This window comes from Taudactylus pleione, unplaced genomic scaffold (assembly GCF_031769625.1).
Source record: "Taudactylus pleione unplaced genomic scaffold, aTauple2 ptg000155l, whole genome shotgun sequence".
Classification (NCBI taxonomy): Eukaryota; Metazoa; Chordata; class Amphibia; order Anura; family Myobatrachidae; genus Taudactylus; species Taudactylus pleione.
In genome coordinates, this window is record NW_028284557.1 from 8,743,512 (window position 1) to 9,031,869 (window position 288,358).

The following is a 288,358-nucleotide window of genomic DNA, read 5'->3' on the forward strand; positions in this document are numbered from 1 at the left end:
TGGTACGCATTACACGTCATCTCCGGGCATGTAAGGATTAATCGAGACCATCGAGAACCATCGGAAGTGGTCGTAGAGCTTAAGGTTGACCATACCCTCTCTTAAGCTCTACGATCATGTCAGTGTAAAAACCTCCCATGTCACATGTGCCATGAGGTTACTTTGTTAATTATGCACTCCCATAAACCGTATGCACTCCCATAAAACGCCGTTCGCATAATTAGGCACGCCTGCATTCGGATCTCCACTCCCCCGTTTTCAAGCACCTTCCCCTGTTACCACCCACAAACGCCTCAATCTGTCACTCAAACTACCGACCTGGCTGTGTTCAAGGAGAGAGAAATTTCTGATCATAGCGGCTAGTTTGCGCACGCGCATTGCGACCTTTACGCATGCGCAGTATAGCGAACATCGGTGGCGTACGACCGTGCAGCCGCTTCGACCGTCTCTGAATGAGGTCCTGTGTCTGCACTTGCTGCGAGTTCAAAACATAATTATCACATGATAATTTTTTATCATGATGAATAGGCCCCTTACTCACACACACACACTCTCTCTCTCTCTCTGTATATATATATATATACACAGTCGAGTCACATTATTATGACCAAATCCTACATATGACGTCGGCAGCGCATAGCCCATGAAGTACATTATGTGCCGTGCGCTGACTTGGTGGGTATATAAGGTGTGTGATAGGCCATCTGCCCCTCAGCCCAGCGCAAATCCAGTGAGGGGGGGGCATTGGGATGATCACTCTCCCCGACAGGAAGAGGAGACTGCAGCTGCAGCAAGCAGTCTCCCCATGCAGCCCAGCACACAGCAGCGTGTGCTGGGCTGCACAGCTGACAGGGAAGAGGGAGGGGGCGCCGACGATCCCCTCTAGAAAGCCTGGGCTCGGGTAAATTAGTACCCCCGGCCTCTCAGCGCCCCTGGGTGCCATTTTCCTGAAGATCTAGAGAATTCATCAGAAAAGTGACACCCATGACATTTTTCAATAGATCTGAGTATGTGCAGTAGACTCTGGCACAGTAGATTCTACTCAGAGAACGTGCAGATTAAAGAGGTGGGCCACACAGTGACTGCATATGGCCCGCTCCTCTTTTAAACCTCCCCTGAGCACACACTCCTTGGAATGAAGCATACATGACCTGTAATGCAACACATATCTCCAGTAAATCAGCACACTTCCTTGGGCACAGTGTGCCAGAGATCGGCTACCCTTATCTCATTACACACATCCTCCTTGTTCTTCTCCTCAGTGTTTCTTCCATGGCCATACTTTCTTTGCCACCATACCTTTAGCCCCCATTTTTATAATATAAATAAAGCTGACCCCTTTTTCCTAACAATATGGGGCATATTCAATTGGGTGCGAGAATATCAAAAATTTTGCTATTCAATAAGGTGCGTGTTTTTTTTTTTGTGAGCCGGGAGAATTTTTTCCTCGCATCTCCAGAGCAAGTGTGATTTTTTCTAAAATCGTTATGTTTAGATAAAATCAATGGGACTTCCTCTGGTACCCCGGCGGCATGCCCCCTTAGCAGTAATTAAGCAATTGGAAGGTTCCAATTAGTTTAATTAGTCCATAATTACTTACCTTCTGCAGTGCTGACTTCTGCATCCAGCGTCGGGAGCCGGCTCTTCTGCAGCAGGGTATGTCAGTGTGTGTGGTGTTTGTATGTGTGTATGAGTGAGTGTGTGTGACCCCCGGGGGAATGTGTGTGTCCCCCAGTGTTAGTGTGGCCCCCAGGAATGGGCGCTGGGAGAACTACATCTCCCAGCAGCCCTTGCCCCTCCCACCAGCCCCTGGAGCCTACCAGCAGCCCCAGGACTTCCAGAAGCCCCCCTCCAGTGTGAAGATAGAGGGGAGTCCACCGGGAGCCACGGGGACCACTGGCGACCCCCAGGCAGGTAAGTGAAGAATACTTTTTTTTTTACGTGGCTTGGGGTTTTCAGCTCTGACCACTATTTTTTTTATTGGATACCGCGGGTATCGGTAGCGCGCATAACCGTGGTATTCCAAAATTGGGTTTGAGGTTTTTTCCTCGCTAAACCTCGCGCCCAATTGAATCTGCCCCTACGTGTCTTTATTTCAATGAGTTTATATCATTAACCATGTATAAATAGTAGGATGACATCAGCTGCTAAGGAGTAGAGAGAGTGATTATGCCCACAGCCAGCCAAGCCTCAGGGAACTCGCTAGACACTTCGGGAGTCACGGAGATCACCTCTATTTCCGGGAGTTTCCCTGACATTCTGGGACAATCAGCAAGTATACAGTAGATTGAAATTAGGATCTAAAGATAACTTGACATGCAATTAAGGAGTGTATACCAAAGGTTAGAAACCTGTTTTTCTCTATTTGTGTAACTACAAGTTCCAGCAGACCGGGAAGCTAGAGAATGATAGGGCATGTTGGTTCTTGTAGAACCATAGGGCCTGATTCAGAGCCGGACACTCTGACCAGAGCGCTCGCTCTGAATCAGGGCCCTCCTCCATGAAAATGGAGCGGCCTCCTGGCCGCTCGTATAGCTGTGGGTGACCACCCACAGCATATGCGAGCGGCCAAAAAGATGGTCGCGATGGTCTTGACCATCGTGACCATCGGACTTGCAACGGAGACCCTGCGGTAGGGTCTCCCTGCCACAAGCCCTGGAGTGATTTTGGCTCTGATGTCAGTGGGGCTCTAGTGATGTCAGTGGGGCCGGCTTCAGATGGTAGGCGTTCCCATGGGAACGCCTCCGTCTGGCAGGCACGCCCCCGGCATGCCCACCAAAGGGGGCGTGCTGTCAATCAACATCGACAGCACGCCCCCTTTGGTGCGAGACCTGGACGGAATGGATGGAAAGCTCGTCGCTCCCCGGGTCTCGCGCATGCGGACGACGGAGCTCCCTCCGTCATGCGCGGTGGGGAACATCGACCCGCTTGCGAGCGGGTCTGAATGACCCCCATAGTTCATAGACCTCTGATGTATAGCTTCCAACTGTACTTCTTTCCCAGTACAAAAGCCCTGACTATAGCTATAAATCTGAGTTGTATCCCACATAATATATAAAATATGTAATGAACACTACCGGTAACTTCAAAACCAGCGACAAAGTCATGTGGAAATTAAATATATACATAGATAAAACATAACTTTAAGGGGCAATTGCTCACTGGTATTAAGTTTATATTAATAAAACGCAAGTGCATGTGAAAACTCATAAATGTTATGGGGCTGATCCAGAGGTGGCAGCAAAGCAAAAAATAAAATAAAACAAATGGAGCAACTTTGCCCCTGCACAAACTGTCGCAAAGTATTACGTGCAAATACATTTATTTATGTATTGTGTGCTATATAAATGCTGGCTACTTATGCATGTAGTGCACAAATACTGAACAGCTTTGTTTTAACACTGCAATTTACAGTTCAGCTAGGACATGTCCTTCCCATCTACAAATCTCTCTCCACATTTTAAATCTGTCCCACCTGCAGCGCAGCATGGTTTTGCCAAAGTGCAAATTTGCCCCTTTGCTTTAAGGCCTGATTCAGGCTGCATTCGCATGCATCCGCTCGATTTGAAAATATGCTAATGAATGCAGTCGCATGGCAACTGCAGCACTATACCAAGACGCCCACCACTGTATAAAGCCACCCACTTCCCATGACATGCATCCGCGAGTCAGCGAAAACATTGGTAACATCAAACCCATCCGCTTGATTTGAAAATATGTTAATGAATGCATTTGCATGGCAACCGCAGCACTATACCAAGATGCCCACCACTGTATAAAGCCACCCACTTCCCATGACATGCATCCACAATTCAGCAAAAGCATCGGTAACATCGAACCCATACACATATGCCTTGAGAAAGTCTGACTGGTGAAACGGCTGTAGGCTATCTGTAACTGATTGTTAATGTCATGTAACTAAATTCAATGTTAATATGTTGCTAAATGGACATAAACCCCAGTCATTGATGTCGAACTTAAAATGATATATGCGCTATACATAGCACTCAAACTAATTGCTACTGCCTACAACTATTGAAAGCTATGCTAAATATATGATGCCTATTCTCCAGCTACTGATGTCCAAGTATAAAATGATACATGTGCTATATGCAGCACTAGGAATGATTGCAATTGCCTAAAGGTTCCGTTGCATTATTGTATACATGAATACCCAGAGCTGCAAAGGTTAACATTTTGACCTTTAAAACCTTTTTTATGGCATGTGATTCACACACACAATATAATGGGAACTACTAATATATATCACATGTAGTGGAGACCCGTTAATACTAGGTGTGTTGACCAACTATATACTACATAATAGACCTGCTGTGTGTGATTAAACCTTATAGCTAAGAGACTCAGAACTACAACATATATTTGTATATACTGCATAGCTAACAAATATTTACAATAAGCATTGCATGGCAATACATAAGGATAAGACATCTAAGCATAGGAAGAGAAGACACTGTTTGAGTTTGCAACACTGACTGCACACATTACCAGTCATTGCATTGTTTGATACAATTTGATACTTCTTTTTGAGGGAGTTGATGAAGGCATTTAGCCTCAGGAAATCAATTGCAACATAAGTAACAGAACAAAACTATAATGAGTAACGAATCACTATATTACTAAACACTGATCATATTGAAAGAATGACAAATTGACAATGGTTTAGTTTTGCATTTTATTTTATTATACACGTTAATTTTCATCTCTTTTGCACAATTCTATCTTTTTATATTTCACCATCTTAACAAATTTAATACAGTGAGATATTTTTATGCATACCTATTAAAAATATTAAATTTTAAATTACCAACATGGGTCCCAGTGCACCTGTTAAAACTACTTACTTTTCTTCTTTGTAAAAGTGATGTTTAAGTAGTGGGTAGCACCTCAGCAAGCTTTATATTAAATCTGTAGATACAGATGAACTGAGTAATAGCTAATTTAAGAGAGGACAAACAAAACTGTAAACTATAAACTACATAATAGATGGCTGGTGCGGGATCGGTGCTCTAATTGTAACTACTGTTGAACCCATACGCACAGTTGTGGTTGACCATGACCTGCCACATAAACTGTTAAACTTCCTGTCGCCAGCTAGATCTCTGGCTACGTATACAATCGCAGGTGCTTAATTATACAAGCCCCTGTAATGGCGTTCAAATGCACAGGCACGCCTGCATTCGCTCAACCACCCCCTTCTCCACAGCCAAATGGTCACTTCCTGTCAATCATTGTGTCATGGGACTGCATGCTTACTGCAATCGATTCCCGATCGCAGTGGTCGGTTCGCGCACTGCAATGCATACGCGTGCGCAGAATGCAAACATCGCTTGGCTGCGTGCGAATCAACCTGAATCAGGCCCTTAGTCCCAATTCTCAACCATCACCTGTTTTTTTTTTATAGTCCTTTCACATGTAGTACTTTAGGGTTGACATGTGCTAGATATGTTAGCATGTGGTTGTGTCCAGCACGTGTCACAGAGGTTTTACAATTATTTTCAATAGTTCTTGGGGTTTCAAATACTTGCACTACATACAGACACCATATTGAAATGTTGGGTTTATTAATGCATGGGAAATGTCCTTATTTGCAATCCATGAGAAATGTAACACTCCCTTCTCCCACAAATGACATTTGATCCTTGCCAGAGTATAACATGGCAGTTAATTAATTATACTCCTTTTGCCCGTACAGCCAGGGTCTTTGGAAACAATTTTGGTGCCCCAGACAACAATACCCTCTCTTATATGTATGCTGCCTCACCCTGTAGGGTGACAGCACCCTTCAGTCTGGGAGAGTGGCTCTCGGAAGTGACATTACAGCCGTTTTATAACTCTTCTTATTATTACTTATCACTTCTTAACAGGTGCTTCACCACAACAGTTGTCGCTCCATGTTTGGGTACCATGAGGACATTACATAAAAACGCATGCGTGACATTATGCCCCTAACTAGCCTTTGTTCATAAATAATTTTCCGGAGAATGAAATGACTTTCTTTCATTGGTCTGTGCTCTTCCCTTTTGCAGGCAGTGAAAATGGCTGACAGGCATCTGGCAGAGTGTTCATGGAAGAAGAGCTGGCATTAACGGGCACTATCTATACAAAAGCCAGGCCATGCAGGTCACTGGAGACTAGATAAGTGGACCAACCTAACTGATAACACCCATGAATTTAGTTTTTTATTCTCTTCTACAGAAACACTCCAAAAATAGCTACGTGGCCAGGGTGGAAAGTGATTTTGATGTTTGTCAGAATATACAAAGTTCTCTCTTTTTTTTTTCTCTCTGCCGATGCTATCTCTTCTATTCTATGGAAACATTTTCAGATCCATTTATAAACTCCTTGTCTTCAATACTGTTACAAACTGAGCCTTGCAGTGGGATACTATGGACAACTGATGCTAGAATTAGCAAAGTGTAAAAAGGAAATTATGGGCAAAGCTTCATATTTATGAGAGCTACAATAGCAGGTTTTTTTTTATAAAAATATCCCATATGTACAGTATGCTTGTTCTACATGGGGTCTAGCCAGGCACAGGACAAGAATAATAATTGTGTTACTTTGTTAGCCATAGGTGCTATTTATTATTGATAAATATTGCAGTGCTGGTCTGACGTCCACTCTTTTTTATGACGAGTATCAGGTAGATTAGCAGTACATCAAGCACAATAAATATAGTCATTACTCAGAATAAATTAATTAGGGAAGGGGCTTTATAAGAGTTTCCTTTGTATAGAACAGTAATCCCCTCCCTCTCAACAAACCTAACTCAAAATGAAAAACAAAAACTTAATGTAATATGAAAGTCACTTTGAAACTAAAACTATATATATATTACTGTATATATATATATATTCATACTGCAGTATATTGCAGTAATAAAAATCGTAAAATAATTTACCCAGGGGGACAAGCACTTTCCATATGATTATCACTATAATTAAGCCTCACTATTTATTAAGCCTCTAATGCAGTAGATATAGCAGATACCTCTTGTGTTCTGGTAAATAACAGAGTACCCTGCAGTCCCGATACAATGTATACAGAGTTGTGCTTGTTATTTATCAAACTCCAAAAAGTGAAAGTTTTCGGAGTTTGATTGCGGTACCTATTGCCATCTTCAGATGTCAATAGCACATACTCCTACTTAAGGCAAGAGGATCTGAAGTGCAAAGCGTAGCACATTTGGATCCCGCTGCCTAAGATTGCGCATGTGCAGTAACACTGACTGGGGCATGAATAATAGCTCTGAAACCTATTCCTTCTTATCACTAAATTGATAAATAGACCCACTAAGTCCTTCAGAAGTGTTTCAGTTTTCCCGGCATGTAAAGCAAAAAGCTTCCCCTACAGTATAAGTATATTACTTATGACAATAAATTGTTTAAATATGTTCTTGTTCATTTAAAGAAAAAAAAGCTGCTTGTATTTTAGTTATCAATCTTGAAAAAGTACAATTAGGAAATTGTTTTTTGCATGTGCTACATAATATACATTGTATACTGATTCAATATTACTTTATGTTTTAATTAATGTTCACATTGTTAATAAAATAAATGATTACATCCCTGGTGAGTACATATTCTTTTTTTTAAAGTGATGCTGTGCTAGACTTTAACATTTTGTTTTAGTGACCTCTGTAAAAGTTTTCTTAGGATCCAAGGTCACAAGTTCTTATATAGACAATGTGCAGTCACAGGAAGGAATTTCAACAAAAATTCACACCTCTGAATTATCCCTCTAACAGTTTAACAGCAGAGTCCTACACGCAGTGTGATGACAGCAACACATTTTCATCAGAGCTGAGAGTCACTTGGGGCATTGAAGGCTCTTACTGGTTACTGAGCATCCCGTCACACCTAGAGGCGAACAGTGTTATTTGATCAAACATTCCTGATCGCAGAATCTTAACTTCAAGTGTCAACTGCTGTCTCCATACATATATGTATGCAGCAACAGGAAAAGATTGGCACTCCAATATTATCAATTGCATAAACACTCAGGTTTATTTACAGAAACGATGAAAAGGATGTGTCCTGGTGCTTTCTCTGTCTAATAGAGTTGTATATACACCACCTCGACGTATGTTGTGAAGAGAAGGGAAATATATATAGGGGCCTATAAATCAATCTTTTTCTAGTAAAATAATGTGAAAGTAGGTGTTTTCACACCCTTTTCACATTATTTTAGTATCACTTAAATGTATCAAAGGGCTTTTGGAGGAGTTTTCATAAAGGACTCCTCCATGTCCTGAAATTCACAGTTGTAGAATGCTAATCGCATTTCCCAAACCTGTAATGAAAAAAAGAGAACTGTTCAGATTTAACAAACAGGGCCGGAACTATTAAGACTGCTTGCTAAATGCCTTCATCAACTCCCTCAAAGGAAGTAGCAAGACTGCTTGCAAAGCTCAGCATTTAGAGTAGCTCTAATTTTACCTTCTCTTACCCATAATGCCTTTACCCCAGAACAGTATAATAGCTTGCGGACAGGCTTAGTGCTAATGGTTATGCATAACACCACTGAGGGTGAGGTGTGATTTTGTTGGCGCATGGCCAAGTCTGTAAAGGTCTGCCCCAATAAAAGTACTTTTCTGCTTTTTTAAGGTCTGTAAATATGACAGAGAGCAGGTAAAGAGTTGGCAGACACAACCCCCTGAGTTTGTTCATAGTCTATGTTTAGAATTTACATTCCCATATTATAGGCACAATTTAAAAACCACAGGTAATGGTCAATAAACTGTTACCACACTACACTTCCCACTAACCTGTGAACGTTAGTGATAAGATAATGTAGTAAGTTAAAGGTCTTGCTTCCTACACATACTGTAATGAGACCACATTACTCTGTACCCTTAGATAAGTGACACTGGACACAACAGAATTCACATGGAATACACATATCTAAGAGAGTTGTTACCTTATTTTACCACATCCTTCTTATATATTTCATTGTTTTAATACTTAACTAAGCAAATCCTTAACACCACCCCCTTCTGTCTCAGCTCTTACAAGCAGGCCTCACTGGCCATCTGTCTTGTTGTCTGCTCATGTCCACCCTCAGGACATGTGCGTCTCTCTAGCGTGTTCTGTACTATACTTTACGTTCATTCTATACATTTTGTATTACCTGTTCTGTATTATGTTTTTATTTGGTTGTAATATTGACCAATGTTGAATTCATTGTCTTATCCCCCTTACAATGTTCCTTCCCCCTCCTATTTCTGTTGATAAAATCACCCTCTCTTCTGTCCCCAATGTTCTCTGCCTTTCTGTCATTCTTGATTCCACTCTCTCCTTCACTCTCCACTTTCAGCCATCCTCTTGGATCATGCTGCTTTCACCTCTATGACATATCCAGGAATCGGTCCTTCCTTACCCAAGGTGCTACCAAAACTCTCATCCATACATGCCCTGATTACTGCAATCCAGTGCTGTATCTATACTAGTTGCAGGGTCCATGGGAGCCCTGTGCACCCCCTGTACCCATGTTTATTTAACTTCTTTAATATTTACCCCTGTAGTCCTGCAGCGGCAGCACTGTAAAAAATCACTGTGAAAATGTGGCCATTTCCTTGGTGATCTGTGCACGCGCAGTGAGAAAATGGCTGCTGTGCCAACGCCAGAGTCTACTAGTAGCTTGTACTGATAGCTACTAGTGCTAGAGAGGAGGAGGGGGCCCAGATGGAGACTGCACACAGGCCCCCTACTTAGTTAATACGCCCCTGCTGCAATCTTCTACTTCCTGCCTACATCAATCTCGCAATTCTACACTTAATTTTATTGATACACTTCTCATTTTCCTCTCTCGCTGTATGCCTCCTTCTCTGCTGATTCTTTCACTGGCCCCCTGAGAATCCAGTTCAAATTTCTCATCCATACTTATACAGCCCTTATTCACTCTTCTCCCACCTACAACGCCAAGCTCGTGTCTGTCTACACTCACTCCAGCAACCTCTGCTCCTTTTCTGACTGCTGCCTCATCTCTACTCTGGTCAGTTACTTTCATGCCCACCTCCAAGATTTCTCCCGCAGCACCCCCCTTCCTCTAGAACACACTCTCTCGACAATGCCAACTTTCATCCCAGTCGCCCCAGCTTCAAATGTTCCCTAAAAACATACCTTTTACTAAAGCTTACTCGCCATCCTTTAACATTTCTCTCTCGCTCCCTCACACTCCCATCATTGTCTGGTGGTTATGAATAACACCAATGCACATGTATAGCGGTATGTATAATTCAGAGAGCTGTTGGATCAAGGAGTATTTAACAAACCCCTGAAGATGTTAAAAACCCTGATTAAAAAAGAAAATGAGCACACAAAATGTAAATATGGATGTCCAAATGACTGCTTGTCTATAATGAGGGAAGATGTGCTCAAATCGCAGGATTATATGGCCAACTAGACTACCTGTAAATGTATATATGTGGTTGATGGTCGCGATGGTGGACGGCGCCGGGCCGCCAGCCAGCTGAGCAAGCTTAGTCTTACTCAGGTTTGCCGGCTTGCATAATGGGCGCTGGGAGAACTACATCTCCCAGCAGCCCCTGGAGCCTCCCAGCAGCCCCCTCTCCAGTCAGAAGATGGAGGGGAGGCCATCGGGAGCCGCGGACACCACCCAAGACCCCTGGGCAGGTAAGTGTAGAATTTTTTAACTTTTTTTTTTCCAAGCGATGCAGTGTTTTCAGCTCTGAAAACCCCTCGACCACTTTTTTAATTGTATACCATGGGTATCGGGAGCGTGCATACCCGCGGTAATCTAAAATTGGGTTCAAGGTATTTTCCTCGCTAAACCTCGCGCTCATTTAAATATGCCCCTATGAGTTGCTTTACTGTATGTATAAAGTTTACAAATATTGTGTATAATTTTTAGCAAAAAAATGTGCTGCTTAGTGTACATAAGGGGATATGCACAAAGACATTCTATCTCAGATGATACTGTCCAGGCAAAAATACTCCTTTTTAAGGTGTGCGCGTAATCTATATTACATAATAAACTGAAGGTTGAAGCATTTTAAGCTTTAGAATGTTGTGTCTGGAAGCAGTGGTGTAAGTTCATCCCAGACGCAAGTTATAATTTGGTGCCCCCCCCCCCACTTCCCTGACACTGTAACGTAGCATTTCGCATTCAGATACACCCGCAGTCACACACAGAATATAGACATTCCGCATATCATTCTAATCAGCAGAAGCTGCCTGTGCGTCCTATTCGCATTGCAAATAAGACGCATTTGAAGTGAAAAAATTTGCATAAAAAGACGCTCGCCACTACCGAGTCACTCGGTGCTCACGCGCTATGTGTAGCGCACAGAGGATAAATGTTTGTGGACATATCTGTATGCATTAGTCACACATAAGATAGTGAACTGCATAGTGCAAATAGCATGAGGCTCAGAGTCCTCCTTAAGGAGGTGAAAGCCACCTGATGTGGAGGCTTTGAGGACTGAGTTTAAGTCAAGACACTGTAAGACTGCCAATGAGGTGGGACTATAAAACACAAAATGCCCAGTCTACTGCTGACTGTTTCACATGCTGGGAACTTGTTCCACCAAATATCTGCCTCCCAGACTCAGTCGCTGGTGCCTCAGGCCCGACTCCCATGCCCTCTTACCCACAGCTCCGTCTGGTGCATCCTTGTTGACATCCAGCAACTGGAAGATCTGGATGCCACTCAGGACTCTGCTTCATGGTCTGACAAAGAGCTCGCCACTAGTGTATGGTAGCTTCTCAGGTGCCGGAAAGAGATGCCATGTATTGGGCAGCCGTGATGGCGGCCAGCGGCAGGCGCCTCCATTGTCTCCCATAGTTCCGCCCCTGTCTGGAAGGGTTGTGGAGGAGCATGCAAAGGCCCTGCTCCACTGTTCAGGTATCATTTAAGAATGTCCACAGCCAAACTGTGGGGGTATTTATCAACTCTTGGGAAACAAAATCATACTATGCTGTTGCATGCTCATGTGTGTATACATTCCAATTATCAAACTTTAGAACATAAATATCTCCCTTCTCTTCTACACCGCCCCTCTTTTTGTTCTGATGTCAAGGTATTTATATATAAACTACCCATTAATTGTCTGTTTTCTTCATTTATAATATTCAAATTTTTTTTGTGACTTCTTGCTTTGTGGTATGTAGCTATGTTGTATTATAATTGCATTGAATGACCCAGCAACACCCTGATCTCCAGACTGCATATCGCTGTCACACCCGTAATATTCCTGTGTTGTTTGCCACTTGTTTTACCTGACCCAGTCAATCTAAGATCTGGTTAAGATGTACGACATGTGGAGTAACCACCACCAGCAACACACAACTGCATTATATACTTAACACCACATGCATTTTAGCCAAGCACATTATACTCTGGTTTAGCATTTGTTTGGTGGACTACTGCTTCCAGCAAAATCTGCTTGCGCATTATAGTAATAGTCTACTCTGCTCTCAGGTCATGCCCAGTCTGCTGTGTATGACCGATATCCTGCTAACAGAAGGTTGGCAAGTGACATCTGGGGGTAAATTTACTAACAGTTGATTTTGGGTTTAAAATCGACTAAAACAGAACCAACATCCCCACAAAATCAACCCCATTGTTTCTATTCAAAATAGATAATTTTTTGGTTCCCTTCCGATTTTGATGGTGCATTGATTTCTATTTGAATTTATAAACCTGTTCCAATCACACTCAAATACAAGGGCTGATTGAAAAGTAATGAGACTGCCTCTGTTTTTCTGTCCCATAGGTAGACGTGGTAACGCTATGCTGATTATTGTGAAGCTCATACATCAATGTGTCTGAACCTGCGGTTGGACTGCTGTAGTCTTCTTTGTTTGGTCAGAGTGAGTGGAAGATCTTCATACATTTCGTCATGGCGGATGAGGAAGACGTGTCTGTGAGATTACGTCAGAGATGTGTGATTGAATTTTGTGTTAAATTTGGAAAAAGTAGAAATGAAACTCATGAAATGTTATGGCAAGTATACAGTGGAGAAACACTTAGCCGTGCTGCAGTATTTCGGTGGTGGAAGCACTTCAAAGATGGTAATACGTGAGTGACTGATGAAACGCATTTTGGGAGACCATCCATCACGGTTACAGATGTCAACACTGTCAAAGCTGCGGAGATGTTGCAAAATTACAAAATCGTAACTTTACAGCTTCACTTGGCATCTCTTCGAAAGGGTTCAGCATATTGTGACAAAGGAACTGAAATGCATTGAGTGTGCCAGGTGGGTACTCAGAAATCTCGCAGATACGACGATGAGTTGTATCATGCAAGAATACCATTCGAATTTCAAAAGAGGACACCCGATTTCCTGACATCGATTGTGATGTGTGATGAACCGTGGATTCATCAGTATGATCCGGAATCCAAACAACAGTCCAGTGTATGGAAACACGCGAATTCGCCTCCGCCCCAAAAAATTCTGTGTGATTCCTTCGGCGTGTAAAGTCATGGTCTGCTGTTCGTGTGCACCATATGATCCTACAGCACTGGATTCCCCGTGGACAGACCATCAATGGTGTCTACTATGCAAACGTCCTGAAAACCCCATTTGTGTGGAACCTTGAGGAAGAAAATACCACATTTGCTGAAGAAACAGTGGTTTTCGCTCCAATGCTATGCCTGTCAACATGTTGCTGCTGTTGCATTGGCAGCACTGAATGAATTTAATGGGATAGTACTGAAACACCCTCCATATTGCCCGGACTTAGCTCCACGTGATTTCTGGGCATTCCCAAACCTGAAAAAACAACTGCGTGGAAAGAAGTTCTCAACAGATGATGAAGTGAAAAATGCCACAGCTACAACACTAAAAGTGATGTCAAAAAACAGTCTACTGTATGTCTATGAATCATTGTTGAAACGCTGCAAAATATGTATTGATGTGAAGGACGCTACTTTGAAATGAAAAATGTTCAGATCCTGTGGAGTCATCTGATTCTGAATAAAAATAAAATCACTCATTACTTTTCAATCAGCCCTCTAGAACCAATAATGGACTCAAAATGGGCTTCATTATACAAATAGTTAAACAGACCTGTTTCACAATGTGTCTATTATGAGTCGGTTTTCAAAAAAACTGTTAGTAAATAAGAGATTTGTATAGAACTCTATGTTAAAGTACTGATGTTTTGGTCGATGTTCTATTTTGGTTTAAAGTCTATTTTTTGTGATTTTGAGTCGATTTTCAGTCCATTTTGCTTTTAGTAAATACCTGATTTTCAAAATGGACAAAAAATAGACTAAAAATCAAAATCGACTGTTGGTAAATATACCCCCAGGGATCGAATTCTCCTTTTTCTAATATATCCTTTATTTTTTAGTACGAAAAGTCTCACAGCGAACACAAATATTTAAATATCAGTATCACAAGTAAAATTGAAGGGATAGCAAGCTTTGATCCAAACCAATATCAGATAAAGGGGTCTATGCACTAAGCCTTGGAGAGAGATAAAGTGAAGAGAAATAAAGTACACACCAATCAGCTCCTGTCATGTTACAGGCTGCGTTTGAATGACAGCTAGGAGCTGATTGGTTGGTACTTTATCTCTATCCACGGCTTAGTACATAGACTCCAAAAACACAATACAGACCCCTAGATATTAATTAGGGTGAACAAGGTCCTGTTTATATACTCCTACCAATAGCTGGGTTTTTTTTCACCCCCTGGCCTGGTTTTCCCACTGCTCAGCAGGTGGCTCCCCTTCCACATTTTACAGTCAGCCAGCCTCAACAGCAGATGGGCTGGCCACCTATATTCCTGCACCAGGACAGAGCCAGCATGTTTTGCCCCAGCACTCCACCTTGTTTAGCGCCATCCCGCAGGTACCCCCCACATGCCTTTCCTCCCGGCTTGGCAGCTGCCGGTGGAACACGGTTACCCTGCATACAGTACCGCAAGCCAAGCAGTTGCCAGTTTTCACCTGGACCCATAGCCACCCCCCCTCTTCCTTCTCATGCTGACAACTCTGGAATCCCCCCTCGCCTGGCCCTCAGCAGCCCCTCTGCCCACCCTCAGCGGCTCCGGTGATGACAACTATCGCTCCTTTGGTGGTTAATGTTACAGTTTCTAGTTCCCAAGTTGTTCTATCTATCACTTCAAGGACCTATCAGGTGGCTATAGAAACTGCCATTTCATCAGTTTCAGCACAGCAAGTCACAATGGGTGCATCGTGCAGCACGGGACCAGCAGACGCTTCCAAGGATGTTGCTCCTGGGTTGTCCATGACCGGATCAGGTGAGCATAACACACTTTGTCTCCCCTCTCTTCTGGTGAATGGCCGCGTAAAATTGCACCATATCAAAGGTAAGAGTAGAAGGCTTTAGATCAAGCTAAGTCTGATGGGGGTGCTGCAGCTGTGGAGTCTAGGCGTTCTTATCTGCACTGGCTAATGGGCATGTATGTTTTTGCAGCTTGTTACTTGGAGACTAGGCCGGGTGAATTTCTCAATGTTTTGAAGTACATGCAGCTGAATCACAGTTTATGTGTAATGGCTAAAGGGAATATATGGTGTCAGTATGACGAAGGTTTTCGAGGAAAACATGAAGGGGAAGTTGTTTTCAAGTTCGGGTTTAAAGATGTGGAGGTAACTCAGCATGCAAGGCCAGCAGCAGAACTTATGGGAGGGGGGAAAAAGCCCTTTCTAGCCCGCTCCAGATTCACGGGATCCGGAGAAGGCAAATGTTATGCATTCAACAACGCCCAGTGTGCTTGGGGTATGCATTGTAAATACAAACACGTCTGCATGCTCTGCAGTCATCCTAGTGGTTTGGGAGTGGGTCGAGGCGAACAGCATGGAGTTGGCAAAGTAAGGGGCTGTTGCATATTGTGGTCGCAGTTCTGCAAAGATGGTTGGAGCACTATCCCTTCAGGGGGGAAGCAACTTTTTGTTAGAAGATTTTAATGAAGGTTTTAGGCTACCTTTGTCATGCGAGGTCAGTGGTTGCCAAGCAGATTATGAAATCAGCCCGAGAGCTTCCCAACATCGTTAAGGTCAAAGTAGCAATGGAGATTAGGCTGGGATGCATGTGTGGTCCTTTTCTTTCTTTCCCGTTGCCGGGTTTGTGCATCTCTCCATTGGGGTTGGTTTCGAAGAAAGTCCCTGTGAAGTTCAGATTAATTCAACATCTGTTTTTTCCAGAGGGTGGAATGATGCGCTGGATCCTTTGGATTGCAGGGTGGTTTACCAGTCTTTCGAGTAGGCTTTTGTGGGTGGTTCAAGACTTTGGGCAGGGGGCCCTGCTGGCTATGGTAGATATCGAATCTGCTTTCCGATTGCTTCCATTTCACCCGCATTCTTTTAAATATATGGGTTTTCAAGTTATATCCCTGTTTTTTGTTGACGTTTTAGCTCCTTTCTGCACTGGTGTGTTTCGGCAGGTATGGAGCAATTTGGTATAGCCCACTACCTGAACGATTTTTTACTGGTGGATCCGGCCAATGACAATGTTTGTAGAGAATTGTTGTTTTCAGTTCAGGCCCTTTATTCTGTTAAGGGAGTACCTGTCACGAAAGATAAGACTGAAGGTCCCACGACGCAGTTGTCTTATTTGGGCATCAATATCGATACTCAATTGGGTCTTTGCCGCTTGCCTTCTGACAAAGTACGTAAGTTTAAGGAGTTGCTGAAAAGCTTCCTTGGTGTTAAGGTTAGCCTTAAGCAGATGCTGTCTTTACTGGGTTTGCTAAAATTTTCATGTCAGGTCATTCCGATGGGTAGGGTTTTCTGCAGGCATTTAGAAAGGGCTACTTGAAAGAGGATGTACGCGTTTGGTTGGAATTATTGTTGGACTTTTAACAGGATAAGGATTTGGCTTCCACCCCAGTGGCTAATTCTAAACTCCAGGTATTTACGGATGCCTCTAGTTCTTTGGGTTTCAAGGCGTTTTGGTTTTGGTGTGCAGGCCCATGGCCTGCTGAATGGCGGGCCCAAGGTTTGACCACTAAAATGCTGCTTTTGGAACTTTTTCCAATAGTGGTAGAGCTTTGGGTGCATAGGCTCACTAACCACCGGATACATTTTTAGTGTGACAATTTAGGTGTTATCCACGCCATGAATAATCAGAGGGCTGTGTCGGTTCCAGCATTGCGTTTATTGTGGAATTAGCTTTGCTTGAGGCGCAATATTGATTTCAGGGCACAACATGTTCTAGGAGTTGAAAATGAGATAGCAGATGCTCTGTCTCGTTTTCAGTGGGGTAGGTTTCGGGCCCTCATGCCATTTGCTTGTCGGGTTTGTTTACCCTGTCCTATTCATATGTGGCAGATTATCAAACCGGCATCAAAAGTCTTGCCATGAAGGCATTGGCTCCTAGCAAGCTGAAGATATATTTGGTGGCTTGGTCTGATTTGCAGGGTTTCCTTGTGTCATGCGGCAATGTTGGAATTTGTGTGGCATTGGCACGAGCTGGGGAGTTTGAAGCCGGCGATGACAGCAGCTTCATCTGGCATTTCCTTCTTTTCACGCCTCTACAGTTTGGTCGACCTGACAAAACCATTTTTATTGTTTAAGACGCTGAAGGGTTGGGCCAGAGAACAGGTTCTATTGAGTGCTTGTGATCAGTGCAGGGCCATTGATCTGTTTCTATTGAGGAATCTGATGGTTGCGTTTCTGAGATACAGTCAGGTGCATAAATATTGGGACATTGACAGAATTTTCATATTTTGGCCTCTATTCACCACCACAATGGCTTTGAAATGAAACAAACAAGATGTGGTTTAACTGCAGACTTTCAGATTTAATTTGAGGGTAATTACATCCAAATCAGGTGAATGGTGTAGGAATTACAACAGTTTCTATATGTGCCTCCCACTTTTTAAGGGGCCAAAAGTAATGGGACAAACTAACCAATCCTAAATCTAACTTTCACTTTTTAATACTTTGTTGCAAATCCTTTGCAGGCAATTACAGCCTGAAGTCTGGAATGCATAGACATCACCAGACACTGGGTTTCATCCCTGGTGATGCTCTGCCAGGCCTCTACTGCAAATGTCTTCAGTTCCTGCTTGTTCTTGGGGGATTTTCCCTTCAGTTTTGTCTTCATCAAGTGAAATGCATGCTCAATCGGATTCAGGTCAGGGGATTGACTTGGCCATTGCATTACATTCCACTTTTTAGCCTTATAAAACTCTTTGGTTGTTTTTGCAGTATGCTTCGGGTCATTGTCCATCTGCACTGTGAAGCGCCATCCAATGAGTTCTGAAGCATTTGACTGAATATAAGCATATAATATTGCCTGAAACACTTCAGAATTCATTCTGCTGCTTTTGTCAGCAGTCACATCATCAATAAATACAAGGGAACCAGTTCCATTGGCAGCCATACATGCCCATGCCATGACACTACCACCACCATGCTTCACTGATGAGGTGGTATGTTTTGGATCATGAGCAGTTCCTTTCCTTCTCCATACTCTTCTCTTCCCATCACTCTGGTACAAGGTGATCTTTGTCTCATCTGTCCATAGGATGTTGTTCCAGAACTGTAATGGCTTTTTTAGATGTTGTTTGGCAAACTCTAATCTAGTCTTCCTGTTTTTGTGGCTCACCAATGGTTTACATCTTGTGTTGAACCCTCAATGTTCACTCTTGTGAAGTCTTCTCTTGATTGTTGACTTTGACACATATACACCTACCTCCTGGAGAGTGTTCTTGATTTGGCCAACTATTGTGAAGGGGTTTTTCTTCACCAGGGAAGTAATTCTTCTGTCATCCACCACAGTTGTTTTCCGTGGTCTTCCGGGTCTTTTGGTGTTGCTGAGCTCTCCGGTGCATTCTTTCTTTTTAAGAATGTTCCAAACAGTTGATTTGGCCACACCTAATGTTTTTGCTATCTGATGGGTTTGTTTTGATTTTTCAGCCTAATGATGGCTTGCTTCACTGATAGTGACAGCTCTTTGGATCTCATATTGAGAGTCGACAGCAACTGATTCCAAATGCAAATGTCACACCTAGAATCAACTCCAGACCTTTTGCCTGTTTAATTGATAATGAAATAACGAGGGAATAGCCCACACCTGTCCATGAAATAGCTTTTGAGTTGATAGTCCCATTACTTTTGGCCCCTTAAAAAGTGGGAGGCACTTATAGAAACCATTGTAATTCCTACACCATTCACCTGATTTGGATGTAATTACCCTCAAATTAAATCTGAAAGTCTGCAGTTAAAGCACATCTTATTTGTTTCATTTCAAAGTCATTGTGGTGGTGAATAGAGGCCAAAATAGGAAAATTCTGTCAATGTCCCAATATTTATGCACCTGACTGTAGCTTTAGATGCATACAAAGTGTCCCTTTTTAGTTTGGCATTTTCCCTCGCTTTTTTCGGAGCATTTAGGAGTTGGGGAGTTAGCGGCATCAACTAAAAAATCATCTACCTCCGGTTTGCTTTTTGGCAATCTTATTGTTAAGGAGGATTTTGAATTTTTGTAAGAATCATAGGTCTAAGACAGACCAGTTGGCAAGGAGTAAATGGATTTTGGTTCCCAAGCACATCAACCCAATTATATGCCCAGTGGAGTTGGGGGGGAGGTGGTTTAACTCGCTCTGTCCCGGTGGGGGTCATCAGTGATTGGTACATGCTGACCTATCTCCGCTTTCTAAATTTCAATTTATTAGCATATTCCATAGAAGTTTAGAGGCCCTAGATTTGCCTTTAGAATTTTATGGCACGTACTCTTTCAGGATTGGCGTGGCTCAGGGTTCTTTCATTGACGCAATAAAACAGCTTGGTCGATGGAAGTGTTCAGCCTATAAGCTGTCTTTGCTTGGAGATAAGCCTCTGGCTAGTTTCTCTTTCTGCACGTTGGTTGGGCAACCCTGGGACCTTATGCCTCCCGCCACTTTGAAGGTATGAAGATCTTTACTGTTTTTTGCTTTAAGTAAATACGTGTTTTTTTGTGGTTTTCACCTCTATTCTGGGTCACCCACCACTCTTCTCTATCCTCTTTCTTGCTAGGCAGTTTCTTTAGTTTATTGCTATTAGACCTCTCTTGCAGGTTAGATTGAGATGGCTGCTAATCGGTTGTGGTTTGTAGGCTACTTTTACATTTACTGGGCTAGTGTTCATCTCTTAGCAGCTCAGGAGCAGTCCAGTTTAGGTACAAGGGAGGTCCGTTGTTTAGGAGTTCGGGGAATGAAATGGAGGAGTTTATTGGATTCCCTTTGTAAGGCCGTGGCTACTTGGGGGTTATCCACTTCGTTAGTTATTCATTTGAGGGGTAACGAGCTTGTACATGTAAAGGTGTTGAGCTGATTAACTCCATTAAAACTTCAAACTATGGTAACAAGGTGGCCATGTATTACATTAGTTTGGTCTGATATGGTCCGTCAGCATTTCTGGAAGGATACCCAAGGGGGAGCTGCACTGGATGGGATCCTTAAGAAGGTAAATGCAGCAGTGGCCCGTTTCGTAACTAGTTTGGTATGGCGTGCTATTAGACACCCTCGGCTGTGGTACGAGGAATTACACTTTTATAGGCCAGATGGGGTTGTCAGACTAGTATGTGTTTGTGAACCTGGTGTCTGACATTCATCTGTGTTGGTGTCTGGAGGCATGTACAGAAAGCTGGCATGTAGTGAAGAACACTTCCCTGATAGGGAATCGAAACTGGGTCTCAGCGGAGAGATGCCAGATCGTACCCACTAAACCACCAGGGACGTCAGTGTTGAAGACAAGTTGTTATGTGCAATCAGAGGAGTGTGGGGCAGTAGATTGACCAGGCTGATACTGGATTAGTACTGTAGAAAAATAATGAAAACACTCTTCTTACTATAACCGGAATGCTGGAGTGGTAGATCTTGGCAACGTATTGACCAGGCTGAAACTAGGTTGGCGCTGTAGTCCATGATCCAGGAGCACTCAGATGGTAGCAGGGCCAGATGCAGACAAAACTCCAGAATAGGTAGTAGGTGATGATACCAGGAACGGCACCAAATGGAGCAGGAACTAGGAACACTCACCAAGTAGTGACAATGCTTTACAGAGGCGAGTTGTAGGTTTGGATAACAGGATCAGGTAGGTATTCACTGTGCAACTAGTGGGATTGCTGCCTCAGGCATAGACAGAACCGTATTCAGACCGGACACCAGAATGGATAGTGGATGACGATACCAGGGACGGCATCAGTGGTGCAGGAGCCAGATACGCTCACCATGCAATGAGAATGGTATACACTGGCGAGTTGCAGGTTCGGATATCAGGAACAGGCTGAGATTCTCTGTGCAGCCAGTGGAATAGCTGCACCAGGTGTAGATCACTTGCAAGAGTCCGTGTAGCAGAAGGAAGCAAAACTGCACAAACAGGATACAAGTAAGCAACAGGAGTTTAGTATAGCTCACTCAGTAGGAACTGAGATTAGACATTGTAATGGTCATTGCCTTAGGGGTGGACCTGGTCTCTGTCTTAGGGAGGAAGCAATGATAGGCTAGTTAAGGGGAGCAGTCCAGTTTGCACTGGGGCAGGGATCCGCCCCATTATTTAAATTAATTTAATGCTGGGCTGTGGCCGAGGAGGCACTGCTTCTTTCTGCCACCATAGCAATTTCTGATTCAATTAATAAATTCGGCTGTGACCCCTTCAATCCAAGCTCATGTCTGTGTCTTTATTTTAGTTAAAGTTTTTAAGTTAGCAAAATGTAATAATAAAACCAATGGGTGACTTATAAATGGGTATACACCCGCCGATGTGCTTGTGATATATTGGCCAATATATCGCACAGTATGTACATAGCTTTAGAGAACAAGTAATTATATTGATGAACTGGCAGATTCAGCAATGAGAGTACTGTCAATGGCATAAATCAAGACGAACAGTGCTAACTGTTTAAAGCTCAATACCATGCTAAACATCTTACCTAGGTGTCTCTAGCAAGATGACTAGAATGAAATGGAAAATCTAGAGCAAATCGACAAAGACTATAACTTCTCAGTTCAGACTCTCTCTATGGGATGAATTAAATTCTAAGCAATGTGCTGCCAATCCTTTCATGCTCATCTTTGCACATATAAGCCATATAAGGTACTGCAACATCGCAAGTTTTCCTGCGCACCTCACTTAGATTGTGTTCCAGAATGGAACATTTTGTCCTTTGTGCTGAATTTAATTCCCCCTATACGTTTCTGAAAGATGCAGAATCAGCATATATTTTTGGAGGTATTTACAGCAACTATTATGAAGAAAATAATAAGGAAGAATAACACTGTGGCGTAAATTTACTAAGAATCAAGTTTGGGTGAGATTGCAATCTCACATGAATTTAGGCATGTTTTTCATCTCGCAAATTTACTAAAGACAAACCCGAGTGAGTTTGGAAGAGAGTTCTCTCTTTTCACTGTTTAAACTCGTGTGAGATATCAAACTCGAAAAAACTCACCATAGGCCAAACTAGGAAGTACTTTTCATGAAAAAGATGCAACTCGGGAATTTACTAAGATTCGAGTTTACAATCTCGGGTGAGATTGTAGCAAACTCACTGATAAATTGAAGTTTGTAATAGGCCACCTCCTGAGCTGCGAGTTTGCTAGAAACATATACAAATCAGTGTCCTTATATAAAGGGTTTTTATTTTTTTTTTAAATGACGTAGAGTCCCCCCCCCCCCCCCCAAAAGCCATAACAAGCCCCGGACTTGTCAGCCAGTCCTGGTTCCAAAAATTGTGGAGAACAAAATGATTCCACCGGAATTTAGGAACCAGCACCAGGCTGCAGGGCCAGTCCTGGTTTTAAATATAGGGGGAAAAATTGCGTAGGGGATCCCCTATATTTAAAACCAGCACCAGACCCAAACCAGGATGTAATGCCACAGCCAGGAGACCCTATTACCGGGTCTCAGGGCCAAAGCATTCTCACCCCAAGCCGGGGATCTCAGGGGAGGTGGGGACCCCCACAAGAAGGGCCCCCAGTCTCCTAAAACCCCGGGCTTGATCTGAAGCCCGGGGCTCTTCCTCGCACCCCTGGGCTGTGGGTAATAAAGTGTAAAGTCACAACACAAAGACACAACACACACACGGTATATAGTACAAGTTTATTACACACATACCTCAATCACACATACTTACCTGTACCAGCAGGTCTGTCCTCTTCTCCAATGTAGAAATCCGTGTGGAATGACCTGCAAAAAAGATCCTATACTCACCTCCATCCTGGCACTGCTCTCCATAGCATCCAGAGTCTTGTTAAAACAAACTGACTTACCTGAACCAGGCCGAACATGTATAAGTATATGCTGTTACATATACTTAAACACCTCGCGAAATGACAGATGAGCAAAATCATGTTATTTCTGACGGGCCGGTAGCCAATCAGCGGCCGCTTTACATATAGCGGTCGCTGATTGGCTGGTTCGACATGGGTCCCAGCCAATGAGAGGCCGCTACATGTAAAGCGGCCGCTGATTGGCTAGTCGCCCGTGAGAAATAACAGACGATTTTGCTCATCTGTCATTTCGCGAGGTGTAAGTATATGTAACCAGAAAGCAATGTGGTCACTTTACTTATATACATCGCAGGGACAGGCTGTTATCAAAGCCCCTGTCCCTGTGTGTTTTTCTTACATCTTAGCAAACCTTTATTTCTGATTCCTGTGATAATAAATCATAGTTATCGGGTCTCAGACCTGAAAATTAATAAATAGTTCCCTAAGGATTTTAAAGCCCTACTAATTCTGTTATGACATTGCCCTCTCTAACTTGATCTCTCACTGAAGCACTTCCCTCCACAGTACTCACACTCCCAGTGACTCCTTATATCTCTGGCAAGCTTAGTGGACTCAACTGTGCTGCTATCTGGTCTCTATTGGCTCCTCTTGGGACGCAGGGATCCCAGTAATGGCTGTGCCTACTAACGCTCAGTCATACTAATGCACTTATATTTCTCTTCCTTGGGGACAAATCTCTCTGCAATTTGTGCGCTCTGACATCACTGTCTCCATGTCTCAGGTATAAATGGCTTTCAGTGGTTGCGTAAGTGTTTTACAAGCCCTCTGCCAGCAAGTTCTCCTCACCAGTCTCTAAAATCCTTATACTGTAGGTGGTCTCCCTCCTCTCTTCCTGGGCAGGTTGAACCTCATCGGCTATCTCCGGGGGTTCCAGTGCAGAGGAATGCCTGTGCTACAGATCTTGGTGGGAAGAAATACTGCTAGCCGCCATTGATGTCATAAAATGCGGCCAGTCACCGGGGACCATGGGTACTTGTGACATATCAACTAACCGGCATCAGTCTTCCTGCCATTTTCCATCATCACAGACAGTGGAAAAATGACAGAGGCCACCCTTCCTCTAAAACATTTGGGTGTAGCAAACACAGTTGTTGGGAATGCCCCAAAACTGGTACAATCCCAGGAAAATTGGGATGTATAGTATCCCTACAGTGGCAGATCCAGTGTTTGGCAGACAAGAGGCAAACAAAAAAAACCTACCCGGCAACTCTGATTGTTTTAAATACATTGGAGCAGCAGGGCAGTATCCCCTGCCCTCTTGTCATCTATATTTACAGTATCTATCCTGAGAATTGGGGTGGACTCTTTCACTAGGGGGAGGTGTCCTCTGGAGGAGCACGGCTCTGCCCACTCATTGACACGATTGCGGCATTGCAGGGGGAGTGGCTATGTCACGCCAGCACTCCCAGGCCCCTAAAAAGGCCCACGTAATCTCTACCAGCCTTCCTTCCCTCTCTGCGCCCCTTTATCTATCTGTCTATCTACCATTACATTATTAATAATATCCTTAATGTAATTTCTAGTTACGGTAAAAGAAGCAATACTTAAAATAGATTATTTTTTGTCTTGTATGGAAAATGTTGCACAGACAGTATATTTGTGAATGATACAAAGTGCTTTATCCTATTGGATCAACTTTATTTATAGTTTAACTTTAAGGGGAAAAAGAGACAGCATTCTACTAATGGATATAAAATCCCCCAAAAGAATTTAACAACGTGTTACTTAAAGAATGTAATATACACTTTGAGGTGCGCGTGTGGCACAACTTATATTGGCCAGACGTCTAGGTTAATAAACATCAGGCTTAATGAGCATAAAAATGCCATTCGTTGCTATAAAGCAGAGATGGATGTCGCAAAATCTAAACTAGAACCAAAAAAAGAAGCAGCTGTTGCCGGGCGCAATGATTTACAGAAAAACAGGAGCTAGAGGCAAGGATCATATTTGACCTCACTGCCATTAGTTCTTTTCTAAACTGCTTAGCAACAATTTATGCTCATGCAAAAAAAATAATAAATGCAGGATGCAGTAATGATTCTAGGAAGAGATACATTGTCTAATTTGAAAGGATTTTTTTTACCCTAGATTCATTTTAGTTGCATCATATTTAGGATCATTGAAGCTTTTGCATGTGTCACAGTTAATGTAAAAATCTACAGGAAGTTCTGCATTTGTGTCTAATAAACTGATGACATCTACTGGCCACACTTAACAGTCTGAAGGGAAAATATTTTTTCCTTATAGCATTTTTAATGGCACTGATAAACAGGAGGCTTAAAATGAACAATGCTTTCCTACTTTTGAAAAAGCATTTCAAGGAGATTGTGAAAGAACCACCTATGAGTGCAGTGGTAAAGTGGATGTGTACTGCTACACCTAAGAGACGTGTCACAAAACTGACTTTGATCCATACATAAACTAGCTCCAAAGCAGTAAGATCTGCATGTTGATGAAAGTACACTGATACTTCTCATAAAATACATGTAGCCATAAGGATAATTGTGCCTTATAACCAATGCAGGGAGATTATACTAATGATCCGATTTGAATGTACATATCTCTGTTTTTCTTTTATATAATAGCTACATAATGGGGATAAAGTGTAATCAGGGAGATTGGTAGACTCTCCAGGGATTGAGGGAGATTGCTACTATTTCAGGAAGTCTCCCTGACAATCAGGTAGAGTTGGCAAGTATGAAATGCACATATTACAAACACACAGTGGAGGAAGACAATAAGAACTTTGAGTTAAAGTAACTTTAACCAAAAAAACACTACATACATGCAAAAATGCATCTGTACACTTACATTTCTACAGCTAAATTTTCAGTGCATGTATATTAAGGCCTATGGGATTTGCAAAGTCTCCGAGAAGGCGTATCTTAAAGATATGTGCGTCGGCCAGTGTTTACCCGCGATATGTCGGTGAACGTCGTCGTTCACCGACATATCACATTGTCTGTGCTGTACAGCTGATGGACAGATATGTCTGCAGACTGTGTACAGGCTCGAGGAGGGGGGCGGGACACGCCACCGGCCGCCGGGTCCCGCCTCCCGGGACCCGAGGGCACAAGCAGATGATGGCCGTTCAGTGTGTATGAATGACCATCATCTGCAGATATATCTGTCAGGTGTGTACCCACCTTTAGTTTCCACTTAAATAGCACAATGCATTAAAAAGTAGGAATTATGGGCCTGATTCAGACCCACTCGCAAGCGGCTGTCCGCTCGCAAGTGGGTCGATGTTGTGCTCTGCGCATGCGCACGACGGCGGGAGCTCCGTCGTGCGCATGCGCCAGACGCGACGAGTTAAGGACTTTCCTTCGCTCGTTTTGTCTGATCAAAGGGGGCATGCTGTCGATGTTGATTGACAGCACGCCCCCTTTGGTGGGCGTTCCTCCCTGACGGGGGCATTCCTAAGGGAACGCCTACCGTCAGAAGCCGGCCCACTGACATCACTAGTGATGTCAGTGGGAGTGATTTTGGCTCTGATAGAGCCAAAATCACTCCGGGCCTTGCGGTTGAAAACCTCAACCGCAGGCTCCGGCTTGCAGTTTCGATGGTCGCGATGGTCAAGACCATCGCGGCCATCAAACTGCACGCTGATATAGGCTGTGGGTGGTGACACAGCACTTCATGAATGAGACCAGATGGCAGGGCATTAAACTTGCTGAGATGGAGGTAAAATGTTCAGCATTCATTGATGATCTCCTGTTATACTTTGCGAATCCGTGTACACATATACCTCTATTGGTGTGTTTGTTTCAAACCTTTGAAAATGTGGCAGGATTTAAAATGAATTACACTGAAAGCACTGGCCTTTTTTAAGGAAGCTAAATTGGGATGGGGAGGCTCTTTTCCATTCAAATGGGTTAATGATTGCTTCACCTATTTAGGTACCTCTCATCCTTCCAAATTGGATGAGGGAATTTATACACCACTTTTGTTGAATACTTTTTTGGATTTCAATATTCATAGCAACCTGTTGACTGTCCAATTCCTCCCTACGGTTCTCCAAGGATAACATGCCCTCAACTGTGTCAAATCCACCTGCAAAGTAGCCATTTCTGAGTGGACAGTGTCAAAGAGTATCGGCTCCAAAGTCTTTATTGTTCCCAAACAAAGAACAACCCCACCTTGCTGACTATGCTGCAGTTGCTTCAGGCTATCCTCCTGCTGTTTAGCAAAATACATGATTTTACTGTCATATATTCTTCAGTAAATAATGCACAATGCTGCTAAATTCTGATCTGTAACAACATTGGAGCTGATTTAGAGTTGAGATAAATTGGGTGTAATTTGCACCTTGAAAAAAGCATTCTGTGTTGTAGGGAAAAAATGAAAAATGCACAATATAATGTATTGTTATGGAGGCGCAGACTAGTCTAACTCTAGAATGCAGTGTAAAAACAGAGCACTAATATGTACATGCAGTATGTAAAATCATGGAGGATATTCACTGCAAGCAAAAAAAATGCATTTGCACACCTTAATTTCAGTGCTACATGGTTTCTTCAAGTGCAATTGCACCAACTCTACATCAGGGTCATAATTAGTGCTCAGTCTATCCCCTCTAAGACTACCATCATGCCTGTACATGTGTTAATGCAATCGTTATATAGTTTATGTTTTTATTTTGAAGCTGGGCTCAGTACATTTCTACCGACTTCACTGTCCTGCCTCTAACAAACAACCTTGCAAAAAACCTTCCAAAAAAATAATGTATTAAAATAGTCTTAAATTTTGCACCTATCGCAGGTATGGAATAATTTTAAACATTTATAGCTGTACAAAAATATATAAAGAGTAACTATTAACATTTTTTCTTTGAAATAGATCAATGGAGGTACATTTTATAGAGAGGATTACAAAGATGGTTTTAGATTATGTTAATGATCTTGAAAGTAAAAATATACATACAAAAATACAATTTATCAAAAAAAGGAAAAAGAGGCCATTAAAAATCTCCAAGGCAGAGGAGTTCTTCTTCAAAGAGAAAATGATACATAGCAATAGCTGAGAAATGATCCAACTAACAAAATTAACTTTATAAATTGATAGAAAAACATTTCAAATAAGGAACCATCTCTAAGGGACATTTATCAAACATTCTAAATAGGACAAGTGGAGTCTGTAGTAGCAAGAATATGCTTTTCTGTTTTGGACAACACCTCCACTTGTCCTCTTAAGAAAGTTTAAAAAATCTCCCCCTAAATCTGAATTATTGGATTTAAACAATCAATCATTCCAGTGATTTATATACTCCACAAGGTGCACAAAAGCTCCACAGATCCCAATAATAGCTGGGACCAACAACATAACTAAGAAGTTGTCCTCTATTATTTATAATCATCATTTGTAACTTTTGGTCACCAAAAATAGTCCTTACCTGACGGTCACCATGAATACCTTAAATAAGTTAGACCAGTTTGTCTGGCAGGAGGGGATGTTCCTTGCATCTGCTGATGTCAGTTCCTTGTACACTATCATCAAACAAAATCATGGTATAGAAACAGATTCATGGGCCCTCATTCAGAGCCGTTCGCTATTTGCGGTCGTTTGTTTAAAAACAAGGGGTGGCTATTCAAATGATCCGTACGCACATTGCAGTCTGTTCACACCTCTAAGTCTGAACGAACGAGCAAAACATACGCTCGTTTATTTGTTAAAAACGCCCCCTGGCCGCTCGCACCATACGTCATGTCCGCTATTTATTAGATTAATCGAGTACATCGACCAGCGTATGAACTGCTCGCTATTCTTGTGGTTGGTGTTTGCTACCACAAATTTGCGAGCAGTTCTGGCTCTAAAATAACCCAGTGACGTGGTCAATGACGCTGCTGTTTTAAATATACACACCCATAAAACGCCCGTTTTGACCTTTAAGCACGCCTGCGTTCGGATCTCCACTCCCCATTTTCAAGCACCTTCCCCTGTTACCACCCACATACGCCTCATTCTGTCACTCAAAATAGCAGGCACTCGCTATATAGCGTACAAACGATTTTCGCCCGCACTGACTGGTTCGCGCATGCGTACTAAAAACCGTACGCATGCGCAGATGTGCAAACATCGCTCGGAACGAGCGTACTGCCGCTAACGAGCGGCTCTGAATGAGGGCCATGGTTCCTTTCCAATACAGATTTAAAAAAAATATATATTTTATAGATTTTTTTTTAAGACAATTGGAGTACATATTAAAAACAATTATTTTTATTAACGTGGTGATTATTCTATTCAAAATCAAAAGGTATAGTGATGGGTGCCCCCAGGTATGCCAATCGGGAAGAGATTGCTCTTTGATACAATTTGGGGCATATTTGGCATTATAATTCTGCTATATTGATGCCATTATATTTACAGTATATGACGAAGTTCTGAAATAGAATTTAACCAGTTTTGTTCATATGTCAACAAGAAAAGTTTTAACATTAACACCTTCTGTTTTACATCAAACACACCTCTATTATTGTATATTAAAACCGGCCTTGGAGAAGACATTTGTAAAAAAATGAACAAAGGGACAGTGGAGCTCATTCTGACCCGGACGCTAAGCTGCGTTCTCACGCAGTTGAAAGGGGCTGGGTATGCAAATGCCGCGATCGCACTGTGTGGTGTAAGGACGCCCTCTATGTCTTAGAGAGTGAAGGCAGAGTGAACGCACGCCGGAGTATAAAGCCTCCCACCTTTCTTTCTTAGCACACGTCATCTCCAGGAAGTGTCTGAACAATCTAAACCATCGAGAGCCATCGGAGCTGCACGTAGCGCTTGAGGTAGACCTTACCCCGCCGCAAGCACTGCGATCACTGCAGGCTGAAAAACAACCAAGTGACGTGTACAATGACACTTCTTTGCTAATTATGCACACCCCTAAAATGCAATTTAGATGCCCAGACATGCCTGCATTCACACATCCACTCCCTCGTTCACAAGCACCTTCCTGTTACCACCCACAAATGGCGCTGTCACTCAAAGTAGCGTCCTGTCTGTGTCCTACGAGCACTCAATTCCCGACTAGAATGAGTGACTCGCGCATGCGTATATTGCCGCATACACCTGCACAAACGTGCGATAATCGCACATAGCGCGCATATACAGCTTAGCGAATGGGTCTGAATCGGGCCCAGTATGCTATGCTAACCTGGACCACTTCAAAGACCAACATAATTTTTCTGCTAGTGGTATCATTAACTTTAAACTAACATCCCCAGGTCTAAATAAGGATCTTAAAAGTCGTTTTTCTAATATTCCTGCTTTATATTTTATAGGTCAGATTGGACTTGTTTTTTAATCTAACTTTTTTATGTGTTTCTTTAAAGATTTGTAATAACTGCTACATCAAAAAAGGTCCACAATCGGGAAACAGTTGGGAAGCCGATGGACGGAATCCCGACCGCTGGCTTCCCAACAGTATAATCCCGGCAAGGGTTAAATGACAGGTGTCGAAATCCCGACACCTGTCATTTTCCCTAAACTGGGAGCCCGACACCCAGCTTACCGATCGAAAGTAAGCCGGGCGACGGGCGCGGACAGCCGCAGGGGGGGAAAGGGTTGGACAGACCCCCTTCCAGGAGGTTGTTTAGGCTAAGGGAAGGGGGGGGGTTAGGCACCCCCCTGGCAGACTTAGGTTTAGGTGGCGGGGAAGGGGGGTTAGGTTTAGGCACTTAGAGGGGGGATTAGGGTTAGTCACTTAGGGGGTAGAATAGGTTAGAGAATACTTACCTGGGGACAATCAGGATTTTCAGTGATGCCGGGATGCCACTGTCGGGATTTGACCTGCCAGCCGTGCGGCCGGCGGTAAATCATACTGAATCCCCAATCATTTGAAATTTATAAAGAATCTAAAAATCAATCTGTTCATCCTTAAAATGTCTTTAAAACTCAGGGAATATTTATGTTGAGTCAAGTTTTGGGGCAGCACAGATGTGTTCAGCATTACTTCCTCATAGCACTGAGGCCATGGTCAAGGCTCATCTGTGTAGAGTTTATATACTGTGTATTCATTGGGTTCCCTCTGGTTTTCTGTCACACTTCAAAATGTTATTTGGCTCCCTACATAATTATCACTAGTGTGTCTGCTTGCATGATGTGGACTATGAATGCTAAGTTACAATGGGGCAGGGACCAAACTGAATGATGTGTGTGTGTATACACTCCCTTTCTGCAACCACACACCGCTGCATTATTATTTTCCATTGGTCAAAGCCGTGCTGTAGCTTATTATCTGTCAGCTGTCTCAATAACTCGTTTTCTTCTTTACCTCAGTAACTGATGCAAAACGGGTTCTCTTGAGAACAGATTTTACTTTAGGGAAAAGAAAGAAGTCACACGGTGCTAGCTCTGGCAAATATGGAGGGTGTTCTATCACTGCAAGATGTTTCTCAGCCAAAATCTGCTTCACAGAGAGAGCTGTGTGTGCTGATGCAATGTCTTAATGGAGGATGAAACCATTTTTCCACTCTGGCCTATTTCTGCTGATTCTTTCCCGCAAAGTTGCTAGAACATTTTTGTAATGTTGATTCACTGTTGCGCCTTAGGGTACTCCAAAATACTCCAGTCTTCCAAAGTAACACCCTTGATATCAAAGAAAGCAATGAACATGGCTTTGAATTTGGTGTGATTTCTTCATTCTTGGTGATGATGGTGTTTTCCAGTGCATGGGCAGGCGTTTTTTCTCAGGATCATACTGAAAGACCTGTTTAATCACAGGTAATAACTAAAAAATGCGGACCTGCTTGAATTGGTTCCAAAATGTCTGTACAAATTTGCTTACGATTTTCTTTCTGTTCGACAGTGAGAAGCCTTGGAACCATCTTAGCATACTTTTGTCATTTTAAGATCTTGATGCAAAATTTGCCTAAGTTTCTTTGTCGATGTTTACCATACCTGCTATAATTTTTTTCACATTTTTATTTGTTTTTGATGTGCAAGGCCTTCTGAGACGTTCATAATCTTCGATATTCTCACAACCAACACTAAATCTTTTGTGCCACTTAAACACACATGCAGAGAATTTTAAGTTAACACATTGCTCTACTTTTTGTCAAAACATTTTTAAGATGCGCGGCAAAAACACAAACTATCTGTATGAGAGGGATAAATTTGCTAAATCATTTTGGGATAGTACAAGGTCAATGTTCCCCAACTCCCTTTTAACTCACGCGGTATGGTTTCTTTTTTACAAGTATAGTCTCATCATACAGTCTCATTATTTAATAGCCACACTTTGTATTTGTATATATACATATGTAAATATACATTCTGTACAGCACTGCATAAATTAGTGTAATAGTAATATAAATGTACTTAATACATTTTATTATTTATTTTAATGCAATTCAGAAATTTCTACCTTCCTCTAAGATACCTTCAGTAACAGGTAGCCAATGGAAGACTAAAATTACAACGCCAAGCAGTGTTATTTTTTACAGAAAACATGGGGAGAATATAATGACAGAGGCATTTAGGGCCTGATTCAGAGCCGCTCGTAAGCGGCCGCTCGTTCGCTCCGAGCGATGTTCGCACATCTGCACATGGGTCGTAATGCGCATGCGCCAACCAGTCAGTGCGGTCGGAAATCGTGTGCTCGCAAAATAGCGAGTGCCTGCTAATTTGAGTGACAGGATGAGGCGTTTGTGGGTGGTAACAGGGGAAGGTGCTTGAAAACGGGGAGTGGAGATCCGAACGCAGGCGTGCCAAACGGTCAAAACGGGCATTTTAAGGGTGTGCATAATTAACAAAGCAGCGTCATCGACCACGTCACTTGGTTGTCTTTTAGCCTGAACTGCTCGCATGATTGCGGTAGGAAAATGCTACCACAAGAATAGCGAGCAGTTCATACGCCTTTCTTTCTTGATTAATCAAATAAATAGCGGAGATGACGTATGATGCGAGCGGCCAAAGGGTGTCTTTACAAAATAGCGAGCGCATGTTTCGGACGCTCGCTCAGACATAGAGCCGTCAACAGACCGCAAAGAGCGAGCGCTCAATTTAAATAGCCAGCCCCTTTTTCTGAACGAGCGAGCGCAAATAGCGTCCGGCTCTGAATCAGGCCCTTAGTTTGAAATGGGTCTCCTGGAGAAAGGCAATGTCTACCTTACCAGAATGGAGTTCTCTCAACAATGTTGAGCATTTCTTAAGGTTGTTGAGCCCTTTAACATTAAGGGAGCATATCAGGGGCAGGTAAAGCCATTAGATTCAGGGGTGTGGAAAGCAAGAACTTTCCCTATACGCAAGGTGGAAAAAACACAACATCTCCAAAGGAGATACTGTATATAGACCAAGAGGAAACATGGGAAGCAGAGACACGTAGGCAGAGGGGAGGGAGGAGGAAGGTAATGGGAAGAGGTTCTGAACAGTATAGAAAAACATGAGAACAAAACAACAATAAAATATTAATATGAAATGAACAATCTCCTGTCAGACCAAATGGGAATCAAAGATCACCCACGGGCTGAGAGTGGAGTTGCGGATAAACCCAGCTGGGGTAAGACGGCAATCACCACTGCCTGAATTTTTTAAGGGCACATATGTATCAACACAGGTAAAAATATTGTTAAGCAAACAAAAATAACACCATTTAAAAAGGTACAATAAACAAAGAAATCTAACTTTAGCCTGTATGTTTTGGGATGGTGACAATAGCCACCAAAACAAGAATGAGAAATAATAATCAATGTAAAAACAAATCAATAAACAGAAAGAGGTATTTCAAACCAATTTGAAAAGAGATGAGACTGGAAGGGGTAAATTTACTAAGATTCGAGTCTGATCGAGTTTGTTTTTTTATAAACTCGATTTGCATCGACGAAACTCGGATGATTTGAGGCTTCTGAAAATCTAAAATTTACTAAGAAGCGTGTTTAGCTGAGAGTGAGATGGTCAATGGTGAAGCAGATCAAGACTTCTCTCCCGAGTTTAGATCGAGATTTCTCACCCGAGTTGCAAGTGCCTTCTCCTGAAGAAGCAGCCTGCACATATCAGTGAGATATGTGAAGGCTGCTTGTGTTATACCTGTCAAAAAAGGATTAAATGTAGAAAAAAAATGACATAGGGTTAAAAATAAATAAATAAGCATAACCAGCCCCAAGCTGCTCAGCTAGTCCTGGTTCCTAAAATATGGGGGGAAAATGAGTAGGGTTACCCTGTATTGTAGGAGCCAGCACTGGGTGCTGCGCCTGTCCTGGTTTTAATAATAGGGTGAATTTTTTTTTTATACCACTGCCGGACTCAAATCCAACCGGAGTGTAATGCCACAGCCAGGGGACCCTTTCACCGGGTCGCCCCAGCCAAAGCATTGTCACCCCAAGCCGGGGATCTCAGGGGAGGTGGAGACCCCCAATAAAGGGGTCCCCCCTCTCCTGAGCACCCCAGGCTTAGGCTGAAGCCTGGGGCACTTCCCTGTATCCCTGGAGCTTTGGGTACGGGGGTAATAGTAATGGAAATTTTCATTTTTTTTTTACTTCCAGGCGCCAAGATGGCTGCCTCACCTTTTACATGCTCCTGAACATCTCCATAAAACAGCTTAAATTCTAAAAAAGTGACATCAGAAGCACAAGAAATATCCAAGGACTTACCTTTAACTTGTACTGCACTACATGAACATCTCTCCAAAATCAACGGATTGCATTCCTACACTGAGATTCACATTGGATTGAAACCTCTACCTTCTCCACTAGAACTCATACTGGCATTACCTCTGCAGTGGACACCCCAGAGCAAGGTACTGTGGAATACAAATTATCTTTGGCTCCAGCTCCCCCCTAAGACATCACTCACCTCTATTCTTGTCTCAGCAAATAACTGATTTCTTGCATTAATAATCTAAAATACAGTATCCCCAGTCTCTGAAATCCGGAGGCCTGGTCATTTTAAAACACAGGATGCCTTTTTTTTTTTTTCTGGAGACATGTTATCTTTACCCTTGCACAGAATATCCACTTCAAAAGGAGTCTCACACTGGGATTTTCACACCTATACAATAGGTATGGCTTCTAACACCTTTCCAGAAGCCTGCTTTGCCCTGTATTAATTTTTAAGTGTGACTAAATACCTTCTGTACAAGAGAGAAGCAACTGGACATAGAAATAGCCAAATTAAATTAGACTGCTCATGAATCCCATTATAACTTCTGGATCACACACAGAAAAATAAAAACTGCTTGATCTTCTCTCATCATCAGTGTATTTTTACACCTCCAGCTTTATGCTTTCACTCTGCCCACCACGAGCAGCAGTTCCTATTGATCCAGCACAGGCTTCCATTCTTAAATCCCTTGGCATTTTCAAAAAAACTCAACGGGGCAGTCGTGGGAAGCAAGGATGAAAGTCTCTTATCAGCTGTAACCATGCAAGTTCCTTGCCTTCAGGCTCACCAGTTTCATATAGGAGACAAATAGAAGTGGTACCTATCAAACGGCCCTGTGCTTGGAAGAACAGACCTGTAAACTCTCGCTCTCTGAATGACATCCCAAGAGCCCCCACACTCAATATAAAGAAAACTACAGGCCCTCTGGTATGCCCAATCAGGTCCGTCCTTTGTAATGCCAGATCTATAAGAAACAAGACTGCTACAATTGCTGACCTTATTGAATCTTCAGATCTTGCCTGTATTACAGAGACTTGGCATTCACAACCCAAGACTTAACCAAAGGGGAGGGGGAGTGGCAATCTGCTTTAAAAAAGTACTTAAACTTAGGGTCCACCCAATGGAAATTACTCACTCATTTGAGTACATTGCTGCTCGGAGTTCTACAGACTTAAGATTCAGTGCACTTATCATTTACCGCCCCCCTGGAGATGGAAAGATATTTCTACAAGAATTTGTAGATATTGTTGCTGGACTAGTTCTGAAGCATCAAAGATGGCTGATCCTTGGGGATTTCAATGCATGGGTTGATGATGAGCTCTCTCACCTTGGCCAAGATCTCCTGTGCGCAATGAATGCTCTGGGCCTCACACAAGTCATTCCTTCAGCTACTCATAAAAGTGGTCACACTCTTGATTTTGTCTTCCAGATTGGATTAGAAGTCTCTGACCTAAATATAAACCCAGTCACGTGGTCAGTCCACCACTCAATTTGCTTCTCAGTTGCAACACCTCAAAATAGAACTTTACCCATGGAGTTGACAAGGTATCGTCCAAGGAGGTGCATGACCCCCACAGGCTCGTGCAGCAAACCTGGATCTTTCTGCGGTAATGGGGGCCTGTGAAGATTCTTGTTCTCTAGTCCACTACTATAACAGAGATGTGACAGCTGCAATGGATATTATCGCCCCTGTGCATATACGACCCCGCATACCACACCGTCAAGCCCCTTGGTTTGACAATAGTGTTAGTGAACTCAAGAAAAGGGGGCGTAGACTTGAAAGATGATGGAAGAAGACTAACCTGGTAAAGGATAAGTGATAAGTTAACACTTATCAAACATATTAGAGAATTATCAATCAACAATCACCCGTAAGAAAGCAGAGTTCCTTTCAAATGAGATCAAGGCAGCAAACAATAGGCCAGCTCAGCTTTTCTGTACAGTAGAGATTCTTTGCAAACCAGCATGCCTGCAGCTTGACAAAACCCTCTCCCAGTCCAGATACAATGAGTTTGCAAAATTCTTTGCAGATAAAGTATCCTCCATCTGGGCTGGAATCCCCACAGTGCCATCAAAGGATTCCAAAACTACCAAGCCTGCAAAGGTAAGCCACCTGTCTCCCTGGAACAGCTTTGACATAATGGATGTAAAAGACATTGCCAAAATTATCAGAATGTTGCGACCCGCCACCTGTGATCTGGACCCTGCCTCAACTAAGTTTCTCTTAGGGTGTATGGACATGATTGGCCCTGTTATTGCAAAAATAGTTCAATGCTCTTTGCAAACAGGCATTTTTCCAGAACCACTAAAGGAAGCAATTGTTAGACCACTTCTTAAAAAACCTAATTTAGACCCCGACTGAATGACCAACTATAGAACAGTATCAAACCTTCCTTTTCTAGGAAAGGTCATTGAGAAAGTAGTGGCAATGCAACTGGAAACCCGCCTGTCTACCCATGATATTTATGATCCACTCCAGTCAGGATTCAGAGAAGACATAGCACTGAAACAGCCCTGGTATGTGTGCTTAATGATCTTCTGATGGCAAGAGACAGAGGTGATTGTTCAATCTTAATCCTTCTGGATCTTTCAGCACAATTTGATACTGTGGACCACGGAATTCTAATTGAGTGCCTGAAAAATTTCTGTGGACTGGATGGCACAGTCCTTAGCTGGTTCACTTAATTTCTGACCGGCAGGTCACAGAGAGTTTCTTCTGGAGTAAACTCTTCATCACCAGTGCCACTTCCATACGGTGTCCCACAGGGTTCTATACTATCTCCCATGCTTTTTGCAGTATACATGCTACCATTGGGTGAAATAATCAGACATCATGGCCTGGTCTACCACTGCTATGCAGATGATACACAGCTGTACCTGTCCTTTGCTCCAGGTACAAAGGACCCCATAACAACCCTAAATGGCTGCCTAAACTTCAGGAGTGGTTGAGTGCCAGTTGGCTGCGACTGAACCCTGATAAAACAGAGGTCCTTATGATAGGTCACAAGTCAGGGCTACAAGGACGTACGCTTGGGGGATCAGAATTACAAAACACTGAACATGTGCGGAATCTTGGCGTTGTCCTGGATAGTGGCTTGACACTTAAACATCAGGTATCAGCCACAATCAAATCCTCATTCTTTCATCTGAGGAACATTGCCAGAATCAAGCACTTAATTCCCTCAGAAGATCTGCTTAAAGTCATACATGCATTTATATCATCACGCCTAGACTACTGCAACGCCCTCTACCTTGGACTCCCAGAAAAAGAATTGCACCACTTGCAGATGGTACAAAACAAAGCTGCCAGGCTATTAGCCAACCAGCCCCATAACACCCACTCTCTGCTCCCTTCACTGGCTGCCTGTCAGATGGCGAATTGTTTTCAAGATTGGATTACTAACTTACAAAGCCCTACATGACCATGGCCTAAGGTACCTAAAGCTTCTGATTCCGTACCGTCCAACACGAGTACTGCGATCCATTGATGAAGGGCTGTTAACAGTACCTAGAATCTCCCGGAATTCGTCTGGGGGTCGAGCTGTCAGTTTTGGGGCTCCAACCTTATGGAACTCACTTCCCTGCACAGTTCGAGAGGCCTCCACTCTAGAATCCTTCAAAAATAGACTCAAGACTTACTTCTTCACCCAAGCATTTCACTAATGTCCATTGTTTAAGCTTATTTTGTGTTTTGTACTGTAAAGGCAAATGTAAAGCACTTTGAACCCTTTAGGAGAAAAGCGCTATATAAAATTATTATTATAAAATAGAATGAAACTATTGTTTTTTACAGTGGAACTACAGGTGCCTCAAGGAAATCCTGTATGGTAGGGTGGTCTTGTTTAGTCGGGAGAGAGCGGATGTGGGGTAGGATATCAGCTAAACGAGTTTCCTAACCCCTAGCAGAGTCCAAGCCAATAGACAAGGTCATCTGATCCATACTATCTGACAAGTGTGAAGAGGCAGCAGGGGATGGTGATGACACCTGGGAGATATCAAAGTCAGTTGTCAGGAAGCTGGAGAGTGGGAAAAATAAATCTTAATATTGGTGCACACAAGTAAAGTTTTGATGTGTGAAGGCATTACAAAGACTTTGCAGATTTCTTAGAAATTATTTCTGCTTTTCCCCATTCAAATGGTTTACAATAAGGATTTATACAGGCAGGTTGAAGAGAGGAAGAGAGCACCTTCACATCACAACATAAGGTCCGGGGCGGCAGGGACTATGCACGTCCCCCATTGTATGTAGGAACAATCAGGTCATTGTGTGGAGATGGCAGTATGATTAAGCCATTAATAGTTGTAGATGTAATAGAGGTCTGGGAGTTCCAAATTTACTTGATTTTACAACTGCAGTACACTTTAGATATATAATTGATTGGTGTTTAGGCCAAGATAATTATTCTGCACTCCCTCTCGTAACTGAGCTATTTGCTCCTTTTTTGCCCTGTGCTCTTTTACACACTCCTAAAGCGTCCTTTCCTCCCTTAGTATTAGAGAACATTCTGTTTAGAGACACACTTACAAGGCTTGGCTTCTGATTTATCGTAAATTAGGAAGAAACCCTCATAGTTCCAAATATAATACCTTTTGGGGCAACGTTGCTTTCAGCCCAGGGCTTGACAATGCACAATTATTCTCTTGGCATACCAAGGGGCTGGCAGCAATTAAGGATGTCTTCGATCCTGGGGGAACTTTACTTTGATATTCCAAACTCAAATTTCTTTATGTTCCTACAGATGAGACATTTGGTTCAAACTATGTCTGCCCCGATGTTAAACCCGGATTCTGATGATGTTCTTGTTTTCCTTTTTGATTACCAATACTTACCATACAAAATTAATGTCAGATCTCCAGGTGGTTAAGACAGATAAGTTCGGGAAACCTATTATCAGCAATGGTCTTCATTTACTTCCTGATTTGATCTCACCAGTTCCATTATTTAAATACTATGATAATACAATGAAAATATTGCAATCTGCTAAATTGCAAGTAGTACATTTCAGAGTGCCCAATAGAGCTTATATATCTCAGAGACAAAGGGCTCATATGATCTCAGAAGAATCAGGTATGTGTTTGAAATGCAAAGCCTCCAAGGCAGACTTCTTTCATAACTTTTGGGAGACTACCCGGCGTTCAGCAGTAAGCCAGCAGGTTTGATGATGCCGGCAGCCTCTGACTGAAGGAGGAGGCGTCGCGGCTAGGCTGCAGAATAGGTCCAGGATAGATTATCAGTGCCCAATGCAGAACCTCAGCAGAGTAAATTCTGCTGGTACTGTGGGATGTGGCAGGCTGGAAAGTCCCGAGTGGCTGTCTAGTAGCGGAGCACTGCATATGCCATCTTCAAAGCTCAGGCCACACCCTCGGCATACAACAGCTGTAGCAATGCACCAAAATGTATAAATCATTTATGCGCTCCTGTCCTTTGAAAAAAATCAACAGAGATGAAGAAACACGTTAGACCTGAATCTTTTTTTCCTCCTGGACATTCAATATATAGGTATACCAGAAGCTGCCTTGGATTAATATGCCAAACAGCACTCATTTTACTTAAGGATACACGTGTAATGCTAGCCATGCATTGTGAGATAAAACTTGTCATACACTGTCTGATGATAAGTACATCCACAGTCAGACCAGAGCAGCAACTATTGCATCGGTCAGGCATGCTGGAAGTTCTCTCATGTTCAACAGTGATAATTGTTGATCGGTTGCAACAATACACTGCATTATAGAATTAATCAGATGTAAATTGCACAATGCATGGCCACCTCAAGGACTGCACTTTGAAAACTTGGTGGATTCTGGTATTTATTCCCTCTGGTTTATGTAAATTGATATCTATTCCTTTTATCACAAATAAAGTGGTTAATATATGGGGAGACCATTACTAACACAAGGGCACAGTAAGTTTACTACCTACATATGGATTTACAGGGTCACGTCACTGGGGTTTTGTTGATTACGGTCGGGGCACCCAGGACTGGCTATAGGTGCTGGAGTGAACAAAGCTATATGGCCTGATTATGCTTCTCCTCATGCAGACCAGGGCTATAGACAGAGATTGTTATGTAGCAGAATATAGGTCAGATGCAGGCACCTGGATAACTTATGATGGCAATGGTGTGAGTAAAATCTGGACCAGACTGTGAAGTTACACTAGAAATGGGTACTGGTAGCACAACTAGATCAGGCTGTAGAAATGCTGGACTTTGATGCTGTAAACACAGTGGAGGCAGACTACAGGAGTCATCTATACACAATGGAAGCAAACTGCAGGAGATATTGTAACTAGGGGCCTGATTAAGAGATTTCCACTAATGCAATAGCAGCTACGACCTGGAACGCAGCTACTGTGCAAAATATGCAAATGTCGCAGACACCGGCATATGTACTGTGACAGCCACCGGATATGCATGCAGAAATTACCCCAAGTCTCAGGCATAATTGCAGCTAGTCAGCTGGTACACAGATGACAGTAAGGAAACACTGAAGGACTTGGTAACAGGGACTCAAATCCCAATGCGTGACACTCTTTTCTACCTATATAGATAATATTTTTATTTCTATTGTATATTTTTACTGAATTTGTGAAATGTAGATAACAATGTATTAAAAAAAAAAAAACATTAAGTGTTACTTAGATTTAATATACTCCTCAGTGCAGTTTCTAATTTTCTGTGTTTTTCCTATTTTTAGAATACCACATAGGTTTACTTGTGACAACTATTGGGAGTTTCATTCCCCCCCCCCCCCCCTTTTATAGTTTTATTGTGTTTAACCTTTCCAGCACCTACTAGTTTTTATTATGCACAAGTTAATTGTGCCCTACTCATGTTTCGCAAGGTACCTCCTGAGATAGTTGACTAATGTGCAATTTCAAGAGTATTTTTTCTTAAAGAGGGAGTATTTGAAAACGTATTTATTTGCTTTATATATCGATGTGTGAGGTAAGTCGTTTAAATAGTAAATTCCAGAATAAACATAAAAAGTTAAATTAAACCCAAGGTGCAAAAAACTAAGCAGCCACCTGTACAGAGGACCACTTCATCCTCAAAACCTTGAAATGTAACAATGCATATCCGGTGGCTGTCACAGTACATATGCCGGTGTTTGCGACATTTGCATATTTTGCACAGCAGCTGCGTTCCAGGTCAGTATTGTCTGAGCACAATAATAGGATGTTTCAAATCACCCGATTTATATTGTGTCAGTCTTTGTCCAAATTTGTTGGAAAGACAACAAAAACATATCACAACCTGCATATAACCACTCAAAAAGTGTACAGAACATTAGGGTGATGAGAAACCAGAGATCAGTATTTGCACAAATTGGAATACTGTCCCTTTAAGAGTGGCACTAGATAGGATTAAGTAGGAAAGAAGGACACCCTGGCCCTCATTCAGACCCGGTCGCAAGCACTGATCACTTGCAACTGGGTCAATGTTTAGGCCCTGTGCACGCGCAGCGGCCGCACTGCGCATGCGCAAGCCCCGGAGCGACAGATTAATTCTCTCGCTCCGGAGCTCACTACAAAAGGGCCGGCTGTCGATGTTGATAGACAGCTCGGCCCATTTTGTAGGCGTGGCGGGGAGGTGGTTTCACAAACGGAGGCGTTTTGTGGGCGGCCGCACTGACATCAGCAGTGATGTCAGTGGGGAGCTTCCTGCTCTGATTGAGAGCCTGGGGCTTGCGGCTGCCGAGACCCAACCTTAGGGTCTCGTCGCAAGCCCCGATCGTCGCGATGGTCTTGACCATCGCGCCCATCAACCTGGTCGGTCGCTAAAGCTGTGGCTGGTAACCCACAGCTTAGCTAGCGACCAGGAGGCCGCACTTAAAAATACAAGCGGCCGCCCTCATTCAGAATGAGCGCTTGCTTCTTGCGAGCACCTCTGAATGAGGGCCCCAGTCCCTTCAGTGTTCTGTTTACTGAAGAGTCTAGCACAGGGCCAGGACCTCTTGGTGCTAACAAAACATAGATAGACCCATACAGCAGGGTACTGGAGGTTATGGCTATTTAACGCCAAAACAAACTTAGATAAACATGATGGTACAAGGGAATCAGTATGATTCAAATCCCGACAGCGGAAGCCCGGCAGTGAAGATCCAGACAGGTACGTATTTTTTCTATTTACTAACTTAACCTCCCCCCCTTCCCCGCAGCCTAACCCTATGTCTCCTGGGGGGGGTGCCTAACCCTAAGTCCCCCCCCGGTAGCCCCTAACCTGGCTCTCTTATGATACGGAGTTAACGCATTGTGGTCATACACTATACGCATGTGCTTTTGCATTGGACAGGCGGCTCATTCCACAAATGATCTTGCTTGGTGACTATACATCACCCAAAGCCTCTCTTTTCCTTATGTATGTGTGATCAATTCCATATAAGGTATATAGAGGGGATTGAATTTTACACTGGTCTCAAATACTCCATTGAGGCATCTCACAGCCACATTGTGTTTTCGTTCTATAATAGCAATATTGTGTTAGTTGTTTTGCCACAGGTCGTAATGTTTGGAGGCACATTTATACTATGTATTAATGCTTAATGAATGTATATGTTTTTAGTTTGAACTGCAGTTCTCTTATAAATGTTTAACAAATATGTTAAATTCATTTTTATAATTATTATACAGTCGGTTATTTTGTATTGGAACTAGCGCAGACACCTTTTTTACTTTTTGCATTTGTTTGTGAGGGTTTGTGAATGCCCCTTCAGGTGTCAGCAGCTGGTTCCCATACTGGACAACATTTGAATTACAGCGCACCATCTTTCAGGAAGGATGTCTAAAGAGCTACCTCGTAAAAGCAAGACGGGTCAGATGCAGATGGAAGCATGGGCCCTGAGACAGTGGATCCGACTGCAGAGGAAGATGCAGTGGAGCATCAATGGAGAGGCCTAGGAAATCGGTGGGGAAGATGTACATGAGATGACTGGTCCATCAAACCACTAAGGCATCCACTAGAAGGGCTTCTGGATCCCTGATGTGTGAGCAGTACCTCGGCAGCTTGTGGTTGTGCTGAGACGCCATCAAGTAAATGTCCGGCAAGCCCCAGCGAAGAAATAGGAGCTGAAAGGCATCTGGATGAAGCGCCCACTTGCCTGACAGAACATCCTGATGGCTGAGGAAGTCCGCTTTCCCATTCTGGAATGAAGATTAAGACTGCCAAATAGGATGAAGTTTACGCTCTGCCCAGTTGAGAATGCGACTCATCTACTTCCATGGCGCTGTGACTGCCTCCCTGATTTATGAAGGTGACTGCCGTCGCGTTATCAGACTGTACCTGGACCAGATGATGCTGGAGGAGTGGCATTTAACTCTGAAGATCGATCGGAGTTCCAGATCCGTAGCCAGCTCTCTGGGGCCGTTCACCGAACTTGATAGGTCTGTTGACAAGTTACTGCCCCCCCAGACTTGTAGGTGGTGAGGAGGACCCAGTCCTGATTCCAAAAGGGGCAGCCCTGGAGTCACCACAAGAGGGAGAGCCGGACCACGTGAGAGGGTGATAGTTTGTCTTGACCTGCTGATTGGACTTCTGTACTGTTCCACCAGTACAGAATCTCCACCTGAAGAGGCTGGAAGTGAAACTGGGCATATTCCACCATGTTCAAGCTGGAGACAGAGAGCCCAGAATCTGCATGCAAGAGTGTATTGATACTCGGCGAAGACGTAGGAACTGGCGCGAATCCTGGTTTTATCCCAAAGTTTTTCTGCCAGGAGGAAGACACTGAACTTTGGAATCCAGCAAGGCCCTCAGATGACATCTCCTGCGACGCAGTGAAGGAGGATTTCTTCCAATTGATGATCCATCCGAGGGATTAGAAAAGATCTATTGTGAGACGGATGTGTTCCCTCCTCTGGTAACTGCTGTATAACCTGATCGCTGAGGAAGACTTATACTGGGAGACTAGGAGCCTGTGCTACTCTCCGTAGACTTGTTGAAGCAGGAACTGGGTATGAATACCCTTAAATCGCTAGAGAGAAATAATCGCTGTCCAGACAATAATTGCACAAAAGTTCTTATTGTAATAAAAGAAAGTTACACGCTTTCATCTAGCACAATTAGCGCAAAGACAATAAAATACAGAATACGATACAGCCCAATACATACGCGTGCGCACTGGTCCCAGCATACAGTCATCAGTCCAGAAGCCTGTGGTCATCCAAGAAAGAATGGCTGTATACTAGAACCAGCATGCAAGCTATATACCTCCCCAGAACAAAGAAAGTAGTTAACGGGTTTCCATTGGATCTTGCTCGTGGACATTCTGGTACGATGCAGTTCATTGGACAGTTCATATAGCATCACTAGGGGTATGTCCCAGTTCCTCAGATGTTGCTTTGTGTGGTTTTCCCGCCGAAGAACTGGTTTAAACTAGTAGAAAAAATCTTCATACATTTTCACATTCTAACCACTATTTTCATATAGTTCATATCTTGCGAACGCATGATGCGATTTCCCAGCAGGTCGAACCAGAAATCTGCAAACAAACAGTGCTTTAGAATGGTACCAAACATGATATGTTTACTGGCTTATGTACCTTAAATATCGTATACATTACATTTCACAACATAAGTATTTGCTAATATAACCTCTAATATTAAGCCTTTAATGTGGAGGAACCTTTTTATATGTTTCGGTATATCAAAGTGTGAGAATATTGCGTGGAGTCGCTAATATGCGTGGTGCGTTTATGTGTAGAGTGCTTTGATAAACAGCGCAACTGTGCGCTGTGCGTCTTGTATATTATATGTATGATTTAACGTGCGTATGGGGTATGGTAGGACTTTTAACAATATGCGGTAGCAATGCAGTCGCACGATGCTAATAATAGCATATTAGCATTGCACACAATGGTTTTATGCTGACGACGCAAAACGGCGTCGCCCGAAATTAATTAAGATCTGGTCTCAGCCAATCATCCGGCTTCGACAGTCCACCCTTTGATAGCAAACAATACACTATCACTCTGGTCTTAAATTTATTTAGTCATACACTATGTAATGTTATATTATGGGATGGCACAATGTGGTCATTAAACCATCAATAATGTGTCTCTGGGAGGGTGTCGAAGCTGAATAATTGGCTGAGACAAGTTCAGTTTAAAATTTAATCGCAGCGACGCCATCTTGCGAATGGCCGCAAGACTCCATTTTAGAAATGCGATCGCAACACGCCATTTTGCGAATGGCCGCCTAAAGCGCCATTTTAGGTGAACTCACAATATAGTACATGTGGCGATATTTTTATTAGCACTATGCGATCGCTTCTTTCACCATTTTTCATACGCACAATTATACCCACAAGGGCGCTATTAAATAATCGCATATTAGCGAATGCATGAGACTTAGTATGAAACCGCTGAAAAAGTAGCTTGATGCGCACACATCTGCCCCAAATTATCTAGCGTCCTTATATCAAACCCCGAATACTCACACACTACATATTCGCACACAAGGTTCCATTAGCATCAAATTGTAAGATTCAAGTTGGTTAAGTTAGTTTAAATGCTAAGAAATAGAGGTTTATGATAACTAAGGTATTATACATGATAAGCAAGGTGTGTTTGGTTTCGTTCTGATGCGTACGCTTTTTACAGCATCCCAGTGTTATCGGTGGAGAGATCGCATCATGCAAACTCAAGTTACGGATCGCAGAACTTACAAGCAACAAAATGTTTAGCTGATGGAATGTTACAGGAGGCGTTACTAGAAAGACCCCTGTTGTCGGAGGCAGGGAAAGTCTATTTGAAACAACCTGTTAAATGTGTCGTAACATATGCTTCTCCTCTGGGAACCAATGAGATCAGCAGGAAGTTTTCCCTTTGTCCTGTTTCAGTCTGGGGGGGAATAAATACATGTGTCCGAACACTGGTTTGCGAGTTCATGCTGAATTTTGGGTGTACTGAGGATATCTAGTCTGAGGTCTATCTCTGGGTCCAGAGGCGCAGCGTATGTATAACTGTACTTGGGTCTGTATTATTTCCTTTTACGCCTAACTTGTGTATGTATAGATTGCGTGTTACTGACTGTACTTTTACCTGAATAATACTTGTGCGTTGGAACCACAGATTCAACTCCTGTCTTTATTTGCGGTTATACTGCGTACGCAATTAGCGTTCTGTTTAGAGGTTATAGGCAGGTTTTTGTCTTAGAGGTTCTAGGCAGGTGAATCTTAGAGGTTTATAGGAAGGAATATACTAAAGGTTAATACGGACGATTCAACAGTTGGGGGCTCATAGGTTTATCACACTATCTGATACACGATAACACTCGGTCAGTCCTCTCTCAGCAAAAGGGTGGAGGCGCCTTTTGAGAGACGCATTAGTCTTTCATTACCACAGTGTTGCTGAGAGCGTACTGCCGGTTATTGTGTAGAGGAAGCGCTGATTAGAATCCAGGGACAAGAGAGGAAAAAAGTTTGTTTTTCCTCTGTTGATAGAACCTTGTGTTTAGAGGGGTGCTGCAGTATTGCATACGCAGCTAAAACGCATTTTTGCGTACACAGTTAAAAAAAGTAATTATACGCTTGTGTGGTAGTCGCATAATTGTGTATGCGGCCGATCGCACAATAGCGTATACGCACTTCCGGTTCTGCTGCCACGTGTTTGAACAAGGCCATTGAGGTTTACATTTTTTTTTCTATCTACCAATATCTGGGTTAACGTTTATTTTCTGCGCAGGAAAAAGTGTGTAATAGTGAGTGTATTGTTGGTAGGGGTAATTTATTCCCTAAAGTTAAGGGTACCGTATGATCCTTAAGGGCTAGGTGCAAGGGTTAGCCTAGTCGCTCGGTAAGCAGCTTTACCGTTCTAAACACAGTAGCAGGTGTACATGTTGTCTTTGTTGTATAGAGGTGCGTGAGAGTGACCGACATATAAACTCTCATAGGTCTGGAAGTTACCTTACTAAAGCTTATCCGGGTCTGGAAGTTGCCTGTTTCAAAACTTATCTAGGTGTGGAAGTTGCCTTATCAAATCTTATCCAGGTGTGTTGACGCCGCCGACTTAAATCGTTCACAGGTAAGTGAAAGTATCTTGATTGTCTTTCACCAGCTTACATTTTTTTTGAAAAGCGTAGGAGTTGTCTCAGAATGGGAGCCACGCAAACAGTAGAAATGTTAGGCAATGATGTGCTGCTAATGGAAGCGCCGATCGGGTCGGCCCGTCGTATCATGCATACCAAATACGGAACTTATGCAATAAGGTATTGTGATATATGGGTCAATATGACGAGAAAGAGTGTTAGACCGTTTCCCAGAATTGGTAGTTTTGACAAAAATGTGTTAGATAATGTCCAGGATCACATCAGTATGGTGCAATCCTGAGAGAAAAAAATTAAGTATTTTGAATGTTTAAAAATATGGCAGCATGAAGGGGATGCTTGGCTTAAAAATGTGCAAACGACGCAAACTAGCATTGCGAACGCATTGCCAGAAAATACATCCACGACGCTGAGTTGCAATACGGGAGAGCCGCAAATTGGCGCGCACGTGCGGCAAAGTAGCGTCGTGGAGAGTATTGCCAGCAGTTCACGCTCACCTCCCCCACCTTATGTGGATGGAGGTGCAAGTACAGTTACCAAAAATACCAATAAAAATGTAACAAGTAATTTGTACCCCCTCTTAAGTAACCATAAAGAAAATGTTTATGATGTAGAAGATGAGCCTATTGTAATGTCTGCCATTTCCCATGCTGTGCAAATGATAGATGCTGCATCACCACAATCACGGGTGGTGCCGCCATCTCCATCGGTAACAGCAAGGGAAGTGTTAATACACTCTGCACCCATTGAGGAAGTTGTTAATACCATACCTAGCAGCAGCAGATTAAACCCCCAGCCAGGTAACCAGGTCAGAGGTGGCAACGCTGCTGGTCTGCATCCCATTCGGACAATAACTGTTCCAAATGGAAATGCGGATGCAAACGGTATAGTACCCAGGAGGGAAGTAGTGATGCATTGTCCATGGACAAGGGCAGAACTAAATTCCATCATAAATGATTTCCCCGATCCAAAAAAAGAATTAGCCAAATGTCAAAAATTTTGGAGAAATTTGGGTAGTTCTCATTAGCCCACAAATAAAGATTGGCGTGTGGTGTTAAGGGCTTGCCTGCCACGCAATACCGACGTGACAAAATTTATCACGGGCTGTGTATTGGATGGCGACATTCCCTTAACAGACCAAGTAAACCAAGGTAACATTTCCCGCATTGTGACTCAATTGGGTGTATATTTTCCAGTAGTAGTTAACTGGAACAAAATCTTCACAATCAAACAAAAAGAGAGTGAAACTGCAGAAGAATATTGCGACCGGGCTCTGCAGGCTATCACCCAGTACACTGGGATAGAAGAGATTAAAGATAGCATTCACCACAGGGGAATGATAGTCACGATATTAATGGATGGGTTAAAAGAGAATTTAAAAACTCGGGTTCAGACCTCACAGCCTGGCTGGGACTTACAATAGATAACCTCATAGAGTCTGCCATAGAACATGACAAAAACATCTCAAAAAAGAGGGAGACCCAGAGCGAAAATTAATGGCTGTCAGTATACAAGCTCTGGAGAGAATGACGTTAACATCACAGCCAACAGACACGCTTGCACTTGCACACACACTCATGTCAGAACAAGTTGCTCTCACTAACCCCACTCAACAACAAACACAACTCTATCCCACTACCCAATGCAACCACAGGTCCCAGGATATCCACCCACTTCTTTTCCCCCACAATACCCTTACCCATATCCACCACCTTTGCCCTCTGCTCAAACTTCACAACAACACATGCTTTCACCTGAATCACGGACATGTTTTAATTGCAAACAAACAGGACACTTAAGTAGAAACTGCACAGTAAAAAGAGTATGGACCCCACACCAAGGGAAACCTGGATATCCCCATAAGGGATATGCACAGAGATCAGAAAATATTCAGCAAGCACCAGCTCCAATTGTAGCCGTAAATGCTTTATTGGGAGAATGGTAGCCAACACTAGGGGTCAGGTCATACCTGTAGTCTACAGATAGTCAGGTTAACGGGAAGTACTAGGGAAGAACTGGTCATGATGGTTGATGTAGCTGGTACTGAATATCCTTTTCTTGTAGACACAGGGGCGACCAAGTCAGTGATGAAATCTCCCGTTAATTTACAGGTGACCAACGAGACAATACCAACAATTGGTGTGACAGGTAAAGTGGAACGTTATCCTTTAACAAGGCCCGCAGAGGTTAGTATTGGGCCGTTGCATACCAGACATTCTTTTCTTCTGGCTGCCGCGGCTCCTACTAACCTGCTGGGCAGAGACTTGTCATTTAACATGGGATGTGTCATATATTGCACCCCTGATGGTGTATATTTAGATATCCCAGAGAGAATGGTATACAAGGTGCGGGATATGTTAGACACCCCTCAAAGGATAATGTATCACTCTACCGTTTTAAAAGAAAATCCATCACGAGTAGATGAAATGTTGTTCCAAATTCCAGATTCCCTTTGGACAAAAGATGGACAGGACACTGGATTAATGGCAAACGTAAGCCCGGTAATGGTAAACTTAAAAAGCGGTAGGCAAGCTCCAAAAATTCCCCAGTACCCACTAAAACAGGAAGTAGAACTAGGGGTGTTTCCAATAATCGAGCGATTATTGCAACAAGGAATTTTAGTTCATACAGCTAGAGTAGCCAACAGTCCCATCTTTCCAGTAAAGAGTGGTGGGAGGGGTTATAGGCTGGTGCAAGACCTTAGAGGTGTTAATAAGGTAGTAGAGAGCCAATTCCTTGTAGTGCCAAATCCAGCTGTCATCCTGATGCAGATCCCACCAAATGCAACCCATTTCACTGTCATTGACCTCTGTTCTGCTTTCTTCTCTGTGCCTCTCCACCCTGACTGTCAGTATCTATTCGCATTCACATACAGAGGTGTGCAATATACATGGACACAATTGCCCCAAGGTTTCATAGACAGCCCCAGTATTTTCTCCCAGGCATTGCATGACTGTTTGCAAGCTTTTCAACCTGCCAATGGATCAGTTCTAATTCAATATGTGGACGATTTATTGCTATGTTCTGACTCTTTAATGTCATGTGTGAATGATACTAAACTTTTGTTACTTCATCTCTCGCAAACAGGACACAAAGTGGCTAAGGACAAGTTACAGCCGTGCCAGCCCAGTGTAAAATATTTGGGACACTGCCTAACCCAGGAGTTACGACATCTCACAAATGATAGAATCCAGGCCATACAAAACATGACACTGCCGCAGAATCAACAGCAAATTCGTACCTTCTTGGGAATGTGTGGATATTGCCGAATGTGGATACCAGGTTTTTCTATGTTGGCCTTGCCTTTACAGGAACTAGTCTCTTCCTCAAAGCCCGATCGCGTCATACACACTGAGGAATCAGAACAGGCTTTTCTTAATCTTAAGGATAGTCTGACAAAAGCTCCCACATTGGGAATACCCGATTATGAAAAACCTTTTGATTTATATTGTACGGAAGCTGATGGTTGTGCTGCAGGTGTCCTTACACAAAAACATGGTGATGCCAGTAGGCCCGTAGCATACTACAGTGCCCAATTGGACACGGTAGCAAGATCACTCCCCACCTGTTTGAGAAGTGTAGCAGCTACCGCTTTACTGGTGAGTAAAAGTAAGGACGTAGTATTGGGCCATGATATGATTGTCTACACTTCCCATGCTTTATCTGCCCTGTTGAACTCAGCTCAAACCAGACACGTCTCCTCGGCTAGGTTCACCAAATGGGAACTAGCCCTAATCGCTCCTGCAAATATTAGTTAAACGTTGCAGTACGCTGAATCCAGCAACATACCTGCCATATGTACAACATGATGTACAAAGGGTGGAAGGAGAGGAGTTGCTGGCGGGAGGTGAGTTTGACAGACATGATGATACTCACGATTGTATGACATATCTGAATCTGACCTTTACTGCTAGACCTGACATACATGACACACCTTTAGAGAATGTGGATGTAACTTTCTATACGGATGGGAGTTGTCATAGACAAACAGACACAGGTGAATTATGTACAGATTATGCTGTTATAAATGACACAGACATCATGGAAGCTAAACCTCTCGGTCCTCCTCACTCAGCCCAGGTGGCAGAGTTAGTAGCACTGTCTAGAGCATGTGAACTGGCAGCAGGCAAATCTGCTAACATTTACACTGACTCGCGGTACGCGTTTGGGGTGGTGCACGATTTTGGGGCTCTATGGCGTCTGAGAAATTTTATGACAGCAGCAGGCACACCAGTTGCACACTCCCGACACATAAAACATCTCTTAGAAGCAATCCAACTGCCCAAAGCAGTGGCAGTAATTAAATGCAAAGCCCACACGTGAGGATGACCCAGTGTCACTGGGCAACAACAGAGCTGACGAAGCTGCAAAATGGGCAGCGGGGTTAAAAATGCCTTCTCCAATTGAAACAATTATGTCATTCCAAACCATTGATATGCTGAAATTAATTGAGATGAAAAATTTGTTTTCAATTCAGGAAAAATCCATTTGGAAGTCCAAGGGGTGTGGGCAAGAGTCCTCCGGGCTTTGGAGGGACGGACATGGTAAGCCAGTAGCCCCCAAGGCATATTACCCCAGCCTGGCTGAAGCAGCACACGGTCTGACTCATCTGGGTAAACAGGGCATGTGCAAGTTGGTGAGGGCATACTGGTGCGCACCAGGGTTTTCTTCACAAGCAGAGAAGATAGCAATGTCCTGTCTGACCTGCTTGAGAAAGAACATAGGGAAAGCGATCCAAAGCGAACCGTCCCACATTCCACCGACTGATGGACCTTTCCATGTGATACGAATTGATTTCATCCAATTACCACCCTGCAGGAACCTTAAGTATGTATTAGTGTGCACAGATGTATTCTCTAACTGGGTTGAGGCCTACCCAGCAGCCACTAATACTGCTGCGTTTACTGCCAAGAAAATAGTTCAGGAATTTGTATGCAGGTACGGTATCCCTAGAATCATCGAAAGTGATAAGGGTACCCATTTCACAGGTGATGTTTTCCAAAATATGTGTAAGCTGATGGGTATTAATAGCCGACTTCACACCCCCTACCAACCGCAAGCCAGTGCCAAGGTAGAGAGGATGAACGGGACTATTAAAAATAAGCTAAGTAAAATCATGGCGGAGACTGGACAAGGATGGCCAGAAGCTTTACCTTTGGTCCTACATAGTATAAGGACCACTCCTAGATTTCCTCTGAATCTGTCCCCATTTGAAATATTGTTTGGTAGATAACCTCATTTGATTATAAGTCCACAGGAAGATCTAAAGGGTAACAACGAGGTAACTGTGAAGTATCTTATATCAATGAGTAAGCAACAGCAGCAGAAACTGAAATTGTTGTCCCATGATATGCCTGAAATGAACAGCCATGATGTTGAACCAGGAGAATATGTAATGATCCGAAATTTCTTACGTTCAGGTTGTTTGACTGATCGGTGGAAAGGTCCGTACCAGGTGCTGCTGACAAGTACTACATCTTTGAAGATGGCCGAGAGAGATACCTGGGTCCATTCCACTCACTGCAAAAAGGTCAATCAACCGGTGGAGAAACAGGTCGGAGACAAAGCTGATAGTGTCGATCTGTCACTCGCGAGCTTGTGGCGGGAGGATTGAAAAGGTTGTAGTGAGATACCTGAACTGAGAGAAATTTGCAGGTCTTGTGACAATGGACGGGCCTGCTGTGTTCATTTTCATATTCTCTTTTAGAGTGTTCACCATCCTGGTCAGTTCGGGAATATCCAGTGTCTGTGATGGGGGACCTATTGAGGAAACAGGAGCTGATGGCAGTGCTGATGGAGTGGAGAAAGGAGGAGTGCAATGCCAATCAGGGGAGTGTCTGACCAATCTTAGCACTGTTATTGTTAAGAGAGCTGTCATTCCGGATACTCGGGGAAGGTGTGAAGGGTTATCGTCTGAAGATTCCTGTATTTGTGAGTTTTGTGGGTCCCTAGTTGATGAGAACTGTATTCAACGGTGCCAATCTAAATATAACCCGTACTGGGGAGGGTATCCTTTAGAGGATTATCACAGCATGGTAGGCAAAGTGTTAAATCAAACCGATTGCTGGGTGTGTTCACATGTGCCACAGGGACAGCATAATGTAGGGTTGGTGCCATTTCCGCTGAATATCACAGAAATTTTAGAATTACAAAAGGGGAAAACATTGGATGGAAAGTTCCTCTCATCCAAACCGCCTCATTTCAAACTCTATCAATTTCAAGTAGATAAATCACTTTTGTGTTTAAACATAACCAACCCCAATAAACCCGGAGGTTGGGAAGTGACGGGGAATAATCAGACGATGACCTTCTCACAAAGAGCTGATAATGAGTCCATAAACTATGATATGCTACGCTCAATTAAATCAAGTGGGAAATATTTTAGGTACCGGTATACATTGAGTTCCACCAAAGAAGTGATTGGTAAAGTACCAGATGGTTATTGTGCTAAAATAATACAACCAGAAACTTGCATATACCAGATGGAAGAGCCTGAGATAGGATTGTTTGCAAGAGAAATGTGTTTAATGATAATGATGCATACCATTCCTTATATTCTCCCTGATAATGTATATTTTATATGTGGAAGAAAAGCGTATAAATGGCTCTCCCCGAGTTCCGAAGGTTTGTGTTATCTGGGAGGATTAGTCCCAGAAGTTATGACCCTCACACATGTTGAAATGTTGGGAATACATAAAAACACACCGTTACCATATCTTCACACACAATATGAACACAGAGGCAAGAGAAATATGATACCTGGTGATATGCATAAAGCCGCTCAGTTAATCAGTGAGACAACTGGCTTCCAAGTTTTAGTCGCCCTGGATCCCACCAGAATTGCTAGGGGTACATTAAATTTTAGATATATCCAGGAACTTGCTAAATTAATAGATAATATCACCGAGATGTACGATGACACATTCAGGTACACAGGGAGAGAATTGCAAGCGTACAAGAAAGAACTAGTGCAACACAGGCTAGTGTTGAATTATTTAACTGCTGTTACTGGAGGGTATTGCGTAACGTTAGCCACCCAATTTGGAGTAAAGTGTTGCACTTATGTCACCAATGATACCAGCGACCCTAAGGAGGTGATAGACCAGAAGATGGATGAGATTCTGCAGCTAAAGTGGGAATTTCGTAAGAACCATAACGCATCAGTGGCTGAAGCAGGGGAAAAGATAGAAGGATGGGTGTCATGGCTGAACCCAGTGAAATGGTTCTCAGGTCTAGGAGAGTGGGTCCAGGAAGTGATCGCCAGCGTAGGCAAATTCTTGATCCTTATACTCATTGTCATCATAGTAATTGGCATATGCGTCCGGTGTGTTCCTATTGTGTTGAAGTGTGGAAAATGTGAAAACAGAGTGAAATGAAACTATGATGGTGGTCAGAAATGATAATATGTATACCGAGGTAGATACAGAACTGCACTACAACCCTGAGCTAGGAAGTACCATCATTTAAATGTATAATATTTAGACATGCATAGAAGATATTATTGAAATGTTATTTATAGAACACCCAATGTAAAGTCTCAAATTCCCCTTCAAAACTGCTGTTATAAGACTAGTGCATTCCCACATCTGTCACATGATCTCCCAAGATCCGCGGTGTGCGTATAATAGTAGTTTTATGCCCCCGCCTAGAGACACATTATTGATTGATTAAGAACCACCTTGTGCCATCCCATAATAACACTAAATAATATGTGAATGTAAGCCTAAAATAAATTTACAAAGCAGATTGTGATAGCATGTTGGTTGCTATCAAAGGGTGGACTGTCGAAGCTGAATAATTGGCTGAGACAAGTTCAGTTTAAAATTTAATCGCAGCGACGCCATCTTGCGAATGGCCGCAAGACTCCATTTTGGAAATGCGATCGCAAGACGCCATTTTGCGAATGGCCGCCTAAAGCGCCATTTTAGGTGAACTCACAATATAGTACATGTGGCGATATTTTTATTAGCACTATGCGGTCGCTTCTTTCACCATTTTTCATACGCACAATTATACCCACAAGGGCGCTATTAAATAATCGCATATTAGCGAATGCATGAGACTTAGTATGAAACCGCTGAAAAAGTAGCTTGATGCGCACGCATCTGCCCCAAATTATCTAGCGTCCTTATATCAAACCCCGAATACTCACACACTACATATTCGCACACAAGGTTCCATTAGCATCAAATTGTATGATTCAAGTTGGTTAAGTTAGTTTAAATGCTAAGAAATAGAGGTTTTTGATAACTAAGGTATTATACATGATAAGCAAGGTGTGTTTGGTTTCGTTCTGATGCGTACGCTTTTTACAGCATCCCAGTGTTATCGGTGGAGAGATCGCATCATGCAAACTCAAGTTACGGATTGCAGAACTTACAAGCAACAAAATGTTTAGCTGATGGAATGTTACAGGAGGCGTTACTAGAAAGACCCCTGTTGTCGGAGGCAGGGAAAGTCTATTTGAAACAACCTGTTAAATGTGTCGTAACATATGCTTCTCCTCTGGGAACCAATGAGATCAGCAGGAAGTTTTCCCTTTGTCCTGTTTCAGTCTGGGGGGGAATAAATACATGTGTCCGAACACTGGTTTGCGAGTTCATGCTGAATTTTGGGTGTACTGAGGATATCTAGTCTGAGGTCTATCTCTGGGTCCAGAGGCGCAGCGTATGTATAACTGTACTTGGGTCTGTATTATTTCCTTTTATGCCTAACTTGTGTATGTATAGATTGCGTGTAACTGACTGTACTTTTACCTGAATAATACTTGTGCGTTGGAAGCACAGATTCAACTCCTGTCTTTATTTGCGGTTATACTGCGTACGCAATTAGCGTTCTGTTTAGAGGTTATAGGCAGGTTTTTGTCTTAGAGGTTCTAGGCAGGTGAATCTTAGAGGTTTATAGGAAGGAATATACTAAAGGTTAATACGGACGATTCAACAAGGGACATAAAACTACCTTTATACGCACACCGTGGATCTTGGAAAATCATTGGAAAGATGTGGGGATGCACCTAACCTATAAAGGAAGTCTTAAAGGGGATAGGGACTTACATTATTTAGGATGTTTAAAAATATGAGATATGGTAAGATACCTTGGGGTATAGGTGTGACGTCAGTCATCGGGCACCATAGAGTTAAGCTTTCAGCCTCCCAGGATGCACTAGGGTCCCCCTCCTATACCCCGCCCCCGAGCCAAGGCACCTCAGTTAGTTACCAAGCCATAGGCCGGAGGAGGAGAAGGAAGAGAGAGAAAGAAGATCTGGATACACACAAGAATCACACTCTCACCAGAGGGAGACGGAAAAACCGGTGACCAGAACAAAGCCCATCTGCAGCACAGGTACGACAGGGCGGGAGTCCTGTGGAACCCTATGGACTTCGTAGAAATAGAGATAACAAGGGTAAGTTCTTACCATATCTCATATTTTCTACTTCAGGGTCCATAGGGTATCCACAGGATACCTTGGGGATGTCCCAAAGCAGTATCCTTTAAGGGTGGGGACGCTCCTGTGCTGAAAGGAGAATCCGCCGCCCGAAGGAAGCATCCTGAGAGGCGAAGGTGTCAAACCTGTAATACCTCACGAAGGTATGGACAGAGGACCACGTAGCAGCCTTGCAGATCTGGACTGCAGAGGCACCACGTCGAGCTGCCCACGAGGGACCCACAGACCTAGTGGAATGAGCCTTCAGAGAAGGAGGAACCGGCAGACCTTCATGAAGATAAGCTTCAGAAATAGCCATACGGATCCAGGCTGCCAAAGTTTGCTTTGAAGCAGGCCAACCCTTTTTACGGAAGCCATAGAGGACAAACAAGGCGTCCGACTTCCTAAACGAAGAGGTGCGGTCAACATAAGTCCTTAAGGCCCGCACAACATCCAAAGTGGCCTCACCCACTGAAAGACCAGTGGTTCAAACGGCGGTCCCTGGAGAGCCCTCAGGACCACAGCCAAATCCCAAGGCGCCACAGGTGGAACAAAGGGCGGCTGAATGCGGAGAACACCTTGCATAAAGGTGCGCACATCCGGGATTGTAGCAATCCTATGGTGAAACCAGACAGACAGGGCCGAAACCTGTACCTTCAAAGAAGCAAGGCGAAGCCCATGATCTAGTCCCGCTTGTAGGAAGGCAAGTATCCGAGACAGACGAAACTCCCGCGGTGCATAACCTCTCGGTCGACACCATTGGAAGAACGTATGCCACACGCGATGGTATATCCTCGCGGACGACGGTTTCCGAGCTCGCAACATGGTACGCACCACAGAGCTGGAAAACCCCCTGGACCTCAACATGGCTGTCTCAATAGCCACGCCGTCAAAGACAGCCGAGCCAGGTCCGGGTGAAGACAAGGACCCTGCGACAGAAGGTCCGGCCGTAGCGGCAACCGCAGAGGACTGTCCACGGACAGACCCTGAAGGTCTGAGAACCAGTGCCGTCTGGGCCACGCGAGAGCTATCAACAGGAGCGTCCCTCCTTCCTGTTTGAATGTCCGGATTATCCGTGGAAGAAGGGAAACCGGAGGAAACAGGTATGCAAACCGGAATGTCCACCGGACGGACAGAGCATCCACCAGAGACGCCTGTTCGTCTCTTGTGCGAGACCCGTATACCGGCAACTTGTTGTGCCGGGACGCCATGAGGTCGATTTCTGGAAGACCCCACCTGTCCACCAGCAGTTGAAAAACGTCCGGGTGCAGGGACCATTCCCCCGGATGAACGTCCTGGCGACTTAGAAAGTCCGCCTCCCAATTTAGCACTCCCGGGATGAAGACCGCTGATATGGGCGGAAGATTGCGCTCCGCCCATACCAGGATCCGAGACACCTCTACGAGAGCCGCCCGACTTCGGGTTTCTCCTTGCCTGTTTATGTAGGCCACGGTGGTAGCGTTGTCCGACTGGACCTGCACCGGGTGACCCTGGAGAACCCGATGTGCCTGCTGGAGAGCATTGAAGACCGCACGGAGTTCCAAGATATTTATTGGAAGCTCCGCTTCTGTCGGCGTCCACCTGCCCTGGAACAAGTGTGCACCCGAAACTGCTCCCCAGCCCCGAAGACTGGCGTCCGTTGTCAACAGGACCCAATTTGGAACCCAGAACGGACGTCCCTTGCTGATATGGGTCGTCTGCAACCACCAGGCAAGGGACAGGCGAACCTCCGGGGGGAGCACTATCGTCTGGGACTTTAGAGACTGAGGCAGCCCGTTCCACTTGGACAGGATCAGGTGCTGCAGAGGTCTGGAGTGAAACTGGGCATATACCACCATGTCGAACACCGACACCATGGAGCCCAGTAACCTCATCGCCGAGTGTAGAGACACCCGGCGGCTGTGCAGACAACTGCGCACCCTCGACTGTAAAGCAGAGATCTTTTCCTCCGTCACAAAGATCCTTTGCTGTCCCGAGTCCAGTAAGGCTCCGAGGTGCAGAATCCGCCGAGACGGGATTAGAGTGGACTTCTGCCAGTTGATTAACCAGCCGTGCCGTTGCAGCAGCGCAATGGTCAGGTCCAAGTGGCGTAGAAGGAGCTCTGGAGATCCTGCCACTAAAAACAGGTCGTCCAAGTACGGCAACATGCGGAGTCCCTGCAGCCGCAGAGAAGCCGCCATGACCGCCATCACCTTGGTGAACACACACGGTGCTGTCGCCAGGCCAAAAGGTAACGCCCGAAACTGAAAGTGGTCGCTGCGGATTGCAAACCTGAGGAACTGTTGATGGCGCAAAAGAATAGGAAATGCAGGTAAGCGTCCTGTATGTCCAATGACACCATGTAGTCCCCAGGTTCCAGCGCCAGAATGATGGACCGTAGGGTCTCCATCAGAAACTTCGGCACCCTCAAAAACTTGTTGAGAGCTTTGAGGTTGAGAATCGGACGATACGACCCATTGGGTTTCTGCACCAAAAAAAGATTTGAATAGAAACCCTGGCCCCTCTGGGAGAATGGAACAGGCACTATAACTCCAGCCTGGAGCATAGTGTACAAGACCTTCCACAGCTCCGTGGCCTTGTTCCGGTCTGATGGTAGACCCGTGGTGAAGAATCGAGCCGGGGGTCTGTGCCGGAAAGAGAGGGCGTACCCGTGGTAGACCACCTCGAGAACCCAAGTGTCTGTCGTAGTGACCGACCAACACCTGGCGAACTGCAGCAGGCGGCCTCCCACTTTGGGATCCCCCAACGGGAGGCCTGGACCGTCAGGCCGCAGGCTTGTCATCAGGCTTAGGGGCCGGACGTCTGGTACTCCATGCCTGCTTCCGGGGCTTGGCCGATTTTTTGGGACCAGCCTGTCGGGGAAAAGACTGTGGTTTGGGCCTGCCCTGGGCCCTATAAGACCGAAAGGACGATGGTCCTGAACCAGAAGGAGCCGCGGCCAACGGGAGACATGCCGATTTGGCTGCCGCCAGCGTGGCCACAATCTTGTCCAGATCTGGACCTAAGAGAACTTCTCCGTTAAAGGGCAACGCCTCCAAACCCTTTTTGGAGTCAGCGTCCGCCTTCCAGGATCGCAACCACAAGGTGCGACGAGCAGCCACCGCTGCTGAAGAAATTCGAGACACCAGTGTACTAATGTCTAAGGCCGCCTCGTTGATATGTGGCCGAATCACGGAGATTACCAATCAACTCCGTTTGTTCGGCCGGACAGTCGGAATCAAAGGACGCCTCCAATGAATCCGCCCAGCACTCCTTCGCTCTGGCAACCCAGCAAATGGCCATAGCCGGCCGCGCTGCCCCCCGCGAGGGAATAAGCGGACTTCAGGCAGATCTTCACCTTGCGGTCCGTAGCATCCTTAAGGGAGGACATGGATGGCATCGGCAATGTGGCACTACGGACAAGACGTGTCACATGAGAATCCACCTGTGGAGGGGATTCCCACTTAGCAAAATAATTATCCGCGAACGGATAAGCCACCGCCAGGCGCCTCTGCGGCTGGTATCGCTTGCCAGGCTGTTTCCACGCCTCCTCTAAATGGTCCATTAACTGACCCGAAAGAGGAAAGACTGTGGGCGTCACCCTTCACATCCTTGAAAAAGGCATACTTGGATTTAGCAGCTGGGGGAACTTCGTCCTCAATCACCAAGGCTGTGCGGACTGCTCGAATAAGTCCAGGAATATATACCTTGGACCTAGCGTCAGCGTCCTTAGTATGGAGAGGTTCCTGATCGTAAGGATCCAGAATCTCCCCATTATCATACGTCCCTTCGTCATCCTCATAAGGAGCCGACAGAGACGCCACCGGCCGTTTATGTGGCCGCATCACAGTCTCCCCCTGCAACACATCCGATAAGTGCTGTACAGAACTCGTCAGGGAGTTAACCCACGCCGGCTCCTGAGAAACCGGGAGAGGGGAAATAGGGAGACTGCGGGGTACCACCAATTGTCTTGGGAAACCCTGCATGGGTGACGACACCACTGACTGCTGGGACAAACCCATCTGTGTAAATGCGGGCTGCGGAGCTAACTGGCCCACTAAGGTTGCAAGCGCCTGAGCGAAACAAGCATACAATGCAAAGAAAATCAATTCCTGCACTAACCAGCGCTGATCACTCAACTACGCAGACACAGGGTCTGGTAGGACACAGCGCTGCATACACAGACCTGACCACAGCGGAGGAGAGGTATGCGGGGGGACCCAGACCAAGATGCTTCCTTCCAGGCTTCCAGCAGCGTTCAAGGAAGATGGCCGCCGAGGAGCAGAGAGGAGGCTGGCCTGGGGGAGGAGCGCTGCCACAGGGCCAGTCGGCAGAGTGCAGAGAGGGCTGTGTGCAGCGGGGGAGGCGCCGGCGGTGCGACAGGGAAGGCGCGCTCCCCTGGCATGCATTTAACCCCCGGGACGCCGCAGCGCTACCGCTCTGCTGCGGTCCGCTGTCCCAGGGGGGTAGTGGAAGCGCAGGTTCTTACCTGGCTCCACGCTGCAGCCAGTCCCCAGGGAGCCCCCTGCCTGGGGACTCTGGACCATGTAACAGCGGGGACCCACCACGGGACCCCGCTGCTTACCATGCTGTCCTCCTTGAATCCGGCCATTGTCCGGAACATCTGGGGTCACCGCTAGCTGTGACCCCAGATGCTCACCAGCGTCCCCGGATCGGTACCGGCGGGGGTGTAGGGAAGACAGCATGGACGTCACGACTGACTGTCCATGCTGTACATCCAGATGTGCAGCCACAGCTGCATACAGGAAAGCTTCAGGGGCTCTTCTTAGCCCCCACTCCAACAGGTGCAACCGACTCCGGCCGGACACCAAACTAAACTGAGGTGCCTTGGCTCGGGGGCGGGGTATAGGAGGGGGACCCTAGTGCATCCTGGGAGGCTGAAAGCTTAACTCTATGGTGCCCGATGACTGACGTCACACCTATACCCCAAGGTATCCTGTGGATACCCTATGGACCCTGAAGTAGAAATAACATTTAATAATACATTTTCATGCATGGCTAAATCTATACATCATCTGATGGTACATTCCAGTTAAGGATTGTAATGTAGTTCTTTATTTACCTTAGTATGCATATTATTACTACTAATCACCATCATAATTTAATTCTCCCAGTTTACCTTAGCATTACATTTTCCACACTTCAACACAGCAGGAACACATCTGACACATAAGCCAATTACTAAGATGACAACCAATATGAGGATCAGGAGTTTACCTACACTAGCAACCATTTCCTGGACCCACTCTCCTAGACCGGAGAACCATTTTACAGGGTTCAACCAAGAGAACCACTCTTCTACCTTTTCCTCTACCTCAGTCTATGAGGCATTATGGTTCTTTCGAAATTCCCATTTCAGCTGCAGAATTTCTTACATCTTCCTGTCTATCACCTCCTTGGGATCGCCAGTATTATTGTGATGTAAGTGCAGGGGCGTATCTACCCATTGGCCAGGATGGCAGTCGCCGGGGGCGCCGACCAAAGGGGGGGCGCCATCCGGCAGTGCCAGCAGCCAAGGGGTGGACTACCCCCGCCCCACAAGTGTAGGGCAGACCATAAATGAGAGTGGTCTGCCCTACACAGTTTACAAACACACAGCCACCAGCGGCGGCTGTTTGTTATAGCAGCCAGCCAATGAGAGTCAGACAGACTCTCATTGGCTGCTGCGTTGTCCATGGAGGGAGCCGGCTGGAGCTCATGAGTGAGCTCCGTCTTCCGGCTCCCCCCACAGCGGATGATGGGAGAGACGTCATGACGTCTCTCCCACAGTACAAGAAGAGCCGGGACTCGGAGCGGACAGGGGCGGTCGCGTCAGGAGCAGGGATCAGGTAAGTTGTATTTTTTTTTCTTCTGTGTGTGTGTAAGCCTGGCACAGCAGGGGGGGCACTGCATAGGGGATGGCCGCTACTGGGGGCACTTTATGGGTGGTGTCTGCTACTGGGGGCACTGTATAGGGGGGCCACTACTGGGGGCACTGTATAGGGGGGGACTACTACTACTGGGGGCACTGTATAGGCGGACTACTACAAGGTGCACTGTATAGGGGGGACTACCATTTGGGGCAACGCAGCATATGGGGTACTACTACTGGGGGCACTGTTTAGGGGGAGCTATTACTGGGGGCACTGTATAGGGGGGACTACTACTGGGGGCAATGCAGCATAGGGAGACTACTGGGGGCACTGTATAGGGGGACTACTACTGGAGCAATGCAGCATTGGGGGGGACTACTACTAGGGGCACTCTATAGAGGGGACTACTACTGGGGGCAATGTATAGGGGGGACTACTACTGGGGGCACTGTATAGGGGGACTAATACTGGGGGCAATGCAGCATAGGGGGATTACTACTGGGGGCACTGCATAGGGGGGGGGGGGGGGGGGGGCGCCAGTCCATTACATTGCCAGGGGTGCTTGGATCCCTAGATACACCCCTGTGTAAGTGCAACACTTGACACCAATTTGGGTGGCCAGAGTCACACAGTATCCACCAGTAACAGCTGCTAAATAATTTAATACTAGTCTATGTTGCACAAGTTCTTTCTTATAGGCCTGTAGCTCCTTACCAGTGTACCTAAACGTGTCATCATACATCTTGGTGATATCTATTAATTTAGCAAGGTCTTGGATGTATTTAAAACTTATAGTACCCCGAGCGATCCTGGTGGGATCTAATGCTACCAAAATTTGGAAGCCAGTTGTTTTGCTAATCAACTGTGTGGCTGTATGTACATCACCAGGTATCATATTTGTTTTGTCTCTGTGTTCATACTGTGTGTGAAGATATGGTGATGGTGTGTTTTTATGTATACCAAGCATTTCACCATGTGAAAGGGTCATAACCTCTGGGAGTACCCTTCCCAGATAACAAACCTTCAGAACTCGGAGTGAGCCACTTGTACACTTTCCTTCCACATCGTCTGGGAGTACATAAGGGATAGAATGCATCATTATCATCAGGCACAATTCTCTAACATATAATCCTAACCCAGATTTTCTCATCTGACTGATACACGTTTTAGGTTGTACAATAACTGCACAGTACACTTCTGGTACTCTGCCAACCATTACCTTGGTAGAACTAAGTGTATAATTATACTGGAAGTGTCTTCCACTAGTAATTTACATACAAGTCCACCATCTATTGGTTCATTATCAGCTCTGTGTGAGGTCATTGGAATTGGTGATGTTTAAACAGAATAGGGATCTATCCACTTGGTACTAACGGAGCTTAAAATGTGGAGGCTTAACGAATTTCCCGTGCAGCGTTTTACCCTTAAGTAATCCAAGAACCTCAGAGACATTTAACGGGAGTGGTACTAAACCTACATTATGTTGTCCCTGAAGCATATGAGTGCAAACCCAACACTCCGTCTAGTTTAAAACCTTACCCACTAAGGAATGGTAATCCTCTAAAGCACTGGTCGGGGAACAGGGTTAAATTACCCTAAATGGGGTAAAAATGAAATTCATGGGGGTAATGGATGGACGGACAACCGGGCATGCATATTAATCATTGCATGCCCTTCTGTCCGTCCATTACCCCCAGGAATGGTGGTAACTGGCGCTGGGTGCGGCGCCAGTGTCCTCCAGCCCGGCGCCACAGGGAGGCTCTAAGCCGGACGCCTGCTGAGATGTTATTACCAGCGGGCGCCCGGCGCATTCCATGCAGCGCCGCGTTAGCCGGAGTTCTCTTCTGAACTCCAGCTTCCGGCTCTCCCCATATGCACAATGGGAGAGACGTCATGGCGTTTCTCCCATAGTTCCGAGGAGCAGCCGGACGGACAGGATGGCGGCGTATGCAGGAGCGTGGATTAAGGTAAGTGTTTGGTTTTTTTTCTTTGTACAAGCGGCAATACAGGGGCACTACTAAAGGGGCATTATATGGGGGCACTGCTACAGGGGCATTATATGGTGGCTCTACTACAGGATCCCTATGAGGGCACTACTATAGGGGTCCTATATGGGGGCACTACTACAGGGGCCTTATATGGGTGCACTACTACAGGGGCATAACTATGGGGGCACTACTACAGGGGCATAACTATGGGGGCACTACTATATGATTTTCTTCCCTTCAAATCAAGGGGGTAACATCGGCGTATCTAAATATATTTTGGGGTAAAAGGTAAAAAAGTTCCCTGACCCCTGCTCTAAAGGATGCTCCCTTAAATACAGCTTACTCTTGGACTGGCATCGCTGAATGCACTTTTCATCAATTAGAGATCCACAGTTTGCACACATACAGTATTCCTCAGACAATAGACCTTCACACTGACTCAGAGTTTCTAGAATGACAGATCTCTTAATTACTGTACTGAGTTTGGTCAGATACCACCCTTGTGACTGTATTGCTCCTTCTCCCGACTCTACTCCATCGGTATCGCCATCGACCTCTCCCTCCATCATCTGTCCACCATTACAGAAACAAGACATCCCGAACCAAACAAGGATGATGAGAACTCTGGAAGAAAATAGGAACGCAACCACAGCCCGCCATTCCATTACTGGAATAATGGGCTATAAATTTCCCTAGCTCAGGTTTCTCACTGCAGTTTTTAACTCTACGGGAACAAGCTCACAATCGACAGGTCCACATTATCTGCCTCGACTCCGCCTTGTATCTCCACCGGATAGTTGACCTTTCTGCAGTGAGTGGAATGGACCCAGGTATCTCCCTCTGCCACTTTCAAGGATGTTGTTATTGTCAGCAACACTTGATACGGACCTTCCCACCGATCTGTCAGACAACCTGAACATAAGAAATTTCTGATCATAACAAATTCTCCAGGTTCAACATCATGACAGTTTGTTTCTGGCATATCAGGTGACAACAATTTCAGTTTCTGCTGCTGCTTCAACTGTTTACTCATTGTTATAAGATACTTTACAGTAACCTTGTTGTTACTCTTCAAATATTCCTGTGGACTTATAATCAAATGAGGTTGTCTCCCAAACAGTATCTCAAAGGGGGACAGATTAAGAGGGGGTCTAGGAGTTGTCCTGATGCTATGAAGGACTAGCGGCCATCCTAGTCCAGTTTCTGCCATGATCTTGCTCAGTTTATCGTTAATAGTACCGTTCATCCTCTCCACCTTGGCGCTGGCTTGCGGTCTGTAAAGGGGTGTGAAGTCTACTATTAATACCCATCAACTTACACATGTTCTGGAAGACATCTCTGGTGAAATGAGTACCCTTATCACTTTCTATGATTCTAGGGATACCGTACCTGCATACAAATTCCTGAACAATCTTTTTAACAGTAAATGCAGCAGTATTAGTGGCAGCTGGATATGCCTCTACCCAATTAGAAAACACATTGGTACAAACTAATACATACTTGAGATTCCTGCAGGGTGGTAACTGGATGAAATCAATTTGTATTACCTGAAAAGGTCTGTCGGAGGGATGTGATATGGCTCGGTTGGTATTGTTTTTCCAACGTTCTTCCTCAAGCATGTCAAGCAGGACATTGCCCTCTTTTCGGCTTGGGAAGAGAAACCTGGTGCACACCAATACGCCCTGACCAACTTGCACATACCTTCCTTTCCCAGGTGAGTCAGACCGTGCACTGCCTCAGCCAAGCTTGGGTAGTATGCCTTGGGTGCCACCGGCTTACCTTGTCCATCTCTCCAGAGTTCAGAGGACTCTTGTCCACATCCCTTGGATCTCCAGACTGCCTTTTCCTGAATGGAACACAAATTTTGTATCCCAATTAATTTCTGCATATCAATAGTTTGAAACATCATTTGATCAGTTGGTATATTAACTCTTAACCCTGATGCCCATTTGGCAACTTCGTCTGCTCTATTATTGCCCAGTGACACCGTATCGTCCTCACATGTATGGGCTTTACAATTAATGACGGACACTGCGTTTGGCATTTGAATTGCTGTCAACAGTCCTGTTATGTGGTATGAGTGTGCTACTGGTGTGCCTGCTGCTATTAATAACATTTCTCAGATGCCAAAGAGCTCCAAAATCATGCACTACCCCTAAGGCATACCTGGAGTCAGTGTAGATATTAGCTGACTTACCTTCTGCCAGTTCACACGCTCTCCTTAATGCCACCAGTTCAGCCACTTGGGCCAAGTGAGGTGGACCAAGGGGTTCGGCTTCTATAACGTCCTTGTCATTTACAACAGCATAACCTGTACATAACTCTCCAGTGTCAGTTTGTCTATGACAACTCCCATCCGTGTAAAATGTTACATCTACATTTTCTAAAGGTGTATCACGTATGTCAGGTCTTGCAGTAAAGGTCTGATTTAAATATTCCATGCAATCATGTGCATCAGTATACCTGCAGAACTCACCTTCCACCAGCGACTCACCTCTCTCCACCATTTGTGCATCCTGAGGCACATATGGTAAATACGTTGCTGGGTTTAACATACTGCACCATTTAATGTGATATTTGCAGGTGCTATTAGAGCTAGTTCCCATTTCGTAAACCTAGCTGAGGAAACATGTCTTGTTTGGGCAGATTTCAGCAAAGCGCATACAGCATGAGGTGTATAAACAATCATATCATGGCCTAATACTACATTCTCACTCTTACTGACCAATAGAGCAGTCGCTGCTACACTTCTTAAACACGTTGGAAGTGATCTTGCCACAGTGTCCAATTGTGCACTATAGTATGCTACGGGCCTACTAGCATCACCATGTTTTTGTGTGAGGACACCTGCTGCACAACCATTAGCCTCCGTACAATATTAATCAAAAGGTTTTTCGTAATCTGGAATTCCCAATGCAGGTGCTCTTGTCAGACTGTCCTTAAGGAAAGCCTGCTCTATTTCCTCAGTGTGTGTGACACGGTCGGGTTTTGAGGAAGAAACTAAGTCCTGCAATGGTAAAACCAAAATAGAAAAACCTGGGATCCATGATCTGCAGTATCCACACATGCTCAAGAAGGTACGGATTTGCTGTTGGTTTTGCGGCAGTTTCATGGTCTGTATGGCCTGTATTCTGTTAGTAGTCAGATGTCGTAGTCCCTGGGTTAGGCAGTGCACCAAGTATTTAACCCTGGTCTGGCATGGGTGTAATTTGTCCTTAGCAACCTTGTGTCCTGCCTGTGAGAGATGAAGCAACAGTAGTTTAGTATCATTTAAACATCGGTCTTTTTGGGGCCTGAAGGTCTCGGAAAGGACTGCACCTTAGGTTTTCCCGGAGGGCGATAGGGCTGAAAGGAAGGGTTTTTAGACCCAGGCAGAGTCGGGGCTGAAGGTAGACATGCAGATTTGGCAGCCGCCAGTGTGTCCACTATCTTGTCCAAAGCTGGCCCAAACAGGACCTGCCTATTATAAGGTAAGCATTCCAAGCCTTTCTTGGATTCAGCGTCCGCCCTCCAAGAACGTAACCACAAGGAGCGTCGAGCGGCAACAGCCGCTGCGGAAATCCTAGAAGTATGAAGGCTCAAATCCAATGCTGATTCGTTAATGTACGTAATGGAATCCCGAAGGTTACCCACTAACACAACCTGTTCGCTGGTACCCCCTGAAGCAAAAGATGCTTCCAAAGCGTCCGCCCATCTTTCCATAGCCTGGGCCACCCAGCAGACCGCCATAGCTGGTCTAGATGCGCTTCCAGCGAGGGAATAGAATTAAGGCACACCTCCACCTTACGGTCTGTAGCATCTGTCAGAGAAGACATAGACGGCATAGGCAGAGTTGCGCTCTTTACGAAGCACGTCACATGAGAATCCACCTGAGGAGACTCCCATTTAGTGAAAAAATCTTCCGCAAAGGGGTATGCACGGGCTAAACGCTTGAGAGGTTGAAATCTTTTTCCCGGAGATTTCCACGCCTCCTCCATGTGATCAACTAGTTGACCAGATAGAGGAAAAACTGCTGCAGCTCCTCTAACCTCCTTAAAATAAGCATGGGTAGGTGCTGCAGGCAGATTGTCGTCAGTAATCACCATGGCTGCACGGACCGCCCGTATGAGACCTGGAATATAAATTCTAGACTTCACCTCTGCCCCTGCTTGTGTCCGACAAATCTAGAATTTCACCCTCATAAGACGACCAGTCATCCTCATCATCATGTGTGGATGGATATGACAATAATGGTCTTTTAGCAGGTCTAGACTGATCCTGCACCCCATTAGTCCAACCAGGGTCTGACGGAGTAAGAACCTGTTGCGGGGGGCACTGCGCCATTACCATCGGCCCCAGAACCCCTAGTACTGGAGACTGGACTACCACCAGTTGTGCGAACCCCAATTGGGGAAACGCAGGAGGGACTGTCAACCTATTTACAAGGACAGTCAAGGCTTGCATAAAACAAGCCCAAGGTGGTTCCTGAGAGGTGCTGGGTACAGCAGAGGTACCAGGAATGGCCAAACATGCAGTACATAAACCATCCTGAACTACCGCCCCCTCCCCCACACCGGCTTTACATCTAGAGCAGAAAAATAGGAGAGGTGCTCCCCTAACACCCCTCACTGGACATAGTGGTATGTGACTCTCTCACAGTATAAATCTTAAACTGTGAGGCAGATTCCCACCCTGACAGTACTGGCACTGAGAGGGCTGATCAGTAAGAAGAAATAGGGATAGCTAAAATGGCTGACAGGAGGAATATTCAGTCACACAGCGCTAGCATAAAGTCAAATACAATGCATAAATCCTGCACTAAATGCACTATCACATACACAGACTTACAGCCTGGCAGTGTTAGCGCTACATCCGCTGACCTATCTGGAGGAGAGGTATGTAAGGGGCACCCAGGCATCGCACCCTGCACCACAGCGTCTTGCACATAAGATGGCTGCCGGAGGATGAAGAGAGGCGGGCCTTGGGGGGATCACTGCCTCAGCCCGCCAAAACTACCTGTAAGGCGCCGGAGAGTAGTGATGGGGAGCCTCCTGTGCGCTACAGGGAAGGCGTCCTCCCCTGGCAGGCCATTAACCACCGGGATGCTGGAGCGTGTTCTGCAACACTCCCGCCCCGCATCCCTGGTGGTCTAGTGTGAGCACAGGCATCCGCCTGGCTCAACTATACTGCCGTCCCCAGAGAGCCCCCAGCTCTGTGAACGCCGGACTGTGAAACAGCGGGCGCCTACCGCAGACGCCCGCTGCTTACCTTTGCTGCCCCCCCCCGTATATCCGGCCACAGTTCACGGCCCTCGAGGGTTCCGCTAGATAGAACTCCCAAGAGCCCGCAGAGTTCCCCGGATTGCTGACGGTGGTCGGCGTCGTAGCATGGACGTCCACTGGACTGTCCATGCTACCGCTCTTGAAGATCTTCAGGGGCTGTGAACACACAGCCCCCCTGTGTGTGATGACCCAGCTCCAGCCAGGCACCTACTGAAACTGAGGTGCCTTGGCCTGGGGGTGGGGTATAGGAGGGGGCCCGGTGCATCCTGGGATGGAAATCTTTAACTGTGTGGTGCCCATGGCAGGGGCCAAGCCTATACCCCAAGGTATCCCTGTGGATCCCTAAGGACCCTGGAGTAGAAAGGGACAGATATACACTGACAGGTGAGAGAAAAAAGCACAGACAGTCAGCACTAGCATAAGTCACATAAAATGCAGAAATAAATAAATAAAATAAATATATAGTCAGGTGCATAAATATTGGGAAATTGACAGAATTTTCCTATTTTGGCCTCTATTCACCACCACAATGGCTTTGAAATTAAACAAACAAGACGTGCTTTAACTGCAGACTTTCAGATTTAATTTGAGGGTAATTACATCCAAATCAGGTGAACGGTGTAGGAATTACAACGGTTTCTATATGTGCCTCCCACTTTTTAAGGGGCCCAAAGTAATGGGAATAACTAAACAATCCTAAATCTAACTTTCACTTTTTAATACTTTGTTGCAAATCCTTTGCAGGCAATTACAGCCTGAAGTCTGGAATGCATAGATATCACCAGACACTGGGTTTCATCCCTGGTGATGCTCTGCGAGGCTTCTACTGCAAATGTCTTCAGTTCCTGCTTGTTCTTGGGGCATTTTCCCTTCAGTTTTCTCTTCATCAAGTGAAATGCATGCTCAATCGGATTCAGGTCAGGGGATTGACTTGGCCATTGCATAACATTCCACTTTTTAGCCTTAAAAAACTCTTTGGTTGTTTTTGCAGTATGCTTCGGGTCATTGTCCATCTGCACTGTGAAGCGTCGTCCAATGAGTTCGGAAGCATTTGAATGAATATGAGCATATATTGACCGAAACACTTCAGAATTCATTCTTCTGCTCTCGTCAGCAGTCACATCATCAATAAATACAAGGGGGACCAATTCCATTGGCAGGCATACATGTCCACGCCATGACACTACCACCACCATGCTTCACTGATGAGGTGGTATGTTTTGGATCATGAGCAGTTCCTTTCCTTCTCCATACTCTTCTCTTCCCATCCCATCCCAAGTTGATCTTTGTCTCAATCTGTCCATAGGATGTTGTTCCAGAACTGTAATGGTTTTTTAGATGTTGTTTGGCAAACTCTAATCTGGTCTTCCTGTTTTTGCGGCTCACCAATGGTTTACATCTTGTGGTGAACCCTCTATATTCACTCTTGTGAAGTCTTCTCTTGATTGTTGACTTTGACACATATACACCTACCTCCTGGAGAGTGTTCTTGATTTGGCCAACTGTTGTGAAGGGGTTTTCTTCACCAGGGAAATAATTCTTCTGTCATCCACCAGTTGTTTTCCGTGGTCTTCCGGGTCTTTTGGTGTTGCTGAGCTCTCTGGTGCGTTCTTTCTTTTTAAGAATGTTCCAAACAGTTGATTTGGCCACACCTAATGTTTTTGCTATCTCTCTAATGGGTTTGTTTTGATTTTCAGCCTAATGATGGCTTGCTTCACTGATAGTGACAGCTCTTTGGATCTCATATTGAGAGTCAACAGCAACTGATTCCAAATGCAAATGTCACACCTAGAATCAACTCCAGACCTTTTACCTGCTTAACTGATAATGAAATAACGAGGGAATAGCCCACACCTGTCCATGAAATAGCTTTTGAGTTGATCGTCCCATTAATTTTGGCCCCTTAAAAAGTGGGAGGCACATATAGAAACCATTGTAATTCCTACACCGTTCACCTGATTTGGATGTAATTACCCTCAAATTAAATCTGAAAGTCTGCAGTTAAAGCACATCTTGTTTGTTTAATTTCAAAGCCATTGTGGTGGTGAATAGAGGCCAAAATATGAAAATTCTGTCAATTTCCCAATATTTATGCACCTGACTGTGTGTGTGTGTGTGTGTGTGTGTGTGTGTGTGTGTGTGTGTATATATATATATATATAAACACACACACCATATAATATACTGCAAATGTCACTACATTCAACTGCCCAGATTCAGTATCTGGGAAGGCTGTAGCGCTGTGTACACCAACCTAAATGGTGAGGTACGCAGGGGACTGGACTCACTGTCATCCTAGGAGTTCTCTGCTGCACCATAGAGGAAATGGCCGCCTGGAGACCTCAGAGGAAGCGGCTCAGGGACGGCAGACCGCGCGCTGAGCTGAGGAGCCGCTAGACAGGGAAGGCCGTCTCCCCTGGCTAGCAATTAACCCCCAGGATGCTGGCTCCCGCTGCCGGCATAACTCCCTGGTGGTCTAGCGGTCACACGGGGTATGCTTCCGCAGAGGGGGAGACAGCCGCCGCTGCTAGCGCCTCCGGTCTATCCCCAGAGACTGCAGTATATACACACACGGTGACCCGCGATCTTACCTGTCCCCGTCGATCCGGCTGCAGCCTCGGGATACCTCCAGAGTCTGGCTAGTACAGACTCTGGGGTCCCGCCGTGATCCCCAGATCTGTACTGACATTGCGGCGCTGGCGGGGTGTAGGAGCTGCAGCTTCGACTTCCAATGGACAGTCTGATGCTGCCGCTCTGAAGAGTTCCAAAATAAATATAATTTATCAAAACTCCAATAAATGAAACCGTAGGGGCTGTTAATCAGCCCCCCTGCGCATAAAGGTGACCCGACTCCGGCCAGGCACAAAGTAAAAACTGAGGTGCCTCTGGCTTGAAGTTATAGGGAGAGTGGACCCAGTGCACCCTGGGAGCTGAAAGCTTTAACAGCGTGGTGCCAGGATTTGGTTCCCAACCTATACCCCAAGGTCAATCCTGTGGACCCCCTATGGACCTGAAGTAGAAAAAGGAAATACGATTTTTTACTCACTGTAAAATCTCTTCCTTGAGTACATCTGGGGGATGCCAAGATCCCTCCCTTGTTTGGTTTCATGCTAGATACTTGTTGGTCTCTGGTTTCTCAGTTCTTCCGTGGGTCTTGCTCCGGCTTTGTTAAACATAGACTGAGCTTAGGGTGGAAGGGGAGGGTTTATATAGGGGGTGGGAGACAGTTTTCAATTAGCTAGTGTCCAACTCCACTCCTCACTACACATAACCCAGTAGTAACAGCATCCCCAGATGGACTCCAAGTTAGAGATTTTACGGTGAGTAAAAATAGTATTTCTTTTTTTTTTTTTTTTATAAATTCTTTATTTTCAGAGAAAAACATTTTATTATATCAAATAACAGTGGTACATAATCTATATATTTTTCTTTTTTCCAACATTAGTGCATATAAACCTTGCAGATTGAAATCAGGAACAAAACATACACTGAAAATCAGCAAGGAAAAAAAAAAATTGATATCCAGATAATTAAATCTTCTGCAGATAATTGTATAAAGAAAAATCCTGCAATTTCTCAATTAAAACAAAAATACAACAAATTACACCAGAAAAATAAAAAGAGGAGAGGAATAATAATAATATGGGGAAAGAGGGCAGGGGGGGGGGGGGGGGGGGAAGAGAGAGAGAGAAGGAGCGGCAGACAACCAACGCTGAGCATACAGCTTCAGGGACCTAGCATCAGTAACATCAATAAACTAGGGTCGTGGAATGAGGGCTGCGTAAGAAGCAGAGGATTTGAATTCAATCCAATTAAACCAGAGTTGTAAACTCCCAAGGTTGTTCAGGGGCTGAGTAAAGAATATCATCCATGGTCATGTAGAAATCAAGACGTTGGCACCATTCCCACACTGAGGGGGGAACCTGAGAGCGCCAGTGGACTGGGAGCACTGCCCTTGAGGCGTTATGTCTAAGGAGTGATTTTTTATTTGTAGAGACAGACGTATGAGATAGCAACCAGAAATTCGGACCAGCTGGTACAGTAAAGCCTAATATCTCAGTAGCCAAGGCTATATCTTACACCAAAAGGGAGAAATGAATGTACAATCCCACCAAATATGTATCATTGTACCCGTTTCCTGAAGACATCTCCAGCAGAGAGGGGACACAGAGGGGCATCTATGTAGGATGACAGGACAGCTATACCATCTTGTCAACACTTTGTATTGTGTTTCCCGAACCTCCAGACTATCTGAGCACACTTTGGAAAACATTATCCCAATTAATTTGAATACACTTATGTAAAATCCCTGTTCCAGGCCTCAACAAAAAGAGGGTCAGATGTAAACATATCGTGTAGCAAGATCTTATAAATACCTGAAATAATGTGTGGGAGGAACACAGATTCAAAGGGCGTCATGTCTCTGGAAAATACTGAAGGACCCCCAAGGGATGAAGCAAAATATCGTACCTGAATGTAGGCCCAAAAACATTCCTCTGTAAGGGAGGTATTAGCACATAGGTTTGGAAATGACACAAATCGACCATCAGCCAGCAAGTGACTTATTCTAACAATCCCAGACCCCGACCACTTAGAGATAAAAGGTCCTGAAGTCCCAGGGGGGAAAAAGGGGATAGTGGAGGATAGGGGTAAGGGGAGAGATCACAGAAGATATCCCAGGTTTAGTACGCATTCGTTTCCATAGTAGGGACTACTGTTGGGTGTGAAGAGCGGGCATTTTAGAATACCATGGAAGTGTGCTCAAATGGAGTCTGGATGATTCCGCCTCTAAATCAACCCACTGCTTGCCTATAGTACCTGGGGTCCAATCCAGCACTTTACTAAGCACTATGGCCTGATAATAAGTGGATATCATGGGCAATTGCTGCTCCCCCCAGCATCTGTCTAAATAACACCTCATGTTTGAATCTGGGTTTTCTGCCCCCCCCAAATGAAGTTTCGTATAAGAGTATGTGTTTCGGACAAAAACCCTGGAGGGAGACCTATTGGAGTTGTCTGTAATAGATACAAAAGACGCGGGAGGATATTCATCTTAATGTTTAGATGACCCAACCATGAAAACTTTTTCAGGAGCCACTGATCTAATTCCTTACAAATGGAACTTAGCAAAGGTGTATGATTAAGAGTAAACAAATCCTGTAAACCTCTACTTATAAGTATACCCAAATATCTAAGATAGGAAGTCTGGAATTTAAATGGGAAAGAAGCGCCAAGTGCAGATGTAGTCTCAGCCGAAGCGGTGACATTTAATGCGACAGATTTACTGTAATTAATTTTAAAATTCGAGATTGCCGAATCGCTGAAATTCTTTCATTAAGAGAGGTGGGAAGAGGTGACTGGGTTTGTGACTATTGCTAATAGATCATCCGCAAAGAGGGCAAGGCGATAGTCCTGTGAACCTACCGTAAGACCTGTGACGTTTGGATTGGCCCTAATTGCTCTCGCCAGGGCCTCCATACATCGTACAAAAACCAGTGGAGAGAGAGGGCAGCCCTGGCGAGTACCACTGGCTATATGAACTGGATCCGATAAAAGTCCCGTTTATACATATCTGGGCTGAAGGGGCTCTATATAAGGCCAAAATTTGTGATAGAAAATTAGCGCCCACACCCAACCGCCTTAGTACTGACGTCATGAAACTCCAATCCACCCGATCAAAAGCTTTTTCAGCATCGGTGGAGAGTATCATCATGGGGACATCCAAGGAAACTGCATGGTGTATCAAATCAATGACTTTGGTGGTATTGTCCTTAGCCTCTCTACCTGGGACAAAGCCCACTTGGTCAGAGTGAATGACAGTCGTGAGAAATAGTTTGATACGGTTGGCTATAGCTTAAAATCCACAATCAGGAGAGAGATCGGGCGATATCTCGCTGGCAAGGACGGATCCTTGCCCTCCTTGGGAATTACTGTGATGTGTGCTCAGAGCAACTGATCAGAAAAAGGGGTATGCGCTGATACAGCATTACATGCCCGTAATAACAATGGCAAAAGGGTTTCTTGATATGTTTTAAAGTAGGACACCGTAAACCCATCAGGGCCAGGACTTTTCCCAGATGGGGAGATTTTAATAGCTACGGATAGTTCTGCTTCTGTAGATGGGGAGTCAAGAGACTGTCAACGCTTCAGGGAGAGTGCGGAAAGCTATTTCCCTTAAATAATTCTGGATTTCTAATTCTCGGTCTGCCGGATCCAAGCCCGAACATGCCGAACCTAAAATTATACAGCCCAGAATAGAAACTCTGAAACACTGCTGCAATAGCTTTGTCTGTCTGTCTCTGATATTCTGAAGGTAAGTCAAAGGTCTCTGGGCTCTAAGTGCCCTTGCCAACATTTTACCTGGTTTAATCCCCCAACGGTAATATTTATGGCGGCATCTCCGAAATCCTCTCCGGGCACCCTCATTGAAGAGATTATCAAGATCAGATATAGCCGTTTGAAGTTCCACATAAACATCAGAGGCCATATTAAGTTTATGAGTAAGTTCTAATACCTGAATTCTAGATAATAAAGCATCGCTACTTTCATTTCTTTTTTTTGAGATATGACCCTAGTTGAATATTTACCCCTTACGACACATTTATGGGCCTCCCAGATTGTAACAGGGGATACATCATCAGCGATATTGTGAGAAATGTAGTCTTCCAGGGTTTCCCCAATTTGAGCTTTACAGTAGGGATCTCGAAGGAATTGCTCATTAAGCTTCCAGTGCCACTGGCGCAGGGGAGGGTCACGTAGATGTCAAAAATATTGGGGCATGGTCAGAGCTAGTAATCTGCCCAATAGTAGCTTCCACCAAAAGATCTAAATGGGAGTGAACTATGTGGAGAAGAATAGAAGGTGTAATCCCTCTCTGCTGGATGTAATAGTCTCCAAGTATCTACTAATTGAAAATCGTGTAAGGTCAGCCTAAACTTCCTAGTCTCTTTAATGGAGGTGCGGAGGGTCCCAGAGGAAGTATCAAGAGAAGGCTCCAAGGCCCAATTGAAATCTCCACCAATTACTCTGATCCCCTCCAATTGATCCTCTATTAATTCTAACGACTTACGCAGAAAGCCAGACTGACCCTGATTAGGTACATAGAGAATGACTAGGGAAATTTTTTGATCATCTATGGTAACCTTGACCAACAATCCCCTACCATTTCCAATAGGGACGGCTGAAATATTGGAAAGCCTCAAATGTTTAGCAAACAAAATGGCTACGCCCCTAACCTTGGCTTCAGAGAAATTATTGAAGTAACCCACTGGAAAGTATCGAGATCTAAGGGACGGGGCCACACCCTTTTTAAAAGTGTCTCTCCTGAAGAAAAACTATATCCACCCTCTCCATATGCAGTGTATGTAAAAGACTGGATCTTTTCTCAGGTATATTAAGGCTCTTTACATTATTAAAAAAAATAGATAGTTTAGCCATAGTCGATATTTGAAAAAAGGAAAGGATACTTGTATCGTTGGATGCCGTGGTCATTTACCTGAATGCGTACGGTGTCCGCCTGCAGGTAGAGGAGGGAGAGTGAGCCGGATGACAAAAAAAAAAATAAGGGAAAGAAGAAAAGGAAAGTAAAAAGACAGACATGGAACAAACCATATCTAACAAAATACATGTTAACATCAGATTATGCTCCCAATTCGAAATGGATATAGTAAAATAGCAAAACTCCGTAAAAAAGGCCATGGAAACCCCTAAAGGGTCCATGGACATTGTATATACAACGGAGTTAGGGGGAATGGGAGGGAAATAGTGAACATGACATCTAAGCAGGTCCACAAATAATTGGGACCCACCTAATAATATTATAGAAACAGTGTTTGCCTAAATCAGCAAAATATTTTTAATAGGTAGACAGAAAGATCAAAAGAGCTCCTACACCAAAAACAGAATAGCTGCTCAAAATTTAGTGGAACATATATATAAACAAATAATCTCAAAGGGGTATAGTAACCATTCGCAACCGGGATAAAGTAGCAAATAACATAGGATTAGCAAATATTCCACTTATAAAATGCGAGCATAAAAAGGATATTCAAGACAGCATTCGAGACCGTGATCAAGTAATTTCCTCGCCCTCAGCTGCAGAGTCCCTGCCGGGTCTACGTCTGTAATCTCCTTGCGAAGCGGTTGAGGGACGTGCGTATCAAAAGGGACTAACCAATTAGGTACCGAAACAGCAGACACATTGAGAGAGGAACAAAACTGAGGTACGTCGTCGGGTTCCCAGAGTATATGAAGCTGCCCCTCATGCATAACTTGAATGCTTAGTAGAAAACCCCAACAAAATTTAATGTCTCACTTGTGAAGTTCCTCTGAGTGGACGGAGCAGGTGCCTCTGTTGGAGGGTGTTCCAGGAAAGGTCTTGGAAAATCTGCACAGGACTGCCGTTAAATTAATTTTCCTTTACTTGTCTAGCTTTTCTCAAAATCTCCTCTTTCACAGTATAATAGTGTAATCGACAGATGATGTCTCTGGGTCTTTGAGGGCATACCTTTAGGGCTCAAAGCTCTATGTGCCCGATCAAATTGGATCCAGACGTCTGGATCAGTATGCAGAAGTTCATTAAATATTTTAGTGAGGGCATCTTCAATTTCAGACTGATTAATATCTTCAGGAATCCCATGTACCCGCAGGTTATTTCGTCGGCCCCTATTGTCGACATCGTCCAGACGTCGTTGCATCTCTATCATCATACGAGAGTGACGTGAAAGTAACACGTTGATAACTCCAAGCTGAGTATCGACAACCTCCACGTGTTCCTCCAACGAGACCACCCTCTCCGCCACCTGGGTAAGATCCGACCGAATAGAGGAGATATGAGTCTGGACTGTTTCCTGTATGCTTTTTTCCAGTGATTGTAGATCTTGCTGAATGTCCTGTCTAGTCGGTAAGGACTTTAAATGTTGCAATATCTCACCCATATCGGAGGAACTGGCAGGGATAGACTGAGTCAAATGTGGCGAGCGAGATTCTGCGGTAGAGCCGCCATTCGAACTCCCAGAAGCCAAAATGTGGAGAGGTAGGTCCCGAAGAGACACCAGCGGCCGACGTAGAAACACCAAATAAAAGTTTTAAATACAGTATTAGATAAGGATTTAGCTGGGGTGGCTGCGGGTCGTTTGGTTGTGCTCCGTTTACCCATGAAGGAACATATTAGAAGAGATCTACACAGAAAGCAATAGACTACTAGGCATTGTATAGTATGGGTGTCATAATTCACATTCCCCTCACCATTATGTAGCTATCTCATGGCAGCAGCTGTGAACTTCTTCTTCCAGCATCCACAAGGTTTAAGACAGCCACCCATCCAACTTCAGCAATTGTGCCAGGGTGATGTAGCTGCAGCAGACCTATTTGTTTACAGCACAAGACAGAGGCCACCAAGGACCAACAGCAGACCTGGCAAGGCAGCCAGAGAAGCAGTGATCATGGAGCAGAGCAGGATAAGTAGACAGCGCCCTGCACAATTATAGCCAGTCTCCACTTGACCAGCAGCACAGCGACAGGAAGGGCGCTGTATATATAGTTACAAACTGGCACCTCCCGCGATTCACGGCTCCGTTCACCGCCGCCTTCCAGGGGTTGTTTAGTGGTCCCCCTATGCCCCCAGTCAGGCAGCAGGAGACTGCAGTGAGTAGTAGTCCCGCCGTGATGTCCAGCGGCAGTCACGACAACGTCGATCAGCGGCGCGGCTGCAGGACCGCAACTTGAGGCCGTGGCTTCCGGATGTTATGTAGGCCGCAATGTGGCAATGGCCTCTGAAGTGCTCCCGGAAGAGAGACCAGCGGAATCTCGGGGCAGCTGGCTACCCAGGGCAGATCAGAGGGGACGGTCAAAGGCTGTGATAGCCGGGTCCAAAGAAGTTTAAGCTGGGAGCTGCTCTGACCCACGTCTACCTCACTTAGCAAGCAGTACACGCCCCCCCCCCCCCAAAGAAAATAGTATTTATAACAAAACAAAAAAAGAGGTACCCACAGTCCTTCTGGCTCAGTGAAGTATAGAATCAAAATGAAACAATTAGCACCTAATACAATCATAGGAATTTTCTTGGCTTATGATGTGGTAGTCTGAAAACAAGTGGAGGAACTAGCAAATTTTACTGCTTAACAATTCTATCCATATTTATAGGATTCCAACAGCATACTGCAGATTCTCACTTCAGCAATAATGACAAAGAAATGTTCTTTGAAGGTCTTTATTCCAAATAGTAAAGAAAAGTGACAGACAAATATATACAGTCAGAACAGACAACACAGAAATAAATGCAGGTGACAGTCTATGTACATCAGATGTTAAAAATTACAAGATAATCTAAAAATAACCTTACACAACAGGTGGTCTGGTTGGTCAGAAATGGCTTAAACCTATAAACTTCAATGGAAAAAATGGTCCAGTCAAATTAACACACACTGGCATAACTGCAACAACTAAAGGGTCAAAGTAAAATCGAATAAAATTCATTCTGCCCTACAGTATTTATAGAATGATAAAACATTTGATGTTAATAAATAATCAAAAAGGTAAAAAACCCCAGCAAGTTTAGAACTATATGTAAATGTTAAGATCCACAAATGCCATTTCCTGTAGCTAATACAGGTCCTCATCAGACTCCTCTACATATGCAACGGTCTTCTTTACGCGGCCCGTCCTGGAGCGCACTGGTGCGCTGCTAGCACCATTATCTGAATCCGCAGAGAGATCTATGTTGAAACCATCGTCATCCACGGCCTTTGATTTCTAGTGTAAAATAGTATGCATTAAAAACTTCAAGGATCAGACATTCACACTTAAAACATGGCAAAAATAAAAGTTAATTACAATAAGATTAAGTTGAAACCCATTTCTCAAGGGGTTCATGTGACTTCCTGAATTAAAAACAAAACAAAAACCACATGCCTGTAAACAAAGCATAACCATCAAATTTCAAAGGCTACTTACTTTGGCTGGTCTGTTTTTTCGTTTTGGACCAAAATCTGAGCCAGAGTCTGAATCAGAGTTTTTCCTTTTGCGTGGCTTTGTCACTTTCTTGCGAGGTGGAATATCATCACAATCGTCATTAGCTTTGACGGCAGCAGTGGACTTGGATGGTTGTGGCTTAGACAGAGCTTCTAGGATGGATGGCTGCTTATCTGGAGAGTAACAGAAGTGCATTATAACAATGAAATATTAGCAAATATGCTGCCCTGCATGGGAAATATGAATGACTCTTAAGATGGAAACCTAGCCCACCTCAATAATGAAAATTGAGTTTTTACCTTTCTTTGCTGCAGTAGATCCAGGTTTCTTGGTACGTTTTTTGGGTGCAGCTTTCTCCGGTGCAGGCTGCAGAGTCTTCTTAGTGGCGGTGGGGGCAGGTGGAGCTTCATCCTCACTCCCTATTACAACTAACTCCACTAGAAAATATAAAAAAAAACCAAAAACTATCAAACCATTTATGTTGTGCCAGCAGGTCTAAAACTGTTTAAGCACAACACATTTCAAAATTCAACATATACTACAAAGACTAGGAAAACAATGAGAAAACCGTGCTTAAAGCCCAAAGTCTTTACACCTATATATAAAGAAGTACCAGACCGAACCAATTAGTTAATAGTAGCACAAAGCTTGGTATTAGCAGGCCCATTAATATTAGCAAATATTGTTAACTTTCTGCTTTCAATCTTACAAACCTGATGGAGCGGGTTCAGGTACGCTTTCTGGACTGGGATCTTTTTTAACTTTTCTATAAATGAAAAAAAAAAAAATCCATCAAGAAAGAGTCATGTAGCTTCTAAAGCAAACCAAAAAATGTAAACTTAATATTATCAAAAGTATATGGAGTTTTAAGTTTAGATAATTGAGAATGCACAGAAACAACAAGAGATATGGTAAGAACTTACCTTTGTTATCTCTGTTTCTACGAAGTCCATAGGGTCCACAGGGTGACCTTGGGGTATAGCTGGATCCTGGATCCTCGGGCACCACGGAGTTAAAGCTTTTAGCTGCTCCCAGGATGCACTTGGGTCCAACCTCCCCTATACCCCGCCCCCGAGCCACAGGCACCTCAGTTGGTAAGCAGCCCAGGCCGGAGGAGGAGACGAAACAGAGAGAAGGAAGACTGGAACACACAAGAACCATACTCACAGAAATGGGAGACGGAAAACCGGTGACCAGTCACAGAGCCCTTATGAAGCCAGGTGCGTCAGGGCGGGTGCCCTGTGGACCCTATGGACTTCGTAGAAACAGAGATAACAAAGGTAAGTTCTTACCATATCTCTTGTTTTCTACTTCAGGGTCCATAGGGGTCCACAGGGTGACCTTGGGGATGTCCCAAAGCAGTCCAACTAAGGGCGGGGACGCTCCTGTGCTGATAGGAGAACCCGGCGCCCAAAGGATGCATCCTGAGAGGCAAAGGTGTCAAACGCATAGAACCTCAAAAAGGTCTGAATGGAAGACCAGGTGGCCGCCTTACAGAGCTGAACAGCAGAGGCGCCACGGCTAGCAGCCCAAGAAGGGCCCACGGACCGAGTGGAATGAGCCTTAACAGAGGCTGGAACAGCTAAACCCTCCTGCATATAAGCCTCAATAATAACAGAACGAAGCCAACGGGCTAGAGTCTGTTTGTTGGCAGGCCAACCCCTCTTGTGAAAACCAAAGAGGATAAACAAAGAATCCGACCTCCTCACAGAACTAGTCCGGTCCACATAAACCTGGAGTGCCCTTACAACGTCTAAGGAAGTCTCCCCAGCCGAAAGATCAGGTGACTGAAAGGCTGGTACAACAATTTCCTGATTAATGTGGAACCTGGAAACCACCTTAGGCAGGAAATCAGGACGAGTGCGAAGCACCGCTCTGTCCTGATGAAAAATCAGAAAAGGGGGACGACAAGAAAGCGCCCCCAAATCTGAAACCCTCCTGGCAGAAGCAATTGCCAAGAGGAAAACAGTTTTAAAAGTTAGCCACTTGAGCTCCACTGACTCCAAGGGCTCAAAAGGAGGACCCTGTAAGGCCCTAAGAACCACCGCCAAATCCCACGGGGCCACAGGTGGCACAAAGGGAGGCTGGATTCTCAAAACACCCTGGAAAAAGGTGTGTACGTCCGGCATAGCAGCGATCCTGCGCTGGAACCACACCGACAGACCAGACACGTGTACCTTCAGTGAAGAAAGACGTAATCCTAAGTCCAAACCGGACTGAAGGAAAGCCAGAATACGCGAAACTCGGAACACCTGGGGATCATAGTTTCTGGCCTCGCACCACTGAAAGTAAGTGTGCCACACTCTGTGATAGATCCTCGCGGAAGTAGGCTTGCGCGCCCTCAGCATGGTGGTAATAACGGAGCTAGAAAAGCCCCGAGACCTCAGGACGGCTGTCTCAAGAGCCACGCCGTCAAAGATAGTCGACCCAGATCCGGGTGAAGACAGGGCCCCTGAGACAACAGGTCCCGCCGTTGAGGTAGGAGGTACGGAGCGTCGATGGACAGGCTCCGCAGATCGGAGTACCACGGCCTTCTGGGCCACGCTGGGGCCACCAGGATCAGTGTGCCTCCGTCCTGTTTGAACTTGCGCAGGACCCGAGGCAGCAGAGATATCGGAGGGAACAAGTAAGCCAGTTGAAACAGCCATTTCACCGACAGCGCGTCTATCAGACTTGCGCCTGCGTCCCTTGTCCTTGACCCGTACACAGGCAGCTTGTGATTGTAACGGGACGCCATCAGGTCCAGCTCTGGCAGCCCCCACTTGTCCACGAGTAGTTGGAATACCTCTGGATGAAGCGACCATTCCCCGGGATGCACATCGTAACGGCTGAGGAAGTCTGCCTCCCAATTGAGGACTCCTGGGATGAAAACTGCCGAGAGAGCTGGAAGATAGCGCTCCGCCCAAGCCAGGACGCGGGACACCTCCGACATCGCAGCTCGACTGCGAGTCCCTCCCTGGTGATTGATGTACGCCACCGTGGTGGCGTTGTCTGACTGCACCTGAACGGCCCTTCCGTGAAGAGCGGTGCCGGACGACTGCAGGGCTCTGTATACTGCCCGCAGTTCCAGGATGTTGATGGGAAGAATCGCTTCCTCCGCCGACCAACGACCCTGAAGTGACAAGGAGCCTATCACCGCCCCCCAACCCCGGAGACTGGCATCTGTCGTGAGCAGAACCCATTCCGGGATCCAAAAGGGGCGCCCCTCCAGGAGATGCGCTGTCTGCAGCCACCAGGCTAGGGACAGACGCACCTCCGAGGACAACACCAGCATCTGAGAGCGGATCCTGTGTGGCAATCCGTTCCATTCTGAAAGAATCAGCCCCTGCAGGGGCCTGGAATGGAACTGGGCAAACTCCACCATGTCGAATGCCGACACCATGGACCCCAAAACTCTCATCGCTGAGTGCACCGACACTCTGCCACTGCTCAGACAACTGTGAATCCGCAGCTGTAAGGAGGAGACCTTCTCTGGAGTCAGAAAAATCCGTTGCTGACGAGAGTCCAGCAGGGCCCCCAAATGAACCATCCGTTGTGATGGGATGAGGGAGGATTTCTTCCAGTTGATCAACCAGCCGTGCGCCTGTAGACAAGCGACCGTCAGGTGGAGATGCTGGATCAGTACCTCCGGGGAGCTTGCCAGCAAGAGGAGGTCGTCTAGATACGGTAGCAACCGTATCCCCTGGCTCCGAAGGTGAGCCGCCATGACCGCCATCACCTTGGTAAATACCCTTGGTGCCGTGGAGAGACCAAAGGGTCGAGCCCTGAATTGGTAGTGGTTGTGGAGAATAGCAAACCGCAGAAACCTTTGGTGCGATGTTGCTATAGGCACATGGAGGTAGGCGTCCTGGATATCCAGGGAGACCATATAATCCCCCGGTTCCATCGCCAGTATGATGGAACGCAAAGTTTCCATCCTGAATTTGGGAACCCTGAGAAACCTGTTCAGGGACTTCAAATTGAGGATGGGGCGATGAGAGCCATTGGGTTTCTGCACCAGAAACAGCGTAGAGTAATACCCCATCCCACGTTGAGACTGTGGTACGGGTATAATGACCCCCGCCGTCAGCAAGGCCTCTATGGCTTCCTGAACCTGCAAGGCCTTGGTTTTGTCCTGAGAAGGACTTGTGCAAAAAAACTGGCAAGGCGGCCTGTGCCGAAAAGACAGGGCGTACCCCTGGGAGACCACTTCTCGCACCCAGGCATCCGTGGTGGTATTGTGCCAGCACTGGGCGAATTGAAGAAGTCGGCCTCCCACTCTGGGGTCCCCCAGAGGGAGGCCCGTCCCATCACGCAGAAGGCTTATCTTCTGGCTTGGAAGAAGGGCGCCTAGCACTCCAGGCTTGCTTCTTTGGCTTTGTGGCGGTCTTGGGTGCGGACTGCCTCGGGAAGGACTGACCCTTTGCCTTGCCCTGAACCCGAAAGGAACGAAACGCCGAGCTCCGGACCTTAGCAGGTGTAGTAGCTGAAGGGAGGAAGGCTGACTTGGATTTTGCCAGGGTATCTACTATTTTGTCCAGGTCCGGACCAAATAGTAATTCCCCATTAAAAGGGAAGGCCTCCAAGCCTTTCTTTGAATCCGCGTCTGCTCTCCAAGACCGCAACCACAAGGATCTACGAGCAGACACTGCTGCCGCCGAAACCCTAGAGGTCAACAGGCTAGCATCCAAAGATGCTTCTCCAATGTAGGAGGCGGCATCTCTCATCTGTCCTAACAACGCCCCCTGGACGTCCGGAGATTCATCCGTAAACGTGTCCTCCAAGGCGTTGGCCCACCCCTCAATGGCCTTGGCCACCCAGGAGATGGCCATGGACGGCCGGGCTACAGCCCCTGAGAGAGAATAAATAGACTTTAGACAAGTCTCCACCTTCCTGTCCGTAGGATCCTTCAGCGAGGATATAGACGGCAATGGCAAAGTAGCACTCCTGATGAGGCGTGTTACATGGGAATCGACTGCAGGCGGAGTTTCCCATTTCTTACAATGCGCTTCCGGGAATGGATAATTGGACGCCAAGCGTTTCTGTGGCAGGAAACGCTTACTGGGCGTCTGCCAGGCCACCGCCATGTGATCAGTCAACTGATCAGACAAGGGGAACGCTGTAGAAGTAACCTTAGCTTTTTTAAAACTAGGATACCTTGACTTGGGAGCGGGTGCCTCATCCTCAATCAGAAGAATAGCCCGCACCGCCTTAACCAGAGCCCGCACATTGATGGAAGACTTAGTGTCTACCTCCTGGACTGAGGCATCTGAGGCTGAGTCATCCTGTACCTCACCATCATCCGAGAACCCCTCAGAATCCGAAAGATGCGCAGCCTGTGCCATGACTGAGCGTTTAGACGCCCTGGAGGGCACGTCACTGCGCAACATCGACTGAAAAGCCGAAGATGCTTGTGGGAAAGCGCATCCACCCAGGGTGGAGGAGCTGTCACAGGAGCCTGAAACGGCACCACAGCCGGCTGTGCCACAGGGGTGGACTGAATATACATTGGCAACCCCGCATAGGGACCAACAGGCTGAGACCCCGGGGGAGTCTGCAATAATTGTGGGACACCCGGGGAATGGGGGATGGCAGGCTGGGGCAACGCCCTAGTAGGGGCGGCAGTCGGGACCGACAGACGGTCCGCGATGGACACCAGCACCTGGGAAAACATCGCCCATGGTGGCTCCTGCGAAATGGGAGGTTTAGACGTACCAGGGACCGCCTGGCACCGTCCGCACAGGCCGTCCTGTGACAAATCCTCCCTATCCACTCCTGCAGAACAGCGCCTGCAGGAGAACAATGCTGGAGCCCCGGAGTGCTCAATCTCCTCCTCAGACATGACTTAGGAAGAAAACGTGCGCACTCACCAATGTGCTGAACAACAGCCCACAATATGGTACTGTGTAGCACACAACTGTATGTGACGGACCTCACAAATACGTGATCTATATAGGTGAGGTCAGTAGAAACACCCTTCCCCCGCACACCTGTAGGGCTTGTAGGAGAAGGAAAGGGATAGGTACAGGCTGACAGTAAGTAGAAAAAAGACACAGACAGGCAGCACTAGCAAAAGTCACATACCATGCAGGAAGATATACTCACTGCACCTTTCCACTACAATCAACCTCCCAGATTCAGTGTCTGGGAGGGCTATAGTGCTGTGTACACTGTCCTTCTGCAGGGGAGAGGTACACAGGGGGACCGGTCCGCGTGCTCCCTGAGAGTATCCACGCTGCCAGTAAGAAAATGGCCGCTGGAGACCTCAGAGGAGGAGTGGCCGAGTATCTGCAGCTCAGCGACGCCAGACTCCGAGCTGAAAGGCGCGCTGAGCTGAGGGGAGGAGCCGCTAGACAGGGAAGGCTTCCTCCCCTGGCTAGCATATTAACCCCCGGGTTGCCGGCATCCCGCTTGCCGCGATATTAACCCTGGTGGTCTAGTGGTCTGGCGGGGTATGCCTCCGCTGGAGGGGGGGCCCGCCGCCACCGCTAGCGCCCCCGGTCTGTCCCCTAGACCGGGGGCATGGGACTGCATTTACAAGGAACCCGCGCACCGCCGCTAATCAGCGGTGCGCGGCTTACCTGATCTCCCCGGCGTCTTCCGGCAGCAGTCCCGGGGGAAGCCAGAGTCCGGCTAGTACAGACTCTGGCTTCCCCCGCCGCGATCCCCAGTTCAGTGCTGGCGTCGCGGCGCCAGCAGGGAGAAGGAGCGGCAGCGTGGGCGTCTGTACAGACAGCCCAGCGCTGCTGCTCTAGAGAAAAAACTAATAGTAAAAAATAAATAAATTTAACTAAGTTCAATAAAAAATTAAAAGCTTTAGGGGGCTGCTCCTGCAGCCCACCCCGCAGGGTGACCCGACTCCGGCCGGGCACCATCTAAAACTGAGGTGCCTGTGGCTCGGGGGCGGGGTATAGGGGAGGTTGGACCCAAGTGCATCCTGGGAGCAGCTAAAAGCTTTAACTCCGTGGTGCCCGAGGATCCAGGATCCAGCTATACCCCAAGGTCACCCTGTGGACCCCTATGGACCCTGAAGTAGAAACTTACCACAGTAGTAATGCACCTTGTGGTTCAGCAGAAAGGGCAGCATGTCGAACTATGGCCGTGGGAATCGTGTTGTTCCCACCTATCTGCTTTAAGATGTTAAACTGGTAGAGGAACCTTCGCCTGGGTAAATTTTCTGACTTAGGAAGTCAGCCATCCAATTGTTGACGTCCCAAGCATGATGGCTTAAAATGGCTGTGACATGTCATTACGCTCAGCACATTATCTTGGGGGTTTACAGCATGGCCAGTGGACCACTGGTTACCCTCTAGTGGTTTAAGTAACCAAAGTCATTTGTGACTAAATCATTACAGGCCTGACTCTCAAGAAGGCCTGGCCCAATGGAGAGCATATACTGTAGAACTGCCCTTAACTGAACAACATTGATAGAGCGTGAAATCTCCTCCAGGGACCAGAGTCCCTGGAGACATGGGATAAGGTCACTACCTAGCAACAGTGTAGGCAGGAGCTCGTGTTGACAACTATCCACAATTGAAGTCAGCCAGCTACAGAATTTGTATAATTCATATCTGTCCCGAATTAAAGGGATATGGCTAGCCTATTTATGGCATATCGTAACATCAATTACAAAGCTTTACATTTTTGCGAATGTTGTGATGTGTATTGGAGTGTACACACAAAGGAAAGCCATCAACTAATACCTGAATGCAACAAAAACGCTTTTCTTGTGTGATCTACCCATAGGAGAAACTACTGTAGAGCCATATATGGAATCTTCGCTCACCTGGGGGCAGCTTTGGGCTTGCGCGCTGGCTTGGGGATTTCAAATGATTCATCGTTTGAATCTAAACATGGCTCAAACTGAGCATCGCTGTCAATGTCACTCTCATTATTAGGCTTTTGAGCACTGCATTCATCCTCAGAGTCCAATACATACTTTATGTTTGCTACACAAAGAGATAAAAGTAGTCAAGTTAGTCCATGAGTTCAGTATATCTCTCATATCCGTATAATGTGAAGTGCCCCTCTCCTTCAGTTAGAGGGTGAGGTGTATAAAGCAGTACTTACTCAATCCGAGCAAGTACTAAGCATTTAATTAAAATTTGCAACCACTTGCTGCAATGTAATCAGCATTGGGCACATACAGTGTGGTATTTAATTGCTACATGAAAGTTATAACAGAAATGTTTATTCATTTTACCTGCAGCTCTGCGTGGCTGAACAGCACGTGGCACCACTTCATCTGGCTCAGAGTCACTTTCTGAATCCATCATTTGGCTTTCAGGCTCTCTCTTTACAGGTTTGAATGGAAGGGTTGCCTGCTTTTTACCTTTAGCTGCCTTTGCTTTTGTACCTGTTAAATACAAAATTGCAAATGAATAGTGCAGTACTTATCACTTCTCCATAAACTGAAGATTGATTTAACTATACACAAAGACAAACCTGGTTCTGCTTTCAACTTCTTGCTCAGTCTTTCAGCAAGAGACAAGCTTTCATTACTAGACTCAGGACTGTTCTGTGGACTCATTTGTGGGCCATCCTCTCCAAACTCCATCCTCTTCACAATATCCTCAGACTAAAACAGACAACTCATTATATAATCAAGTTCAGTAGGACACCTGGCTATTGGCTATATGTTCAGAGCTACTTAGAAACACTGCCTGATCTGCTGATTTAAGTAACTGAAGAGACAGTCTTTAGAGTCCTTATAGAGAAATTGACAAGAAACCAGTTGAAAGAACACACTGCAGGGAAAATAATTTAAACTCCAAAACAGCAAGTTTATGCAAAGTATAACTGGAAAAAGTTACTGATGTATAACCCTAATTCAATTACTTGCTGCCAAAGTGACCTGACTCACCTTCACCCGCTTTCTGACTTTCTTTGAGGCCTCTGCTTTCATGGCTGATGTGACCCTGGGAATGATGCGCCTTCCATGGGGGGATGGTAAGATCTCTTGCAACTGCATCTTTTTCACCTGTACTCTTCCAGTCTTGCCTTTCACCGCTTTGCCCTGTAAAGAAGCCCGTTCCTCAAGTTGCTCCTTTTCTTCCACACGCTGCCAGGTCAAACAAAAAATGTCAGCTGCATTTCATGAATAGGAAACAATTAATGTGAGCCTGAACTGCTTATTACGAAAATAGGGGGTGGAGCATTTGGAGAATCAAATGCATCAACAGGAGAAATTAAAGTTCTATACACTGTGCTGGCAAATGAACAGGGTTAAGAGAGAGTCCGAAACATGACTTACATCCAATTCTTCAATAAAGGCAGCAAGGTCTGCTTTCCACAAGTCGGATGGAGATTTCCTCTGTAGATCTTGGAGCTCTGAAAGCTAAGAAAGACCAAACAAATAAAATAAACAAGGGGATACAATTGAAAATACTTTACACTAGATGATTATGAAGCGTGACAAGTGATAACTGTATAGCGGTCAAGAAAAAGACTAGATAGTGCTATCTAAACATGGTCAACTAATACCTTGTTTAATTGTAGTTTAAATGCATATAGACTTAATATGTGCTGAAATTAGTGAAACTATTTAAATATAATGGCACATTTAAATGGAAAGCCTCGTTCATATAACTGTAGCAGACCTTAGTATCTCTTTGTTTGCAAAGCTCATCTTTCTTCTCTTTGGTCAAGTACCACATAGGCATATTGAGTAGGTAGTTGAAATCTGGTCCACTGCTTGCAACTTCAGATTCTTCCTCTTCAATTAGCTCCCCGGCTTCTTCCTGTTATATGAAACATGCAATAAGGGAATTACAGGAAGATTTACCATCCATGTGGAATCAAAGAATCAGCAGAGGTTTCACAATGGTACCAATTCTGCAAACATATATACTCCTGTGTTCAAAGGTGAAGATACCTTGCAAGAGAGAAGTCATTTTCAAACAAATTACCTTTTCTTGAGTTTGTTTCCAGGTTTTCAGTGGGTCAGAGTCATATCCTCTGTCGACCAACATCTGAATAAGTTCTTTCTTTGGCTTGTTTTCTAAACAAAGATATTTATAACTGGATTAAGATCCAGTCACACATACAATCAGCCAAGTATAATAACTCTTCTTTCTTACCTATGACTATTTTGCCCTCAATTTTTTCCAGTATAAAACGGGCTTGGTTGCTCAACTTGGAGGCCTCAGCAGTAAACAAGCCCAACAGCCAGTCCTTCCTTAGAGTATAATAGCGAAGACGCAATTCAAAGAACTCCCGCAGAATATCCATAACGGTTTCATATTTCTTCAGGCATCCAGTGTGATCAAAGAGCACCTGAAAAGTGTGCCGTGTTACTTCAAACACAACAGTTCGTATAACGAGAATAAAAAAAATACACCACACTGGCTACTAAACTCTGTTCTTTGGCAACATAGGTGCTCTTGGAAAGCAGCTAAGGCAGTGCGAATCCACAAACTGTTATACAGATATTTTTCAGCTATACGAATGGTATGAACCCGTTATATCATACAAAGCCTACAGGATTACAGAACACTTACCATTGAATTACATGTAAGAGGTGTTTGCAACTTAAACACTTTGTGCAGCCCAGCAGCCTCAGCCTCTGCCAGTTTTTCCTCTGTCATCTTTATGATGAATCTGACTGTGGTATCTGTGTGATATTCCTTGTAGTCCGTAATCAGAGGTGGAGTCTTATCTGTCCCATTCAGCATGGGCTCCAGTACCTGCTCCTTGTAATTCTGGTCAGCACAGGAAACAAAAATTAAGTTGGTGTGGGGATAGGTATTAGAGAAGAAATTGAGCCATTCAAGTACTTTGGTTGGTAGTTACCTGTGTCCAAGTTCTGACTGGCAGCTCTGAGATTTCAATAGTGGTTGTATCAAGTACAGAAACTTCCCCAATAAGAATGTACTGGTTTGGACCAAGCTCCTGTATAACACCCTTGAAATTCTTGTAACTTGGGAGCTAAGAGTAAAGTTTTCAGTATACATGGTTAGATATTACAAAATAGCCTCATAATGCAAATCATTCAATGATGTGTTTCAATGCTACGGTGTGACAAGGTTTTCTTAAGAAACTTGAATATGTCAATTTAAAAACAAATAACCTCACCATTGTCTGGGGTTCTTCACCACTTAGCATTTTCTGGATATTATTCACAATCTCCCGGACATCGTAATTTGGGATTTTACATGACCAACCGGTGCCAATGCCTTCGGCGCCATTTACTAGCACTGTGGGTATGATGGGAATGTACCACTCTGGTTCAACCTTCTGGTTGTCATCATATATAAACTTCAGGACATTGTCATCCGTCGAGGGAAAGAGAAGGCGTGATAGTGTGCTGGAAGCAAAAGGTACACAAATTAATTGAACATTACATTTAGAGCTAGAAAATAATGCCAATTAACAACTGGCTAGAAAAGTGCAGCCAGTGAAGTGGAGTTAAAATGCAAAATACGTATTGTTTATATAGGACTTGACAGTAAATGACAAGTGTACAAAAAAAACAGAGACTTCATAAACTATTAATTTACAGTTTTTGGCACGCCTCCCAGGAATCAAAATTTATTGTATATATAATTTTAGACATACCTAAGCATAGTAAAGATATATCGAGGGCTGGCAGCATCTTTACCACCATGCAGCCTGGTGCCAAACTGACCAATTGGTTGTAATAGGTTGATATTGTTGCTACCCATAAAGTTCTGTGCCAAGTTAATAATGGTCATCATCAGGGAAGTCTACAAGAGAGAAGATAAGAAGGTACATATGCAGCACACTGATCATTATCTCACACTACAAATTATGAAAAAAATGGTATAAAGAACAAGTTAAAATGGAATAATGGAGACTGGGAGAACTCACAATAACATCAGTAAAAACTGATTTAAAGGCAGGAGTGGGGGTGCTGTCAGTTTTTAATTAACGGGTATTTGCAGGCAAAAAATATATATTGTTTTGTTAAATTAAATTTATTATGCCAGGTACCATAACTTAAATCCCTAAACTATAAAAGGAAACAGCTTTCCTATAACAGCAGTACTGATACTTGATCGCTGTTATTTGGAAGACATGCTGCTAATATCAGACAGACACTCAAAAACGCCCCTAACACTTATGGATACAAAAACGTGTCTGGCAATGACTATTCCATATTTAGAAAGGTTGCTAATCAATGTCAGATACTCAAAATGTCTGCCAATCAGCAGCAACCGCCATTAAGCTGTAATACATATTTCATGTTGCAGAAGTGATCCCACTAAATTGTGGTACCCTGGCAGATACGGTCTTAATTTTAAATCATTCGATTATTAAACTAAAAAAAGTCTGTATCCTCCGTTCAGAACATAGAAAGAGGGCAGCCTGTGGAACAGGTTACATACATGTACTTCGCAAAAGGTATCAGAAACCAATGGAGAATGTGAATTATATTACATTTAAGCTTAACTAAAGCTTTAGTAAAAATTGACTATTAGCAGAAAAGATGCAAAAAGTATTTACCTCACCGTGATGATATGCAGACATCTCAGCCACAGACCCAGCCAGCTGAGCAACTTTCACTTCTCTCTTATCATTTCTCTTAAAACAAGTAAATAAGACTTTCCTCTGGCCTGGCTTCAAACCTATAGCCAGACACAGTATCAGTTAAAGCCATTATTAATAACCGAACACAAGAAAAAAAAAAAAAAAAAAAAACCCACAAGCAATTACTATCCACCCAAAGCTAAACCCCAATTGCCACAATTATGATACCTACCATCAACTAAGGATGGGATGGAACGTTCATTGTCAGAGTTGGAAAAAAGAATCAGCTCTTTATTAATAAAGTCATTGTAGGTCAAGTACTTAGTGGTCTTCCCATACAAGAACTCCTAGAGGGAAAACACATGGTCAAATATAGAGTACAGTAATTGTTGTTTTCAGAATAGAGGAAAAACGTTTCAGAGAACCAAAGAAAACCAACACACATTTAGAGGAGTACGCATTATACATCAGTATCTCACCTCTGGCAAACCGTGCAGTCTCCTCTCCCTTCTGTCCTGCATAAAGTTGGTCAGCCATTCCTTACGGTCATCCACTTTCTTCTTGCTAAAGGCCTGGATGTTTTAGAGTAAAACATTACTATAGTGTAAGCTCTACACAGGGAAATATAAAGTAGTGTTGGTTTTCCACCTCAGAACAGAATAGATACAACAGTTGCGAGCATCCACACCTGATTGACTAGCGTTCCAGCTAGGCTGTTTTAGTGGGGCGCCATGCCCTGCCCAATTTCAAGAGAGCAAAATGCGTTCTGCCCTTTTGGCGGCGCCCCACTAAAACATGGGGCATGCCGTCCCTGCCTGCGGGTGGCAGAAAGAGCGGTGCAACATTCATCTGTGGAGAATAGCACGCCATCTATTTATACAGAGGAGAGCTTGGGGAGCAGCCCGGCATATCCATATCCGGATATGCCGGGCACACCCTCAAGAGTGATTAAAGGTTTTTCGCGTGGCGACGCCCCCTTTTCGGAGCATTCTAGAAGTGCTCTTTCTAGGTTCGGCGCCAAACCTAGAATGAACACTATTGACTGTTTTATACAAATCAAGTAGGAGAGGACTACAATAAGAGTATTTTTGAACTATAAAATTAAATTTCCTGTAATCCATCTGGGGGACAATGCCGACTGTGTATAGAGGCTGGGCACCAAAACATGCCCTTAATTAAATAACTAAAGCTCATCCCCAGCATACACTCTAATCTCTAACAGAGCTTCCATTTTATTAAAAAAGCCTGAATGGAGAGAATGCCACATGCATACACAAGATAAGAACACAGGGAAACAACACCACAGAGGAGGGAACGCAGTGTTCTCAAAATAGATTACAAGATATGAATTTACAGTAAGTATAAAGATCTTTTCTCTTATATCCACTCTGGGACTTCACGTAAGCAAGCCTTAGAGTAGTGGGTACACTACGATAAAACAGTGCGCAACACTTTTCCACTAAAACTGGTAACTATACAAACAAAAGCGTGAAATCAATTGAAATTTGTAAAATGTGTGCACAGACGACCAGCTTGCCTCTTGCACAACTGATTTGCAGGACAGGGCTGCCAATTCCAAAGCACAGCTAGCCAACTCCACCTTCCAGATAAGGAAGTGCAGCTCCACTGTCTCCAGTTGTTCAGATGGGGACCTCTGGGGAGCCACAAAGACCAAATTAAAATCCAAAAGGTGGCACAGGCAGGAAATACGGTGGTTGACTGCAGAGTACTCCCTGTATAAAGGTCTGCATCTCCGAAATCAAGACCAATTTTTGCAGGAATAGAATGGAAAGTGCCAAACTCTGACCCTTAATGGAAGATAACTACAAGTTCCATACCAGTCAAATTGGGGTAAAGGAACAGATCTTGGCTTGGAAAGTCTCTTCTTAGAGGAAGACTCCAATGTGGCTTCCATAGCATGTCTCAAATATCTGCATACAATGTTCTTATGGGCCAAACGGGCACAATGAGAATCACACAAAATCTATCTATGCATTTGAGCACTCGTGGAAGGATGGAAATCAAGGTATACAAGTACTCCAGGCAAACCTAGATGTCAAGGCGTGCACCATGAATGCCTGAGATTCCCTGTATCTAGCGCCATACATGGGCAGCTTCTTGCGCTGACGAGGTGTCATAAGAGCTCTGGTCATCCCCAGCATTAGACAAATCAGGTTTAAGATCTCCTGATGTAACACCCAACCACCTAGGTGAAGTGTGATGACAAACATTGTGTGTACTAGTGTACTAGTTGACCACCACAGACCGCCAAGATTGTAGAGACTAATTTCTCCACCCACAACATGATCAGGGAGGTATCTGTCAGGGCTATGTGACAGTTTCTCCCTGACATTTGATGCAAGTATGCCATGGCATTGTCCAGTCTGACCATCCTCAGCTACAAGATTTTCATGAGAATGGAGTACTTTTCCTTGGACCACAAAATCACTGCTCACTCAGCAGATAGAATGCAATCATTTGTCAGCAGTGCACATTCCCAGACTGAGAAAGGGCAACGCTTGAGCAGGTAGGGTGATGGAAGCCACTACAACATTGTGTGAGTGCAGACAATTGAAAGCTCTGCCTGTCCAGCAAAGGATTGGACAAGGACCACCGTTGTCAGGATCTGCAGCTGAAGAGGCCTCAATTAGAATTTACTCAATTTTAGACTTCAACGAACAACTGTTTATTAATTTTAGGATTGGCCGGAGATCTGGTCTTTGTATCAGAAAGCAATTGTACAAGAACCCCAAACCCATTGTTATCTTTGGGAACTAGAATTATGACTAATGAACTAGAGTCTGAGTCAGCTGTTTTAATGCCTACCTCATGAACGGAACTCTTGAAAGGGAATAGCAAATAAAGGCTGGATTGTACACCTACTAGATCCAGAAAGAACCCTCTGCACAGAATACCCTGAACAAACTGATTCAAAACAAGTTGAAACCACACATCATGGAACAGGAAAAGATGGGCCCGACCAGACGTAACTGGAAAGGGCCCCAAACCATCATGTGGTCTGTTTAGCAGCATTTTTAACACCCTGGATGTCTCACTGCAGAGGACAGCTGATCCCCTTGAAGATTCCCACCTGCCAAACTACAAATGAAACTGAAGCTCTGCTAGAGGTGGGGAGAGTTTGTTTAGTTAATTATTTAAGTGCTTACTTCAATTACCTGAATCTATACCCAGAATCAGCATTGTCCCCCAGAGTAAAGCACTAATTTTTTTTTTTTTAATATAAATACATATTAAAAATGCTTACCCTTCCTCTGCACCCAAAAAAATAAAACAAAAACCTACCAAGGTGATCGCAGCATCATCTATTGGTCCGCTGTATTTGAAAGGAATTCTATGTCTCTCCATATCTGCAAAATATTCCTTAGCTTCTTTAGATGTGCTGGTCCCCAGACCTAATAAGTGAGATACAGACATCAGAACAGCAGATATTATACTTTATTTCTATGGCACCACAAAGTACATAAACAATTGCGCAGAACAAGAGAACAGTGACTTGCAGTACAGGACATGTACATAACATCCAATATTAGTAATAATTTTGGTTTTCTTATGGGGTCATATATTTTACTTTGAATAGGTTATAAATATAATTTTACAAAATAAAAAAAAATAAAAAAACACCAAGAAAAGTCTTATGCATATACAGGTGTCCTCATACATCTAGCCTCCTAGCTTCAGTGAAACAGCCCTTCTAGTCACGCCATGCCTCAGTGATGCAGAGCGTCTTTTAGTGCAACTTTTTACCTTCAAAAATATCTAATTCTCACAGCGATGCGCTACCAAGTCACATGGTTCACGTATTGTGTAACGCAACTTTTAGCGCACGGAGGATAGATGTATGTGGACACATCTGTATTTATGGTCTCCAGATAGAACAGAAGCTTCTCTGCCCATCCCCAGCATATGCAAGCAATCATTCGCTTGACAGCGACATTAGGGGCAGATTTAGGAATCGGAATGAAGAACACATTTTAGGCTGTCATAAAAAAATGGCACGGAAAATCTTTTTCACATTAGGCTAGGAGACAGAGGGGGGAGTGGTTACAATTCTGAAACAGACTTCATATCCCTGTGGTGCCAGTGACAACTAACTGGATGTATAAGATATATTTACTGACCACAATGCATTATGTTGAATTTTAACTCAACAAGAACACCAAGTGAAGATTTTAATGTACAATACATATCAGTATTAGCGTTATTCAGTCAGATCACCAGGTGACTTCTGCTCCACACTGTACATTGCCTTACTGCTACACACCACAAGTGTGACTCTCCTTCCACCACAAGAGTGTACAAAATAAGTCCTTACTTGCCTTGCAAGCACTACCACACAGGGTTTTAGAACAAACCTTTGTAGTACTTTATTTTCCAGGACTTGTGACTGTCATTGCCGTTCTTCCACTCCTCAAACTCAGGGATACTATAAAAGGATAGCTCCTGCTTGTTTTTAGAGACCTGCACAGATAGAAGGGAGAGATGAGGTAAGCTGTATATATGAATAAGAAAAACTGAATGCAAAGACAACAAGCAGATGATCCTCTCACCTTTATAAGAGGTGTAATAAACTCCTCTAGAAAGCGGTGTTTGAGCAGAGACGGCCAGTTGTGATGGATGAAGTTGATCAGCAAGCCTTTAATGTGAGATCCATCCTGATCCTACAAAAAAAAAATAATAAAAAAAATTATTGGTTAAATGATTTTTATAAAGGAAAGATTTTTGGGCACTGCCTACCACGTACATCCTAGGTTTGCCGCAGTCCTGAATGGCAGGCAACAGAAGATCATTTCAGCAGTCTTATACATGAACGTGACAGTGCTAGTATGCACATCTGCTTAACTAGTCCTTTAGCTACACTAGTGGAAGCACTTCCTTTCAATTTGCTTAATCTCTCTCATTTACTGAGGTATTTTAGTTTTTCCACCATGTGCATACACACACAAAAAGTATACTCAACAGGCTCAGATTAGCATTCCATCCCTCTTTGGCCCCAGTCTACCCATCTTCTAACAGCTCCTTCCAGTAGGATAACTAGCCATGTCACAAACCATACGTCATCTCAAGCAGACAGCTAAGAGGGGTCCTTCCCAATACTAGCAAGGTGTATGCCTTATAAGCTACAAAGTATATATACTTAAACACAGACTACGCTCAACAATATTTATTCAACATTTTTCCCCTTATATTTTTTATTCACTTTACAAAAAGTCATTCTACCAAAACTAAGTTATTTAAATTAGCTCATAGCTGAACATTCTCTGTTAACAGGAAGATCTCACCTGATCTGTCATGATCATGAGCTTTCCATAACGAAGGCTTTTCAGGGACTCTGCATCTTCATAATCTCTCTTATACTGCAGACCCACAATTTTGATTATGTTGTTTATCTCTACATTTTCCATAATCTGCAAAGGAACATGAGCTTATGATCAAGACAAAAACTTACAGTAAACTCTGCAAAAAGCACTAAATCAATAAACCACATTAAAGATGCCAGTACGTAAGAAATACGTAACAATAGTCTTCTCACTAAAATTCATAATGTAGTTGATTGGAAGCTGGTTGAATTTTTCTGCTGATCATCATCTGAAAGACTTATTGAACAAATGTATTTAATCAACTCACCTGCTTGTGTGAAGCTTCCCTGACATTGAGAAGTTTGCCCCTCAATGGGAACACACCATAACGATCTCTTCCAACCACACCAAGGCCAGAAACAGCCAATGTCTTGGCCGAGTCTCCTTCAGTGAGAATTAGAGTGCAATCTGTGGAGTGTTTACTGCCTGAAACAGAAAAAAAGACATAGGCTTTACAAGTACTCCTATCTAGTCCTCTAATTTTAGGAAATAAGTGGCAGACAAGTATTTAGTCCTGCAGTCTTAAATATGGCTTAGATAAAATAAAAATATATGTTCTGCATAAATGAAAGATCAGATATGGGCATGCTGTAACAGGGACTTACAAAAAAAATATCAGACCAGAGGAAGACTGCCCGAGACCTAAGCAACTCTGAGAAACTAGTCCAAAGCTGAGATTTTTATGTCCACACCATTTACAGATGCCTACAAAAATAGGATTCTTAATACTTGCGTTGAATCCATTTCAAATGGAGGACACTGCTACCGTGGGGTTGTGGTGAGTGCAAGAGCTGGGCATGTAAAAGGTTAACCTCACAAAAGGGATATGGCAAATAAAACAGAACAGACATTTCAAACAGAACTGAACAATGAGAAGAAGTGGGAACAAAGCCAATCCTTCCTCTGTCAGAACTAGCAGAGTGTTGGCCCATAGATCACTAAATCCTAAAACGGGTACGTTTTAAGCAGTCCTTGGTCACTTAAAGTACCATCCATTTAAAAGAAGGAATGACTACTTCCTAATTAAGATGGAAACCTGAAACCACCTTTGGCATGACACTCTTGCGAAGAACACCTTTTCATTAAGGGATGTCAAGATGGGATAAGTGTAGGTCTAAGCCCCCAATTCTGAAACCCATCTTGCTGGAGAAATTCCTAGGATAGAGGTACATAACACTTAACTCAAATAATCTTCTAAGGTTACAAATGGTGGGGAACCTGTGGACCTTCAGCTGCTGTGGAAGTACATACCCCAGCATGCCCTGCCAGAGTTTTGCTGTTAGGGCTTGTTGGGATGTGTTGTTCCACTGAAGATGACTAGATTAAAGAACCAAATTTAAGATACCATGGTGCTGTTAGATGAAACATATGAAAATTGTATGTGTAAACAACCCTGCAAGGTGGTCTGAACCTCAAGAATCAGTGTTAACTTCTTTCGAAAATACATCAAAAGAGCCAAACTCGGAACATTAAGAGAACCATGTCTGAAGTCACCAGGTCTGTTTTGAAGAAAGGAAACAAAATATGAAATGGAAGTGTGTAACCCAGAGTTAACACCGATCACCATAAATTCTCCCATACACTATGACAGCTTCATGAAAAACTGAATTTCTTGCATAGTCTCTATTGAATCTTCAGACAATATCTTGGATCCTGGCTTCAACAGCCTCTCCTAACTAATAAAGGCAGTTGATGAAGTTCCTAGTAAAAAACAAAACTTGCGGAAAAAGAAGAACTTCCTGCAGTGTGTCAGCAACCTGGGCCTGCCCAATCCATAAAATGTGGTGTGCCAGGCCAATCTGGGACAAAGGATCACCAGAATCCCTTCCCACCCTACTCTCTTGAGGATCTGAGGAAGCATTGTAATTCAAGTGCATAGAAATAAACCAAACTGAAATTCCAAGGAACAGTTAATATTCACTAGTGATGCCAATAGATCGCTGGTCCTAAAGAGGAAAGTGGGCACCTTATTGTTGTGCTAAAAGGCCATCCAAGCAACCTCTGGCTGACCGCATCTCTTCACTAGCAGACTGAATACCTGATGAAGAGTCTATTGATTAACCCAGGTGAATAGTGTGCCTGGTTCAAAAGTCCACCTCTGTTTTCCACGCCTGTAATGTACACTGTCTACATTACAGGCACTCAGACTTCAGTCCATATAAAAAAAACTGGAAAGATTTTCTCATGTGGGCACTGCTGGTACACCCTTGATGATTCATATGGGCCTTTCACTCATTGTTTACTATAGTTTGTCCTCATCACCAACTAAGAGACAGAAGCATCAGTGATCTTATGCTGAGACGATGACCAAAGAATTAACATCTTGAGAAAGTAGTCATGTCTAGTTGAAACATTCAAGAGTGGAAGTTTGAGTATTGAACTGCCAAGAATGAGGTGATTATCCTCTGTAGTTTCAAACATTTAGAACCTGAGGGTTCTGGATTATTATCCTCTGGAAGAAAGACATTCTTCTCCTTGATATCAATAGCCAGGCCATAATACACCATCCTTAATTGGGAACCAAGCTGGAGTTTTGAGAACTAAAAATCACCCATGCAATTCCAGAACCTGCCTGTCTAGATTAGACTGCAGTAACAGCTGAATGGGCTTTGAAAAGGAGACCATCCAAATAAAAGTACAATGGTGAAACTGTCAGATGGCAGTAGAGCAGCCATTAACTTTCTGAAGACATGTGAAGCCATGACCAGCACCCTAAAGGAAAGGGTCATTCTATGAATCTTAAGTAGGCAGTGATACCTATCCAAGATCAAAAAAAAAAAAAAAAAAACCAAAACAAAATAAAACAGGCATCCTTGCTGTCTGTGTACACTAAACATTTGATGCACCCCATGCCGCTGATGATGGATCTTAAGAGGCTCAATCTTGAACAAGTTTACCCATAATTATGGCATTCAAGGACTTCATTTTCTATATGGGCAGCAATTAGTGCAGTCCCCTGGACAAGAAAAAGATCTGAATAAATCCCTGAGTCTTCTGCTCCTCTAGGATGGGGTTGAACACTCCTGAAGGCAACACGTGCCTGCCTGTGATCCAACTGTTTAGCATTCTTTCAAAAGGCGCTGGAAGAAAATCTTTTGGACAGCAGTCTCCAGGAGGACTAGGACGTAAACACTCAATAAACATCTGTAACCAACAGAACTTGAGAGGATCCATACCACATGATCGGGAACTGGGCGAGTGGAAAAGCCTGTCTGGTACTTTGATTGTCATGCGGGTTTAGGCTCTGGAGATTGGCTTTAAAGGTCTGCCTTCCCTTTCCTGTTTGCAGAGAGGACCAACACCTTTTAGATCTTATTGGATAAAAGGAGGCACTAGAGGTATGGAATCTTGGTCCCTCAGGCTTGGACGCATTAACAAAGATGAAAGAGCTAATTTGTCAAGCTCAGATCCAAAGAATACTGCTCCGTTAAACAAAAGGGCTTTTGGACTCCACATCTGTGTCTCAGGGCCAGAGCCAATATTTTCGCCTGCCAACTATTGGCGAGTCAGTAAAAGCCACGACACCAAGGGGGAGATTTTAAAATTTTGGAGAGAAAGTGGAGAAGTTGTTCATAGCAACCAGCTTCTGTCATTTTACAGGCTGTGCTAGAAAAAACAAGAGATATGGTAAGAACTTACCTTTGTTATCTGTTTCTACGAAGTCCATAGGGTCCACAGGGTGACCTTTGGGGGTATAGCTGGATCCTAGGGCACCACGGAGTTAAAGCTTGTAGCTGCTCCCAAGATGCACTTAGGTACCTGTGGCTCGGGGGCGAGGTATAGAGAAGGATGGACCCCAGTTGGTAAGCAGCCAAGGCCGGAGGAGGAGACGAAACAGAGAGAAGGAAGACTGGAACACACAAGAACCATACTCACAGAAATGGGAGACGGACAACCGGTCACCAGTCACAGAGCCCATATGAAGCCAGGTGCGTCAGGGCGGGTGCCCTGTGGACCCTATGGACTTCGTAGAAACAGAGATAACAAAGGTAAGTTCTTACCATATCTCTTGTTTTCTACTTCAGGGTCCATAGGGGTCCACAGGGTGACCTTGGGGATGTCCCAAAGCAGTCCAACTAAGGGCAGGGACGCTCCTGTGCTGATAAGAGAACCCGGCGCCCAAAGGATGCATCCTGAGAGGCAAAGGTGTCAAACGCATAGAACCTCAAAAAGGTGTGAATGGAAGACCAGGTGGCCGCCTTACACAGCTGAACAGCAGAGGCGCCACGGCTAGCAGCCCAAGAAGGGCCCACAGACGGAGTGGAATGAGCCTTAACAGAGGCTGGAACAGGTAAACCCTCCTGCATATAAGCCTCAATAATAACAGAACGAAGCCAACGGACTAGAGTCTGTTTGGTTTTCACAAGAGGGGTTGGCCTGCCAACAAAGAGGATAAACAAAGAATCCGACTTCCTCACAGAACTAGTCCGGTCCACATAAACCTGGAGTGCACGGACAACGTCTAAGGAAGCTTCCCCAGCCGAAAGATCAGGCGACTGAAAGGCTGGTACAACAATTTCCTGATTAATGTGGAACCTGGAAACCACCTTAGGCAGCAAATAAGGACAAGTGCGAAGCACCGCTCTGTCCTGATGAAAAACCAGAAAAGGGGGACGACAGGAAAGCGCCCCCAAATCCAGAATACGCGAAACCCGGAACACCTGGGGATCATATTTTCTGGCCTCGCACCACTGAAAGTAAGTGTGCCACACTCTGTGGTAGATACTCGCGGAAGCAGGCTTGCGCGCATGGTGGTAATAACGGAGCTAGAAAAGCCCCGAGACCTCAGGACGGCTGTCTCAAGAGCCACGCCGTCAAAGATAGTCGACCCAGATCCGGGTGAAGACAGGGCACCTGAGACAACAGGTCCCGCCGTTGAGGTAGGAGGTACGGAGCGTCAATGGACAGGCTCCGCAGATCAGAGTACCACGGCCTTCTGGGCCACCAGGATCAGTGTGCCTCCGTCCTTGTTGAACTTGCGCAGGACCCGAGGCAGCAGAGATATCGGAGGGAACAAGTAAGCCAGCTGAAACAGCTATTTCACCGACAGCACGTCTATCAGACTTGCGCCTGTGTCCCTAGTCCTTGACCCGTACACGGGCAGCTTGTGATTGTGACGGGACGCCATCAGGTCCAGCTCTGGCAGCCCCCACTTGTCCACGAGTAGTTGGAATACCTCTGGAGGAAGCGACCATTCCCCGGGATGCACTTCGTAACGGCTGAGGAAGTCTGCCTCCCAACTGAGGACTCCCGGGATGAAGACTGCCGAGAGAGCTGGAAGACAGCGCTCTGCCCAAGCCAGGACGCGGGACACCTCCGACATCGCAGCTCGACTGCGAGTCCCTCCCTGGTGATTGATGTACGCCACCGTGGTGGCGTTGTCTGACTGCACCTCAACGGCCCTTCCGTGAAGAGTGGTGCCGGACGACTGCAGGGCTCTGTACACTGCCCGCAGTTCCAGGATGTTGATGGGAAGAATCGCTTCCTCCGCCGACCAAAGACCCTGAAGTGACAAGGAGCCTGTCACCGCCCCCCAACCCCGGAGACTGGCATCTGTGGTGAGCAGAACCCATTAAGGGATCCAAAAGGGGCGCCCCTCGAGGAGATGAGCCGTCTGTAGCCACCAGGCCAGGGACAGACGCACCTCCGAGGACAACACCAGCATCTGAGAGCGGATCCTGTGTGACAATCCGTTCCATTCCGAAAGAATCAGCCTCTGCAGGGGCCTGGAATGGAACTGGGCAAACTCCACCATGTCGAATGCTGACACCATGGACCCCAAAACTCTCATCGCTGAGTGCACCGACACTCTGCCACTGCTCAGACAACTGTGAATCTGCAGCTGTAAGGAGGAGACCTTCTCTGGAGTCAGAAAAATCCGTTGCCGACGAGAGTCCAGCAGGGCCCCCAAATGAACCATCCGCTGTGATGGGATGAGGGAGGACTTCTTCCAGTTGATCAACCACCCGTGCGCCTGTAGACAAGCGACCGTCAGGTGGAGATGTTGGATCAGTACCTCCGGGGAGCTTGCCAGCAAGAGGAGGTCGTCTAGATACGGTAGCAACCATATCCCCTGGCTCGAAGGTGAGCCGCCATCACCTTGGTAAATACCCTTGGTGCCGTGGAGAGGCCAAAGGGTAGAGCCCTGAATTGGTAGTGGTTGTGGAGAATAGCAAACCGCAGAAACAGTTGGTGCGATGTTGCTATAGGCACATGGAGGTAGGCGTCCTGGATATCCAGGGAGACCATATAATCCCCCGGTTCCATCGCCAGAATGATGGAACGCAAAGTTTCCATCCTGAAATTGGGAACCCTGAGAAACCTGTTCAGGGACTTCAAAATTGAGGATGGGGCGATGAGAGCCATTGGGTTTCTGCACCAGAAACAGCGTAGAGTAATACCCCATCCCACGTTGAGATTGTGGTACGGGTATAATGACCCCCACCGTCAGCAAGGCCTCTATGGCTTCCTGAACCGGCAAGGCCTTGGTTTTTTCCTGAGAAGGACTCGTGCAAAAAAACTGGCGAGGCGGCCTGTGCCGAAAAGACAGGGCGTACCCCTGGGAGACCACTTCTCACACCCAGGCATCCGTGGTGGTATTGTGCCAGCACTGGGCAAATTGAAGAAGACGGCCTCCCACTTTGGGGTCCCCCAGAGGGAGGCCCGTCCCATCATGCAGAAGGCTTATCTTCTTGCTTGGAAGAAGGGCGCCTAGCACTCCAGGCTTGCTTCTTTGGCTTTGAGGCGGTCTTGGTTGCGGACTGCCTCGGGAAGGACTGACCCTTTGCCTTGCCCTAAACCCGAAAGGAGCGAAAGGCCGAGCTCCGGACCTTAGCAGGTGTCGTAGCTGAAGGGAGGAAGGCTGACTTGGATTTTGCCAGGGTATCTACTATTTTGTCCAGGTCCGGACCAAATAGTAACTCTCCATTAAAAGGTAAGGCCTCAAAGCCTTTCTTTGAATCAGCGTCTGCTCTCCAAGACCTCAACCACAAGGATCTGCGAGCAGACACTGCTGCCGCCGAAACCCTAGAGGTCAGCAGGCTAGCATCCAAAGATGCTTCTCCAATGTAGGAAGCGGCATCTCTCATCTGTCCTAACAACGCCCTCTGGACATCTGGAGCTTCATCCGTAAACGTATCCTCCAAGGCGTTGGCCCAACCCTCAATGGCCTTGGTCACTTAGGAGATGGCCATGGACAGCCGGGCTACAGCCCGAGAGAGTGTAAATAGACTTTAGACAAGTCTCCACCTTCCTGTCCGTAGGATCCTTCAGCGAGGATATAGACGGCAATGGCAAAGTAGCACTCCTGATGAGGCGTGTTACATGGGAATCGACCGCAGGCGGAGTTTCCCATTTCTTATAATGCGCCTCTGGAAATGGATAATTGGACGCCAACCGCTTCTGTGGCAGGAATCGCTTACTGGGCGTCTGCCAGTCCACCGCCATGTGATTCGTCAACTGATCAGACAAGGGGAACGCTGCAGAAGTAACCTTAGCTTTTTTAAAACTAGGATACCTCATCCTCAATCAGAAGAATGGCCCGCACCGCCCTAACCAGAGCCCGCACATTGATGGAAGACTTAGTGTCTACCTCCTGTACTGAGGCATCTGACGCATCCTGCACCTCACCATCATCCGAGGACCCCTCAGAGTCCAAAAAATGCGCAGCCTGCGCCATAACTGTGCGTTTAGACGCCCTGGAGGGCACGTCACTGCGCAACATCGACTGAAAAGCTGCTGCCACCAAATCTTGGACAGTGTGGGAAAGTGCATCCACCCAGGGTGGAGGAGCTGCCACAGGAGCCTGAAACGGTACCACAGCCTGCTGCGCCACAGGGGTGGACTGTATATACATTGGCAACCCCGCATAGGGACCAACAGGCTGAGACCCCGGGGGAGTCTGCAATAATTGTGGGACACCCAGGGAATGGGGGATGGTAGGCTGGGGCAACGCCCTAGTAGGGACGGCAGTCGGGACCGACAGACGGTCCGCGATGGACACCAGCACCTGGGAAAACATCGCCCATGGTGGATCCTGCGACATAGGAGGTTTAGACGTACCAGGGACCGCCTGGCACCGTCCGCACAGGCCGTCCTGTGACAAATCTCCTCCTCAGACATGACAGACTATATAATTAAAACAAGAGATATGGTAAGAACTTACCTTTGTTATCTCTGTTTCTACGAAGTCCATAGGGTCCACAGGGTTGACCTTGGGGTTATAGCTGGAACAGGATCCATGGGCACCACACAGTTAAGCTTTTAGCTCCCAGGATGCACTTGGGTCCTCCTCTATACCCCGCCCCCGAGCCACAGGCACCTCAGTTGGTAAGCAGCCTAGGCCGGAGGAGAATATGGAACAGAGAGAAGGAAGACTGGAACACACAAGAAACCATACTCTCAGCAATAGGAGACGGAAAACCGGTGACCAGCCACACAGCCCATTTGAAGCCAGGTGCGTCAGGGCGGGCGCCCTGTGGACCCTATGGACTTCGTAGAAAAAGAGATAACAAAGGTAAGTTCTTACCATATCTCTTGTTTTCTACTTCAGGGTCCATAGGGGGTCCACAGGGTTGACCTTGGGGATGTCCCAAAGCAGTACAACTAAGGGCGGGGACGCTCCTGTGCTGAAAGGAGTACCCGGCGCCCAAAGGATGCATCCTGAGAGGCAAAGGTGTCAAACGCATAGAACCTCAAAAACGTTTGAATTGAAGACCAAGTGGCCGCCCTACACAGCTGAACAGCAGAAGCGCCACGTCTAGCAGCCCAAGAGGGACCAACAGAACGAGTGGAATGAGCCTTAACAGAGGCTGGCACAGGTAAGCCCTCCTGTGCATAAGCCTCACAAATAACGGAACGAAGCCAACGGGCTAACGTTTGTTTGTTGGCAGGCCAACCCCTCTTGTGAAAACCAAAGAGGATAAACAAGGAATCAGACTTCCTAACCGAAGCCGTCCGGTCTACATAAATTCTAAGCGCCCGGACCACATCTAAGGAAGTCTCACCAGCTGAAAGATCAGGGGACTGAAAAGCTGGCACAACAAGTTCCTGATTAATATGGAACTTCGAGACCACTTTGGGCAAAAACTCAGGACGAGTGCGGAGCACCGCTCTGTCCTGGTGAAAAATCAGGAAAGGAGGGCGACAGGAAAGCGCCCCCAATTCAGACACCCTCCTGGCCGAAGCAATTGCCAGGAGAAAAACAGTCTTAAATGTCAGCCACTTGAGCTCCACCGCCTCAAGAGGCTCAAACGGAGGACCCTGCAGGACCCGTAGCACCACCGCCAAGTCCCAAGGAGCCACAGGAGGCACAAAGGGAGGCTGGATCCTGAGAACACCTTGGAAAAAGGTGTGAACGTCTGGTAGTATTGCAATCCGCCGTTGAAACCACACGGACAAGGCGGACACATGAACCTTCAGAGATGCAAGGCGTAAGCCGAGATCCAATCCTGACTGAAGAAATTCCAAGATCCTAGAAACTCGGAACACCTGAGGATCATAAAGTCTGGACTCACACCACTGAAAGTAAGTGTGCCACACTCTGTGATAAATCCGTGCTGAAGCAGGCTTGCGTGCCCTGAGCATGGTACAAATAACCGAACTGGAGAAGCCCTGAGACCTCAAGACGGCTGTCTCAAGAGCCACGCCATCAAAGACAGCCAACCCAGATCCGGGTAAAGGCAGGGCCCCTGAGACAACAGGTCCCGACGTTGAGGAAGAAGGTACGGAGCGTCGATGGAGAGGCTCCTCAGATCGGAGTACCAAGGACGTCTGGGCCACGCCGGAGCTACCAGCACGAGCATGCCGCCGTCCTGCTTGAATTTCCGCAGAACCCGAGGAAGCAGGGATATCGGAGGAAACAGATACGCCAGGTGAAACGTCCATGTCACCGACAGCGCGTCCACCAGACTTGCACCTGCGTCTCTTGTCCTTGACCCGTAAACGGGCAACTTGTGATTGTGACGGGAGGCCATCAAGTCCAGCTCCGGCAGTCCCCACCTGTCCACGAGTAGCTGAAACACCTCTGGGTGAAGCGACCATTCCCCGGGATGCACGTCGTGACGGCTGAGGAAGTCCGCCTCCCAATTGAGGACTCCGGGGATGAAGACCGCCGAGATCGCTGGAATGTGACCCTCCGCCCAAGACAGGATACGAGACACCTCCGACATCGCTGCCTGACTGCGAGTTCCGCCTTGGTGATTGATATACGCCACCGTGGTGGCGTTGTCGGACTGCACCTGTACCGCCCTTCCGTGAAGAGCGGGGCAGGACGACTGCAGGGCCTTGTATACTGCCCGCAGTTCCAGGATGTTGATGGGGAGAAGTGCTTCTTCCGCTAACCAACGACCCTGAAGCGACAAAGAGCCGGTCACTGCCCCCCAACCCCGGAGACTGGCATCCGTCGTGAGCAGAACCCAGTCCGGGATCCAAAATGGGCGCCCCTCGACCAGATGAGCTGTCTGAAGCCACCAAGCCAAAGATAGCCGAACGTCCGGAGACAACACCAGCACCTGAGAGCGGATCCGGTGAGGTAACCCGTTCCATTCTGATAGAATCAGCCCCTGCAGGGGCCGGGAATGGAACTGGGCAAATTCCACCATGTCGAATGTCGACACCATGGACCCCAGAACTCTCATAGCCGAATGGACCGACAGGCGGCAACGGCTCAGGCAACTGCGTATCCGCAGCTGTAGTGAGGCGACCTTCTCCGGAGTCAGGAAGATCCTTTGCTGACGCGAATCCAGCAGGGCTCCCAAATGAACCATCCGCTGTGATGGAATCAGAGAGGACTTTTTCCAATTTATCAACCACCCGTGTGCTTGCAGGCAAGCGATCGTCAGGTGGAGATGTTGAAGCAGTACCTCCGGGGAGCTCGCCAGCAACAGGAGGTCGTCCAGGTACGGCAGCAGCCGTACATTCTGGTTCCGAAGATGTGCGGCCATGACCGCCATAATCTTCGTGAACACCCTCGGTGCCGTGGAGAGACCAAAGGGTAGCGCCCGGAACTGATAGTGGTGTTGAAGGATAGCGAACCTCAGATACCGCTGGTGTGAAGATGCTATCGGAACATGGAGGTAGGCGTCCTGGATGTCCAGGGACACCATGTAATCCCCCGGTTCCATCGCCAGAATGATGGAACGTAACGTTTCCATCCTGAACTTGGGAACTCTGAGGAATTTGTTCAGAGACTTCAAGTTGAGGATAGGGCGATGAGAACCATTGGGTTTCTGCACCAGAAACAGAGACGAATAATACCCCGTCCCTCGTTGTGATAGAGGAACGGGAACAATGACCCCTGCTTTCAGCAAGGACTCTATAGCCTCCTGAACCTGTAACGCCTTGGTCTTGTTCTGAGAAGGACTTGTGCAGAAAAACTGGTGGGGTGCTCTGTGCCGAAAAGACAGGGCGTACCCCTGGGAGACCACTTCTCGAACCCAGGCATCCGTGGTGGTATTGTGCCAGCACTGGGCAAATAGAAGAAGTCGGCCTCCCACTCTGAGGTCCCCCAGAGGGAGGCCCGTCCCATCAGGCCGCAGGTTTATCTTCCTGCTTGGAAGAAGGGCGCCGAGCACTCCAGGCTTGCTTCTTGGGTTTAGAGGCCGTCTTACTCGCAGACTGTCTCGGGAAGGACTGACCTTTCGCCTTACCCTGAACCCGAAAGGAACGAAAAGCCGAACTCCGAACCTTAGCAGGCAGTGCCGCCGAAGGGAGGAAGGCCGACTTGGATTTAGCCAGGGTGTCCACTATTTTGTCCAAGTCCGGACCAAATAGTAATTCCCCATTGAAAGGTAAGGCCTCCAGACCTTTCTTTGAATCAGAGTCCGCTCTCCAGGACCGCAACCATAAGGATCGGCGGGCAGACACCGCTGCAGCCGATACCCGCGAGGTCAGCAGACTAGCATGTAAAGAAGCTTCTCCAATGTAAGAAGCGGCGTCCCTCATTTGTCCCAACAACGCCCGCTGGACATCCGGAGCGTCGTCCGGGAAGGTATCTTCCAATGCATTGGCCCACCCCTCAATGGCCTTGGCCACCCAGGAAATGGCCATGGACGGTCGGGCCACCGCCCCGGAGAGGGAGTAAATAGACTTTAAGCAAGTCTCAACTTTCCTGTCCGTGGGATCCTTCAGTGAGGATATCGACGGTAATGGTAAGGTGGCGCCCCGAGTTAAACGGGTGACATGGGAATCCACCGCCGGTGGAGTTTCCCATTTTTTACAATGTGCCTCAGGGAAGGGGTAATTAGAAGCCAACCGCTTCTGAGGAAGGAATCTCTTACTGGGCGCCTGCCAAGCTACCGCCACATGATCCGTCAACTGATCCGACAGGGGAAACACAGCAGAAGCCACCTTAGTTTTTTTGAAACTAGGAAACTTCGACCTAGGAACCGGTGCCTCATCCTCTATAAGAAGAATAGCTCGCACCGCCCTAACTAGTGCTCGCACATTAATGGACGACTTGGTATCCATTTCCTGGACCGAGGCGTCCGAGTCAGTGTCATCAGGGACCTCCCCATCATCTGAGGAACCCTCTGAGTCAGATACCTGAGCAGCCCGTGTCATGAGTGGGCGTTTTGAAATCCTAGAAGGCATGTCAGTCTGCAACATTGACTGAAAAGCCGAGGAAGCGGCCGCCAAATTTTGCACGGAGTTGGAGAGCACATCCACCCATGGTGGAGGCGTCGCCATAGGGGCCTGAAAAGGTACCACAGGCTGCTGCGGCACAGGGGAAGCCTGTATATACATAGGCAACCCCGCATAGGGACCAACTGATTGAGACCCAGGAGGACTCCGCAATAACTGCGGGACACCCGGGGAATGGGGGATGGTCGGCTGGGGCACCGCCCTAGTAGGGAGAGCAGTCGGGACCGACAAACGGTCCGCAATAGACACCAGCACTTGAGAAAACATCGCCCACGGTGGTTCCTGCGCCAGAGAAGGTCTGGATGGGCCAGGAGCCACCTGGCATCGACTACACAGGCCATCCTGTGACAAATCCTCCCTATCTACTCCTGCAGAACAGCGTCCGCAGGAGGCCAACACCGGAGCCACTGAGCGCTCAACCTCCTCGTCTGACATGACAGAATATATTATATATCTGGCACCAGGGTAGAAGTAAAACGCACTCACCAGTGTGCTGAACAACAGCCCACAATATGGCACTGAGTAGCACACAACTGTATGTGACGGACCTCACAAATACGTGATCTATATAAGTGAGGTCAGTAGAAACGCCCCTCCCCCACACACCTGCAGGGCTTGTAGGAGAAGTAAAGGGATAGGTATAAGCTGACAGTAAGCGGAAAATAAGCACAGACAGGCAGCACTAGCAAAAAGTCACATACCATGCAGGAAGATATACTCACTGCACCTTTCCACTACAATCAACCTGCCCAGATTCAGTGTCTGGGAGGGCTATAGTTGCTGTGTACGCTGTCCTTAATCAGGGGAGAGGTACACAGGGGGACCGGTCCGCGTGCTCCCTGAGATCTGCGCTGCCACTGGGAAAATGGCCGCTGGAGACCTCAGAGGAGGAGTGGCCGAGGAATCTGCAGCTCAGCGACGCCAGACTGCGTGCTGAAAGGCGCGCTGAGCTGAGGGGAGGAGCCGCTGACAGGGAAGGCTTCCTCCCCTGGCTGGCCATTAACCCCAGGGATGCTGGCTTCCCGGTTATCCCTGGTGGTCTAGTGGTCCCACGGGTTATGGGGGGGGCCCGCCGCCACTGCCAGCAGCCTCCGGTCTGTCCCCAGGACCGGAGGCTAAAGGACTGCATTTAAGGCATTCCGCGTGCCGCCGCTAGCCAGTGACGCGCGGCTTACCTGAATCCCCGGCGACTCCGGCAGCAGTCCTGGGAGGTAGACAGAGTCCGGCTAGTACGGACTCTGTCCTCCCGCCGCGATCCCCAGATCAGTACTGGCGTCGCGGCGCCAGTCGGGGATCAGAGCGGCAGCGTGGGCATCTGTACAGACAGCCCTTCGCTGCCGTCTGTAGTAAAAAGAGATTAAAAATAAATAAAATTTAACTTAAAATAAAAAGCTTCTGGGGGCTGCTCCTGCAGCCCCCCTGCGCGGTGACCGACTCCGGCCGGGCACCAGCTTACACTGAGGTGCCTGTGGCTCGGGGGCGGGGTATAGAGGAGGACCCAAGTGCATCCTGGGAGCTAAAAGCTTAACTGTGTGGTGCCCATGGATCCTGTTCCAGCTATAACCCCAAGGTCAACCCTGTGGACCCCCTATGGACCCTGAAGTAGAAATATAAAACGTGCGCACTCACCAGTGTGCTGGACAACAGCCCACAATATGGCCCGGTGTAGCACACAACTGTATGTGACGGACCTCACAAATACGTGATCTATATAAGTGAGGTCAGTAGAAACACCCTTCCCCCGCACACCTGTAGGGCTTGCAGGAGAAGGAAAGGGATAGGTATAGGCTGACAGTAAGTAGAAATTAGGACAGACAGGCAGCACTAGCAAAAGTCACATACCATGCAGGAAGATATACTCACTGCACCTTTCCACTACAATCAACCTGCCCAGATTCAGTGTCTGGGAGGGCTATAGTGCTGTGTACACTGTCCTTTTGCAGGGGAGAGGTACACAGGGGGACCGGTCCGCGTGCTCCCTGAGAGTATCTGCGCTGCCACTGGAGAAAATGGCTGCTGGAGACCTCAGAGGAGTGGCAGAATATCTGCAACGCCAGACTACTAGCTGAAACGCGCGCTGAGCTGAGAAGCCGCTAGACAGGGAATGCTTCCTCCCCTGGCTAGCATATTAACCCCCAGGTTGCCGGCATCCCGCTTGCCGAGTTATTTACCCTGGTGGTCTGGCGGGGTATGCCTCCAATGGAGGGGGAGCCCACCGCCACCGGTCTGTCCCCTAGACGGGGGCATGGGACTGCGTTTAAAAGGAACCCGCGCACCGCCGCTAATCAGCGGCACGCAGCTTACCTTGATCTCCCCGGCGTCTCCGGCAGCAGTCCTGGGGGAAACCAGAGTCCGGCTTACACAGACTCCGGCATCCCCCGCCGCGATCCCCAGTTCAGAACTGGCGTCGCGGCGCCAGCAGGGAGAAGGAGCGGCAGCGTGGGCGTCTGTACAGACAGCCCATCGCTGCCGCTCTGCAGAAAAAAAACTGTAGTAAAAAATAAATTTAACGACCCGACTCCGGCCGGGCACCAGCTTAAACTGAGGTGCCTGTGGCTCGGGGGCGGGGTATAGAGGAGGATGGACCCAAGTGCATCCTGGAAGCAGCTAAAAGCTTTAACTCTGTGGTGCCCGAGGATCCAGCTATACCCCCAAAAGGTCACCCTGTGGACCCTGAAGTAGAAATAGTCTACAATGGGAATCTACTCCTGTGCATGTACTAGGGAGCTGCTGACACTAAAAGATCATCCAAATCTCTTACAATATAGATTTAGTTACAATGTGTCTGCGCTCAGCTCTTGTGGCACCTTGTTAGACTCCATAGCAATAGGGTAAACAGTATGAAGGTATACGCCCTTACAGGCCCTATTGAGTGATAGAGTTAATAGACTCTTCCCTCAGATACTAGTACAGGCTGTTAAGCTTTGGAGGGCGGTCTCTGATATCACGCAATTCACTAGGTTAGATCCTGACACCCAGTTATGGAATTCTAGGGCATTGCCTGAACTGAGATCACTTCAAACTAGACAAGTGTGGGGTCCCAAGGGTATCCACTCCCTGGGACAATTATATGTTAGTTCTACATTTAAATCCTTCTCTCAATTGCAAGAGGAATTTTCTTTGCCAAGCTCATTTTTATAGATTTCTGCAACTTAGGCATGCCCTGAATATTCAGTTTACTAATGGCCCTCCTGCCCCTCAATCTTTTCCTATGAAGGCAGCACTTCTCTCACTAGGCCCCCGCAGATCTGTGTCTTTTATTTACGCATACCTTATGTCTCATTATCACAAATCCAAATTACTTTATCTTAAAGAGAAATTGGAGGCAGATGTAGGTTCTATAGTTGATAGTGGCTGGGACATCGCTTTAGAGTGTTCCTCGCAGCTCCACTGCCTCTGTGAAATTTCAGCTATTTATATAGTTTATTTAGCCCCGGTTAGGTTGGTTAAGTTTGGTTGCCGTACTTCTACTGCTTGCCCAAAGTGTCAAACGGCTGCTGGAACTTTTTGCCATTTGTTATGGGAGTGTCTCTTAGTTCAAACCTTTTGGATTAAGGTCATAAATGTTATAACTAGTACTCCTCTTCTTACGCCGGTGGTGTGGGGGTCTTGGAGGATACCGTTCGATAAATAAGCTAGACAATATACCATTAATATATGTACTCTGGCTAAGGTTAGCATTGCCTGGACCTGGATGGCCTCTCAGGGACCAGATTATTGTGCATGGCTACCCTTGGTACGCACCTCAGTTCGGCATGAAAAATACCTTTATCTTACCCGAAAGGCAGTTCAAATTTAACCGTATTTGGAGTAGATGGCAGAATTCCAGATATGCTCTTCCTGATAAATAATGATGTGGTTATATTTTGGGCTCAGCTGTATCTATTTTAATATTATTGTCACACTGTTTAATTTTTGCTTCATATGCATGTGTGGCATCAGTGCAGGTTTGGGAGAAGCTTCTCCTTTTTCAATATTTATTTTTTGTTATTTGACAATATACTGTAACTTTTTTGGTATATATGTTTTGTGTTAATGTGTAATAGATGTCCTGATCAATATATATTTATCAGTACATTGTAATGGCTATAGGTTTGTGTTGAAGTATACATGATTTATATGTCTATGATATTCAAACGCTTTTTTATAGCATTTTATTGTATGGATATAAATGTTTAATTAGAAGATGTACCACAGTGCCTTGTGTCCATATATACTTGTCAAGATTTTTTTTTAAATTAATATTGTATTCTATTTTTGTCTGTTATTTTGAAGTTCCAATAAAAAAAAATTACTCAAATTTTTTAAAAAAAACAACAACAAAAAAAACACAGTATGAAGGTGCACCGTAAAATGATCTCCCACAATTATGTATATTAAGTAATGTGTATTTATTAAACAATTAATAAATACACATTATTTACTAAATATACATTATTGTGTGAGATTATACACTTCTAGAAAAATTACAAGAGCTGGCTGCTATGGGCAAAGTCACCACCTTATATCTAATAGATTTCATAAATCTCCAAGGGGAGGAGGGAAAGAGGCTGCACAGAGTCTTGCACTTTATTGAAAAAAATGATGAATAAACGTTATACATCAGTCATGAGGTAAATCATTTCTCGATGATGTAAAGATTATATGTATAATCAATACCCTGTCAAAATCAGATAGGGAGGGGGGTGGGGGCTCTGTGCTTGAGGCAATAACCTAAATTATTCAAATGTAAACTTTTATTAAGATAATGTTAAAAAGTTTAGCACAAATGGACCATAACTACATAGGCATAACTATGGTGGCAGTGCTACAGGGGCATAACTATGGAGAGCACTACTACAGGGGCATTATTTGGGGGCACTGCTACAGGGGCATTATATAGGGCACTACTACAAGATTTCCTTCCTTTCAAATCAAGGGGGTAACGTCTGCGTATCTAAATATATTTTGGGTTAAAAGGTAAAAAAGTTCCCTGACCCCTGCCCTAAGTGTACCACTTGACCAAAGTTTAAACCCCAACAGAGAGGGTATTCCACCCAGTGGGCAAATGAATGGCATAATCGTGCATGGCAGGAAACCTTCCACAGAAAACACCCCCTAGAGCACAATACCCCTGAACATGGGCTGAGGAGAGAGGTGGACATCAGAACAGCAGCATTTACAATAGGAAAGTAGGAAAATATAAAAACAGAAGCTGTCATCAGGAGCTTCATATATAAAAAAAAAAAAAACCCTGCTAACTTTTGCTATGAAAATTACCAGCATCATTAGCATCATCCAGTTTCGGGATTCCCTTGATCTTTGTGTGCTTCACCGCAGAGCATTTCTTATTCAGCTGGGACTGAGCCTTAAACTTCACCCAGTTTAAGATGCTTTCCACAATGCCACAACCTGTTGCCTGAAACAAAATAATGCACTCATAAGCAATAGGTACATAAACTTAATTTTTCAAGTTAAAAGTCAAAGTTACAAACCAAAATGTATCCATAGGTTACTAGTCACCTGCTTAACAATTCTGGGTATAGCACTGACAGCAAAAGGAAATACAAGAAATACCTAAATCCCAGCAGTGTTAAAAAAAAAAAAAAATTAAACCTACAGTATAAAATTGCCTGTTATACAAAATACTAATAAAAATCAAAGAAGAACGAAAACACTGCAGGATCTAATCAGTACCCAAAATTTGACAGAACTTCGATCATGAAAACAGGATTTTTATGAGTGTTAAACCATGTTTGCAGAATTGAGAGGAACAGGAACATTGAGCCAAAAACAGGTTTTAGTAATCCGTGCGCTTCACACTTACGAGTGTAAATGCAGCAATAGGTTAATATGGTGTACACCCACAATTCACCAAAAAAGATTCAACAAATAAAAAACAGGGTAAACCTTGCGCATAAACCTCAATGGGGAATTACTCTTCAATAACAATGTTTTGGAATTGCCATAAAGTCAACATAAAAAATCCTTATATTGAGTGTTGTTGTATTAGTTCATCCGGGTTAAAACAGTACATATATGTGTCCTCTTCTTAAAAATATACACTGGTCTGCTTCACACAACACACTGGTCACTTGCTAACTTCTTCAAAACACCCTGGAGAGCTTCTTGTTCCTCAGAAACAGATAAGGGAAACAAGAGAAGGACCACAATGGTGTAATAAAGTTTTATTATAGTGACAATGTGTTAAAAAATAAGGTAGAGGCTGCGTACCAGACATCCAGGTGTATAATAACACCATAAAGCATACGAATAATATTTACAGGGTACCTCCTGGGCTCAAGAATCCACCCTCTCTGCTTGGGTCTGGGACCGCTGTTCCTCCAATGTCCACCAACGCGTTTCAGCTTACTAAGAGCCTTTCTCAAGGTGTGTAAAGCTAGACCAGATATCCTTGTTTATATCCCCCCTCCCCCAATATGATTGGTTCACAACTTTTAATATTGGTTTAGTGGGGAGAAATGCGTGTTTCTTAATTGTCATACAAATAGGTACTTTCTACAATATTGGTACCTGTTTTAGGTGAATCCCAAGATCTCAGTTATTTAGAATTAGATAGAAGAACTGGCGTGCGTTCCACCGCAATCTCCACGTGGAACGCAAAGTACTTCCGGTATTAGTGCTCGGAAGTGGACCTCTCATGTATCACGCTGCGTTCCACAATCAACACGCGTGGAGCGCACACACTTCCGCTCATTCTCTCATGGCTCCTTTGGGGAATTTGAGTGTGCTCCACCGCCTTCTCCCCGTGGAACGCATGCACTTTCGGCGCATGAACTGTGTCAACGCTTGTGGCCGGTTGCGCTCTACAGCTCGTCTGTGTGGAGCGCATGCACTTCCAGAGGTGGCTGTAATGCCATGACCTCCTGGTTGGAATGCTTGCGGATTTGCGCATCACCCTATTAGTTGCCTGGTGCGCAGAAAATTCCGGTGATCTCCACCGGGAGTTCATACTATAATAGAATTGTTAATAAGTCTCTATTTTAATGGTCACGTGAAACGTGGTCCTTAATGAGACATATCCACAAATATATAACGAATAGTTCTCATTATATAGAAAAAACGGGTAGGGTGGGAATTGCATTTACAAAAAAGATTTTTCATAAACATATGACTTAAAAATCACATGAAGTGAACATAAATATATAATTATAAGAATATATACCTATAAATGACCTTAAAATGAGAAGAGATTAAAAACCTAAAATGACCTTGTAAACATATAGATGACCATCAATTAAGAGAAGCAGAATAAAACCATATACAATAAAACGAATATGTAGAAAAAAAAGTTCCAGTATTAAAAAGACCCTCTGTTAAAATATATTTTTATAAAAACCATTTTAGCTCAAAATCCATACTCATCCCTTTGGGGTGAAGGGTCCCCATTTCATAAATCATCCTCATTTCAGTCTGTGCTAAATTGTTATCAATTTTCTTTTTTCTCCAGTTTTTCTCCACTACCTTTATCCCTATTACTCTATTAATCCCCTTGGTGGAGCTGTTGTGATGTTCTTTAAAGTGATTGGACACTGAATGTTTGTCATACCCCTTCTTTATATTCCTCACGTGCTCTGACCATCTTTCCTTCAGGGAACGGGTGGTGCGCCCAATATACTGGAGACCACATTTGCACTCAATTAAGTATATACAGTTGATGCTGTTACAAGTTATGAACTGCGTAATATCATGTGTTACACCTGTAGTTTTTGAATGGTATTGTTCTAGTTTATTTGGTTGTGCTAGATGATTTTTGCACATCTGGCACAGCCCACAGCGATAGAATCCTTTGGATTTAATTCTGTTCATTCTTTTCAAAGGAACTGCACTTTTAACCAATCTAATCTTCAAATTATCAGCTTTTCTATATATAAATGAGGGTTTTTCTGGTATAGTCCGCTTCCCAATTGAGGACTCCGGGGATGAAGACCGCCGAGATCGCTGGAATGTGACACTCCGCCCAAGTCAGGATGCGAGACACCTCCGACATCGCTGCCCGACTGAGAGTTCCTCCTTGGTGGTTGATATACGCCACCGTGGTGGCGTTGTCGGACTGCACCTGTACCGCCCTTCCGTGAAGAGCGGGACCGGACGACTGCAGGGCCCTGTATACTGCCCGCAGTTCGAGGATGTTGATGGGGAGAAGTGCTTCTTCCGCAGACCAACGACCCTGGAGAGACAATGAGCCGGTCACTGCCCCCCAACCCCGGAGACTGGCATCCGTCGTGAGCAAAACCCAGTCCGGGATCCAAAAGGGGCGCCCCTCGACCAGATGAGCTGTCTGAAGCCACCAAGCCAAAGATTGCCGAACGTCCGGAGACAACACTAGCACCTGAGAGCGGATCCGGTGAGGTAACCCGTTCCATTCCGATAGAATCAGCCCCTGCAGGGGCCGGGAATGGAACTGGGCAAATTCCACCATGTCGAATGTCGACACCATGGACCCCAATACTCTCATAGCCGAATGGACCGACAGGCGGCAACTGCGTATACGCAGCTGTAGGGAGGTGACCTTCTCCGGAGTCAGGAAGATCCTTTGCTGACGCGAATCCAGCAGGGCTCCCAAATGAACCATCCGCTGTGATGGAATCAGGGAGGACATTTTCCAATTTATCAACCACCCGTGTGCTTGCAGGCAAGCGATCGTCAGGTGGAGATGTTGAAGCAGTACCTCCGGGGAGCTCGCCAGCAACAGGAGGTCGTCCAGATACGGCAGCAGCCGTACATTCTGGTTCCGAAGATGTGCGGCCATGACCGCCATAATCTTCATGAACACCCTCGGTGCCGTGGAGAGACCAAAGGGTAGCGCCCGGAACTGATCGTGGTGTTGAAGGATAGCGAACCTCAGATACCACTAGTGCGAAGGTGCTATCGGAACATGGAGGTAGGCGTCCTGGATATCCAGGGACACCATGTAATCCCCCGGTTCCATTGCCAGAATGATGGAACGTAACGTTTCCATCCTGAACTTGGAAACTCTGAGGAATTTGTTCAAAGACTTCAAGTTGAGGATAGGGCGATGAGAACCATTGGGTTTCTGCACCAGAAACAGAGACGAATAATACCCCGTCCCTCGTTGTGACTGAGGAACGGGAACAATGACCCCTGCTTTCAGCAAGGAGTCTGTAGCCTCCTGGATCTGTCTTGTCCTGAGAAGGACTCGTGCAGAAAAACTGGTGGGGCGGTCTGTGCCGAAAAGACAGGGCGTACCCCTGGGAGACCACTTCTCGAACCCAGACATCCGTGGTGGTATTGTGCCAACACTGGGCAAATAGAAGAAATCGGCCTCCCACTCTGAGGTCCCCCAGAGGGAGGCCCGTCCCATCAGGCCGCAGGTTTATCTTCCTGCTTGGAAGAAGGGCGCCGTGCACTCCAGGCTTGCTTCTTGGGTTTAGAGGCAGTCTTACTCGCCGACTGTCTCGGGAAGGACTGACCTTTTGCCTTACCCTAAACGGAACGAAAAGCCGAACTCCGAACCTTAGCAGGCAGTGCCGCCGAAGGGAGGAAAGCCGACTTGGATTTAGCCAGGGTATCCACTATTTTGTCCAAGTCCGGACCAAATAGTAATTCCCCATTGAAAGGTAAAGCCTCCAGGCCTTAATTTGAATCAGAGTCCGCTCTCCAGGACCGAAACCATAAGGATCGGCGGGCAGACACCGCTGCAGCCGATACCCGCAAAGTCAGCAGACTAGCATCTAAAGAGGCTTCCCCAATGTAAGAAGCAGCGTCCCTCATCTGTCCCAACAACGCCCTCTGGACATCCGGAGCGTCGTCCGGGAAGGTATCTTCCAATGCATTGGCCCACCCCTCAATGGCCTTGGCCACCCAGGAGATGGCCATGGACGGTCGGGCCACCGCCCCGGAGAGGGAGTAAATAGACTTTAAGCAAGTCTCAACTTTCCTGTCCGTGGGATCCTTCAGCGAGGATATAGATGGTAATGGTAAGGTAGCGCCCCGAGTTAAATGGGTGACATGGGAATCCACCGCCGGTAGAGTTTCCCATTTTTTACAATGTGCCTCAGGGAAGGGATAATTAGAAGCCAACCGCTTCTGAGGAAGAAATCTCTTACTGGGCGTCTGCCAAGCTACCGCCATATGATCCGTCAACTGATCCGACAGGGGAAACACCGCAGAAGCCACCTTAGTTTTTTTGAAACTAGGATACTTCGACTTAGGAACCGGTGACTCATCCTCTATAAGAAGAATGGCTCGCACCGCCCTAACCAGTGCTCGCACATTAATGGACGACTTGGTATCCATTTCCTGGACCGAGGCGTCCGAGTCAGTGTCATCAGGGACCTCCCCATCATCTGAGGATCCCTCTGAGTCCGATACCTGAGCCGCCCGCGCCATGAGTGGGCGTTTTGAAACCCTAGAAGGCATGTCAGTCTGCAACATTGACTGAAAAGCAGAGGATGCGGCCGCCAAATTTTGCACAGAGTTGGAGAGCACATCCACCCAGGGTGGAGGAGTCGCCATAGGGGCCTGAAAAGGTACCACAGGCTGCTGCGGCACAGGGGAAGCCTGTACATACATAGGCAACCCCGTATATGGACCCACAGACTGAGACCCAGGAGGACTCCGCAATAACTGCGGGCACCTGGGGAATGGTCGGCTGGGGTAGCGCCCTAAGTAGGGAGAGCAGTCTGGACCGACAGACTGTCCGCAATAAACACAAACACTTGAGAAAACATCGCCCACGGTGGCTCCTGCGTCAGAGAAGGTCTGGATGGGCCAGGAGCCACCTGGCACCGACTACACAAGCCATCCTGTGACAAATCCTCCCTATCCACTCCTGCAGAACAGCGTCCGCAGGAGGCCAACACCGGAGCCACTGAGCGCTCAACCTCCTCGTCTGACATGACAGAATATATTATATAGACAAAAATATATCTGGCAACAGGGCAGAAATAAACGCACTCACCGGTGTGCTGAACAACAGCCCACAATATGGCACTGTGTAGCACACAAGTGTATGTGACGAACCTCACAAATCCGTGATTTATATAGGTGAGGTCTGTAGAAACGCCCCTCCCCCACACACCTGTAGGGCTTGTAGGAGAAGTAAAGGGACAGGTATAAGCTGACAGTAAGCGGAAAATAAGCACAGACAGGCAGCACTAGCAAAAGTGACATACCATGCAGAGAAGATATACTCACTGCACCTTTCCACCACAATCAACCTGCCCAGATTCAGTGTCTGGGAGGGCAATAGTGCTGTGTACGCTGTCCTTAAATCGGGGGAGAGGTACACAGGGGGACCGGTCCGCGTGCTCCCTGAGATCTGCGTTGCCACAGAGAAAATGGCCACCAGAGACCTCAGAGGAGGAGTGGCCGAAGAGTCTGCAGCTCAGCGACGCCAGACTGCGTGCGGAAAGGCGCGCTGAGCTGAGGAGCCGCAAGACAGGGAAGGCTTCCTCCCCTGGCTAGCCTATTAACCCCAGGGCTTGCCGGCTTCCCAATATATCCCTGGTGGTCTAGTGGTCCCACGGGGTATTCCTCCTCAGAGGGGGAGCCCGCCGCCACCACTAGCAGCCCCCGGTCTGTCCCCTAGGACCGAGGGCAAAGGACTGCATTTGCAAGCAATACCCGCGAGCCGCCGCTAATCGGCGAATCGCGGCTTACCTTGTCCCCGGCGACTCCGGCAGCAGTCCAGGGAGGTACCCAGAGTCTGGACTCTGGCCCCCCCCCGCCGCGATCCCCAGTGCAGTACTGGCGTCGCCAGCGGGGAAGGAGAGCGGCAGCGTGGGCGTCTGCATAGACAGCCCGTCGCTGCCACACTAGAGAGCCTCTGTTTAAAAAAAAATCTAACAGGCTCTTTTTTTTTTTTAAATAAAAAGCTTTTGGGGGCTGCTCCCGACTCCGGCCAGGCACCAACTCAAGTTGCTGTGGCTCGGGGGCGGGGTATAGAGGAGGACGGACCAAAGTGCATCCTGGGTGCAGCTAAAGCTTTAACTCCGTGGTGCCCATGGATCCAGATCCAGCTATACCCCAAGGTCAACCCTGTGGACCCCCCTATGGACCCTGAAGTAGAAACAACAGGCCTCCGTTTGTGCAGCCACCCCTCCTACAAAATGGGGCGAGCTGTCAATCAACATCGACAGCCGCCCCTTTTGTAGCGAGCTCCGGAGCGAGATTCTCTCTTGCTCCGGAACTTGCGCACGCGCAGTGCGGCCGCTTGCTCAGCGCTTGCGACCGGGACTGAATGAGGTCCTTAGACTGAAAGAAGTGATTGACCCAGAGAACCCTGTCTTTATGAAAAACAAGATGGACTTCCAAGACAGAGCCACAAGCTCCAAATCTATCCTCGCTGAGATCACTAATAGAAATGCAAACTATCAGATAATTAACTTCAACTCCAGCTAGTCAAACTGATCAAATGACATGCTGAAAAGTGTGCGTGCGGTGGAGCTATATGTAATAGTCTCCACACGCATCTATCACTGTAAGAAGGTCTGTATTGCAGGTGCAAGCCAAGTTTCTCTGAGAAAACAAAACAAAAAACAGTACAAGTGAAAAGAGGTGGGAAGTCAGGAAACCACTCCACACCAGGCAAAGTATGTATTCCAAACACTGTTCTCATTCTTGGCCAAACCAGTATAGAAAAAAGAAAAAGGGAATGGCTACGTTGTGCCCATGTGTGTCAGGGTGCTGGAAGTACATGGTCCTCACTTGATTAAACTGGAAGCATACCTGTCACTTTGCAAATTAGCTTATATGTCCTAAAGAGGTCAGAAAGCAATAATAATGGATAATAAAGGTTAACGTTCTGTCAAAGGGTTCGTGTTACAATATTATGTACAGGATACCATTGCTTAGTGGGGACATTAGATATAGAGTGCATTTGAAATAAAAACAAAATACTTACGGCTTTATAGAATTTCTCTGACAATGCACATTTAGATCCAAAACTTTTTGATTGCAACGTCATGTTTTCCTTGGTCTGAGAATCAAAGGTCGGGTTCTCTATCAATGAGTTCACAAAAAGCCACATGTGATTTTTTACCTGGGAAGATAGTTTATTTTAAAAAACAAATTTCTAAAGATTTTATTATAAACGATTAAAAGCATATGACACTGCTAGAGAAATCAAAGTATGGTTCTCCAACGCTTGGCAAGATCAATTTTCTAGCATTGTGACCCAGTCTTTTGCTCATGGTCTTAATGCTTTATTATATCACTAAACAAGTCAATGACTTTAGTGCTGTAACAGGCAGGTTTAGAGAAAAGGGGGAAAAAGGGACTTAGAAATTATAAAAAGTAGCAGAAAAAGTATGTTAAGGTACAATTTAAACTTAGTAGTACATACCTGGAAAGGCTTAACTGAAACACCACCCTTATTCCTTCTCTTCACAACATCAATTAGTTTAGTAATAATCTGATCAGCCACATGGTCAACATGCCTACCACCCTGGGGAGAAACAAAACAAGCACATAGAATGCTCGTGTCTGCACAAAGTATTCACAACACCAATAAAACCATACTAAACATTCTGGTGGGCTACCATAATGCAGCCATTAAACCAAAATATACTGACTGTGGAGAGACAAGCAAGAGGAAACATACTGTACCTTTGTGGTAGCAATGCTGTTGACAAAGCTGATTTGCTGGAAGCCCTTTTCACTCATGGTCAAACACACTTCCCATCGATCGTTTACTACCTCATGAATGATTTTCAAGGGATTACCAGTCTCATCCAACTTGTCTTTAACATGTACATCCACATAACTGCGAAATCCAGTTACCTGGAAGACAGCATTAAATCATAATGAAACAACAAAACCATTAACAAAAATTAAAAACAATTTAAAGAGAATATATTTAGTACTTACAGGAAGTCTCTTGCCATTTAGAAAGACTTTCACCCCCTTGGAAGATCCAGCAACATCATAAGCTCTCCGAGACATGAGAGCCACAATGTCCTTGTCTAAAATTTGCATTTTAAATTTGCTTAGATCTGGTTGAAAAGTGATTGAAGTGTAATCTTCACCATCAAAGGATTTAATTTTTGAGTCCCCAGTATTTGACATGTTATTGGTCCAGGTCTGTGAAAAAGAATAGTATGTTAGTTACTCTATTACATGTTGAAGTTGCATAACATACTAAAAAATTAAAAGACGGAGGACACGAGTGAGTTGTGCCACGCATCATTGTGCTTAATCTGCAACTTTATATCAATCACAAAAATACTAATCATAAGTGACTAGGACACTATAAGCGACTTTGTAAGCAATGGTGACGTTAAATTCAGGAAAAGTACGAGAGTTCCTGGAATCGATAGCGGTGGTGTAGCATCTAAGTCGCGACAGGTGTCTTGCGCCATGTGGCGCAAAGAGGATAGGTGTATGAGGACACATCTGTATGCATGTTATGAAATATTCTTTTACAGGTTTCTGATAATTATGATGCATGGATGGAGAGTCAGCCTCTAGGGAGCAAGTCCAATAAATGCCCTAATCAGATTGAGACATTCAAGTTCTGTCACTACTAGTCTGGAATTCTATAAGCAGGCATGTTATGTCTGTCTGACTGAATCTGGTTGCAATACATACCTGTTTAAACACCTTTCTGTATTCCCTACATGCTGTTTCCACTGTAAACTTGTTGCTAAAGATGTTACACAATTTAGCACCATAACCATTACGACCACCTGCACAGAAAATATGAATAGTCAGGTTACAACAAAATAAGGGCAGATATATATGCTATAAACAAAACAACCAGTGCTATGTGAATACTAAAAGCTGTAGGCCAACATGTTTTACAAAACAGATCACATATGCTCAAGTGCTGGATGGCAGTTGCGACTGTATGCATTGCATGTAGGTTAGGAACATTTAGGTGCGTTATGCCATCCATCAGCAACACTTATACAAAGTAGAGTCATGTGACAAAAGTAGCTGGTGTTTCTCAATTGATGGAATCTTAATGAGGACCACACATGTGAAAATCAAGTCAACTACTAAAAGATATTTGCATTTGGAATCTACCAACACTCACCTGTAACTTTCTTCTGTTCATCATCATAATTACTGGAGGTCAACAGCTGTCCAAAGATGAGAGCAGGAACATAGACTTTCTCCACCTTGTGCTCAACAACAGGAATACCCTTCCCATTATTCCACACACTGACTGTGTTATTCTCACTAGGAGAGGGGAAGATCAGATTTTAAAGAAAGTGGTTTAGGTCACTGAAAATATAAAGTATACACATAAATGTCAAAGTACCAAGTTACTTACGGATCAATTGTGACCTTGATGCACGACATTGTTGAGTCCCTTTGCTTGTTATCTGCGGCATTCACTAAATTAGAAAGAAAAACAGACATGCGTTGTGGATACTCTTACACATCTCTTAAAAATGGTACAGTATCTGCAGAGGAACTGAATGTAAAATAAATGCTACAAATCGCATAAATTAAGAAAACACTCACCCAAGATTTCATCAAAGATTTTATACAAGCCAGGGACATATGTCACTTCTCTGTAGTTTAGCCCTTCCTCTTCATCAAACACCCACATTTGCTGGGAAAGACAAAACCAGATTTCATTTGGTGTGAAGGTAAGGACTTGGCTTAATGCCTACCTTCAACAAACGCTAGAATATTGAAAGTGGCACTTTCTAAAATGGGTGCAGAGACTAGAGGGCTACTACAGTCTCATGCCCCTGACCTCACTGACACCTAACACTCTCAAATGCAGGGATGTACAGTAATAAAGGCCTATGTATCGAGAGATACAATTGTAACAAAAATGTAAAAAATTATAGGAGCTGATTGATTGGTAAACAGCCTGCAAAATGTAAATTGGAAGCTATTGTAAAGTTTCCGGTGATAAAGTGCAAACAGCCGAGAAAACTAGTAGAATCACACCTCACCGCGAGTCACTGTCCCAATTGTTTCAATGTTAAAAAGGTAAAAGCTGGCAGTTGTAATAAAGGTACGATTTTCCAAAATTGCATAACCAAGAAAAACCACAATAAGGTGTCTCTGGCAGCAAGATAGCTGCACTCACATATATCTTTCCTGAATAATAACGAAAAATAAAGCAGCAACAACTTTTTTTTTTTTTTTTTAGAGATCACATTATTATTCATCCAACACAACAGGAATTTCAAGGGAGATCGTTCAGCGATATCGGTCACTGAACAAATCATCCCATGTGTACGCGGCACTACATTAAGGCATACCCTCACAACATGACCCATTCCAGGAGGGGCAAAATGCTGTTTCTTGAGTTCCCTCTTAATTTCAGTACAGGTGACAGCAATCATAAATTAAGGGAAATCCAGGATCAGAGCATACTGTCCCTACTGGAGTGGGTCATGTTGGGAGGTATTTTGTAAGACAACTCTAAAGCTGTCCACACACTAGACCAACTTTCATCCAACCAGCCAACTAGTTGACTGGTTGGAATCAAAATCTGGTAACATATGGGAGTAACTGATGATCATCAATTTGCTCCTAAATGCCAGAAAACATGAAAATGGTCGTCAGACAAGTTTGTTAAATATATATGATCAAAAAAATTTGTTCAAACAACAGTTTTTAGTCCATTTTCCCGTTTGGGAGCAAATTGCTGATTGTCATTTGCTTTCATCCCTTACCAGGTTTTCATTCCAACCAATCAACTAGTTGGATGGTTGGATGTAAGTTGGTCTAGTGTGTGGCCAGCATTACAGTAGTATGTATTCATTTGAGTCATAACCAAAGCACATTCACAATAACTTCTTAAAGTGAAAGACGCTCAGAGACTTATCCATTTGGGTAATCAGACCGTGTAATGTAATATTTCTCATAGTGTGAGCTGTAACCCCTAAAACAGGGGTTCTCAAACACAATCCTCAAGACACCCCAATAGTTCAGGCTTTAGATATCCATGGCTGAGCACAGGTGGGTAAATCAAATTGATTGAGGTACTAATTAAGTCACCTCGTGTCAAACATGGATATCCTTAAAACCTGGACTGTTAGGGTGCCTTGAGGACTGAGTTTGGGAACCAATGCCCTAAAACCATACTGAGAATGTATATTGGCAATATTTGCTCAGACCTCACAAGGGAAGGGTGTGGATTAACAGATAGACAGTCAAAACGTCAACAGTGTCTAGAGCTGTTATACAGTCAACAGGTCGACTGGGACAAAAAGGTCGATACGACTTGCTGAATTTGTGGTCTGCTTCCACACTGAGTGGCAGTTACAAATACACATTTTGGATACTTTGGCTATTAGTTACCAAATGTTGCTACCTGGAGGATGAATAAAGTATGGAGGTATTTTATTTGCAAATGTTGATATTTGATGCACTTTGTGGCCTCTTGTGCACGGCCTATCGTAAGGACCATTCCCTGTTAGTAAATTTACCCTTAATATACATTAGAACACCCACCAAAGAAACCCTATTTTAGTGCAACACTGGCTACCTCTACAAAAGGAGGAACAAAACCAGTTAAAGAAGCAATGCATATGATGCTAGATTTAATAGAAACAATGACATCAAGAGCTTCCACTCAATGAATTACAATAATTTAATCTTTCCAGTCTATAAGGTACAGAAATAACACATACTATGACCATTGAGACTCCTATCTATTCTGTAGTCAACTAATGCATTACATCATGTTCTCAGTGGGGAATGCAATTGTTTTCGGCAGATGACTAATGGGCAACTGTTGCGCCATTCGGGCTGGATGGTCACCAGTATTTATGCCCGTACCATCCTAAGGTGGCGAGCAGAAATGTGCGATAAGCCCTGGTTTTGGACACCCTAACCAGGACTTTAGCTGGTTTACATGGCTAAACCCGGTATAATTAGGTGCGACCAGGATAATAGGCGCCCAAAAACAATTGTATTGCAGCAGTGGACGTCCATTAATTAGTGCGCCTTAAACAATTGAATCACCCCCTATGTGTCAGTGAGTTAACACACGCTTAATGTTTTCTCTTACCTGTGTCACAGGCTCTACAGAACCAATGTAGGTATCTGGACGGAGCAATATATGCTCCAACTGAGTCTTCTTTTGATAAATCCTCTCAACAGAAAGACGCTTGTTCTCACCTTTCTTCACCTTACTCACAATGGTCTTGTTCTCATCAAAGAGAGGCTGCAAAAATATAGGAGTAAAATTAAAAACCAATAAAGCAAGCACATTAACAAGGCCTTTTAGTTATGAAACCTTGTTTTAATATATTAAGCAAAAGGCATAATTAAAAAAAAAAAAAAAAAAACCCAGACACTTTTGTAGATCACCTGCCGACAAGATGTGGTTGTTACACAGGCACCAATGGGGGAACAGATCATGGACCTAAATCTTAGACCTGGGAATGTTTTTTTAGGAAAGTAAAGTCTTGAAAGCTGTAAGCCAGTGAAAGGCCACTGGATATACTGCAACACGTTGCCTTATAGCTTAAAAAAAATAAATTAAATTCTCTCTCCCCATTGTTTTTAATTAACTACAGACATTTTATGATATTCTTAGCAAATTAAGAACATGGGCGGGGGCCAGAAGTTATATGTACTGTCACACGTCATAGTATGTGCACATGAAAACTGGACTAAAAGTACATCTAAACAAATCACATACCCATGGCACCATTCACATCTTCTCAAAGACCATGTAGTGGTCAAGTATTATTCATTTTCCCCAACACAATATGATCTGTTTCTCATACTATAATATCCCATTTCTCAAACAACCAGGTGAATGCACAATGCAATAAGATACTAGCACGAAGGGACTGAGTTCAACGTGCTTCGATTTGTGAACATTAAAGTAAGTGAATTAGTTTTGCTCATTGCCCTCAATACAAGCCGTGGGGGTATGCAGGTTTGCTTACATACAAACATAAAAAGTAGCAAAATATACTTTTGGGGGTCTGCAAGTATGAGGGAGGTGTTTTTTTGATTGCAGGTGTTGCAACAGGTGGGGTTTTTTTAACTTCACTTTAGAGACTGAAGTATTTAAAATTTGACAGGACTACTTATTTTCACCCAAAAATACTGCTTTATGGAATTCCTCACCACTTGTGCAAAGACGCTAAATAGAAGCTATTGAAACAACTTAAGTACCCCAAGCAGCTTTATTAGGGCTAATCGGGGACATCTACATTGATCGCCAATGTTAGTGCATCTCTTTTGGGGGGGATTCAGGCATATTTCCCCATTTCTGACAGCACTTTCCGCCTGTTCAGACATTGTGGCTTGCCGTTTTCGTATGGTTTAGTTCTGAATAGGGCGAATAGCAGGGGCACGCCCGATAAGTTTCCACGGCAAAAACACGCGATATAGGCGAAAAGTTGGACAGGCGAAACCTTTCCATCTTATCGCAGCTAATTGAATACGGGCCATAAGTTGCTATCGCAGGAGAGCAGACACACCAATCTGACCTAGCAGCACACTGAGGAGCTGCACTGGCTACCATCATACTTTGAGCAATTTACATCAGTCTGCAGGTCATTCTCCCTAGAAAAGACCAGCTTTACTTGGGACACGGTCTGGATTAGAGATGTTCAAAATGCAGCCCTCCAGCTGCTGTTGAAGTACACATTCCAGCATGCCCTGCCACAGTTTTGATACTTGGGGATGCTAAATCTGTGGCAAGGCAAGGTAGGCTGTGTAGTTCCACAGCGGGAGAGCCAGATGTTGAACACACCTGGTCCAGGATGCTTAACTCCAAGAAAAATAATTTCTTGTGCCCTATGGGATACCTACGGTCTTCCCCAAGATCGCCTAACCTGACCATCACACTGGGTCCCCTGGAGACTGTCATACAAGTTGAGGCAATGTGGCACACTTCAAATGCAGATCCCCAAACCTGAAGGAATTGGTCATCTAAAACCTACTCTACTCAAGTCACACCACTGTGGGAACAGATTAAAAAGGGACCTCTATCCTGCCGCACCAGAGACAACTGACACGGAGCAGCGACGTCTGTTGGGCAGGTCTAGGATTGTGTCAGTGATAACATTGCAAACCAAAAACATATTTTGTTGCCTCAACAAATACAGTAGTTGTACTTTAACTTTTTTGACATGCAGTCTAGGATGAGATGTACAATATTTTTCCTTCTCTCTGAGTGCCAAACAGCAGATAACTCCAATACAACAGTTGCTCACTACACGCTGTCGAACGCAAAAAAAACACCATCTTAGAAAGGAGTCAAACAAGTTATAATATAGTGAAGTAAATACAGCATAGGACCTCCGCCCATATAATCTTGGTCACACATTGTGTTGACTTAAATTTTGGGTTTATTTCTATTTTATATACAAAAAAAAAATTTCTACACATAACGCAGTAGAGAACAAGGAAGGGGGGTGCATCAAACCGTGGAAAGAGATAAAAGTCCAATCAGACTCTGTCATGTTACAGGATGTGTTTGAAGAATGACAAAAGCTGATAGGCTGTTAATTTCTCTCTCTCCTCAGTTTGATATACATCTCCCGCTAGTGTTACAAATAATTTAAAAAACAATAGTATAGATACAAGGTCACACCATCGTACGTCTTTAACAGTTTGCACATAGAGGGGGAGGCCAACCTTGGCTGCCCAGCATGTCCATACTGCAACATTCATATGCAGTGTCCATGCCCAGCTCATGGCTCTCCAGCTGTGGAAGGACACGAGTTGCTGTATGGACACTGCAAGTCTGCAACACCATAGGACTGTACAGCAGCTTACGGGCACCTCCATGCTACTACTCTATAATAGCAGGAAAGTAGTGCCCGTTACACATTATAGCACGTTTAACTTTAACCCCACTCACTTTTAGTGGCTCGGTCTCCATGATGCAACAACGTTATCCGGCACCGACAGCTTCTACAATATTCCGCCGCTCACTTACGATCCGCTCTCGGCGATCTCCCCCTCTGTACTGTGTGTGTGTAACGTACAGAGACCGTTACTGCGCCAACTTCAAAACTGTGAAAACCGCCGAAACCCAACGACCAATACGGAACGAGACCGGGGCACGAACTGACCAACCACAGCTCTCAAAGGCGGAGTTTGTATGGACGCTCCTATCAGGACGTGGGATCTTTGTTGTCGAAACCTCTTTTTCATAAATTAAACGGCAGTCATCAGTCACCGCCCACAGCATCAGGGCAGCGCGAGATGGGAGGCGGGGTGTTACGTATTGATGGACGGAATAACTGGCCAATAGGAATGAAGATACATGTGTTTAACGTTTATATAAAGCTAATAAAATTACGAGCAATACTATCATGCAGCACTAATATAGAAGAGACGCTGAGAATGCACAGAGCAGTAGTATTGCTGTAAGGTTTGCAACGTGGTTCCTGCCAGCTGCTCTCACACTGAGGGTTCATTTGCAATTCATTTCTAAAGTCACGTTGATTTTTCAGAGGAGATTCACGTTTTCATGTGTGTATCCCTGAGCAGGGGAAAAGGTGGGAAAATCTTTATTTTAAGATAAAAATGTTGGGACTCTGTGCAGGACCTCTTGTACACCCTTCCAATGAAAAAATAGCACTTGGAAGGGTTTTATAAATAGTATTATTATTAGACCAAGACATTCAGTTTTGAGGTGAATTCCTGTAAAAACATCAATAATGGGTTAAATGATGTGGAACAGGTAGGTGGAGGTTTAAATGGTGTGGGAGGGTGTGGTATAAGAGAAAGTAAAGCTGGCCACATCTACAGATATCTGTCCAACCAGCCAACTAGTTGATTGGTTGGAATGAAAATCTGGTAAGGTATGAAGGGAAATGACAATCAGCAATTTGCTCCCAAACGCCAGAAAATGGACAAAAACTTGTTTGAACAAATTGTTTAGATCAAACCTTTAATAAACTTGTCTGAATGTCCATTTTTATCTGTTTTCTGGCATTTAGGAACAAATTGCTGATCATCATTTACTCTAATTCCTTACCAGATTTTCATTCCAACCAATCGGCTAGTTTACAGGTTCTCAAACTCTGTCCTCAGGACCCCAAACAATGCATGTTTTGCAGGTCTCCTCACATAATTACTAGTGAAATAATTAGCTGCACCTGTTGATCTTTTAAACCATGTCAGTGAGTAATGAGTACACCTGAGTACCTGCTGGGTGACCTGGAAAACGTGAACTGTGTGGGGTCCTGAGGACCGAGTTTGAGAACCACTGAACTAGTTGGATGGTTGGACAGAAAATCTTTACGTGTGTACCCAGCTTTAGACAGACAATACGTCGACACAAATATGGTTAACACATGATTTTGTTTTCTAACTCTAACCCTCCCCTTGGTGCCTAAAGCTGGCCACACACTAGACCAACTTCCATCCAACCAGCCAACTTGTTGATTGGTTGGAATGAAAATCTGGTAACGTATGGGAGTAAATGATGATCAGCAATTTGCTCCTAAATGCCAGAAAACAGATGAAAATGGTCGTTCAGACAAGTTTGTTAAATGTTTAATCTAAACTATTTGTTCAAACAACAGTTTTGGTCCATTTTCCAGCATTTGGGAGCAAATTGCTGATTGTATTCCTTACCAGATTTTCATTCCAACCAATCAACTAGTTGGCTGGTTGGACAGATAATCTTTAGATGTGTGGCCAGCTTATCTGTCCCTTTCTTCTTCAGGGTCCATAGGCTCCACAGGACGAGACCTTGGGGGGTGTAGGTGATGGCTTGGACATCCGGGCACCACGCAGTTAAACTTTTGCTTACAGGATGCACCCGGCCATGGAGTCGGGTCACTGTAGACGCAGCGTGGCTGTTTTACAGCCCCAAAACATTTTCTTCAGAGCGGGCAGCATCGGACTGTCCATAGGACGTCCGCGCTGCTGCGCCATCACCCTGCTGGCGCTGCAACGCCAGTACAGGTCTGGGGATCGCAGCGGGACTCCGGGGTCTGTGCTAGCCGGACCTCGCGGGACTCCCAGGACTGCAGCCGGACGTACAGGGATCTGGTAAGGCGGACCACTGCTTGAGGTGATAGCAGTCCTTTCCCCTGGATCTCAGGGGACAGGCCGGGGATGACTGCAGTGGAACCAGGCTATAAACCCTGCACTTCCACTAGACCACCAGGGACTCGAAGCTGGATGCGTCCCGGGGGTAATTGCCGACCAGGGGAGGCAGCCTTCCCTGTTTAGTAGCAGCTCAGCATGCTTTTCCGCTAAGGTCTGACTGTGCTGAAGCGGTTCTCCTCCCATGGATACGCCCCCTGTGAGTTCTTCGGTGGCCAATTTCTCTCACTGGCAAGTTGCAGCTCTCTCAGGAGGTCACTGAGTGCAGTCCCCCTACATACCTCGCCTCCTGGTCAGCGACACTGAGTCTGCGTAGTTGAATTGTGCCATTGTGCAGGTGTTTTCTCTGCATTATATGTGACTTATGCTAGCACTGTTTGTCAGTGTCGAACTCATACTGTCAGATATTTTGCAATACCTTTTTGCTTTCTTTCTACTACACTACTACTACTACAGGGTGTTTTCTGATACCTCACATCTATTACAAATATTTGTGTCATCTGTCACATAAGCTGTGCCATTTTTGAGCCTGTGTCCCTGCAGCTTCTTAAAGCATCAGCCGGAATAGTATTTTGGCTCCTGCCTAGTATCTGACATACTCAGATGTTGCATTATACTCTGTGCCATATGGTGTGCTTATTTCTCTGCCAAAGATGTGAGAATGATGATAATGTACACTTGGATGCGCCCATCCTGCTATCATGCAAGTCATGTGAGGATGAGATGGTACAAGATGGAATATGTGTGAAATGCTATAATCCTCCAGGTCCTTCTAATGTCTCGGTCCCTATGCAGGAACCCCCTTGGGCTTCCTTTGCTCAGGTATTGACATCTATTGTGGACAGTTTGGTAGTACAAACTGTTTTCCCTCCTGTAGGGTTCCCACAGCAGTCTATTATTCCCTCGCAGGAGTTGCATCAACAGGTTACGGTCGTACAGGTATCTCCTGTGCCTCCACTATGGGTGGATACCCTCTCTAGATCAGTGCAGAGCCTGGAGGACACCTCCACTGCTTTCCAGGCCATGTTGTGGGGGGAGAAAATCCCATAGGCCTGCCAAGCAACGTTTGCAGTAATCTCAGTCTACACTACATACTGAGAAGTCATCTGATGATGGAGAGATTGTGCCTGACACTGGCTCCGACTCTCCTCCACAGGAGGCGGAGACTCGGTCTAAGATCAAAATTCCTGCTCTGATACGAGCTGGGCATTCTGCCTTAGTAATTGAGGACGAACCATCAGCACCGCGGTCCAGACATGCTCTGTTCAAAGAATTAAAGGTTCCGTGGAATTTCCTTGATCTGATCAGCTAGTGGATCATATGGCGATGGCTTGGCAGTCACCTGGGAAGCGTTACCGGCCTCAAACGCCTAGCCTATTACCCTTTTCCTGAGGAACACTGTGCTAAATGGGAGACACCTCCTGCGGTGGGTTCTCATGTTACACGCTTAATTAAGAGTGCTACATTGCCTATGTCAGCCATATCTTCCCTTAAAGATCCTACGGATAGGAAGGTGGAACTTTGCCTGAAATCGATATTATTCTCTTTCAGGGGCAACCGCCCGGCCATCCATGGCTATCTAATGGGTGGCCCAGGCTATGGAATTTTGGGCAGAATCCCTTGAGGGGACTTTTACTACAGATGTTTCCAGAGATCAGGTGACCTTAGTGTGTAACCTCCGTGATGCAGCTGCATATATTAACAAAGCTGCTTTGTATGTCAGTCTGTTGACTTCCAGGATTTTGGCTGCTGCTGTGTCAGCTTGCCGTTCCTTGTGGCTGCGCTCCTGGAGGGCGGATGCTGATTCTAAAGGTGCCCACACACATAGCAATATTTTACCCGATCTGGCCGATTCCGACACATTGGAATGACAGATCGTGTAAAATATGCCGAAATTGTGATTCCCCACTCACGATGCGATGCGCGTCCCCATAGGTCGCACATCGCATCTTCAGATCTGCCGTGCTGTAGGGCAGATCTGACTATCTAGGACACGATGCACTGTGAAAGTCTGCATGCAGGAGAGATCGTATGAAGATTGGACACCAAATAGTGTGGAGATCGTGTGCAGAGCTGCCGGAGAGCGTTTCAAGGGAAATCGTACACATCGGCTGATCGTGTGTAGATCGCTATGTGTGTGGGCACTTTTAAGAAGGGCTTAGAATGCTTGCCTTATAACTGTGAAATCTTGTTTGGTCCGGACTTGGCAGCTGCCAATGTGTCCACAATCTTGTCTAAGTCAGCATTTCTGCATCTACTTCTACGAGACCACGGACCTCGTCCTTTTGGCCCCAAGGGAAACCTCAAGGTCAGCAGTCAGTCCCCAAAAAGGCTGCCAAGCCCAAGAAACAGGCCTAGAGTACAAGACGTCCAACTTAGAATGTGAATGCTCGGCCTGACGGGATGGGCCTCCCTCGGGGGGATCCCAGAATGGGAGGCCGACTTCAGTTCGTCCAGTGCTGGTGTCAAACCACCACAGTCACTTGGGTAAGAAAAGTGATCTACCACAGGTACACCCTCTCGTTTCGCAGAAGGCCTCCCCACCAGTTTTTCTGCACAAGCCCTCCTTCAGACAAGGACAAAGCTCTGCAGATCCAGAAAGCCATTCAGTCCTTGCTGCAAGCAGGGGTCATTGTACCAGTCCCGTACCCCAGAGAGGGATATGTTCTACGCTCTTTCTGGTCAGACGCCAAACGGACCTCATCGGCCTATACTCAATCTCAAATCCCTGAACAAATTCCTTAGAGTAACTCTATTACGGATGGAAACCCTACGCTCCATTGTACTGGCTATGGGGGATTTTCTGGTATTGCTGGATATTCAGGACTCATACCTACATGTACCCATTGCGCCCTCTCACCAACGTTCTCATGTTTGCTATAAAACAGCAGCACTTCCAGTTTCGAGCTCTGCCTTTTGGCCTGTCTATTACACCTTGGGTGTTTACCAAAGTTACGGCTATCATGCTGGCCCACCTGCTGGGACAAGGTGTCCGACTGCTACCTTACCTGGACGACCTCCTATTGTTGGCAGGGTCTCCAGAAGTACTCCACCATCTGTAGCTAACAATTTCTGTTCTCCAGACACACGGGTGGTTAATCAATTGGAAGAAGTCATCCCTGAGTCCATCCCAGAGGCTGCTCCATCTGGGAGCCCTGTTGGATTCCCAACAGCAGAGGATCTTTCTGACTGCAGACAAAATCTCCAGTTTACAGACGCGAGTATGCAGATGTCTCCACAGTCGCCGAGTGTCAATCCACTCAGCAATACAAGTTTTTGTTTCCATGGTCTCGACATTCAACATGGTGGAATATGCCCAGTTTATTCCAGGCCTCTGCAGAAACTTATTCTATCTAGGTGGAACAGATTACCCCATAGAATAAAAGCACAGATGATGGTTTGTCTGTCTTTTACCTGGTGGTTGCTGACAGACCGTCTCACCAAGGGACACCCCTTTTGGATCCTGGACTGGGTCATCCTGACGACAGATGCCAGTCTCCGGGGTTGGGGCGCAGTGACCGGTGCACACACTTTTCAGGGTCGTTGGACAGCGGTGGAAGTGGCCCTGCCAATCAACATATTGGAACTTCAGGCAGTCTTCCGAGCTCTCATGCTGGCCAGACACCTACTTCACGGCAAGCCAGTGCAAGTTCAGTCAGACAACGCCACAACACGTACATCAACCATCAGAGGAACTTTAAGTCAGGCGGCAACGACAGAGGTGTCACGCATTCTGACATGGGCGGAAGGTAATCTCCCAGCCATATCGGTAGTGTTCATACCGAAAGTTCTCAATTGGGAAGCGAACTTCCTCAGCCGTTACGACGTGCATCCAGGGGAATGTTTTCTTCACCAAGAGGTGTTTCAACTCCTAGTGGACAAGTGGGGCCTTCCGGTCGTGGACCACATGGCTTCCCAACACAATCTCAAACTACCAGTGTACGGATCCAGAGCAAGAGATGCCGAGGCAATCTTGGCAGTTTGCGTACCTGTTTCCTCCCGTCTCCCTTCTTCCTTGAGTCATTCAGAAGTTCAAACAAGACTGAGGCACTGTCCTGCTGGTGGCTCCAGTGTGGCCCAGGCATCACTGGTACTCAGATCTTCGGAGTCTCCATCGACACTCCGTTGCTGTTTGTCTCAATGCCCGGACCTGTCTTCTGTCTTTGAAGGCGTGGCTCTTGACATCCCTCCTAAGGTCCAAAGGATTGACCAGCTATATGTAGTAAACACTATGCTCAGAGTGTAAGCCAGCCTCTTCTCAGATCTATCAGTGTGGCAGACCTATTTTTCAGTGGTGTTGTCCCAGAGGTTACGATCCTCTGGTGTTTCGGATACCTAGGATTTTGGCTTTCAAAGTCTGACTGGATCTCGGTCTCTGCCTAGCCTCACTGAAGGTGCAGGTCTCTACCCTTTCAGTTTGTTTCCAATGCAGGATTGCTCCTCTTCCGGATATTCGCACTTTCCTACAAGGTGTCCTCCGGATTCAGCCTCCCTTTGTCCCTCCAGTGGCTCCTTGGGATTTGACTGTTGTCCTTCGGGCCCTCCATTTGACCCCCTGACTTCTGTGGATCTAAAGTGGTTAACTGCTTACTGTTTTTTCTTCTGGCCATAGCTCCGCTAGAAGAGTGTCCAGATTTAGGGGCACTCTCCTGTCGCTCCCCATTTCTGATATTTCACCAGGACAAGGCGGTACTTCGGACTCCCTAAGGTGGTTTGCAGTTTCCATGTTAATGAGGAAACTATTGAACCGGCCTTTCAGTCTCCAGGCTTCTGGTAGGTGAGGCCTCATTGGATGTGGTACGGGCCCTCAGGGTCTACGTGGACCGTACCAGTTCCCTTCGGAAATCAGACTCCTTGTTTGTCCTCTACGGTTTTCACAAGAAGGGATAGCCAGCCAATAAACAGACATTTAGCTAGATGGATTCGTATGACTATCTCTGAGGCTTACACTCAGGAGGGCCTTCCTGTTCCGGCTTCTGTTACTGCTCATTCTACTCTCTGTGGGTACCTCGTGGGCAGCTCGCCGTGGTCCCTCGACTGTACAGCTTCGTAAGGCGGTCATGTGGTCTTCTGTCCAGACCTTTCTAAGGTTTTATGCCTTTGATACCTTTGCCTCTCAGGACTTTCTTTGGGCACTGGATTCTCCTCTCAGCGCAGGAGCATCCCCACCCTTAAAAGGACTGCTTTGGGACATCCCCAAGGTCTCCCTGTGGAGCCTATGGACCCTGAAAGAAAATGAGTGATAAGAATTACTTTTTGGTAACTTTCGTTGAAGTCCATAGGGTCCACAGGGCACCCACCCTGATGCACCTGGCTTCAAATGGGCTTCATTCTGTTCACTGGTTTTCAGTCTCCTTCTTTTTGAGAATGTGATTCTTGTGTGTCCCAGACTTCCTTCTCTTTTATCCACCTCCGGACTTTGGCTTATTACGAACTGAGGTGCCTCTGGCACAGGGGCGGGGTATAGGGAGTGAGGCCTGGTGCATCCTGGGAGCAAAAGTTTTAACTGCGTGGTGGACCCAATGGACTTTCGAAGAGTTTACAAAGGCAAGTTCTTACCCTAACTCTCATTTTTAGTGCCTAACACTAAAAAAAAAAGTGTCGGCCATTTGTACCTGTTGACCTTTTGTGTGTCGATCTATTGTCGAGTCTGCCGGAGTTGCCGGATACAGACTGATCTCGATCGTCTTTTTAAAGATGCAGTTATTTACAAGGCAAAGACAGTTCCTCTTCTCATTTTTGATAGCACCTTGCTTCTTTCTCTGGATGATGGGTGATAGGGTCGCTAACAGTGGCAGATTTTACCTAGGTACTGCTTGTGCGCATTCACAGGGGAATCACTGTTATACTGCCGGCCACACTGTTCAAGTCCCGACAGCAGAAGCTCGGCAGTGGTGAAGATCCCGAAGCTAAAAAAGTAAGTACAACCAACCCTATTCTACCCCCTAACCCTCCTTTAGGGGTGCCTAACCCTAAGTAGTCCCCGCCCCCTCCCCCGGGATCCACTTCTGGATTTCAACGTCTGTCACTAGTACCTTGCATGGACTTGACAGTTGGATAGCCGGCGGTCGGCATTGCGACCGTCTGCTTCCTGACTGCATCCCTTCACAGGACCTGGCCAGCCTTGACTGTTGCCCCCTCCCCTTTGGCTGCGGTAGCCACCCTCACCCAAGAGGTTAGGAGCCACTTCTGGTCACAAATATTAACTATGGGCTTTTTAGGATGACTATTCTCTTGGAAGTGCCTTCACCCAGCTCCTATGGCCTATAGTATTTATGCAGCAAACCTTGTACTTTCCATTTCCATGTAAGTTCACACATAAGGTCGGTTATTAGAAAGATAAGGGTGTTAATTTTTTTTAAAAAAATAGTATTTTCAAATAAAATGCAGTATAATATACTGATGAGTATGCGTTATGAGTCGCATTACACGGCATGTGAGAGCTGCCAGTTCCTGTGCTACTTATTCGCCACAGATGCGTCTTATTCACAATGCGATGAGAAAAAGACACAAGCAAATTTTTCTGATTAATGATATGCGGCAAGTGTATGTTCTGTATACGACAGGGCCTGATTCAGACGCGCTCGTAAGCGTGTCGATGTTGGCCAAGTGCACATGCGCATGACGGAGGCTGCTCCGTCGTGCGCATGCGCGAGACCCGAATAATGACTGCCAAGCCGTCGTTATGGGTCTCGCACCAAAGGGGGCGTGCTGTCGATGGTGATTGACAGGACGCCTCCTTTGGTGGGCGTGCCAGGGGCGTGGCTGCCCAGACGGAGGCGTTCCCATGGGAACGCCTACCGTCTGGGGCCGGCCCCACTAACATCACTAGTGATGTCAGTGGGAGTGCTTTTGGCTCTGATAGAGCCAAAATCACTCCAGGGCTTGCGGGAGACGAGACCCTACCACAAGGGTCTCGTCGCAAGCCCGATGGTCGCAATGGTCTTGACCATCGCGACCATCATTTTGGCCGCTCGCTATAGCTGTGGGTGGTCACCCACAGCTATGCGAGCAGCCAGGAGGCCGCTGCAAAAAGTAAGAGGGACGGCCCTGATTCAGAGCGAGCGCTCTGTCAGAGCGTCCGGCTCTGAATCAGGGCCACAGTCCATAAATCATCACAACGGAAAACAGTCGCTGAGACTGTACTAACGTAGCATTACGTATACAGCTGCAGTCGCACACAGAACATACACATGGCACATTTTAATCAGCTAAGTCTGCTTGTGCATACTATTCGCATCACATGGTGAATAAGACACCCGAAAAGACGTTGCATCTTTTGTATCCTTTACCAGCTACTGAATGTCACACTCTGCACAAATTGTGTAACTTACCTTGCCATTTGCTGCAGGTCAGGATTTCTGCCTGACCTTGTTCGGGAACCATGCAGTGACATCACCATCATGCACTATGTCAGCTGTTAGCATTCTGCCAGTGAGAGTGCTCCTGCCTCAGCTGAGCTCAGCAGCCTATCAGGGACTTGCAGCAGACTCATATCCCCTGTGAGACCTCCCACTGGTGCCTGAGCAAAGTGTTGCTTCCTAGAGATCAGTTCTAACCTGTGGCTCCTTTGTGCAGAATACCACCACTGCTCATTTACCAGACTCCAGCGTTCCTGTGCATATCCTGATTACCTGTTCCTGACCTTGGCTTCGTTTGTGACCCTGATTTTGCCTGACCCCTGTTACTGCATCTGATATTTGGTTTTGACTTTGGCTATTCCCTGTGACCTGTTTACGCCTGCTCCCTGGTACCGTCTAGTCTGTTTGGTTCTGACCTGGCCTGTCTAATAAGCTACAAGTCTTCTCCGCTTCATCCGGAGTTTACCAGCACCTGTATAAGGGAACCTATCCTGAGGGCCGCGACCTGTGTGTCGGACGCAGCCAAGCCCATACCTTCTTGCGAGGGTCCCTGGTGAATACCGCCGGCACATTAGACTCCGCGCCTCAGGCTTAGGTCTAGCCAACTCCCTAATACGGGCCGCATCCATAACCATCCTGGTATTGTGACACTGAATGTACTAAGTGGGAAGTCCCTCCTACTGTGGATTCTCAGGTGACACATTTAGTCAGCGCTACGTTGTTTGGCATCTCCTCTTAAAGATCCTACAGATTAGGAAAATTTAAACAAGTCTTAAAGCAGTATTTCATCTAGAGCCTTTACTTGACCAGCCAGGGCTTGGGTATCCAAGCTTGCTGAAGCATGGAAGATACTGAACCAAATGCTACCAGAGAACAGCTGACATATAGATCTCCCACATATGGGAATCGGTCCCTATTGGGAGAAGCTGCAATAGATGCTGGGCTCCTAGCTTCTAAAGCATCGGCAGCCTCTGTTGTGGCTTGTAGAGCCCTTTTTAGTTAAGGTCCTGGATAGCAGATATTGGGTCTAAGAAGGCTCTGGAATACTTACTTTGAAAATCTACTTTTTGGAGCAGAATAAGATACTACCTACTCTGGCAGCTTCAAATTCTGCAGGTCTGCTATCAACAACTACATTAAAGTCTAGGAAGTCTTTGCAGGACCATCAAGCAAGCGAAGAGGTCCTGGTCGGCCAGACGCCCAGCTTAGAAGCTGGACGACAAACCCTCTGCCTGATGGGGCGTGCCTCATTTGGGGGAGCCCAGGGTGGGAGGCCGACTTCTTCAATTGCGGACTACTGGCATCAAATAACAGACATCTGGGTCCAAGTAGTGGTTTTTCAGGGGTATGCTCTCACTTTCCGGAGACATCTTTCCCAGAAGTTTTTTTTTTTGCACAATTCCCCCATTGGAGTCTATCAGGAACTTGGCCCTACAGGAGGCAATTTACTCCCTGCTGCAGCCAAGGGTGATAATCCTTTCCCTGTTTAGCCACAGGAACCAGGATTATTAGTCCAATTTATTTTTTGGTTCAGAAACCGAATGGATTTCATCGCCCTATTCTAAATCTGAAAACCCGCAACAAGGTTATCTGTGTATCAAAGTTCCATAGGGAAACTCTTCGATCAATGTAACCTGGGTTGTTTTTATTTTATATATTTTTTTACTTCTCTGGATATTCAGGGTGTACTTCCATGTGCCGATTAAGCCATCACATCAACAATTTCTACGGTTTGCTGTCCTGCAACATTACCAATTTCAGGCACTGCCCTTTGTTTTATCGACAGCCCCGTGGGTCTTCACCAAAATAATGGCAGTGATGACTGCCTATATCGGGATTCAGGGAATCCGATTATGGCCATACCTGGGCGGGTCTTCTGATAATGGCGCAGTCTCCAGCTGTTCTACAACACAATCTCCAACTGACCATTGCCTCCCTACAGAAGCACGGCTGGATAATAGATTGGAAGAAATTTTCTCTGTCTCCAATACAGTGGATGGTACATCTTGGGGCGCTTATGGATTCTCAGGCACAAAGGGGTTTCTGCCAGAGGACAAGATGGTGACCCTATAATTGCGGGTACGCAATCAAAGGGTATCCATTCTATCATCGACGCAGGTCTTGGAGTAGATGGTACCCACCTTCGACATGGTGGAATATGCTCAGTTCCACTCCAGGCCTTTGCAGCAATTGATTCTCTCCTGATGGAACAAACAGTATCCTCCAATATGGTACCAGAGGTTCCTTCTCACTCCGGAGATTTGTCTCTCCTTCTCGTAGTGGTTACATAAGGATAATCAGGATAAGGGTCACCCATTCTGGATCCAAAATGGGGTGAGTTTCACAATGGACGCCAGTCTTTGCGGATGGGGGGAGGTGAAAGGTCATCACACCTATTTGGGAAGATGGAGGAATCAGAAGTCATCTGCCCATAAACATTTTGGAGCTTCGAGTAGTATACAATGCACTCATGGCACAGGACCTGCTTCAAGGCAGGCCGGTCTAGATCCAGTTCTACAACACGACCACAAGTAGCTTATCTCAATCATCAGGGAGGCACACAGTCATGCAACCCTAAGGGAAATGATAAACATTAGGATATGGACAGAATGTCATCTTCCGGTTATCTCTGCAGTATTCATACTGGGATTCCTCAATTGGGGAACGGAATTCCTAAGTCATCAGGACATACACATCGGAGAGTGTTTTCCTCCTTGGGGGTTTCAACTCCTGGTGGATAATTGGGACCTACCAGACCTAGACCTCATGGCATCATGTCACATCCACAAGGTCTCCTGGTACGGGTCCAGGACCAGAGACCCCCACAGCCACCTTCTTGGATGCACTGGCAGGAAGATGGGACTTCAAGCTGGTACATCTTTCCTCAGATTTCCCTCCTTCCAAGGGTCCTCGGGGAAAGTCAAGCAGGAAGACGGAACAGTAATACTAGTGGCTCCTGCTTGGCCTAGACATCATTGGTTCACTGACATATGGAATCAATCCATAGATATTCTGTTTCCTCCTCCTTTATGGCCGGATCTGTTCGTGCAGGGTCCCTGCCTGCATCCGGACTTACCTAGTCTGTCCTTCACGGGGTAGCTCTTAAGGCTTCCATCTTAAGAGCAAAAGGTTTCTCCAGCTCTGTAATTTTTAAGTGATGCTTGGGGAACGAAAGGCTTCCTCTGCCTGCATCTGTTAGTTTGGCATTCTGTTGGGTGTTCCCACAAAGTGTAGGGTTTCCCGGGTACTTATATTTTTTTTTTCTAGGCTGGGTTAGTTTGGGCTCAGCCTAGCCACCCTGTCAGTCTGGTTTCAGAAGAGTATTGCTTATTTGCGGGACGTTAAAAAATAAATAAATAAATTTCAGGGGGTTCTCAAATTTCAGCCACCTTTTGTCCCATCGGTAGCACCATGGGATTTGTCTATGGTTCTTAAGGGGCTAGAAGCTCCCTCATTTGAACCTCTGGGCTCTGTAGAATTGAAGAGGTTGACAGCGAAGACATATCTCTGATTTTGCAGCACTCATTATTGCGTCCCAATTATTTTTTTTTTTCTCTTTTCCACCGGGTTAGAGCTGTCCTTCATACAGAGGAGGGTTACCTTTTCTAAGGTAATGTCTCCTCTTTATGTGAATGAAGAAATGGTGGTACCAGCTTTTTCAGTCTTCAGATTTCTCTATAGGTGAAGTCTTTCTGGATGGGGTTTGTACTCTATGTATCTATGTGGAGCTTACAAACTCTTTTAGAAAATCACACTGTTTTATATGGGTTTTCACAAACTAGGTTGGCCAGCCAACAAACAAACTCTGGCTCAATGGTTACATATGACTATCTCCCAGGTTTACACTAAGGCTCATCTCCCTGTCCTTAACACGGCAACAGCACATTCTACTCATCGTGGGCGTTTCATCGTGGTGCCTATGTTGAACAATTGTGGAAGGCAGCCACGTGATCTTCTATCCACACTTTTCTTAGATTTACGCCTTTGATACTTTGCCTCTTAGGATGCTTCCTTTGGGCGACGTTCTCCTTTTCTGCTCATGAGCGCCCCCTACCCTTAGGAGAATTGCTTTAGGACATCCCCGTGGTATCCCTTTGGATCCCTATGGACCCTGAAGAAGAAAATAAGAGTTACCATTGATAACGCTTTTTCTTCGAAGTCCATAGGGTCCACAAGGCACCCACCCTGACCCACCCTGACTCACCTTGCTTCACTGGGTAATTTTTTTTTTCGGGCACGGATTCCCTAATTTTGAGAGTTTCTGGTGTACGATTGTTCTTCCTTCTCCTCTTTCCTTCTCCTGCCTTGGCCTTGTTAACAGAACTGAATGCCTGTGGTCAGAGGCAGGGTATATGTGGAGGAGGCCCAGGGCATCCTGGAAGCTGAAAGCTTAACTGTTTGGTGCATGGATCATTCCAACCACATTATCCCTGTCTACCCTATGGACTTCAAATATCCTAGGGTTCAGGGAGCCGGAATGTCCTTCTGAGACTTGCGGCTGCCGGAAAACTCTTCTGGCAGCCTCCCACTGGGCGTTTCTGACTGTTCGCATCAGATGCGACCATGACAGGGAACCACAGCCTGTCGTGGTCACAGCCATAACACTGTACAACAAATTAATACTTTTTAAAATTTGTTTCCTTTCTAAAAATAGTCATACATTACTAATTTGAGGTCAAGAAAAACTAAAATGATTTTGGAATGTTTTTACTAGCTCTATTTGAGCTACACTACTTGCACTATACTTTATGTACATTCGTAATATAGTCATAGTGAAATGCTATTTTAAAATCTGTATTTTCTTGATAGAAAATAAACAGTAGTTTTTAATTCAATCACAAATAAGAATAAAAAAACGAAACAAACACAGCATACGAAAGTACTATCTAATATAGTGGCCTATTCATGAGGGTGCTTTCTCTTTGCTTGTTTCTTGTACTCCTCTTCTGGGGCATCTCTTGGCACTGTCCAACAGTAGTGATTCATCTACCCTGATATCTTTGTTCCATTGCTGAAATGTCTTGGTGGAATCGCTCACTATGCTTGTCACTCAGTGCACCACCGTTATCTTGTGTGGGTAATCCCATGAATCGCATATATTTGAATAAGGGAGGGGACAAATAATTGATTCATTCAATTGGGTCATTAGGCCCCACCCCCTCTGCGCAGAACGCTGATTGCTGGTAAGATTCTCTCCATTCTTCCCACTTCACTAGGGATACCCCTACATCGTCATAAATGGGCTATATCTTGGAACTCAGCGCTAACAGAGTTTTAAATGTCATATTCGTTCTTTGCATGCTGAAATCAATTAGAAGTAACTATCTTCACATTGGAAACATTTTCATTGTTGTGCAGTGTAATCTAAGATACATGTATTGGATATAGAGAAACCATTTTAGTTTCAATATACTAAACATTTTGAATCAATGGATACCAAGCAAAGATTGTGTAAGACTAACCTTTTTGATTGTCAGCTAGTATATTGACAGGGTAATTTCTAAGCATGTTTTGTGAAAGACTGAACTAATTTTGAAACTGTGGACCTGATTCAGAGATGTATGCTAATGCAATTGCAGCTGCGATTTCGCACGGAATGCTGCTGCAGAAATATGCTAATGTTTCTAAAGCTTACCCGAGCATAGGAACTCCTACTGCTGCCTTCTCTGACGACGTACAACAGTGTAAACATCGGTAACATTGACGCACATCGGGCAGCCACGCAGCTAGTGAGTCTGACCTGCCTAAAACTGCATCTCTCCCGACAGAGCTCGCATATGCCGAGGGAGATGGCAATAGCTATCTTATGCATGCCCATATAAGGTCAGACATGCCTGCGTTTGCCTAACCACCCCTCTGTTACCTCCCTCAAAACATAGACTACCTGTCACTAATTTTGAGAATGAATCCTCTGTGTTTGCGCAATCGCAAAACAATAGTTGCACGTGTGCAGTGTGACTTACACGCATGTGCAATGGCAAATAACCTCTTGATCTGCGTAAATATCAGCATTGGTGGAAATCTCTGAATGTTAATTGCAGTATGGTACTACACAATGTGCTGTTGGCCACTGCACCATACAGTGTGTACGGACGGCACGATGTATTGTGCCGTCGCATCGTTGTTGCTGGGTTACACACCGTGTAGTGTGTACCCAGCATAATACAACTGGTAACAGATCTATTTGTCACCAAATGAACCGCCAGACAGGTCAATGAAATCGGTGTTAAAGCAGCAGAGGGTCCTGCAAAAAGAGGACTCCAACAGAGCAGGTGTAAAGTTTTATTACAATAAACAAACAAATAAATCACACTTACATATTATGCTCATATGTATACCCCAGAACACTTTCAGCTGTTCTTCTCCATACATGGCAAATGTCTAACCCAGAAGCCAGTGTTTTGCAAGGCTTGGGCACCATATTGCCTTTCAGGAGTGTGCTTAGGTTTGTGGGGAAGTGGACAAATCTCAAAATGCATACAGTAAGAAAGTGTAATCGTCAAACCTCCTACCTCTTCAGAACCAGCTTTCATTAAACTTTTTCTTCTCAAATTGCTTTGTTTTGCCTCATGTAAAGTAATATGAGGGGATAGGAAAGTCTGGACCGACTACTTTATATCCCACACCTGTGCACATTTTTTTTTTTTACATTCAAATATACTTTATCAACAACTGTATTAATAAGGTGAATAATATAAATTAAATATTTGGTATGTTTAGACTTTACTAAAATGACCGCCATGCACTCCTTTTTCTGATTTTTCTGTTGTGCACAATGCAGAGGGGCAGGGTCAACAGGAATGACAGCAGTCTTATCTTTATGACCTGCTTCAAGTAAGAACTCTGGGGCTCATTCGGCTGTACACACTGCTGAACGCAGATTTCCAATAATCCGGAACCTGCGTGTGTGCAGGACGTGTCTTGCGTGATTGCATGCAGAGCGGCAGCAGTCAGTGATTGACAGTCTGCTGCCGTTTTTTTTTTTTTTTGGGGGGGGGATCATTAATGCATGCAGCTTTACAATTCCATCCACTACTGAAAACAGGCCCTCTGACTTATTTTCTAACAGTGAATTTAGGTATAATCCTTGACCTGAAACACAGCAGCCAGTCTGCAACTAGATTTGATCTGTCTAGTGAACATAAAACTATGAAAGCAAATGTCTGATTAGTTGCTTTGGTTTAGTGCAAATAATGCAGCTGTGTATGCAAGGCTATGGGAAGGGTTCAGATGTCTGTAATGGAATAATTAATATTGAATTAACCTACAATTCCACTGTTAAAAATGTTTATCAATGATAAATGTATTTTACTTTGACTTTTAACCAAGAAGTCCCATGTTATAGCATAATGTTCCTTTTAATATGAAGATGATTAAGATTGTGCATGAGTTGTCTTTCTCTTTCATACCTGCGGGTAGATATGCTTTACAGGAAATTGTTACCTTTGGTGATATTACAGCCCTGGCTGTAAGATTCATCTACTTTTGTGGAGACTGTTTTGCAGTGCCGTTGCATCCACAGAGAATGGCCCAGTGAAGCAGTAAGTTAACCCTTATCGCTTTTGGCCAGTATAGCTGGGCAGCTAATTGTTGCTTTGCTGCAATAATAAATTATCCTTATACAGTAGCTTCCCATGTTTTAAATAGGCCCCATTATTTATTGTTACTCTATCTAGCGCCTATCCTTTTTTTTTTTTTTTTCTTCTCTTTCTCCTAGTTATCCACACGTTCTAATTTTCACTCATTCTCTTCCCCTAGTCTTTCACCTTCCTTTCCCTTTCAGACTCTCCCTTATTTGTGTTTCATTTTTGTTCAGTCACTTTCTTTTACCCCATTTATTGTCCTATGCATCTTATTTAATGCTTCCTCTTAATATGTATGTTTTTATTCTGCCCTCAACAATGATAGACTTTTTCTCTTGTCACATTCTCAGCATCTTGACAACTTTGAAGGGCATTTAAGAAAACTATAGCTCATGAACAGTGCTATAGCCTACAGCAAGCAATTGATTTGAAGTCCTCCTTGAGAAAGAGCAGTCTGGATTCAGGCAGCTGAATCCTTTCTCTATTGACTACAAAGTAACCCAGTAGGAAGTTGCAAGTTACAACTACTGTTACACTAAACGATGTGTACTCCGCATGATCCCGATGTGTACCCAGCACGATCGCTCTACCGACTGACTGTCATGTAGGTCCGATGGACGTTGTCGCTGACTGAGCGCAAATCGACTATGACTTAGCCGGTACACACTGGCCGATTAGGACGATATGTCATCAAATCCACTGGATCAGACGACATATCATTTAGTGTGTGTACCCGGCTTTAGAGTGGGGTCAGTCAGGTACTTCCCCAGTAGCGTTCATATCGTTCAACAGCTCATGTCACATTGAAAAGAAGGAGCGATTACACTCAAAAAATATTGCATGCAGTGTCGGCATGGGAGAATTGAGGTCTATGAGCACAAGTGCCTGTCTGACACTACGCTCAGTCTAGGGCAATTTTAGGCACAAAATTCAAAAAGATTGATTTCATCATTGATTTGGTAGCTCATTATTTTGTAAATTGGCCTTGCATGAACTTCAGAAAATTAATTGCCTGCATAGATTTTAGTGTGATGATTAGTTGATCTTGGGTAATTCTGGGCATTATAATACAAAATATTTTGTTTTGTTGCAGAGATGCTGATGAATGGAAGTGTTTTGTCAACATCAACAATGAAAAATAACGGCAGCATTTACTTGTTAGAAAAGAGGAATATGAATGAAAAGAATGAGTGAACATCTCACTTAAAATTGATAATCTTATAAAAGCATGTCTGGTAGATCTGTGTTTGAAGTAGTAACAGTATAGCAGTACACGTGAAAGCAGTATTCATGGGTGGCTATACAACCACCCATTGCCCTGGACAGCATTTACCAGGTAGTAAAAGCAGATAGTCTACAAACTGGTGATCTTTAGATCTCCTGTGAGTACAAAGCCGCTTACTGAATTTTTTGTCATAGGTGTAATGGAAATGGGAATAAATTGATCATGCTGATAGGCAGGCATAAAAAACACAAATGTCCAAATGTAATAGCCTGCAGTTTGAAGGGCACTGGTGCAGAGTTGGAAACACAGCTGCTAGACTTTATGCAGAAATTAGTTTTAAACCAAAACCATGCTGGTTTTGCCTTAAAACTAATTGCTGCTTTAAGTCAAGTGGCCATGTTGCCGTAATTGTGACTACCAAATTGCAGGCTATTACATTTGGAATGAGTAGTCATTACCAACAAAATGAGGACATGCATAATCTTTTATTTTGTACAAATGCTCTGTGACTGCAGCGTGCATGCATACAGTGTTTCCCCGATAATAAGACACTCTTTATTTTTATTTTTTTTGGTTCCAAAAAACTCCATAGGGCTAATTTTCGGGGTAGGTCTTATTTTAACTAACATTGACAGCAGTGCCCCTTATGCAGGCCCCCCCTGTAGCAGTGCCCCTTGTGTAGGCCCCCCCCCCCCTGTAGCAGTGTCCTTTATGCAGGCCCCCTTATTGCAGTGCAAGTACGGTACTTACCTGAGTCACCGCCGTCTGGGATGTCCCTGTCACTTGCGCGCTGACTGGATCTAATATGATCCAGCAGGCGCGGCCGCACAGGATCCTCAGCGCGCGGGTGACGTCATGACGTCACCCGCGCACTGCATGACTGGGAATGCGGGTCTCTGCAGCGTTCCCAGCTCAAAAAGAAAAAAAGGTAGGGCTTATTTTAGACCGGGCTACAAAAGTAAGGGTAGGGCTTATTTTCAGGGTAGGTCTTATTATCGGGGAAACCCGGTAGTTGCATGAATACTTTGGGAAGCGACTATATGCAAAGGGTTTGTGCAAAGCTATTCCTTTTCAGACCACTGCCTTAATTAACTACAGGTTTTTCCTTTTTAGTTTTTTTTAGGAGGAAAAAAAAGTCTCACCATTTCTTAATAAATGTAAAGAAACTTATGTAACATGCTTTCATCATTTTTTTATTTTTTATTTTTTTTATTGCATTGGTAGAATTGCGCCTCTACAGTAAATATTCTTTGCTGTATAAATTGTGCTTGGTTGGTGGGAAAGATTATATTTTCTGTCCTGGCCTAATGTCTGCTATTTCCATGGGCGTGTAAAAACTATGACATTTTGTTTTGAAATTACCCACTAACCTAAAACATCCACTCCACACCACAAAGCTTGTTTGCCCAGCATTACCCATTCCCACTCTTTCATGTGACTACAATATGAAGCATATTCTTGGCCCTAGACTGCAGGGAGCTAGGAACAACCTGATTCGCCAAGTTCCTTTTATAATAAGCAGCAAAATTGTACAACCCCACATTAAGTCATTTTGATACTGTAAGCCATGCACATTCATATATACATGCTGCAATAGCTGAGAACGGGATGTAAAATATTCAATTTTCATGTTGGGCCTGCAATGTAGCTTTGGAAATTACCTTTTATAGGACCCATTGCAATAACCTCACACAAATATTTTAACTACACCCCAAATATTAATAGACTTTTTTTTATGTATCTGTAGTTAGAACTCTTTTAGCACCTATGAAATGTTTACTGACATCCAGGTACTGGGATGTTTAGTAGTAACATTGATTCTGGAAATATGTGAGAGATTTCTACTCACTCCTAGGGGAGTATGGCAGGCGATCACCACATATAGTAATAAGGGAAGGCTATTTCTATGCACAGGACTGCTAGTTTCTGGACACAGCTGAAGGAGTCATTTTCCTGAAGCCAATGCTTTGTAAATGGTGATGCTAGGCCTTCTGTATTAGTGTTACTTCTCCATTCCTTGCAGTTCCTGTTTGGAATAGCGGTTCCCCTTTTACTAGATCCATGCCAAAATGCCTGCTGGGGCCTGGAAGTAAGAGGGAAAAATTTGAAAGAATGTTAAATAGACAAATATGAAGAGAAGTGGAGGGACAGCAAAGGGTGTTATAGAAGCATACATGAAAAGCTACCCTGTAACATACATATACTGTAGTTTACATGGAAATGTGCTGCATCACCATCTGAAGTTATTGGTATTGCATTTATTGTTTCTCTTTAAAGCATCTTGGTGGACCTTGTCCTTAAGTGGTTAAATAGGTTGGGTACAGAATGCCAGTGGTCAGAATCACAACGCCGGCATCCTGACAGGGTTAGGATACCGACATTTGCCTGTAAGTACCCTACCCCTAAACCTAACCCCACCCCCACAACTAACCCTCCCCCTAATTAACCCTAACCCTTCCCCTAACCCCATTACTTACCGTTGGGATGCTAACGCAAGGATTTTGACTGATGTTGGGATTCCGGCACTGGCGTCCCAACAGCCATGATCCTAACTACCTCTCGGTTAAATGTGTATTATCTTTTATTTATAAAGTACCAACATAATATGCAGAGCTATATATTGCGGAGATCATGATACACATACATAACATATAATGACATGAAACAGAAGGCTTAAATGTGTCCAGCCGAAATGAGATTACAAATAAAGGGGACAATTCAATTAGTTGGCTGCATAGTGTTAAAGAACAGCCAGAACACTGGAACCTCACAGCCACTAACATTGCACATTTTCACTCACATTCCATAGAGGTTAGGAACAGAATCTGCAATGTTTGGGTACCATAATTATCGATTATGTTTGCAGCCGCAGACTGCAAAAGAATGCAGAGAATTGAGTTGCTTCCGAACAATTAATACATAAACTAGTGGAAATTCAATTGTAACTGTTTGTGGGGAAAGTGCATGTGTCTACTCTGTGGAAGAAGCATTACGAGACACCAATCTTGAAACACCCATTGGTGACTGGCATTTCTGCTGAGCTTCCAATGGTGTGGCACCGCTGGCATAGGGAGAGAAAGTGAAAGGTGGATAAATTAACAAATCATTGTTCTGAAATTCTGTTCAAAAGAAATTTACATAGAGCTATAAATGGGAAAATAAAAAAAAACTTTTTGTCAATCACTAAAGCACCTCCCAGCAGCTGTTATAAATTGGGAATTTGCCAACCCCAAAAATATGCAGCAGAAGAAAACTCCAATCAAGCTGCGCTATGAAGGACCTATAAGAAAGATTATGCCAACTGATGAAACTTATTAAATATTTTATTTTCTATGTTGCATAGCAATAAAAACATGCACATTCAGCAGCAGCATAAGAATATAAAGTGGTCAGCTTATTAATATAGCTGCATTTAAGAAAAAACTGTTAAGATTAGCAGCAGCATATGAAACTAAGTATACCAGAACTAGCCGGTGTTAAAGCTTGTATTATCCAGGGAAAAATTAGTCTGCCATATGGCTAAACCTTTTTTTTTATCTGGAACTTCTAATCATTAGGGGAACTGCTCCAGTCTGACATCTTTTTTGGTTATACATGTGTGGAACCCTTATCAAAGTTCATTGTTTGGAACAGTCTTATTATTTTTTTTAGCTCCTCCATAGCATGGCATGATTGGAGTTTTCTTAAACCGTGTCTGTTTTACCATTTTTCATAATTTGAACCTCCTTCCTGTTCTGGTGAAGGTTTTCTCTTTTACTGCATGGGTGGGCATGATTATTGTCCAACTTGGAGTAATTTTCTTTGGCATGCCAGGACACTTGTTCCCCATGTTTGCAGAACATGTAGTAACAGTTGCTTCCACCAAGGAGGCCATGGAGAACACCATAAAAGGAACAAATGGCAACTGCATTCACAGCTTCTAATTTGAGCTGGTATGAAAGCAAATTTTAGGATTAGCCATGTACTTGATGTGATGAATCGTCTCAACACCACCATATAATGTATTGGTGCCTTCACAAAATTATTTCTGGCAAGGTGGTTGGGAAGGGAGAGCAGAGTTGAAGCGTTGCATTCTCTAACTTCTGTCCACTATTTTGAAGCTATAAATCCTATACTGTATCTAACTGCTGGCTTATTCACTCTAGCACGGTCTATCTAACAGCTTTTGCTTTCTGTGTTTGTGGTGCTGGACATATGTAGTTCATGCTCTTTGTTCTGTTCTATTTGGCCAACTTCGGTAGTTTAAAGTGACGTCAATATTGTAGGGCACCAGTGGTGTCCGGGTGTACATAGAGGATCCAGGGCAGCAAGGAGGTGTGTGTGTGTGTGTGTGTGGGGGAGGGGGCTGGAGGTGTACGTGCACGTGCAACAAGTGCGCCGTTACACCCTCCGCCAGTGTCCTCCAGCCTGGCTATGTAGGGGGGCTCCAAGCCGGACACCCACTGATTTTCTTACCAGCAGGTGCCCGGCTCTTTCCCTGCAGCGCTGTGATAGCCGGAGGCTGGAGTTCTCTCCTGAACTCCAGCTTCTGGCTCTCCACACGGGCACTATGGGAGAGACGTCATGACATAGTTCCGAGAAGCAGCCGGGCAGACCGGACGGCGGCGGACGTAGGAGCGGGGTTTAAGGTAAGTATTGTTGTTTTGGGGTTTTTTTTTGTGTAAGAGGCACTACAGGGGCATTACTATATGGACACTACTACAGCAGCATTACCTCAGGGGGCATTACTATAGGTGCACTGCTGAAGGGGGCATTACCAGGAGGGGCTCCAAATTACTGTCTTTCCCCGGGTGACGACAATCCTAGTTTCGGCCCTGGAGGAATACACCCGACCCTCTGAAGAAGAATATTTAACAACTAATAAAAAAAAAAAAGTGAGGTGGATGTGTCTAAGTACTAGTATGTTAACGCATTGGCCTGAAATTACCAAATCAGAGTCTAGTGAAGATACAAGATAGTAAGATGAGTCCAACTGAGCTCACCAGAGAGGGTCTTTGAGTATATTCCTTCCATTGAAAGAGTAAATTGGGGCACCAGATTTGTGAAGTGAGAGTCTATTATCCATCAGAGAATTCCAGTTCCTTATAAGCAGTTCACCCTGGTAAAAAAAAAAGTACATTGTTTATTTTCGATTAGTTTAGTTTGAACTCTCATGACATTAACATCAAGTTCTTACTTTGGTGTTCACTATAGGGAGCCCTCTATCAGTCTTCTTTACTATGGAGGACAGTGATTGGCTGGAGGAGGAGAGCAGGGCTCTAAATGTCCCATAGAGGAACATCTCCTGGGCCTGGCGATGACACTGTAGGTCAGCTCCTCGGATCCCGCTCATATCACCGGACAATGGAACATTTAGTGCCATCAGACGGAGCTGGGAAAGCAGTAAATAATTTTTTTTAAAAATGAATGACTCTATATAAAAACAAAACTATCAGAAACATTTTCTATGAAAATTCAGTTTACCAGTTCATTAGGCATCAATGATATCCATGCTTCAAACCACACGGTATCATCCAATGAATGTTGACAACTCATGGCATTATGTAATAGGTTCCAATTTTATGTAATTGGTGGAATTTCATTGAGATTGCAGCTAAAGCTGAACCAGCCTTATAACTAATTGCCACTTTAAATTTAGTGGCAATCTCACTGAAATTCCACTGGTTACGTAAAATTGGAACCTATTACATAACCCCCATGGACTTTATAAAAACTACTTTGAGAACAGGGCTGTTTACACTGTAGCTTCAAAAAGATATTTTCTATAGCATACAACATTTTTGAGATCTGTAGGTCGTGTACTAAATTACATGTTCTATAAGGTATGGAACATTTGCCCACACTTGTAACATATTCTAACAAAACAGCACTTATCTGGACACATTTAGAAGTTATGGACAGCAGAGACGCAGTATAGAAGCAGGGTTTACTTACTGAGGGAATTCTTGGGCTAATACTGGGCAGCACGGGCATATTGTCACCAAGGCCTTCATAGTCTCCATCCTGAAGGCAGAAGGAAGTGACAGAGAAAGGCCCTCAATCAAGTACACTACCACAGAGGTGAATGAATATACATAAAATATTAGATTGACAACTGTATATAAGACATTCAAAGACCATCTTTAAAATAATTGTATTCTAATATAATCTTTCACCCCCTAGTGACATATAACGATGATTGTCCATTGTTTGTGAACCCCTGAACTGTTAAGGCTTTTTGAGTAGGAGACTCTACACCGGTGGTTCTCAAACTCTGTCATCAGGACCCCACACAGGTCACGTTTTCCAGGTCACCCAGCAGGTGCAGTCATTACTCACTGACACATTTTAAGAGGCACAGGTGCAGCTAATTATTTCACTAGTGATTCTGTGAGGAGACCTGCAAAACATGCACTGTTTGGGGTCCTGAGGACTGAGTTTGAGAACCTGTGCTCTACACGAATGTGGGCTCCTGAAGTGAAGGTGCTTATCTGTATGGTTTATGCCATTTGTGGAATCCCGCAGTAGGGGACATATTGCATGATACAGATACACTCACATGTACATAGTCATTATGCCAATAACTGTCAACTCACTATTAATTCCTCTGGCACTGAGGGATCATCAGCTGAGAAAATGGGGTCAGACTCCTCCAGCTAGAAGATAAGTTCAGTTATTTGAATGTAAAAATGCATAAAGACAACAGGGGTTTAAAGATGCAAACAATACTATTACAGTATAAGTTGAAGACTTCTAAGCAGAGATTATGCAGAGGTTTTTCCATATTCTATACAGACTAAATGGAACATACCATAATTTTACTCCATCCAATATGGGTCCTGAAGAATGCACTGCTTGGCTCCTTCACATATACCAAGTTGCCCTCCGCAACCTCCTCCCATGCCTGAACCATCTCTGCTTTGGTCTCAAACACCCAACTCTGCATCTGTAACACCACAGCAAACCATTTCATGTTACTATGGACATTTATTAAAGTTTTGCAGCATCTATGATGTATCACCCAAATGCATTTGAGACCTATAAGTAAAGGCAGACGCATCTGCATGCACCGCTGAATCAGGCCCATGATGCTTGCAGCTTTAAATAGCGGCTTCAATGGAAGAGCCTTGCTGGTTAGATTGTTTTTAACTTGTTTTCTGCTGCGCCTTTCATCCTGACTGCTGCCTGTGTACCCTTATACTGCTTCTACTTTGATGGCTTAACTGATCATGAACCATGTCTCTTATATTTGAATGCCGCCTGAACCAGCTACAGCCTGGTACATCGATTCTAATTGTACGGTGCCTGGAGATTATATATATATATATATATATATATATAATCTCTATCTTTCTCAAATATATGCCTTTGTCCTGCTGATTGGGTCATATATTGTTGCCACTACTCCTTTGTTGCATTTATCACATCTTATTTATTTGCCTCTGCTGTAGTTCTGTCTTTGCTACTCTCTATTGTTGAAGTGTGCCTGCTGGGTATCAATGGTACCACATCCTCCTGTAATCTGTTCTGTTGATTTGACAGGTTGTTTATCAAGCACAGTTTCCTCATTATGTTAGTAATGTATATACTTAGCAATGTCAAAAGCATTTGACACAAAAATCACAGCATACAGCAGTTCCCATCCAATGTAAGGGGAGGTTGCAGTACTGCGATTTCACAAGTGCCAGAAACCGAAAGTTTGTCTGAAGATCTACTTCTAGGGAGCAGCCTGGCTGGAGAAGGATCTTGTGATCATTCCTCAGTGGGCTGTAGCTGAACTCAAAGTCCATTGCAACTATTTCACATTCACACGAGTGTCTGCACCATTGCGCGTGAGCAGTAGTGTGGCCAGGTCTCAAACTGAAAATAAAGTTATTGTGTAAGTGATCACTTTACTTTTTTTCATCAGTCTTTAGAACAACTACGCCAGCTAGGGATGGCATAAATTATCTACTGTTACCTGATGTCCCATTAAAAACCTAAGGGGATGCAATATTCACACATTCCAGAGGAACCACAACAGAAATATTACATCTTTTTGTGGTAGCGCTTTATATGAATAATATTAAGCAATGAGTAGCCCTTTTTTTCCATTTAAAAAGACAAATAGGGATTAACTCTGTATGTATTGAATAGACCCCATAATCTCTTATTTATTGTAGAAAATTAATTTGGTAAATTAACACTACGGAGAGTCTAAATCCTGGGGGCAGCCAAGCATTGGCCAGCACTTAGCGTTCCATGACAATAGGAGTTGGTATAGGTAATGACCTCCCCAAGATTAGTTATGATAATGTATCAAGTTGAATTTCATGACAAACCCTTGCAATTAAATTACAAAGTATCAATTAATTTCTAACTATCCTTGTAACTTTCCAATTTGGTATTTTCTCTTTAATTTACTCCTCAGTCTCAATCTCTCCCTGGGGGAGATGTACTATGCTCTGGGAAGTGACAAATTAGAAACTGATAAACTACCAGCCATTCAGCTCCTAACTCATGTCACAGGCTATTTTTGAAAAATGACAGTTAGGAACTGATTGGTTGGTAGTTTATCACTTTCCAATTTATCACTTTCCAGAGCCTGGGTACATCTGCCCCTTTGTCTTAAGCTGGGTACACATTAAGACGACGGATCGGCCGTCCAGCTGATCCGCTGTCCTATCTGACGATTGATAAATGCATACACACTTACCAATAGTCATTTGATAAATGCATACACACTTACCAATAGTCAGCCTGATGTGTCATGCCTGACATCACAACTGGGCAGGTATTTACATGTGCCCGTCCAGTTGTGAGGTCAGTCACTGGCGGCCTGTGCAGCACGATATGCATCTGAAGATATATCTGCCATTGGCTGTGCTGCACAACCGTCGCAAAATATGTCTGTGAACAACGACGTTCACAGACATACCGTCTGTACAACTCTCCTGGGCGCCTCGGGACCCTTGACTACGCATACATGCTTCCTCACCACAGCCTGACTGATGGCCGTCACATTTTTGGTAATCTTAGAATATTTTTGACCAGCCACAGAAGGATACAGCTGCTGATGTCCATTGCTTGTCACGGTGATCTGTGACTACATTACAGCACGATTGGTGCCCGTTTCATGTGCAGAAACTTAGGACACACTTGCCAAACCGTTTCAAGTCAGACTTTGTTTGGTGAAAATATATCCTAGAGCACTTTTTAAGTGCCCTAACTATTTTAGTACTTGGATGGATTTTTAGAGGAATCAACAGGCTCACCTCCCTATAAATGGTTAAAGGTTCCCTCGGACAGTCACCAGAAAATCTCCTTAAGTGTGAGCACTTACATTTTTTCTTTTTGAGCAAGTTTGCATTATAGGAAGAAGGCTCTCTGGAGTGGTGCCTATTCTGACTCTCTAAATAAATTTTTAAGTAATTTTTAAAATAATTTAAGGTGCTTCACCGAGGAACTTTGATTTCAAGTTTCACAGAAACCTTGTGGACAATCAGCATATAAAAACTGAATTCAGCACTGCATTTATTTTATTTAGATTTCATTTTGGTAATTTTGATATATTATAATTTTTTTCTTGTTAGATTGTATTTTACTTTTTATGTACATTATTAAACTGTCATTTATGAAATTGTGCCCCCAATCTTTTGTGTAGTTTCCATTCACCCTTTGGGCTCAGCCACCCACAAGGGGAGCAGCAGTTCTAAATTATTATGTATGACTATTTTTTAGAAAGCGCTTGGTGTTTTTTCTTTTCTTAATTTCATACAGTATGTACACACTGGCCGATGCACACAATTCAACAGCAGATATGTTGGCCAGTGTGTACCCAGCATTACTTACATGTCTCACTTTTTACTAGGGCTATCCATCAACCATCAATGGTTTAACAGCATGGTCTGATGATGGTGAATAATAGCTGCGTTTTGCGCATGCGTGGCCGCCAACTGCACATATGCAAAAAACACACCATTGATGGTCAACACTACTTTCTACATGTTGGATTTGTTTGTTTTTCTTCTCCCAGTTGCAGTGCATAATCTCTCATGATTATCTAATTTCCAGGAATTTAATTTTCTTGGCAATTTACGGTAGTGAAGTCACTAGGGGGGTGCCCCTGCGGCCCCCAATATATAGTAAGTTGTCTTCCCAGAATGCTGGGCACGACCTCATCACGCCTGTCGTGCGCCACCCAGCATTCTGGGAGGAGTACTGCTGAATAGAGGTAGCAGAGCTGCTCTCCTTGGTTTCTTCCTCCAGAGCCTGGACTCTTGACAGCCAGCAGGCAGTGATGTGTGACTGTGTGGAGAGGAGTCTGTGGCTGTGCCTGCCCTGTGGATGGTTCTTGTAGAAGTTATGCAGCGTATCCAATAGACCATATTTTGAACAATAACTATCGTTCACTATACCGTCCAGTGGATATGCCGTCAACGACCAGCGATGCTCGCTCCCACTGGTCGTTGACAACGTCGCTCATCGCCATAAACCTGCTGTCCAACATGATTATATCGTAAGGTTGTGCAGGTTCGGGGATGTGGGATTTTGCCGGCACTGAATGATATCGTTAATGATATTGTTCCGTGTGTGCTCAATGTCATTAATGACATTAAGCACACCACTGCTGGGACACTAAACTATATCGCTCATGGAGCGAATCGTTTAGTGGATACCCACCTTTAGTCTTTCGTATTATACTACTATCACTGTATAATAGCAGTTAGATATTGCATATATAAGAAGGAACACTATACAATTATCTGTCCAATCTGGCTGGTTGGAATGAAAATCTGGTAATGTATGGGAGAAAATGACATCATTTGCTCACAAACTCTTGGAAACAGACAAAAATGGTTGTTCAGACAAATTGGTTAAAACACAAATTTCACCAATTTGAACAATTGTTTTTTGTCCGTTTTCCAGTGTTTAAAACCATGTGATCCACTGTCATTTGCTCCCATACATTACCAGGTTTTCATTCCAACCAGCCGGATTGGACAGATATCTGACAGACAATTGTATAGGAGTTGCAATCGGGAAACTGGCTGAGGCGATCCCGACTGCTTTATCCCAGCGTGGGTTAAATGACAGGAGTCTATATCTAGACGCTTGTCATTTTCCCGATGCCAGGAGACAGGCACCCGGCATCCCGATCGAAGGGGTGCCGTGAGCGTACAGCCACGGGCGGGGGGGTTAGGTTTAGCGCTCCCGGGGGGGGGGGGGGGGGGACGACTTAGGTTTCGGCAGCGGGGAAGGGGGGGTTGTTAGGCACCCCTAAGGAGGGTTAGGTTAGTTATTACTTACCTGAGGACGATCGGGATTTCCAGCGCTGTCGGGTTGCCGCTGCCGGGCTCTGTTAATCTGTCGGGCTGACGCTGCCGGGAATCGAACCGCCAGCCATGCGGCCGGCAGTATTTCATGCCGATTCCTTGCATAGTGTAAACCCAGCATTAGGATTCTGTATAGTGTGATACAGAAGGCGGTCCATCAGTGTTCGCAAATACGCGCTATAGCACGTATTTTACCTCATATCGGGCACTGGGGACCCACTTAGGTTTCGGCAGCGGGGAAGGGGGGGTTGTTAGGCACCCCTAAGGAGGGTTAGGTTAGTTATTACTTACCTGAGGACGATCGGGATTTCCAGCGCTGTCGGGTTGCCGCTGCCGGGCTCTGTTAATCTGTCGGGCTGACGCTGCCGGGAATCGAACCGCCAGCCATGCGGCCGGCAGTATTTCATGCCGATTCCTTGCATAGTGTAAACCCAGCATTAGGATTCTGTATAGTGTGATACAGAAGGCGGTCCATCAGTGTTCGCAAATACGCGCTATAGCACGTATTTTACCTCATATCGGGCACTGGGGACCCACTTTTTTAAAGTTATCGGGTCCCCGGGGACGCGCTATGCTGTGGCCAATCCCTGACAGCTGGCTGCAGCACTGCGTGTCCCCCTGCAGTAACAGACACAACGTTGTCTGTTAGAGCAGCCAATGAGAGTCAGATAGACTCTCATTGGCTGCTGCTGTAGAAAGCCATGCTGGGATCAAGTGTCTGATCCCAGTATCGGCACAGCGTCCGTGCCCGGCGCTGGGACAGTGTTTGTTCCCAGCGCCGGGTAAGCCACCGCGGTGGGTACCTGGTGGAAGGGACCGCCTGGTCCCTTCCACCAGTGGCGGCGGGAGAAGCTTGGCTCTGGGCGAGAGCTGAGCGGAGCTCGCTGCCCAGAAGCCAAGTAGCGGCGGCAGTGGTTTGGCACTGGCCGCAAGCTTTGGCTCGCGGTCCAGCAGCCAATCGCGGCTCGTCGCGTCATAGCCCCGCCCACTCGCGGCGTCTTGAATAGACGCTGCTGAGCGGGAACACGATCAGTCCGTCGGCGGAGTGGAGGAGTGAAGACCTCCCGATGAGAATAGAAGAGCGGCGCGGCAACAGTTCCAGCGGCCGCGCAAGAGGCCAGAAGGGGGCACGGTCAAGAAGGAAGAGGCGGTGCCGCTGGCCAGGACAGGCCAGCGGCAGAAGACTGAAGAAGAGGACTGCGGGGGAGGAAAGCAGAAGAGCTAACGAAGCTCCCCCCGCAGCCTCTTCCACCGTACCGGTAGGCGGCCTTGGGCCACCGGCCTTTTTTCACTCCTTCCTAGACCACCAGTGTTGTCGGGCACTAGGCCCGTGGGATAAATTCAGGCAATAGGCCTGTGGGTCTCTAGGTGGGCACAAGGCCTGGGCAACATAGGGGGCATTAGGCCCAATTGAAGGTATATGCCCCCCAAATAGGTGTGTGACTTGGGCATTTGGCCCAGGTCACTAGAGGGCCCACCTATTTGCCCTTTAGTGGCTTGGGCCTAATGCCCAGGTCACTCACACCTATTAGGGGGGCAGATACCTTCATTGAACTGCACAGGGGGACCTCTCCTGGGGGCACTGCACAGGTGGAAAGTCATATTACCTGAAAGATCATGGAGGCATTAAAACATGCATTTAAGGGGCTTGTGGGGATATCTGATGCTGTTGGGGGTATCAGATTTGCATTTTAGGGGCATATGGGGAGGTCTAAAGCATAAATTATGATGGGACCCAGAAATGGTCAGGTTTGACCCCATTTTTTTTTAAAGTGGTGGGTCCCTGGGACCCACAAATTTTGTTGCTCACCGCGATAACTGGTCCATGGCGGGGGGTGACACCAACCCTAGTGACTCCTCTTGTATAGCACATTACTAGTCAGTAGCCAAGAGTGTGTGCGATTCTGTTGGGGAAGGGGCACCCTAATTACACTCCCGTGCACACCTCCTGCCTATTTACAGAACCACTCCCTGTTTACCTATTACCAATGCTCTCTCTTGCTCTGTGATTAGGAATATACTCATGAATCTTCCACTGGACACTCACGCTTGTAAATCCCGGAAGCTGTGCCTTATCTTCCCTACTATACTTGTTGCTCTCACATATTTTTTGTCTTTTATAAACACCACAAATGATATCATGCGTATCACTCGGCTATACCAAACATTACTATATATTGAGAGCATTGATTGACAGCAGAGCACTTGGAGAAGATAATTATCTTCTCATCCTTATTATTAATTTAACAGCATTTCTGTGAGCTCTAAAGCATCCCATGTAATACCATCCTAAAAACCAGATACAGTTCTATGACATGAATATTTTTCTACATCCATCTCTTAAGGTTTACATTAGGTGAAGGTGAAAGTACCTATAAGTTGTGCTACAAAGTTAGTCTGCCACCAGTTCATTTACTATTACTCCTAGTTTAATAAATCCATTTCAATTGATATTTGTAAATTTTCAGTTCTTCTTTTCTGTACTTTAGACAATGGGTCTTGAAATCATTTGCATATGTAAATTGTTTGCAGAAAAAACAACATAATTGTATGTATATGCAAAGTTGCAACATCACAATATGTGTACCAGTCTCCAACTAGCTTAGGCACCACATTTACAGCAGACATCAGTAAAGCCGCGTATCCACTTGCCGATTAAACAGCGATTGAACGTTTACGACATCGTAATTGCTCATTAATCATGCATAAATCGGGCAGTATAATGTTGGAAATGACTAGTGATGCGCGCTCCCGCTGGTCGTTTCCGACAGCTTTGAATACACTTACAACTAGAGATGTGTGGGTTCGGTTTTACTCGGACATGTTCGGTTCTCAAAAACAGCATCTTATTGGCTATCGGCTATTGCGTGTTTTGGATAGCCAATAGAAAATTAATAAAAATGTAATATTGAAAAAAGATTAAAATCAGAACTAATCCAAACTTGCGCTAATTTTGGCGAAAAGAACCAAGTAAAACCGAACCCGCACATCTCTACTTACAACCATGTTTTTAAAACATTTGTTTTGGTAGAATTTACTATGGTTTACTTAAATAAAAAAAAAAAAACCTCAAATCCACATCTACAGTACATCTCTCCTTTTCATTTACAAATACATTTTGTTTGCTAAAATATGATCACAAAACCATATAATGTACAGCAGGCATGAGCAATGAAAAAAGCACCTATCTGTGTCGGCAGGGAATCCATATTTAGTCAATCAGGTTAAGTAGTGCTGGCAACAGTCACCTGCCCTCATTCACCATAAATTTGTATGGGAATGACAGTCGTAAAGTAAAAAAAAATAGTTTTTGCAGCGACTACTTGCGCGCTCCACAGGGCGGTGTCGTGTGCTTCTCAGCCAAGGGCAAATCCGGCGGGCGAGGGGGGGGACATGATCTATGTAATCTCTCTTCCGCCACACACTGCCAGAGGTGACTGGTGCCGCTGATCAGAGGGAGCAGCATGCCTGCACCCATTACAGCCCAGCACACAACAGCATGTGCTGGGCTGAGGAGTGACTGCCGGCCGCTAACAGGAAAGGGGGTGGCAAACCTGGGCCCCTATAATGAGCTTGGTCCCGGGTAATTAATACACGCTCCCCACCATTCGGCACCCCTGATTATAAGAACTAGTGCTTGCTGCCTATGTTAGTCTGCACCCACCCAATACCATCTCTCCAGTCGCAAATGTCAGATTTGCTGAAATCTGCCTAGCTGCATTTGTGTGTGGCCTGTTTTTTGGCATGTGTTGAACCAATTTATGTAGGTCCCCATTCTGCATCAGCCCATCTTCTCAAGATTAGAAATACATCATCCTCCCAATGCTTTCACCTGTACATCAAATACATCATACCTGCAAAATAATTTGCCAAATACGACCATACCAATCCATGTCCCAATCTCTTAAAACATTGCACATGTAAGTGAGCCACTACACCTTTCCATGTAGACCATACCAATTTTAGATGCTAATGGCTGTCCCATAAAAATTAGAACAGTTGACAAATGCACATACATGCTAGCTACTCTTGTATGATTTAGGGCCTGCTTCAGATTAAGGCACGCAATGTTGCCACATACAAGTGGACAATGTTTTATGTCTGCACATACGTATGAGTCTCACTGCGATGGTTACTGCTGAAAGCCACAGAACTTAGATTCTATTTCAGTAGGTATTTGTGGGTGGTAACGTGGGTGACTAGCCAGAAGAGGGCATTTTGCGACTACATCTTAGCAGATTAGTGCCACAGATGGGGGCATCTCTGTACGAATCCCATCGGCTGCGGCAGCATAAATACACATTCGCACTCAGGCAAAAGATGCAGATGCATTAGCGAGCACCACTGGGTCAGGTCCTCAGAATCTTATGACAAGAGTCTTTGCCTCTCCCTATGTTATCAAGCAACACAGGTTTTCATACCAAATGTATTGTGACAGTGAGTCAGGTATAACATTACCTTCCAATAATGATTCAGTTCAACTGGACCAGAGTCTGGAGGAGACAAAAGCTCAGGAGTAATATGGGAAATGAATATTGAATTCCAAATAATTTTAAGAAAATTAATTATAGAGCAATTGAAGAAAATTAAAATAGGAAAAGGGACATCTGTAAAATATAGATATCAGCTTTAGGAGTGAAAATATACATTTACAGATTGCAACAGCTGAATAATGCGCATGCAGAAGTGTTTGTACTAAGTAGGACATACCTTTGTCTTTGTGTTCTCCTTTAGGAGCCTGCTTAAAGGAAACGATGTGTGAGGGCTTAGGATGCTGCTTATTATGCTGGTTTTCTATAATGTACACTCCTAGGGGGGCTGTTTTTGGAGGATTGCTGCATTTTTGAGCATCAGGGACATGAATGCAGTCCTCATAGAAATCTCTATAGGGAATGGGAAAATGCCCCATTTGCCATGCTCCAAAAACCTTAGCTTTGCCCTGTAGCCAATGCCATCTTTACATGTCATTAGCCCATGGGCTACATTTGCACATTTCTTTACCAGAGAGGGACCTGAAGAATCTCTCTGCAATTACCAAAAGGGTATGCATAGGCCAGTGGTCGCACAAATGATTGCTTTACTTCTTAGCATCTATCCCGCCAAGAAACTTATGGTAAATTGCCCCAATAAAGTATTTCGTATTGCCTGGATATGTGAAATTAAATTACATTTATCGTGCTAATACTGCAGAGAATTTTAAATTGGCCCACTAGAGTTATTATATGTGTACTGTATGTCTTAGTTCTACAGGCATCAAAGCTATCCCAAAAAACATCATAAAAACCCTCTCTCAATCCTAAAAGTGTGTACTTCTAATCCTAGACAGGGAGGCCAGAATTTATTACCCAGATAAGTGTTTCAGTCATACAAGTCCGTGTCTGCAGTTCCACCTTACCGTCTGCTTGCAGTGTGGCCGAGAGGGGACAGGGAACACTCTCTGCAGAGAGATACAGACCCCAAGTAAGCATCACTCCCTATTTTAACCCCTTCTTTTCCTTAATGATCTGTAATGCACAACAGAACAATGCTTTACAGTCCCCATAACAGAAAATTCAAAGGTATTATTATGACTGACAAAACCAAACTTACATTGACATACACCACTCCTGGGGGACCAGGCAGTCCGGGGGGCCCAGGCAGACCAGGACTTCCAGGAAGACCCTGTGAAAAAAAAAGTCAATTTTAAATTGAGTAGTAGAGGAATGCAGAGATGGGCAGTGCCCATAAAGGAATGCAGAGATGGGCAGTGCCCGTAAAGGAATGCAGAGATGGGAAGTGCCCATACAGGAATGCAGAGATGGGAAGTGCCCATACAGGTATGCAGAGATAGGCAGTGCCCATACAGGAATGCAGAGATAGGCAGAGCCAATACGAGTCCATACATTAATGCAAGGATAGGCAGTGCCCATACAGGAATGCAGAGATAGGCAGAGCCAATACATTAATGCAGAGATAGACAGTGCTCATACAGGAATGCAGAGATAGGCAGAGCCAATACAAGAATGCAGAGATAGACAGTGCTCATACAGGAATGTAGAGAAAGGCAGTGCCCATACAGAACAGCAGAGAAAGGCAGTGCCCATACAGAATAGCAGAGATAGGCAGTGCCCATATATGAATGCAGAGATAGGTAGTGCACATACAGAAGAGCAGAGATAGGTTGTGCCCATACAGGGGTGCAGAGATAGGCAAAGCCAATACATGGGAGTAGAAAAGAGCCATTTAAAATGCAGAAACAGCACCATAAGTATTTAACCACTTAAAAAATTAATTCAGGACAACTAATAAGCTGCCTATTATTGGGATTCATGGTGTAGAAATAGACGAGCTGAAGAGCAAAGGGAATGGTGCTAGAAATTTGATAACCATCCTGGGGCAAAAAAGATCTCTTTCTCAGACCGTTACCACACCTTCCAAATGTTCTGGTCATGGAATCAGGACAGCTCGTGGAAGGGGAGATGGGCATGTCGGGGGCATGGCAATATGGTGGTGACACTCCCAGGTTTGTGTAGTGCTAGGTGTCCATAACTTCCCCTACAAACACCCATTCAAAGCTGTGCACACCAGTGACATTTCAATCAGTGATTATAATTGATTATAGCAGTGCATTAGCATTAAAGTAAATAAACATTGACAAGGTAGTAAGAAAGAGTCGGTTTCTGAAAGGCTTCTGACACTAGTTTCACTCTGTCTTAGTCATAGAATTATATTAATGCTACTAATGAATCCCAATTGAATCCCAATTCATGAAGAATTATGGGGAATTGGGTATATGCATTATTCATTACAAAAACAAATTTACCAATATATTCTAAATGCAGAATACCAGGTCACATCCTGCATATTATTTACTGGGCTACTGTTCAATAAATCCCTGCAATACATTGCACATACCAATCCCTTGATTTTCTCTTTACATCTTATCACTTTCTGTATCTGGTATTCTCCCACAACAGCTAGGATACTTAATAGTCCTTATTATAGTTATCATACCAGATTGATAATAGCAACTGGATAATATGGTATGGATTACTTCAACCCTGAAAATCGAGGGTGAAGCTTCGATCATGCACACTTCTTAAATGAACCTGGTTGTGACTCTGGTAAAATACATTAAAAGTTTCTGAATGAAAAATACAATACATTTATTGTTTGACATACATAACACTATGGGCTCGATTCAATGCAACGCAAATTAATAGTGCCGGGAAGGAGCTACCAGTGCTATTCAATTCAGTGTACTGTTAAGCCCGACTACGGATTTCTTCTTGCACCCCTCCCGGGGAGCAAGCAGAAATCCGACAAAACTGCTGGCGTGATGCCGTTTCTGCGCTTAGCGCGGCAGAAACAGCATAGCGCCAGGCAGTTAAGTCGGAGAATGTCCGTCCTCGTGACTAAACACCATGTTTAAAGGCGCGAGAACGAGCATTATCTGACATAACCATGCGCTGAATAGAACAGAGCCGGGAGCTCCTTCCCGGCGCTATTCAATTCTCGTTGAATTAAATCAAGCCCAAAATGACTTAGTATACCCGTACTATGGGCCTGATTCTGAGTTGTACACTATTGCTGCTGCTGCGATTTTTGTAGCTGTGGAATTGCAAAAATATGCTAATACAACAGCATCAGGATTTCTACTGAGAAGCCCACCTGAGCCATAGCAACTGTCCGCAACTGTGAACACATATGCAGTATTGGGAAATAGTGGAAGCCCGACAGGGGTGAAGATCCCGACAGCGGATTAAGGTAAGTAACCCTAATCCTACCCCCCTCCACTCTAATGCTCCCTTAGGGGTGCATATCCCTAACCTCCCCCCCTAGTGCCTAACCCTTACCCTCCGTTAAGTGCCTAAACGTAACCCCCCGTCCCTGCAGCCTAAACATAAGTCTCCCGGTGGGGTTGCCTAACCCTAACCTCCCCCCGGGGGTGCCTAACTCCCCCTTCCCCTAGCCTAAACCTAACTCTCCTGGGGGAGTGCCTAACCCTAAGTCCCCCCCCCACACTGTCCGTGCCCGGCTTACCTTCGTTCGGTATGCCGGGTGTCGGGCTCCCGGCATAGGTCTAATGACAGGCGTAGGGATTTCGACGCCTGTCATTAGTACCCTGCCGGGATTCGACAGCCGGGTTAGCCGGCTGCCTCCCCCAAACACTCTGGTCTGACAATTACTCTATCTTTTAATATTTTGCCACTGAAGCAGTTTACTTACTCTATTATTTTATTAGATACAATAAGAGTAATTGATTAGTGCCCCTTGAAGCTACATATTTCCTTTATCCCCTTTGATTAAATGTATATGTAGTTGGTAGCATCTCTCCATATGCAGATTTCTGAGAACTCGAGAATAGAAGACATACATGCTCTATGTTTCTTACTTGGAAAGTGGACTCTTATCTATTAGGCACATGGACTCCCCATCATATTTTAAGATGAAAAGTATATTTTACTAATCAAAGCAGATAAATACCTGTATCATGTCAAAACAGAGGAACAGTTTTGACTAAGCACCAGGGCCAGCCCTACTATTACGCTGGGTACGCAGCTGAGAACAGCGCCACACTGAGGAGGGCAACACTGCGATGTAGCCTGGCATTCACTCTGCCCCTCGCTATTGAGAGGAGGCTTGGCACTGCTCCGCCCCCCAGAGGCATGTAAGAGCAACGTGACATCATGACCTCAAGTAACAATCAAATTGACTGGGAAGCGGAGGTGATTGAGGAGCTATAAGCTTGCTGGAGCTGGTGGGGAGAGAGGTGCTGTGCTGAGAGGGGTGCTGTGCTGAGAGGGATGCTGTACTGTGAGGGGTGCTGTACTGTGAGGTAAGGAGAGGGGTGAGGTGCTGTGAGGGGTGTAGGGCAGTGAGAGATATTGAGGGAAAGGGCAATGAGAGAGATCATGCATTCTAATACTTTATGTTGGGTGGCAGTTGCAGATTCAGGGGGAGGGATCTAAATTATCTGACATTTTTTAAATGCAGCTATTTACTACCTATATCTTTCCAGATTGGTTCCGAAACTTTTAAAGGTTGGGACAACCACCAATGAAATGTACAACTCCAGCTGGCATCTGCAGCAAGTTATCAAGGGTGCAAGTGCAGGTAGGACATAACTTGTCTGGGCTTTGTTTATTGTTATTACGTACTTGTATACCAAAATCTGTATTTGTTTTTAAAATTATTTCATTCTTGGATTTTAGGAAGAGGTATTAGTAATCACGGCACTCATTAACAGTCTATCATGAGGGATATTTTCATTTTGATCACGTTTTATTTTCATGCACTAAAGTTAACTTGCAGTGACATCGGTACATCTGTAGTGATAACTTCTGTCCCTGCGATTCACATCGCCAGCATATTGCATATTTTGTGAAAGACTCCTCCAGAGAATCTGACAGAGCACATGCGCACAGTGCCAGCTTCCAGAGCTGGCCGGAGGCTGCGGATATGGCTTGTAAAATCCCTCTCCTGCGAAAATTTTTTGAGTAAGCTGCCAGTAGGAGCAGCGAAACGTCTGTAAGTGCCCCGAGGCAGCCAGTTTGGAAACCACTGCTCTGTACAAAATGACATTTCCAGTTCGCCACCCTGCAAGCAGTTATCCAAAATTTTTTTTTTTTTCTTTTCTGTGATGTTGACCTGATATTTCTAACTGTGCTTAACTTACAAATCCTTTATTGTCCCTCTACTAATTCACTTCTGGATTCAGATACATCCGTTTCTAATAACCAGCATCCTAGCATCATTGTATACAAAGACAAATGCAACAATTCTGTTGACTTCATTTAAAAACAGTATACACATAAGCACCCAGGTCACAGAGATAACTCACAGAATAGACCACAGATCCATACACTTCAGACCTGCCATTCTAAAATAAGGTGAAAAAAAACATTTGTTACATAATGATACATTTTTATTTTATATTTACTTATTTTTATAGAAATGGGAACAATGAATAATAATGTCAGTAAATGTCTAAAAAACAAGATTATACATGACAGTTCCTAACATTAAAGGTCTGTTGCTGTGAAATAGTCCTGCCAGTGGCTTTGTGATGTAGTAAAAATAAAAAAGCTGTAAAATATATGTGTGTGTGTGTGTGTGTGTGTGTGTGTGTGTGTGTGTGTGTGTGTGTGTGTGTGTGTGTGTGTGTGTGTGTGTGTGTGTGTGTGTGTGTGTGTGTGTGTGTGTGTGTGTGTGTGTATGTGTATGTGTATGTATATATATATATGTCCAAAATGGGTCCGCACTCACAACTTATTTAAAACATTTTTGCTGGGGTGACCAACCCATATAGGACATAGTCCCATTAATCCAGATTTATAAGAGAAGAAACTCCGGGGTGCACTCACCAGACTTCATAAAAATATCCTTTAATTAATCCATAGAACAAGTCAATAGGAGCAGCATAATGTCCGTATAATGTCCGACGTTTCGGTCCTACAACATGGACCCTTGTCAAGAATCCATTCTTGACAAAGGTCCATGTTGTAGGACCAAAACGTCGGACATTATGCTGTTCCTATTGACTTGTTCTATGGAGTTTCTTTTCTAATAAATATATAATATATATTTTGACACACAATTTTTTCAGGGCATTGCTATTTTTTACTAGTCATGTTTCGCTAGTAAAATCAATGCCCTTTTAAATTTCGGGCATAAACATGATCAGAACTGGAAGTACCAGGTATTAGTACTCAATGATAAGTAAATAAACCCTATGGTGTGTTTAATGGTTACATTTTCACATGTGCAATATGTTAGCGTTTGAGCTCCAGCTCTACTACCTATAATGCTGGGGACAAAAGTCGGTGTAGGCCACTGAAACGTTGGAGTAAAGTTTGTTATACCCAGGGCCATAGAGAGCCATCCTGGGCCACATTACTATCTGGGGGGTGTGACCTAATCACGGGAGGCATTACTGCGCACTGCAGAGGGAGGCACTGTGAGCCCATCAACCAGGTGCAAATTCAAGGGGGGGGGTCGATCAGTTTAATCACTCCCCCCACAGGCAGAAGAAACTGCTGGTGCTACTCACACCTACATGTGCTGGGCTGCTGAAAGGTAGGAGGGGGGGGGGGCTGCGTCGAGCATGGGTAACTAGTTAGATTATATGGCGAATAGAGTTGTTTGTGTTAAACATATGGTGTTTGATGTTGTGATTATACATATAGCATAGTATGGGATTTGCATACAACATATAGCACACACTTACCCCTCGCGTGCACAATACTATTAGTCGAAAAGGGGGTGAATTGCCATTGAAACAGCTTAGAAACGCTTGTAACGGCACCGCAGCTCGCCCCCTTGTTGCCCGATCTCACCCCGGACTCACACATTTTGTGTGCAGCCCTATAGGGCTGCAAAGAAATATCTGAAAGTACCAACATACCGTAAGTGCGGCCTTACAGCCGTGATTACTCGCACCGCGAGGTAACTCGCAGCTAATTGGATTGAGCCAGAGGCGTATCTATAATGGGTGCAGGGTGTGAATGAGCCCTCGTCGTCTAACACAAAATTCTTTTAGAGAAGAAAATATATTGTATTTCTTGGGTAAAGTGGAAACTACCTTTTGTAAGTGGTTAATTCATTAAATTAGTTATTAGTATATTTGACTTGATATCACGCTAGTGGCAAGTCCTTTTACAGCCCTATATAGATTATCTGTTATCTATATTGTCAGCTGGATATAGCATTAGTTTAGATGGTAATTTAAAATAATATCATCACAGCATAAATGAGACAAAGAATTCAACCATTTTTAACGGTACTAAAAGTAAATAGAAATGATTAAATGTATATTTGATCACACTTACCTGTTGGTACTTTGGTGGGAGGTTTGTTTCAGAGTGAATCCTTGGTCCTGGAGGACCAGGAGGTCCTGGGGGACCTGGTGGACCTTGGGGCCCTACGGGACCTGGGGGTCCAACAGCTTGTGTTACATTTTCCTTATTACAGCTACCACATCCCTTCAAGAATATAAAAAATGAATAAGACACATTTCTAATTAGAAATACTGCTTCCATACTTTCAAACTGGCCATTATTTTTAAATGAAAAGTCACAACACATTAGGCCATAATGATACAACCAATGTATCCAGGTCACTTACAAATGTGCCTAAACCACACCCCTATTAGGTGAGACCATGCACGGTTTCTGGAAAGCCACACCCCGTTTGGATACCAAATATCAGGTCTATCCTGTGAAAATATACCCTGGGTATACCCAGCAGCTAATTGATCGTGCTTCGAGGGGAAAAGCTATTCAATTAATTAGCCTTTTCCGCACGTAGTAAACACTGGGTTAACGTGCGCTACACATACTCGCCTACTCTCCCGAAAGTGTCGGGATGCTCCCAAATTTTCGGGGAGCCACCCGCACCCGGAAGAGTATCCGCATCTCCTGTATCCCACCAACTTCCTAATGAAGTGCGCAGGATGGGGAGATAGTCGGCGGAAATCACAGCATAATTGCTGTGAATCGCTGCCCTACATGGACTCGTTTACGAGTCATTTAGCCCCACCCCCTCCTCACGCTCCCTCAATTTGGCATCCAGCCCCGCCCCCCAAAGTGGACACCTGTCTGCTCCCCAGGCATCTCCTGAGGAGCAGATACTAAAAGTAGGCAAGTATGGTCCTACCCCATTGATGCCACATAAAATGGGTTTCCCCACGTGTGAAAATGCAGCAACTGCCTCTGGTAATGCGCTGGGTTCCCGCAGCTAAATGAATCAGGCAGCATGATGAATTAGCTGTGGGGCAAACCCCACGGCTAATTTAATTCTCCCCAAATATTCCTATAGAACATTACTAATTTTTAGCTTTATTTGATTGAAGAAATATTTAATGCGTATGACCACCTATACTGCGAGAATGTTCAAAAATGGGCATAAAGTCAAAAGATTTTAATCAGCTGTAGAAAAAGATGACATACTTGCCTACTTTTCCTACAGTGATTCCAGCAGGTGGTCGGATCTTGATAATTTGCATCAACAAGTGGGAAGGGAACCCATGCCATCATGTCCCACCCACATTAGTAAACAGTGAGGTTGGTGTGGTGATACAGTAATTCATGTATTCCCAACCCTGCTGACCTTGTGTGTATAGGGCTTGCATAGTTGACCTATATATTGTATCACATGTTTTTATATACAAACCTCTCCTGTGTCTCCCTTCTCTCCCTGAAAATAAAAGACATGATATGTTGTTTAGTCAGGGGCAGGTAAGTAGACAGTCAATCATTAATAATAATTTATGAACAGTAAAGTCTGCAGACCTGCAGTGCTTCTTTGTACTGTATGTGCATTTCCCTACTTATCTGCCAAGTGTTTATCTTGGTGCATTCTCATTTCACAGTCTTTCAAAACACCCCCATAGGAGCAGTGTGTGCATTGCTTTGCAAGTTGGTTGTGTAAAATTTGCAGGGTGGAAACAGTAAAAATGTCACATGAACGTCTCACCTAATACACAGTGGTAGAACTACAGAAGATGAAGGTGCTATAGTGCCAGGAGGTGAGCGAAGGCTCCTACAGAGCTGGTGAACATGCATTAAGTCCTGCCCTGGCTCGGCCTAGAATGCTAGCAGGCTAGAGCAGCAATATTTTGCAATGATGTAAGAAGACGCACTGTTCTGTCCCTGCTCCTACATTTTAGGAGCGCCCCTTTTACTCATTTAAACATTTATATTTTGTTCTTGATATACCAACAATTATGTCACAAAGTAATCATGTAAGCACTGTCTTTTTTACATGTCATTTTTGTGTGGTTAAAATATTTTTTTTACCGGGCAATGTTTAGAGTGAGAGCACCATCTACAGACTACAATTATTCACCTAGCGGTTCAGAACACCCCTCCTGTTAGAGGCATTTGATTTGATTTGATGCTCCCGCACTGCCCTTCTTGTATATTACCATCACTGTATCGCCTCCACAGTGTTAATGTGGGCTGATATTACCCAAATATGTGAAACCGACATACTTTGAGTTGCAAGTAATTCACAGGGCACTACCCAGTGTCTTTTCTCTATGCTATAGATTCTGAGGCACAGGGACCTTGTCCATCCAGCTGAAATACTGCTGTGCTTGATTGATCCAGTCACTCTAAAGTCTCTTACCATTGCTAAAACTGGGCTGATCTTTTTAAATTGTCCTAGCTTCAGTTACAGGATTTTATCCAGCTAACTATAAGGGGCATATTTATTACACTTTTTTTGTTGCATAAAATACTCCAAAAACTGCTCATATCCACATTGTCACCTTAATATTTAAAGACTGTACCACAGCAGATATTGAGATATATTAGATATCTGCTGTGGTACCTCCATTTTCAATCGCAAGAGCAGTTCCCATAGACCTCTAAGTTACTTAAGTGTGTTATGTTCGGAGAAGGATCCAAATGTTCTCTCTACAATAACTAACACAAATGTATTATCGCCACAGTATGCAGCGATGACAAGTGATGCTTATCGTGGCTAAAAAATGGGGTTAAGCCCCGAGTGTGAAGAGCAGTATAGGAGGTGGAGGACAGCATATACAGTAGTAGGAACCGAAGGAGACTCACCTCTCTCCGATCGGCTCCCAACGCATGTGCAGAGCTTTTATTGGGGGAGATTTATCAAAGCTTAGAGAGATAAAGTGGAGAGAGATAAAGTACCAACCAATCAGCTCCTAGCAGTCATGTTTCAAATACAGTTTGGTTGGTACTTTATCTCTTTACACTTTATCTCTCTCCAAGATTTCAGAAATGTCCCCATTGACGTCTTTCGCATATTGCAAAAGACTTTTCCTCCTGCATTGGTGGGACAGACCATTACCGTTTGGTCTGTCCTGGCATTAATATCTAACTTATGCCGCGTACACACTAGCCGATATTATGAGCGATTGAATGATATCGTAATCGTTCACAATATGGGCCAGTGTGTATGCCGTCAACGACCAGCGATGCACGCTCCCGCTGGTCGTTGACGACATTGTTCATCGCCTGAACCTGCTGTCCAACCTGACGATATCGTCAGGTTGTGCAGGTTCATGGATGAGGAAGAGAGCCGGCTCGTCAATTATATCGCTCAGTGTGTGTGTGCGCTCAATGTCGTTAACGACATTGAGCACACCACTTCCGGGGACAGACTAAACGATATCGCTAATGGAGCAAATCGTTTAGTGTGTATGTGCCTTAAGGGTCTCATAATGGTGCTCCAGCCAATCAGCTCCCAACTGCCATCTGTTAGAAAAATGACAGTTGGGAGTTGATTGGCTGGAGCACCATTTATCATATGTAACGAGTTTTATCACTCATTGTGAATGATAAAACTCCCTAATAAATGAGGCTCTAAATACAGCTAAATAGGTTTTCTGATATGCAAAGAAAGGTGGCAATATTGGGTAAGCAATTTCCCCTCTTTTTTTATAAATAGAACCCAAAGTCTGAATCAGAGCTCTGTTGATTAAGGCCCTGATTCAGAGCCGTTCGTTAGCGGCAGTACGCTCGTTGCGTTCTGATGTTGAGTAACCGCGCATGCGTCGGTGTTACACTGCGCATGTGCGTACGGCAGATTGCGAGTTTTTTTTGTGTCGTTCGTCAAATAGCGTACAGGAAGTGACATGTCAAATGTGATTGACATAACAGGCCGTTTTTGGGCGTTGACAGGGGTGGAGATGGAAAAACGCAGGCGTGGCGATGCATTTTTGGGGCGTACATACATTAACAAATGCGAACGTCAAATGTGTTCGTACCAACTCATACGTCACTGGATGATCCTCTTTCCCTTCAAAATGCTCGCACAGCTTAGGGGCTGGATAACTCGACCACAGTGGCGATGGCCTTCTCCTCCGTCCCGGCACTCCACGATGTTGCATCGATTAATCACGGCTTGTCAGAAACTCAATTAGTGTTGGATTGAAAACCGGCTTGGTATGTGTTTGGAAAGCAGTTTTTTTGGATAGCACAAAACCGAACGCAGGTGGAAATCATAGCTGCTAATGTCAGGATAACACAATAAATTAGCGTACATTTGTGGGGGTGTATTTTGGCCGCAATGTGTTCGTTTTTTGACTATTGTAACAATAATGTCATCATGTTTAGGTTTGGTCCCTCATTTTGTGTTTGCAAGGTGTTTTTTCCTCCTTAGGTAATGTTTTAAACGTTCCTTAACGAGCATTTTTTTTACAATGTGTAATTTTTTAGTTTGAACGTTGTTGGCTTGTGGGCCCGGATTAAAAGTAACCCATTTTTTCAATAATGTCAGAATACAAAGTCGTACATTTCTGGAAAATTTATTGGTATCCACCCCAAAAAAAAAACCACATATTGAACTCCAACATTTTGGGCAGTGTTCCACAATATTTATTAATTGTGCAAACATTAATTTTTGGGTAAACGTAAAAGCAAAAATTAAAAACAATTCACAAGAAAGGAGAGGGAAGTTTTGGCCAGAAAGGAATATGAGGCAAGCACAGAAGGAGTGTGGGAAAAGTAGCCAATGGTGTCACCGTTTTTTTGCCCGTTTGGCTGGGGGAGGGAGGGCGCCAGACCGGGTCCGGGATGTCATCGGGCTGGCCTGTCCAGAGGCAGATGTTGTGGCCTCTGGACTAGGCACAGGGCTAGGCACATTTGGAGGATTGGCTGATGTTGTGCCAGAGGTGGAGGATCCTGATGTTCCGGCAGGAAGGGAGGTCGGCTCCACCATGTGCTGGCGAACGAGCTGCTCCAGGGCAGTGGCGATGCGGATGTTGGCCCTGGTATTTTCCGCCAGGGCCTGACCAATGGTCACGTTGGCCGCAGCATTTTGCTCCAGGGCCTCAGCCACCCGTACCAGACTGGCGTCCATCCTCTGCAGAATCTCCGTATGGAAATCCGATTTAAAATTGAGTTCTGTGAGGAGGGACACTGCCTGCGAGGGGGATTGCCCTGGACTGGCTTCTGCAGGGTCCTCAGCCGGATGTACTGGTTCCTCCCCTGCAGAGCCTGCCGAAATTCTGCGGCCAAGGCTCCCCTCTGGAGCAGACTCATCCGCCTGTGTCTCTGTTGGAAAAATGAGAAAAGACTCACATTAGATTCGACATATTGGCACAATAACAGTTCACAGTTGGTGACATCACAACATTTACCTGGGACAACATGAGGAGCCGCAAAGTCTGGCATGTCCGTATCCATGTTGGACACGCCAAACACCTCCACAGGCTGCACACACCCCTGTGCCAGCTCTTCTAAATCAGTAAACTCCAATGACACAGGGGTGGGACCTCCACCTGTCCCCCTTGCATGCCTAGCCCTGTGTGCAATTTTTTGTTTCAGGTGATATTTGAAGTCTTGCTATCTGTGGGTTAAATTTGAACCATTACTTTTTATTTGATTTGGTTTTTGGTTTTAGGGTGGTCAAGTGTTTACTTACCGCCGTTTGACATCCCGGGCTAGACGGACATCCACGGCTACATCTTCCCACATTCTCCACTTCTGGCTTGCACTCATATTCCTGTCTGCCTGTGGCAGGATGTCCACACACTTCTGTATCAAAACCTCCATCCCCTTTCTTGTGAATTGTGGCTGCCTTTTCTTTTTGGCAGCTTTGCCCGGAATACTGGGCCCAGCAGCCTCTTCCATGTCATCCTCCTCACCTATTTGGGTAAATTTGCAGAATTGTCAACTTCACAACTTGCACAATATTATGTTTATAATTAATCATTGAGTCAAAATGCATGAAATACTTACCGCCTGACTGTTGTCCATTGTTTTCCTGGTCTGTATCCATGTGTGATCTTCAAACTCGAAATACACCAGAATTGTGTTTTTGTCTCGTGACGTATTTATACATGCGTCCTTATTTTGCGGCCGCATCATTGATTGTGCGTTCCTCTGATCCTTCCTTAATTTGTGCGGGAAACGAAACACTATTTATGGCTTGGACCGTCTCGACTCGAGGTGGCGTTTATTGAATGTTGGAGGTTACGTTGGTTGGAGTTGATTGTTGGCTGGTTTTGGATATTGCGTTTTTGGAGGTTTTTTTTATTGTTTCGAATTTTCTTTGGTTTCCTTTCCTTTTTTTACCATTTTGATTTTTTTTGTTCGTTTCCAGTTTTGGTAAGTTTGGGGAAGTATAACTTTGGGTCAATTTGTCTCTCATTCTGGTGTCGACTGTTCTAATAAGTTTTTACCGTCATTTCATCTCTCTTAGGTTTTATTTTGGCTCTGCCCCAAAGACATTTTGGTCCGGTTTCTTATATATTAGCTCTTGGTAAGTTCATGTGTTAAACTGTTTAGGAAATGTTCATGTTTGTCTGTACGCAACTTTGGTTGGCCTTCCCCATGTAACGTTGTTTTGTGCAAAATCGAAATCTGTATTTTTTGAACATTATTTATGCGGCATTATTGTGCCATGTATTTGCGAACTAATTAGCGCATTTTTACTACTTCCTATTGTGCCATGTATTTGCGAACTAATTAGCGCATTTTTACTACTTCCTATTGTGCCATGTATTTGCGAACTAATTAGCGCATTTTTACTACTTATTATTGTGCAATGTATTTGCAAACTAATTAGCGCATTGTGAAATGTGTATTCATCCCTTAAAAAGGTTTTTTTTTTGCCTGGAGCATTGGTTGCTTACATTTGGCCTCTATTTGACGTAGTGTGCGTAACGTCGTTTTGCTCTTTGCCCAAATGTGTGTGTGTCCCCTTTTATGTTTTGTCTTGGTTAAATTTGTGATAATGACATGGCCAGCATAAAATGATGTATATTTTTGTTGTTATTATTTGCAGTTACAACAAATCATGACAATACCCCGGCATGTAAGCATCAATGGATGGAATTTTCAAGCAAAGTTACATGTATTTTTATTGGGTGGGGTAAAAAGGCTGACATTCCAATGTTGTCTTTTCAGGTTGATATGGGTCGGATTGTTCTGGCCCTGCTCCCGGAAGCCGACCAACCTCAATCTCGTCCCAGGCGTAGGCATCGTAGGCGTGCAAGCCCCCAAATATTTCGAACACGTGTCACCCTTTTTGGAATGCCAGATGATGAGGTTTTAAGACGATACCGTCTTCCTCCAAAAATCATCATAGACACTCTCTCATTAATAGAGAGTGATCTTGAGCGGCAAATTGACAGTCCTACAGCAATTCCACCACTTACGCAATTAATGGCGGTGTTACATTTCTGTGCCTCAGGATCGTTCCAAACAACGGTGGGAATAGTGGCGGGCATCTCACAATCCTCCTTTTCCCGGATCCTGAGGGCAGTGATGGAGGCACTTTTCAAGCACCTCCATCATTTTATTCAAATGCCTTTGGATATGGGTGCCCTTAGTGTGGCCAAGGCCAATTTTTACCAAATAGCTGGCTTCCCACACATCATAGGGGTTGTGGATGGTACTCACATACCACTTCAGCCTCCAGCACGGCTGGAGGCAATATTTAGAAACCGTAAACACTATCACTCCCTCAATGTAATGGTGGTATGTGATGCCTCCCTCCAGATCCTGTCCCTGAATGCAAAATTACCAGGAAGTGCACATGACTCCTTCGTCATCCGGCAATCAGGGATATGGCACAAATTAACCAACCTACAAGCTGGTGATGCTTGGCTTCTGGGTAAGTGGAGACCTTTAGTACATAACAATGTTAAGCTTCATACAGAGTGAGCCTGATGTTGTCTTTTCGTTTTCACAGGAGACAGTGGCTACCCTTGCACGCCCTGGCTGCTCACTCCTTATTTGGCTCCCACACCAGGGCCACAAAGTGAGTATAATTCCGCACTTACAGCCACCAGGCAAGTGGTGGAGCGCTGTATCGGCCTTTTAAAAGGCCGATTCAGATGCCTCCACCGCTCTGGTGGCGAGCTCATGTATTTGCCGGATATGGTTTCGAAAATTGTGGTCCTATGTGGGATATTTCACTACATCGCCATAAGGAGTGGTGTCCCAATGCAGCCAGAGGATGCCTTACCTGAGGATGGCCCCCCCGAGGTTGGTCGGAGGTCAGTATGTGGGGGGGCCATACGCGATGATGTGGTGGCCAGATTTTTTAGGTAATTATTTGCCAAAAAACAGTGTTGATACCTAATGTGGTTCGGTTTGTTTGAGAACATCTAATTTTTGCCTAATTTTTTTTCTACCTCTTCTGTTTTTTTCCATAATCTTGGGCACTCCAACGATGACTACTTCCTGCTACCCTTACAAAACCTGTATGTGGATATTTTGTGGATATATTCTGGAACACTTATTGCCACGCCATATATGTGGAATCATGTTGGCATGGTCCTTTGTCAACCAGTTCTTGATTTTTTTTTAGTGATGTTGGTTTTTTGTTATGTGTTGTATTTGAGATTATCACTGTGTGTTTTGTTTGTGAGTGACCACTTTGAATTTTCAGTTATGTTGCTAATAAATATTTTGAGAGTGAAATGTTGTTCCTTTTTTGGAATGTTACCACCAAGTGTAACCAGGTTCACACACGTTACATTTGACTAAGGGGTAATCCAGTACTGACGCCATTTGAGCAAAAATGTTTGCTTTCTTCAGGGTCCAAACCAACACCAAAAGGAAGCCTGTACAATCCTTTTGCTTCGTAATATTGCCCTAAGCTGCTTGCACACCAACTAGGAACCTGTAAAATGTCAAAATATCTAATTGTGACTACACCAAAAAAGGGAAATCAGATTTGTACTGTTAGGTGTTTGTTGTGGCTGTTTGACCAAAAAATACAACACACACTCTTATTGCCCAAAACTTGAAATCCTTGAAGGAACACTCTACTTATGTCAGGGTAAACAATATGTGGTTTTGACAAAACGAATGAGCCAGAACGTAACTTCAAACAAAACAATTTATTTACAGAATGGTGAAAAAAAAAAAAAAACTACTCCCTAAGGAGGACCGACATACGGTCAAGGACCACCAGCACCCCGATGATTTGGCTGTGCATCTGGGCCACACAGCCGGATAAATTGGCCCTAAGCCTCTGTTCCTCTGTGGGTGAGAAAAGTTTGGGGATTAATACAACAATAGTGAAACCACATTTAAAAAACAGTTTAAAAATAAAACAAACAAAAACCATTTAAAAAAAAATGCAATAAAACTCATCACACTAAAATGGTGTAGGGCAAAAATACAAGGCCTATGTCCAAATTCCAACAGGTGTGCTATGTGTATGTTGAAAACAGCAGTAACAGGTTACGTCAATCGCCCAAAACCACTTAATTTAGGAAAATAAACACAAAAAACAAACAAAACAAAAAAATACATGCAAACAGTTTGTGACGATAAAAAAGTGCAAAAAAAAACATACCGGAAGACCCAACGCCAGCTACAGAAGGCCCTCAATCGTCCTCCTCGGAGGTGGGTCCATTCCCCAAAGATCGGGGCGGTGTAATGACCGACTCCGGGGAGGGGGTCATTCGAAGAGGGGTGGTTGGAGGAGAGGGGGAATTGGGACGGAGGGGAAGGAGTCCAGAAAAATCTGGCTGAGGGTGTAGGAAGGCTGGGGAGGAGTGGGGAATAGGGGGAAGGAGTGGAGTTGGAGTGTTGGCTGGGGGTGGGGGAGAGTGGCCGTGATCGCCGTCTGGCGGGACGCTGACGGCGTAGTCTTCGCTGGGCCCCTAAAAGATGGGAACCAAATTGGGGTTAGTTCCAACACAAATCCACGCACAAAAACAATTTCAAATGCACACCCAAAACCAAAAAAAAAAAAAAATTGAAGAGAATGAATAAATATGAAAGACAGGGAAAACATGGCCATGCAGAGATGAGGAGAATGAATAAATATGAAAGACAGGGAAAACATGGCCATGCAGATATGAGGAGAATGAATAAATATGAAAGACAGGGAAAACATGGCCATGCAGAGATGAGGAGAATGAATAAATATGAAAGACAGCGAAACATGGCCATGCAGAGATGAGGAGAATGAATAAATATGAAAGACAGGGAAAACATGGCCATGCAGAGATGAGGAGAATGAATAAATATGAAAGACAGGGAAAACATGGCCATGCAGAGATGAGGAGAATGAATAAATATGAAAGACAGGGAAAACATGGCCATGCAGATATGAGGAGAATGAATAAATATGAAAGACAGGGAAAACATGGCCATGCAGAGATGAGGAGAATGAATAAATATGAAAGACAGCGAAACATGGCCATGCAGAGATGAGGAGAATTAATAAATATGAAAGACAGGGAAAACATGGCCATGCAGAGATGAGGAGAATGAATAAATATGAAAGACAGGGAAAACATGGCCATGCAGAGATGAGGAGAATGAATAAGTATGAAAGACAGGGAAAACATGGCCATGCAGAGATGAGGAGAATGAATAAATATGAAAGACAGCGAAACATGGCCATGCAGAGATGAGGAGAATGAATAAATATGAAAGACAGGGAAAACATGGCCATGCAGAGATGAGGAGAATGAATAAATATGAAAGACAGGGAAAACATGGCCATGCAGAGATGAGGAGAATGAATAAATATGAAAGACAGGGAAAACATGGCCATGCAGAGATGAGGAGAATGAATAAATATGAAAGACAGGGAAAACATGGCCATGCAGAGATGAGGAGAATGAATAAATATGAAAGACAGGGAAAATATGGCCATGCAGTTAGGGCCACAAAGACAAACATGAAATCCACAATCCATTAAACTTACTTTGAGCGATCTGCATGCGAAAGCATGCCAGCAAGCGGGGCGTCCGCCGTTGCAGGTCCGACCACCTGCGCTCCAGCTGCCCGATATGGCGGCATGAGCCGAAGGAGCGCAGGCGGGCCCGAACATCCGCATATGCGGATCGCTTCTCGCGGTTGGTGATGGGTGGAGGCTGGCTGGTGATCCGCCTATCCATCACCTCCGTAAGCACCAGCAGTTCGCGCCTGGTGAATGCGGAGGCTCTCATGATGGCAATGGAGTTTTTCATAAAAAACATTTTTGATAAAGTGCTCCCAAATTTTATGATTGGCTAATGTATTTAGGAAATTAACAGGAGCAATTCTATTGGTTAGTGTATGAGTCATGTGTTCGACAGGGCCAGAAATCTGTGGAGACTTATGATAGGCTTAATGCAGTGACATGCGTAAGCAAATTTACATAAAGAAATGAACTCCAGGAAATATGCGGGTCAAAAAACAAATATACCAATTATTTAATAGGGGCTAACATGTATTTTGACAATTAAAAGTGAATGTTTAAGCCGTACGTATTCTGCGGGTAAACACAAACACGGACATAAATAAAGTTTATTGCATTGTGTAAAAAAAAACAAAAAAAACAATTAAGCTAATTGATATATTGATTGGCATGTTACGATTGAGGGAGGTAGGCAGAATAAACGAGCAGTTAATCGAAATGTGACAGTCCAACTTCCGGGTAGTACTAGTGCGTGCGTTCCCTTCAAACCACTTCGGGGATGTACGCTCGCTATTTGGCACGCTCGTTAGTTAGAGGAGGGGTCGCCTGAGTTTGGGGAGGATGTTTTGATGCGAACGAAAATACGAGCGTGTGCCTGAATTTAAATATTTTTTTACGTTCGCCCAACGTACGAACGGCCACTTGCGTACGGGTCTGAATGAGGGCCTAAGTCTTATCAAGACCAAAGAATTTGCTACTTGATTGTTCTCCTTATTTAACACAAAAGGGAACCCCCACATTATATTGTGATTGACAAGTACATGCTTATCCTATTCCAATTACAGCCCGCTTATCTCTCTTCTGGACATCAGAGCAGAGAAGATATTTATAACTTATAAGTATCGTTTTTGTATTATTCTGAAAATTGCAGCATTCTGTGGAAATACTGGGAGGGATAATAGATGAGGCAGTAAGAGCTCAGCCTCATCTCCGATAGCTCAGCCTGGAGCTGGGGGCTGGGCCACGAAGTAGCCAATAAAACAGAGAAAAAAATGGCTAATGGAGGTATGCCTCACTGTGAGGGAGCGTGCCTTGAGCTCTGATGGACACCTCTGACAATCAGGTGACCAGTCCAGGAAGTACTCAGGCATCGGAGCTCAGCAGCAGCACTGAGGAAGGAAGGAAATTGGAATATGCAGACAGATGAAACACACAAAGGAGAAAAAGGTGGGGATGGTCATGGTCCGCCGCTAGGGGGAGATCTGTGTGTGTGTGTGTGTGTGGGGAAAAACTTTTGTGCTAGGGAGGATCTTCTGTGTTTAGTGGGAGATATGTGTGAGGGGAATCTGTGGGAGGGGGGATCGGCCTGAATAGGGTGATCTGTGCAAGTGGGGCAGGTTCTTATATGTGTGCATAAATCTGGCTCTGATACTAGCCAGTGCCTCCCCATCCATTGTCCTCAACGCGTGTCCCTGCATCAGAGCAAGTAACCAGTTTTACGCCAGAGTGAGGGCTTAAGGTGCAACAATTCACCTTTATATTGGCATTCACATAGGTTAACATTCGTTTCACTGATTGTATCTGATCATCCTTTAAACATATCTCATTGTCAAATCCTCTGCTGGGGACACAGCCTCCCTTTTCACTGCTAAAAATTTTACAATTTCTAGGTTATGGAGACAGAAACCTGATACTTAGCAGATCTTTTAGAAAGACTTGGATCAGTTCAATGTCTTTCTGCAAAATATGACCTCAACATTTTGCACTGAATTAAGAGTTGCAGTCCTTGAACTAAAAATGGAGACTGCCTCTATAGGCGCTCAAACAGTGCATTTGAATAGAAAGTAGATGACCTTTCCAAAAAGATATAAGAAGATATGGACTTAAGGTGGGTAAACACCTAGCCGATATATCTGCAGATCGAGTGATCTGCAGATATATCTGTAGATGATGGTCGTTCATACACACTTGAACGACCATCATCTTCAAGGCAGCTGCAGGTCTCGCTGGCCCCCCCGGCCGCATCGGCTGATCGCCCGTACACACTTGCTGATGGACAGATATGTCTGCAGATATATCTGTCCATTGGCTGCGCAGCACAGCCGACGCGACATGTCTGTGAACGACGTCGTTCACAGACATATCACTGGTACACACTGGCCGACAGGCACCAGATATATTGCACGATCAATTGATCGCCAAATATATCTGTCAGTGTGTACCCAGCTTAAGAGTGCTCTGAATTCAGAAATGACTTCAACCTGTTATGAGATCAGATTGGGACTCTAGAGAAAAGGTGGAGCCTCAACATCCTATGTATCAGTATTGGCTTTGAAAATCTAGAAACATTATATCTCTTTGCTTACTTAGAAGGCTAAAGCTGGGTACACACAGACGATGTCGGCACAATATGTCGTTTCCATCCGAATCGGAATGACATATTGGCCGCATCGCACAGTGTGTAGGCCAATATGTGTGCTCCCGCGGCCACTTGCAACATTGTTTAGTCGGCTGTGCTGCATGTCCAACTGGACAACATTGCAAGTGGCCCCATTGCAAGTAATGAAGGACGGAACGAAGTAGCGTTCCGTCCTTCATTACCTCATTCTAATATGTATCTAGGATCCGATATGTTGGCCCGTTGGGCCAATATATCAGATGGGAACGCATTGCTCAGTGTGCACCCAGCTTTATCCTACAACTTTTGAGAGACACCTCCAAAATGCAACTACTCTGAGATCAATCTAGCTTACAGAGCTCTCAGTCCTAAACTTTCAGCAGGCCAATCTTGTCACATTGTTCTGCAACTTCCAAATTGAATCTCAAATTCTTGTTAAAATGTTCCAGTTATTCCCTACAAAGGAGCCCATCCTAGCACTCTATAAATGGAGAGACCTTTACTTGGTGACAAAAGCATTACACAACCGTAAAGTCAAATACAGAGGGGCATTCCCATTCTCACTGACGTAGTCCCATAATGGAAAAACATATTTAATCAAAACCCCTAACCAGGTGATACCCCTTTTCCGCCGAAATTCTGGGTCTGACCCGGAGTTGGAACAGGGGAGGTCATTCAGACCCGGTCGCAAGCGCTCACAACCGGGTCGATGTTCCCCCACTAGGTATGCGCACGTCAGAGCTGGCTCCGACGTGCACATGCGCGAGACCTGGCTAGCGACGGGCGCTCCGTCGCTAGGGGTCTCGCACCAAAGAGGGCGAGCTGTCAATGGTGAGTGACAGCTCGCCCCATTTGGGAGGCGGGCAGGGGGCGTGCCCGGCCAAACGGAGACGTTCCCGAAGGAACGCTTGCCGTTTGGGGGCGGCCCCACTGACATCAGCAGTGATGTCAGTGGGGAGCTTCCTGCTCGATCAGAGCAGGAAGCCCCCTAGGGCTTGCGAGTGCTGAGACCCAACCTTACGGCCTCGTCGCAAGCCCCGATGGTCGCAATGGTCTTGACCATCGCGACCATCACCCTGGTTGGTCGCTAGAGCTGTGGGTGGTAACCACAGCTTATCGATCGACCAAGAGGCGGCATTACAAGATGCAAGCGGCCGCCCTCATTCAGAGCGACCGCTTGCCTCTAACGACCGCCTCTGAATGAGGCCCAGAGTTCCTATCCGGATCAGACCCGGAATTTAGCCGGCACCGACTCGGGATATTCCCGAGTTGGCGCCGCTCACACCGGAGTCGGGTCTGCATAGACCCGGCTTTCCTGGCGTGAAAGTGGACGCTTGGAGATGACGTCATCTCCAAGCGCCACTGAAACCGGACCAATCGGCCGGCTTGCAGCGCACTCCAGGTCATCGTGACCCTTAGTGCGCTGTCCTCACAGCAGGGTTTCACGGGCTGCGCCCGTGTTAAACCCTGCTGTTTACCTGGGTTGGATTGCCAGGTCACTCGACCCGGCAATTCAACCATCTCCCCTTTTACACCTGTCGAAGCTGGATAATTGGCTGAGACAAGATCAGTTTAAAATTAAATCGCAGCGACGCCATCTTGCGACTGGCCGCAAGACGCCATTTTAGGAAGTGAGATCGCAAGATGCCATTTTGCAAATGGCCGCCTAAGCGCCATTTTAGATAAACACACTTTAGTACATGTGGCGATATTACTATTAGCAACATGCAATTGCATCTTTTCACCATTTCTCATACACACATTAATACGCACAATTGCGCTGTTAACTAGTCGCATATTAGCGAATGCATAGGACTTTGTATGGAACCGCTGTTTTATTAGCTTTATGCGTATGCATCTGCCCCAAGTTAACTAGCGTCCTTATATCAAACCCCGCATACTCACACATTACATATTCACACATAAGGTTTAATAAGCTTTAAAGTATAAGATTTAAGTTGGTTCAGTTAGTATAAATGCTGTGAAATAAAGATATTTGATAACTAATGTTTTATACATGCTAAGAGAACCGTGTTTGGTTTCGTACTGATGTGTACTCTTTCAGAATTCCGGTACTATCTGTGTGGAGATCGCATCATGCATTCTCAACTTATGGACCGCAGAGACAACAAGCAACAAAATGTATATTTTATAAACAACTGTTAGGATGTAGCATGGGGGCGGGAGGGCAGAGACCCCCAGTTGTTAGAGGCTGGGTGAGTCTATTTGAACCAGCCTGTTAAATTCTCTGTAACAAATGCTTCCTCCCTGGGAGCCAATGACATCAGCAACAAACTTCCCTCTTGTCCGGTCTATTCTGGGGGGGGGGGGGGTATAAATATGTGTGCTAAAACCCTGGGATTTTAGTCTTCGTGCTGAATGCTGAATGACGAGGGGTTTCTTGCTGATGCCTATCATCTGGTCCGGAAGCGCTGCGTATGTATACTGTACTTGGGGTCTGTATAATTCATTTGCGTCTAATTGTGTCTGAATCAATAGCGTATAACTGACTGTACTTTTACTTGAATAATACTTTGTGCTTTTTAACCACATGTTCTAAGTCTGGAGTCTCTATTTACTGTATGACTGCGTACGCAAATTAGCGTCATCCTTAGAGGTTTATAGGTAGGATTTTAGAAGGTACAGGCAGGGGTATATAGAGGTTCATTTCAGTATTGTTACACCAGGGAGCTGCCTGGGTTAACCCTACAATAACCTGGGTTTTAGCTTCGGTGTAAAAGAGGTATTATTCATATCCTCACAAAATTGGGATTATTGTACAAAGAAACAATGAGATCCTCCTTTGCCTCTATTCCAGTGTCTTCTAATGAGACAGGAATCCCGTCTCTGAAGTGAACCCGTGCTTGAATTTCAAATTAGCGCCTCCAGACCTGTCATCCCACACAATGCCTTCCACTTCAAATTGTTTTGTTATGAGCCGAACTTTGGACATGAGATATATGAGGGAGATCTACATTATCAAAGCTTGGAAAGAGATAAAGTAACAACCAATCAGCTATTAACTGACATTTTTCAAACAGCCTGTAAATTGACAGTTACAAGTTGATTGGTTGGTATTTTATCTCTCTTAAGGTGCGTATCCACTAGCAGATAGCGGACAACAGTACAATTACAACATTGTAATCATACAGTCGTTCCTCATAATGTGCAGTGCCTACACTGAACAATGTGTCATTCAGTGCTGACACCCTCCCTCATCCCTGAACATGCTCAACCTGTCGTTATCGGGCAGATTGACTAGCATGTTCAGGCGATGATTGATGTCGTAAATGACCAGCGGGAGCGCGCATTAACATTTTTATGCCCGATTTGTGAACGATTAATGAGCGATTGAAAGATAACAATGTCATTATCGTTCAATTGCTCATTTTAATAGCCTAGTGGATACGCAGCATTAGCTTTGATATATCTCCCCCTTTTGTCCCTTCTCCTGTTTATGTTTCTCCACATTCCAGGATCTCCAGGAAACTCATGCAAGATCTCCAGAGTTTCGGGTCTGCTTTGATCTCTGCCGATAAGCTATCTTTTTAAATGTCGTTGACCAATTGTATCATTGAACTGATATGTATTTCTGACATTCCTGCTTTCTACAAAGCAATCTACAAATGAAACCTAGTTTAAACCTAATTTAATACAAACCTAGTTATGTGTTTATTTATGAGTGGAAGGACCACTGGGTGCTGTATTTACTGTTACTATTGTTAAGCATTTTCAGCCTCTCAGTAGAGTAATTCAACACTTCCTTTCCATAAAAGTAGTTGCACCTGACTCCTAATCCTCCTCCTTGCACACACCTGCCTTTTATTTCCACACTTTCAGAAATCCTATTTTTCGTATAACTTTGTTATCTTGAACCCCTTCCAAACCCAACCCCCTGACTTTGCTCTGGACCTTGCCTCTGGAGCGCCTTGTGGCCTCAGCTATTATTCAAGCCATTTTGGCATTGACCATACTTTTCCCAATCCAAGACTTCTTTGTTCTTGTTTTTTTTCTTCCTTATCCCCACCCTCTGCATTCCTACCAACACTTCTAAAACTTTATCCGCCCAGTATTTGTGTGTCATTCCAGCCACACGGGTCCTTATCAACTCCACAATCTATATAACCCTCTACGAGACAAAATATATTGGTGCTGAATGTTAAATGTGGTAAATAGTTTGTACCAATCCAACTTAATTTCTTGGTTATAAAGTAATGATATATGATATATTTAGATTATCAACCTGCTGGATAAAAGGTACAATAAATATAGAAGAATAAAAGAAAAGGAATCACAAAGCTGACTCAAGAAAAAATTACATAAAAAAATATATAGATTCTTATCCGGTTTGAGTTATATTAATGGCAAGGAGGCTTCAATTCAATTAAATTAAGCAATTGTAATAGCTTTTACATGATACCAACAGTAAACACATATAAAAAAAAATCATTAGTTTCTGCAGAAAGTGTTGAAAATAATATAGATCGTAATAATTAGGTACTCCACAAAACTGTAGATATAAAATATCACTGGATATCAATTTCCATATACTTGATGATATACAGTGTAGTGAAACAGTGTTTGCCCCCTTCTTGATCTCTTCTATTTTTGCATATTTGTCCCACTTAATTGTTTTAGTTCTTAAAACAAAATTGAATTTAAGACAAAGTCAGCTTGAGTAAACACAAAATACAGTTTTGAAATTATCATTTTATTTATTGGAGGAAAAAAGTTATCCAACACCAACTGGTCCTGTGTGAAATAGTAATTGCCCCCTTAGTTACTCATTCAACCAATGAACCAAATGTAATTGATAATTGGGTTAAATTAGACTAGACACAATCAGGCTTGATTACTGCAAGCCTTGTTGAATCTAAACATCTCCTAAATAGAACCTTTCCAATAATGTGTTCTCTAAAAGGTCTCAACAAACAGAACAATATGCTGTGATCAAAATAAATCCCAGAAGAGATGAGAAAGTTATTAAAATATATCAGTCTAGAAAGTGTTACAAATCCATTTCAAAGGCTCTAGGATTCCAGCAATCCACAGTGCTATCTATTCTCTCCAAATGGAGACAAATTGGAAGAGCAGTGAATCTTCCCAGGAGTGGCAGGCTTACCAAAATTCCTCCAAGAGAGCATCAGTGACTCATCCAGGAAGTCACAGAAAAACATCTAAGGAACTGCAGACCTCATTCATCTCATGTCGGCATTCATAATTCTACCATAAGAAAGGACTGGGCTAAAATGGTATCCACTGCTAACCAAGAGGAACATAAAGGCTTGTCTCATATTTGCCAAAAAGGACATTGATAACTCCCATTGATGACCCCCTTTTGGGCTAATGTTCTGTGGACTGATAACTAAAAAATTTAACTTTTTGCAAGTGATGTGTCCTGTTACATCTGACTTAAAGCTAACACAGCATTTGACAGTAAGAACATCATACCAATAGTCAAACATGGTTGTGGTAGTATGATGGTGTGGGGATGCTTTGCAGCTACCGGAACTGGGCGAGATCTGAAGCTCAAGCACAGTTGGGTTATGCAGTAAGACAAAACTCCAAAGTACATGAGCAAGTCCACCTCTGAATGGCATTGTCAGAGTCCTTACTTGAATCCAACTGAGATGCTGTGGCAGGACCTTAAACAGGCAGGGCATGCATGAAAACCCTCCAAAGTGTGGCTGAATTAAAGAGTGTTTAAAAAAATCCTCCACAGAGATGCGAAAGACTGATCTACAGTAATCAAAAGATTTTGGTTGCAGTTGTTGTTGCTAAAGGTGGCACAACCAGTTATTAAGTTTAGGGGGGGGGCAATAAATTTTTCACATGGCTGATATAGGTGTTGGATAACTTTTTTTCCCTTCAATAAATGAAATTATTTAAAAACTGTTTTGTGCTTATTCAGGTTGTTTTTCTTATATTCAATTTTGCTTGAAATTCTGAAACGACTTACTTGCAACAAATATGCAAAAATAAACGTAAGCGGTAAGGGGGCAAATACTTTTCATACCACTGTACCCAGTTGGTTTCAGTATAATATCCATAGTATAGGAACACAAATTGGCACCTAAAAATGCCTTGTGATCTTCATTCGCAAATAGGTCTTATTTTTTTTTTTTTTAAATCTGGCGGTTTTAGGGCTTGTCCAAGACTTGGATCTCTCCCGTATCATGGTCAGACCATGCAGCAGTCTCAATTCCTCTCCCTGCTTTAGAACCTCTTTAATGTCACTCTGTTGGAGTCTCAAGGCATCTCTATTACGTAAGCCTGACATACAGTTTGATGTAACTTTGAAGATTGAGAAGTACCAACAAAGGATTTTCTGCCTTAATAAATCTAAAGATTTGCCCTGCTGTAGTCTAGGAGGCCCATAGGGCCACAATTAGAGCATATTTTATTTCAATAGCTAGCCATCAAAAAATGCCTAAAGCACTTTGATTATCCAAGCTGTTCAATGCCATACCAGCCCACTTCCCTTTGGATCTAAAGCTTTTTGCTAAAAATTTGTGCAATGAATAGTAACATCCTCAATGGGATTACAACATGACTGCATCTGTCCTGCCTAATGGTTTCTTCTCTCCACTATTTTCCATTCGTAACAGCATAAGGCAGAGATACCCGCTGTCTCCTTTGATATTTGTCCTAATGATACAGTAGAACCCTGAACATCCAAATCAGACATAATCTAAACATATTAACTTTCAGATCAGCCCCTCATAATTTAAAATAACATTGTATGCAGATGATATCTGAAGACCATAATTAATCCACTTTTTACCCTCCCAAATTTACTGACTGATATGTATTTATTTCATGAGATCTCTCAATTTAAAATTAAGGGGCGTATTCAATTAGTTTTGCATGCCAGACTTTTCGCCTAGATCGAGTATTTTAGCCGTGGAAACTTATCGTGCGCGTCCCCGCTATTCGCCCTATTCAATTTCAATGTACGTGGTGTAAAGTGGTGTAAGAATCAGGGAAGTCAGTCTGAACCCCCCAAAAAGATGCAGGAACATTGGGGATCATTGTAGTAGTGCCCCATTAGCCCTAATAAAACTGTTTGGGGTACCTAAGTTGGTACAAAATTTTAGGAGAAAATAAGTAGTCTTGGCAAATTTGGGGTACCTGAAAATAGGTTCAAGCATCTTTTAATGTCTGTAAAGTGAAGTTTTAAAGATTGTGAAATTCCACCCTCATAAAAGCACTTGCAATCCCAAAAACACTTGACCCCTCCTTAGAGCACCCCCAGAACCTAATTTCGCTAGTTTGTGAAGTTGTCGCCCCACTTTGTACTTTTTCGCCCCCAAATTCAAAGTAGTTTTTTTGGGTGTACTTAAGTGTTTTTCAGGATTTTTTTACGCAGTTGTCCTTTGGGGGACTGTCCCAAGGGTTCTGAGAGATTTCCCCACCTTTTACACCCTAAAACAAAAATGTTGCACTTCTTTTCTCCTGCTATGTAAAGGCAAATCTTTTTCGACTATCATTGACTTTCCGTGTACATGAAAAGCGGTTGGAATTGAATACAGACATAAGTTTCCGACAGGCGAAAAGTCGCAATCGGCGATACTTTTTTGCTTCTAATTGAATACGGCCCTAATTCAGGACTTCAATGAACCTGTCAATCAAAATACTCATTGCAAATAACTACAATTCTAAATGGAAGATACACTACCATAAATACTTTGGCATATGTTTAGCAAGGACCTATGACCAACTATATTCTGTAAATTATCCAGAGCTTTTCCAGACAGTCACAAGGGGGCCTCAAAAGGTGGAATTTTCATATTATTTCCTGGAAATAATTATTTTATTATTATAAATTAATGCTGCAAAAATGAATGTAGTAAAAAAGAAAAAGGGGAGAAAGTAGTCATACATACAATAGAACCACCTAAAGGGGAAATTTACAAAACAAAAAAACGAGTATCGCGACCCAGGGACATTGGTCATTGAACGGGCATCAATCAACAGCTATGCGGCTCACTGCCAATCAGTGGCCACATACTCTTGAGCGGCCTCTGATTGTCTGGCGGCCCAGCAACTAAGATAACCCACGAGGTCTCCAGCATTTGCAGAGGAAGAGATGTATGTACACATACATCTCTTCAATGTCCGTGAATCACGACCTGCACCAGGAAGTAAATGAATATTTCTACTGGACTAGAGGACCGATCACTGGGGACAAGGTAAGTATGTATGTGTGTGTTTAGTGTGTAAGAAAATTGTACTTTCTATGGTGTGTGTGTGCACTGTAATTTGTTTACTATTTTTTTTTACAGTGGGGGTACCGGTGTCGGCCGCCTACTGGCACTTGTAGTTCCACAAGTGCCAAAGGCCAGGCACGCTGACACCTTTAGTCCCTCTGTAAAAAACGGGATGTAGTCAGCATCCCGGCTGACGGGATGCTGACGGTCTAAATACCGGTCGCCGGAATCCCGCCAGCAGTCGGGATCCCAGCTCCAGAGTACCGTCCGTCGCCATCCCGAAGGTAAGTGTCGGGATTAGGGGGAGGGTTATGGTGCGGGATTAAGGTTAAGCACTAAGGGGAGGGTTAGGGTTAAGCACTAAGGGAGGAGGATTAGGTTTACGGTGCGGGGAGGGTTAAGTTCAGGTACTAGGGGTGGAGGTTAGGGTTAGGCACCAGGAACGGAGGATTAGGGTAGGGAGAGGGTTAGCATACCGACCAACAAGTGTTGGTATGTTAACCTTGTCGGGATCCCTGTTGGGATTCTGACCATCGGGATCCCGACTGCCGGCTACCCATACCCAACCCGTCAAAAACAATAGTATACATCTATTACTAACACTATTACCCCTGCACCCACCGGCCAGGTGTGCAAGTAAGACCCTGGACTTCAGCCCAGGCCTGGGGTGCTCAGGAGAGGGGGGACCCCTTTATTGGGGGGGGTCCCCACCTCCCCTGGGATCCCCGGCCTGGGCTGACTGGTTTGGGTGTTAATGCTTTGGCCGGGTTGACCCGGTGAAAGGGTCCCCTGGCTGTGACATTACACTACGGCTAGTTTGAGTCCGATGCTGGTTTAAAAAAAACGTGAGATCCCACGCCATTTTTTCCCCTTATTTTTAAAACCAATACTGGCTCACAGACCCTGGTGCTGGTTCATAAAATACAGGGGACCCCTACACGTTTTGTCCCCCATATTGTTAGAACCAGGACCGGCTCCCAGGGCTGATCTTGTAGATGCTTAGGGGCATATTCAATTGGGGGCGAGAATAGCAAAAATCCTGCACCCGTGTGATTTTCCTACAGGTGCGGGATATTTGCTATTCAATTAAGAGCAGGGTTTTTGATTTTATTGAGCACCGGGAGATTTTTTTTGCGCACCTCCAGAGCATGACCAGTTTATCCTAAAATCCATATTTTTAGGAAAAATGGTCGGGAAATGCTCTGGGACCCCGGCGGCACCTCTCCTAATGACTAAAGTTTCCAATTAGCTTAATTAGTCAGTAATACTCACCTTCCAAAGTGCTGTCTTCTGCATCCAGCGTCGGGACCCGGTCTCCTGCAGCAGCGGTGAGTATGTCAGTGTGTGTGAGTGAGTGTGTGTGTGTGTCTCGTGTAAGTATGCTCCCTGTGATGGTCGCTGGGTGACTACATCACCCAGCAGCCCCAGTCCCAGTGAGATGGAGGGGAGGCCACCTGGAGCTGCAGAGACCACCGGAGCCCCCCGGCCAGGTAAGTGTAATTTTTTCAAATCTATTTTCTTACGTGGCGCAGGGTTTTCATCTCTGAAAACCCTATGACCACTTTTTTTAAATTGGATACCGCGGGTATCGGGAGCGCACATACCCGCGGTAATCCAAAATTGGGCGCAAGGTTTTTTCCTCTCTAAACCTCGCGCCCATTTGAATATGCCCCTTAGATTTTAAAAAGTATCCAATTATAACCTTCTCCCTCAACATGTGTGAGTGTGCTGTTGCTCATTTTCCCTCTTATTCTCCAACTATACGTTTGCTCTGATCTGGAAAAATCCAATCTTCCCCTCAGGGCTGGATCACGTAGCATTTCTTACTTTTTTTTAAATGTGCCCCTTTTTGTCATAGCCCCTCTGGGTATTCCCCTTCTTTGCAGATGTTAGGGAAAGATATTATCTCCCACTATATAGGCAATTTCAATATTTCCAATTCCACATTTTTTATCACTTAATGACAAAATACCAAAGCTCTGGGCAACACTTGATGTTGGAATCCTTACAGTATGTTGGCTTAAACTCCCTGCTATGGGCTTACTGTCCACCATATATCAATTACTGCTATCTAAAGGGATCTCCCCTAAGGTTTTACATGTGATAGTGTGGGAAAGGGATGGAGAAGAGAATCTTGATACAGACACATATTCTCTGCTCCTCGGTACAATTCCAGATATTCCTAATTCTATGCCTATATTAATGTGGCATTTGCTAAATATTACAAAATGTCAGGTCTCTTTATTTTGGAAAAATGTATCCATAGCACCCTTGTATTCAAAATATATTGACCATTTTACTGCCAACTATGAAGATCAATTTTTACCATCTAGTTTCCTTGGTTTGCCCATCATGTGGAGCCCCACCCCATGACCTTCAGTCTGTGAGCTAATGGATCACCTATTCCCTGGTTTGTGCGGCACATGGGATTCCCCTATGATTTTGTTTTGATTACATTTATGGATATTGGACCTAATTTAGCAAGGATCGCAATTGCAATAGCGATTACGCAGATATGCTAATCCTCTGTGATTGCTATGACGTCGCAGCACAACATAAGGACGTTCACCTTACCTTACACACATCTGTAATATTTAGCAAGTCTGTGAAACCATCACTAACAGAGTACAATCGCAGTGGATAATTTATGTACGCCCTTGCAACAGCGTTCAAACGCACTGGCACGCCTGAGTTGCGCCGACCACCCCCAAACGGTACTTCCTGTCAATAATTCTGTGATGGGTCTGCGTAATCACTGCTATCGCAGTCCCGATCACAGTGGTGTGTTCGTGCATACGCACTGCGATGCATACGCAACAATCTGTTACAAATCCATTGTTCTCTAACCACATGTTTTAATGCACAGTCTTTTGCTTACTGTAGATATGTCATATGCTTTTCCATGGGGTTATTTCTACATCAGGATCCATAGAGTATCCCAGGATGCACTAGGGTCCCCCTCCTATACCCCGCCCCCGAGCCAAGGCATCTCAGTTTCGTTGGTGCCCGGCTCGGAGTCGGATGCACCTGTTTAGAGGGGGGCTAAGGTTAGCCCCTGAAGTTTCTTCGCAAGCAGCTGTGGCTGCTCATCTGGAAGTACAGCATGGACAGTCAATGCTGACGTCCATGCTGTCTTCCCTACACCCCCGCCGGTACCAGAACGCTGGTACTGATCCGGGGATGCTGGTAAGCATCTGGGGTCACCGCTAGCCGTGACCCCAGATGTTTGGGACCATGGCAGGATTCAAGGGGGCAGCGGGGTCCCGCGGGGGGTCCTGAGCACATGGTCCAGAGTCCCTAGGCAGGGGGCTCCCTGGGGACTGGCTGCAGCGTGGAGCCAGGTAACTAACCTGCACTTCCACTACACCCCTGGGACAGCGGACTGCGGCTGAGCGGTAGCGCTGTGGCGTCCCAGGGGTTAATTGCATGCCAGGGGAGCACGCCTTCCCTGTACACAGCCGGCGCTTCCCCCGCTGCACACAGTCCTCTCTGCATCTGCTGACTGGCCCTGTGGCAGCGCTCCTCCCCCAGGCAGGCCTCCTCTCTGCTCCTCGGTGGCCATCTTTTGCAAAGCATGGTGAGCGCTGCTGGATGCTGAAGATCGGTGGCATCGCGGTCTGGGTCCCCCGGCATACCTCTCCTCCGTTGGTTACAGGTCTGTGTATGCAACACTGTGTCCTACCAGGCACTGTGTCTGCGTAGTTGAGGATCAGCGCTGATAGTGCAGGAATTGATTTCTTTGCATAGTATGTGACTTCTGCTAGCATCTGCTGCCTGTACTTTTACTTTCTACTGTCAGCCATTTCACTGTCCCTGCTCTTCTTCTGCTAAAGCCCTTGCGGTGCGGTGATTGCAGGGTGGTTCTCACACTATACTAACAAGTATCAGTGAGAGGAGTCACATACTTACCATCATGTCTGAGAGTGATTTTCCTCTCCAGCTTATTTGTACTACATGCAAGGTACCAATAGCGGAGGGGGAGGGTGTCGACAGTGTTATTTATTGGCGCGGCCAATTACTGTCACGGCTCCGTACAGGAGCCGCCCTGGGCTTGTTTCGCCAAAGCGTTTACAACCCTCGTGGGCCAGTTAGCTCCGCAGCCTGCCTTCCCACAGATGGGATTGTCCCAGCAGTTAGTGGTGTCGTCACCCATGCAGGGTTTCCCGAGACAATTGATGGTACCCCACAGTCTCCCTATTTCCCCTCAGGTCTCTCAGGAACCTGCGTGGGTTAATTCGCTGACAAGTTCTGTACAGCATTTGTCGGACGTGTTACAAGGGGAGTCTGTGTTGAGGCCACATAAGCAGCCGGTGGCGTCTCTGTCCGCTCCTTATGAGGATGACGACGTGACGTCCGATGATGGGGAGATTCTGGATCTTTCTGACCAAGAACCTCTCCGTTCTAAAGAGTCGGACGCTAAGTCCAAGGTTTATATTCCTGGACTTATTCGGGCAGTCCGCACAGCTATAGTGATTGAGGATGATAATCCTCCGGTGTCCAAGTCAAAATATCCCTTTTTTAAGGATATTAAGGGTGACGCCACAGTGTTTCCTCTTTCAGGTCAGTTAGTAGACCATTTAGAGGAGGCGTAGAAACACCATGGCAAACGATATCAGCCTCAGAGACGCTTGGCGGTGGCTTATCCGTTTGCTGACAATTATTTTTCTAAGTGGGAATCCCCTCCACAGGTGGATTCTCATGTGACACGCCTAGTCCGAAGTGCCACATTGCCCATGCCTTCCATGTCCTCCTTGAAGGATGCTACGGACCGTAAGGTGGAGATCTGCCTAAAGTCCGTTTATTCCCTTTCGGGGTGGGGGGGCAGCCAGGCCGGCTATGGCCATTTGTTGGATAGCCAGAGCTATGGAGCGCTGGGCTGATAGTTTGGAGGCGTCTTTGGATTCCGACTGTTCGGCTGAACAGACCGAGTTGATAGGCAATCTCCGGGATTCGGCCACTTATATCAATGAAGCGCCCTTGGATATCAGTACCCTGACTTCTCGGATTTCTTCGGCAGCTGTAGCTGCTCGTCGCACCTTATGGTTGGAAGCTTTGCCTTTTAATGGAGAAGTCCTATTTGGTCCGGATCTGGACAAAATTGTAGCCACGCTGGCGGCAGCCAAATCGGCATGTCTCCCATCTGCTGCGGTTCCTTCCGGTTCAGGTACGTCGTCCTTTCGGCCTTACAGGGCCCAGGGTAGGCCTAAGGCACAGTGTTTTTCCCGACAGACTGGCCCCAAAAAATCGGCCAAGCCCCGGAAACAGGCCTGGAGTACCAGACATCCGGCCCCTAAGCCAGATGACAAGCCTTCGGCCTGACGGTCCGGGCCTCCCTTTGGGGGATCCCAAAGTGGGAGGCCGCCTGCTGCGGTTCGCCCAGTGTTGGTCGGTTACCACGACAGACACTTGAGTTCACCAGGTGGTTTCTCACGGGTATGCCCTCTCCTTCCGGCACAGGCCCCCATCCCGATTCTTCACCACGGGTCTTCCATCAGACCGGAACAAAGCCATGGAACTGCGGAAGGTTTTGCACACTATGCTCCAGGCTGGAGTTATAGTGCCTGTTCCATTCTCACAGAGGGGCCAGGGTTTCTATTCCAATCTGTTTTTGGTGCAGAAACCCAATGGGTCGTTCCGTCCGATCCTCAACCTCAAAGCACTCAACAAGTCCTTGCGGGTGCCGAGGTTTCGAATGGAGACCCTACGGTCCATCATTCTGGCGCTGGAACCTGGGGATTACATGGTATCGTTGGACATACAGGACGCTTACCTGCATGTCTCTATTCTTTTACGCCATCAACAGTTCCTCAGGTTTGCATACCGCAGCGATCACTTCCAGTTCCGGGTGTTACCTTTTGGGCTGGCGACAGCACCACGTGTGTTCACCAAGGTTATGGCGGTCATGGCGGCTTCCCTGCGGCTGCAGGGAGTCCGCATGTTGCCATACCTGGACGACCTTCTGTTGGTAGCAGGATCTCCAGAGCTCCTTCTACGCCACTTGGACCTGACGATTGCGGTACTGCAACGGCACGGCTGGTCAATAAACTGGCAGAAGTCCACTCTGATCCCGTCTCAGAGGATTCTGCACCTCAGAGCCTTATTGGACTCGGGACAGCAAAGGATCTTTGTGACGGGGGAAAAGATCTCTGCCTTACAGTTGAGGGTGCGCAGTTGTCTGCAGAGTCGCCGGGTGTCTCTGCATTCGGCGATGAGGTTACTGGGCTCCATGGTGTCAGTATTCGACATGGTGGAATATGCCCAGTTTCACTCCAGACCTCTGCAGCAATTGATCCTGTCCAAATGGAATGGACTGCCTCAGAGTCTAAGGTCCCAGACAATGGTGCTCACTCCGGAGGTTCGCCTGTCCCTAGCCTGGTGGTTGCAGACGACCCATCTCAACAAGGGTCGTCCATTCTGGGTGGCGAATTGGGTCCTGTTGACAACGGACGCCAGCCTTCGGGTCTGGGGAGCGGTCACGGGTCCACACTTGTTCCAGGGCAGATGGACTCAGGCAGAAAAGGAGCATCCGATAAACATCTTGGAACTCTGCGCCGTTTTCAATGCTCTCCAGCAGGCACAGCGAGTTCTCCATGGTTACCCAGTGCAGGTCCAGTCGGACAACGCCACCACCGTGGCCTACATAAATCGGCTAGGAGGAACCCGAAGTCGGGCGGCACTCGTAGAGGTGTCCCGCATCCTGGTCTGGGCGGAGCGCAATCTACCGGCCATATCAGCAGTATTCATCACGGGAGTTCTCAACTGGGAGGCGGACTTTCTCAGTCGCCAGGACGTTCATCCGGTGGAATGGTCTTTGCACCAGAGATCGACCTCATGGCGTCACGGCACAACAACATGTTGCCGGTGTACAGGTCTTCCACAAGAGAGACGAAAAGGCGTCTGGTGGATGCTCTGTCCGTCCAGTGGACGTTCCGGTTTGCTTATCTCTTTCCTCCGTTTTCCCTTCTTCCACGGGTAATCCGGAAATTCAAACAGGAAGGAGGGACGTTCCTGTTGATAGCTCCCGCGTGACCCAGGCGGCACTGGTTCTCAGGCCTTCAGGGTCTGTCCGTGGACAGTCCTCTGCGGTTGCCGCTACGACCGGACCTTCTGTCACAGGGTCCTTGTCTTCACCCGGACCTGACTCGGCTGTCTTTGACGGCGTGGCTGTTGAGACGGCCATGTTAAGGTCCAGGGGGTTTTCCAGCTCTGTAGTATGGACTATGCTAAGAGCTCGGAAACCTTCTTCTGCAAGAATATACCATCGTGTGTGGCATACGTTCTTCCAGTGGTGTCGGCCGAGAGGTTATGCACCTCAGGAGTTCCGTCTGTCTAGAGTGTTGGCTTTTCTACAGGCGGGACTAGGCCTTGCTTCTCTGAAGGTACAGGTGTCTGCCCTGTCTGTCTGGTTCCATCGTAGGGTTGCTGCAATCCCTGATGTGTGCACCTTTATGCAAGGTGTTCCCCGAATTCAGCCACCTTTTGTTCCACCGGTGGCGCCTTGGGATTTAGCTGTGGTCCTGAGGGCTCTCCAGGGACCGCCATTTGAACCACTGGGCTCAGTGGACCTTAAATGGCTGACAGCTAAAAAATTTTCCTTCTGGTCATTGCTTCGGCCAGACGTGTCTCTTGTAGACCCCCTTTTCTGATTTTTCATAGGAACAGAGCGGTGCTGCGCACTCGTCCTGGTTTCTTTCCCAAAGTTGTTTTGAGTTTCCACATCAACGAGGAAATCGTTGTGCCGGCTTTTAACTCACCTGTCCTTTCCGTGGGTGAGGCCACTTTGGATGTTCTGCGGGCCTTAAGGATTTATGTTGACCGCACTTCTTCGTTTAGGAAGTCGGGCGCCTTGTTTGTCCTCTATGGGTTCCGTAAAAAGGGTTGGCCTGCTTCAAAGCAGACTTTGGCAGGCTGGATTCGTATGGCCATTTCAGAAGCTTATCTTCATGAAGGCCTTCCGGTTCCTTCCTCTGTGAGGGCTCATTCCACTAGGTCTGTGGGTCCTTAGTGGGCAGCTAGACGTGGTGCCTCTGCAGTCCAGATCTGCAAGGCTGCCACGTGGTCCTCTGTCCATACCTTTGTTAGGTATTATGCGTTTGACACCTTTGCCTTTCAGGATGCTTCCTTCGGGCGGCGGATTCTCCTTTCAGCACAGGAGCGTCCCCACCCTTAAAGGATACTGCTTTTGGGACATCCCCAAGGTATCCTGTGGATACCCTATGGACCCTGATGTAGAAAATATGAGATATGGTAAGAACTTACCTTTGTTATCTCTATTTCTACGAAGGCCATAGGGTTCCACAGGACTCCCACCCTGTCGCACCTGTGCTGCAGATGGGCTTTACTCTGGTCACCGGTTTTTCTGTCTCCCTCTGGTGAGAATGTGATTCTTGTGTGTGTCCAGATCTTTTGTCTCTCTCTTCCTTATCCTCCTCCAGCCTATGGCTTGGTACGTACTGAGATGCCTTGGCTCGGGGGCGGGGTATAAGAGGGGGACCCTAGTGCATCCTGGGAGGCTGAAAACTAACTCTATGGTGCCCGATGCCTGACGTCATCACCTATACCCCAAGGTATCCTGTGGAACCCTATGGACTTCGTAGAAATAGAGATAACAAAGGTAAGTTCTTACCATATCTCATATTTTATCAAAGCTAGATAAAGTACTAACCAATTAACTTGTAACTTCTGTAAATACTCCACTGCAGCATTTCTGAATTTGTTACATTTTCACTGATCTATTCTTCCTCACATTGGAATCTGCAAACTGCACAGGAGAAAACATTTCCTGGCGCTACACGACTTCTGTAGTTTAACACTGGAAGAAATAGCTTGTTTGCTATTCTAAACTGGCCATGGAAATGTGTGTTTGAGGACCAATAGGAAGCTGTAAATTGCTTGTCATCTTATTGTCCTATGCAGTCACAACCCCACAGGCTGTACTGTACATATAAAATGCAGTTTTTGCTCTACATAATGGAGGAGCCACAAATGTTTAACTTTGCATTTCCCGATGTATCTATAAGTAGAAGGAGAATGGCTTCAAGTTCACTGCACATGATGAAGCAGTAGCTGCATTGCCTGACACCATATAAGTTGCTTCCGGGGAAGTTACACCACTGCGCACTTGTGTGCTTAATCTGCAGTTAGCGAGGAATGCCATTTATTCACCCAACTCCCCTCATTGGCTGGTGCAGATCTGTGCAACCCCATAGACACCACCATTTTGACCCATTTGTTCATGGTCTCCCCTCAAAACTAGGAAATCTTGTACAAAGTAGGCAAATTACTGTACATCACAAAAGATATCTTTCAGTGTGTACACCCAATATCATTTGTCCTGCACTACAGAAGCTTCAAGGGAAATATTTCACCAATATCGTTCATACAGCACATCGTCCCGTGTGTATGAGCCTTAACACCTCCACTTCTATAAACCCACACTTTGGTATATATAGACCTAGTAGGATATTGTGGACAGCACAATGGTTAGTGTTACTGCCTCACAGCACTGAGGTGGTGGGTTTGATTCCCACCACGGCCCTAACTGTGCGGAGTTTGTATATTCTCCCTGTGCTTGCGTGGGTTTCCTCCGGGTACTCCGGTTTCCTCCCACACTCCAAAAATATACTGGTAGGTTAATTGGCTCCCACCAAAAATGAACCCTAGTGTGTATGTGTATGCATGTACATGTGGTAGGGAATATTGATTGTAAGCTCCACTGGAGCAGGGACTGATGTGAATGGCCAGATCTTGTCTGTAAAGCGCTGCGGAATATGTGTGCGCTATATAAATAACTGGTAATAAATAAATAAAAATATTACCCACTATAAATATGTATGTTGAGAAGTTTACAATCTCCCTTTCATGACCAGACCATTTTTCACATAGTTGTTTTAATTAAAACACTCATATTGTATTAGTAAGTGAACTAGTGAAAATATTATACATTTTTTTCTTATTTAATAAAGGTAAAGGCAACTATAAGAAATATAACAAATATCCGTGATTATGACTATAGTTATTTTTCAGTCGTCAGGACAAATTCAGAAATATGCACCAAAGGGCTTGGATTTAAATTTTTGTCTTACTCAACACAAAGGGAGACCCTGCACCTACCTGTACCCCATACCCTATAAAAAAATAAATAAAAATAAATGTATTTTACTAATCATTTTCACAGTAATTTATGCATGCAAACTTACATGAGAAAAAGTATCTGGCACAATTATATCAAGCGAAGGAACAGATGTATTTTTACTTTCCAGCATTTCTAGTTTACCTGCTAATCTGGTGTTGCAGCACACACATGCAGCACCGCATCCATTCCGTATGACAGACACAGAACTTTATAATCCTAGTCCTCAGGCCAAAAATGCATAATAAAAAAGATATACCATGCTGAGGTTCTTACCTTTGATCCTGTAGGCCCAGAAATTTGTACATATGGTACAGTAGAGATATCACCCTGTGTAGACAGTGAATAGAAAAAGGGTTTGTTTTATTGTTATCATTTTATACTCAAGTGTAAAACATGTTGCATAGCTCCAAATTCTTTATGAACACAGAAACAAGACAGTTATCATCAGGCCCACGGACAGGGGGATCTAGAGGCACAGCTATACCAGGCCCGAGGTTCTATGGGGCCCCAGAGGGGCACACAGATGAACATATCTCTAACTGCTGCCTGCACTGCTGAAGTGATCAGCAGAGCGCAGGCAACGGGATCTGTCTGGGGAGCAACTGTGGCTGTAGCGCTGCTTTATTACACCGGTGGTGGCCAATGCAATAAAAACTAAAATGTTTATTGCAGCGCAGTGCAGGACATCGTGATGTCAGGCAATGCTGCACCTCTGAAAGAGAGGAGCCATAGAGGGCAGCCAGAACTTCAGAAGACATAAAAAATGTAAGTGTGGAGACTGGAGATACACTAGGTGAAGCAGGGACACTGGGGCCTGGAAATACATTAGGGGCTGGAGGGACACTGTGGGGACTGGAGAGATACTGGGGCTGAGGGGTCACTGTGGGGACTGGAGATACACGGGGGCTGGAGGGGTACTGTTGGGACTAGAGATACACTGTGGGGGCTGGAGGAACATTGTGGGTGCTGGAGAGAAAGACGGGATCTTTGGATAGAGAGACATAAGGGGGCTAAGACTGGAGAGAAAGAAGGGAGCTGGAGAGACAGAAAGGGTCTGTGGATGGAGAGACAGAAGGGAGCTGGAAAGACACAATGAGGATTGAGGCTGAAGAGAACAGGGTGGGAGGGAGGGGCTGGACATTATCCACAACTGGCAGGATTATAAGGAAAAGGCTTGGGGAAATTATCATTTATTCTAAAAAAACATAACTGATACAAATTGCGCCAAAGTAGCAAATGCAGTTTAATGATCTAAAATTGTTTGATCAGGGAAGTTCACATTTTGCCCTAGACTAAAACTTCTGTTAATATGTATTGTGACACAGTTAGGTTAGGGGGTTCCTCTCCTGGGTAGAGGACTCCTTCCTTACACACACACACACACAGCAGCAGGGAAGCAGCACACCAGTCTGGATGCAAGTACAAGCTGGTCGGCGCCAGTCTTTATTGTGCAATATCAGAAATAACACAAAGAAAACATAAACGTAAATCCTAGCCCTGTCGGGGCACTAACTTCACAGGTAGTTCCCTCACTACCAGAACCTGGCAGGGCCGAATGCCCTCACCAGCAACAAAAGCACAGCACAACACTCACAGTTAGGTTTTCAAGTGTCTCTGAGCAAACTCCCTGTCTGCTCTCCCAGGTGAGACAATCAACCTTAAACACACTAGGCTTATATTGGCCACTCTCAGGTGGAAACCCTAACAAGCCTGTTACCAGGCTAAGAGAACCAAAACCTGGAGTGGCCGTGGGTGGAGCCCTCCCTCTCCTCTCACCCACAACCCCCAGGTCCCAAACCGGCTTTTCAAAAAGCCGAAACTCAAGCCTGCTACACTGCAGACTTTCTCCTGGGGATTTTAAACACATAGGACAGGAATCTGGGATAAATGTCCCTGTCACAGACCACTTTACCAGTGATCCTATCACATATCCCCCCCCTTTGTTTCGACCTGTGGGGCGGAACAACTGAAGCCCCCAAACAATGAACGCGTGACAACGCGTCTGCATTGGCCAGCTGGCTTCCTGGCCTGTGTTCCACCGAAAATGTAAAAGTTTGTAACGCCCACTTTATGGCCAACGCCTCCTTCTCCACTGTGGCACCGGGTAGGCATCGAATTTTGAAACACTGTTCAACTTTCGGAAGTCATTGCAGAAACGCACACTCCCGTCGGGCTTTGGAATCAACACAATGGGACTTGACCATTCACTATGTGATACTTCAATAACCCCTAACTCTAGCATATTTTTAATTTCTTTCGACACCGATGCTCTTGGTGCTTCTGGTAACCTATAGGGCTTTAGATTAACTTTAACCCCTGGGTCAGTGATGATGTCATGTTTAACGACCGAGGTTTTCCCAGGTACGTCAGAGAACAGCACCCTATTTCTAACCAGAAACTCCTTGACCTCTCGTTGTTGAATTGCCGACAGGGTTTTTGCCACTGTCACTTCGGGAACTAAGGGCCCTGGACTTACTGGAGGGGCTCGGACGGCCGACAGTACCGTTCTATCTTTCCAGGGCTTTAACAGATTTATATGGTATATTTGTTCTGGCTCTCTTTTCCCCGGCTGGTAAACTTTGTAATTGACCTGTCCCACTCTTTCTAAGATTTCAAAGGGCCCTTGCCATTTAGCCAAAAGTTTATTTTTCCCCGTGGGGACCAATACTAACACTCTGTCCCCAGGAGCAAAGCTGCGTAACCGAGCATTGCGGTTGTATACCCTCTGCTGTGCCTGTTGAGCCTGTTTCAGGTGCTCTCTCACTATCGGCACCTCTATAATAGGCAATGGAACTAGTGGACCCTTAAAACGTGGTCTGGGAGCATGATACTGACACTCAGGGCAGGATAAATCCTGACACATTGCCATGTGGGGATAGGACAAAGGACTATCAGGGTCTACGGGTTTACCATCAACTACCTTTACATTCTTCCTGGCTTTTACCAAAGTAGGGTCTTTCAACTGCTCCACGGCAAAGACCTCTCTTCTGACCTCTAAATCAGGCAGACGATCAACTGGCCCAACAACACTTCCCACCTCAATGGGAGGCACATCAGTTGGCGGGCCACCGTCATGCTCTGCATTCTCTAGTTCGCTGATCATAGTAGAAAAAGGGAATAACTCTGACTCAGAAGAAACTCCCTCCTCCACTATATCGACAACCTTCTCAAGTGGACCGGGGTTGTTCACTTCTGGAACAAAACGGCTTTCCCACAATTTCCAGAAGTGAGCAAAGTCTCTCCCCAATATTGCATCGTACATCAGACCAGGCACCAAACCCACAGAAACTATAGCAGAGCCACATGGTGTCTCGATGTTCACCTCGGCAGTAACATAATATCGATTATCCCCATGTATGCAGGTCACATCAACAGTTTTCCCCTTATGCCTCGAGGGGTTCACCAGCTCAGCTTTTATAAGTGTCACCAAGCTACCAGAGTCTAACAGTGCCCCTACTCGGTTGCCATCTACAGTGAGTACACACATGTGCTTATCAGTCTCAGCCTGCCGGTCAGCCGTACAGGCTGTCTGTGCAAAGAAAGACCCCCTGCGGTAGACATGAGCAGTATCACATTGCATAGGTTCAGTTGTAAGTGAACAATTAGCGGAAATATGGCCGAAGTCACCACACCGGAAACACTGAATCATATTAATGTCTGGTCGTTTACGGGGCAAGAACCTTCCTGGCCTGGCAGGCCTGTCTCCAGGTTCTACACCCTCAGTCTTAGGTACATCCCACCGCCCAGCACCCTTCTCCCCTGGAACAGTCTTACCAGTGTCTGTGGGAGTTCGCCGGTGTGCCATCGGGACTCAGTGGGGCATACTCATCAGCTCCTCAGCCGCCACGTACCTCTCCACTAGCTCGACCAACTGGTCTGTGGTCTTAGGGTCTGCATGGCTCACCCACTTGCGCAGAGTCACGGGTAATGATCGCAGGTACCGGTCCATCACGACCCTTTCCACGATCTGTGGTCCCGTCAGCGCCTTGGGCTGAAGCCATTCTGAGGACAGATGGACGAGGTCATGCATCTGTGAACGTGGAGGCTTGTCCATATGGAACTCCCAGCGGTGGACCCGTTGGGCACGAACAAAGGTGGTGACACCCAAGCGAGTTAGGATCTCCTGTTTTAGTTTTTTATAGTCCTTGGCATCAGCCAGGCATAAGTCGAAATATGCTTTTTGTGGCTCCCCAGACAAAAAAGGTGCCACCAGACTTGCCCACTGCTCCTGGGGCCAACTCTCCCTTTCGGCCGTTCTTTCAAATGCGGCGAGATAGGCCTCCACATCATCGCCCGAAGTCATCTTTTGGAGGAAGTGACTGGCTCGTACGGAGTGAGTGGTGGTGGGAGGACCCATATTAACATCTCTGGGCCGGGCGACCAGGTGCTGTACCACCTCTTTTACGGCCTGGCTGTTTTCCGCGATGGCGACCTGTTGTTGCCTCTGGGCTGTCTGCAAGGCCAACAGTTGCACCCTGGTGGATTCCTGCTGAGCCCTGGTAGATACCTGCTGAGCCCAGGTAGCTTCCTGCTGAAGTTTGTTACTCTCCTGCTGAGCTCTGGTAAATTCCTGCTGAAGTTTGTTTGTCTCCTGCTGAGCTGCTGTAGCTTGGAGCAAGGCCTTAATAATGTCCTCCATTTTGTCCTGGGGTGTAGGTTGGAAGCTGAACCTTGCCTCTCTCAGCATTGGCTGACGCCTCCTCTATGGGACTCCAAGGACACAGTGTTATTTCCACACTCACCAATTGGGTGTCTGTCCCTTTAATTTTTAAACGGAAAGTTTTCCTCTCGCTGCAACTTCAGTGTGTGTGGGTGCCCGCATTCTCCACCATATTGTGACACAGGTTAGGGGGTCCCTCTCCTGGGTAGAGGACTCCTTCCTTACACACACAGCAGCAGGGAAGCAGCACACCAGTCTGGATGCAAGTACAAGCTGGTCGGCGCCAGTCTTTATTGTGCAATATCAGAGATAACACAAAGAAAACATAAACGTAAATCCTAGCCCTGTCGGGGCACTAACTTCACAGGTAGTTCTCTCACTACCAGAACCTGGCAGGGCCTAATGCCCTCACCAGCAACAAAAGCACAGCACAACACTCACAGTTAGGTTTTCAAGTGTCTCTGAGCAAACTCCCTGTCTGCTCTCCCAGGTGAGACAATCAACCTTAAACACACTAGGCTTATATTGGCCACTCTCAGGTGGAAACCCTAACAAGCCTGTTACCAGGCTAAGAGAACCAAAACCTGGAGTGGCCGTGGGTGGAGCCCTCCCTCTCCTCTCACCCACAACCCCCAGGTCCCAAACCGGCTTTTCAAAAAGCCGAAACTCAAGCCTGCTACACTGCAGACTTTCTCCTGGGGATTTTAAACACATAGGACAGGAATCTGGGATAAATGTCCCTGTCACAGACCACTTTACCAGTGATCCTATCACAGTATTATCTGGTTGAACCTCTGCTATATGACAGTGATCTTGGTTATAATCCTACACAAACAGGTGCCTTCTGGACCATGTGATCTCCTACATGAACAGTGAATACCGACTGAAGTCGTCATCTGTTCAGGGAGGAACAATTTTTCAGAGTTTTCCCGTTGCAGATAAACCACATACAGGTAAGGCAAACTCTCAAGTAATGGGCCTGTACCTGCCAGGGACCAGGGGATGGGGGGGGCCCCTAAAAATATTGATGTACCGGGCCCCATGCTTTCTATTGCTGGCCCTGGTTATTATGCTACTACAGATCAAGTTTTGTGGATTTCTTTAATACTGCTCAGGTGAGTTAATCTATTTTGCTGCTTAACCACTTGCCTGGCTGGACTTTCCCTGACACGGTCGCATCTGAATCGACCATGTCAGAAGAGCCCACCGGCAGCTGTTGGCAGCTAATCGTCCGGTCGCCGTCAGCTGCAACAGTGATGGGCGATTCTCGGAAACGCCTACCACCTTCTGCTAGCTGGGTGGCTGCTTTTCTTGCAGGACTTTACTTTAGAGTCCCGCAAAAAATAGCTTTGTACAGTAAAAAAGAAAAACAAAGTATGCATTCATTTAACACACAGATTATATAAATAAGTATTATATAAATAATAAATTTTATAAATAAGTTTATGCATGTGCATACTTATATACTATGTAGACAAAAATGATTAGACACTCCCGCGTTTCAGCTGGTTTGGCATGGGTCCACTAATTGTAATGCATGGTCACATTAAGGGGGCCTATCCATTAGCAGATGTTTTTCTGAGTGATGAAAGACAAAAGATATCCCTTGAAAATTCCGGTGGCTGTGCTGAACGATATCTGTCATGTACATGACAGATTTTGGCGAACAATGAACGATAACGCATGACATCATTCAGGAAGTGGATTTTTTTCTCTGCAGCGCTCTGTAGCTGCTGCTAATATCGTTCTTCGTTTACCGCATATAAACTGCCAGATATTTCTATCTATTAGAAATATCTGGCAGCGATATGCGATAACTGACAAACATGTTGGAGAGATGAAAGATTCAATTTATCAGCCTCGGGAGTGTGCATCTGTCATCGTTCGGCCTATCCATATTAGATCAATTGAACGATATATCGTTCTATCGTTCAATTTATCTGCTAATGGATAGGCCCCTTAACTCTGAGCAGTATAGAGATGTTCTCGATAACTCTGTGCTCCCTACATTGTGGCAGTTCTATGGAAAGTTGGAAACAATGAATGTTTTCATCAGGACGACAATGCCACCTAACATATTTCCAGGGCGACGCTGGACTAGTATACAGAAAATTCGGTAACCAGGATGGACTGGCCAGCTCAAAGTCTAGATCTTAACCCCACTGAGAACCTCTGGTATGAATTGGAGCGATGGGTGCGTTCTAGGCCGACTCGACCTTCTTCATTGTCACAGTTGGTCACTGTACTTAAGGCGGAATGGCAAAACATACAGCCTGCTGTTGTCCAAGAACTTGAGGACAGTGGGCCTGATTCAGAGCCGCTCGTAAGCGGCCGCTCGTTCGCTCCGAGTGATGTTCGCACATCTGCGCATGCGTATGGGTCGTAATGCGCATGCGCCAACCAGTCAGTGCGGTCGGAAGTCGTGTGCTCGCAAAATAGCGAATGCCTGCTAATTTGAGTGACAGGATGAGGCGTTTGTGGGTGGTAACAGGGGAAGGTGCTTGAAAACGGGGAGTGGAGATCCGAACGCAGGCGTGCCAAATGGTCAAAACGGGAGTTTTAAGGGTGTGCATAATTAACAAAGCAGCGTCATCGACCAGGTCACTTGGTTGTCTTTTAGCCTGAACTGCTCGCATGATTGCGGTTGGAAAATGCTACCACAAGAATAGCGAGCAGTTCATACGCCTTTCGGTGTACTCGATTAATCAAATAAATACCGGAGATGACGTATGATGCGAGTGGCCAGGGGGCGTCGTTACAAAATAGCGAGCGCATGTTTCGTTCGCTTGTTCAGACATAGAGGCGTCAACAGACCGCAAAGAGCGAGCGCTTAATTTAAATATCCGGCCCCTTTTTCAGAACGACCGTCCGCAAATAGCGTCCGGCTCTGAATCAGGCCCCGTTTCCTAAGAAGAGTGTCTGCAGTAATATGCAGTGTAAATAATACATATATAAACTTCATCAAGTATAATTTTATTGCTAAATCTGCATAATTGTTAGCAATATACTTAATCAGGTTTAAATAGCTATTATTTACATAATTTGATATTTTTAAAAATAAACAATTTTGGGGGCATTTTTGGAAACCGTTAAATGGTTGAGTAATTACCCCACCTGCTCCCATAGACCGAAATCTTAAAAACATGATTTCTTTGGAAAACTTGAGGCTTGAGGTTGAGAAACACTGGCATAAAGGGTATGAGGACTAACAGTTTGGAGCTAAAGACCATTCTAATTGGGGTGTGGCTGGGCTTATGAAATGCCTGACATAAATGTATCAGGGTGACACAAAGTGTTCTTATTTTAAATTATTGTCAAATAACGACTAATCCAATAAAAATTTCTAGTATGGCTAAGTGACATCCCATACTCTGTCTATATATATATATATATATATATATATTTCTCTGTATTACAATAATCACAGAACATGTACTCACTTTACAGCATGTGACTCCAGCATGCCCTGGTAGCCCTGGGTGGCCTTGATCCCCCTTTTCACCAGGTAGTCCTCTAACCCCTGGGAGTCCAAGCTCCCCAGTGTCTCCTTTATCTCCCTGTTGGGTTAAAACAAAATCATTAAATCAATTCAATTCCTACCCTATATTAAAATATGAATTCCCAAAGGTAAGTATACTAACCCTTCCCCTCACCCTAACCCTCCTATCCCACAGCCTAACCCTCCCCCTAGCACCTAACCCTATACCAAACCATCCCCGTAAACCTAATACTTACTGTCGGGCTGCCGGCGGTCGGGATTCTGGCGCCGGGATTCCGACTGCTGTCGGGATTCTGGCACTGGTATTCTGAGTGCCAGTATCTCAAATGCCGGGATGGTTGTAACTACATCCTGTTAACAATGTGTTTTCAAAAATAGCCAATATTATTAAGAGAAACTATTCACTCCTTTTTTGATACAATCCTTCAAGTTTATTAGGATCCAAATCCTTCGATAGTTTTCAAAAAGGCTAGAAACATGAAAGTATTCTAGCGCCTAGCTTTCTGTAAGTCATCGCAAATAGTCAGTGAATAGGATAAAGACACGGACTGGAGAAAAAGTCAAGTGATGAATTAAATGCAGTCATAGTCGGTGTACCACCTGCTAATTTATTTTGAACACAATTAAAACCATTTCCTCCTATATTTCCAAACAAATATTTCAAATTGACTCCTTTATTATTGTTATTATTATTATTATTATTATAATACCATATATATATATATATATATATATATATATATTTACAATGCTTAATATATTGACAGCATGATATGTGCTGTCAAACCACGGTTCTTAAAGCACAAAATAAAATATTATAAATAAAATTGTGACCCATTGGGCCAAATGTAATAAAGTGCGGGATTCTGAAATTGCCTACATTTTGGCCAGTTACTGTAGCAGTCTTAAAGAGGCAGTGTTTAATAAGGCAAAATCAGGTTGGCTTTGCTTTACTAAACATTGGCAGTTTCAGAATCCTGCACCCTGTTATATTTGGCCCTTAGTGCGTCATATCACTTTTTGGAAAAAAAACAATGATGTTCCTTGTGATTTGGGAATAGTATGCATGTATAAAACATAATAAACTCAGGAGAGGTGACCGCTTTAAAACTCTATTTAGGTAGGAGACATGGTGGATATCTAGGATGAAAAAACTCCAACCAGATGGTCTAAATGAGAATATAGACCTTAAATTTATAGACAAGTACAATTAATCTATTTATATGCATCTTCTGTCTGAACAATCTGTCTTGTGTTGCTCCATGTTTCACCTGGGACTATTTTTTTGTGATATGTGCTGTCCTCTTATTAATAGGATTCTAAACGAATAATAATTGATTCAAATTTACTGCGAATAATAATTGATTCAAATTTTACTGTAACATGTAAAATCTATTGTTTACATTCACATATATATATTGTTCATATTTAGATTTATGTATTAGTGGTTTCTATGATTATGATATTGCTACAGGTATATTGTTGATCTGAGTATATAACAACTGGAGTTTGTTTATTTTACTTAAATATTATAGATACTAGTGATTTTATATCTATATATGATTTGCCAACTTTCAATATATGTTACTCTGTAATATCAAGTAAAAATGTATTCACTCTCTTTACTTCAAAGTTGGAATATGAACGCTCCACCTAACAGATAATAATGATCTGCCATTAGTTGGAGTAGCCAAATACTATGATTTCTCTCTTTTTGATTTATTAAAGTGCGTTTATTTTACACTGGTCGTGTATATACATCTTTTGCACACTTTTCACAGACAACACCAAGTACTACTGGTGTTTTTCAGGTGGTTGATCCTATTAACCAGCTAATGTGAAATGTTTTACCATAGGTGTGACTGTGCATTAAAAATATGCTGTTGTCTACTATTTTCTAGCATCTTAAATGATCCCCTCTAACTCACTTCCCTCCACCAGGTTCATGTAATTTGTCACATATCCAATGTAAAGCATCACATACTGTATCTCTGGGCACATATGGGCCTATTCATCAAAACTAAATGGCCCGGTAACCATGCAGAAACGCTAGTGCCCGCATATTTTAGTTACCGGGCCATTCATCATCAAGGGTCCGGAAAGGACTGATGTATATCAGTGTAACTGTATTTATTCCTACTTATTGAGGTTTTATTAAATTAAAAGGACAAAACTTTTCACATATATTCGTAAATCTTACTGGGGAACACTCTCAATCGCATGGTAAGCACTTCCCTCAGACTTATTTTGTCTCGGCAGATTGTAAAAAGAGAGGAGTGGCGGTCCTGCCCGTCACTTCCAGCGGGGAGAGAGTTGGGAGGAGGACTCGCTGGCCCAGAAGTGGATGCGGGCCTGATCACTTGCCACTTGCGGCACGCGACCACCACGAGGACGCCGGTGTCACGGTTCTTAGCTCCAAGTGGAAGCAGGATAGTGAGTGACAGGAAGGTAGGCCAATTGGGCTGTTGATGTGGGACAGCCGCCCTATTGTAGGAAGGGGCGGGACCACTATTAGCGCTATTTAAAGCCAGGAATATCTCCTTTAAGTCACACTTTGAGAAAGGCTTATTGCTGAAATGCGTCAGTGTGACTGCAGAGGACCTGGGCCACTTTGAGGACTTGGACGGAGGCGATGAGAGATTACATGTTAGGTGTCCCTAATCCGGAATATAGGAACAACATTGTATGTGTTTTCATCCTGCCTTGGACTGAAGGCCCAATACGGTACGCAGGCATTTTGCTGTAAGTGTATATATGTAATAAATGTTTCAGAATTACACTATGGGATATTCCTTTTTATAATTGTTTTTGAGGAACTATTGATCAACATAGAACTCCCACAAAAAAAGTTTGCACCTGACCAGAAGTAGATTGAAGGGAGATGGACATCTATAACCTAGATGTAAGTAGGAATATCACAATTTATTTAACCTACTTACATCAACTGAATGGATTTTTGCTTTCTTTTATATGGCTGCTGCACATACATCGCCACCGCCCGGCGGCTATGTGTGTGTTAATCAGTAGCCAATGAGAATCAGACAGACTCTCATTGGCTGCTGCGACCAATGCAAGAGCCGGGCTGGAGCTCACTCATGAGCTCCGTCTTCCGGCTCCTGCAGTGGGTAATGGGAGAGACGTCATGAAGTCTATTCCATAATGCAGAGCGCAAAAAAACAGAAGGAAAGATACATCTGCACACATTACATGTAGCTGTAAAAAAAACAACATAATTGATGTATGTAGTTTCAATTTAAATTGGGGGTGCTGCCATCTGACAAATGTTGACAGTTACTTGGAGAAAGAAAAAAAGATTTATCTTGATGTGTGGCATATTTAAGGTTATTTATTGACATAAGAGATAAATCTTATTAGGTATGCATTAAAAAGGTTGGTGCATATAGCACCAAGTTCAGCGAAATAACGATTAAAAATTGAAGTGATATAAAGTGAAAATGTGATAAATATTTATGAAAATTTAAATTTTTTTAATAAAATCAAAATTAATGAAACCCTGCCGAGTGTCTCAATTTGTTGATCTAATGTATTTATTGTTTCTGATATGCAATTTAATCAAGCGGTCATATACTCATAATATTAGTGGGAAGAGCTCTAAATGGAAAAAGAGAGGAACTCAGAAAATGGTCTTAAACCTACAGTGTACATGAATTGTAAGAGAAATAAAGGTACCAGTATGAGAATCTTTTTGAATGAAGGGGGCACCCTTCTACCCAATAGTGTCACACGTATTGATACTTTCCAGTATGTGATCTCTTAGATATTTAAATTAATGTAATTCACCATATCTGGTCCTTAATTCACCCTTTATATATCAAAAATACACCATTTCAAACATAGAACACACGGCGAGCGTGCCAATGCGCGGTTCGCTGTTTGCTTTTTCAAGGCAAACCTTGCCTTGAAAAAGCACACAGCGAAACGCGCGTTGGCACGCTCACCGTGTGTGTGTTCTATGTTTGAAATGAACTAATATGTTGTAAACTAATGTAATATGCTACAACTGTAATTATACAGACAGACCTGCTTTGTGACAGGACGAGTCAGTGGAGAGAGCTCATCTATCTTGCAACCTTTGATTAGCAACACTGTTGCAGTTTCTACACGTGTAATGCTACTAATGTAGCCAAGGCTATACTGGCTACAATATAGCAAATTCCTGTATTATCTGAAACCACCTGCAAACAATTATCTTATACATTTAAGTTTGGGGGACTGAATATGTGATTGATTTAATTATTATAATACATCATAAACGTATGGGGAGGAGAAGCAATGTTTGAATAGTTAATACAAAGCGAATAATAACAAACATTGCTCCCTCAACCAATTACTGGATAAGATATCGCACAATCAATATCCCACTGATGAGCTGCACTACTAGATCCAATGACTATAAGCATGAGGTGAATGTGCATTAATCCATTAGTGGGCTATGAATATCAGATATTGTTCCCCTAATAATTCTGTGGATAAGACACCATATAATTGATATCCAACTGATAAATGGCACCACCGGTTATAACCAATGATCACTATTATAAGGTGACGATGCACTAATCCAATGGTGGGCTATCAATACTTTCTGGTGTGCATTATGGATTCAATGAATTATTAATATAACAATGAAATGTGAGATAGACTAGGTGTATTTTTGATAAAGGGTGAATTAAGTACCAGATATGGTGAATTACATTAATTTAAATATCTAAGAGACCGTATATTGGAAACACTATTGGGTAGAAGGGTGCCTCCTTCGTTCAAAACGATTCTCATACTGGTACGTTTATTTCTCTTACAATTCATGTACACTGTAGGTTTAAGACCATTTTCTGAGTTCCTCCCTTTTTTCATTTAGAGCTCTACCCACTAATATTATGAGTATATGACCGCTTGATTTAATTGCATATCAGAAACAATAAATACAATAGATCAACAAATAGAGACACATGGCGGGTTTTCATTTATCTTGATATTATTAAAAAATTAAAAATTTTCATAAATATTTATCACATTTTCACTTTATATCACCTTTCAATTTTTAATCGTTATTTCGCTGAACTTGGCGCTATTTGCACCAAACTTTTTAATGCATACCTAATAAAGATCTCTCTTATGTGAATAAATAACCTTATGTGCGCCACACATCCAGACAAATATTTCTTTCTTTTTCCAAGTAACTTAATAATTTAGAGCGTGCCAGCCCAGGAGGACTACGGTGGTGCGGACAGCGGCGGGAGCAGGAGTCGGAGCGGGATTTAAGGTAAGTGGTATTTTCATTTAACTCGTGTGATGTCTATTTGGGGGACCACTACTGGGGAGGGGGCTACTAATGGGGCGCAGCATCGGGGGGGACCTCTACGGGGGACTACTACTGGGGGCACTGCATCGGGGGGGACCACTACTAGGGGCACTACTGGGGAGGGGACTACTACTAGGGTACTGCATTGGGAGGTACCCACTACTGGGGAGGGGGCTACTACTGGGGGCACTGCATGGGGGGAACTATTGGGGGCACTGAATAGGGAGGACTACTACAGGGGGCACTGTATAAGGGGCACTGGATAGGGGGGATCACTACTGGGGGCCTGCATAAGGTGGAACACTACTGGGGGCACTGTATAAGGGGCACTGGATAGGGAGGATCACTACTGGGTGCCTGCATAAGGGAGACCACTACATGGGGTACTGCATATTGGGGATCTCTACTTGGATGCATAAGGGAGACCACTTCTGGGGGCACTGTATAAGGGCACTACTGGGGGCCTGCATAAGGGGGACCACTACTGGGGGCACTGCATAAGGTGGACCACTACATGGGGCACTGCATAAGGGGGATCACTATTGGGGGCCTGCATAAGGGAGCACTGTGTAAGGGAGTCCACTACTGGGAGCACTGTATAAGGGGCACTACTGGGGGCCTGCATATGGGGACCAATACTGGGGGCACTGTATAAGGGGGACCTCTACTGAGGGTACTGTATAAGGGGCACTACTGAGGGCCTGCATAAGAGGGATCACTACTGGGGACATTGCATACTGGGGGTACTGTATTAGGGGCATTGCATTAAGGTGCATATGTAATGGAAAGGAATGTTCAGAGTGATGAGAGAGAGGGGTGTGTGTCATGTTTACACGCCCAATTTTTAAGTGGACACGCCCCTTGCGACCATGCTCATTTTTTGCCACGCACGCCTTCGACGCACACACATAGGGGGGGGGGGGGGCGCCTCCATTTTCAAATTTGCCCTGGGCTCCATATACCCTAGTTACGCCACTGCCCAAAATATGTAAGTTCTAAGAAAAAACTATGCATTTTATTAATAACATGTTTAATCATTAATCTTCGGTGTCATTCTCTGGCTATGTTGTGTGAATATTTCTGAATGGGATTCAGGCCCCTATTTTCCTTCTCCCCTTCCATTTTTCTTTCCCTTTTTCTTATACATCTTGGTATCCACCATATCACAAGGTTTTACTGCTGACACATCGCTGTTAAATTCTTTTGAGGCCTTGTTATATCGCTCTTATGTGCGGTAATTAGGAATGGTGATTATATTGTATTTTACACCAGTCATCTATTGTTGATTTCATTTTCTTGGTCATCTATATTGTAAACCTACATATTGCCGGCTGATGTTTATGTATTTACTACCTTGTGTATTTATTTTATTTGATATATTGTTATTCTTTTGAAATAATAAATAGATTTGAATACCTTATTCATAAGTTGATATATAATCATTAAAGTTGTCTTATTACCTTTGGTCCAGGAGATCCTGGAAATCCAGGAGACCCTTGTTCACCTTGAGATCCTGGAAAGCCTTGTTGCCCCTCTATTCCTGGTATACCTGGTGGTCCTGTCATGCCAGGGCTACCTTCTGATCCTGTTAATCCATCAAGACCTTGTGGACCTTGAAGCCCCTGAGGTCCTTCTGGTCCTCTTGAGCCCTCGAAACCTTGAAGCCCTGGTTGACCTGGAAATCCTCTTGGCCCTGGGATTCCCTCAGTCCCTTGCTCTCCTCTTGAACCTGAAAATCCTGTGGACCCCGGTTGCCCTGGAAGCCCTGGGGAACCAGGTGGGCCTTGCGGGCCCTCAGGCCCTTGTGTTCCTGGAAGGCCCTGGAGACCTGGAAGTCCACGTTGTCCCTCAGGCCCTGGAGGACCTGTGAGTTTTGGAACCTGTGAAAGTACAACTTAAATATTACAATGTAACTGATAGGTGTGTAAATCTGCCCCTATATGTGTATCTAGGGGTCCGAGCACCCCAGGCAAAGTAAGGGACTGACGCCCGTCCACCCCCGCTTCCCACAGTTTATAAAAAAAGAAAATGTGTATTAAAATGTTACTGCTCCCTATGGGCCAGATACACCTGCGAGGCGGCTTGTTATAGTCTCACCTCCACCTTCCTCCTGGCTCCCTTCTCTATTCTCAGTACTGTCTCCTAAAAGTCTGTGCTGCTGCTCTCTCAGTCAGAAGCATCAGCGCTGAACGACGAGGAAGAGGAGGGGGGTCGATCTGATCCAGGCAGTTAGTAAACAGACACCGTGGTGGCTGTACACATGGGCGCCGAGAGGGAGGGGGGAGCGGGTACAGTTTACCCAAGCCCGGGCTTGCTAGCGGGGCCCGGGTCCGGCGTCGCCCCCCCCCCCCCCTCACAGCAGCTCAGCACACGGGGTGCAGTGTGAGACTGCTCGAGGCTTCTGCAACAGCTGGAGCAGTCTCCTATGGCTGTGGGGGGGGGGCAATCACACTGATCGCGCCCCCCCCTGCTTAGTGCCGGGCTGGCTGGGGGGCTTACAGTGCTCCCCTCCACGGCGCGCAGCGTCGCTACGCGGCACTGCAAAAGTGATATATAATTTTTTTTTCCAAGGGGGCGTTGCCACGCCTCCCACGATTAGGCCATGCCCTCTCCTTTACCCGGGCCCAGCCAGGCTCTCTACAGCCCTGGCTGTACAGGCCGCGATTGCCCCCCTCTCCCCTCCCTCGTCGCCCAGCACTGATGCTTCCGACTCAGAGATCAGCAGCAGCACAAACTTTTGACAGACAGAACTGGCCACGGGTGGCACGGCGGCCCCCCTCCTGGCCAGTGTGACCTGGCGAGTGCCATCCTGGCCAATAGGAAGATATGCCCCTGCTCCTACAATCTGTTCTTAAAAATCAACTACTGTATAGCAGGTGTAATAAGAATAGAATGGCATTGGAAGTATATATGCAATTTTAAAATACTAAGGCCCATATTTATGAATGAGTGTATCGACTACATTTATATATTTAAAAAGTCACTTAGATAATTATCAAATGAATACTTTCATTGCTTGCATCTGTAAGATATTGGAATGTCCTCCTTAGTACAAGGTTGAAGCTTCCTATATATGGTGGTTCTTGTGTGTCTAATAGTGAAACATCCTGCTTTGAGTTTCCAAAATATATATATACAGATATATACACAGGTTGAGTGTCCCATATCCATATATTCCAAAATATGGAATATTCTGAAATACAAAATATTTTGAGCATGACTCAGATCGTGACACATTTGCTTTCTGATGGTTCAATGTACACAAACTTTGTTAAGGCACAAAATTATTAAAAAATATAGTATAAAATAACCTTCAGACTGTGTGTATAAGGTGTATATGAAACATAAATTAATTTCATGTAAACTGTTTTTGATGCACAAAATAAAAATATTGTATAAAATTACATGCAGGCTGTGTGTATAAGGTGTATATAAAACAAATGCATTCTGTGTTTAGATTTGGTTCCCATTCCCAAAATATTTCATTATAGTATGCAAATATTCCAAAATACAAAATATTCCGATATCCAAAATACCCCTGATCCCAAGCATTTTGGATATAAGAGACTCATCCCTATCAATTAGGTCACAACTGAGTCTCTAAAGAATTTTGCCAGAAGCAATGAAAGTATTAATTTAATAAGTGTCTTTTTCTGCTATACTTTAAGTGGTTAATATGATCTATATATAGAGATAAAAGCATCGGATATCAACTGATAATTTATGCTGTATTGCGAATCTTTTGTGCACTTTATTAGTTTATCTTCTATTATGTCATTTCATGTTATCTTTTTTTATTGTTTTACTTTCTAATTTTATTTCATTATGAAAAATTATTATCTACCTATTATTATTATTATATAGTCAAAGACTGAGATTTTAAATATTATACATGTAAATGAAATTTATAAATTATGACAAAATAAAGTTGCATGCAGTATATACTCCCAACACCATTTTGTTTTTATTACACCTGCTATTACAATGTACCTGCTCTATAAGTGAAAACCATTGATCTAACATAGTTAATGCTGAATTTTATTTTTACATCATTCACTAGTCATCTAGAGATTATCCTCCTCAGAAGTATACCATATGATGAAGAAATCCGTCTTCAATTTCACTTAGTGTAGCTGCAGTATGTTCTCCAGAAATAACTATCTTTAAATTATTATATTTGATTTACTCCTAAGTGGATAAAAATGAATACAATTTCCTAAAAGTCTCCTGTGTTTAGCCCATTTATAAAACTCATTAAGTTACAACTTTTTTTGTTACCTTTTCTTCCTCCAAAGCATTCAAGTTCTCTGAGGCTCCGGAGCGACCTGGGATTCCAGGTGGACCTGGTGGGCCTTGCAGGCCAGGTAAGCCAGGGAGTCCAACTAGTCCTCTCTCCCCAATCCGTCCTGGGCTGCCTGGAAGTCCTGGTAACCCAGGTTCTCCTCTGTCACCCTATTAGTAAATACACAAGCTGAGATGAATACAGTGAAATTGGGACAAAATGCCAATAAAGGAGGTAGGAGAGAAATGTAAAAAGAGCATATTGGAGAGAAGAAATTACAGTGATAATTGAATATTTCTTAGTATATATGGGAAAGGGGGTACAGTATATGAGCACTTCAAACTATATTACTGTGAAAAATAGATTATCAAATTATACATTTTAGATTAGCAAAAAAGTAGTAGCGTGGATCGCTCTTATCGTGGTCTTATGCCTGCATTACTGACCTTAGGTCCTAGGGGGCCCGGTACTGCAGGACAGACGCAGTTAGAGAGATTTTTCTGAAATTAGAAGTAAAGTTGTAGTTAATGATTTAATAGCCCTATTTCAGACAACAGTTGCACAGTGAACATGTACAGATATATTACTTTGCCTGGACTTGTTTGAGACGCATTGATATCCAACAGCCCCTCAGTCAGTTCAAGTATTGTTGGTTCTTCATGTTTACTGGCTGTCGGTGATCCTAGAGATAGAAGTAAAATAGAATAAATGAACCAGTCGGCGCTAACTATCAAGAGTAGAGTTAGACTTGATATATTGGGATCGATACAACTGCTGTTCCAAAGAAACTCTGTAGTTTCTCAACAAAGAATAGTAACCAAAAACCTATAAATAAGGAACTGCACTAGACCAATCACCATATATGCTCAATTGTTTGAAATAAAAGTCAATGGTTTATTCAGACATATGATATAATAGCAATAAGCATGGGTCCCAGCATAATAAAAACTTAGACAATATACTCATCTATTAATCATCTCAAACATCAATAGATTATGAAATAATGACCTTTCCTAAAGGGAAAGACAGTTGCTGGAAAGCTAAAAAAGTCTCAATGACAAAAATGCATGATCCGAAAAAATCCTCTAATGTGGAATATGTTGTGACAAAGTTCCAATTTTGTTGCAAAGAGAAGATACAATATTGTGAAATAGCTTTTCTGAAAATGTGCAACAATGTCTCTGTTAATAAACAGTGGTAGTATTCACATAGATTCCATAAGTGATTGCCATATTAAAGTGTAAACAAACGCTGCTTATCAAAGCAGCATATCTAGTAGAATTTGTAGAGCTGTTCCAATAGTGCTGTGGCACCCCCAAGTCCGTGCTGAATGCCGATACCTCCGTACACCCTATTTGATGAGACCAGCGTCTCTATCCGGCGGGGAGCGGTGTCCGCCGAACACGTGTGCAGCCGGAACTCCCGTATCTCCTGTGGATGTCAGAGGAGAGCGGGCGGGTAGCTGTGAACTAAGCTTCCATGTCCACTTGTTGTAGCCGCAGTCAGCGGTGAAATGGTTCCACCTAAAAGTGTAAGCGAGTGGTGCAGGCTTCCTTTCTGGGTCCCTGCAATAGATGGCAATGTACCAATAGAGGATTGAGCAGTCTTCCTTCTTTCTAACACGTTTCTTTACGCCCTGGTAATTTCATCAGAGGATGTGGGACTGCTCCATGTGAGGATATCTTTATTCCCCTTGCTTAATTAACTAATTGAATACATCTGTCAGTAAAGTGTCAGAGCAGTGAGGAACATAGAAAGATCCCAATTAACTCTTCCAAGTAATGCTATGATATTCACAGATCTAATACAATAAAATCAAGAATAAAAAATATAATAATAAATGAATATATATAAATATACAAAACATTCATTATTTGTTTGTTTCACTGAGGAGTGTATATATCACTAATATCATCAATAATACATTTATAAAATATTTAAAATAAAAATACAGATAGAGATATAGATATATGTATGTATCAAAATTATATTAAATCAAAAAGAATAGGCAAAATAATAGATAATATTATCCTATCCATACAATAGTAAATTCAACCCAACCATAGTTTACAGAAAAATGTATACTGTCAGTATATTGAACATGAAAGGGAATAATAAAGGCTAGGTAACCACTCAGAAATGTCTAATAAGGGGGAATGGCCTGATGAGCGTAGGGAGTGGACACACTTTGGAGCAGCTCCTGATGGACACTTAGAAGGCTTCCAGGGGGTCAGAAACTGTGTGTTTCTGACACTCCTGAACAGCACCTCTGTTCATACACAACTGAGGGGCTCAGTTCACGGAGTCGGGGGGCACTTTTAAGTGCCTTTCCAGACTGTGGCCTGGTCACCTCTCTCAAGCCGGGACCTAGATTTGGGACTGCATGCGGCGGGGGGCCTCCACTGGCCCATGACAAGAAGCGCACCGGAGCTGGATTCCTGCCCTCCCCTACCAGCCTGTGAGTACCCGCTTACCTGCTCTCCTACTCCTGCCGGTTCAGCATCTTCTGGACTCGGCAGCGGGAGCTGTGTATACCGGCTGCTTCCTCGTGCGCCGGCCATCCCTGTAGCGGCTGCTTCACCCCCAATGGCATCCTCATCCTGGGTCTGACCACGCAAGTGGCTGACCTCCTGCAGCTTCACTGCTGCCTGGTGGGAGCCGATTGTTCCGGCCGGTGCCCCGTGCGGCTCCTCTCACCCCAGTGACACTCGGGTTGTTGGCTGGTGCACTCCCAGTGTCCCTCACTCCAACAGCCTATACTGCAGCCCCCTGCTGACCTTGTGGAGACCGTTTTCTATGCCCAGCTAGCAGTGGTCCTGATAGCTGGTCCCACTAGGCTGCAGATTTGCAGAGAGAACAACAAGAGAGGTCAAATAAGAAATTGAAAAAAAAAGATGTGCCTCAACTTGCTGCTGTAACCAGATAGTTTCTATTAATGAGGTTCTAGCTCCCCCTTGTGGCAATTTGTTGTAACCTCTTTATGTAAAATTACATCACTCTCAACATTTCTTCTTACTAAAGTGTCATAGCTCCATACCCTATTTGTCCTTTCTGGAACCTTTCTCTATTATTATTGGAGACTGTCCTCTCCTCTCAAAGGGCAGAGTAAAATGTTACACTAGTTGCTGCCGGGTTCCCTCTAGCCGTCCCTCCATTCTTACTGGACTGTTTAGCCTACTCAGCCACATTTGATACCTTCGCACCTTGCTTATGGCACCCTAAACATCAGATTTCATACCCTCTGGGAGTCTATTCACTGGCCTTTTTACCCTAACCATTTTGCTTAACTCTCACCAATGGTGAATCGCTCTTACCGTCATGAACAGATCCAATACAAGAACTAAGAAACCAGCGAGTGGCGACATCGCTCAACATTTCACAAGAAACGACAAAATGTCTCAACCACAAATCCTTCTTCCCCCTTACTTCCACTTCAAGATGAAGATGGACCCTCTTCCCCTCCCCTCTCTACCAAGGACGATATCCTAGCCCTAAGGTCACTAATCACTGACTTGAATCCTTGAAAACCAAACTTGAGGCAGTTTAATCTATTAAATCGGATATTTCCTCCCTGGCCTCTAGAACATCTAAACTGGAATCTCGTCAGGACATTCTCCATAAAGCTCAGACTGAGACCCACAGAGACTTAGGACCTCATTCAGAGTCGGTCATTGCGGCCGCACGGTCGTAGGGGAAAGGGGCCGGATATGCAAATGAAGTGATCACAAGTTGCGGTCCTAAGATGAGATTGTTTGCTGAACGACCGAGGGTAAGAAGCGGTCGTAAGACTAAAGCACACCCACTTCTCGTTCACAACACACGTCATCTCCTGGGATATAAGGATTAATCGCGACCATCGGGAACCATCGGAGCTGGTCGTAGAGCTTAAGGTTGACCATACCCTCTCTTAAGCACTACGATCAAGTCAGTGTACAAACCTCCCATGTCACGTGTGCCATGACACTAGTTTGTTAATTATGCACTCCCATTAAACGCCGTTTGCATAATTAGGCACGCCTGCGTTCGGATCTCCACTCCCCCGTTTTCAAGCACCTTCCCCTGTTACCACCCACAAACGCCTCATTCTGTCACTCAAACTAACGACCTGGCTGTGTTCAAGGAGAGAGAAATTTCTGATCGTAACAGCTAGTTTGCGCACGCGCATTGCGAACTTTACGAATGCGCAGTTTAGCGAACATCGGCTGTGTATAACCGTGCAGCCGCAACGATCGACTCTGAATGAGGTCCTTAGATCATATAGCTCAAGAACTTTCTGATCTTCGCATGAAAAATGAAGATCTTGAAAATCGTGAAAGGAGATATAATCTCCATATTCGCAATGTGCCTGAATCAATAACCTCAGACTCTCTGGAACCCTACCTACATAAGATATTCTCTTTTATTCTCCCTGACTTGGTCTCTCATCACATACCTCTGGAATGGGCACATCGAGCACTCAGACCTAAGCCTCGAGACAGTGATCCAACGAGAGATGTCATTATAAGATTTCTTAGCTTTAAAGACAAAGAATCCATCCTAGCCCCAGCCCATGGTAAGCTTCATATCCTATACGAGAATACCAAACTTCCTTGCACCTACCACAATTATTAAAAGGAGAGAACTCGGAGATCTAACAAGGGACCTATGTGATCGTGGAATTCGATAGTGCTGGGGGTCCCCCTTTAAACTTATTATTGATCTTCATGGCGAAACGATTATTATCCGAGATCCTAGAGAGGGTAAAGCTTTACTGACTCACCTTGAAGAATCCAGACCCCCTCCTCATTCAACTAATGACAACACTTGAACTTCTCCTTTAGCGAAAATAAACACACTCCTGTCTAATTGGTTTTGTTGTTTTTTACAATTCCTATCCAATCATACCTATTACTACTTTGGATCTCTGATTTACACCCTTATATCAACACTCAAGAAGATTTATATCCTTATTCACTAATATAGATGCTTATCATTGCAGAATTTCTATACTATGATGTTTTTGTTTTCTTGCCTGTATATTGTTATTCATCACTTGTTCACCATTTATTCTAGGAGATGTTCCATAGGTTTTTCAAAGTTAATCTGGTTTCCATTTATAACCAATATCTAATTTTCTTGTTCTTGACATTCTCATTATCGGAATGTATACACTAATTATATGTCTTTTCTAATACAATATTGGCCTTACAATATATTTATTTTATTCAGAACACACCCAGACGGTTTCAATTCAATTTTGTTTAGATTTATTTTGATTGAGTTATTTAATAATCTACATACTAAAAAACTTTTCTTTTGTCTGTTTTCTTTTTATTATTTTCAGAATTTTCTAGAGTTTATAGGAGCTGAGTCTCTTAAACCTCTCTGGACTCTAAGGTCCTAACTTCCGTGTGCGTTATCCTCCGCTGGACTCGGGGATTCCACATCCGGATTTCTCCCTTGCTTTTCCTTTTCTTACCTCACCTCTTTTTTTCCCTTCCCCTACCCTTTAAGCGAGTCGGGATCCTGTATTCTTTTATTCCCCCCATATCTAGGCCTGCTTTTTAAATCCATTAAGATGCCTCTGACCTTCGTCTTCCATGAATGTCAAAGGTCTCAATACCCCCCAGAAGCGGTCATTGCTATTTCGCTCCATTCGTGGTCTTATGCTTGCTTTTGTATTCCTACAGGAAACCCACTTTCGTGCCTCCTTACGCCCGTCTCTTAAATCTAAGCATTTCTCAAGTGTGTTTTACTCTTCCAGCACGACTAAACAAAATGGCGTAGCTATACTGATTAACAACAAACTTCCTTTTGTTCAAGACTTTGTCTATACTGACTCAGATGGCAGGTTCATTATTGTGACTGGTAAATTGGGACACTTAAATTTGACGATTGCTAATATATATGCTCCTAACACAGGCCAAATTTCTTTCTTCAACTCATTCTTCTCAGCTCTAAATAAACGAAGGAAGGGTCATCTCATAGTAGGCGGGGACTTTAATGCTGTTCTCAATCCAGATCTAGATAAATCGCACTCTCCGAATCACCCCCAAACACACCAACTTACTATATCTCTTAGTAAACACCTACGAGAATCGGGACTCTTCGACGCTTGGCATGCATTTAACCCCTCCTCTTGTGATTACACTTTTTTTTCTTCCCCTCATCAGACCTATTCCAGAATTCATCTGTTTCTTTGTTGTACCCAACTTTCTGGACACTTAATCGATTCCTCTATTCTACCTAATACATGGTCGGACCACTCTATCCTCACAACTGCTTTCGATCTCCTAGAAACACTTACATCTAAACAGTCTTGGCGTTTAAATGAAACACTCCTGAAGATACCACAATTTCAAGATAACATTAGATCCGCATTGGCTGATTATATTTCCATTAATAAAGCAAATTCCCCCGGTTCACCTTTAGTTTGGGAAGTCCATAAATCAGTTATACGTGGACTCATAATTAGCTATGCTTCTTATAGAAATAAGAGGAATACACTTCAATTAGTTCATTTGACTGAGGAAGTTCAACGTTTAGAAACATCCCACAAAGACAATCCTTCTCCTCTTCTCTATAAAAAACTTACATCAGCTAAAAATGATCTTAATGCCCTTCTGTCTGAAAAAAACGAGAAATCCCTTCGCTGGCTTAATCAGCATTTCAATGAAAAAAGTAATAAGGCGGACGCACTACTAGCCAACAGATTAAAATCCCAGAAAGCTAAATCTGCCATTCCAGCCTTTAAAGATGAGAATGGGGACTCACAATATGATCCTTTTTCTATAACCAACGGTACCCGACAAGGATGCCCTTTATCGCCCCTTATTTTTGCGTTGATCATAGAACCGTTGGCTAGGAGAATACGTGAGAATCCTGACATTGCTCGTGTGGCTATTGGAGATTCTCAATATACTCTCTCTTTATTCACTGATGATATTCTTCTTACTTTGACTAAACCACTCACCTCTCTCCCGAACTTATTTCGTGAATTGTCCCTATATGGAGATCTGTCGGGCTACAAAATTAATCAAACTATATCTGAAGCTCTCCCTATCCATCTCCCGGGTAGTCTGAAACAGCTATTGCAATTGAATTTTAATTTCCATTGGAGAACAGACTCTTTGCGATATCTTGGGGTCAATATTACCAAAACTTATGATCACCTATATAAAGCTAACTACCCTCCCTTGTTTAAGTCAATTGAATGGGATATTCTGCAATTGAAGACCTATTTTATCTCATGGATTGGGCGTATCAATGCAATAAAGATGAATGTTCTACCAAAATTGCTATATTTGTTTCACACTGCCTGTGGCGATACCAACCCGAGTCCTCAACCAACTCCAATCATTATATTGTAAATTTATATGGAACTATAAAAGATCCCGTATACGCCGGGATATCTTAGCTAGACGTTCATCAGATGGAGGTCTAAGTTTACGTCTGCTCCTATGGACTATAATGCTTCTCAGTTGAGTCAGATGATAGCTTAGCACGCTCCTAGTTTTACTAAATGCTGGGTTGACCTTGAAATGCTTTAGTGGGCTTGGATTTACTCTCACATTTACCTTGGTTACCTTGCAAACACAGACCTCGAACCGTCCTCTCCATACCAACGGTAGCTCTAACACTCTTCGTATGGGATAATCTTAATAAAAAACTCTCTCTCCACATACACGTCTCCTCAAACCACAATATGGAACAACCCTTCTTTCTCACCAGGCCTCTCACCTACCATGGCATCTACCTGGTCCAGGGCAGGTATTACCCGCCTCCGTCACATTATAGGACAATTCGCCCCGCAATCATTAAGTGATATTCAGGAAAAACATGGCATTCCCAACAAGTTACATTACCAATATTTGCAAATTCGCCACTTTGTCGCCTCTTTATTTTCCACTCTCTCCCCTCAAAACCCTTCTCTTATAGAAAGATATTGCATACACCGACCTACTGACAAGGGTACTATATCCTTTCTTTACTATCCTATTTTGACACTGGAATCCCCTCTACTCTCGACACATGAACTTGCATGGGAAGCAGACTTAGGACACCCATTGGGTGACGAAACCTGGGAAGCAATACGTCTTAATATCTCGATATGTTCTATTAGTGTGGCAATCTGAGAAAATTCATATAAGGTTTTCACTAGATGGTATTTAGTCCCAGAACGCCCCCATCATATGTTGTCCAACACCTCTAACCTGTACTGGAGGCAATGTGGTCACATTGGCACATTTTTTCATGTTTAGTGGTCCTGCCCAAAAATTATTCCATTCTGGAATATGGGCCTCCAATGTGTCATGGCCAGGGTATTTCAGCATGGCGCTAGGCGGGTGTTACCTGTGAGGTCATTGTGGCGCGGGCTGTCTGGTGGCGGAGCTGGTGTCTGGCGGGGGGCTTTGGCTGCGCGTGTTGTTGTGCGGGCCTGTTGTCACTCTGCGCTGGTAAGGCCTGGCGGCGTCTCCGTTCCGTTTGGCATGGGCGCCGCCATCTTGCCTTCTGGCCATGTGATGCGGCTGGCCAATCCTGGTGAGTCACATGTTCCCTCCGGCCAGTAACAGCACGGCATGGGGTATTTAGGAAGGGTCAGTGCCTTCCTTCTTTGCCAGTGCAACATGTATCTCAGCATAGCTGAGAGGGAGTTCTCTGTGCTTATCCTGTTCCTGTGAATTCGCTGTCTGCCAGTCTGCCTGTCAGCTCCTAGCTTCCGCTGGACTACCCCGCTTCCTCCATCACCCTTGCCCATACCTGAGTGCCCGAGCCTGCTGACATCCTGCTCATTTGCCTTAGTTCACTACCTGCATACCTGGCTTATTATTTCCTGCATCACTACCTGCATACCTGCTTGATCATTTTCAGTCTCACTACCTGCACACCTGGACAGTTGTAATTGTTCTACTTGGACATTAACCCATTACTCCCACCACAGAACTTTAGTGCACGTTTATATATACCTGGACTTTTATTTACTGCCATACTTTGTCTTCTCAAGCACTTATTCAAAAACCTAGTTTTATTTTCAAACCCGCTTCTGTGATCACTCCTGCTACCACCCCGGGTCCACAAACAACCCAGAACATAACAGTTTGCACTGGCCCCATGGAGCCGGCCATGGATCAGGAGTCAGGAATGGATTTGTTCTGGTGCATTTCTGGTCGTTTAGAAAATCTGGAAAACATGCAGCATCAGATGGCTCAATTTTTGCAAGAGATGTCTAAGCAACAGGATAGTTTACAAACTTCCTTTTCTACCCCTGGAGCACCAGCAACCACATCCGCATCTGCGTCTGGGAATACAGGAGGCAGATCATCTCCCCGCTTACATCTTCCTTTACCAAGTAAATTTGACGGCAACCCTAAACTCTGCCGAGGATTCCTAAATCAGTGTGACATACATTTTACCCTGCAGCCTGACAACTTTCTAACTGCAAGAACTAAAGTGGCTTATATAGTCTCTCTGTTATTCGGCCAGGCCTTGGAATGGGCTTCCCCACTCTAGGAGCGCTCAGATCCGCTGCTGGATAATTGCGCAGGCTTTGTGTCATCCTTCAGGAAGATTTTCGATGAACCTGGGCATACTGTATCAGCATCATCAAACATCATAACACAGACAAGGGGTCCGTCCTGTCAGTCAATATGCCGTGCAATTTCAAATTTTAGCATCAGAGCTCAAATGGAATGAGGAAGCCCTCACCTCGGCCTTCTGGCATGGGTTGTCAGACCGACTAAAGGATGATCTAGTCACTCGAAAGCTTCCTACTAATCTGAATGACATGATTTCGTTGTGTATCAAAGTTGACCTACGCTTCAGGGAACGTCAGGCTGAAAAACATAGAACTGACCGGCAAAGGTAATTTTCCCCCTCCATTTCTACCCGTCCCATTCCTTCTCCTACTGAAGAGGAGCCTATGCAGGTGAATCATACACACCTCTCCAAAGAAGAACGTCAGAGAAGAATGCAAAAGAACCTCTGTCTGTACTACGGAGAGTCAGGTCACCTGCTGATCTCATGTCCCCGTAAACCGGGAAATGCCCAAATCCTAACTGACCCTGGAGACATCAAGTTAGGAGTTATGTGCCCATCTCCAAAAATTAAAGACTTCACGATTACCCTAGCTTTGGATCTTAAACCCAAACCTGTCTTTGCTACTGTTCTACTTGACTCTGGAGCAGCCGGAAATTTCATAGCGTCTAGTTTCATAGATAAATTTCAGATTCCTTGTTTGTCTCTCAATCATGCCATCTCTCTGACCTCTATAGACGGACGCCCTCTAACTAACGGGATAGTCACCAAGGAGACTCAACCAGTATTGGTCCGAATTAGGGCACTTCATTCTGAGTCCTTAAAATTCCTGGTGATATCAGAGGCCTCTCAAGAAATTGTTCTTGGTCTACCCTGGTTGTGTCAACATAATCCCCAAATAGATTGGAGTTCTATGCAGATTCTTTCATGGGGTATGGACTGTCAGAAATCCTGTCTTCCAAAAATTCGACCTGTAAGAAAGACAGTTCCATTAGTTTCTTCTGCCATTCCCAAGGAATATCAGATGTTCGCCGACGTGTTCTCTGAGCAGCAAGCAAATATCTTACCTCCTCATAGGGAATGGGACTGTCCAATTGATTTGTTACCTGATAAGATACCACCTCGTGGTCGTACCTATCTGTTATCCTTGCCTGAGACTCAAGCCATGACCGAGTACATCCGGGACAACCTGGCAAAGGAGTTCATTTGCCCCTCTACTTCACCTGCCGGACCTGGGTTTTTCTTTGGTGGCAAGAAGGACGGTGGTTTAAGACCATGTATCGATTATCGAGGCCTTAACGACATTACTGTAAAGAATCGATACCCTCTTCCCCTGATTACTGAGTTGTTTGATAGGGTCAAGGGCTCTGTCATGTTTTCTAAATTAGATCTGAGAGGGGCTTACAACCTCATTCGTATCCGAGCTGGCGATGAATGGAAGACCGCTTTTAATACCAGAGATGGACATTTCGAATATTTAGTAATGCCTTTTGGATTGTGCAACGCCCCTGCTGTCTTACAGGGTTTCGTTAATGAGATTATCCGGGATCTGTTATATGTTTCAGTTGTTGTCTATCTGGACGATATACTGATTTTTTCATCATCTGTAGCTAAACATCATGAACATGTTAAAGAAGTTTTGACCCGTTTGAGAGAGAACCACCTTTACTGCAAGCTGGAGAAGTGTGTCTTTGGAGTGCCCAGTGTACCTTTCCTTGGCTATGTTATTTCTGGCTCCAGTTTGGAAATGGACCCCAAGAAGGTACAAGCAATTCTGGATTGGTCCCGACCTCAGACACTGAAGGCCATCCAGAGATTGTTGGGCTTCACCAATTATTATAGGCGTTTCATTAAGGGATTCTCTACACTGCTGGCTCCCATTACAGCCTTGACCCGCAAAGGTGCTAATCCTGCCCAATGGTCACCAGAGGCAGAGTCTGCCTTTCATCTCCTAAAACAGGCCTTTATCTCAGCACCAGTTCTTCGACAACCAGATCTGGACAGGCCTTTTTTGTTGGAAGTAGACGCATCATCTGAAGCTGTGGGAGCAGTCCTGTCTCAACGTTATGAGGACAATCGAGTCCATCCTTGTGGGTTCTTTTCTAAAAAATTCTCACCTGCCGAAAAGAACTATGCAATAGGTGAGCAAGAACTACTAGCTGTAAAGTTGGCGTTGAAGAATGGAGATATTTGCTAGAAGGCGCTAAGTTTCCATTTACTGTATTTACGGACTATAGAAATCTCCTATTTCTCAAAAACCTTCAATGTGTGAGTCCTCGTTTGGCCCGCTCGGCAATATTCTTTGCCAGGTTTCAGTTCACCCTGACCTTCCGGTCTGGAGCACTTAATCAGAAGGCTGATGCCCTATCGAGATCTCTCCTCTGTGATGATCAATCTGAAAATCAAAACAACACCCCTGTCTTGGAATCAAGAGTCTTCGCCACATTACAGGTTAAGCCTCCTACAGGAAAATCATTTGTGGCCCCGGAATTAAGGAAGCGGCTTCTCACTTGGGCACATTCCTCTCGCTTCGCAGGACACTCAGGCACTCGGAAGACCTTGGAGTTCCTGAAAAGACACTATTGGTGGCCTTTCATGAAGGCAGATATAATGGAGTTTATCTCTTCCTGCTCCTCCTGTGCCCAGCATAAATCATCACAACAAGCTCCAGCTGAGGAATTGCTTCCACTACCTACTCCGTCACGTCCATGGACGCATCTCGCCATGGATTTTGTCACAGACCTGCCAGTCTCTCAAGGCTTCAATACTATCTGGGTTGTAATAGACCGATTCTCAAAGATGGTCCACTATATACCTTTGAAGAAGTTACCTTCTGCTCCTGACCTGGCACAGTTGTTTGTCCAACACATATTTCGTCTTCATGGCCTTCCTGCTGAAATTGTCTTTGACCGTGGTGTGCAGTTTACTGCAAAATTCTGGAGGGCTTTGTGTTCTGTTCTTCAAGTGAAGTTAAACTTTTCCATGGCCTACCATCCGCAAAGCAACGGCTCCACCGAGAGAGTTAATCAAGATCTAGAGACTTTCTTAAGAATCTTTATGACATCTTCCCAGGACAATTGGGCTGCCTTGCTGCCGTGGGCCGAGTTTGCACATAATGCTTCCTACTACTCGTCAACTAACCAAACGCCATTTCAAGTTGTTTATGGCCTTCATCCTCGTGTCCCCGAATTCAGAAGCCTGCCTGTTTTTAATGTTCCAGCCGTGGAGGACACGGTGCGGAATTTTGCTGCCAAGTGGTCTGATTTGTTGAAGGCATCCTCTCGCTATAAAACCCAGGCCGATAAGAAGCGTAGAATAGTTCCACGCATGCAAGTTGGAAACCAGGTCTGATTGTCCACCCGGAATCTACGTCTAAGAGTTCCTTCAATTAAATTTGCACCTCTCTTCATTGGTCCATTCACCATAACAGATGGGGGTACTGTCACGGCCAGGGTATTTCAGCATGGCGCTAGGCGGGTGTTACCTGTGAGGTCGTTGTGGCGCGGGCTGTCTGGTGGCGGAGCTAGTGTCTGGCGGGGGACTTTGGCTGTGCGTGTTGTTGTGCGGGCCTGTTGTCACTCTGCACTGGTAAGGCCTGGCGGCGTCTCCGTTCCGTTTGGCATGGGCGCCGCCATCTTGCCTTCTGGCCATGTGATGCGGCTGGCCAATCCTGGTGAGTCACAAGTTCCCTCCGGCCAGTAACAGCACGGCATGGGGTATTTAGGAAGGGTCAGTGCCTTCCTTCTTTGCCAGTGCAACGTGTATCTCAGCCTAGCTGGGAGGGAGTTCTCTGTGCTTATCCTGTTCCTGTGAATTCACTGTCTGCCAGTCTGCCTGTCAGCTCCTAGCTTCTGCTGGACTACCCCGCTTCCTCCATCACCCTTGCCCATACCTGAGTGCCTGAGCCTGCTGACATCCTGCTCACTTGCCTTAGTTCACTACCTGCATACCTGGCTTATTATTTCCTGCATCACTACCTGCATACCTGCTTGATCATTTTCAGTCTCACTACCTGCACACCTGGACAGTTCTAATTGTTCTACTTGGACATTAACCCATTACACCCACCACAGAACTTTACTGCACATTTATATATACCTGGACTTTTATTTACTGCCATACTTTGTCTTCTCAAGCACTTATTAAAAAACCTAGTTTTATTTTCAAACCCGCTTCTGTGATCGCTCCTGCTACCACCCCGGGTCCACAAACAACCCAGAACATAACACAATGACACTAACAAACTGGTTCTTCACATCTCCTGTGCAGCCAAATACCACTTGGCACATAACTGGAAAAAAAATGACACACCAACTCAATCAGAACTTTTGAACAGAATCTGGTTTGTATCTGGAGTATACTACTAGCTTATTGAATAATACAGTGCATAAATTTCACTCAGTATGGTCTCCCTGGTACTCCTCCCAAGCAGTTACTCTTCCCGGTCTTACATGAACCATGATCCCTATTTCTACTCCTGATTTCTCAATTTGCTATTTTATATTATGTTGTCCCGTCTCGCTTATACTCCCCCCCTATCCCTCTTCACTTTCTATCCTCCCCTTTACCTCTAATATCCTCTAACTGTACTTTATTTTCTACCTTGTCTTTTCAATGTTTATATGAATACTTAAAATGTTATCTTTTTCAATGTCAACACAGCTGAATCATTTTTATTATGATGTCACAGGTTTATCTTCTCTATATGGCTTAATATATTGTTATTAGATAATGTATCTATTGTGACACTGAATTGTTTTGCTGTTTATTTCTGATAACCCTAATAAACGATAAAAAAAAAGAGAAATGTCTAATAAGGACAATGTCTTCCAATCATGTCTTCCAAGGTTATGATTGGAAGACATTGTCCTTATTAGACATTTCTGAGCGGTTACCTAACCTTTATTATTCCCTTTCATGTTCATTATACTGACAGTATACATTTTTCTGTAAACTATGGTTGGGTTGAATTTACTATTCTATGGATAGGATAATATTATCTATTATTTTGACTATTCTTTTTGATTTAATATAATTTTGATACATACATATATCTCTATCTGTATCTGTATTATTATTTTACATATTTTATACATTTATTATTGATGATATTAGTGATATGTACACTCCTCAGTCAAACAAACAAATAATGAATGTTTTGTATATTTATATATATTCATTTATTATTATATTTTTTATTCTTGATTTTATTGTATTAGATCTGTGAATATCATAGCATTACTAGGAAGAGTTAATTGGGATCTTTCTATATTCCCCACTGCTCTGACACTTTACTCACTTATGTATTCAATTAGTTAATTAAGCAAGGGGAATAAAGAGATTCTCACATGGAGCAGTCCCACATCCTCTGATGAAATTACCAGAGCGTAAAGAAACGCGTTAGAAAGAAGGAAGACTGCTCAGTCCTCTATTGGTACATTGCTATCTATTGCAGGGACCCAGAAAGGAAGCCTGCACCACTCGCTTACACTTTTAGGTGGAACCATTTCACCGCTGACTGCGGCTACAACAAGTGGACATGGAAGCTTAGTTCACAGCTACCCACCCGCTCTCCTCTAACATCCACAGGAGATACGGTAGTTCCGGCTGCACACGTGTCCGGCGGACACCGCTCCCCGCTGGATTGAGACGCCGATCTCATCAGAGGGGGTGTATGGAGGTATCGGCATTCAGCACGGACTTGGGGGTGCCACAGCACTATTGGAACAGATCTACAAATTCCACTACATATGCTGCTTTGGTAAGCCTTGTTTGTTTACACAGTTTAATATGGCAATCACTTATGGAATCTATGTGAATACTACCACTGTTTATTAACAGAGACATTGTTGCACATTTTCAGAAAAGCTATTTCACAATATTGTATCTTCTCTTTGCAACAAAATTGGAACTTTGTCGCAAAATATTCCACATTAGAGGATTTTTTCGGATCATTGATTTTTGTCATTTAGACTTTTTTAGCTTTCCAGCAACTGTCTTTCCCTTTAGGGAATCTATTGATGTTTGAGATGATTAATATATGAGTATATTGTCTATGATTTTATTATGCTGGGACCCATTCATTAATGCTATTATATAATATGTCACTCTGAATAAACCATTGAATTTTATTTCAAACAATTGAGCGTATATGGTGATTAGTCTAGCGCAGTTCCTTATTTATATGTTTTTGATCGTATAGATAGACAATGAGACCGAAAAATACTAAAGGTAATTAATGCAGAACAAAGGCATGATTTATGAGTAAGAGTGGAAACAATGATTTTATAAAACAAATATAAGACCAGAAGTAAGGGTAGAGGTATATCAATAGTATGTAAAGTAGGATATTGAATAAAAAAAATGAAAAAATTGTGGTTATAAAATCCATAGTAAAGAATATGGGACTCATGCAGAGCTGAACACAATTCATCCACATATGCTCCATCTTTACGTGCACAGGAATAAAATGTGTATATTCACATGGATGCAGTTGAAAAGTTATTTGGGGACTGGATAGGACTGGAACCAGATTGCTGAACCGGAATACTAAACTGGACTGGAATACTGTACCGGACTAGGACCAAAATACTGAACCGGACTGAAACCAGAGTACTGGAATGGACTGGAACTGGATTACTGAACAGGACTGGAGCAGGAATGCTGAACCTTACTGGGACTGGAATACTGGACCAGACTGGAACCAGAATACTGGACCAGACTGGAACCAGAATACTGGACCATACCGGGACTGGAATACTGGACCAGACTGGAATCGGATTGCTGAACCAGACTGGGACCTGACTACTGGACCGGACTGGAACTGGAATTTTAGATCGGACTGGGACCGGAATACTGAACCAGAATGCTGGAATGGACTGGGACAGGAATACTGAACCAGACTGGACTCGGAATGCAGGCTGCACTGACTAAGTAGGAACAACTGACTAGGCTGCAGACTGCTGTGAACCAGGTTGGCTAGTTCTCCAGGAAGTCTTTTTATAGGGGTTGCTCACTCCCAGTTGGATGCTGCGGTCAGCTGAGCAGGAACGACACGATGACTGGTTGAGAGGAAGCAGATGACGGAGTCCGACATGGCGGCACCCATGTGCCGTTACTGGCAAGAACTCCGAAGTGTAGACTGGGCAGAGCACTACAGGAAGTCCTAAGGCCATCGTAGTTTCCAGACTGTAGGGACAACCGGGAAAGACAATGGAGAGAGAGGTAACCGGGCCTGAGAGGACAGTGCTTGACACCATGGTGTTTTACTTGCACATGTGCAGTATTGACTCTAAAGCAGGCCCTTATTATCTAACTTAGAACAAATTGATCAAAAACAATTAATGACTGACTGCACATTTACACAACTAGTATATAAATGCATCTACAAAATAAAAATTAAGATTTTCTAATCATTCTTGTAAGCGTTTAGTGGAATACTTTGACTATTGCTCTCACCAATGTCACCTCTATCCCCTTTCTTGTGAATGGTTAAAACTTCCTTCACTTGCGTATGGAAACCATTTGAAGCTGGAGAGGATGGTGGAAGCCATAAAATTGGTTCTTCTATAATAGCCTATAAGTAACAAGAAACAATATATCAATATATAATTATCAATTAATGTTTTTTTTCACACATACATACTTTTTTGTGCTATATTTGTTACTGTTACCATCTATGTTCATGGCTAAGAGGATGATATCCAAAATATATATATTTTTTTTACAATGGTCACAATGGTAGCAAAGTGGTTAGCATTTCCGCCTCGCAGTGCTATGGTCATGGGTTAGATTCTGCTGCACCTGTGTTTATGTCCTGAATGTTTTTTTGCCGAGTGTTCCATGATATGTAGGCACTATATAAATAAAGTGTTGTAATACATAATAAATTAGAGAAAAATGTATAGACTTTTTAACCACTGGAGCTTACAGTCACACTATGCTGCATATTAGTCAGTAGTCAATTAATATAACAGTATGGTTTTGGAGTGTACGAGGAAATAGGAGTAACTGGGGTAAACACACGCAAACGCAAGGAGAACATACAGAGTAAACACAGATAGAGCCCACATGGTTGGGAATTAAGCTCATGACCCCAGTGTTGTGAGACAGCAATGCTAACCACATTGTCACTGTGCTTCCCCAAATGACCCACAGCAATCAAACAAACAATCTAGTGCCAGTTACTGCCTGAAAGACAACATCTGATTGTTATATTGAATTTTAACCACTTGCCTGGCATGGTCACATCAGATGCGACCATGCCAAGTTGGGCTTTTCCTTCCCTGACACTGTCCCATCTGCTGCCCTGTCGGAGGCTGCTGGAAGCTAATATTCCAGCAGCTGCTGGGCTCAGCGCACACAACTGGAACCGCAGTTGCTGCAACCAACCTCTACTCAGCCCCCTCTTGCCGGCCGGGCTTCAGAAGGTTGGTGACCCTAAAAGGATGCCCACCTGCGGCTACAGGAAGAAGACAGTCTTCCTGCTTCTCGAGCTCAGGGGATCAGGGAAGCTGCGGCTTCTTTTCTCTCCCCTGGCTGAAGTCACTGCCAGAGGGAGGCTGCTATAGATGATCCTGATAGGATCGCCCACCAGCCTGGGCTTTCTGCACTGCAGCAGCACTGCCTCCCCCTGCTCACCTCCCCTCCCAGCCAGCAGGGGTTCTTAGGTTTTCCTTAGGATAGCCCACCCCCTGCTGTTGGCTGATCTTCTTGCATGACTGTGAAGTCCTGCAAGAAGTGAAAGTATAGTTATGTTTTATGTAGTTAAAAAAGTTATGATGTATATGTATATATATTCGACTAGGAACCCCCAAGTTCCGGTGTGTTCGGTGTTCATCAAACCCAAACCTCTCATCTCTAATTTATGTAGCACTTTTCTGCCAATACAACTTAAAGCAGGGGCATATCTATAATGGGTGCAGGGTGTGCAGTCCAGGGAGGGCCCACACTGCACACCCTGCACCCATATTATCGAAACCATACCTCTCCTAGGTCCCGTGTCGGGTGTCTCAGCTCTGCTCAAAATGCCGGAAAATGGCCGCCGTGGCCATTTTTCCAGACTTTTGCGCATGCGCAGTGAGGAAATCGCGATCTGCACATGTGCAGTAGACTCTGGGCACACTCTAGTGCCCAGAGTCTACTGAAGCTGTGGTGGCCGGCCAGCCGCGTCAGTCTGCTGCCAGCCGCCGGGGAGAGAGGAGGATCTTAGGACGGGGAATGCACACGGGCCCCCTCCTCTCTTAAGGCACCCCTGACTTAAAGTGCTTTACATTTGCATTTAAATAACACAAGAAACAAAATAAACTTAACATAAAAGAGCATTAGATTGTTTGGTTGCTGTGGGTCACTTGGAGCAGTATGGTGACACTGTGATTTTGTGTGCGTTTTCCTCAGCAACTCTTGTATCCTCTCACACTACAAAAAACATACTGTTATTGACTACTGCAGTGGTTCCCAAACTTTTTTGAATCATGGCGCCCTAGAGTATCAGTATTGCTTGCACAGCATCCCTAAGCCAATAGTTTGTTATTGAGAAATTTAGAAAAAAATGTAGTATGTATTAAAGGGAAGTAAATTGTGCTTACCTGTCATCCTTGGGGTCAGCTATGTGATGGGGACTGGTTTGCACTTCTGTTTGTTAACATATTTACATTACATAGACCATAAAAAATTAGATTTGGTGCTGGACCACCAACCCGAGGCACCCCTGCAAATGTCCCGAGGCACCCCAGGGTGCTGCGGCGCACAGTTTGGGAACCACTGGACTACTGACTAAAATGCAGCATAATGTATGTATATTTGTGTGTACTTATGTGTTTTGAAATTTAGACTGTAAGCTCCAATGGGGCATGGACTGATGTGAATGACAAATATTCTATATACAGCTCTGAATAATTAGTGTCACTTTATAAATAAAATATAACAATAATAACAATTCCAATTTGATTTCTGTTACTACACATTTGCACTTCTTAATTAGTATAAAAATCCCAACAGCAGCATAAAAGAGAAATATTAAGTTGCCTACAGACATTGTTGTGCATTCCTGGATTCCATGTGTTACTATAACTGCACAAACAAGGAGTGTTATCATAATTGTGCAAAAAAGGCGTTTGTTACTATAATTGTGCAAAGGAGTGGGTTGATGGCTTATCTGAAGACTTTGCTCCTTTTTATTTCTGATAATCATTTCCGAGATTACTGTGACAGCATAAATGTCTCACTGGGGGCTGGGTTTAGTGACCGGCTGATATGTGAATTCATAAGAGTGCTCAAAACAATTTCTTCTTTTATACAGGGTCATTAAACTATATCTATGCGAGAACAGCATAATATCTAACTCATACATTAATACAGTATATAAGGGTTGCTAACCAATGCTTGTCCATATTTTCTAGCCAGGAATGTTTGTCTTATGTGTCATGCTGTGTAGATGGACATTCATGCATTACAATCCCCATTATCCCAGCTTGATCTGTTTGCTGAACTTTGTTTATGATGATGCATCTTCTGCATTTAAATAGTTTTCTATCTACAGTATCTGTTCACTAAACCTAAGACACTTAAAAGCTGAAATCACTTATGCAGTAGCTGTGTGGTATTATATAAATGCTACAGGAGGCATCCTGTGTAAATAAACGCCTCCTGCCGGTTTCTATGATCCGCTGCTGCATCCGAAGATGCAGGATCAGATCATCATTGATGAAGCATCGGCCTAAGGTCACTCAGAATGGCCGTCAGAACTCCACTGCAGAGGCCAGTACATTTTTGTCAAAAGACACAGACCTCAGACCTCGGATGTCTAAAAAAACAGGGCTGACACCCCCCATTTTGTCAAACACTTCCCGTCACGCCCCTGCCTCCAAGCAGCCACAGGCTGTCAATCAGGCTGCAGCATCCAGGGCACTGTGACTGGAGCCTCAGCACCATCAATGGACATGCGCACTGCGACTCTGGTGCATGCCCAATTAAAAACAAATGTCTATTTGCGTAGAAATCGATATAGCGTCCACCTCTGAATCAGCCTCTTAGTTGTACATGCTCATAAGCAAAGTATCCTAGGAAATGAATTGCAAGATACTGCACTCTATTTATTTACATACATGACGGACACACTGCTATTATCAACAACATGTATAACATACATTTCACTACAGAAGCTTTGCTAATCAAAACCCTTCCTCATTTTACATATAAAATGACAGAGAATGTCTCACTTAAAAACAAGGATGAAAAAAATAATTATTTTCACCCCTTATTAACGTGTTAAGGTTTGCACAAATTATCTCTTAGCAAAAAATCTGCCCCTATCTGTCTTAAAATATTTCCACCATTGCATGACTGTCAGTTCATGCTGAATTTGGATTGCTAGATTATAGCCAACAGAATGGGGGGATGTAGTTAGAATACCAAAGCACAGGAAGCCGTCTGACGAAATCCTGGCGTCGAAATCCCGACTTATACTAAAGATAGGCGCCTAAATACCGACGCCTATCTTTAGCCCGACGACGGAATCCAGACAGACGGCTTCCCGAACGAAGGTAAGTGGGGATAGGGTTTGCGCTAGCCACGTGGGGTTTTAGGTTTAGACACCCCGGGGGGACTTAGGGTTAGGCACCCCCTCGGGGAGGGTTAGGGTTAAGCTAGGGGAAGGTGGGGTTAGGGTTAGGCACCACCGGGGGGGAGGTTAGGGTTAGGCACACCCCCAGGAGGGCTAGGTTTAGGGTGCGGGAAGGGGGGGGATTAGGTTTAGGCATCCCCGGGGGGGACTTAGGGTTAGGCACCTCTAACGTAGGGTTAGGGTTTGGGGGGAGAAGGGTAGGGTTAGTTTACTTACCTGCCGCGTCGAGATTCTGGTATTTCGGGCTTCCGGCGTCAGCATTTCAACCTGCCGGGATTCCATACCCAACCTGCCTATCAACTGGGCCATGTCTCATTCATTTTTTTCTAGCAATACCTTTTTTATTGTTGATTAAAAAAAATCATTTTGGAGTTATTTTTCATAATGCAATACATGTTTCCTTTCAACTGAGTGTCATAAGAAATATCTGCATTCAAATAAACATGAAGAATTAGATTTTTTAAAAAACAGCTTGTTATATTGGGATCGGTATGATTTACCGGTTGGAATCCCGACAGCAGCATCCCGGCAGAGGAGGAAATCCCAATCGTCCTAAGGTAAGTATACACTAACCTATTTGTACCCCCTAACCCTAACCCTCCCTTAGGGGTGCCTAACCTTCCCCCCCAGTGCTTAACCCTAATCCCCCCTCTAAGAGGGGTATTCAATATGGGAGCGAAAAGTCCGTGCTGGACTTATCGCTCCACATCGGAGATTTTTCAGGTATTCAATATAAAATGTACGAAAACGGGACCTGGCGAAGTGGGATTTGCGATAAACTACGAAATTTCCCTGGAAAAAATTGTAGGACCCCCCTAAAGTTGTAAAAACACTATGGGTACCCCCGTTTTAGCCTGCAAATGAAAGTCGGGGATTGAAATAGCCGCAGCAGGTGGTTTTTTTTCCCGACATTGAAGAAGTGTTGCAGAAGAGCAGTTAGGTTATTTTCTTCGTTTTTTTAAGTGTTCCCATCAAATTTCGGGTACATGAAAATGGGTACTAGCATATTTTTATGTCTCTAAAGTAAGTTTTTAAAAATTCTGCAACTATGCACCTGCCGCTAATAGCCTATTCTAGAATACACCTGCCACATACTTGCAGAATAGCCCTTAACCTATTTCCCTATTTTTAAACACTTTTTTTCCCATTTTTTTTTTTCACCCCAATTTATAAATTCATTTTTTGGGGTGTCCCTATTTTTATTTTTAAAATGTCATTCCCAGGGGTGCAGGCTATTTTTTTTAAGCCTGCACCCCTAAACCCCAATTCTGCACTTTTTTTCGCCACCTATTCAGTGGTTAAAAGTTATCCCCGTTTTTTTTCAAAGACTTTTCGAACCTGCGAAAAGTCTTTGAAATTGAATACAGTGTAAAACTAAACCCTGCGATAATTACGTCATAGGTGCGATATTAACGCAAAAACTGAGTTTTCGCTCCATATTGAATTCCCCTATAAGTGTCTAAACCTAACCCCCCCCCTTCCCCGCCGCCTAAACCTAAGTCCCCTGGGGGAGTGCCTAACCCTAAGTCCCCCCCGGGGGTGTTTAACGCTAACCCCCCCTTCCCCTAGCCTAAACCTAACCTCCTGGGGGGGTGCCTAACCCTAAGTTCCCCCCGGGAACCCTAAACTCAACCCTCCCCCCCCGCGGCTATCTACGCTCGGTGCCCGGCGTCGATTCGATTGGGATGCCGGGCGTCGGGCTCTCGGCGTATGTCTAATGACAGGCCTGTCTTTAGACCCTTGCCGGGATATGACAGTCGGGAAGCCGTCTGTCGGGATTAGGTCCGCAGGCTTCACGACTGCATACCGTTATATTTAGTGATCAGTGCACAACGAACTCTTCCTTGGCCCTTGGTTAAAGCAACATATTTTGGTCAGTAGATTTAAAATTGAGCTATTTTTTTATATAGATTTACAACACATTACCTTCCTCTCAGGTTGGACAGTAATATGGGGTGTAGCAGTGGTAGATCTTAGAAGATGAGTGGTCTCTTTCCTATTGGTGGGATGTATAGTCTCCTCTTTTGCTTCTGGATGCCTTAGATCTATTCTTTCTTCTTCCATGTCTAGAATCTCTTTTTTGCCATGCGTTCTCCCTGTAAGGCCCCGGTGACCATTTGTAGGTCGGGTAGTCTGCCTTTTGTTTGTTGTCAGTTCTGTAAGTTGAGTTGTCTTTAAGGGGGTAGTAGGCTTCTCAGTAGGGATCTTAGTCTCTGCAATGTCTGGAAGAAGTTCTGTAGGATGAGAGGTCCCCAGCAGTGGAGGACTGGTAAGTTTGAAGCTTCTGTCATCCAATTCATCCGTAGCAAAGTCTGCAACTGGGCATATGTAGGGGTGGCATGACATATGTTGGGAAGATAACAGGAGAAAAAATAATAATCTTTGTAGTATTAGTTCAAAAAAGCAGTGGAAAAAGAATTAACCTGAGATAAAGACAACTACACACACTTTTATTTAGCAAGGAGATGCAAAGACAGATGTAGATATATATAAAGGAAGGATAGTTACAGCATAATGAAAGGTATTTTAGAAGTGACTGATCAAAACAAAGACTGGTGAGTAACAATATCAATCAGTATGGTTGTGGCTACAAAGTAGGACAAGTGTTATAAGGGGAACATAGATGCCTAGTGCTGCAAACCGTCCTTGGATGAAATTGAATCTGACTAGGGGCCATAATAATGCAACCATGTCACAGACTGAATAAGTCTTCTGGCCAACTTTTTGGCTGCCTGAATTGTTCATGTAGAAGTTCACTATGCTTATAATGTAGCCATTCACTAGCTTTAGCTAGGTAATACCACCAGGACTAGACAAACTGTTTCAGGGCTTTGAGAATTGTGCTCAACCTGCTTTTTACTGTACATAAACTGAAAAAACTTTTTAGCGTAGTGTTTCCCAATATTCCATCACACAGAGTCACTGTACTATGCACAGGGGAGCAGACAAGAAAGGTTGGGGACACATGGTAGCAGATTATAGCGGTGTCTCTGATCCCACTCATGTCCCCTGCTGAGCCATATTGAAGGTTGTTCAAAGTGACTGCATAGACTAATACATACTCGCCTACACTCCCGAAAGTCGCGGGAGGCTCACGATTTTTTGGGTAGCCCCCCGCACACCCGGAGGTGTAGGCAGATCTCCCGCATCCTGCCCACTTCTTAGTGAAGAGGCCAGGATGAGGAGATTTAATGGGAAATTTGCGGATTCGCAAGGACTTTTCCGGGAAAGAGACGGGCCCTAATTACTTCAACGGTCCGGCCCTGCCTCCTGAACCGGCCTGCAGCAACAGCTCTCAGGGCTGCTCCCAGAAAGGATTTATAGGAAGTCGGTAAGTATAGACTAATAGCTATCTGTAGATCCATACAGTCACATACATTCTAGGCATTATGAGTCATGACTATAAAGCAGGTTTTCTTTACATTGTTTTTCATTTTATTTTAATTGTACCTATGCATGATGAGAACGTTTTTTAAAGTACCTGCTAGAGAATGCTGATTTGTTGAATAAACCACTTAAATTAATACTGTAGGTTTATATACCTAAGCATTTTTTAGAATTTTATAGATTTAAACATACCCCTTCTAATTTGCAAGTTTTTTGTTTAGATTTCATGTTATTTTGAGTTATATTTAACAAACCGTGATGCTGATTCTGAGCCCCACGTGTGGTGGCTGTATTTGTAGGCTGTTCTGGAAGCCAGATTTACTAACTGATGCTAATGTGAGATTCCATACAGCTGCAAGCAACAAGTATAACATTTGATTAAAGCTTTTACACAAGCCGCTACAACCATTAGCACCAACCCCATGCTGGGTGCAAGAGGTCCATAAGAAACAGGCTTCCCTTCCTCACATGCACTCAGAAATGATGACGCTTAGATACACAACAAAGACACTCCTACGACACTCCCACACGTCAGGGCAGTTTCATGCAATCGTGTTGTCCTCACACAGTTCACCGCCCCAAAATGTCTCATTTCACGGAAAGACCGATCCAGCCAAGTTCTGTCCGACTCAGATTAGGAAACACATTCACAAAAATGCATACATTTGCATCTGCACATGCACGGACTGCTAGAACTCACCATTTGCAAACTTAGAATCAGCCCCTGCGTGGAGTACCCCATGAATCTTTCAGAGTTACCCCTATTTGTATCGCAGATTATAGAAGGGCCTAGGTAGCTATAGAGGATTTGGGGCAAGCTGGATGCCCAGACCTGGCTTGCAGAGGCCTGGTCACAAAAATATTCCCAGATCTCTACTTTTACACAATACTAACCACCCAAGAACATAAAAAATAATCTTACAGTTCCGCGCTTGTCTGTGTTCCAATATAGGTATTGAAAAGGCTCTAGATGTTTAAGTATCAGTCCATATATAAGAAAAGGGAACAAACAGGAAAAAGGGGACTCAATATAATAAGAATCTCAATTATGAATCACCCATGGTGAGGGTTAAATCGTAGATGGTGTTAAAGTCCAATATTCAAAGAAGTTTTCACAAATTCCAAACTCCCAGGGATAGACACCACACACGTGACTTGATGGTCTCAATAACTGGTGCTTACATGTATGCTTACTTTAAAAAGCTTGATAAATACATATAATGGTTTCTTTGGGTCCAATTTCAGCGTTTCCTCTAGTGGAACCTCATGTCCAGATTTATAGGATCCCAGGAAGCCAAAAAATAATATATGGAAATCACCAGAGAGAAGATAAAGTACTTCTAGGTTTTATTGTAAAAACATTAAAAACAGGCACATACCCTATTGTGTAACAACATATACTGCGGCGGAAGATGGGTCCCGGGTATACCACCTACAGTTATTGTAGATCACAATGGGTATGTATAGATCTTATATGGAGACACTACCAATGCATTTCGACGCTGCTGCGGCGTCTTTGTCAAGATATGTGTCTCTGCAATCTAAATAAGTATAATAAAAATATGTATAAAACATATTCAAATATTGTTCCATTCAGGGAATATAGCTTACCCAGAACGGGAAACTCCGTTATACGGCTTCCATTTTGGATCTGAAAACTACAGATCCCATGAGGCCATATGGGTATTTATACGTCATCCGGTTTCCGGCGACTCTGCACATCAGCAGAGCCAAATAGAATAAAAATGCCCTTCAGTGTGTGTTTAGATGGCAGAGTGACGTACTTCCGCATCCACTCGCCATCCAGCACAATGATTAGTTTAAACCTACTTCCCAGTGCGTGTGTGTCATGAATCTAGGTCATGTGACCTAAACTCCCGACCACATGACCCACGATTCATGAATTTGAGGTGGCCTCCTTACAGCATGCATTTGATTAGCGGAGTTACATACTTCCGCAGCCACCCGCCATCCAGCGCTACTGCAAGTTTAAACAGCATAGTCAAATGCTCATGTGCCATGGATCCATGTCATGTGACTTAAACTCCCAATTACATGACACAAAATATATAAACATAGAATGGTATATGTGGATCCAACTTGTACAAAACTGACCAATTGCCAAATTGACACAAAAAAACAACAAATAATAAACAATATTATAATATGCATGAAAGAAAAACAAAACTTTAAAATAACCTAGCAACATAAAATTAACACAAAAAATAAATATAACACATTTCAGTTATATTTATGAATTGGGCACTTTGAAACCACATGTGCTCAATAGTGAGTTTGAAATTAAATGGATTCTCTAGATATTTAATTTTATATATGTATTAGGGTGACAATATTTTTATATTATACCCATAATTGACATATTAATTTTATGTTGCTAGGTTATTTTAAAGTTTTGTTTTTTTCTTCATGCATATTATAATACTGTTTATTATTTGTTGTTTTTTTTTTTTTGTGTCAATTTGGCAATGGGTAAGTTTTGTACAAGTTGGATCCACATATACCATTCTATGTTTATATATTTTGTGTCATGTAATTGGGAGTTTAAGTCACATGACATGGATCCATGGCGGAGGAGCATTAGACTATACTGTTTAAACTTGCAGCAGCGCTGGATGGCGGGTGGCTGCGGAAGTACGTCACTCCGCTAGTCCAATGCATGCTGTAAGGAGGCCACCTCATATTCATGAATCGTGGGTCATGTGGTCGGGAGTTTAGGTCACATGACCTAGATTCATGACACACGCGCACTGGGAAGTAGGTTTAAACTAATCATTGTGCTGGATGGCGAGTGGCTGCGGAAGTACGTCACTCTGCCATCTAAACACACACTGAAGGGCATTTTTATTCTATTTGGCTCTGCTGATGTGCAGAGTCGCCGGAAACCGGATGACATATAAATACCCATATGGCCTCATGGGATCTGTAGTTTCAAGATCCAAAATGGCGGCCATATAACGGAGTTTCCCCGTTCTAGGTAAGCTATATTCCCTGAATGGAACAATATTTGAATATGTTTTATACATATTTTTATTAGCGTTTATCTGTTTACTTGTTTAGATTGCAGAGACACATATCTTGACAAAGACGCCGCAGCAGCATCGAAATGCATTGGTAGTGTCTCCATATAAGATCTATACATACCCATTGTGATCTACAATAACTGTAGGTGGTATACCCAGGACCCATCTTCCGCCGCAGTATATGTTGTTACACAATAGGGTATGTGCCTGTTTTTAATGTTTTTACAATAAAACCTAGAAGTACTTTATCTTCTCTCTGGTGATTTCCATATATTATTTTTTGGCTTCCTGGGATCCTATAAATCTGGACATGAGGTTCCACTAGAGGAAACGCTGAAATTGGACCCAAAGAAACCATTATATGTATTTATCAAGCTTTTTAAAGTAAGCATACATGTAAGCACCAGTTATTGAGACCATCAAGTCACGTGTGTGGTGTCTATCCCTGGGAGTTTGGAATTTGTGAAAACTTCTTTGAATATTGGACTTTAACACCATCTACGATTTAACCCTCACCATGGGTGATTCATAATTGAGATTCTTATTATATTGAGTCCCCTTTTTCCTGTTTGTTCCTTTTTCTTATATATGGACTGATACTTAAACATCTGGAGCCTTTTCAATACCTATATTGGAACACAGACAAGCGCGGAACTGTAAGATTATTTTTTATGTCTATGGTATATAGACAAATCTGGTGAATTGTCACATAATTTTATTTCTGCAGCTGTGAAGCAGCGCCCAAGGCGGAGATTTATTTTTTATACACTGTAACCACCCAAGTATATGATATTAATATTTTCTTGGCATGTAGCATTGTGCTGACTACACCTAGAATCTCTTCCTCATTAGCACCTCTAATCTTTTTTAAGCAGTGTGTACATGAAGACATGCATACATTGCAGTTTACATATATGATGACATTTGTATGTAGACACTCTCTCTATTTTCACTGAAGCAATCAGTAATCCATACACCTTCATGTTCCCATTCTGTACCTGTATCCTCAGTACTGATATGTGCAGTTGTGGTTTTCGCCTTTTCTTTGTTCCCACCAAATATCAGCCATTGTGTCTCTCCTAATGGCATCAAACTCTCCAGTATGAGGAACAGCAGCAAAAAAGTCCTACAGCCAGTTCCTGCCATTGCATGTGAGGTGAGGGTGAGTCTCAGCTGCTCCAGACGCCTCTGTCTTGTACCCTAGAACAGACTTCTTCACTACCTATATATACAATATGACTGTGTCAATGACCTTTGTCACCTGGTGCTCTTATCTTTTCAAAACTGCAACTAGCATACGCACCCTGAGCTCCCTTCATCAGCCCAGGACATAGAAAGGAATCAGTGCCCTCTCCTTCAAGAGGTAGAACACACACACTGATATATTGTCTGTAGTTCATTTCTGTACTGCTAATCAAGAACCATTATTTTGACGGGTTGCCTTTGTGTGACAAGCATAATTCATAATATTATGTCCAGGAGTTTGTCATCATTCCTTCCTAATAGTAGAACCAATAGGATCCTGACAATTCCTGAGATAATCACTCAATTGAGGTCAATGTTTGCTGTGCTTTCAGACCACAGCAGCGGGGATATTTTCATACTGGGAGGTCTAAGTGAGAATAATTATTTGAATTAATAAATTTGATGGTCTTAATTCAATATAAAGTTTATACTGTGCCAAACCGCGCATTTAGCAGAACATCCACATACCTACAATCTAGGTGCAGGTTGACTTAACAGGGGTGTTTTCAACTTCCAATATGTAAACATGCACTGTAAAAAGCCCCTCACTTGCATATATAAAGATACATTGTGTGTCCACTGATTTCACAGTTTGTAAATTAGATATATATATATATATATATATATATATATATATATATAATCTGTCGACTTTATCTTGTCTCTCCTACACTCTTTATACACAGACACACTGTTATGTGGCAGACTTTGCAAGCATAGTGACAAACCAATTCCTTTTGTTATTACTTTATTACTCTGCTAGGAAGAGCTCTTAGCACGTCTTCTCATGTCTCAGCTTATGCTTATTCTTCATAAAATATGTGTGTAACACTGCAGCACGGGGACAAATGCACAACATAGGGCTGGTGCATTTGGCCAGCCACCCCCCCTGCCCGCCTCCAAAACGGGGCAAGCTGTCGATCAACATCGACAGCCGCCCCTTTTGGATGTGAGCGCCGGAGCGAGTGATTTCTCGCTCGCTCCAGGGCTCGCAGATGTGCGCACTGCCCGGCCATCGGGTCTGAATCAGGGCCTAAGTGCTCTGTGCAGTAGAGTAGCCCAACTTTCCTGCAGTCGGGGAACTACCACCCAATTCTGGGAGTCTCCTAACATTTCTAGGAGAGTGGGCACATATAAATTACCTTAAGCCCACACACAACAATTTAACCAATTAATTACCACACAATAATAAATTTATATCATTATTTGTAAACAGTTGGACACATTTTAAAATATACAACAGCATTTAAAAATGACTTATGCTTGGCATACACTGCCAGATAAAATGCCTGATATCTGCGCTCCGCCCCCGGGGAGGAGACATTTCCCCATTCCTTCCCTGTGAAAGAACAGGGGAAATATCTGTCAGTCGGCCGCGGCTGAGCATACACTGCCCGATGCGGCGACATTTAATTTACAAAATATCTCATCTGATGGGCATGCTGGACAATTGATATTTTACCCTTGGTTGCCCGCACAAACACTACAATTATCGGGGCACACTGACAAATTTCACCTGCAGTGACACCATCTTCATAAAAATATCAACCCAAAAGATGGTGCTGCTAGAAGATTACATTAGGGGAGGATCTGCTGCATGGCACACGATCGGATCTTTTCTGGGTGACCCATGGACCTGTGTGCACCCCACACCCTGCACCCATAGTGCATACATCGCTGGGTCTGAGGTGCATAGGAAGGAGCTTGTGCCCCATCATTCATTACCTTTTTTGCAGTAACCTGCCTTCACTTTTTTAGTGGTAATAAAGTGTTTCAATTTTTTTTTAGCACAAAGAAAAGCAAAGTAGTAACAAGGGAGAGCACATTTCAATAAAGAGCTCATCTCCATAGGTTATACTACAGTGCAACATTTGGGAAAAACATAAGCCATGCAGACAAGTGCATATGAATACATCTATTTTCATACACACAGAAATAAATAAAAAAGATCATGTTATCACACTGAACCTTTAGCACTATTTAAAAATAAAAAAGCAAATGATTTACTTAAGAACAATGTAGTTTCAATTGTATAAGTGTATTTTATTTCAAAATAAGAACAAGGAACACATATGTATAGCTTTCAAATTAAATAATTGTTAGGATAAGATTACAGTTTTATACATAGTATATGGCATTTAATATTCACACAATATGACCCCCCATGGTGAGGTAATGAAATCAGAAAGTTGTACATTTTAAACCATGCTGTGCAAACATTGCGACACTTCAACTCTCCCCCACCCATATACACACACTCAATAGTGTTTTTTTGTACTCAGTAATGTTCATTGGAGTTTGAAATGCAGTCTCTACAAATGTCCTTTTCTGTTGTACCAGGAGAAACCAGCAGAGGGCCACAAACAACCGTGTCAAGGCCCTCTGCAGAAACCTTCCATCATGATGCAGAAGTATATGCACTGCTGCACTGTCTCTACCCTTTTGCTTGAAAAGGAATCAAAATTTGCCAACAAGGCAGGTTTGCACCATATGCACGCAGTTCCAAGTCGGAATACTTGGAAGGATGGGAGAACATGGCTAAAAGTACGGTTTGTTCTTTTGAAACTGTTTCACCAAATCTGTGAGGATCACCAGACCCTCCACAAGTCCTTGCCCAGTGGCTGCACAGCACCCTTGGACGTGCCACTTGTGTCCGCTTATCTTTGTCAGCCCCAACTCCTCTGCCAAATCTGTGGGGCTCCTGGCACCTGGAAGATCTTGCTTATTAGCCATCACCAAGAAGGGAACTCCTCTCATTTCATCATTTTCCAAGATAGTATTGAGCTCTGACCTGGCCTCCAGGAATCTCTCTGGGTCAGCACTGTCCACCACAAAAACAAGCCCATCTGTATTCATGTAGTAATGACTCCACAGGGCTCGGATCTTGTCCTGACCACCCACGTCCCACACAGTGAATGTGATATTACGGGTGGGTTCCACAGTCTCTACATTGAATCCAATAGTAGGTATTGTACAGACTGTCTCATTCAGCTTTATCTTGTACAGTACTGTGGTTTTTCCAGCAGCATCAAGACCCAGCATCAGGATCCTAGCTTTGGTACTAGAGAAGTTCGTCAGAGTTTCATAGAGGCTGCTCAGTAGACCACCCATGGATGCAGTAGATGTTCTTGCTCCTTTCTGTAAAAATCTGTTTGCTCTCTGTTGCTGTTTATGTTTTTTGTTAGTCTTCATTGCTATATATACAGTATTCTTTCACTGGCCAAACCCATGTTACTTAGTAACAGGGGAAGCCTGAAAAAAAAATTCCTCTTTGCTTTGTCACTCTGTGCTGTGTTGGAAGTTTTCTGCACAACCTGTTCTGACAGCGACACTGGTGAGAGAAGCACAGGAAGTGATCTCATCAATTTGAGTCTCTCAGTATCAGGCAGCACAGATAGAAACATAAATATTAAGGCATAAATGAATAATAACACAATCAGCATTTATGCTCAGTGACATTTTTGCTTGTATAAAGCGACAAATGAGCAACCACTTTCAGTAGTAAAACAGTTCTACTCCTGCAGTTACACAAATAAATTACCGTATTAATATAAAGCAGATGTATGAAGGATAGAATTTAATTCTTTGCTCACTGCAAACAGATATCTCTATTAGCCAGTCAAGGAAATGCTCATGGATATTGAATATATTGAGGCAGATATATCAAAGTGTGAGATGCTGGTAGTGTACTGTTTTTTATTTTTAGGTTTTCCTTATATATCCCTGGCCAAGTTAAAAGGATTCCATTTTTATTTGCATGGGGTCGAAAAACCGCTCACAAATAGTTTTTTTGTTTTTAATGATTTAATTAGGTCCAGAACATATATTTATAACTTATCCAACACAATTTAAATTAAACAAAATATATATAAATATTTTTAAAAAACGTACCATCAATATCAATTTTAATATCGATTGGCGATATACTGTCCCATGGATGACTGGACCATCGCCACATCACGGCTTTACATTTTCCACTGGGTATACACTGGGGGCGCTGAGCGCTACTGGATTTACATTTCCCCGGCGGCTGCTCGTCTTTGCAGCTGCCATGTGCATGATCGACTGCACGGCAGACACTGGGGAAGGGTGCAGGGATACAGGGGGGCCAGGATGTCCATTGGGGGCAGCTGGAAGATTATCTTATGGCAGCTGCCCAGTGGGCATTTCTGACCGGTCGCATTGGGCCAAATGTAATAGGGTGCAAGTTTTTGTGCAATGCAAACTCGCACATTTTCACACATTTAGAATGTGCGAGTTTCTCCCGCATCTCGCAAATGTAACAGGGTGCGAGTTTTAGGGTCCCATTTTTAACTGCAGGAAAACTCGCACCTTGTAATGCGAGTTTCATTACCTGGTGCAAGTTACGCAGAGGCATGCACAGATCAGTGAGATCCATGCATGCTTCTGTGTTAAAAAAAGCTATTAAAATGTTAAAATAAAAAAAACATGTGGGGTCTCCCAAAGCACAACCAGCACTGGGCTTTTCTGAGCCAGTCCTGGTTGTGAAAATACAGGGGGGGGAGATGTAGGGTTCCCTCATGAGTAGGGGTCCCCTGTATTATCCACAACCAGCACTTGACTCTTTTCTAGAGAGGGTGTAATGCAACAGCCATTAAATTTAGTAACCTAGTGGTTCCCACCTTTGAAGTGGTTCCCAACCGGCGGCGGTGTGTTTGTTTTAGCAGCCAATGAGAGGTAAGTAATCGTGTTATGTGTTATATATGTAAGGGGCACTGCATAGGGGGACCACTACTGGGGGCAATATATTGGGGGACCACTACTGGGGGCACTGCATGGGGGGACCCACTACTGGGGGCACTACATAGGGGGGACCCACTACTGGGGGAACTACATAGGGGGGGACCCACTACTGGGGGCACTACATAGGGGGGCACTGTATAAGGATCACTACTGGGGCACTGTATGAAGGGGACTACTGAGGAAACTATAAGGGGCATTACTGGGGGCACTGTATATGGGGCACTACTGGGGGCACTGCATAGGGGGGCACTACTGAAGGCACTGCATAGGGGGCCACTACTGGGGGCACTGTGTAAGGGGCACTACTGAGGACACTGTATAAGGGGCACTAATAGGGGGATCACTACAGAGGGCACTACATAAGGGGGCACTACATAGGGGGGCATTGTATATGGGGCAATGCTGGGGACACTGTTTACGGGGCACTACATAAGAGGCACTACTGGGAGCATTGCATAAAGGTCACTACTGAGGGCACAGTATAAGGGGCACTACTGGGGGTACTGCATAGGGGGAACACTACTGGGGGGCACTGCATAGGGGGAACACTACTGGGGGGCACTACATAGGGGGACACTGTATATGGTTCACTACTGGGGGCACTGTATAAGAGGTATTACTGGGGACACTGCATTAGGGGCACTGCATAGGGGGAACACTACTGGGGGCACTGTATAAGAGGCACTACTGGGGGCACATCATAGGGGGGAATTACTGAGGGCATTGTATAAAGGGCACTACTGGGGGACTGCATAGGAAGACCACTCCTGGGAGCACTGTATAAGGGGCACTACTGGGGGCACTGTATAAGAGGCACTGCATAGGGGGACCACTACTGAGGGCACTGCATAGGGGGACCACTACTGGGGGCAATGTATAAGAGGCATTACTGGGGACACTGCATAAGGGGCACTGCATACCGGGACTACTATTGGGGTCACTGCATAGGGGGACACTGTATATGGGGCACTACTGGGGGCACTGTATAAGAGGCACTACTGGGGGCACATCATAAGGGGGCGCTACTGAGGTCATTGTATAAAGGGAATTACTGGAAGCACTGCATAAGGGGCACTACTGGGGGCACTGTATAGGAGGCACTGCATAGGGGGACCACTATATAAGGGGCACTACTGGGGGGAGGGGAGTCTATAATAAATCATGCTGGCTGTATTTATTTACCTGATGCATTCATGTTTTTTAGTGATAGAGGTGTGTGTTTGTCTGTGTGTGTCTGTGGCAGTCAGCATGTGTGTACCCCGGCACTACTGGGGGCACTGTATAAGAGGCACTACTGGGAGCATTGCATAAGGGGCACTACTGAGGGCACTGTATAAGGAGCACTACTGGGGCACTGCATAGGCGGAACACTACTGGGGGTCAGTACATAGGGGGACCACTACTGGGGGGCACTACATAGGGGGACACTGTATATGGTTCACTACTGGGGGCACTGTATAAGGCATTACTGGGGACACTACATAAGGGGCACTGCATAGGGGGACCACTACTGGGGGCACTGTATATGGGGCACTACTGGGGACACTACATAAGGGGCACTGTATAAGAGGCACTACTGGGGGCACATCATAGGGGGGCACTATTGAGGGCATTGTATAAAGGGCACTACTGGGGGACTGCATAGGAAGACCACTACTGGGAGCACTGTATAAGGGGCACTACTGGGGGCACTGTATAAGAGGCACTGCATAGGGGGACCACTGTATAAAGGGCACTTGGGGCACTGTATAAGAGGCATTACTGGGGACACTGCATAAGGGGCACTGCATATGGGGACTACTACTGGGGGCATTGTATAAGGAGCACTACTGGGGGCACTGCATAAGGGGCACTACTGGGGGCATTGTATAAAGGGCACTACTGGAAGCACTGTATAAGGGGCACTACTGGGGGCACTGTATAAGAGGCACTGCATAGGGGGACCACTGTAAAAGGGGCACTACTGGGGGGAGGGGAGTCTTTAATAAATCATGCTGGCTGTATTTATTTACCTGCTGCATTCATGTTTTTAGTGATAGAGGTGTGTGTGTTTGTCTGTGTGTGTCTGTGGCAGTCAGCGTGTGTGTACCCCGTCATAGGCTGAGTGATATATTTTATTGTAGTGGTCCTAAATCCTGTGTAAACTGTTTCTATGTGTATATATATATATATATATATATATATGAGAGAGAGAGAGTTATGGTAAAACTTACCCTTGTTAACTCTTTCTTCGAAGCCTATAGGGTCCACAGGGAGACAATGGGGTGTAGGTGGTACTTGGAGGGCTGGACACCAACATCAAAGCTTTTTCCTATCCCGGGATGCTCCGGTCCTTCCCCCTATACACCGCCCACAGCCTGAAGGCAAATAAGTTTTGTTAACAAGCCCAAGCCGGGAGCAGGATAGGAAAGAAGGAAGACTGGTACACTGAAGAATCACACTCTCACACAGTCGGTAACAAGTGACCAAGAGAAGAAACCTATAGAAGGCAGGTGTGGACCCTATGTACTTTGAAGAAAGAAAGTTAACAAGGGTAAGTTTTACCATAACTCCTTTTCTTCTTCAGGGTCCATAGGGCTCCACAGGGAGACAATGGGGATGTCCCAAAGCAGTAGTACAAGGGCAGGGACGCTCCTGAGCTGAGAGGAGAACCCGACACCCGAAGGAAGCATCCTGAGAGGCTAATGTATCAAAGGCATAGACGTAGCTGCCTTGCATAGTTCAGCCGAGGCGCCACATCGGGCTGCCCACGAGGGACCCACAGAGTTTGTAGAATGAGCAGATACTGTAGCCAGCACAGAAAGGCCAGTCTGCGTGTAAGCCTGTCGGATTGCCATGCGAAGACATCTGGTCAGAGTTTGTTTGTTAGCTGGCCATCCCTTCTTGTGGAATCCATATAGGACAAAGAGGGAGTCCAATTTCCTGATGGAACTAGTATGGTCTAGATCTTCCAAGCGCTGACCACATCCAAAGAGGCCTCACCTGCAGAGAGGTCTGGTGATTGAAAGGCCGGAACCACAATTTCCTCATTAAGGTGGAAACGGGAGAACAGCCCTGTTCGGATGAAAGATTAGGAATGGGGAGTGACAGGAGAGCTCCTCTAAATCCGATACCGTATGGGCAGATGCTATAGCCAGAAGAAACAGAGTCTTCGCAGTGAGCCACTTGAAATCTACTGACTCCAGGGATTCGAATGGAGATTCCTGAAGTGCTTGGAGAACCACTGACAAATCCCACAGAGCCACAGGAGGGACAAAGGGAGGTTGTATACATAGAACACCTTGCAGGAAGGTGTAAACATCCAGTAGAGGAGCAATTCTGCACTGGAACCAGATGGGCAGAGCAGAGACATGTACTTTCAGAGAGGCTAGTCAGAGTCCAAGATCCAATTGAGTTTGAAGAAAGGCAAGTACTCTAGAAACCCTAAAAACCTGAGGGTCATAGTTTCTAGTAGCACACCAATGGAAATATGTACGCCAAACTCTGTGATAAACCCTGGCAGAGGCTGGTTTACTTGCTCTGAGCATGGTCTGGACCACAGAGTTAGAGAATCCTTTAGATCTTAGGAGGGATGTCTCAAGAGCCAAGCCGTTAGAAGCAGATGGGCCAGGTCCAGATGTAGACAGGGACCCTGAGAAAACAGGTCTGGTTGCAGAGGAACATCTATCGAAAGACTTTGAAGGTCGGAGTACCAATGGCATCTGGGCCAAGCCAGAACACCAAGAGGACTGTTCTCAGAAGAACCCGAGGCAGAAGAGAGACTGGAGGAAAGAGGCATGCCAAATGAAAGGTCCACAAAATAATGCATCCACAAAAGCTGCCTCAGGGTCCCTTGTCCTGGCCCCATACACTAGTAGCTTGTGGTTGTGTCGTGAGGCCATGAGGTCCATATCCGGTAGACCCCATTTGTGGAGCTGAAAGACTTCTGGATGTAGAGACCACTACTCTGCTGCATGCACATCGTGACAGCTGAGGAAATCCACTTCCCATTTGAGAATCCCCATGATGAACATTGCAGAGATGGCTGGGAGATGATGTTTGGCCCATGTGAAAATGCGGGACACTTCTGCCATTGCTGACTGACTTCAAGTGTTTCCTTGTGATTGAGGTAGGCTACTGTCATGGCGTTGTTGGGCTGTACTTGTTCTGGTCTGCCCTGAAGAAGTTCTTGAGTCACAGTGAGGGCTTTGTAAACGTCTCGGAGTTCCAGGACGTTGATTGGTAAGACTGCCTTGGTTGGAGTCCAGCATCCCTGGAAGGCGTGCTGGCCAGTCACTGTGCCCTATCTGCGGAAGCTTGCATTCATGATGAGGAGTGCCCAGTCCAGGATCCAAAAGGGGCGACCCCTGTGTAAGTGGGATGTCTTTAGCCACCAGGAGAGGGACAGGCGAACCTCCGGAGAGAGGTCCATTGTCTGTGATCTGAGCAGATGGGGCAATCCATTCCACCTGGATAGGATCTGGTGTTGTAGGGGCCTGGAGTGAAACTGAGCAAACTCCACCATAATGAAGGTGGACACCATGGATCCCAAGGTCTGCATTGCAGAGTGAATTGACTCTTGACGACTGTGGAGTAGCCTGCACACTCAGTGCTGTAGTGCAGAGATTTTGTTTGCTGACAGGAAGATTCTCTGAGCCCGAGAGTACAGAAGGGCTCCCAGATGTACCACTTTTTGAGAAGGAGTCAGGGAAGACTTTTTCCAGTTGATCAACCAACCATGGATTTGTAGAGGCAATGGTTATTTGTAGATGACGGTGAAGAATTTCTGGGGAGCTAGCTAAGAGCAAGAAATCAACCAAGTATAGGAGCAATCTGATCCCTTGACGACGAAGATAGGCCGCCATAACTGCCATGATCGTGGTAAAGACCCGAGGAGCTGTAGAAAGCCTGAAAGAAAGACTTTGAAATTGGTAATGTTGCTGTAGTATAGCAAACTGGAGAAACTTCTGATGAGAAGGTGCTATAGGTACATGAAGGTAAGCGTCTTGAGTGTCCAGAGACACCATAAAGTCCCAGGCTCCATAGCCAGGACAATAGAGCATAGGGTTTCCATACAAAACCTAGGCACCCTGATAAACTTGTTCAGAAACTGGAGAGTTTAAAATAGGCCGATGAGACCCATTGGGCTTCTGAACCAAGAAAAGGGAAGAATAATAGCCCTTCCCTTGCTTTGAGGAGGGGACTGGAATTATTAACCCTGAGAGCAGTAAGGACTGAATGGCCTTCTGGAGCAGCAGGGCTTTGCTTGGGTCCGATGGAGAACCTGTGCAAAGAACTGCTGATGGGGCCGCCTCAGGAATGAGAGGGCGTATCCATGGGAGACCACTTCTTTTACCCAGGCATCTGAGGGAGAGGCCTGCCCCATCAGGCTGAAGGCTTGTCCTCAGATTTAGTTGGTGGACGTCTAGTAGCCAAGGCCTCTTTGGCTTGGAGGCCTTAGTGGATGCCGACTGCCTTGGAAAGGACTGACCTTTAGCTTTTCCTTGACAATAAAAGGATGACATCTGAGGCTTCATAGTAGATGCAGAAGGCAAGAACACTATCTTGGAAGCTGCCAAGGTTGTCATAATCTTGTCCAATTCTGGGCCAAACAGGATCTCCCCAGAATAAGGCAGAGACTCCAATGCCCTTTTAGAGTCCGAATCTGCCTTCCATGAGCGAAGCCAAAAAATAAGGCGGGCTACCACGGAAGTAGTAGATACCCTGGAAGCTAGGAGACCAGTATCCAAAGCCATTTCACCTAAATAGGCTGCATCTCTAATGTGAGATATGTAGGACAGCTGTTCCCTCAAAGCCCAACTCTCAATGGCTTTTGCCACCCAGGCCGTAGCCCTGGCAGGACGAATAATAGCTCCTGTAAGAGAGTATATAGATTTCAAGCAAGATTCAATTCTTCTATCTGTGGTCTCTAAGGAGGTTGCAGTATGGATAGGTAAGGTAGCGTTCTTATGCGTGTCACCTGGGAGTCCACTGCAGGGGGAACTTCCCATTCACCCTCTCTGCCTGTATGTGTGTGTGTATGTGTAACCCTAAGTATCCTAACACTCCCCCTAACCCTTCCCCCCTAGTGCCTAAACCTACCCTCCCGCCCCACAGCCTAACCCCTATACTTACCAACGAGATGCCGACACCGGGAATCTGACCAGTGTCTGAATTTCGGTGCTGGCACTCTGAGCACTGGCATTCCGACAGTCAGGATTATGACCGCATCCCCCTCTTATTCACATCTGGAGAGATCAAGTGCTTCTTGATTCAGATGTTCCCACCCTGTATATTTCAACCAGGTCATTAATACCTAAGAAAAACATATGGAAATGTGCCTTAAACTTGGAAAACTGCATTTTCATGCTTAGTACATCCCACCCTTAATTTCTCTCTGAATCTCTCTACTTTATCTTCAACCAAGCTGTGATAAATCTCCCCCTGAGAATTTTCACTGGCAGCTTTTCCAGGTTTGGCAATTCTTTCTAAGGGTCCCCTTTATCAATATTAGCACCCATGATCTCATTGCATGATTCTATTCTATGAGAATCACGTCATTTGGCCCCGTCCCCTTATTTAAATATGCACTGTTTGCGGCAAATTTTACGGGCGGGGCTTAATGGTGCGACCCGTCCGACTCCGCCCCCAACACCTCCCACCTAATTCTCCTCCCTGGGCTTCTCCCGAGGAGGAAAAGGCAAATGTCAGCAAGTATGCCTATGGGGGTTGTTTTGGTTGCTGTCGGAAATGGAGGGACCACAGCAGATATCCACTGTGGACCTTCCATAATACATCTGGGGGATACTAAATATTTGCGGTTATCCTCCAAAAATTTTATGATACAGACCCCTAATTATGGTGATCACAAGCCTTTAGGTACTGTATAATAATAACTGATTTGCGATCACCCTTGTCCTAGTGATCCACAATTAATTTACAATCTGCTGTTATAAGCAAGGCTTACACATGATCTTATCTGTCAGTCTAGCTACACAAGAAAGGAATTTCCTGGTTGCTCTATCACTGGTGCTGTGCTGGCAGATTCCTCGTAACCTGTAGTTTTATTTACAGTAGCACAGGAAGTGATGTCATCAAAGAACTGCAGGTTTCATTCAAAACAATCTGTCTTGCTAGTAATGTATGCTTCCACATACAATTCAATAATTGCAACAGTATAACACATTCCACCTATTTACATACATTTACAGTACAAACTTATTTATTAATTATAATTACATTATGCCCTAAGTTCATACTTTCTGACTAATGAATTCTCCTCCCGGGATATAGTAAGTCATGGCCTTTGTTTCTGGGAGCGATAGCGCATAAATTCGCCCTCTGGGAGGAGATTTCCCAGGGATTAATTCAATTGGATAATCCCATTCACGGTAAGGAGGAATATCAGCACCAGCTTTACTGAAATCATCTGTGAATTCTTGATAAGGAGAGGTCGAATCTGAAGGGTAAGTGTAACCCCTAGAATGCAGCTTCCATCAAACGCTGTGAGGTAGATAGGATGAAACAGACTCACGGTTGGTAATGCTCATCGCTGGAACAATTCAGATGTGATGAAGGTACCAGCTGCACCTGAATCCAACAGATCAGAGACTTGCTTTAAGCGCTTGGCCACTTGAAGAGAAACTGAGAGAATGCAATCGGTTTTCTTTGGAGAGGAATGAACTCCTCCTAACTTAGCCTCTCCTTTCCAAGTTAGGAGCGGGAGTTTCCTGGATGCTTGTGAAAATTGTCGAGCTGATGAGAAGGAGCAGCACAGTATAGATAGAGCTTCTCAGACTGTCATCTGTGTTCTTCCTGTGATATGCGAGAATGGTTGATTTGCATTGGTTCCTCTTTGGGAAGAGAAACTGACTGCGGCAAGACTGTCGCTTGAAGTTTAGGATGAATGAAACTCCCTCTCTCAGTAGCACATTTTTTAAAACATAAGTCCACCTCTGTGCACAAGGAGATCAAGTCCTCTAATTTGTCTGGGAGATCATGAGTAACAATAACATCTTTCATTTTGTCAGATAAGCCATTCCAGAAGGCTGCATAGAATGCTCCATCATTCCAAAAGAGTTCTGATGCCAGTATTGAAAATTCACCAGATACTGGCCTACAGAATTGAGCCCTCCCAGGCTTGTCTAAGATTTGTCGGAATGCCGTGATGAATTCCTTTTAAGATGTTAGGATGGGATCCGATCTTTCCCTTAAGGGTGAAGCCCAGTCTAAGGAGGATCCAGATAATAGGGAGATGATATATGCCACACGGGCACGCTCTGTAGAAAAATTGCTGGTTTGGAACTCATACTGTATTTCACATTGATTTAGAAAGCCATTGCAATTTTTGAGGTTCCTATAAAATTTTGCAGGAGTAGGAATGTGCAGACGAGGTTCCACTGAGGAATCTGGAACCGGAGAAATCGGAATGGATGAAGTGGCAGCTCCTGAGCCTCTCAGAGTGGATTGGATGTTATCCAGCCGGTTAATCAGCTCTTAGAGGAACTATACCACCTGCCTCTTGGCATTCTAGGTGTGCTACAAGATCAGGTGTAAACCCAGCAGCTTGTGTCTGATTCTCGGCTGGATCCACAGTGCTAGCACAAACTGTCACGTCTGAGGTTGGTTTGGGCTAGAACAGGCTTGGGAGACTGAAGAGGAGACTTGGGAGGTGTGAATAAACCTGGGTGACTTGAGCCAGGACTTCCTCATGTATTTCTATGAGGAGGTAGAGGAGCTGTAGAGGATGATGGGCCCAAAGGTGATAAGAATGGAATGTCTTTATTAACCAGCAGGTTGGAGTGAGAACTGGAAATGATAATACTGAATGAATGAGCAGAATCGGATTGGGACCGATGATGCTGGATTGAGAGCTGGATCGGTTTGAGACGATGTTGATGAATTGAAGAACTTGATGGATTTGAATCCGATGTTGAAGAATTGATTAACTTGATCGGTTTGAGACCAATGTTGAAGAATTGAAGAACTTAATTGATATTAGTTGGATGTTGGTGAATTGATGAACTTGATCGGTTGGGACCGATGTTGATAAATTTAGGAACTTAATTAATATGAGTCCAATGTTGGAAGCATCGGATGAGACTGATGCGTGGATGTATCGGCTGGAACCGATGGTGGCTGTAAGAACAAGTCTCAGTGGTAAAAACTACACTGGTATGCAAGATAGTATAAAGCTGGCCACACATCTAAAGATTATCTGTCCAACCAGCCAACTAGTTGATTGGTTGGAATGAAAATCTGGTAAGGTATGAAAGCAAATGACAATCAGCAATTTACTCCCAAATGCCAAAAAATGGACCAAAACTGTTGTTTGAACAAATTGTTTAGATCAAACATTTAACAAACTTGTCTGACGACCATTTTCATCTGTTTTCTGGTATTTAGGAGCAAATTGCTGATCATCAGTTACTCTCATACGTTACCAGATTTTCATTCCAAACAATCAACTAGTTGGCTGGTTGGCTGTAAGTTGGTCTAGTGTGTGGCCAGCTTAAGAGACTTATTTACCAGATATAGCAGTGATTCCCAACCTCGGTCCTCAAGGCACACTAACAGTCCTGGTTTTAGTGATAGCTATGCTTGAACACATATGGTTAAATCAAAATAACTGAGATACTAATTAGGGGAAGCAATCGGGAAGCCGACTGCCTAAACACCGGCAGCCGGCTTCCCGACTGTCATTTCCCGGCAAGGGTGAAATGCCGGGCGTCTAGATGTAGACGCCCGCATTTCCCCAACGCCGGGAGACCGGCGCCCGGCATCACGATCGTACTGATGCCGGGTGCCGAGAGCGTACAGCTGCGGGGGGGAAGGGTTAGGTTTAGGGCTCCCGGGGGGGACTTAGGGTTAGGCACCCCCCGGGAGGGTTAGGCTAGGGGGAGGGAGGGTTAGGCACCCCCGGGGGGGACTTAGAGTTAGGCACCCCCGGGGGGGACTTAGAGTTAGGCACCCCCCTGGGCGACTTAGGTTTAGGCAGCGGGGAAGGGGGTGGTTAGGGTTAGGCACTTAGAGGGGGGATTAGGGTTAGGCACTTGGGGGGGAAGTTAGGGTTAGGCACCCCTAAAGAGGGTTAGGGAGGTTAGGTTAGTCTATACTTACCTATCCACGATCGGGATATCCAGTGCTGTTGGGCTTCCGCTGCTTCGAACTATGCTCCTGTCGGGCTGCCACTGATGGGAATCGGCCGGCGGTATTTCATACCCATTCCCTAATTAGGTCACCTGTGCTCAAGTATGGCTATCCTTAAAACCTGGACTGTTAGTGTGCCTTGATGACCGTAGTTTCGAACCACTGAGATATAGAAACTGGATATAATGGACTGGGACTGTTCAGATACAGAGTACCTTGGAGCGCAGCACTGAGCTATAACTACAGCAAGAAGTGACATTGTACTGGCAACAGAGGCCAGTCTGGAAATGGAATTTATATGGGAGGATCCCCAGGGATTGGATGTTGTGATCAGGTGGTCTGGGAACAGCGCTCTGAGTGGAGGTAGAGCCTCAGTTGACAGAGTCCAACATGTCCATACTGTTGTTTAGGAGGGAACCCATCATGCTGGGAAGAACCGCTGGGAGCAAGAGGCTTCAGAGAGCCATTTCCATGCTCAGTTACAGGACACTGAGTGGATGGGGTAGGAGCAGCACAGACAGACCTCAGCACCAAGCGGGAGTGATGTGCTGTGTGAGCGGACCTCTGTGCTATCCTGGAGTGATGCACAGCACGAGCATACCTCAGCGCTAGTCTGGACAGGCACTAGAGAGGTAAGAAAGTGATTTTAAGTGTCCAGAGCGTGACACATTGGAAACTACTGGCTCTGGCCATATGCACATGTCATTGAAATGCTGCAGAAATATTAACCATACAGTATGTCACTGTCCTACCCAAGTTGTTTGAACATCTTCATGAAATGGTGCTCCTAAGGGCTTATTAATGATCACTTATAGGACTGTTTACACATGCGGAGACACTGTTTTCTCATTTTATTTTATTGTAATGGCCCTATTCATTATTTGGGGCCGGATAGGGCTGCCTTGTATTCAGCAAACTGAAAGACGATATATTGGTTGTCGACCTAAAGTCCATGTCAATATTCTGACTGTCGACATTTAGAACCTGTCTACATTTTGGTGTCAACATTCTGACCAGGTCCCCCTACAAATAATGCTTTTTCTATACTCCAGCAGTACTTTTACATACCTCCCAACATGACCCATTCCAGAAGGGACAATATGCTCCGTTCCTGGACTTCCCTCTTAATTTATGATTACCGTAACCTGTTTTGAACTAGTTAAATTAGGTGCGAGAATAGCACAGATCCCGCACCTCCGGGTTTTTTCCTGCAGGTGTGTGATTTTTGTTATTCAATTATTTGCGTGGTTTTACTTTTTTTGAGCACCTCCAGAGCACGACCACTTTTTCCTAAAATCCATATTTTTAGGAAAATATGGTCGGGAAATGCTCTGGGACCCCGTCAGCACCCCTCCTAATGACTAATTAATAAATAAATAAACAATTGGAAGTTTCCAAATATCTTACTTAGGGGCATATTCAATTTGGAGCGAAAAGTCTGTAGCCAGGCTTTTCGCCTTCATCACTTGTTTCAGGGTTGAAAAAGTATCGCGCTCATCCCCGTTCTCAATTCCAAATCGGCGAAAACGGGACCTGGCGAAAACTAAATGTCCTGTCATTTTTGGGGAAATCAGCCTGACACCCCCCCTAAAGATGCTCTGACATGGGGGTTCACTATGGATACCCCCGAATAGCCCTTCTAAAGGTATGTGGGGTCTTTAAACGGTCTCAATAGCTGCTGTATATCATTTTTAAGAAAGTGATGAAGATTAGTATTTAGCAATTTTTTTTTGGCAAAAGAATTAGTTCCATCAAATTTGGGGTACATGAAAAGGGGTGCAATCATATTTTAAAGTGACTAATGTGAAGTTTTAAAAATCATAAAAAATCCACCTACCGCAACCACCTGCAATTAAAAAAAACCTCTGAGTCTACTTAGCTAGTTTGTCCCCCAACTTTGTTTTTTTTTTCACCCGCAAAACGAAAGTACTTTTCTGGGGTGTCCTAAGGTACTTTTAAAAAATTTTTTTGACACGGAATACCTTTGAAGGCCTGTCCAAGGGGTTCAGTGTGGTTTTTAGAAGTCTACACCCCAAAACCCAATTCTACACTTTTTTTTGCAACATAATCATAGGTGATACTTTTTCGCTGGTCCCAATGCATTGACTTTTTGCTCCGGCGAATAGTCCGAAAAATTCAATACAGGTATAACTCAATCGGTGAAAATGATGTCATCGGCGAAAAAGTTTTGCAGAGAACGGCTTTTTCCTACCTAATTGAATACGGCCCTTAGTGGCATAATCAATTCAGAGTGAAAAGTCCCGTACTTTTCGCATGCAGGTCTTTTCGCCGACTTCGCTGGTTTACAATGTGGAAATGTATCGCGCAAGTGCCCGCTTTTCCCCGTATTCAATTAGAAATCGGCGAAAATGGGAGCCGGCGAAATTGTAACATGCAAAAAGTCCTGACAGATTTGGGGAAATCAGCCTGACACCCCCCAAAAGATGCACTGACATTGGGGATCACTCTAGATACCCCCGAATAGCCCCGCTTAAGCTATTTGGGGTACTTAAATGCTCTCAACAGCTGTTATTTAGCGTCTTTGCAGAAGTGGTGAAGAATAGCATTTAGCAGGGTTTTTTGTTTGAAAATAAGTAGTTCCAGCAAATTTGGGGTACCTGAAAATGGGTGCTAGCATATTTTTAAGTTGCTAAAGTGAACTTTTCAAAATCCACCTTCCGCAAGCACTCGCAAAATTAAAAACAGCTGGGGCATACTTAGGGAGCTCCCTGGAGTCTTATTTCGCTACTTTTTAAGTTTGTCCCCCAACTTTGAACTTTTTCACCCCCAAAACTAAAGTACTTTTTGGGGGTGATCTAAAGACTTTTTTAAACTTTATTTTGATGTAGTTTACCTTTGGGGGACTGTCCCAAGGGTGCAGGGTGGTTCCCACAGCATTGCACCCCAAAACCCCAATTCTGCACTTTTTTCGAAACCTATTCATAGGCGAATCTTTTTTGCTGGTCCCATTGCATTGAGTTTCCGCACCGGCGAAAAGTATTTGGAATTGAATACAGAGGAAACTTTTTGCATGGCGAATTGACGTCACTCGCGATACTTTTTCACAGAAACTGACTTATCGCGGCTAATTGAATACGGCTCCATGTCAGTAAATACTCACCTTTCGAAGAGCTGTCTTCTCCCTCCATCGTCAGGACCTGGTTTCCTGCAGCAGCGGTGTGTGTATGTATGTTGTGTGAGTGTGTGTAGTAATGTGTGAGCGTGTGTAAGTATCTGTGAGTGTGTGCAAGTGAGTGTGTATGTTAGTATCTGTGTGACCCCCGAGTGTGTGTGTGAGCACCCACGGAGGCAGCTACAGGGAGAACCGCATCTCCCAGCAGCCCCATGGCCCCCCACAGCCCTCTTCCCAATGCAGAGAAGGAGGGGAGTTGACTGGGAGCCGTGGAAACCCCGAAAACCATAGACCGGTAAGTAGGTTTTTGTTTTTTTCTCGCACTGCAGGATTTTCACTGCATTGTTTTTTGTTGAAACATTTTTATTAGCATTTCTTAAAGCACATAAATAACAAAATGTTTATAAAGAAGCAAGATATATTGACAGATAAATGTATATGATGTAAATGATAAGGTATGCCATAGATATTACATCTCAATGGTGAAAGGGATTTACTCATCCCAGTAATGATAATCATACTCCATAATGTCCAGTAAACTTCAGTGCATTTTTAAAAATTTAATTATACGGGTATAGGGTGCGCACATACCCATAGTGGTCCACAATTGGACGCGAAGTCCACATGATTTTTTGCAGAGAAAACCTCTCTGCCAATTGTATATACCCTTAAGTGTATCAGAACTGCATTTGGGCAGGAAATAGATTGGTGCAGCTGGAATGCAGAACACGGTTGCAGACGCATATATAGCACAAACTTCGGCTGCCCTGTCCACACTACATCCTTGCCCGTAAGTTATGTCTCCAGCCATCATCGCAGTGCCTGTTTTAAGTCAGTTAAAATTAGCTCTTTGAAAGTTTAAATCTAAAAATGCTGCATGCATACAAGCAATAGTACTCACCCAAGGATGTGCTTCTTAAGGGCCTATTCATCATCAGGTCCAGATTAATAATGGGGCGGATGAAGCTACAGCTCCAGGCCCACCTTTGAAAGTAGGCCCACAGGATCCACTGCAGTGCAGACAGACAGTGTTGACAGGAAAAAAAAAATACCTGTCAAGACTTTCTGTACTGTACTTGAAGGATCCGAAGTCCCAGCCGTTCACCCTGCCCCCCCTCCCCACATCGGGGAAGCTCCGCCCTGGACAGTCTGAAGCTCCGCCTTTTGGTCTTCCAAATACTCTCCTTGCTCTCAAAGCCTCGCCCCATGTCACCCGAAGCTCTGCACCTATGCCGAATGAAGCTCCGCCACCATATAGTTCCCGTCCAAGCAAGTTGTGTTCCCCTCCCTGTGTCACCAGAAGCTCTGGTCCCCGGAGAATCTGAAGCATACTTGCCGACTATCTGGCTGCTCCTTCCGGGAGGGAGCAGCCAGATCGGCAGAACGGGGCGTGGCCGGCAAAAGGGGGCATGGCCGGGCTGAAGGCAGTTTCCGGGTGTGACAGGGGGCAGGGCCACACGATCGCGTCATTAGGCACCGCCCCCGCTACACAATGCCAAAATACAGGCATTGTGAAGCAGGGGGCGGGGCCAAAATGACGCGAATCGTGTCAGCGGCCCCCCGCTGAAGGGGGTTTATCAGGTACTGGTGGGGGGGAGACAGGGGATCGGCGGCATGCGGGAGGCTTGCCTGCCTTTCCGGGGGGGCGGGAGCTGCACCCGTTTATCGGGGTGTCTTGGACCTGGAGCCCCGGTGATTGGGTCTCCGGGCTGTGGCATTACACCCCGGTCGGTTGGGTCTGGTGCTGGTCTTAAATATAGGAGGTACCCCACGTCGTTTTTGCCCCCTATATTTAAAACCAGCACTAGTCCCTGCAGCCTGGCGTTGGTTTCTAAAATACGGTGGAACCCTACACATTTTGTTCGCCGTATTTTTAGAAACCACCACTGGCTGGCTAGCCTGGGGCTGGTTTGGCTTTTGGGGGGGACCTTATGTCATTTTTTTTCTAAATTTTTACAATTTTTTTTTTAAAGGTTAAAAAAAATGGGAATTTTCGGGAAATATTCTAGGGACCCCCCTAATGATGTCTAGACATGGGGGATCACTATGGGTACCCCCATTTTTAACTCCTGAAGGAAGTCGGGGTTTCTAATAGCCGAGGCAAGTGCATAAATGCGACTTTGAAGAAAGTGGTGCAGAAGAGCATTTAGAATTTTTTTTTGCGAAAAATAACTATGCCCAGCAAATTTGGGGTACTTGAAAATGGGGGTCAGCATATTTTAAAGTTGCAAAAGAGACTAGAAAAAGTCGTGAAAAACCCACTTGCGCAAGGAGCTGCAATGAAAAAAAACACCTGGGCCATACTTGGGGACCCCCCCAGAGTCAAGTTCGCTATTTTTTAACTTTGTTCCCCAACATTTTTTTTTTTGGCCCCCAAATTCAAAGTGCTTTTTTTGGGGTGTCCCAATTTTTTTTTTTTTTTACACAGATCGTTTCAAGGGGTCATTCTGAAGGGTGCAGGCTATTTTTTTTAAGCCTGCACCCCTAAACCCCAATTCTGCACTTTTTTTCGACACCTATTCAATTGTGAAAAGTTATCACCGTTTTTTATCAAAGACTTCTCAAAACTGCGATAAGTCTTTGATATTGAATACAGTGTAAAACTAAAACCTGCGATAATGACGTCATAATTGCGATATTAACGCAAAAACGATGTTATCGCTCCCATATTGAATACCCCTCTATGTGTGTATATATATATATATATAAAATATATATATATATATATATATATATATGTGTGTGTATATATGTATGCATTTGTGAATATATATTTATGTGTATGTATGTATTAGGGATGAGCGGGTTCGGATTTCTGAAATCCGAACCCCCCCGATCCGAGGCCGATCCGAGTCAGGCTCGACTTTTCCCGCCTGACTCGGATCTGAAATCGAGGCAAAACGTCATCATCCCGCCTTCCGGGTCTCGCGGGTTTTGGATCCTATATAAGGTACCCGCGTCGGCGCCATTTTCTCACTCGGCTGTGGACAGTGAAGAGGGAGGGTGGGAGTTAGGGCTGGCTGGGCTGTGTAGTGTAGTGTAGTGCAGAGTAGTGTTGTGCTGCGCTGTGCTGCTGATGTCCATAGGGGCTGTGTCCACTACTTCAAAGTCCATAGGGGCTGGCTGTGTTGTGCTGTGCTGCTGTTGTTAATAAGGGCTGTGTCCACTACTTCAAAGTCCATAGGGGCTGGCTGGACTGTGTTGTGCAGTCAGTTGTCCATAGGGGCTGTGTCCACTCCAAAGTCCTGTGCAGTGTCCCAGTCCTAAAGGGGTGCTGTAGTGTTGTCCAGGGGGTGCTCTGTCCGTCAGGGGTGCTCCCCCCAAGTGCTAACATTTTTTTTATTTTTTCTGTGTTTGTGAATTGTGTGCGCAGTAGCCGCACGTGCATCAACAAAGTAGTGCCAAGCGTGCGCCTGTGTCATAAGTAAAGGGCCGGCTGGCTTGACCGTTAAAGGGTGCTGTAACCCCCAAAGTACACTCCAAACCAAATAAAAAAATATTTTCTGTGTTTGTGAATTGTGTGCGCAGTAGCCGCACGTGCATAAACAAAGTAGTGCCAAGCGTGCGCCTGTGTCATAAGTAAAGGGCCGGCTGGCTTGACCGTTAAAGGGTGCTGTAACCCCCAAAGTACACTCCAGTCCAAACCAAATAAAAAAATATTTTCTGTGTTTGTGAATTGTGTGCGCAGTAGCCGCATGTGCATCAACAAAGTAGGGCCAAGCGTGCGCCTGTGTCATAAGTAAAGGGCCGGCTGGCTTGACCGTTAAAGGGTGCTGTAACCCCCAAAGTACACTCCAGTCCAAACCAAATAAAAAAATATTTTCTGTGTTTGTGAATTGTGTGCGCAGTAGCCGCACGTGCATCAACAAAGTAGTGCCAAGCGTGCGCCTGTGTCATAAGTAAAGGGCCGGCTGCCTTGACCGTTAAAGGGTGCTGTAACCCCCAAAGTACACTCCAAACCAAATAAAAAATATTTTCTGTGTTTGTGAATTGTGTGCGCAGTAGCCGCACGTGCATCAACAAAGTAGTGCCAAGCGTGCGCCTGTGTCATAAGTAAAGGGCCGGCTGGCTTGACCGTTAAAGGGTGCTGTAACCCCCAAAGTACACTCCAGTCCAAACCAAATAAAAAAATATTTTCTGTGTTTGTGAATTGTGTGCGCAGTAGCCGCACGTGCATCAACAAAGTAGTGCCAAGCGTGCGCCTGTGTCATAAGTAAAGGGCCGGCTGCCTTGACCGTTAAAGGGTGCTGTAACCCCCAAAGTACACTCCAAACCAAATAAAAAAATATTTTCTGTGTTTGTGAATTGTGTGCGCAGTAGCCGCACGTGCATCAACAAAGTAGTGCCAAGCGTGCGCCTGTGTCATAAGTAAAGGGCCGGCTGGCTTGACCGTTAAAGGGTGCTGTAACCCCCAAAGTACACTCCAAACCAAATAAAAAAATATTTTCTGCGTTTGTGAATTGTGTGCGCAGTAGCCGCACGTGCATCAACAAAGTAGTGCCAAGCGTGCGCCTGTGTCATAAGTAAAGGGCCGGCTGGCTTGACCGTTAAAGGGTGCTGTAACCCCCAAAGTACACTCCAAACCAAATAAAAAAATATTTTCTGTGTTTGTGAATTGTGTGCGCAGTAGCCGCACGTGCATCAACAAAGTAGTGCCAAGTGTGCGCCTGTGTCATAAGTAAAGGGCCGGCTGGCTTGACCGTTAAAGGGTGCTGTAACCCCCAAAGTACACTCCAAACCAAATAAAAAAATATTTTCTGTGTTTGTGAATTGTGTGCGCAGTAGCCGCACGTGCATCAACAAAGTAGTGCCAAGCGTGCGCCTGTGTCAGAAGTAAAGGGCCGGCTGGCTTGACCGTTAAAGGGTGCTGTAACCCCCAAAGTACACTCCAAACCAAATAAAAAAATATTTTCTGTGTTTGTGAATTGTGTGCGCAGTAGCCGCACGTGCATCAACAAAGTAGTGCCAAGCGTGCGCCTGTGTCATAAGTAAAGGGCCGGCTGGCTTGACCGTTAAAGGGTGCTGTAACCCCCAAAGTACACTCCAAACCAAATAAAAAAATATTTTCTGTGTTTGTGAATTGTGTGCGCAGTAGCCGCACGTGCATCTACAAAGTAGTGCCAAGCGTGCGCCTGTGTCATAAGTAAAGGGCCGGCTGGCTTGACCGTTAAAGGGTGCTGTAACCCCCAAAGTACACTCCAAACCAAATAAAAAAATATTTTCTGTGTTTGTGAATTGTGTGCGCAGTAGCCGCACGTGCATCAACAAAGTAGTGCCAAGTGTGCGCCTGTGTCATAAGTAAAGGGCCGGCTGGCTTGACCGTTAAAGGGTGCTGTAACCCCCAAAGTACACTCCAAACCAAATAAAAAAATATTTTCTGTGTTTGTGAATTGTGTGCGCAGTAGCCGCACGTGCATCAACAAAGTAGTGCCAAGCGTGCGCCTGTGTCATAAGTAAAGGGCCGGCTGGCTTGACCGTTAAAGGGTGCTGTAACCCCCAAAGTACACTCCAGTCCAAACCAAATAAAAAAATATTTTCTGTGTTTGTGAATTGTGTGCGCAGTAGCCGCACGTGCATCAACAAAGTAGTGCCAAGCGTGCGCCTGTGTCATAAGTAAAGGGCTGGCTGGCTTGACCGTTAAATGGTGCTGTAACCCCCAAAGTACACTCCAAACCAAATGAAAAAATATTTTCTGTGTTTGTGAATTGTTTGCGCAGTAGCCACACGTGCATCAACAAAGGAGCAGCGCCAAGCGTGCGCCTGTGTCCCATAAGTAAAGAGCCGGCTGGCTCATTTCTTAAAGGGTGGTGTAACTCACAAAGTGCACTATTCTCCAGCAAAAATAAAAAAATATTTTCTGTGTTTGTGTGCGCCTTAGCCGCACGTATATATCAAATCGATATAACATAAATGGAGGACCAAACTTTCTCCGATAAAAATAAAATAGAGAAAGATCAAGAACCACTTCCTCCTAGTGCTGAAGCTGCTGCCACTAGTCATGACATAGACGATAACATGCCATCAACGTCGTCTGCCAAGGCCGATGTCCAATGTCATAGTAGAGGGCATATACAATTCCAAATGACAAAGTTCAGGAAAATGACCTTGAAAAAAACATTTAAATCATCTGAAGAGAAACGTAAACTTGCCAATATGCCATTTACGACACGGAGTGGCAAGGAACGGCTAAGGTCTTTCCCTATGTTCATGACTAGTGGTTCAGCTTCACATGACGATGGAAGCCCTCCTCCCACTAAAAAAATCAAAAGAGTTAAGCTGGCAAAAGCACAGCGAAGAACTGTGCGTTCTAAGAAGATATCACAAATCCCCAAGGAGAGTCCAAGTGTGGTGGTGGTTGCGATGCCTGACCTTCCCAGCACTGGACGGGAAGAGGTGGCTCTTTCCACCATTTGCACGCCCCCTGCAAGTGCTGAAAGGAGCACCCACAGTCCACTTGCTGATATGCAAATTGAAGATGTCACTGTTGAAGTACAACAGAATGAGGATACTGGTGTAGCTGGTGCTGAGGAGGAAGTTGGCGAGGAGGATTCTGATGGTGATGTGGTTTAGTAAAAAAGATGATCATGCGCTCCTGGATATGTTGTGGTTAAATAGCAGCTTTCTTATAAATGGTCAGACACCTGGCCAATTAGCAATTAAATCAAGTAAAAGAAGCGCTGTGGGAACTAACAATACATATGTAATACGGTGGAAAACTATACCAGCTGAGGTGAGACAAACAAACAACACTCAACATACAATGTCACAATAGATGTATATAGCGCTTTCTGTGAAGAGTTAATAGTCCTGGATATCAGTTGTACCCGTGACTGTGCGGCGGTATGGCAAGGGTGTAAGTGCTGACTCTACCTTTCCCTATGCTCCTCCGTGCGGGGTTAGCCTGGTCCGGACTCCTGCTGTTCAGTCAGCTGCTGGTCTGCTCCGCTCACCGTTAATAAGATATACGATGCGCCGGGACAGCCTCCTGCTGTGGTAGTCCTGCGACCGTCTACACACCGCTTCCTCGTGGAGTTCAATTACCGCGCTCACTGTCTGGTGACGTCAATCGGGTTGTGGACACCAACGCGTTTCATCCTTTCGGACTTTGTCAAGGTGCTTCAGGATTGCACTTGTTCTCCTTTTACCCTATTGCTAGCTTGCTGATTGGCTTGTGTTTCATGTCAATCAAATAAGCCTTCTAGCTGGATATCGGAGGAGGCGGCTGGATAATTGCCCAGTATGCAAATCCTTGGGTGTGTGTGTATTGTAAAATATCTTTTTATTAATAGCAAAATTAAAAAATAATGAGACTGATGTTAAAAATTGAATGAAGTTAAAAATAAAAATAATAAAAATAAAATTAATGGTAGTTCTAACATGAAATAATGAAATAAAATATAATAATCTCCTTCTGTGCCCCAGCGTGGCCCATATGCAGGCCCCCCCCCAGCCCAGTACTTACCTTACCATGCTGGCTTCCGCTTCTGCAGCGCTGCTGCCTCTGCTCTGACTGGATCTGTCTAGATCCAGCAGGCGCGCAGGACAGGCTCCTCAAATCTCGGGTGATGTCATGATGTCACTCGCGCAGTGCATCACTGGGAACGCTGGCCTCTGAAGCGATCGGAGGTTTCTTTCTGCATAATTACTAGCACTGGGACAGAATGTCTGAAATTAACACTTGCATATCAAAACTCTGACGTAAGTGTTGTGCCTCCTTGAACATGCCTTTAAAGTTGATTATATTTCACATGTATATTTGTGATTTCTTTACTTACAATAGGCCTAGACAAATAGAGGTCTCCAAGGCATGCTGGCATTTGTAGTTCCAGAACAGCTGAAGGGCCATAAGCTGCCTCCCTCTGACAAGTCCCTTTCTATGCCACTATAAATCAGGTGTACTGCCTTGCTTTGGATTTAAACAAAAGTGTGGCTCTGAGCATTGGACAGCATATAATATTCATAAAGTTCTACAGAATTATATACTATTATACACTTCACAAAAAATATACAGTATATGTATAATCAGTGCATTTTATTAAAAACAGTAAAAGTGGATATATTACGAAAATGAATTACATAAATTATTATAAACAATATATAGAATGAACCCATTGGCCAGTCTATTGAAGCCTTTGTCATTAAAGATATGCTTACTGGCCGATTCAATAACATTCGGATGGAACAGTTCTATTTGTGACGTGTCTCTCAGTCATTTCTGCTTGCGGCTCATGGTGGTGCAGTCAGAGACGAGCGTCCTTTCAGTATTTGCTCTTATGTGTACAGGTCACATGTTGAGAAGCTCCGGAAGCATCTTGCGTGTAATTGAATCAGCCCCTTTGTCTTTCCATGCACACATTCCAACTTGTGGCCAGATGTTTCTGAATTATGATAATTGAAAAAAAGTTAATTATCTATTTGTAGTGTGATTAATAAACATGTAGTACAAGCAATATTGAGAGCAGAACTAGCAGCAGCTGCAACAATCAGGCTGATAGTTTAGATCCCTCTCTTAGATCAGAATGACTTGTTGTTTTGAAACTGTTTCACCAAGCCCGTAAGGATCTCCAGTCCCTCCACAAGTCCATCTCCAGTTGTGGCACAACACCCTTGAACGTGCCACTGGTGTTTGTTTATCTTCATCAGCCCCAACTCCTCTGCCAATACTGCTGGTCTCCTGGCACCTGGAAGATCTTGTTTATTCGCCATCACCAAGAAGGGAACATTTCTCATTTCATCATCCTCTAGGATAGCATGGAGCTCTGACTTGGCCTCCAGAAATCTTTCTGGGTCAGCACTGTCCACCACAAAAACAAGCCCATCTGTATTACGAAAGTAATGTTTCCACAGAACTCTGATCTTGCCCTGACCACCCACGTCCCACACAGTGAATGTCACATTACGGATGGGTTCTACAGTCTCTACATTGAATCCAATGGTGGGTATCGTACAGACTGTCTCATTTAGCTTCAGTTTATACAGGACCGTTGTCTTTCCAGCAGCATCGAGACCCAGCATCAGGATCCGAGCTTGGCGACCAGAGAACTTAAATAGAGCTTGGTGAAGTGTACTCAAGAGTAGACCCATGGATGTTGTAGTTGTTCTCCTTGATTTCTTCTAACACAGTGTGCTTGCTGGTATGTCTGAGCATGCTTTTTGCAAACTTTCCTGCTATATATTCACAATATTTTCACTGGCCAAGCCTACCTGTGATTTTAGCAGTTTAGAGTTGTATTTCCTGGTTGCTATGTCACTCTGTGCAGTGTTGGAAGATTACTCTACAACCTCCTCTGACAGTGACACTCGTGAGCAACACAGGAACTGATTTCATTGATAACCTGTTTGTTTGGATAAGAGCAACTTTATTGTAATTTGACATAAGCAAAAAATGCAATTACATTTATTTAGTTATTTCCCTTATCCTATACTACATGTAAATAAATAGTTCTGTATTTATATTATTAAAAAAGCATGCAGTATCGAATACTCTACAGAGAGGGCTAAGACAGGCTGGCACTGAAAATAATTTACGGTGACCGTTTGCTGTCAACTTTCCTGATAGGAAAATCGAGAGTTAGGTCAAGCTCTAGAACTAGAAAATCATGTCCATATCTTTGGCAATTGGGACTGCCCCATAAATTTTTAAAGATATTGGCTCATTTGGGCCTGTTGTGTGTTGGCCTTTTGACTATCGACCATTTATCCATGTCGACATAAATACATGTTGGCAGAATGGTGGGCGTCCTAATTACCATGTTAACCTTTTTACTGTCGACATTTCGAATGACAGGAATTGACTTTCTGAATGTCGACCTTTTTATTGTCCACCTTTCAACCGGTATCCCTCCAGTTCACATTATGCCATACAGAAACCCTAGTACACATATTCCATAGTGCCCTCCATGTTGATGTAGATAAATTTGGGGGCACCTGGACATTCACCCTGGTTGCCCTGTTAATTCAGCTCTGTCTATACACAAGGATGACGTCACTATTTCGACATTCAAAATGTGGACACCTCAATGTCGACCGGTATGTCAACATTGTTGAAATGTTGACTTTCTCCAAATGGCGGATTAGGATTAGGCTTCGGGAGCGCAGGGTTAGGCTATGTGAAGGGAGTGTTAGGGTTAGGCACTAGGGAGAATTAGGGTAAGGCTTCAGGAAGGGAGGGATAATGGTTAGGGTTTACCGTTACTTACCGATGGAACTGCTCTGTGACAGCCGGAAGTCACTAGCTGCCCTCCGGACCCACAAGACAGTTGGAGCCGGGAGCTCTGCTATCATGTAAGTGAACGTTGCACTGGGACACACTGTTTTGTCGACATGATTAGAATGATGGATGTCGACATGGTCATTGTTGACACAGTAAGCATGTTGACATTACGACAAGGTTGACATTCTCATGTCGCCAAAATATACCGGACCCCTTTACACATCTAGGCTATATCTGTAATCATTTACAGTGCAGAATGTTTTATTTCTAATAATACAGTTTTCAAGATGAACATTGACGAGATGGCATCAGAACTCACCATTTAAAAGGAATGACATTGAAACTCAGTATTTTTATAGATATTATTTACAGGAGTTTATATTAATATGCATCACTTGTGTATTATACACAATTATAAGGATAGTAGAAACCATTATAAATTCATATTTCAGCAGAAAATCACACATCAAGAGATATAATAAAGGTCACGGATCTCCAAGGTCACTCCTAATATCCGTAATGGTTGTTGCTATGGGTAACATCCATATGTCCTCTTTAGATGGTTTGATACATCTTTCACACATTATTTTGAACTGGGCAGGGGCGTTTTAAAAGAGGAGGGGGCCCGTGTGCAAACTCAGGGCCTGATTCAGCCCCGGTCGCAAGCGCTGAGCGCTCGCAACCGGGTCGATGGTGGCCCAGAGCGCATGCGCACGACGGAGCCGGCTCCGTCGTGCGCATGCGCGAGACCCGGATAGCGACGGGCAATCCGTCGCTCCGGGTCTCGCACCAAAGGGGGCGTGCTGTCGATGTTGAGTGACAGCATGCCCCCTTTGGTGGGCGGGTCGGGGGGGGGGGGGTGGCTGCCCAGACGGAGGTGTTCACAAGTGATGTCAGTGGGAGAGCTTTCGGCTCTGTTTGAGCCAAAAGCTCTCTGGAGCTTGCGGCCACGAGACCCTACCACAAGGGTCTCGTCGCAAGCCCGATCATCCTGGCCGCTCGCATTAGCTGTGGGTGGCAACCCACAGCAATGCGAGCAGCTAGGAGGCCGCTCCATAAAAAAAAAAAAGACGCCAAGATTCAGAGCGTCCGGCTCTGAATCAGGGCCTCAGTGCGGACGCCGTCCTCTCTCTTGCGGTGCCGCGACGGGTGGTGCGGCAGTAGATTCTGGCTTAGTGCCACAATCTACTGCGCATGCGCGAGTCTCCCGCACCTTTCTCCCGGGAAAGCAGTACTGCGCATGTGCGAGTCACCGGGAAAATGTCCGCCGCCAGTACTACTGAAGACAACGGACATGTATGTATAAAGAGTTAATTGTGCAGAATGTGTAGTGTGGGCGTCCCCTGGACCCAGGGGCTCATTTGCACCGCACACCCTGCACCCTTTATAGATACGCCCCTGGAACTGAGCACTGAAGCGATGACATCTATGCTGAGAATTTACAGGAATACTATACATACAGTGCTTTTTTGTGGGAGTACTCAGGGCAGGGCCGGATTAAAGGGGGGCGACAGGGGCGGGTGAGCTGTCTGCACCCGCCACTATCGTCCCCTCCGCTAGTGTAGTGTAGACCGCAGTGACACTACACAGCGCGGCCACACTACACAGTGACATACATAAAGCCGGTGGCGGCAGCTGTGTGTATGTTACAGCAGCCGATGAGAGTCAGATAGACTCTCATTGGCTGCTTCGTCAGCTGAGGGTGCCGGCTGGAGCTCACTCATGAGCTCCGCCTTTCTGGCTCCCCCCTGCGGTTGGTGATGATGGGAGAGACGTCATGACGCTGACGTCTCTCCCAACTGTGCAACAGAAGAGTCGGGGCTCGGAGCGGACAGCGGCAGGAGCGGGGATTCAGGTAAGTTGTTTTTTTTGTGTGTGGGCCACTGTCACTGCATAAGGGGGAGTGCTACAGGCGTCCCTGTATAGGGGGGCAGCTACAAGGATCACTGTATAGGGGGGCCAATTTATCGGGGCACAGTATAGTGGGTGTGTGTACTACTAGGAGCAATGCATAGGGGGGGACTACTACTGGGGGCACTGTATGGGGGGACTACTGGGGGTGCTGTATAGGGAGGGACTACTACTGAGGGCAGAGCATGGGGGGACTACTAAGGGGGCAATGTATAGGGGCGGACTACTACTGGGAGCAATGCTTTTGGAGGAATACTACTGAGGGCACTATATAAAGGACATTGCATAGGGGGGACTACTACTGGGGCACTGTATAGGGAGGACTACTACTGCGGGCAATGCATAGGGGGGGACTACTACTGAGGGCAATGCATAGGGGGACAACTACTGGGGGCACTATAGGGGGCACCACTACTATGGACATTATATAAGGGGCACTGCATAGGGAGGACTTATACTGGGGGCACTGCATAAGGGGCACTACATAGGGGGGGACTACTACAGGGGGCACTGCATAGGGGGACCATTACTGGGGACAATGCATAAGGGGCACTTTTACAGTGGGCATTGCAAGAGGGGCATTAAGGTGAATAGAAAGGAAAAAAAAATCCTAGGGTGACAAGAAACGGTGATATATAGGGGCCCCACAAGTTTGTTGCCCAGGGGCCCCCACAGACCTTAATCCGGCCCTGACTCAGGGCTACGCAGTACCAGCGCCTTTTATTTGTATAATTTTCATAATTAGTTCCAGAAAAATAAATATATTGTAAAATCATAATAGAAATAAATAAGAATAAACACCTGTACATATATTCAGAGTAGGAAGGAACTATAAATCTTTTATTAACTTGTAGCTTTAGGTCAGTACCGACATCTTTCTCTATAGAACAGAAACACTGTATACTGTACATATTTTGACATCATGTGTGTATTGTATTTACATAAACCACATAGCTTGCAGGCTGTACTTTCTTATTTTACTTGCAAAATGTATGTGTGGCCTCATGTCATGCTGGCAGCAACAGAAAGGAATTCCCTGGCTGCTTTGTCACTGGCTTCTGTGCTGGAAGATTTCCGTACATGTTCTGATAATGACACTGGTGACAGCAGCACAGGAAGTGACCTCAGGATATGGACAGAAATAACTTTATTGCAATGTATCGTTTGTTACAAAACATAAGAATGACTGTTACTGGAGCAGCTTCAATTTTGCCACCATCAACTTCTTCTTAACATTTCTTTTGTTTTAGATATGACTGAGAAAAAAGAACCACAACTACCTTCCAAGATTGTAAACAGGTACACTAAGGATTTAATATTTTTTAGTTAAAAAAACACTTTTTATTCCCTTCTTGTTGTGACTGTGGGTCTGATTCAGAGATCTACGTAATGCCTATGGGCCTGATTCAGAGCCGGACGCTGTGACCAGAGCGCTCGCTCTGAATCAGGGCCCTCCTCCATGAAAATGGAGCGGCCTCCTGGCCGCTCGTATAGATGTGGGTGACCTCCCACAGCATATGCGAGCGGCCAAAAAGATGGTCGCGATGGTCAAGACCATCGGACTTGCGATGGAGACCCTGCGGTAGGGTCTCCCTGCCACAAGCCCTGGAGTGATTTTGGCTCTATCAGAGCCAAAATCACTCCCACTGACATCACTAGTGATGTCAGTGGGGCCGGACCCAGACGGTAGGCGTTCCCATGGGAACGCCTCCGTCTGGCAGGCAAGCCCCCGGCATGCCCACCAAAGGGGGCGTGCTGTCAATCAACATCGACAGCATGCTCCCATTGGTGCGAGACCTGGAGCGATGGAAAGCCCGTCGCTCCCCGGGTCTCGCGCATGTGCATGACGGAGCTCCCTCCGTCGTGCGCAATGCGCAGTGGGGAACATCGACCCGCTTGCGAGCATACTGCTGCTCGCGAGCGGGTCTGAATGACCCCCTATGTTTTCTCAGTGGAATGATTATCAATAAACTGTGTACTGCGTATGCATCAAAGTACTTCACTGTAGTCGCATGCTGCGACTGTTTACTCACAGTGTGATCGACAGCATTTGGGGGAGGCCACGGGAAGTGGCAACAAAAACACAGGCGTGTCGCAACCATTTTCTGGATGTGTTGCTGTCTGCGTCTGAGATCCCTTAATGCTGAAAACAGCGTCTCGCTTTCCACGCCCATTCTGCGGGACCATAGACTTACTCCGGACTGCAAAAATCAATCTGTGGCCCTGATTCAGTAAGGATCGCTATTGTGATTACGCACACAGATGGCCTATTGTTGTGTACTGCACATGCGTATGCATCGAATTCCGCATGTGCAAAGGTACCACTGCGATCGCAGAGACTACGCAGACCCATTGCAGAGTGATTGACAGGAAGTGAGCATTTGGGGGTGGTGACAGGGGGGTGGTCGGCGAAATTCAGGCGTGCCAGTGCGTTTTACAGGGGCATGCATAATTAAGACACTGTGATGGCATACGCAGCTTGAGCTATCACTGCGTGCAACAAAGTTAGCAATTTCTGTATAAGGTCAGGGCTGCTGTAATTCTGTGTGAAGGACCGATGGTACTCAATGTTAACGATGTTTGTGAAGGATTGCAAAGCATTACATATGTGACGTAGTGGGAGGCAGTGGGTGTCTCTATCATTAGCATATTTTCACAGGAAACCTGCGTGCGATTACGGAGCTGCGATCGCAATAGTGATCCTCACTGAATCAGGCCCAGTGACTGAAGCTGCGTCTGTGTACACAATGTTTTACAATGGTGGAGGTTTGGGTGCAGTGATAGTGAGGTAGGGGGGAGATGTAGTGCCGCTTGTACTAAAGGGTGGGGGGGGTCTGAGGTTCAGTACAATTACAGTGCCCTGTGCAGTCAGTTGGGAGGTGAGACGGAACACATCAGCACTAAACTGATGCACTGTGGGCTCTGGCAGGTATCGCCATAGGGGGGAGTTTGCACTTCCTCACTCCAGCAGATGAGATGTTACTACATCTCATCGGTACTGCTTCCTGCTTTGCCTGGGTAAAGAGGTGAAGCAAGAAGAGCTATAGCGGCACAATCCGTGTCACTATAATACATACCACAGTGAGCAGTTGGTTTTCCTCTGACTCAGTAGGATCCTACAACTGACTTCTAATGGGCTAGAAAAGGAAAGATAGGACTACAATAGAGAAGCTGAAAGCTCATTTAATTTGTAGTACGGAGTGCATTTGATATGCATGGAGGTAATTAAACACCCGAGCCTGTGGGTGTCAGCCTCTGGACAAGAAGGGGCTAGTTGTTTAGTGAGGCAGTGCTGTGGGGTGGGGTGGGGTTAGGTTTGGTTAGCCTATAGGACTGGGCAGGGGGTGGGTTTTTGAGTGCTATTTCAGAGTTGTTGCTTGGCAGCCATTTCATAGAAATTTCTTTGGTCGGCTGTTTCCCACCCTCCCTCTCTTATTCACTGAGGTATCGTCTTTTCTTGTGGTGGGAAAGAAAGGTAGCAGTCACCATCTGTCTTTGGAGCTTGAGGTGCTCTCCCTTCCAATACATGGCTTAGGCTTCTATCCTACTGGGGTCAGCGGCAACCACCTAACCAGGTGGGCCTCATGTCGTGTCATTGGGGTGGGAGGTGGATACCTTGACCGTGCTCGCCTCCCATTTAGAAGATCGGTGTGAGTATGCAGTTGGTGATCTTGCACTGTGGGGCCGTTCTTTCTGCGCCACCATACTTTGTCTGTCTTTCTTTCTTCTTCTATTAGTTAGTTCAGTTATGTATTAAATAGTTTAAAAATTAATAAAGCTGACCTTCCTTTCTCCTTTTACAAGTCTCTGTCATCATTTCATTATGATTATGGTTAATGGTTTACCCTGCACTGTTAGGAGGGAACACTCAACAGGCGATAGGTTTAATCAATTCTAATACTGAAAATTGCATATTCCACATTGCTCTAAACCATGCGCTGAGATTTGACAAGTTAAGCATATGACAGGTCACATAGTAGGTTACAAGTAAAACAAATCTGTAGACTTCCGGTTTCGGCTCCGGCATGTGGGCAGCAGGAAGGAACAGCTCCGCTAATGCCGATCCGCTCACCCTATTTCACGGCCCACCCCAGCCTCCACAACTAACCTGGAGTGCAGCACAGACTCCCAAGACCACAGCGCTGTATATGGATAGGTATTTCCTACCTCTCATGCCCCGTAAAAACAACAGGCAAAGCCGGAGGGAGAATTCCAAGATGACGCCGGAGATCCCTGAAACACACCCTCCTCATCCCCTGATCGTGCCTCCCTGGATCGTGGGCTAGGAGATGATAACACCGAAGACCCTGTCAGTACTCCGTCCATCACATCCTCACCAGATCAGGTACTCCTTGCCTCCGACGCACCAGTCACATACGGGCACATGATTACAGCCATAAGTGAGGCTATGGGTCCCTTACTGAAAGCGCAAACTGCCAGCATAGCAGGACACATTTCTCAGCTCACAAAACAGCTGCAGAATACTGACCACAGATTAGGGGAATTATTCACTGATGTTCCCATCTGAAAAAAGCTCAGGCCACCCAAATTAAATCACACCAGATATGGAACAAACTAGATGACCTAGTCAATAGGTCAAGGAGGAACAATCTTAAGGTGCATACACACGTAACGATTTTTTTAACGATTTGTCGATAATGACGTCGTTATTGTTAAATCGGTCAAAAAATCGTTCAGTTTATGAGTTATAACGATGAACGATGATCACAAATGCGCACTCCCATTTGTAGTTATCGTTCATCGTCCATTTCAGACTGTCCAACATGACGGTTTTCATTAAGGGGAGGAACATTATTCATTCATCGTTCAAAAAATCATTCATTACGCTTCAAAAATTTGTTGGTTACAAAATCGTTACGTGTGTATGCACCTTTTGGCTTGTTGGACTTCCTTAGTCAGTGAAAGGCCCTGAGCTGCAACACCTGTCTCATCTATTAGCTAGTTCAACACAGGTGTCTGCAATCATTAATTAGATAGGAGATCCAGGAGCAGATCAATTTGTACCGGGTGGAACGGGTCATGTTGGAGGGTAGGGGAATGGTTTATATAGGACACTCTTCACCAAGATTGACAATCAGGGAGATTTGGCAAGTATGGTCCCAGCTGCCACTGCATTGTGAGGCCGACCGCCTGTACACACAGTATGATGCCCCAATCGTGATGGTGGACAGCGTCGGGCCTTCGGCCAACTGAGAGAGGCCAGTTTCGCACTTGCCGGTTTTGACCAGGTGGCAAAAAGCCACCCGTTTTTTGCCGGGTATGAATATTGTTAAGCATGGAAGCATGGGTCCTTTAAAATGGCCCGGGCACAGCGCGGTTGTCGTGTAACAGACGGAAATATCTACTGAGAAGGACGGCTGCCGTACCCGTGCCGTTCCTGCATGCCAGTGGTGTATAGGAAACAATGTTTCCTTACACACACAGCGGCTGGCTGCGCATCACCAGTAGATAAATGAAAGACAAAACATTAAAAGCATCTCCAAGCCAAGATGGCCAAAACTGGCAGGTGTGAAACTGGCCTAATCCTCAGCTTACTCAGGCTGGCTGGCTTGTGAGCCCAGGACACTGCGTTGATCACTGCAGATCCTGGGCTAGCCACGCCTGGAAAACGTGACATACAAGTCCCCATTTCAGAGAATGGTGGCCGCCTCCGCACTGCCCCTTAAATGCCTCTGCCTGCCAATCAGCCTGCAGCAACATACAATGAACTAGGGCCAGTGGCGTAACTAGGGTATTTGGAGCCCAGGGCAAATT

At 44.9% G+C, this 288,358-nt stretch overlaps 3 protein-coding genes and 1 pseudogene across 3 annotated transcripts; all 4 read right to left on the reverse strand.

The window, feature by feature from the left end:
* Positions 1-80,591: 80,591 nt before the first annotated feature.
* TOP2A (DNA topoisomerase II alpha) lies at positions 80,592-132,782 on the reverse strand. The gene is made up of 35 exons (XM_088474650.1): positions 132,619-132,782; positions 129,802-129,957; positions 127,290-127,380; positions 127,096-127,159; positions 126,856-127,001; positions 126,408-126,505; positions 125,688-125,900; positions 125,427-125,600; positions 125,164-125,265; positions 124,723-124,860; positions 117,114-117,252; positions 99,481-99,638; positions 99,135-99,260; positions 98,403-98,513; positions 98,208-98,313; positions 97,138-97,247; positions 94,314-94,406; positions 94,067-94,181; positions 93,811-93,932; positions 92,902-93,050; positions 92,419-92,650; positions 92,137-92,271; positions 91,845-92,045; positions 91,425-91,620; positions 91,254-91,345; positions 90,945-91,085; positions 90,599-90,682; positions 90,209-90,406; positions 89,791-89,923; positions 89,549-89,701; positions 89,132-89,294; positions 82,080-82,132; positions 81,666-81,803; positions 81,349-81,539; positions 80,592-81,147 (listed from the first exon to the last, which is right to left on the reverse strand). Exons 1-35 carry the CDS (start codon positions 132,637-132,639, stop codon positions 80,998-81,000), a joined length of 4,692 nt encoding a protein of 1,563 aa, XP_088330776.1. The 5' UTR covers positions 132,640-132,782; the 3' UTR covers positions 80,592-80,997.
* Positions 132,783-151,685: 18,903 nt separating this feature from the next.
* Positions 151,686-224,485, reverse strand: LOC148521781 (uncharacterized). Its single transcript, XM_088474543.1, has 20 exons — positions 224,476-224,485; positions 224,213-224,307; positions 224,072-224,125; positions 223,622-223,795; positions 220,804-221,223; positions 213,965-214,081; positions 206,138-206,191; positions 175,438-175,461; positions 174,096-174,248; positions 172,109-172,147; positions 167,875-167,946; positions 167,681-167,722; positions 166,996-167,023; positions 166,744-166,778; positions 157,782-157,916; positions 157,567-157,626; positions 156,926-156,994; positions 156,168-156,362; positions 155,974-156,089; positions 151,686-153,074 (listed from the first exon to the last, which is right to left on the reverse strand). The coding sequence occupies exons 1-20, from the start codon at positions 224,483-224,485 to the stop codon at positions 152,864-152,866; spliced, it is 2,103 nt and encodes a 700-aa protein (XP_088330669.1). The 3' UTR covers positions 151,686-152,863.
* Positions 224,486-254,453: 29,968 nt separating this feature from the next.
* LOC148521782 (ADP-ribosylation factor 6-like) lies at positions 254,454-255,691 on the reverse strand. Its single transcript, XM_088474739.1, has one exon. The coding sequence runs from the start codon at positions 255,624-255,626 to the stop codon at positions 254,973-254,975; it is 654 nt and encodes a 217-aa protein (XP_088330865.1). The 5' UTR covers positions 255,627-255,691; the 3' UTR covers positions 254,454-254,972.
* A 22,819-nt stretch (positions 255,692-278,510) lies between these two features.
* LOC148521783 (uncharacterized) lies at positions 278,511-279,670 on the reverse strand (annotated as a pseudogene).
* Positions 279,671-288,358: the final 8,688 nt, after the last annotated feature.

Coding starts and splice junctions, on each gene's coding strand:
- TOP2A (XM_088474650.1), bottom strand. CDS start 132,639: ATGGAGACCGAGCCACTAAAA. Junction 98,514..99,134: donor TCATGATCATGACAGATCAG/GTGAGATCTTCC, acceptor TTTTTTTTGTAG/GATCAGGATGGATCTCACAT. Junction 91,346..91,424: donor TGAGGGCAAAATAGTCATAG/GTAAGAAAGAAG, acceptor ATCTTTGTTTAG/AAAACAAGCCAAAGAAAGAA.
- LOC148521781 (XM_088474543.1), bottom strand. Junction 221,224..223,621: donor ATGCTTTGGAGGAAGAAAAG/GTAACAAAAAAA, acceptor GTACTTTCACAG/GTTCCAAAACTCACAGGTCC. Junction 156,995..157,566: donor CAGTGCCAGAGGAATTAATA/GTGAGTTGACAG, acceptor TTCTGCCTTCAG/GATGGAGACTATGAAGGCCT.
- LOC148521782 (XM_088474739.1), bottom strand. CDS start 255,626: ATGAAGACTAACAAAAAACATAAACAGCAACAGAGAGCAAACAGATTT.